Raw genomic sequence first — 231649 nt, 5'->3', positions numbered from 1 at the left:
TGATTTATGTCTTGACACATAATTTCATAATACAAGACATAAATTTGTAAAATAAAACAAAATATGTTGTGTGTTACACAACTACTAATCTATTTAAGGTACAAAATACATACGCTTAAGGTACAAAATTGCATAACATGAAATACAGAAATGCATAACGCAAACACATACACATGTTTTATATTTAATTTAGTTTAAGTACAAAATCAATATTTTTAAGATACAGAATTGCATAGCATAAGACATAAAAATACATAATACAAAACACACAAAAACGCATGTTATATTTACTTTATTTCAAGTACAAAATTCATATGCTTAAAGTATATAATTGCATAATATGAAATACAAAAACGCATAACACGAGATACATACGTAATATAACGATTGATTGATCTAGGTGTGGGCTATGTAACTCTCTTTTTGTGACCCATAGCTTGCTGGACAAAATCCCAACAAAATATCAGAAAACCGTATTAGCCCATTCTCCTTTTTAGCTTTTCGTCCTTCCACTTGAATGGCGAATGAAAATAGAAATAGTGTATACACCGTCAGGAATTCATTCGGACCACATTCATGCTTTACGCCTTTACTTAAGTGCTTAGCAGACTACTCGTCGCGGTTACAATCTGTAACTGTAATTTCTATATAAAATTTAATTCTAGTCAAATAATTTAGAATATAATGCGGTTCGCTATGTTGCAATAAAACATTTTCCTTCCACTCTTCGTTATTATACGGTACACACCACTCTAAACTCTAAGACCAGCACGCAAACTCATTTCCCTTACTCCCACCGCCACCATCACCTCACCAGGGAGAAGCGGCAACTTGTTCTTCATCGCCTGCAAAGTAATCTGGACTTGCGATCTTCTGAATTTTCCTACGAAATCACCGGAAAACGCAAATTGGCCAATGGAGAATACCGGTTTTCATCGCCTTTTTCACTATTTATTTATTTTTTTCATTTTTAAGCATTAAATTTTACGTTATTTCTTCACTTCACTCTCTGTGTATCTAACTACTCCGTATTTATCTCGTTTGATAGTTATTCTTTTCAATATCAATGTTTTCGTGTTGATTGTTGATAGGTTAATAACTGGGAGGAGTTTCTGAATGTTAGATTTGATGTTTTCTCGTGGTTTAGTTCTATAGCTCCTTTTCTTAAGCTGATTCATTAAGAATATAGTTATGCTAAGCTTATCAATGTTGTTCAACATGATTTAGCATTTTTCTGAAGAACATAGAGCATGGCAAATTGGCAACTAATTGAATAAAAGATGGAATTAGGATTTAAGGTGGAAGAGAACTATATGGACGAGAAGAGGGAAGGAGATAGCGAGTATTGAGTGATTTAGACAACTGGAGCTAGTGCTTATTTCTCTTTCTTAGATGCAAGTTCTCATGCAGCTCCCAAAAGGTAAAATGAGAGGCTAAGAGATATTGCTATAGCTGTATTATTGTTGAAGAGTAAGAGATAATTGATTAGAGTTGCATCATCAATGAAAAGCATAGATGAGGGAGAACTTTCTAAAATTGACAAACATAAAGAAGTGATATGTTGCAGGTTATTGTCAAGGAGTGGACCATCTATTTTCTTCTATGTTATTTGTATTAGTTTAAAATGAATTTCCTGGGCTCCTCAGGTTTTAGAATTCTGGCTCATTTCCATCTTTTGGAACTTCTTGCTGTCCTAGGGTTGCTAAATTTGGTTTTTATCTGATTTTTTATACTTCCAGGGAATCATCAAGAGATTATGGTGCCACCAGTTGAAGGTGTTGCAGGAGGTGGGACTGCATATGGATGGACTGACAGTGAAGTGCATGATCCAAGACCATTAAGGGGTGCAATTGATCCTGCTAAAGTTCCATCTTCAGAATTGGTGCATGTTTGGTGCATGCCAAGTACAGCTAATGTTGGACAACAGGATATGCCTCAGCGCTTGGAGCCTGTATGCCCATAATTTATACTAATAATGATTTGTGATAAGTTTATAATACTATTTGTTGGACTTTTAAAGTTTTAAGTAGATAATGATGTTCTTGTCAGTTATTTTTGTGTTATGTCTTTCCAAGTTATTGATTGTTGTGCCTCTCCCATCAATATGTATATTCTTTCTCTAATTCCTCACTCTAGAAGTCTGTTAGGAGCTATTTGTCAAATAATATTTGCTACCATTGTGATTTTCACTTCATATTGATCTGGTGGTTATGCTAATGCATCTGTTATCCTTCGAATGTTACACCCAGGCGACAGGGCTGTGAAATTCCATTTACTCTTTGGGTTCCATAATTTGATGGTGTCTAACACTGAATGTCATATTGTAGATATCTCTTCTAGCAGCTAGAAATGAAAGAGAAAGTATCCAGGTTGCTATACGTCCAAAAGTTTCATGGGGTGGATCTGGTTTTGCAGGAACTGTACAGGTTCAATGTACTGACTTGTGCTCATCTTCTGGTGACAGGTTTGTTTCTTAAATATGTTTTTGGCCACTTCTATGGATATTGAAGATTTCAAATTTAGACCAGTGCTAATATTGACTGATTATAGGTTGGTAGTTGGACAATCATTGACATTAAAGAGAGTAGTACCTGTTTTGGGTGTTCCAGAAGCTCTTGTACCACTGGATATGCCAGTCTCACAACTAAACCTCTTTCCTGGGTAATGATACTCTCGTGTTCAGTTGTCTCTAGTACCCATGAAATTCAGATTGTATTAATAACTCCTAATATTTTGCAGAGAAACAACATCAATTTGGGTTTCAATTGATGTTCCAATTGCACAGCCACCAGGTCAATATGAAGGAGAAATCATAATTTCTGCTATCAAGGCTTACACAGAGTGATATTTTTTCTCTCTACTTCAGTTAATTATTGGTTTTGTTTGATTTGGTTCTGATTTCTGTCAATAGCTTTTTTCGGACATACTTTTTGTGTGTGTGTTTTCCCCTGTTACAGAGAGGATTGTCAGTTTGTATTAATTGTCTGTATTTTCTGGTTAATCCAGATCCACTGCACAATCACTGAGTAAAGCAGAGAAGCACCAACTCTACAGAGAACTTAGGAACTGTCTTGATATTGTAGAGCCCACAGAGGGAAAACCAATGGATGAAGTGGTGGGTAGCTTTGAAATTGCCACATGATCAGATCCCACATTATTTTCATCATAATATTTGTTAATGCTAGCAACTCCTCATAACAAACTTTGTTTATGTTCAGGTTGAAAGAGTGAAATCTGCAACTTCATCTTTAAGAAGCGTTCTTCTGTCCCCATCATTTTCTGATTTCTTTTCAGATAACGGGCCCTTAGACATGATGGATGAGGATGCAATTTCTAACCTTTCTGTGCGGTTGAAGCTAAGTTTAACAGTATGGGAGTTCATTCTACCAGTTACACCTTCAATCCCTGCTGTTATTGGTGTATCCTCATGGGCCTGTAGTTGTGAATGACCTTAAATGAACTTCAAAGCTGTAAAAGTGCTATTTGATCTCTTTGTTTCCACTGTATTTTTGGTACTCCTTTGCTTTTTCTAAGTCCAGTGCATATTTAAATTGGATCCAGTTTTCCTCTTTGAGTGCAAGATTTGGTGCTTTCCTTGATTACTTCTAGATTTCTGACACTGTAATTGAAGATCGATTTGGGGTTGAACATGGAAGTAATGAATGGTATGAGATGCTAGATCAGCATTTTAAGTGGCTTCTTCAATACAGAATTAGCCCGTACTTCTGCAGATGGGGTGACAACATGAGAGTTTTGACATACACCTGTCCATGGCAAGGTAATATAAAAATACAGACCACTTATCACATGTTTTAGAAAACTTTCCTGGATATATGCTTGGTATTTATTTCCTTCTGTTTCCCACATTTTTATGGTGGGGAGAGAAGACCATAGGGAGGGGTGGGGGTTGCTCATTAAGTGTTGGCCTTACATTTTACTGACACTCCAATCTGTCATTGTTTTGAGTTATGTAGCTGATCATCCAAAATCAGATGAATATTTTTCTGATCCTCGACTTGCTGCCTATGCTGTACCACACAGTCCAGTAGTTTCCTGGTATGAGGACAATAACTTTTGTAATACTAGGAAACGTTTTGTCAATAATATTGACCTGCTTCTGTCTGTTTTGTTTGCAGTGGTGATACTGCGAAGGACTACCTGCAAAGAGAAGTTGAGATACTGAGAACAAAGCCTCATTGGAGAAAAGCCTACTTCTACTTGTGGGATGAGGTAAAATTATTTGATTGGATGTTTTTGAGATACTCATGATGTTTATATTTTCTTCTATGGGCATGAGGTTCAATTCATAAAGTATTCCTATACATTTATGCTTTTCTTCTAAGGTTTTATGTAGACGAAATCTTTCTCATAAAATAACTCTTATCTAGAAGTTTGGGCTTGGTACAGTCATCAAGTGCTCATTCTTTCACCAATCCTAAATTTAACTAGAAGGTCAATATTTATAAATAATAACAACAGAAATACAAATAACTACTAATGATCAAACTAAATGGAATTCAAGTGGTGCAAAGTAGTATATTAAGTTGCAATCGAAGTAGAATGAATTGCTAAGGCTTTTGGTTCACCAACTCAAATTATTGTAGAGTTCTAACAAGATGATTATCAACATTGGATTTTTATTCATGTGACAGTGAGATTATCCCGTATGTTTTCTCAAGCTATATCAAACCAAACCTACTATTAGGTAGATTTAAATGACTAGAGATGCATCAAGTTTTTTGAAACACTCTAGTGCTCATCAAGAATATCAATTGCCTAAAACTCCCTCTTAATATCTCATCTCATTCACACTCACATGTGTTATAAGATACTAATACATAAAATCACTTCTTAGTTTCATTCATGTACATAAACTCGACTGAAATGGTGGTCAATCTTTTAAAAGCATTATGAACAATAACACATACTCATTATGAAATAAAAATATTAAATCTTGTTAAGGGAATTAAAATTAGCATCAAGGTATCCATGGAATAAAAAGAATGAAGAAGATAGAACCCAGAATAAGAATTCAATGAGCTTGCGATGCCTATCCTCTTCTTCTTCTCCTTTCTTCCCTTACTTTCCCTCACTCGATTTTCTGTCTGAAACTTCCACTCACTGACCCCCTGGATAATCTTTAGTTGTCCTCTTAAATAATCATACTCAGTAAGCCACTAATTGTGGTTAAGAACTACTCCCTATTTCCTAAAAATGGTAATTGTGTGCGTGGCTACTCATCTTATTATCTTAACTTCTGCACCTTCCTTTCCATTTTTTCCTTTTCTGGACTTCCTCTCCTAAGTACACCTCACTAAGTGGCAATTGTGATTAACAACCCATTAAATTTTCTTAATTATTATATGGAAAGTGGCTGCCATTTGCCTTCAATAATAAAAAATGATGCATTTTTCTTCATCAATTTGCCCATTCGTTTGCAAATGTATTTCTCAATTAAGTTGAAGAATTGACCATAAAGGGTGCCACTCTCCATTGAGTAGCAACCCTTGATGTGCCATTATTGCTCTTCGTTTCCACTTGAACTGCTCTTGATGTTTCTCCTTTATCCTTTTTTTTTTTTTTTTTTTTTTTTTTTTTACAATTGGACCAATTTCTTCTTACAATAAAAAATAGTAATTTAATTTTAGCACCTGTAAGCTTGTCTACATGACTACATCTTTCTCTGTATCATGCAGTGTAAGAGCCTTACTAAGTACTTGGCCTGACATTTTTTAGTGAGTATTACCAAAAATAGAAGTAGGCAACTCTAAGTTATGGTCAGAGAATTTGGGTAGAAAATATTCTTCTCATTTTCAGTTTAATAAGTTCTTTATGCTTAATCTTCTTTTGTTTTAGTGTGAGGATTATGGTTACCCATTATATGCCTGCAGCTTCTAATTATGTTCTTGCATTCTACCAGCCTCTCAATCTTGAACAGTACGATGCTGTCCGAAACATGGCCAGTGACATCCATGCCTATGCACCAGATGCTCGCATTCTGACTACTTACTATTGTGGTGTGTATTCCCTTTATCTAGTACAGAAATGAATGAGGAGATATCATTTTTTTTTTCTTTATGCTCCTATTTGAGCACATCATTTTTAATTGAGATGCGGGATCCCCCTTTTTGTGGATGTTACTCCTGGGCACAATTTAGTGTCTAGAAGCAAATTGAACAACCACAGATTGAGCTTAAGGATCAGCTGATGGATGATGCCACAGGAGAGAATATCTAAGAGGATAATATTTTTATATACACTTCTATTCCAAAAAGGAAGAAGTGAATTTGAAGTATGCTTACTCAAAAAGGTTCTATTGGATACTAGAAGAAAGAGAAGTTTTCTCACATACAAGACAATATGTTTGATATGAAAAGAAATTTATATTCTTTGATTGATTTAAAACAGCAAATACTAATTGCTTCACCCTCAATGAGATAACATGAAAATTACTTGATAAATGGGAAATTGCACACTTGATGATTTCTTTACAATTCCCGTTTTGGACTATCAAGATGGGTATCAAGTGAAATTGTAGCTAGTACTATATTATATGAAATAGAATTTCTTCCTTCCTTTTCAAGGATTTTAGTCTGAAAGGATTTGATTTTGCAATTTACAATGTGAATACTAATTTGGTACTTGTGGACCGAATTGATTGTATGCCATTAAGATTCTTATCTAGTTCTTACTTTTCTCCATATTTGATATTGAGCTGAAACAGTGCTTAAGTACTGTCCTCCAACTGCAGTTCTATTAATGCAGGTCCTAGTGATGCACCTCTTGCTTCTAATAATTTTGAGGCTTTCCTGAAAGTTCCTGAGTTCCTAAGGCCCCATACGCAGATATACTGTACAAGGTACTTATAAATTTCTTTGGAGCAAAAAGTTTGGGCTTGTGTATTTATTTTCTTTACCCTATGCAAGAGAAGCACATCCTTCTGTTCAGATATTTTCTCTATGTTCCCCCTTGGATTGAAGAATTAAGTCAGTTGCTGCTAAACTAGATTTAGCTCTTATTTCATGTTTTCTAAAATTACAATGATCTTACCTGTCCTAATTTGAGTTAGGGGGACAATTCAAAGTTGGAACATGATTAACTGTGTTGTTTGCCATACGTTTCTATGCTGCCAGTGCATACTTCTTGATCACCTTTTACACTCTGATTATCTAATGGCATTCAATTAAATGTTCTATTTTTCTTTTCAGTGAATGGGTACTTGGTAACAGAGAGGACCTTGCAAAGGATATCATTGCAGAAATACAACCAGAAAATGGTGAGGTAATATATAATTTATTGCAGGCCATCATATGGAAAGGTTAATTTACTTCTTCTATTGTCTTAATTGTGTCGATCTAGTGAAATGATCTCAGAAAACCCACTTTCAAATTAGAATTTCTAAAATCAATTTTAAGGTCATGATTTCCATTATAAGTTTTGAATTTTAAAAGAAATGTGTCTCTGTGAATTTTTTTTTGGTTTGATGAGAGTTGATGGAAATCAGACTATTTGAAATATAAGACTAAAAATGGTGGTGAGTGAGCATTTGATGTTCCTGTCATTACATGTGACAATGTCTCTTTTGCAGGAATGGTGGACATATGTATGCTTGGGGCCCTCTGACCCTCACCCAAACTGGCACTTGGGAATGCGAGGTACACAGCATCGTGCAGTAATGTGGCGTGTATGGAAAGAAGGTGGAACAGGCTTCTTGTATTGGGGTGCGAATTGTTATGAGAAGGCAACAGTTCCCAGTGCTGAGGTTACTGTCTCTACATCATCGCACTAATTTGGCTAAAGTATTCTTTCATTCCACATATGTGACTATTAATTCCTTTCTCCAGATTAGATTCAGGCGTGGTCTGCCTCCTGGAGATGGAGTCTTGTTTTACCCTGGTCAGGTATTCTCCAATTCACAGCAACCTGTTGCTTCATTAAGGCTAGAGCGGCTTCTGAGTGGGTTACAGGTGATCTTCATTCTCAACCATAGTTTTTTCACTTTTTGTCTTTCTTACTATTTCCAATTGGCATAATTACAACTAAAAAGCTTCCTCCAACAAGTACCTGTCTCTCTTTGGTGGGGTCTGGGGTGGGGGCAGTTTATGTTACTTCATCATACTTCATATAACACAAAGATACAATATATGACACATTAGAACAAGCTCCAATCCAGTGCTTCTGCATGTATGGGACCCTCAACTTTGACATTCTTTGGCATTATGATGTGGCCATCTTAGGTTAATCTCACTTGGACCTGTTGTGGGAATAAAAAGGAAGAGCATAGAAACAGAAAAAACCAAAGTGCAGAAATGCAGAATGTGGTGTTAAAATTTCGTCCCCTCTGATAATGAGATCAGAATTACTTGCAAAATTTGTTTTTATCCCGAGTTTCACATTGAACTTTCCTATGTGCTGTTTGTTGCAACAGGATATTGAGTACCTCAAACTCTATTCTTCAAGATTTGGTAGGGAGGAAGCGCTTAGCCTGCTGGAAAAGACAGGCACATATCTTGGTCCAGAACGTTATACCTTGGAACACACACCAATAGATGTAATGCGGGCTGAGATTTTCAGGACATGCCGGTCATAGAGACTTGTTTTTGGTTTTCATCAATGAGTTTTTTGCCGCTTCAATTCAAAACTATGCCGATCTCCTGAGAACTTGTGTTATCCCATCTGAATTTCCAGAATCACAGATGATGCCCTATGGCTTTACAAAGAAAACATTCAATCATTTGAAGGTAAAAAGAAATATACAATTGTGTAAACCTGTGTTTTCTTTAATTACTTTTTTGTAATGCATTTGGTTTTGTTGCGGAGGATATCATTTACGTTAGCTGAAGTTATCTTTTGTAACCTCTATGTATAGAAGGCATTTTAATTTTAATGCTCCTAAGTCCCACCAGCTTGAATTTCTTCACTATACTATGAAATTAAATTCACAAAGTTACACCATATCGTTTATATTTCATATGAAAAATATGGCACGTATAACTTCTGTTACTTTTTTTTTTTTTTTTTTTAAATTTCCTTTTATGTCTCGTTATTATATTTACTCTGTATTAATTTTTTTATTTTATTACTATGAAGTTGTAAATAACTTGTCAAAAATTGTTAACTGAACTTGACATATGGGATTGACCGACTGATGTGTGTTTTGATATAGACATATAGTTTGTGCAATAATAATAAAATGTGATGAAGTTTAGAATTTAATATATAGTTTTTTTTTACTGGGTTGTTTTCTTCACTTATCCGCACAAGCATAATGAGTGCAGACATTGACTAGCTGATTCCGATGACAGTATGTGACCCCACAAGGTAGCAAGATTGAGTGTAGTGCATATTCATACCTTTAAAAAAAATCCTTTTTTAATTGTACACCTTTTGAAATAGAGGTACATAGCAGCCTAGCTTGGGACTCCTTTGCCATCTGGATATCATATATATTCAAACCGAGTAACCGACTGCGTTAGATCAAATTCAATTCGTATAAAAAATTATTTTCTCTTACTAAAATTACAAATTGTTGACGTAATAATACTTTTAGTAGGAAAACCCATTGTGATTTGTGAGTTAATTTGGGTCAAGTTTAGTTTTATATAGCAGCATCAGGTTAAGGTTGGGTAGCAATTTGGTCCGTACAGAATGTTTCCCTACAATTAACTTTTTGGCTATGTGGGAGGGCAGGAAAGTAAAAAAGGAAAAAGAAAGCAATCAAAAAGTTTATCAAACTAGTAATGATTTCCTCCACGCTTCTCACGCATACTCATTTGACATTGATTGCAATATAATCACTTGTATCGTTGACACCCTAATCTTTGATCATTATTCAACTCTCTCATCTTCTACGCCCATTATTGCATTTAGTTTGACAAATAATCTTATTGGCTTTTTTGGGAAAGCTGTGGCCTGTTTCGAGTGTAAGTGGAGTAGCTCCTATATTGAGTTATATACCAAGAAAGAAAGACATAGTATTGAAAACTATAGAAGAAATGAGTAGTGGGTGGTGACATAGTCATAGCCTTTAGTTTCGATATTATATTGAATGATATATTATGTTTGAACTAATATCATAAGTTGATAACCAACTTGGTTAGCGTGAGTGGTCGTGCACTCTCGTCCCTTAAGAAAGGTGTCTCCTAGAGTCAATAACGAACCTCAAGAGAATTTTGTTATATCTTATTCCAAAATGTTGAATCCCCAACCCTAAGGACCTCGCACACCCTTGTCCGATAGAACATTTGGGGGGATGTAAATCACGGTGATCCCCACTGTCAAGGTTCGAGCATTAGCATCTTCTCCCAAATACTATCTATCGAACCATTGAGGGGGCATCAAATACATGGTATGTTGTCTAGAGGATGACAACACATTTTTTTACTTACAAACACATAAGTATTATAATTGAATGAGAGATTAATAGAAAAAATACATACATTCTCTTATTCTTTTGCATTATCTTTATTTTTAATATTTTTTTTAAATCTAGAATTGATTAATATAGACTTCCATTTTAATAATTTCCATCATATAATGCTCAATAATTTTTTTGGTTTATATATAAGAAAGGAGTATAAAATGTGTAGCGGATGGATATTTTACTCAAAAAGATGGGTGAGAACTGTTTTGAGGGCCCTTATTTTCATTTTGATGCTAAAGCAAGATTTTACCTTTTCTCTTGTTGTTATGTCAAATCAGAGTAGATGTGTTGAGAACCCATTGCACGGTTGAGGATATTCATTTCTTTTTTTTTTCTTTTTCTTTTTTTTTTCCTTTAATTTACCCAATATGAATCCAACTCCAAATACTCTTACATAACATTGTCACATTTAATTATAACATTAATTAAACTTTTTTAAGACAAAAAATCCTCAAGAATCAATCGCTAATTTATAGGCTCTAATTAGAAAAGCTGTAAAATTATAGTGTTTAGAGTATTGACGATTATATTGAATCAATAGTGTTCTGTGGTGCGAAAAAAAGTAATTGCATAGAAAAATAGTCATAAAAAATGAGATTAAAATTATAATTTGTCATTATGAACATTTATGTAAAATATATAAATAATAAATTTTCATAAAAAATGTTTTGTTTTTCATAATTTATTTTGCTATTGGGACAAAACTTAATTAATTGATTATATAATGTAAGATTAATAGCTTACTTTGGTGCTTTGTTGGTGACCGTAGTGCATCAGTCCAAATAATACCGAAAGAGCGGTATGAGTTTGTTGACATTTTTTTTTTCTTCACAAAACTTTACATTTGAGAATCTAAAACTATACTAGTATGCAATAAATACTATATTGCACCATGAGGGCATGGGGTGAGTTGTGACAAGTATGAAATAGTGAAAATTGCAGAGGAATAGAGTTAACGAAAACAAACTTTATATATATATATATATATATATATATATATATATATGTGTGTGTGTGTGTGTGTGTGTGTGTGTGTGTGTGTGTGTGTATGTGTGTGAATACTTAAGAAAACTTGAGATTATATATCTAGGCTTGACGTGCAATCATTTTTTTTTTATATAAACATGGTAAAATTTATTTTATTAAATAAATACTGTAAAAAAACGATCATTAAATTGGTCAGTAATTTAGTTGGACTCACAGCATGGTGAGTCTGCAACAAAGTTGCCAAAATTAGGCCTGCGTGTCTGATCCCCTTCTCTGTGGCCCAGTGTTTATTCTCCTTTGACCGCCAAATTTGACTCAAAATTAAATGATACAAATTAGGCTTATTAGTGAAAAAGGAAAAACACAAGCATTTAAAATTTGGTGACTACTATATTTGAATCTAGCTTTAAAATTTGGTGAAAAAACTAAAACTTTTGTATTTTGTAACAATTATATTAATACTTTTTAAAATTTGATAAATTAATAACAAATATTTGTATTTTATAACAATTATAATTTTCAATCCTAGAAAAAATTCAATCTAGCAAAGATTCCTTAAATTTGCAAAAAAAAATAAAACATAACATTATTTTTAGGGTTAGATATTATAATTGTCACAAAATACAAAAGTTTTGAGTTTCTTTTATAAGTTTTAAAAGTTTGAATATATTTTTCAAAAAAAAAAATACAAAAAATTGAGTTTTCCTGCCATTATACCTACAAATTACTTCGTATATGATAATTAATAACTTAATCACAACACTTTATACTCCATCCATTTTTTACTTTCTCATGTGATGACACGTAATAATATTGTAAAAGGGAAATAAAATATAAAAGAAAGGATTTTTTTTTTTTTTAGAAAAAAAGAAAACGAAAGAAAGAAAAATATGTTTCATGGAGAACAACCCTTTTCGGCTGAAAAAATGTTTTATATGAATTATGGTTGATGGATAAAAAATTTTATCAAAAAAATTATGCGACACGCTATATTATCATATTTAATAGAATATACTATTTTTCACTCATAATATTCATGCACCTTCTATCGCAATAAAATTATTCTGAATTGTCAAACCAATCTTGCTTTAAAAAAATAAATTTAATATTTTGAGTGACGAAGGAAACCCGTAACCTCTATCCAATGGCATGCATTGATTTAAACTAAGAAGATCAACATGACACTTTTATTGGAATAAAATTTGTAACTTTGTGGTTAAGTTAACGGTTTGATCAACTTTGCGGTTCTCTTATATATACACTTTTGCTTATAATAATTTAGCCAAGTTAACTTCAAAAAATAAACTATAAATTTATTATAATGTCAACATATAAACAATATTCTTTATATATATATATATATATATATATATATATATATATATATATATATACACACACACTTTTGCTTGTAATCAAGAATACATCAAATTATGTTTGCAACTGCTGTTTTCCTATATAACAAGTTTTTTCCCCCTTTTTATCTATCATTTATTAATCTTTATATGCTATTATTTTTTGGTTGTTATAATATGACAAAGGAATATAATGCAACTTTCATTCTTAGAAGAAACAAAAGTCATCTATCAATTCAAAATTTCAATATAAACTACTGGCATACATGTCGTCAAAGCCAGGTGTGTATGAATGAACAGATGATGACAAGTGGATGATGGGATGAAATGGCAAACCTAAGAAACTAATTTGGATTTAACTTTTGAGTCGCAAAGTTTGATTTAATTTTTTAGCGTAACATTTATTATATATTCTCCTATAAGAGTTCATCTTTAGACTTTACAGTTGTATTAGTAGTTCCGTTGTTGAACGTTTGAAATTACGGAATTTAGTAGTTACCTTGTTGAATGTCTTGATCGAATCGTGAAATTTGTGAAAGTGTGAGTAAGAAAAAGATTTCAGGCATTTCTTGAAACTCATTTGAATAAAAGATATTAGGTAATTATTAGATTATGAAAATTTCGCTTCGAACTTAAAGATAAAATTATGAAAGTAATTAAAATAATTGGAGCATACACATCCAAAGATAAAGTTATTAAAGTAATTGAAACGCTCTCTAATCTTATCGGTTTAAGTGTTTAACCCATGAGTGGCTAACTACACACTAACACACCCATAACCTTGACTATGGTTAATCACAACCGGTTGTGAAGCTTAGAACTCACCCGAATATAAAGTTATTAAAATAATTGAAACACATCCAAAGTGAAGGGACTCCTTGTGTACGGTAAGCAAAGGTCTAGCCTATCTGATTCAGCTGAGTTACTATGATTTACATCTTTCGGATACTCTGGTCAGAGTGTGGGGCCGTGAAAACCCTTGGGGTTGAGGATTCAATCTTTTGAAAAGAATTAAAAGTAATTAAAATGCTCTCTAATCTTATTGTTATGGGTTTAACCATGGGTGGCTAACTACACACCCATAACCTTGACCATGGTTAATCATACCACAACCGGTTGTGAAGCTTAAAAATAGAAAATTCTTTCTTTTTATCCTCCATTTGCTTCTTTCAAATATCCGTGCGTCTGTGTAAATGCCAACGCCGTCATGTATGAACATGGTGCGGGAAGAGAGCTGCGAAGAATCTTGATTTGCCGACCGACTCAATATTCCCGTCCCGTTCCCATTTTGCTCGATTCAAGCACAGATTTTTCTTCTTCCTCCTCGTATAATCGCTGCCATTTCCCAGAATAAGAAGGCCCCAAAAAAATTTCCAGAATAAAGAGAAACAGTTTCCAACGACTGCAGATGAAGCTTTGTCCTGTTTCGGGAACATACCCAGCCTTTTCTTGATTCTCCGTTCACTTTTCTTTTTCCGGCTTATACTGTAACTTTAGAAGCTTTCAGAGGTTTTTGGTAGGTGTGGGCTCGATATATCAGTTCATGAACAAAAACAAAAAATCATATGGAAGAGCTCCGGAATTCCTCGTCAATGGCGGCTCCTTCAGAGGGAGAACCGTCCGCTCAGCTCACTGTTGTATCCAAGAGAAGGCGAAGCCTTCCCGGAACTCCCGGTAATTTTTCTTGCTCGTGATGTTCAGAAATGGTGGGTTTTGTTTTGTTTTAATGGCGGCTGTGTTTTGCAGATCCGGATGCGGAAGTGATAGCTTTATCGCCGAAATCTCTCCTGGCGACGAACAGATTCGTGTGCGAGATCTGCAGCAAAGGGTTTCAGCGGGACCAGAATTTGCAGCTTCACCGGCGCGGCCACAACTTGCCGTGGACGCTAAAGCAGAGGGGCGGCAAGCCCAAGCGGCGCGTGTACGTCTGCCCGGAGACCACCTGCGTCCACCACCACCCCTCTCGAGCCCTCGGCGATCTCACCGGAATCAAGAAACACTTCTGCCGGAAGCACGGCGAGAAGAAGTTCAAGTGTGAACGGTGCAGCAAGAAATACGCCGTCCGGTCCGACTGGAAAGCCCATACCAAAACCTGCGGCACTAAAGAGTACCGTTGCGATTGCGGTACGATTTTTTCCAGGTAAAGTTTCATCATTTCTTCTCTCTCTTTACATTTAAATCTGATCACATATTTTCTAATATTCATTCATTTTCCATCTTATTATCTCAAGGAAGGATAGCTTTATCACCCATAGAGCCTTTTGCGACGCGTTGGCGCAAGAAACTATCAGATGTCAGCCATTAGAGGAACCTTCAAAAGTTGCACCGCCGCCGACCACGACGGCGACTTCTTCTTCCAGCCCCCCGCCGCCTCCTCTAACTCCGTCAACTGGAGTCTTGTCTCCGGTTGTTTCCGTCCAAAGCGCAGGTAAGATTAACTTAACTTAGCTTGATTTGAACTGATTAATTTCAGTACACTATTAGTAATGACTGTAAATTTTTTTTTCGATACTCAAAAGAAAAAAAAAAAAGTTTAATGCTTTCATAGTTTCATACATGCATAACTACAGCTGATCTGCAATGTGCTGCCTGTCAAACGAGGATGTTACAGTTACCTTAATAAATGTTTTGACTATGTTTCTTTGAAAATGTTTAAGTATTCAGAGTTTGTTGTGATTTGTCTATTATTATCCTTGTTTTAGTGAGGAGTTTTGCTATACTTTATATGGTATCATTAAATTATTCTTGGTATGTAGTGAGCTACAATTATTTATACTCAAAACATAATTATTTCCTTGTTTGAACTAAGATAGAATATTGATGAAACTATAAAATTCTTAGTATGTCACAATGTTACGTTTTGTTATGATTGCTTCGTGTCATTCTTTTAGTGCATTGGTTTCTGTATAGAGTAAGATGAAACTATAAAATGTTTTAGTACATACGTTACACAAAGAAAAGAATAATGTTACGTTTTGCCATGATGTTAAGCACCTCGTGCTCAAATGACATCTCTGTGGCTCCGGTTGAGGAAAGGTCACAGGATTGAACCCCGGTGGTGAGGTATTGACTCTTTAGACTGCAATAGTTAGAAAAAGTATAGAACAGATATTATCTTTACGTAACTAATCCAATTAAATTTCAATCACATCCCATTTAAGAGTGATCCTCTTAAGGGTGTTTTGTTGCATAGTGCACTAGTATATGTGTTGTATAGGATGGTATGATCAAACTGAATCTCATTGAAAAGGGGTTGAGTAAGGGAAAGGAATTGATGATTGCATTTGGTTTGAGTTTGATGGAGATTGGCATTTTCAGTAGTTAGAAAAGCTATTCTTTTTTAAAAGCTCTTTTTACTGCTACTTTTTTCTTGATTGTTGAAATCTTTTTTTGTTTTGTTCCCTTTGGTGTGGCAGATTTGCCTGAGAATCAAAGTGGGCTTTCACACCACAAAAAGGGAACATTGCCCACCGTACCCACCACCATTCATACGGCGTGCGCCGGCGCCGGCGCCGGAGTGCCATTATTCTCAACGTCTAATGTCAACGGCGAGGCTCTGCAGAGTGTGTTTGCGTCTTCAACCGTAGCCGGAGACTCGCGTCCTACGCAGTTGCCTCCGGCGCCGGCGCCGGGATCTGCCGGTGCAAGTGCAGAGCCAATGTTTCTGTCTTTATCGTGTCCGATTTATCTCTCCGGCAACGCGGCTTCATCTGTGTTTCCATGGGCGGCGGCATCCCAAGATCTCCACCGGCAGTACGCAGCACCTAGCCGTCCCCCGCCGGCGCTCTCAGCGACGGCGTTGCTGCAAAAGGCGGCCGAAATCGGTGCAACGTCGTCTCACGGCTCGTTTCTCTGCGGCCTTGGATTAGCGACGTCGAGCGGTTCTAACCCGCAAGATGGCTTAACGAAATGGAACGAACATGTAAAGCAGGAGAATAAGTCAATCTCGTCGCCGTCGTCTCCGACGACAATGATCTTCACCAACAACCCTCCGACGCTCGATTTTCTCGGTGTGGGAGCGGGTGCCACTCCGGCTTCTTTTCTGGGCTCAATGAATAATAGCGGCGGCGGCGGCGGCGTGGCTTCTACCGGAGACTGTTGGGATGACACCTCCGATCGGAAATTCGGTTTCCATTAGCAAAAATATAATAATGAATGCTTTTTTGTCCATTCAATTCAATTCGTAGTTTTAATCCTTTGGCGTTTCAATCCCCACCAGGATCCCAGAAAAAACCTTAATTATAAATCGTAGTCGCAGGTTGATGGAACTTAGTTTTGTCTGTATATATTGTCATTTGATTATGTAGCTAGCAGGTTAGTGATGATTTATAATACTCGTTTTGCAGATATTATTATGCATAACAATTCTGCATGCCCCCCCCCCCCCCCCCCCCCCCCCCCCCCTTTCATATGGCAAATTATACCTTGTCCAAAAATAATCTTCAGTGTCTATATCTATAGTTGAGACATTATGTACCCGTTGATAGTTTCTACATCTGTAGCTTATCATTCTGTATTAACTGTAAATATGGCATCGGGATTGGACTTCCATATGAGAAATTGTGAGTTCGAGCCTCAATAGAGTCATTATTGACTCTTTGTGTTTCAGTAGGTTGAGAAAATATATATTGTAATAGAGTCATAACATTCAAAAAAAAAAGATGTGTTAATTGAATATAAGAATTTTGTATCAGGGATCACAATGCAATATAAAATCTGGTTCATGATATAACAATTGCCTTCATATTGACGCCTAACTTGATCCAGAACTCACCTAATCGCGAGTCACATGTGACTTTTTTTAATTTAAAATGATAACAGTAATGTTATCAAATCATAAGGTATTTAAAAAAAAAAAATGAAAGATGGGTTAATCTTAGACGTCAAAGTGGAGTGACTAGTGATCTTGGACCCGTATCCCTAACAAATGGCGATTGCGACAAGGTTGAGGTGAGTGGGGCTGGAGCCAACTAAACGAAGATGATGGCGGAGAGTAAATAGGGGCCCTGTAGAGGTGCAGTCAAACCTCAACATTATTAAAGCGTGTAGTATGTTGTACTGTTACTCATCAGCCAGTTCTGAATTTCTATTTATTTCTTTTGTTATAACTAAAATTTATCAGCTTCATCAAACTATATATTTTGGATCCTATAAACTCGTCACAGGCTTATGAGAGAGTAAATCAATTAAGCTAATCTAACATCAAGATTCAACAAAATCTTCCACGAACACGAACTAAACCCCACATTGTTGCTAAAACAAGTCTTTATGTGATGTTTCTTGTCCACTAGATCAATGTTCTGGAGGTACCATTCTGAATTCTCAAATGTTTCACCTCCCTTCTGGCTTCTTCAATGCACACTGGTTCATGATCATCGTGTTTTCTTTTAAGCACACTCTCGTTTTTAGGGATGACAACGAGGCAGGACGGAGAGTATAGAATACTCCCCGTCCTCATCTCTATCCCCGACGGGGAATTAAAAATGGTCCCAATCACCGTCCTCGCGAAGAATCACATATATTTCCCGTCCCCGTTCCTGTTCTTCGAAATTTTTTTCTATCCCCGTCCCCATCGGGACAGGGATCAGGGATTCCCGTCGGGGTCGGGGCAAATTGTCATCCCTACTCGTTTCACTAAAAGAAACACAAATTAAGTAGAGATCTCTTAATGTTAGCATAACGCTAACTATATTCTATGACTTCTTTATAAGTTAACATAAGCACTATCTCTAACGGCTAAGAGCTTGCAGTTGACACGTCTGTCACTCCCATTCATCAAAATAGTCAAAAGATAGTTAAGTCATAGAAGCATCTAACAACTTAGACAATAAACCAAAGGTCTAAGTCCATAAATTTGAAATATTCTTAAATATACACCATAACTTCCCAAATAACTTCAATGTCCACTTTAAACGAACTGAACATAATGAGTCTTACTTATATGTCTCACAAAATTGTTTTAAGCCTTACAAACCAAAATGACCCAAGATCAATTTTGAAAAAAAACTAAAGACTCTATTAATCACTGAAGAATTTATTAAATAATAGTGTACCCCAAGTTAAATACTTTTGTTCTAATAAATTCCTTAATATTGTTACAACATTTTCATAAATATGTTGAACAACCAAATGTTTAAGAATTTGAACTTATGAATTTATAAGAACAAATACAAGATTAATACTTGCGAAATCTTTTGGACTTATTGTTAGACATACGATCCAATTTGTATTGGAATGTATGAAGACAATAATTAAATTCATAATCTTTAGTAGAGTATCTTAATGATCTTGTTCTAAATGATTACTTTCACTGATTAAGATATTCTTCAACGAAATTAATAATATGAACTTAATATATATACATACTTATAATTTATTTGACCAACTAAATAATAAAGATATAATTTCTTACCAATAATTGAGCATACTAAATAATAATTTTTTTTTAGTTCTAATTAAAGTCCAACACCATAATGAAGATATAGCACACCACCTCAACAAGTCGAATATTGTAAAGTTGTATTTAAATTTGAAAATTTACTCTTTCGTTAGGATTGCATTTCCATGAGTACGAGTCCGTGAGAAGTATATTGTTAAATTCAAATGACACTAGGCTGATTTTTTTATTTTTTATTTTTGTTTGATTGATACATTGTGTTAATCAACTTACGTCTGATTAATCATAATCGTACGTCTTGAATTCCAGCATGATAGATTATTGATATTTAATTGTGTAATTTCAACTATAAATTATCTATGGACCATGATCATCATTGCAATGTAGATTATATTACAATTAAATGTTTATTTTTATTGTACTGAAATTATATTTTTTTGAAAATATACTTAAAAACGGACCTACAGACAATAAATTCATAATGTGCTTAAAAGGAACCTTCAACATACTATTAATGAACCTTATGATTAACGGTCAATAATTCACTATTGTATATATAACGATTGAAATTCGACTTGAGTTGGAATTGGGCTTTACTTGACTTATATTATATTAGATTTGTTAAGACATATTACTAGGCTTGATCGACGATTACCTTGGCTTTTGCCAATATTAGCTCACCCCACAGTGACACAATTACACAAAATAGCAATCTCGATCATCATATATATATATATGACATGTTTGATGAGTCCTCAAAATTATTCAAAAATTGGAATGTTGCAAGAGAAACCTCAATTGGGAAATTAGTATCATATTACGCATTGGTTTGTTAATCAACCCTAAAATATCAAAGTGAAACAAACATAACCTACTTGCAAATAAATAAATAAAAATTAGAAACAATTTTGTTTGAATTTCGAGAGAAATTCGCAGTCATTATATGAGGATGTGTGCTAGGTAAATCTTGTTATTGTATAATAGTTTGCAAACTACTAATGAGAGGTAAATCATACAATGCAAAATCTCGTGCAACACGCTTGACCAAAAGAGTAAATACACAATTTTTTTACCATGGATCTTTCGATCGATTATGATTCGAAAAAAAAATTAACAGATCATATGGTGAATGTTGAATGTAATATTACAGATTTCGCCCTTGTATTTAAAACAAACAAATTATTCTACAAAAGGCATTTTATAGTCCGTTCGGTTGGAGGAAATTAGGCTTTCACTCCCACCTTATGAAGACAAGCAAATACATTCGCTTGGTTGAAAGGAGTTGCAATTCTGTAAAATTTAAATATTATATAATTGACGTTTATACAAATATGTAATAAAATTAAAATTTTAATATTATTACCATAATCCAAAAAAGTATAATTTATAAATTATAAATAAAATCATGGGCCCCAAATTTTGAGTTTTCTTAGAGAATGTAGAACTCTCTGAACTAGTTCTTAATAAATCAAAGTCTAAAAATCTAGATCTGTGAGGTTATAATAATATGATGCACAAACCATTATATATGAATGAAAATGAATTTCGACAATTCAATTGGAAAAGAATATAATTTTTTTTTTAGATTAAATAAATAGTACCAAAATTTAACACACGATCAACAACTTTTATTACTTTCAAATTTTGAGCTTACATTGCATATGATGAAATAAAAATAAAATAAAATAAAAAGACACAAAAGACTACATAAAATTTGAAAAGAAAAAAAAACATAACATACATCTCCAACAATATCCTTTAAGGAATGTGATCTGATCTCTTTATAATACACTATTTATGAGGAGAACGAACTTGGCTTGAAACACTGTGAGCATCACACGATTCGACACAGTTAAAATAGCAACGAGGCGCGGGGTGCGCTGCACAATATTCAATGCAACACTCTCTACAACTTTCAGTGTGGCATTGCGCAGCTACGACGACGAAAACCGTCGGCGATAATGTTAAAGCCAACAAAAAAATGGTTAGCATTGGTATACAACTTCCCTTCATGTTTCTATTTGTGTTGTGGATGGCTTTCAAAATCAACATCCATATTTATAGGACGGGTGGGTGCATGATATAATAATTATGGTCTAGATTAAATGAATTTAGAAGTCTCTATTACCAAATATTTTAGGAGATTTTTTTTTTCTTTTTAAATTTGCACCACTTACGTTTTGTAATCTAAAGATGTAATTTTTTATTTTATGAAGTTAATCCCAACGGGATTTTAAAAGCGTGATTAGGTCCTTGATTTGTTGTCCATAATAGGACAGATTTGTTTCCAAATTTAAGCTGAACACATATGTACGTAAAATACATCTCTTATGACGTGTAAAGAGTTCTGCTAAGTTTTCAAGAGTTTAAGGATTTTTTTGGGGGGCAAAATTCTATTACTTTGGGTAAATAAGCAAAATGAAAAAAAAAAAAAAACAAACAAACAAACGCAACAAAAAACTAAAAGTAATAGAATTTTGCCCCAAAAATAAAAATAAAAATCCCCTTAAATTCTTGAAAACTTATCAGAATTCTTTACACGTCACAAGAGATGTATTTTTACGTACATATGCGTTAGGCTTAAATTTGGAAACAAATCTGCCCAATTATGGGCAACAAATTAAGGACCTAATCACGCTTTTAATATCATAAAATCTTTAGATTACAAAACGTAAGTGGTGCAAATTTAGAAAAAAAAAAAAAATCTCCTAAAATATTTGGTAATATAGACTTCTAAATTCATTTAAACTCTTGAAAACTTATCAGAATTCTTTACACGTCACAATTGATATATTTTTACGTACATATGCGTTCGGCTTTAGGTCCCTGATTTGTTGCCCATAATTGGGCAGATTTGTTTCCAAATTTAAGCCGAACATATATATACGTAAAAATACATCTCTTGTAACGTGTAAAGAGTTCTGATAAGTTTTCAAGAGTTTAAGATTTTTTTTGGGGCAAAATTCTATTACTTTGGGTAAATAAGCAAAATGAAAAAACGCAATGAAAAACTCAAAGTAATAGAATTTTGTCAAAAAAAAAAAATCCCTTAAACTCTTGAAAACTTATCAGAATTCTTTACACGTCACAAGTGATGTATTTTTACGTACATATGCGTTCGGCTTAAATTTGGAAACAATTCTGCCCAATTATGGGCAACAAATCAGGGACCTAAGACAACACACCAACAACAACCGTTAAATAAAATCGTTGTTTAAAAAAAAAACGCACATAGACAACGGTTTTAAAAAAAACCGTTGTCGTTGTGGTGTTGTCTTTTCACAAAATGCACAAAGACAACACACTTATAACAACAGTTAAGTAAAAACCGTTGTCTTTGACAAAAGTGTTGCGTCAAAAACAACAATTTTTGGACCAAACTGTTGTTTTTTATACAAAATACAACACTTTTGTTAAAAATTGTTGTCTTTCTAGTGTTGTCTATGTGCATTTTTTTGTAGTGCTTGTTAGTAACCTGAGTCTCGTATAAAGAACCTGTCACTCAATCCAAAGAAGAAAACACTTGATCATTGTCTTTTAAGCATGTAAAACACACTTTGAGTTTATTGTTGTGTTTTTTTTTTTTTTTTTTTTTTTTTTTTTTGTCTAAACAGTTGGGTTGGCTAATTGATGGCAAGCTCAATGTTTTAAAACCAATTCAACTCTACGCTTAATGGACTCGACTGAAAAGATATTGACAATAATTAAATACATAACCTTTTTATATAAACATCATGCTCTACTCATTCGATCACATGACTAATCTTATTTATTTCGTTCTGGGCAAGGGGGGCAAGAGTGCAAGACAACAGTACAACACTGTATCAATATTTGGCAATTTCTACCAATCAACCATTACAATACACAATAATATACTAATACATAACAATAACATCAATAATAAGTGGACCGAACTAATACATAAAGTACGTAGTTTTGATGAATTGCTAGCTTGAAACATCATGCCACGAACGTCATGCAGTGAGCATGTGCCCACCTTGCAAGGTGAGTACAATTTTATATTCATAGTTTCTATGTTATAGATTTATAATTTCTATACTGTAGATTCATAATTTCTATACCGTAGATTTAATAAAATTTATACTTTAGATTTATAATTTCTAAATTGTAGATTCATAATTTAAATACTGTAAATTCATAATTTCTATACTGCAGATTTATAATATCTGTAATGTAGATTCATAATTTCTGTACTTTAAATTCATAATTTCTAAATTGTAATAGTTAACAATTATGAACATTTCTCTGATTTGTGAAAATAGAGTTCAACAATTCAAATCTAAACTATAAATTTTATAAATCTATAGTATATAAATTATGAATTTACAGTATAAAAATTATGAATATAGAATCGTGCCCACCTTGCGTTCACAGTCATGCCACCAAATGGATCTATGTACTTCACACGTTACCATATAATAGTCCGCCAAATATATTTTAATCTCATTTATAAGATCCCATTCATTATTTCGAGTTCCGGAGCATAAAATGTGATAAGATATATAGCACACCACCTCAACAGGTCGAATATTGTAAAGTTGTATTTAAATTTTAAAATTTACTTTTTTTAGGTCTGCATTTCTATTAGTATGAGTCGGTGAGAAGTATATTGTTGAATTCAAATGACACTTGGCTAATTTTTTTGTTTTTGTTTAATTGATACATTGTATTAATCAATTTACGTCTACATTCAAAAAAAAAAATAATAATAAAAAATAAAAAAAATTTACGTCTGACTAATCACAATCGTCTTGAACTCCTACATGATTGATTATTGATATTTGATTGTGTAATTTCAACTATAAAATATCTATGGACCATGATCAATAATTGCAATGTGAACCACAATTAGATATTTATTTTTAATATATTGAAATTATATTTTTTAGAAATTTTCTCAAAAATGAACCTAGAGAAAATGAATTCTTAATGTGCTTAAAAGGAACCTTCAACATACTATTAATGAACCTTATGTCAACGGTCAATCATTCACCATTGTATAACGATTGAAATTCGCAATTATTATTACAATGACCATGGTCCACACAATTGTGTGGACCATGAATAAAAAGTACTCCGTACATTTTAATATATTAAGAGTACATTATTTATGTACGTAAGGTACATTTTTAATATACTAAGGTTACATTATTTTATATAATGTACCTCAGTACAAAAATAACGTACCTACAATACGAATATAAATTACTTTTAATATATTAAAAAGGAATAAGGTTCAAATTGGCCACTGAACGTAACCTGAAAATGCAATTAGGCCACTGAACGAAAAAAAAGTGCAATTAGGCCACTGAACACTTCAAAAATGTGCAATTTCACCTGATAGCAGGTTACCCTCAATTTTAGCAGGTTATCTACTTATGTGACAACTGAGTTGGCATTTTTAATAAATTTTAAATAATTTTTAATAAATTTTAATAATAAATTTTTATTTAAAAAAATAAAAACGACTTTATTTTATTTTTTATTTGATTTTTTCAATTTTTAATAAAATTTATTATTAAAATTAATTATTAAAAATTATTTAAAAATTATTAAAAATGCCAACTCAGCTGCCACGTAAGCAAGTAACCTGCTAAAATTGATGGTAACCTGCTATCCGGTGAAATTGCATACGTTTGGAGAGTTCAGTGGCTTAATTGCACGTTTTTGGAGTGTTCAGTGGCCTAATTGCACTTTTTTTTCGTTCAGTGGTCTAATTGCATTTTTAGGTTACGTTCCGTGACCAATTTGAACCTTATTCCTATTAAAAATTATCTGATATTATGGTCCACACAATTGTGTGGACCATTTGCCGAAATTCGACTTGAGTTGACTTATATTATATTAGATTTATTGGACATATTACTGTGCTTAGTCAACGATTACCTTGGCTTTTGCCAATATTAGCTCACCCCACAGTGACACAATTACACAAAATAGCAATCTCATCATATATATATATATCTATATCTATATATATATATGACATGTTTGAGTCCTCAAAATTATTCAAAAATTAGAATGTTGCAAGAGAAACCTCAATTGGGAAATTAGTATCATATTACGCATGGGTTTGTTAATCAACCCTAAAATATCAAAGTGAAACAAACATATCCTACGTGCAAATAAAAAAAAATATAGAAACAATTTTTTTTTGAATTTCGAGAGAAATTCGTAGTCATTATATGAGGATGTGTGCTAGGTAAATCTTGTTATTGTATAATAGTTTGCAAACTACTAATGAGAGGTAAATCACACAATGCAAAATCTCGTGCAACACACTCGACCAAAAGGGTAAATAAACAAATTTTTTGCCATGGATCTTTCGATCGATTATGGCTCGAACAAAAAATTAATGGATTATATGGTGCATGTTTAATGTAATATTACAGATTTCGCCCTTGTATTTAAAACAAACAAATTATTCTACAAAAGGCATTTTATAGTCCGTTCGGTTGGAGGAAATTAGGCTTCCACTCCTACCTAATTGTGAAGACAAGTAAATTCATTTGCTTGGTTGAAATGAGTTACAATTCCGTAGAATTTAAATATTATATAGTTGACGTTTATACAAATATGTAATAAAATTAAAATTTTAATCTTATTACCATAATCCAAAAAAGTATAATTTATAAATTACAAATAACATCATGGGCCCCAAATTTGAGTTTTCTTAGAGAATGTAGAACTCTTTGAACTAGTTCTTAATTTATCAAAGTCTAAAAATCTAGATCTGTGAGGTTATAATAATATGATGCACAAACCATTATATATGAATGCAAATGAATTTCGACAATACAATAGGAAAATAAGATATTTTTTTTTTAGATTAAATAAATAGTACCAAAATTTAACACACACGATCAACAACTTTTATTACTTTCAAATTTTGAGCTTACATTGCATATGATGAAATAAAAATAAAATAAAATAAAAAGACACAAAAGTACATAAATTTTGAAAAGAAAAAAAACATAACATCTCCAACAATATTCTTTTAAGGAATGTGATCTGATCTCTTTAGAATACACTATTTATGAGGAGAACGAATTTGGCTTGAAACACTGTGAGCATCACACGATTCGACACAGTTAAAATAGCAACGAGGCGCGGGGTGCGCTGCACAATATTCAATGCAACACTCTTTACAACTTTCAGTGTGGCATTGCGCAGCTACCATGACGAAAACCGTCGGCGATAATGTTAAAGCCAACAAAAAAATTGTTAGCATTGGTATACAACTTCCCTTCATGTTTCTATTTGTGTTGTGGATGGCTTTCAAAATCAACATCCATATTTATAGGACGGGTGGGTGCATGATATAATAATTATGGTCTAGATTAAATGAATTTAGAAGTCTCTATTACCAAATATTTTAGGAGATTTTTTTTTCTTTCTAAATTTGCACCACTTACGTTTCGTAATCTAAAGATGTAATTTCTTATTTTATGAAGTTAATCCCAATGGGATTTTAAGATTTTAAAAGCGTGATTAGGTCCTTGATTTGTTGTCCATAATAGGACAGATTTGTTTCCAAATTTAAGCTGAACACATATGTACGTAAAAATACATCTCTTATGACGTGTAAAGAGTTCTGCTAAGTTTTCAAGAGTTTAAGGATTTTTTTTGGAGGCAAAATTCTATTACTTTGGGTAAATAAGCAAAATGAAAAAACGCAACGAAAAACTCAAAGTAATAGAATTTTGCCCAAAAAAAAAATTCTCTTAAACTCTTGAAAATTTATCAGAATTCTTTACACGTCACAAGTGATGTATTTTTACGTACATGTGTTTGGCTTAAATTTGGAAACAAATCTGCCCAATTATGGGCAACAAATCAATGACCTAAAGCCGAACGCATATGTACGTAAAAAATACATCACTTGTGACGTGTAAAGAATTCTGATAAGTTTTCAAGAGTTTAAATGAATTTCGAAGTCTCTATTACTAAATATTTTAGGAGATTTTTTTTTTCTAAATTTGCACCACTTACGTTTTGTAATCTAAAGATTAGACCTAATCAGGCTTTCAATATCTTGAAATCCCGTTGGGATTAACTTCCTAAAATAAAAAAATTACATCTTTAGATTACAAAACGTAAGTGGTGCAAATTTAGAAAAAAATCTCCTAAAAACATTGGTAATAGGGACTTCTAAATTCATTTCATCCCGACCCTAATTAATATATCATGCATCCACCCGTCCTATAAATATGGATGTTCCTCCCAAATGCTCTGTCGGGTCGGGGTGTGGGGGCCTTAGGGTTGGGTTTCAGCCTTTTGGAAGAATATGGATGTTGATTTTGAAAGCCATCCACAACGCAAATAGAAACATGAAGAGAAGTGGTATATACTAATGCTAAGAGCATCTACATTACTTGGGAAGAATATGGGGATAATGTAAAAGTGATTAGGAGAGAGAATGTGGGAAAGGGAGAAAAAAAATAAAAAAATCAAAATTAAAAAACAAACGAAAAAAAAAAAAATAAAAAAAAAAAAGAACCTGTCAGGCGCGCCGTTCGGCGCGCCTGACGCGCCCGTGTGGGCGGGCTGCTGTGCGCGAAACGGGCACAGCAGCCCCTTTTTTCTTTTCTTTCTCTTTCTTCTTTTCCTGCATTCTCCCCAATTTTGCAGGATGAATATCTCCACAATTATCCCCACCCCACATTTGTTATTATCCCCATTGAGAAGAATTAATACTGAAATCTCCCCATAATATGCACAAGTGTGGATGCTCTAACAATTCTTTTGTTGGCTTTAACATTATCGCCGACAGTTTTCGTCATATGCAATGTAAGAGCATCCACATTAGTTGGGAAGAATATGGGGATAATGTAAGAGTGATTAGGAGAGAGAATGTGGGGAAGGGAGAAAAAAAAAATTAAAAAACAAACGAAAAAAAAACCTGTCAGGCGCGCCGTTCGGCGCGCCTGACGCGCCCGTGTGGGCGGGCTGCTGTGCGCGAAACGCGCACAGCAGCCCCTTTTTTCTTTTCTTTCTCTTTCTTCTTTTTCTGCCATTCTCCCTTCATTTGCAGTATGAATATCTCCACAATTATCCCCACCCCACATTTGTTATTATCTCCATTGGAAAGAATTAATACTGAAATCTCCCCATAATATACACAAGTGTGGATGCTCTAAGCACAAAATTCAAAAGTAATAAAAGTTACGTTGATTGTGTGTGTTAAATTTTGGTATTATTTATTTAATTTAATTTTTTTTAAAAAAAATTATCCTCTTTTCCTATTGAATTGTCAAATTTCATTTTCATTCTTATATAATGGTTTGTGCATCATCATATTATTGAGTCAATACCCAAAATTATCCTCGACTATAGTGGTTTTTCTTAATTTCGTCCTAAACGACTTTGGTGACCTAATATAGTCCCAGACTTTTGTGTTTCGCTCAATTTAGCCCTTCGTTTGTTATTCCGTCAAATTGGTGTTAAATAAAGGGACAATTCAATAATATCAATATTGACCTCTCTTTACTTTCAACCTGCAAAGTGAGAAATCTATCTTTCTTACACGAATTACACTCAGAGTTACTCTCAGACCTACGAATCAAATTTTATATTCGCAGCTTTAGAAGTGATTCTGGGAGTAATTCGTAAAAGAAGATGAATTTCGCACTTCACATGTCTATGAATAAAGAGATGTCAATATTAAAATTACTGAATTGTCTATTTATTTAACAACAAATGGACGGAATAACAAATGGAGGACTAAATTGAGCAAAAACACAAAAGTCTGGTACGAAATTGAGTAAAAATACAAAACTCTGGGACTACATTAAGTCACCAAAGTTGTTTAGGACAAAATTGAGAAAAACCACAATAGTCGAAGACGATTTTGGGTATTAACTCTCATATTATTATAACCTCACAGATCTAGATTTTTAAATTTTGATAAATTAAGAACTAGTTCAAAGAGTTCTTCATTCTCTAAGGAAACTCAAAATTTGGGGCCTATGATTTTATTCATAATTTATAAATTATACTTTTTGGATTATAGTAATAATATTAAAATTTTAATTTTATTACATAAAAGGAGCTTTCAGCTCCTTTTCAGCTTTCAGCTCCTAACTTATAGATTTTCAGCTAAGTTTGCCAAACAAAGCCTCTATAATATTTAAATTCTACGAAATTGCAACTCCTTCTAACCAAGCAAATGAATTTTCTTGCCTTCGCAATTAAGTGGGAGTGAAAGCCTAATTTCCTCGAATCAAACATACTGTAAAATGTCTTTTGTAGAATAATTTGTTTGTTTTAAATACAAGGGCAAAATCTGTCATTCATTCAGCATGCACCATATAACCTGTTAATAGTTTTTTTTTTTTTTTAAACTATAATCGATCAAAAGATTTATGACAAAAAAAAAATGTTTATATACCCTTTTGATCTAGCGGGTCGCACGAGGTTTTGCATTGCGTGATTTACTTCTCATTAATAGTTTGCAAATTATTATACAAAAATAAAATTTACCTAACACACATTCTCATATAATGACTGCGAATTTATTTTGTCATCCAAAACAATATGTTTCTATTTATTATTTTATTTTCGCACGTAGGGTATGTTTGTTTCACTTTGATATTTGAGGGTTGATTAACAAACCAACGCGTATTATGATATAAATTTCCAAATTGAGGTTTCTCTTGCAACATTCCAATTTTTGAATAATTTTGAGGACTCAAACATGCCATATATATGGCAAATTATACAGTGCACCAAGGCGTACAATGCATTGTATGTCCTGACCCAAAATAATGTCGAGTTTTGTACCTTTTTCGCGTGTCTGACCCGTTAAAAAAAAATCCTGTTTCGAATGTACAGAATTGTATAATAGAAAACACAAAATTTTATACCTGAAAATACAGAATTTTTATAACTGAAAATCCCCATGTTTCGAATGTACAGAATTATATAATAGAAAACACCGAATTTTATATCTGAAAACACATAATTTTATAATTGAATATTCCCATGTTTCGAATGGGTCAAAGTACCTCTGAAGTCCCTGTAATATAGTGTTTTGTTCAATTTAGTCCTTCTACTTTAATTTTGTTCATATTAGTCCCTATACTTTAAAAATTGAAACAATTAAGGACAATAGTTGATTTGAGCAAATATTTATGTATTTATTTTGGGCATATTAATGTAATATATTGGTGGTAAAAATAATTAATTTTAAATATTTATAAAATAATATATGAGTTTGGCATGTAAGTATAATGACGTGACAGCGTCATATAAGCTATTGTCCTTAATTGTTTCACTTTTTAAAGTATAGGGACTAAATTGAACAAAATTAAGGTAGTAGGACTAAATTAAATAAAACACTATAGTACAGGGACCTCATATGTACTTTTTACATAATTATATAATAGAAACCACATAATTTTATAGCTGAAAACACATAATCTTTTTTAAAAGGATATGTACAAAACAGAATTCTATAACATGACATTGTTTTGGGAGGCAGAGCGACGGTATAACGATTGCATATCTACTATACTAATAAGAGCCCAAGAGAGTTAAGCCTATAATGGGTAGAAAAAATGGCGGTCGAGATTTTTTTTATCAAATGAATGGCTCAGATTGATCAAATTTTAATTTTTCCATAAGATTTCCTAAAAAAAATTAAAGTAGACTGAAATTTGAAACGCCCCTATAACAATAGGACCAAAAATGGAATTCACTCTAAATGTAAATAACTACATTATAACCCTTAAAGTTTAAATTTAAAAAATAATAATAATACTTTCTCTGTCATATTTTACTTGTTTATTTATTGGTTAAACTAACTCTTTTGGTCAAAAAAGACACTTTTTATGTCAAAATAAGACCATGCTCATAGAACCCTTCTGATATCCTTCTTCACACTGCCGCTTTCTGTCATAAAAGGTGACGAACAGCGACGAATCGTCAGTATTATTATTGTTGCTTTTGCTTGTATATATATATATATATATATATATATATATATATATATATATAAGTAATAACATTGTTCTAATTAAAAAAAAAAATACAATATTTGATAGGTGTACTAGCTATTTCATTCTAGGTATAGCTTAATTAAGTATGCAAAGTGCAAAGCTTAATTAATTAAGCGCTTCCATGGTCATCATTATTGTCATCTGCAGATTCCGGGAGGGTGAAGAAGATATAGACATGCGAGCCATCTCGCACTCCATACTCCGCCAGAGTAGCTTCGTTATCACACATCAGATTGTTCGCCGGCACCGGACCACCGCTGTCCAGTATCAAGATGAGTCTATCCTGTGGGAGCTGCTCGGTATCGCTGCAGATCTCCTTCTTCAAGTCCGACACGGTGGCGCCGTCCGGCAGGCGGACGTGGAACAGCGGCCCCGTTAGAATCTCCGCCACCACCACCATATATAATATAATCCTCTGAGCGATCGATCTATCTGGTTTTAATTTAATTGTTTTCAAGGAGAAATATAATTAAAGGGGAGTGAGGGATCACAGAGACTGCATTTCACGAGTCTGTTTCATATTGCATGCCTGAAAAATGGGATTGTTATGAGATAATGGAGATCAGATGGGTATGAATAGTTAATTGACTCCTAAAATATTCAATCACCAAATTAAACTTAACGACCGTTTCTTGCTGCTACTATACATACTCACTGTCAGTGATGGAGTAGAATTAGTCATCTTTTTTAATTTGTGGCTTAATTATCGTTAATTTTCCTTCTTTCTAATCACTTATTTATGGCACTGTTTCTATCAAATACTATGCCATATATTCAGCACACACCATATAATCTTCTAATATTTTTTGTTCCTTTTTTTGGGGTACAACTTATGGGTTAGAGATTGGACCTTACTCCACCACAAGATCCTAAGCTAAAATATATAACATTTTTATACCGTCTTGGTCAAGCATGTTGTACAAAATTTTCTTGGTATGATTTGTCTCTTTTGTGTGGTTTGTGATCTGTTACACAACAATGTAATTTATCTAATACATATCCTCATATAGTGGCTGCGAATTTTTCTTATCACCTAAAAAAATCATTTTTATTTACACCCCCCGTCCCATTTTGTTTGTCTAATTTGGTTAACAAGATTTGACTGAAGTTATTTTTAATTTAAATTTTCATAATATTAAGTTTAGTATTTGTATATAAAATTTATATATTTAGAAACTATATTAAAATTACTATTAAACACAAAAAAAAAAAAATCAAATTTAAAAATAATTAAAAATTACTAAAAAAAAAAAAACAATGAAAAAAGTATTGGTTTGAACTATGAATAGATTACGTTTGTTTCGCTAGTATGTTTTAGGGTTGATTAACAAATCAATGTGTAGTATGATACTAGATTTTCAATTGAGGTTACATTCCAAATTTAGAATAATTTTGATGATTCAAACAAGAAATTGCTCCTTTTAGTCTCTATGGTGGGCTAATATTGCCAAAAGCCCAAATAATATTATGTCAAACCAAACATAAGGTCCAATAAATCTAAAATAATACTCCCTCTGTCCCATTTTATGTGTCTTACTTTCCTTTTTAGTTTGTCCCAAAATGTTGTCCACTTTCCAAAATTAAACATCACCATCATTCTACTTTTTTCAAATTACCCTTCTAGCTTTTGCTTTCTTTATTGTTTTTATTTCTAAAAGTGAAAAAGTGAGGGGCATAATTGGAAAGTGCATAACATTTACTTTAATTCATTAAAAAGCGTGCAAAAAGTAAATGAGACATCCAATTCGGGACGGAGGGAGTATAAGTCAAGTACCGAATTTCAAGTTGAAATTACACAATCAATAATCAATCACCGGATTGTGGGATGTTAGGATTAGTCTGGTGAAATTTTAATGTATTAAAAAAAAATCAAATGTGTCATATGAAATCAACAATATACTTCTCAGTGACACAACTCATGAAAAAGTAAATTCTAAAAGATGAGAGAATCTTTAAATTTAAATATAGAAAGAGGTCAAATAAGCCTCCAAACTTTACTTAGTAAGTAAAATTAGATTTTTAAACTTTTTAAAGAAACAATTAAATTCATCGACATTATATTTTGGTGCAATGAAGTCTAAACTTTACTTAATATTACTTTTAAAAAATTTAGAGACCAAATAATTGACTTTTTAGGTGAAGTTCGATGGCTTATTTGACACTTTTTACATTTAAATACTACTTTTCAATCTCATAATCTCCTCTAGAGGCGATGTGAGATCATATCAAATTTTATGTTCAACAACTCAAAAAAAACAAAAACAAAAACAAAAACAAAAAAAGTAAAGGAAAATTTTAAAAAGAGACTACAATATATTGAACGAGCAAGTATTAAATGATACCGTATAAAATAAATAGATCTATGTACAAATGTACAATACGTAGATTTATTTGGTGGCTCGATGTTTCAGGGTAGCTGCTAATCAAAACTACTTTATTTATTTATTACTCCATGCAACTTATTATTAATGCTATTATTATGCATTTATTTATTACACCATGCCACTTATTATTGATGTTATTATATATTATGCATGAGTACAATTGCGTATTATAATGGTTGGTAGAAACTGCCAAATATTGATAGAGGGTTGTCATTGTCACCCTGGCCTAGAAGGAAAGATTGAGGTTTGCACGGATTTAGTTTATTGGTTCAGTAGATAATATTTAGGAGAAGAAAAAAAACAAAGATTAACCTGAAAATAGGTGAAGTCATATTTTATATGATTTATAATTTATTATATAAAAATAAAATGTATCTAATATACACGATCAGATAATAGCGATATGTTTTCGTCATAATAATAAGAACAACAAATCAATTAAGTGGTTTGTGGTTCACTGGTATCGAATTGTTTTTCTATGTGGGAGGTCTAGGTTTCGAGCCTTGTTGTAAGCGTAGTTTGTACGGGTATCCCCTCTCCTTCGTAATATACAAAATAAGAATAACAAATGAGAGATTTTTTTTTTTTTTTGTTTGAAAGGTACAAATGAGAGATTTTAAATAGCAGAAAATGCATGGAATGGGAATAGGGACCCGGTGGAGTGTGTTGGGGTAGCATGCAGAGCTGCAAAAGTATGGTGAAGCACGTAGATCACATCTCCCCACTAAATTCTATTTTCACTTGTCACCTCATCTGACAGTGTAATAATTTTGCTAGGTAGGCTATTTATTTTATTTTATTTTTGAGTTAAATAAATAGTGCATTAATATGCATTCAAAAAAAAAAATAGTGCATTAATATTATTTTTTTTTAAAAAATAAAGAAGCTAATTCATTAATCATAGGAGGAAACATTTACAATAACAATTCATGGAATGGTCAAACGTTTCTTACACTCAGATATAGAAACAACTTCAATTCCCTAGCATTGTTATGAAAAACTTGATTCGCAAACTATTTCACAAATTTGAAATTGAATTCTTTGGAGGAACTTAAAGCTTTTTGCAAGATTTGGTCAAACATACCCAAGACTAACACTGGTTGAATAGTCTTGCACACCATCTGAGTATCTATTATCATTCTTCTATCCAGTGACAATATCTTTATCGGGCTGAATGGTGTATATCATAGTTCAGATGAGTCTTTTTTTCATTGTCATGTTTGTCACCCAGGATGATATTTGCATACACGATGACCAGCTTTATCGTTTCACGCTTTATGAAAAAGAACTCGCCAAGTAAACAAGTCGAAGAAACTCGTCAAAACAACGAGAAGAAAAACACAGAAACTGCAAACAAAATTAAACCAGTAAAACAAAGCAAAAGGAAACAACAGTGCGAAAATAAGAGAGTAACGACTGGTAGAGGTGAAGATGACAGCGGGAAGACAATCAGACGGTGCCTCTATGATCTGCTTGCTTCACGGAGGCAACGACTGTATAAAATACCAAAGACGAGAGAGAATTAGAGAAATCTTAATAAAATAATGTATTAATATATAGTAATTCTCCTCTTACTTTTCCATATATATAAAACTTGAAATACAGAAAGCTAAGCAAGTATATGTTTGTCACGTTACGTTACTATGAACATGAATATGATTCTTGGTCTTCGGAAATCTTACGTCGGTCCCAGTCAAAGAAAATGTTGCTTACTGGTCAACTACGTGACTGGAGCGATATCAAAGGCTACTAGGCTACAGTAGAGACTACCCTATATTTATGTAACATTATGTATTTGTGCCTCAAGCATTAATCAATTCCAAATAAGTTAATAATTTTAAATAATATAATCAATAGCTCAGGTATTTATTTATTTTTAATAGTTCATAATTCATACAGAAAAAGTAAATCACAGTATGATTACGAGTCATAAACTCGACTAAAAAAGTGTTGACAATAATTAAACTTATAACATTGAGTATATAATTTATCCTATTAATTATCCCTTTTGGGAATAGATGTTAAGATTCTTGTCACTTATTTAAATTTGATTATTTACGATTTTTTTTCCATTTAGAATCATATTCAAGATTTTATTTAGAAAGTTTATCATAACTATTATCTGCTTTAATACGTAGGAATGGATGGCTGTTTGTATAACTCGCTTTCTCTGATTCTTTCTTCTCTCAACTGTGAAAACACGAGGGAGAAAGACAGGAGTGTTGTGTCTTGGAATTTTCTGTCAGTTTCTTTTGCTTTTGTAAATTTTCTGCTCTCTCTCTCTCCTCGCGGCGAGGCATTCGATTTGTTTGTTCTGAAAAGTCGCAAACGAACGTAGCATTCCCCATTTCAGGATTTTCAAAATATTTGTTTGTCAGAAAAAGATGAGCGTGTGTTTTTAAATAACAACACAAATAAGAGAGAAGCTCCATTTCCCAGGTGTTTTGGCTTCTCTCCTCTCTTCTAGAACTGAGTCGTCGTTTTCCCATGCTCAAACTTCATATCTTGAGGCCTATTCCAATCCCAATTTGTGAGTTCTCACTTTATACTCTTTCAAAACTAGTTTCTAGCTTTCTGGGTGTCCTTCAACACTCTGCATTTCGGATTTTTCTTCTTCATTTGTGTCTGGGTATTCGAATTCTTGGTTAAAAGTTGAATCTTGAAGACTGTGAGTTCAAATCCTGGGTATTTTGCTCCTTTCTAAGAATTTCAAGGATAATGCTTTGCCAGTGCTTTCTCAATTGACACTGAGATCTGACAGAATTGTGTGTGTGATGCTAGAATCTGGACCTAGCTAAATCTTCTTTGCTTCTTCTTCTTCTTCCCCCTTTGTATGGTACTCTCATGTTACTATTTATGCAAATTAACCATTGTTTGATGCTACATTTGCTTACAGATATGGGCAATGCAGTTTTTCAAGACTAGGGTTTGGATTTGACTTTTGAGTTCATTGGGAATTAGTGCAGCTGGAGAAAGTAGTTTGTTCTTTGGAATAGAGGTGAGGGAGCTAATTAGTCTTCCATTCATATTGATTATGACAGATTGCCTATAAAGTTAGGTTTATTTTGATATAAATTAAGGTTGACTAGGTATGCATATGATTGTATTATTGTACTGCCAATTTTCTTGCTCTGGGTCATTTGTTGCCCAAAAGTTGTGTTTAGTCTAAATACATTGGTCTAACTTAGTGTTGTTTGACTTGAATAATGAATCTTTTGGAAAGTGTAGAATGTCTTTCCTCATATTTCTATGTTTAGGTAAGTATGTTGAGAAAAACGAGTCATATCGTCATTATTTGCTTCTCTGAGCTGGCTTCACACTTTGATTTCTGAATGTATGTGATAAGATTGTGATTTCTTCGTTTTGGAATCCTGGCGTGTATTTCTGCAGAGGTACAAGATGCCATTGGACCTTGATCTTGATTCTTGACTGAATCTTGGTTCCTAGATTTAAAGCGCGATGAAATTAAAGAAAACGAAAGGATGGAAGTCGATTATTCCCCTCCATTTGAAGGAAAAATCAGCAGCCCGGTTCTGCTTGTTTCCAAAAGCAAGGCCAGATGGTTATGGCCCCGGTGATACACCAGTTTACCTTAATGTGTACGACTTGACTCACGTGAATGGCTATGTCTATTGGGCTGGCTTTGGGGTCTTTCATTCCGGTGTGGAAGGTAACTGCCTTTATCTCTTTTCACTCGTCGAGCCCTCTTATACTTGATTCTGTGCCTTTTCGATCAGTATGTTTGATGGATAACCCCGATGTTGTATTTCACAGTTCATGGTGTAGAATATGCATTTGGAGCTCATGATTATCCGACCAGTGGGGTATTCGAAGTTGAACCAGGGCACTGCCCGGGGTTCAAGTTTAGGAAGTCAATATTCATTGGGACTACACGTTTGGATCCAAACCAGGTGAGGGAGTTTATCGAGCGCCAAGCTGCTATCTACAATGGCGACACGTATCACTTGATCATGAAAAACTGCAACCATTTCTGCGAGGACATATGCTACAAGCTTACGGGGAAGAAAATCCCAAAATGGGTGAACCGCCTTGCGAAATTAGGTACCCTTCTTTCAAATTGCCTACCAATCAATGGCTTCTCATCACAATATGTGCTATATATAACTTTGCCTTATACAGGTTCAATGTTCAACTTCGTGTTACCCGAGGGCCTAAAGATTGCTGCTGTGCAACACGACCCTAATGGCAAAGAATACGAGTCTGAGAAGAGAAAGTTGAAAAGCGATTATTGTCGTATCCCTTCAACTTCTTCAACCAGGCACAAGCGGTTTTCAACGTCCTCGCTGTTTCTGCAGTCGCCGTTGAGAGGCTGCTTAACATCATGGAAATTGAACAGGTCTAACAATCATTCCCTAAAGGGGAGATGATGAATAGGTTAAAAAAAAAAACCCCATTTTGGAATGTTTTCTAGTCTTTTTTTCATGTACTATAGTGAAAAAATGTGAAGTCTGCTACATATGCTTGTAGAATGTAACAAAGGCATTCCTCTCTTCCTGAATTTGGTGATTCTATATTCTTGGTTTCTTTAATTACATTTGTAAGAACTTTTCCAACTGCTTGGCTGTGATCTTAGTGCATGTATGCCTCTGTTTGAAATTTTGCAACAAGTTTTTATTGTTCAAGAAATTGATCAGTTGTTCATTGCTGATCGGCTTAAACCAAAAAAGTTAGTAGACAACTTACAAACTTTTACAGGGTGTTAAAGTTAAAACCTTGTGATTCTTTACTAAGGTCACAAGGCAGATTTCACTAACATTCACGGGATAGTCTCAACACACCCACATAAGAAAGAGTAAAAAGGGGAGAAATAGCTTTCAAAGTGTAAAAAGAGTGTGCAACATATTTCAGAGAGTTCCTCCCCAAGTAAAAAAGTCATCTATAATGAACAGAAAAGCAAGCTTAATTAAGAACCCTAAACCAACAACTTTACATTGAATTTCAGCAAAGAAGCATTTTGACTGTTAAATGTTAACCAGCCTTTGTGTATCAGTAAAAGCCACTCCTCAAGGCAGTTTTTTTTTTTTTTTTTTTTTTTTTTTAAATAAAAAAAAAATTGGACAGCTTCTGAGTTGGAAACTGAAGCTGCAATGAAATGGCAATATCCAGAGATACAATGTAAGTAGTAATATGAACAATAAGAATCCCTCAACCGCGCAAGGTTCCAGCAATTTACTTTTGCTTTTCCTAGTCAATAACATCATACATGAATATACAGATGGTGAACTTGAATTACTGTTGAATAAAGAGACCTGCAGGAACACCAAAAACACACACTTCAGATGGATTCCCCAAAAGACTTCATAAACGACTCTTTCTGTCTGACTAAACACTTCATACACAGATGCTCCCGCCAACTCAAATTCAACTGTCCCGTTGTATTGGTTTTGCACAACTACCAAGATACCATCACACGGTATATTGAGTTAAAAAAGAGCCACAAAAGACTTTCTGTTTACACATACCAAAATATTTCAACAGAATAGTTTTCAACAGCAGCATCAATGTACTTGTCATAAAATGGGCATTTGTTAGCATACGTTACAGAAATACTTGGTCATCAAATGACGAAGTTTTTATTGTTTTAGCATAGATAAATAGCACACATGTTCAATTATATTCATGACAAACACTGCAAGTAGGATCTGACTACTTGGTGTCATTTCAGGACGATGCCATGAAATTATTCATTCGTCTTTCTGATGATAAACAGTAGACATGCTATTATTACCATTGAGAGCAGCATGATATACTCGCTTCTCAGCCAAGCCAATATCTGACATTATCATATTACCCTGCATCGAAAGAAACAAATGAGACCATGTATTTCTAACAACTTTCTCAGGGAATATAATGAAAATTAACAGTCCAAGGTTGTAATCCTACAACTTTTGGAACATAAAAATAATTTTACAAGCACTGGAAAATTAAATGAAAATGCCTACCTCACGAGCCATTAGTCTTCGGACATTCTCTGCATAAAGCTTTGGATCATCCTTTTCTTGTTGTGAGGGACAGTAAACGGGTAACCAGATAACTTCCATATAGTTTATAAATTGACAGAGAAGCAACAGCACATGCCGCGACTGCAGATCAAAATACATCTTAATATATACTTCATTTTCTCTGGTGCTAGTCACGAAGGGGGCTGGCTTAAAAAAAAAAAAAGATTTTCTTGTTTTTGTTTTCAAAAGTATAAACAATAATGTGTGTTCTTCAAAAAACCAAAAGGAAAAATGAATGTTATTAATTACTATGTTCCCTTTAAATAGGGTTTCTATTTAGACGCTGGCCATTTCTTTATAATAGATATGGGCAACAATCTTTACCAAGTGGATGAGATTCTTGATTCGGGTTTATAAGAAAATGAACTAAATTTATCAGAAAATACTCACCCCAGATATAGACTCCCAGGCAGGGCTAAATCTTTGGTATGGATATCTTAAAATGACAGGAAGTACTGGAGCTTTTGACAAAAAAGCACCAGTCTTGAATGGAAGGAGAAAATCCCCATTTGTTGTTGTGCCCTCTGTAATACATAAAAGGGTTTTAGAGAAATACTAAATAGATCCATGTACTATCAGAGCAAAAAATTCTTCAAGTGTATGCAAAAAAGAACTTTAGCATTTCTTTCAACCTCACAAGTTCAAATTAAGAAGTGTTACCAGACATCACACTGAAAGAGGAGTCACGTCACATACATAAGTTAACCACGTAAAAGGCTTTTAAATAACATAAAGCATGATGACTATAGATGAAAGAGTGTCAGCATTTGCAGGTGCTAGTCCAAGTCCATGGTAAAATACATGATCACTTAGCCTAAGAGTTAAAAGTACATTAAACACTTGACATAAAGCCAGTTTCAGTTTTCAGTACACTACAGTCTAAGAGATGCTTTGTGTATGAAATACAAAGTACCAAAAGCACAATTCAATTTCACAAGTGGAGGATATATTACTGGCAGAGAAGGGAAGGTCGCAGAACATGGCCAAAAAATTATGGAAGGAAACATAACCTGGAAAAAGCATAATCTTTGGGGCTAATTCATCCTGATGAGCTTCCTTGATCCTTTCATTTACCACACCTGCAGGGACGAATATAGTAGAAGTGGAAACAGAAAAGCATAAATCTAATTGTAAAGCTACTTAATGTATTGGGAAAATTTAGCTGAAGCTCTGTATCAGTAAAATAAATAATAACAGGGAAGTACTAGAGAGAGCATGTCAGTGCATGAAAAGCATTCATTTTTCCCCCATTCAACAAGAAAACATATATAGATGTTCCAAGGAGAGATGCACTACACATCAATAAAAGCTATCTACTATATTCTGTAGATTATACAGTCAAGGAAATGAGATATTCTACAGAGACATAATCTGCATTAGTAATTAAACTTTAAACCTAAATTACCAGAGTCTAAGCATAAATGTCACCCAAAATTTAAAAGTTCCACATAACTACATAAGCAACACTGTGCAGAATATGAAGTTTTAAATTTTAATGACCAGAAAAAAATAATTTGTACCTGAGACACCTTTGAACTCAGGAGATCTAGACTCCCGCTGGACATATACACAACCAAGGCACTTGCTGTGGCAATTACAATAAGTATCAGATTTAAGAGACTTTTAAGTTAACTATACAGTATCTGGGCATTTTTGTGTATAAAAAATAGAAAAAAACAAAATATAAGTAGTAATAAAAGGTTGTTGGACAAAAGGTAAAACTCATGACATGCCACATAATTACTCTCATATAACTCATGACATATTTACTTTTCAAGACATACTAATTAATGAAATAATGTAAAAATATACAGTAATATGTGAGGATTGTCTAATCTGTTGAAACTCTCTGTATTCAAGAAGAAAAACTTATAATTCTTTGTAAAGCCACAAAACTAAAGTAAACTAAGAAATAATGATGATTCTGATGATGTTAGGGATGTTACTTCTCTTAAGAGAAATTGCAACCTTAAGACAGGGAAATTTTTATAAGTTAAAAGAATAAGAATGTAAGCCAACCTGATAAGACCAACCAGAGGAAGCTTAGCCACTGATCTCTTCAACAATATACACGGGGACCACAGTCAAGTAAATTAGTAAAGAGATGTAACAGACAGAAACAATGGCAAACCAATTCTAGAAAAGCTAACTGACCTTGGCAACAAAACTGGGAAATGAGGAAGACATGTGGTACAAGATATCCAAATGAGAAACATGATTTGACACTATGGCACCTGGCCTTTCAGGTTCTGAAACCTGGCCCTTCATTTGAAAACAGCAAAGAAACATAAGTACAACCATATGAAGAAAAAAAAAGTTCAAACATTATGGTTTTTGACTTGAGAATATATCAAGCTCCATTACAAAATGGGTCAGTCAAAACATACTATATTGCCATAATTGACACTACTTATTTAGAATCAAGAGCAGAAACATCAATAGAAGTCTCCCAACTTTATCAAAAATATCAAGAGCATTTAGTTACCAAGCATTGTCCAAATTACACATTTTACCCAATATTTTTCTATTAAAAAGATCTTGCCCATCCATCTTTTTCACATAATCACCTCTCTAAAATGAAGTTAGCTGTGCAATCGAAGCACTTAAACCATAAAGATGGCTTTCTAGCAAATAATAATCAATGGCAAAGTTATACTCTAATAAATTTGAACATGAATTATTTTGTTTCTTTCCTTTAAAACAAGTTCTGCTAACTTAAACCCCTATATACTACCATATGAATATAATTGGAGTCAAATCAACAGCTCCTTTCCAGAATCATCGTTGCTAAAAAGCACAGGGCTCGGAAGCCTCACTCAAACCATAATGCTAAACTACAAACAGCCATTGCAACCATCTCAAAGTAATTAACTTATGCTTCATGAAGTTTTCTCAACATAAAATACAAAACTGCTTTTTAAAAAAATAAAATAAAAAAGGACAGAAGAATATTGAAGTACCTCATTATTTAATTTTCCGTTGATGTCGTTATTCCCTTGAACATGAGTTTTCCGAATCCAGTAAAATCCAAAGGCGAAAAGCATTGCTCTAGCGCAAAACCTACCACTCTGCGTAATCACCTTCCTTCGCCAACCGCCCAAGTGCGCATAATCCTCCTGCTCCTGCTCGTCCTCCCTGTTGGGAGCCAGAAAAGCGGTGCAAACCCTACAAATCAAGTAATAAACCAGCAGAATGGCGGTGGCAGCCACAACTCTGAGCGGCAACAGCACGACCAGCCCGATTGCAAGTAAAAGCTTCTCCTTCCTAGGCAGCTCTCCCCGCCCCATAATCCCATACACGTCGTGCCTCACAAACGGCGCATACTTCTTCTCGAGCTCCTCCATGCTGGGGGAGGGAGGCGGCGGGGTGTGGACTTGGGCCGGGGCGGAATCCGTGCCCGCCTTGATGAGCGGGCGGTCGTCCTTGGTGGTGCTGGTGGGGTCGGGGTCTTCGGCCGATTTGGGCCGCACCGGACGGATGGCCTCCGGCGGGATGTTTTGGAGTTCGGACCCCATTCCGGAATCCGAAGGAGATTGATTTTGGATTGGTGCTAGCATAAAATTCCTTCACTGTTGCGTAGCCATTTTTTTTTTTTTTAATTTTTTTTCTAAAACAAAAATATATCTGCAGATCTGATAGATAGACTTGATAGTGAAGACGTGCGATGTCGCGTGGCGGTTACGTTTACGTGCCCGCGTACGTAAAACTCCTCAAATATTACCACAACTGCAATTATTTACGGGCTTAACTTCTTCAATTTTTTGTCTTTTTCTTTCTTTTTTCTTATCTTATATATAAAATAATTTTTGTCTATTTTTAAAAATTATCTATTATTATGTTCCTTATCATTTCCTACTTTTGAATAATATAATAAAAAATCATTATTCAACCATTCAATATGGAACTTTAATATATATACACATATATGCATGTGTATGTGTATATGTATTATAAACTTTTATATATTTATTTTTATTCCAACTCCTATTTAAAATCAAATAAATATATTTTCACCTAAACTTATTATAATTGTCAAGTATATGATTCTTATTATGATTATGATTTCAATATATGAACCAAACATCCCTAGCTTTGGTTAAAGTTTAATTACCGGAAAAGTAGAAATACAAATTTTATCAAAAAAATAATTGTTGATGTGATATCTTGCAATTAGTTAATTCAAGAAAGAAATATGACACTTTTGTCCATAAATTATAGAAAAATTATTTTTTTTATCACACAATTGTTTGCAAAGTAAATTTTTTTAATGTCATGAATGATTGAATTCTATTTGAATTGGGTTAAAACTTACTTTACAATAATTGAGTGATGAAAAAAATAACTTCACAAATAATTAAGAGAAAACAATTTATGAATGTATAATTGAGAGAGAAAAAGTATTATTTTCCTATTTTCAAGAAAAAAATTACTTTTTAAATTAATTGATAATAACTTGCCATGAGGGTCATGCATTATTGGTGCATTCTTTAACAGCAGGCTGCTTATCCATTGTCACAAATTTAGTATTTGAGTATGATTAATATTGTTATAATTATTTTTATATCCCAAATTGAATGATGGTTAGTTGTATTTTAAATTGTACAATTCAGCAAAATTTGAATAAAAGTAAACTCTTCAATACAAGTCAAGCCCCCAAAGCTGTCCCATAATAGAATAGGGACACTTTAAACTGTTATTTCCTTATACAAAGCAATGTCAAAGCTGTTTGAATTGCTTGAAGTACAGTGGAAAATGTCTTTCAAGGTTGGAGAATTCTTGAAGGAATATAATAATCGCTCAATTCAGTCATTTATCTTTATCATTCAACTTTCTTGTCTAAATTTATCACTTTATCCTTATTTCTTATTTATCCCAATTTAATAATGATAAGTATATGATACCATCGTACGTCAACGGTGATAAAATTTGCTAAGACATTAAAATATTATATAAATATATATATATATATATATATATATATATATATATATATATATATATATATATATATATATATATATATATATATATATTAAATGTGGCGCGCACACCGCGGCCCGCCAAGCCCACGGGCCTAAGCGAGGCACGCCAAAAATATCCGCTCCTTGGCCGGCTGCTATTTTCGAAACCCGCCCCTAGCCTAAATAGGGAGCGGGACAGACCGGCCCAGTGAACAAAGCCCGTTTTGACGGTTCTACTTGCAATTAGTTAATTCAAAAAGGAGATGTGGCATTTATTAGTTTGTTGGGTTAACCACCCCCTCCCTCACCCAAAAAAAAAAAAAAAAAAAAAAAAAAAAAAAAAAAAAGAGAAGATGTGGCACCTTTGTCCATAAATTAGAAGATTATACTTTTTGTCTCACAATTGTTTCCAAAGTATTTTTTTTTTTTTGTCATGAATTATTGAATTTTATTTGAATTGGGTTAAAACTCACTTTACAATAATTGAGTTAAAAGATCAGCGAACCATGTCGCTCATGTCTTAGCACAGATAACAGGTTCTACTTCTGTCCTAGGGTCATGGCTTGCTGTGTCATCCTCCAATAGTTATGTTGTGCAACCGAATGCACCATGCGCATGGTGCATACGATGCAAAACGACGTCGTTTTGACTAAAAACGCGCGTCCCACTTAAAAAAAATCAGGTTCGATTCTCGGCAATAGCATTATTGTGGATATATAGTTATGACTTTATGGATATTTAGTTCATTCATTGTGGATATTTAGTTCATTCATTGTAAATATTTACTTCATTCATTCACTGTGGATATATAGTTATGAATTTATGGATATTTAGTTCATTCATTGTTGATATTTAGTTCATTCATTGGGGATATTTAGTTCATTCATTGTGGATTTTTACTTCATTCATTCACTGTGGATATATAGTTATGAAATTGTGGATATATAGTTATGAATTTATGGATATATAGTTACGATTTTATGGATATATAAAAATGTTATTGCCAGGAATCGAACCTGATTTCTTTTTTAAGTGGGACGCGTTTTTTAACCAAAACGACGTTGTTTTGCATCGTATGCACCATGCGCATGGTGCATTCGGTTGCACAGCATAATTTGCGGTCATCCTCCAGTATTTCTCATTTGATTGATGTTTAATGCATTCAGTTTTTACCCTTCAACAAAAAAGGGTTTGCTTCACAAATAATTAAGAGACAATAATTTATAAAAGTATAATTGAAAGACCCAAAAGTATTATGTTCCTATTCAAGAAAAAAAATACTTTTTAAATTAACATGAGGATCATGCATTATTCGTGCATTCTTTACAAGAGTTACGTTAGCAGGCTGGTTATCAATTGTCACAAATGTACTATTTTAGTATGATTACTATTTATTATACGGAGTAATTATTATTATATCCCAAATTGAATGAATGTTGTCTTTTAAATTGTAAAATTCAGCAGAAATTGAATAAAAGTATACTCTCCAATATAAGTCATCCTAACGAAGTTGTCCTATAATAGAATATAGGCCTACGCGGATTGACAATTGTTAATCCCACAGACAAATGCATTTGTTATTTTCTGCAGTTTTTCGCACTTTTGATCTCACAAGTATTGTGACATTAATAAAATTGCTCAACGATAATTTTTTTTTAAAAGCACAAATAGTCCTTCTGGTTCAATTTTTGTCCATTTATGATTGAGATTTTTTTTCCCTTTTATAGCAAGGTCGAGCCGTGGACGGAGATTTAGCCGAAAAGACCATTTGTGCTAAAAAAAATAATAATCGTGGATTAAATTTACAAGATTTGAAAGTTGTTGAGCAATCATGTATTCATGTTAGTGCTTTGGATTGCTTGAAGTACAGTGGAAAATGTCTTTCAAGACAGGAGAATTCTTGAAGGAATGATAACTACTCAATTTAGTCCTTTACCTTTATCATTCAACTCCATTGTCTACACTTATCACTTTATCCTTATTTATTAATTTATCCCAAAAAAAACAATTTATTTGTGTAAGATTAATTTAATAACGATAAGTATATGATACCCAGGTACATCAATTTTGTGTGGGTGATATTTAAGTACGACGAGTTCTCCCATGGTTAGATTAGTCATTTAGATGTATTTTTCCCTTAAACTTAGTACATATCATTAGTGCTGATAGGAAAAGATTGTCCAATGAGTGAGAGTTGATTGTTGTCCAATGTCATTGTAGTGGGGCTACCTAATGCCCGATAAGGTTCAGATTCAAAATGTAAACCGTCTAAGATGAGTGGCGGAGAATGTTGACTTCGAGTGCCTATCAGCCTGCTCCCAAGTGAGCGAAAACGATCTATTCATCGTAACGGGACTACCTAATACTTGATAAGGTCTCTTGAATGTTTGTGTTCTCGAGAGGTGGGGCTTGAGTGAGTATGAGCCTGCTATATATGCTCTATTGCTCTTCTTCTTCTTCTTTGTTCCATGGCCTTGTAGAAAGGGGCAATGCAAATATGCAATGGCGCCTTGGACCACCATTATCTTGGTTGGGCTGCTTCATGTGATTCGTGTCTGACTGACCCCATTCAAGCTATGACTTCCTACCCAACTCCCTCGTCCGGACTAGCTTCATCATATATTCATATCCACTATAAATGTCCAAATCAAAAAAACAACATTGGTTGAAAAGACTGATGTTCAAGGTTGACGAAACAACCTCACTTGGGAACAGTGGAATGTTGGTATACATCAACAACTCCCTTTTGTCGCATAGCCTTCCCTCCATTCCTGCTCCTCCTACCACCCATGACCATTTGTCCTTGTTGAGCATATATCATAACATAAACATAAATCTGCAATCCAACTATCAGCTTAGCCTTTTAGTTTAGATGCCTGCCATATTTCTCTTTTGCAGGATGTGCTATTTGTGAATGACGTGTTCTCAAACGACACTTTGATCAATTGTCTATTCAGTTTATTTCTCGATCAGTGCATATGCTTGCTGCTCGTTCACAAACTGATCCATGCTCTTAGATTTCGTCTATTCCTTTATGTCTTGAAACTTTGATTTAATAAAATTGGTTTTGGTTTTCAAAAAAGAGAAGGAATTGATAAAGTAACCAAACAATGAATTGTAATTGACACTTCCAAAGTTTCAACAGCAAGAGACAATAATTTCCATATATCTGCGTCTAACATTGCACCAGAAGAGAAGAAGATGAAGATGAAGAAAGACCCAGAAATATTTGAAGAGGGTCTTTTGATTAACCAAAGTTAAAAGAAAGAAATCGCACAAGAATCAATCCTCTACTAGGAACTAGGATGCAAGATCTGATCTGCAGAATCATATGCGAGTGTTTCCGCTGCCGAGGGTGAGCTCAAGATCATCCAATCCTACCTCGTGAATCCTCTCCCCTTCCCACGCCTTCACTGCTACATTATTCTGGAACCCAAAGTCCACGCTTTTCCCCTTATTATTATTATCCAACATCATGGCATCGTTGGAGGGGATGCGCTGAGGATTAACAGGTTTCATGAGATTAAAAGTTGGGGAGGTTGGGACCATGTTGGGCCCATATTTCTGGAAGCTCATCCAGTGGCCGGAATCAATGGTGGAGGTGTCGGACTCGTCGCATTCAGGGATGGTGGCGGGGAATCTCTGGTGGGCGCGGGTTGGGCTGGTGGGGGCGGAAGCGAAGAACGGGATGTTGAAGGCGGACATGGATTCCTTGGCCAAGGTTTCCAGGTTGAAAATCTGTTTAGGAGCTCTGGTGGGGGAGGAAATCGGCGGGGTTACCGGAGCGCTGCTTGATATCCTCAGAGGAGGCAGTGACGAGGGAATGGCACTGCGCAGAAACGCAAATGGATGCGGTGGCATCTTGTCGCCGCCGTGATGAGTCGGACTTGGGCAGGAGGAGGACAGCGGACTAGGCTGGTACGACGGCACCGGACTGGCGAAGTAGGACGACGGCGGGCTGGGATTCCGGGAAGAACTCGGCGTAATGTTGGCTGAAGTTCCTCCAATCTCCATCGGAGTTGGCTTGCATCCCTGAAATCACATTCCATTAATCATTAGATCATATCACATCTCAGAAAACTAACTGCAGCTACAACAATTTTGGGAATTAAGGCTTTTTTTATTATATGAATTCTTGGAAAAGGTGTGTAATCCATAAAATGATAAAATGTTTCAAGAATTGAGGAGACATATGGATAAATTCAGCGGAGAAACAGCTGAAAAGCAGGGCCATGGGTTCTACAATGACAGGAAAAGGAAAAGTAGCATATAGCCATATATATCAAAGAAAAAATCCAGTCTTTTATGGATCAAATCTTGGGAAAAGCTAATCAGACATCAGTGTATGATCCAAACAAAGCAAACCCATGTCGGTAAATATCTAGATCTATAGAACCCAGATTAAATCCCATTAGCAGAGATAAGTGAAAAACCAAAAATTCATTCTTTGATTGCACATATATGAAGAAGAAAAAGAAGAAGAAGAACCTTGCGATAAGTGGTGCCGTCGGGCTCGACGGTCCAGCCAGCTTCATGACAGAGAGCCTTGAGAACCTCGTTGTTGTCGCAGTGCTTAGGGAGATTGTAGTTCCCCTGAGCTCTCAGCCCGGAATATATCTTAGCAGCTATGGCTCTCCTCCTCCGCTCTCTTCTCCGGTTATTCTCCCTCTCCCTCCACGACGGCTTCCTCCTCCCACTAATACTCCCTCCACCACCTCCTGATCCTCCGTCACCGCCGCCGCCAGCCGGCGGCGACGTCGCCGATCCTCCACCACCTTCCCACATCATCATTTCCCTCCACTCTCTCTCTCTTTTTCTCTCTCTACAATAATGAAGTGGGGGTAGCGTATATTGCGTTGCAGGGACGGGGGGCGTCACGAGAAATACGCTCTCACAGACTGTGTGTTTGTGCTTTGCTTTATAGCTTTTTTGGATCAGAATTCAGAAGGGAAGGGGGGAGAGTGTTACACTGTTACCTGTCCCTGCCGTATTTGTGTACTGTATGTATGTATGTATACACTTTTTATACGTATGGTGTGCCAGTAATGATTGACTGCCCCGCCGCGCTTTTGCTTTTTCTTGATTGATCGCCACTGCGTGTGAACACTAACATGTGTGGACTCACTGTGGAGGAGAGACATTAGACATAGGTCAATAATACTTTTCAACAAAAATACTTCAATTCTCGCCCTTGTAATTATTATTCCTTTCATGGGGCCAAAATGCAATATCACACTAAACTTAAAAATAATCACATTTGTAAGGAAATTGTCGTGATCTAGATCAATATCATCATAAAGATTACCTAATATTGTATTTAAAAATATATATATTTCATCAATTTTTTAAACTTAAGAATTAAGTATAGACAAGTTAATAATTAAAAAATTAAATATGAAAAAATTACTATAAACAGTATTAATAATAAAAAGTGATTATAGTAATTTGTTCAAATTATTATAATCGCTATTTAATTTAATATAAATTAAAAAATACATTATGACCTATGAATTGTACTGGCATAGTTTATTATTCTCTTTAATTATAAACACGCCACAATGTATTCAATTGATGAAAAAATAACATTGCTAGATGCTCATTAAAAAAATAAAAAAAAAAATTAGTTCATTTTTGTCACTCATTAATGTAACAATTTGCAGTAAATTAAGATTTTAAAAGTCACATATGTAAAAAATTGTGCGCTTTTCATAGAGATAGAAAGCAATTTTCTTAAATTTTAAGATTGCAAACTATTTTGTCATACTTAACTATTTCAATAGAATGTGAATAAATTTACCCACTTCAAAGATGGAAGAATTAGAAGATATAGATGCATTTATAATTGAGAGAGAGAGAGATTATATTATTGTATTTTTAAGGGTACAAAAATATCATTTTCTCTTAAATTAAATAAAGTTATTAATTAAGAGTATAATTATGGGAATGAGTGATGAGGGGGTGTGAGGCGAGAGGGGCACAGCCTACAGTGCCACTGCAAATCGAATCTTACTCCATCAATAATTTAACAAAAGGAAAAGGAAAATGAGAGAATTGCGGCCTGAGGTTACAGCACTTTGGATCAGTGTTGCCGCCTCGATAACGGGGTTGGTCAACCCTCCAATTGCTGTCCGCCACGTCTGCACAGAGGGCCCCGACAACTGACACATCACATCACATGAATAGTTCTTTAGAGCATCCTTATCAGTTGAGGTTATTTCTCAATTATTTGTGGATCCCAGCATCCACCTCATCCTCTATCATCTCATTCAATTACAAAAAACTCTTCTCCACATCAATTTTGAGTTATTTCTCAGTTTTTTATGCACCCACCATTTAACACACTATATTTTAATTATTTCTCTCACTTATTGGGACCACAAATATACCATATTTTGCATAAGAAATATTTTTGAAATAACTCCTCTCCACATCAGCTATTAACTTTGAGTGGAGAGAATTCATGTAGAAATAACTCTTAAATAATTACTAGTGTGGATGCTCTTAACTATGATTGACTGACTATATGTATCTTGTTTGCTTCTTCAAATTGCCCCATCAATTATTAAAACAAAAGTATTCACAATTCATAATCCGAAATTCTGAACATATAATAATTTTTAAATGAATTTGTTCATATTTTTCTTTTAAATTTCCAACTTAACAAACAGAATAATTTGAAGATTTGCATAATATTCAAAGATTTAACTAACTTGTAGAAGAATAAGAACATTAGGAATGGTAATCATCTCTTACTTTTAAAGAAATTATCTTCGGAAATAACCTTTACAGCTTGATGTTGTAGACGTGCTGAAAAAAGAGAAGAACTGAAAGTCAGACATTTCAACTAAAGAAGGCAGATAATGAGATTAACAAATAATAACATAGCCAGCCACCTTGGACATTGGAACACTCCACTTCATTTCGGTGGACTGGTGGCTTACATAATAAAGCAAATATCAAGTTGGATTTCTCCAAACACTTTGGCCTCATCAGATCAGTTTACTCTTGAAATTCACTTGACTCTCCTTTAGTTGGTCAAACCGTAAAGAATACTCTCATGCAAACAGGCTTTTGTTTGGTCATAAATAAATTCAAAGAAACGTGCATCCATTCAGTAGAAGAAATACCCAACGCGCTCAAAATGTTTCTGCAATCAACTTCACAAATTTTTTACCACGGACTAGCTCACCGAGGAGAGGATGTCTGTCCTATGTATCCAGTATCCTCCAGCTATTGCCCTTCAAACAACTTTAGGTATTCGCCGTATTTGGGTTGCAGGGATCTTTATGATTTGGTTCCTGCACAGATACAACATACAAGCTCTTATAATTAATCATCTTTTCTAACAAAGCAAATTGGTATGCACCCAAAAAGTTTCATATATTGTGAAAAGAAAAAATCATACAAGCCATAAAGAATATGTTCACTCTCAACAACATATTCACATCTACTCAAATTCAGGTTTGGTCAGCACCAGCCCATATTGGCTATAGAGGAACACAAGATCACTGGACTGCTATGCCCAGTGATTAATTTTTTGAAAGCCATTTTGGCCATTTCTGTCTGGTTCAGTGGTTTGTAAAGGTTAATTAATTATCACTATTATGAATAATGAAAAATTATAACTTGTGAACTATGATTATTTGCAATCCGTGTTTTACAGCGGAGTACTAAATCCATAGAGAGAGAAGGAAAAAAAAAATGTTCAAACAAGATTCTAAAACATCAATACCTGCTGAGATAACCCCTCAATTGCATCTAGCATTCCTTCTGATATGGATAAAGGATGTGGATACAAAACTGCCAAGTGCATCAAATGTGCTTATCAACCACATAATCTGCCTGTGGAAGGAGCAATAAGCAACAGATGCATGTACAAAAGAAATATAACTGAAATATGTCAAGATATCCATTGGAACATTTCAATGAAAATTGTAAAAAATTTTAAAGTTCAGAAAAGATAGAAAATCAACTGTGCTCTCACCTCTCAGTTCATATGCAGACTGCAGTAACATTTTAAGAACAGTTGAAGGGATATATTTCCACGACAACTTTCATGTAAAGGAATTATATGCGGAATCTGGAGCCTTCATTTGTCTATTCTTTGACACAAAATATTTTGAAGCTTGAAAATGTAGAGGTTCATTTCCCCAAGAAGTCCATCCAGCTGATAGTTCTCTAGAGAATAGTTCAATGCAATGGGCATGCTTGGTTCCTGACATATACTCCAGCAGCAGCTCTAATGAACAGGGAGAATGAATTCAGCAAATGAAAAAAATAATTATAAGAAAAATATAAAAACATTTTAATCACTTAAACTATACGATCACCCACTACAATATGGAAAATGAAACACGTCAGAATCATCTTAATTCAACTTTAACCAATCCTTCGCATTCAGATATAGGAATCAGCTCTTCGTTACAGTCACAGGAGACCATCTCAACTTTGAAGGTTATGAGCTATGACATACATGTATTATATTCTTCCAAGTCATTTATGTTGTGTTCTTCCTCTACACTTTCCACCGATAAATGCAGCCTCTTTCCTAATTATGCATTACCAAAACTTCTTTAGAATACACCCCAACCATCTTGAGCTCTTCTCTTTAATGTCTTTAGGTGAAATTTTAATGTTTCTCAAAATCTACTCATGTCCTATTATAAAATGCCTTTCTGTCTAACCTCCAGATTTAAATTCTCATTTCAATTGTACTTATTTTATGAAGACATTAATTGCCCAACATTTGGTAACCCCTTCAGTTTCCATACCTCCAATTGGGGGCTTCCTTGAATAATCACCAGGAACACTCATGAAGACTTGATTATTAGGTATGGCATTCAATTTTGAGAAATCAGAAGTATTGTCCTGCAAGGACGTGGTCAATGGATGAGATGAATATCTCTTCGATAATGCAAAAGAAAATAATCTAAAATTCTGCACTTGGAACTTGGAAGATGCCTACCTTCCCATCAGAGTAACCCAGGAGAAGGCATTCATATGGCCTGTGATGAAAGAGATCCAATTCACTGATCAGTGATCCATTTGCCTTCACCTATATCACTCAACAAAACTAATTAGTAAAGAAAGAATGTACACTGGCCATCACCATAGAATTAAGGTTAAAGATTACCTTCAACCAATAAAAGCTGGTCACATATTTTACACCCCATGCTGGAAATAATTCTTTCTCAACAAAACTCCGCAATTTTTCCCTGTTGGTAACCCATAAGGCTACCAAGGCTCCAGCAGTATGAGTAAGTTGCTTGATGGGAAGAGATAAGAAAAATCGGTTGGGCAATGTTTGGTACCTGATATTTTGTAGGAAAACAAACTAAAAGTGAACTCAACAACAGTGAATCAGTGATAACCAAACATAACCAAAAATTATAAGTGTTATAGTAGCTGCCTCTACGATGGATTTTGCTCAGTAATAACCAGTGAATATGTATTAGACAAATAATTGCTACATAGAAGAAAGTAGCATGTGTATTAATTTTTTGTCTTCTTATCACCTATCAAGAAAAATGTTAAGAATTCAAGGAAAATGAACATTTTGTTGCTTTTACAATATCATCTTTTTAGGCATAAAGGACAGGTTGTATTACAGATATCTTCTTCATTGGAAGGATTTAGAGAAAAGGCTCCATGGAGGATCCTATACAGAAATCTCAATAAAGCCACCAAATGCTACTACATTACAGATGTGAGAAAGAATGGTAGTTAAAGTGAAATCATACCTTTGTTTCTGATGGGCACTACTGTTTTCCCATGGTGGATCAATGACTATAATATTAAAGCCACTATCTGAATCAGCTGCAAGAAGACATAACTGAAAGTTTAATCATGGTAAGGGTAATGGATTAGTAAAAAGCTTTAGAATGAAATAAAGACATTCTGCAATTTAATTGGAAATCCTACAAAATACCATAGCATTGCACCTCAGAGCAGAAAGAAATAAGCAAGCTTTAGATGTCCAGATACATAAGTACATAACTAAGCATGAAAGAAAGAAAGACACAGCATTCATAATTACCAGGGATTAAGTTGTGAATTTTCCGCACATCAGACTGCCAATCAAACAATGGAAAAAAGAAAATAGAGTGTTAAAAACACTAAATATTTACAATCCACTAATTAATTAATTAATTAATTAGATTTTTGGGGTGGGGGGGATTTGAAGTAGCAACTTTAGGAAGTCAAGTTGCTCTAGGTAACATTCTATGTCAGTAACTATTTAAATAACTTCAAAAGAGATTATCCTTTACCATGTAGAAACAACTCTCCTTGGGAATAATATATTTGTGGTTCAAAAATTCAGCCTCTGCATCACCACTTCCTTTATTCACAACAAGATTATCAAAGGCTGGAATCACATCTTGACCAAGATGAGATCCTGTTAAACCAAGCAGCAAAGTTATTATTTTCAAAAGAGACCTTGCGTTTTTTACATTAATCCTATATGGTATCAAATACAGAGAGTCAAGTACAAGTAAGTTCTTCACCACAGCCATCCAATAATTGAAGTCTTTCCTTTCTATTCTTATGCTATGTTATTGATAATGAGAAACAAAAAAAAAAATATTATCCTACTTGAGAATATGTTGTTGAACTGTTGACGTCTTATTAACCCACAAAGCCCATTGAAATCTATACTGTTTTCTATCTAAAACACGGATTAGTGGTAACATACTGTGCAAAATTTCCTACTGAGTTTCAATTACTTAAATTAACAACATATGCTAGGTCCATAAGATTCTCAAAATAAGTATATTGTACCACTGAAATCTATTATTAGTATCAAATAGACCTTCATTTTGATAATGAGAAACTAAGAAAGATTATCCCACCTGAGAATATGTTGTTGAAAGTCTTATTAACACACAAAGCCCATTGAAAGCTATAATGTTTTCTATCTAAAACTCAAATTAGTGGTGACACACAATGCTTGTGCATAATTTCCGACTGAGTTTCAGTTACATGAATTAACAGCATATGCTAGGTCCATAAGATCCTCAAAATAAGTATATCCTAGTATTCCTACCACAGAAATCTATTATTGGTATCAAACATACCTTCATTTTCAATGTGTGCATCCCCTTCCTGATAATTAAGAACAATTTCATAAAGTGGAGCTTGCCAGACACTCCCTAAATCCACAAAGGAAAGCTCACAGCTCTGCTGAGACAATTCTCTACGTTCCTCGTCCGTACATTCTTCGCACCTCAAATTTCTCACCACCTTCAAAAGCTCAGTGGCTCCAAGCAAAGCTTCGTGTGCCTTCAACAGCAATGGTCTCACCTCCTTTAACAAAGTCACGCAATTAGCCAAATACATATACATACATATGTTCATACGCATCTGTGCATACACGCGGGCATGTATGTGTAGAAGTGGTAAAACAATCAGTACCTGATGACGTTGTTCGGCGACTTTTTCCCGTTCATTGAGAGAGATAGTCTTCTTCTCGTTGCGTTTCCGCTTTCTCGATTCTGTGGAGGTCTCGAGCTTCTCGGTAGAGTCGAAGAAACGAGAGTAGTAAGCAGAAGGTGAAACCCTATACCTCGTGTACGACCGGTTTACGACTCGAACAGGATCGATGAAGAAGGCATTTGCGCTTTGAAGCCGGTAAATGCCGGATTTCAGGAATGATGATAGCTGGTCGTCCTCCATGCCGGAACCAGTAATTTCGGGTTGAACCGGAAGTGATCGCCTGACGGCTCCGCCGGAAAGAAACAGCTGTCTAATTTGTAAATATTTTAATGTGACCCCAAATTTATGTTAATTATAAATGAAGTCCAATTAAACTATTATGGCACGTTTGGTTCGCGGCTGAAATTGAATAATTCTCAAGTTTATTCTTTTGTTTGGTAAAATCATCTATTCTCAATAACAACGTTCTTGGGAAATATAATCCCCTTGCAAGGGGAAAATAGAGATTCTTAGGAGCCCCTGGTATTGGGCTATTCCTGAGTCCTCAGGAATAGCCTAAAGTTGCTATTTTATATTTTACCGTAATTAAATTTATTTCATATTTCATCGTCGTCGTCACCACCACCATCACCACTACCGCCATCATCGCCACTACCACATATTTTTATAAGCGTATTTATGTCTTAAAACATATTCCATTTCTATTCGTTAAACCAACAAAAAACTGTAATATACTTCTTAAAGTCTATTCCTTCCGCGAACCAAACAATAGAATACAATTCATATTCTATTCTTTGTCTATTTCATTCCTTATGAAATGTCATTCCTATTAACTCAAAATTCATTCCGTAAATCAAACGTGCCGTTAAAGTATTAAACCATCCTTCTGGCTTCTGCAAACAATTGAAATATTCCTTTGGAGTGTGCTTGGTTTCACTTATTACATTATTTGAAATCTCATCTTACTTAAAATTTTGAAGAAAAAAAAATAAGACTACAAAATCATTTTTAACAATTTCACATTTTTTTATGAACTAAATAAAGATTTGTAATTCTTTCTCTAGTTGAGTACCCCTTTCTTTTGATCCAAAAATAAAGATATATACTATATAGCATTATGTATTTATTGTAAATAGCGTGAGAGTCATGAATACATAATATTAGTCAAATGTCTTCTAAGACCTCAATTGAAATACTCTTTTAAGTTGATTGTTGCTTCTTTGTATAATAATTGATAATTGATACTCTACTTTCACTTCTTTGTAGAACTCGCATTTTATATTTTAACAACACGGTTTGTCAAAAGGCTATCTAGACGCTGCCTCGGTCGAATTTTATAGCCTGAACCACGCCTTGCTAAACCGACATCGGGCACAGACTAGGGGACTATTTGATGAGAAATATTCCTCGAATATACGTCCACAGTACTTGCTCGGTACCTGACTTAGTCATTGTGGGCCACCGTTCATGACCTTGACCGACCACATGTTCAATCGACTCGACCTAAATGCAAAGGCCAAGCAAATGACTAGTGAACAAGAGCCTTCACCCCGCATTAAGATCAGCCCCAACCCAGTGAGGTTGGGATGATTGACCTGATCAGGTCCACTTAGAGAATTAAATCTAGATCCCTAATCTTGACGCGGCTTAGTGACCAGTCAGGAATATTGCGACGCATGAGCGTCACTCTATTGCCGTGGAACCAGCCGACTGCATGCGCAACACGTGTTAGGCATGTCGAGATCCCGGCATGTGTCCTTTCTCACCACCTATAAATAAACACGTTTTTTACATGAAGGAGAACTTTTTTAGAGACATTCTCACCTAAACCATAGTCAGCTCGGGACTCTCCAACCCATAGCCACTTTTTCCAAACTCAACCACTTAAACAAACAAGCGGATCCATACAATTATACTAACCAAACCCGCCTACCTATACTTATCCGTATGCCTTGTGTATTTATCACATCAAGTTCCATCAAATGCGTTTTATGTAGACGTTGTTGTCAATGCACAGGATAGACGTTCCTTATTATTTGATGTTTGTTTTAATCATTTATTGCTATTTTATTAAAATATTTCACCAACCATTAAATTGTATGACGTTGAACGGCAAATTTGCATTAACGTGCAGAGGTTTCCTTCTTTTCCTTCGCGGTGGCCGCCTTGCTACATTGGCGTGACTAAATATAGTCACACATAATTCTTGACAAATTGACACAAAAAAACTTGTGACCATGATTGCCTCATCCAGACAATGACTATATCTGCAATCCAATCCAATGGTGATGATGTTTTAAGTGCGTTTTGGATCGGAGGTACCATCAAATATGGACTGGCCAGGCCACTAAGATAGCATCTATCTTATTAAAGTTATATGGGACCTACCAAACAAAGACTTATAAGGCATAGGATTTTAGAAAGATCTTGGGTTTAAGTGTTGAAAGTATCCACCTAGTGGTACCAAAAAGGGTATGTCTAACTAATTATATTGATCATGGTGACCATTCTTAAAATGAATGTCTTGAGAATGTTTTTTTTTTTTTTTTGAAAACAATGTCTTGAGAATGTTGAACAATCATATGAGATGGATTGGGTATATAACTATATATTGAGTTTTGTAATCAAGCTAATAGTATTATGTTTTTGGTATTGATTTGATTAGATCGATTTGTAGTTTAAATATTTGAGATAGATGATATAAATTATATAGCTCATTGAGGATTTTTAATGTTAAATATTAATATTGTATAAAGGTGGTAGAATTTAACAAGTGATAAATTAATTTACAAAATGTTAAGATTATATTTGTGAGGGTTTATAATATTGGGTGCTAAAATTCGTTATTTATATATTTACACAATTTGTCTTTAATTTTAACTTCAACCGAAGAAGATTAGTGGAATGATTCAACATGTACAAATTGATACACACTTACTCTACTTTTTCATATTGAATCGTTGATTTTTACCACGTTAGACTCTTGAAACTCGCTATATATATATATATATATATATATATATATATATATATATATATATATATATATATATATATATATAAAATTTGAATAACGTATCTTCAATTCTAACTTCTTTCGAGGAAGGCTAGTGGCATGATATAATATGTATAATATATATGATATGATATGATGTATACACTTGCTCCACTTATTCGTGCTGATCGAGTAAAATGACTTTTGTATTCAGAATCGGACACATATTTTTAATCCAAACATGTTATTTGATTATAGTGTAGACGAATTATACAAGTATTAAACCTCAATTACATAATAAATTGCTCATTAATATTTAGAGTTTTAGACAAATGAATTTCTCCAAATACTATAACTCAAACAAATTGTAATCACATGGTTCATTTTGCTTCGTCCTGAATATTGCATTGTTGCATGTACCATCAAATGTGGACTATGGCACTATATTGGCACTAATGGGACCTACCAAACAAAGACTAATGGGGCATAGGATTTTACAAAATGTTGGTTTTAGTGCGTAAAGTATCAATCAAGTGTACCAAAAAGGGTGGCTATCCTACCACAATGGATAAGTAATTATATTGATCATGCCATTCCTCAAATGGATGTGTTAAGAATATTAAACAATCATACGAGATGGGTTGAATCCGTTGAGTTTTCGACCAGTGGTACCGAGAATTATAAGTTGTTTAAATAATAAAAACAGATGCTTATGTCGAGTTGCACAAATACCGAGCATCTATTGCATAATAAATTGGTTATTAATATTTAGCTATTGACTATCGAATTTACTGAAATGTTATAAGCCACACAAAATTTTATTACACAATCCACTATACGTATCTTATTTTTATTTTTCATTTTTCATAATTTATTTGGTGAGACGATTTTTATCTAACGGAGAGTGATATACAAACAAGATATCCAATTATGTCGCAAGATTCAACAGGCTGACCATTCTTAAATTGAGTGTGTTAAGAATAGTAAATAAATATATAATCTGGGATTAGGTTAGGTTTAGTCACTAATCAATGTGAGATGGTTGAATGGATTAGTACGTGCATAGCTAAGAACCAATCAACTTTGATTTCTTTATTCGCATTTATTGGTGAAGGCAAAACAAGAAAAAGTCATCCACCTCGTTGACACTTTTACCCTTTTTATTCCTCTGACGCTTCATGTCGTATGTTATGTTTAGTGCTTGGAATACTAGAGTCGCCTAGAATGTTCTAGCTAAGGTTTTGATATGTTTACCTCATCCAAAATACTATATTCCCCTTTACCATAAAGACATAAAGTAAACGATACATTTTATCAAAACATTTTGAAGTTTCTTTTCAACATGACTTTGTTAGATCACATGGAGGTTCTACCTATAATGTTTTGGCTTTTGTGTAATTAGTTTTAAACGAGTGTTTAATTACCTACAAGTTTTAAGTTTTATTATTGGATTATTGGATTATTCTACTTTTACTCATATGAATAAAAAATAAAAAATAATTCTCATTTCGTATGTTGTTGTCGAGAATAATGTACCTTGTGACTTTTTTGTTTTGTTTAATATGTTGTTGGACATCCCTTTGTGATTTGTTATTGTTCTTCCTGAACATGAGGATAAACTTTTCTCGATCAGTAGAGATGGTCGAGGATGGCGTAACTCCAACCAAATTGGTTGGACACTTGGTAATAATATAGTTCAAATTTAACTTTTCATATGCGCTGTTTATTGGACTTTTTAGTTTGAGCCGGTCAACTATATTTATCCTATGTTGGTTTACCTCCTTGTGCACCAATGTGCACTTTGGTACCAACTGTGAGATTTTTCATAAATCAAATATATAGTCAATGAGACTTCTCGTCGTAGCAACAAAGAAAGAGTAAGGTTTCAAGATATATACGTTACATTTATTTTAATTTTGATTCCTAATTACTTTCAATTTATTATCAAACAAGTAGCCACTTTTAGTAAAATTTATTTAGATTATTAAATATTTGATATTGATTCTTATTTCAATATCTGAACCAAACACCATCTAAAACCCTATTGTGCTATTTATATAGCTTATATATATAAGATAAGAAAGTTTTGTAATTAAAGCCACATTGAATAGGAATTTTTTTTATGTAACATTTAATGAAACTTCGACTTCAATTAATTACAGAGTTAACTTTAACTTTGGTATCTCAATTGTTATAATTTTTTTTTTCTTTCACTTTTTTATTGTTTGAGTGACGTGAGAAACGAGAAATTTGCAACCATTACATGATGATGTGCATTGAGTAAATATTGTCATGTGATTTTAGCCTCCAAAGAATTACAAGGAGGTAAACCAATATCTATGTTGACCGGCTCAAACAAAGAAGGTCAATAGACAATTCTAGTCAATAAACAAATTAATTAAATTGTTATTTTTTTTGAGGACAAAATTAAATTGTTATTAGTGAACTTAAGAGTAATTGATGTGGCAAATATGGTGGTTCCCACAAATACGTATAAGTACGGATGTCGGGTTATAGGTGGATCCTTATCTAGTCTGCTTGTTGGTTTAAGCCTTAAGCTCAGGTGATGACGTGTGATCAGAGGTTCCTGAACTGAATCAGACTAAGTAGAAGTGTCTAAAAGTTCACTCTCATTGCTATAAATGCGGTATTTATAAGACGGAAAGCACATGTCGGGCTCTTGGCATGTCCAACATGTGTTGTGCATGCAATAGGCGAGCTTGGGGACAATGCCTTATCAGCCACGTGTATTGAGATTCAAGAGCATCCACTAGAAGGGATGAATGGAGGCCCGCAAACTAGGTTTAGACCCTCAAGTGGTCCTAATAGGGTACCTGAACTGGTCGGGGTTGGCATCCAGGCCATGCAGGGTTATTGTAGCTATTAGCCGGCTTGGCTTGCAGCTTTAGGTAGGGTTAGTCGAGATTGCGATCAATTTTGCTTGGGAATGACTTCCCTTGGTGACCCAACCGGATACCGAGTAGATGTACGATACGAGGGAGTGATATACGAGGAAGTGATTCTTTGATTCACAAAAAAGTCCGCAATTGCTAATGTGCACTATAGGTATAGTCTGATTGTGACTCTATTAGAAAAAAATACCACAATGATAAAAACTAAATGTAGGTTACACATAACTGAATGTATCAAATGAAGAAAATCAATAAATAATTTTCACAGAAAATCAAATTTAAAATCTTATAATTAGCAAATTAATTATTTATAATTTGACTGGAATTGTCCATATAAATATTTGATTCGTCAAACATTATTGATGTACATGCATATATGTGTCTACAAAAATACAAAAATTCATTATTCCAATAACGTATAAGAAGTTTTGAACAAGATAAATGTATGGCGAATGCTATGTAATTTCAATGTTTTGTGTGCGCGCTTGCTTTATCATTCATTTCATCGTGTTGATTTATCCGCCACGATTTAATTCATCATTTTATTTATTTATTTATTAAAGAGGGGTCCTCACAGTTCGTCTGTTCATCGTGCTGTCGTATGCAAAGATTGCGTCACACAGTAATTCCGTTTCTTTCCATACAATAAAACTCCGGCACGTCCAGGTGGTCCGTCCTGAGTCCGATGAGTCGGATACACGAACAAGTGGGCCCACCGTCTCAAATTGCATAATCCGACAAATAGAGCATCGCCACGTGGTTCACCGTCATAGCTCCCACAGCTCTACAAGCATATTCTGGTATTTATTATGAAATTTTGTATTGTTTTCACTTAGGGTTAGCAGATTTTGAATTTTTGACAGAAAAAAAAAATCGCTTATGCATAGTGTAAGAATTAGGGTAAAAAGTTAGAGATTGACAAAACGATTAGTGATTTACTCTTTTTAGTGTTTTTTTATCAGGATTATAGGATCGAGAGATATTGATTCATAAAAGTTGATGAAGACGACTTATTTCCAGAGTGTATATACAAGGGTTGGAATTGGAGATAACAGAGTGACTTGCAATTTATCTCTTCCGTTGATTTTTGGACAGACTGAGTTGAGAGATCTTTACCAATCAAAGAAGATGATTATTGGACAGGCTGAATTGAGAGATCTTGACCAATCAAAAGAGATCAAAATACTGTTTATGCCCGGAGTATGAAGGTTAACTTTCAATTTATCTCCTCCATAATGTGTGATCCCCTAATGTATCAAAAAGAAATTATATTTTCGTTAAAATAATGTAAAATGGTGAACAAGTGAGTGGGTAAATTAACGGCCACGTTTGTGACTAACACATACTAACGACGAATGCGAAGACTGTCTGTTCTTCCACTTCTTCCTCTATAAAAGGCCTCACATCCGAAGCTTACACGGCTAAGCAAGTGAAGTGAATTTTAGAGAGAGAGAGAGAGAAGGTGAAGGAGAAAATCAGTCCAGCAAAGGTTTGAATGTTCTTCCGAAAATATTCCCCACTCATTCCCATGCTTTTAACTTTTCCCTTTTTCTTAATTCCTTGTTGTTGTGGATAATGAGTGATGTTTGATGCTGGGTGCTGTGTTCAATTGCTTCAATTATTGCTTGCTTGATGCTCTGATTCTTGTGTGGTTCTTTCTGATTGATTTTCAATCTGTTTTAGCTGTAACTTTCGTGTCCTTATTGAGGAATATGTGCCATATTCTCCATGAATCAAGTTATGCTGCTCTTTTGTTTTGCTGTATGTAATCCTATTGTTCTGTATGTAATCATATTGCTCTTTTTGTCCTATTGTTCTTTGTTGATTTTTGGTTGTGGCTGAAACCTATTTCTTAATTTCATTTTGTTTTGATGAAATGGATGATCCATTCTGTGGAAGTGGTTGATGGGTTTCATTCATTTCTGTGAATAAATTGCTGAAAATGGATCCAAACATGATAAAATATTGAATTTTTGTACCAATTTGTTGTTGGTTTTTTCAAGTAATGACTGAGTCAATGGGTCATGCTGTTGTAGGTTACAGCATTATTCCTGGTTTGGTGTAAAGGAAAGCCAATAAAGGAATTGTTTTGGGTTTTAGATATTGACATGTTGTTGATCATTGAGTGAAATATCCCTAGATTTTGATGTGTTTATGATATTCCTATTGCAACCAAACAAGGCATATGTAGTTGGATTTACTAAATATACTAGGAATCTGAATTACTGATGCTTCGTATGATACCAATTCAGGATTTACTAAATTGGAGTTCGATTTTTCCTTCGTATTGATTTGTTTCTATATCGGGGATATTTTGTGCTATATATATTTGATCAATCAGGGGCAGGTCTGATCGAGATTTTGTCCGCTTCATCTTGCTGATAGCAATGTGTCCGGCGCCTTCACCCACGCCGCTTCGTGCTCTTGGGCCGGGTTGTTCGGAGAAGGACATCGTTTTGCATCTCGACAAATTCATGTGCGGATCCCGTGTGCCGGATACTGTGCTTGATTGTGTAAACCCATACCAAAATCAGCCTCAGCGCTTGCCTCGTGAGTATAGATCTTACAGACTCCGATTATCTTGAATAGTTTTGTGATTTACAAATTTTAGATCAGATTCCATTTGAACTGTTATCTGCTTCCCTCGAACTAGTGATAAATGATCTTGAATAGTTTTGTGATTTACAAATTTTAGATCAGGTTCCATTTGAACTGTTATCTGCTTCCCTTGAACTAGTGGTTGTTATGTTTATATTGAATATTGATTTGTGATATATGCAGCTGATATATGGTACCTAGTAAACTCAACTGGGCCAAAGGAGACTGAAGATGGTGGATTCTGGGCCGTGAAAGGGGATGCTTGTGAGATCTTTGAAAATCCTGATATTAAGGGATGGAGAACTAATCTGGAATTTTTCAAAGGTCGTGCTCCTTATGGATTGAAAACTGAGTGGGTTATGCAAGAGTACAGCATAACCCGAAAGGGAGCACACAAAGACACCCAGAAGGTATATATTGACACAACATATGCTTATTCCCGTTTTTCTGCATTAGTTATTATTTTGACCAACCAGCCAATCAAGCCAGTCTGTGTGATTATATTGCAGCAGTCTAGAGTGCTGTGTAGAATTATCAAAGCTAGTGGGAGTTTCTCCAATTTGGTTCTGTCAGTTGTTCCTAATACTACCAGTACTTCAGGCAGAGGTTCCTCTACGGAATCTCAGGTCAGTGCTGGATGATCCCCCTTTTTAACACCCCCGCCCCCTTCCCTATGATTATTTTTGGTTTTCTTGTCAGAAGCTGCATACTTATCTGTCTGAGATCTAATATATGATGATATGATTGATGAGATTTCAAATCAAATTTTCAAGTGACATTAATCTGTATGATATAGTTCATAGTTGTCTTGTTTGATTGCATCGTGCTATGAAATAACAAGTTTCTAGTTAGCCATTCCTTGCACTTTTATGATCAAATTAGTAGGTATTATAGTTTGTTGTCAAAGCACTAAATGGTGTTTGTTATTTTTTTTTTTTCTACTTTATGTATTAGGATCTATCTTTAAATTTTCAAAGGCTATTCTCTGTTTGTAGACGAAGAGCAACACTGTCAGCACTAGGTTACCTGAGGTTCACAGAACTGAAAGTCTCTTTGTTGAGTCCAAAAGTGATTATGTTTCAAGCGATGATTTCATGGAATTGAATGATCTTGAAGGAGACATTGGACAGTCACCAGAAACCTGCAGGGTTGAGCATCCATCTGACCAAGATGTTTTGTATGATGGCTTCTTGGAATTGGCCGATCTTGACAAAGACATTAGCAAATCCCCTGTGGTTGAAAAACCTGAAAACCCCCTTGATGTAGATCTTGCTGATACCATTTTAAGAGGCGACTACCTGGAACTAAATGATCTTGCAGAATTGGCATCCCATTCTTCCAGTTCAGCAAATTCAAGTCATCGGAAATCTGATGAATTTTTTGGCCTTCTCCTGGATGATGAGAAAAGTCAAGATCTGCAGGCTAAGGGTTCGGGCTTCCATTGCAATTACATGGGATCCGGGAGACCGAATGAAGTGATATTGCCGCCTACCACATCAGGTATATCATAATGCACCTCTTCTATGATCATTGCTTTGACCTTTCATGGGAAATGTATTCATTTCCAAATTATCAGCTTTTCATTCACACTGAACAAACTTTGAATTGTTTATTCTCAGAATTGATGATTACCGGGACTGGTACAAATGAACCACAAGTCCAGACTCGACCAACTTCATCCACCAAATCAAAATCTTCAGATAAAGCTCTCAAGGATCCAAATGTCAAGAGGCCAAAGCCAGAATCTAGAAATGAAGACTCATCTAATGCTTCTTCCAGCAGGCACAGAAAGAAGAAGTTTAAGAAGTACTTCTGCTTCTTCCCTTTCTAATTTATTAGTATTCAGCATCTATGATCATATATATATATATACATATTTTATGAGAGTGTGAACATAGATATAGATAGATATATACAACTCTTTACTACAGTAGAGATATATGAGTGCCATATTATAGAAATAAAAAAAAAAAAAAAAAAAAAAACCCCAAAAATCCAAAAAAACAAAAAAACAAAAAAAAAAACAAAAAACAAAAAAAAAAGGAAAAAAAAAAAGAAGAAAAAAACGGAGGGACTAGTTAAGTAAGCATGGTGTGCAGAAGTGAGGAATGACTACCATAACACAGCATTTGACTCATATGAGCTCGAGAAGAGTAGGAGACAGAGTTTAGTGATGAATGACACAGATTTGGACATCATGTGTTGACACAGATATATAACCAGAAAGGAGTTATTGATATGGTCATATGTTAACGTTTTTGTGCCAGTTAGCACTGGCATTTTTAGCTCCTCTTGAGAAAGACAAAACATTGCCCAGGATGCATTGTGTTATTTATATTGGTAGTTGTCTTGTGTATAAATCTTTGATTATTTCTTCACATAACTATTGAATATTAAATATGATTCAAGATTGATCTGTATCTGTCTCACCTTCAATAGTTGACAACTTGTTACTAGTTTACTACTTTCTCTACAATCTTGTGAAAGTTTTATGCATCTTTGGAAATCCCTTCTTTTTTCTACACACATTATAGTATATGAGTTATATCTTATGATCTAAGATATACGGAGTATTATATTAGAATTATGAGTGGTTTGATGTAGATCGGCACACTCATTTATTATTTTACGTTTATCACTCATTTTATCTTTAGTCTAGTCTAATAAGGATAGAACTTTTAGGCCTTTTAGCACCCTCATCCTAGGGATGACAATAAGGTGGGGGGCTGAGAGTATACTCCCTGTCGCCATGAGTCCACGACCCCATCCCTAATCTCATTGGGGAATTAAAAATTTTCTTTCGTTTTTTGTCCTCGCGTGAAATTTTTGAAGGCAAAAATTCATGCTTTCTGGTCCGTTCTATGGTTAAAATTAATAATTTAATACCATCTTTAATGTATAAGTAAAAAAAATTAAATACTACTACGTAATATAGTATTTACATCTTTAATTCTTCATAATTTCTTCAAAATATATATATTAAAAATTAATGTACCAGGAAGAGGCAGGAAGGGATGAGAAAAAAATTGTCATACTTACCTCAGCCCACTTTGGTATATGTATATTCAAAGTATATGAGTAGACTATACAGAGTGGATGATTCTTATTTCATTTTTATGAAATAAAAATACAGAATTTGTTTCCTTTTGATGTATAAAATAAAATGGGACAAAGTTTCCCGCCAAAAACTATCATTTTCCAAAGTGGACAATGGGTAATTGGACAATGATGGAGGTTGGCGGGCAGGCAGCCGGGCACAGTCCTGTCCAATAACGCACACTTCTTTGGCCTCTACTAATAATCATTAAATAATTGTTTGTCATGTTAGGAAATAATAAAAAAAGTGATAATTCGTTGGTTTCATGCATAATAATAATAATAATAATAATAATAATAATAATAATAATAATAAATGGACCATATAGTTTAAGTGCATATAGGTTTTATATATCAAATACGTCGGGAATGAGATTCTTCTTTGTCACATATATTATATATATATCATGAAAATAATAGATGCACATATTTAATGTTGTCTTACTTTGAGTCCCAACATTTGAGACTTCAATATTTTGACGTCCCGGGGATATAAGGTACCTCTTTATAAATAACATTGTGGACGTAATTGTATTACATTTCTTTTTGTTTGTGGTATTCAATAAATTAATAATGTAATAAAACCTACTAAGAAATACTCCGTATATCATATATTTAAGTGATTCAAACCTCTTACAATTTAGTCAACACCTTATCATTTACATTCACTTTAATATGTTTTCATCATACTTATGTATTAAGTAAGATAAGATGAATATGTATCATGGTAATACAGATTTCATGTGTAACAAGTAGGAATATTGAGGTTACTTTGTATATGATGACTAAGTATCAATATAGTTGGAGATGAATTCAATTGAGTTTGTTGTCAATTGGTTTGATAACCACAAAGTTTAATGTTCAATTCTTTATGAGAGACGTTTCGATTTGAGTCACTCAGATAAACAACTTAAACTGAATTACTTTCTGGTCACTATAATATGTTTCAGTGTTTCACGTAACATAATTTTAGTCAAATGACATATTTAAGTGACTTCAAATTATAGCCAGCACGAGAACACAACTTTTTTCTATTGGACCGCATAGTTAACTGGAACCATGCTTAAAACATTAAACAATTCGATTTAGGAACATTAATCATATTCATATAGATATATTGTTGTGATTTAAGATAAAATGATCTGATTTAATTTTGATAGGAATGGTTTTTCAAGTCTAATTTTTTTGTGCAATTTTTATTGTTAAACCTGAAAAGTAAATAATTTGAACAAAAAATTAATTTTCTATTTTATGTTTTAATTTTTAAAAATTACAAAAAATTTCATGTTGCTAAACATATCCTTTTTTTTCACCAGCTACTAATCCAGGTCGACAGAATCTAACAGCAGGAAACCGGACATCACAGATCGACGGTGCACATTCCTCAGTTATGGCAGGAACACTACATAGGTTAACTAATAGTTCAGAATAAATATTTGATAACTTTAAAACTATGCGCTGTTATTATTGGATATTAAATGTAAAAGTAATAAATATTAGCATTTTCAAATTTGTATTTGGATTTTGGATAATAAATAAAATTGTTGGGTTTATGACCCTGAAAGACTAGACATGGACGTGAGTAATTTGTCCTCCATTACTGTTTTATTTATGGATAATTGAATTTTAAATTTAAAAAAAAAAACCGGATAATTAGTAAATAAATAGATAATGGGACAATATTATTAATGATTAAGGTTCTCTTTCGACGTGGGACCGGCAGGTAAACCTCCTCGTCCACGTGGGGCCCTCTGCATATTCCGCGCCTTCCTTACAGTTTCTCATTCTCGTAACGTCTGTCCTTTTTGACTTTCCTGCCCTTTTTCTCGTCAGAAAACGCTGGGGGCAATATCGTAATTTAGCAGGGGTCCATTTTCACACCAGTCAAAACGGTCAGCCCAATTCTCTCTCTCTCTCTCTCTATATTCAGAAAGTGGGCAATACATCATGGCCGAGAAGCAAGCCCTCTCTTTGTAATGCATGATTGACGTGTTCTCTCTCCTACGTGGCGTTCCGCGATTGGTCCACTTCATTTCCTCGGGATCAGTAGCCGGCTGCAGTGAAAGCACCATCCCTCATCAATTGAGAAAGAAGAAAGAGAAAGAAGAAAACAAACACACACACACACACACTCTTTTTCTCTCTCTCTAGTCTCTACTTGAATTTGTGTTTTCTCGCTCTAGAAATTCTCAATTCAGCGATTCACCCATCTAATCCGCCTCTACAATGCGTGATCTTTCTGCCCACTCCGTTTTCTTGGGCTGAATTCTTGAAATTCCGGCGAGTTTTCCGAGCCGAGTTGGGCGGGGAAAGAAAATCAATGATGCATGCAACGGCGGTGGAGGCTAGCTCGGTGCATGGGGTTGGTGGGTTCGCGCAGTTGCAGAGCTGTGGGGAGAGCAGCGAGGAGGAGCTCTCGGTGTTGCCACGTCACACCAAGGTGGTTGTCACGGGAAACAACCGTACGAAGTCGGTGCTTGTCGGGCTTCAGGGTGTGGTCAAGAAGGCTGTCGGGCTTGGAGGATGGCATTGGCTGGTAATTTTGCTTCCAAAGTTTGATTCTTTAGTAATGTGAATGTTGGTTTCCAGTTTTCTGTTTCTAATTTCATGTGTTGTCTCTTTGTGTAGATTATAGTGTTTTGTGATTTCAGATTCTGCAATTATGGTGCATTTTGCATTTCTATTTCTTGTTTTTACTTTAGCCCTTAATATAGGTACTGGAAAGTGGTCAAGGGTTTGCTTTTTTTCTCAGTGGATTTATAGTTTAGTGTGCTTTTCTAAAATTGCAGGTTTGTTAATCAATTTTATGAAAATGCTTTTCTTGTAGTCAATGATGTGGGAACTTGATTGATTCTTTTTGCAGTCTGTTTTTAGTCTGGGCTCTCTCTTGTTGCTAGTCTTTATTTTTGGGTGACTAGGAAAACCGCAACCACTTCTCTAAGACTCTAGAGGTATGCACCGGGTAAACTCTGTTTTGGGATTCTAGCCGGAGAAAAATCAATTTAGATTGCCTATATCTCACGTACTCAAACCAAAAAGGCTAATAGGCAACTCTATGGGAGTTGAGTTGTTACCCAGTCAACAGCCTGACCAATTTGGTTCGTTGGGGTTTCCCACTCTTGTTGCTTGTCTTGATTGTGTCTTTCATAGTCTCCATCCTTGTTGAGGTTAAATCCTCACACCATTGGTTCTTGAGCGCTGTTCGAGTGGTTTTTGTATAAGACCTGTCTTACCCGATTGATTAATTGATGGATGTATCACATATAGTTCTTTCCTTGGAAGGCCAGGCCAGCTCCTTTGTGTTGCACCAAATTATGTATAAGAACTTAATTGTTCAAGATTTGTTCTTTAGTCTTTCACTTTTTTCCTTTTTTTTGTTCCAAGCAAATCTTGATAAGTTGCTACTTTTCTTTGCTCTATAAACTCGGGTACTATTTTATAGCCCATTCTTGATTCTTGATATGCTCTTTAATATTTACTGGAGTCCAACGCAGATAACTGTTTGGCATGCTAAAACTATAGGTACTTACAAATGGCATAGAGGTAAAGCTGCAAAGAAATGCATTGAGTGTGATCGAAGCTCCTACTGGAAACGAGGATGATGATGACCTTGAATTTGAAAATTTCCAGTGGAATGGTTCAGATATGGGTGAGTAATGAAGTTTGCAATCCTACTTTGTATCACTTTCTGCAGATAGATTCTAGTTTCTGCATTTTCCCTCGAAATTTCTATTTCATAAAGTGGATTATGCCAATCATTTCTGTCTCTCTCCTTCTCGCATGCCACTTATTATATGTATTTGGCATTCTTTAGCATCCGATGACACTCAAAAGTCCCATAGATCAAGGTATCGCATGCATAAATCATCTGGGTCGTCTCACAAGACTCTGTGCCGCACTCTTTCATGTGATGAGCAGTCCAAAGGATCTGTTTCGGCTCCTAGGAGATCCACGGTACGGGCAATTTAAACAATAGCTTTATGTATAAAGTTCAATACTGTTGTACTAAAACTATTGCTCGTGCAGAAAGTTGACCTGAGCAAACTCGAGATGACTGCACTGTGGAGATACTTGCAACACTTTAATCTAGTGAGTTCGTTATTATTATCAAATGCTCGGAGATTCATATGTATTCTTAATTGATTTTAGCACGTTCTCTAAACCTCCCCCCCGTTACTACTTAGGTGGATGCCATACCTAACCCTTCAAAAGAGCAACTAATCGATGTTGTCCAGAGGCATTTTATGTCACAGGTATTTCACACTCGATCCGTTTTTCATGTCCTTAAACACGTTAGCTTTGAAACCTCGTTTTGCTAACAACAAATGTGCGTGTTTTGTGGGTGAAGCAATTGGACGAGCTGCAAGTGGTGGTGGGGTTTGTTCAGGCGGCGAAGAGGCTGAAGACGGTCTGCAAATAAGTCGAGGAAGTTATGAATGGGCGATCTTGTTCCTGACACTAACAGAAGTATCTGCAGAAGTATTATATATATATTATCCGTATTATAATGTCAGTATATACTGAATGCTGCTGTTTATCCTTCCTGTTTTTGCTTTTCTAGGGTTTTGTAAGTTTAGGTTATAGAGAGTTTCTCAGGTGTCTTGTAGGGGTAGATATATTATGTAGATAACATTTGACTGACTAGAAATGTTGGAAGCCTTCTGGACTTAGCTTCCTAAGTTTGATTGAACATGTCACCCACCAGTTGGATGTTGTGTGGGCTGTTCAAATGTATATTCTGATATTCTGATCATCATTCTATCCTCCTTAAACTTTGCCTTCCTAAAGTGTCAAATGTTTTTTCTTGATGCCAAATATGGTTGTCTTTGGTTTTATTAGGGTTGGCCTAACATAAACCGGGATATTAAATATGAGTAACGTCTACTGAAAATTTGGCGGTGTGGGAAAGCACATATGTTATTCTCAAATTTGTAACTTTATGGTTACTAAATCAACAATGTTGGGACATGATCTCCCCCTAGTAGCTATTTTAGCAAGGTGGTTGGTGATTGTGTCATGTTCCCTATAGAAATGGCAGATGTTAATGTCCCTATAGACAAATAGGTACAATGTTTATTAATAGACAAGAAGCTACCTTGCTATAGAATTTCCCTTGCTGGGTGATCCAAGGTTACACGAGAGCCCAAAGGCCTAAAATAATCAAGTAAGAAATTAAATACTTTCTATAACAATTGTTGGGCTTTTTAGCACTAATGTCTGGTTTTGGTGGATGATAGGCCTCCTACACCATTATCAGAACAACTTTAGCAATGAGTTTTTGTTATTGATTTTTGAGCTTCTAAAAAAAGATGCAAGTTTGTGTGTGTTGTGTGCACCAACACTAGCTACCAGCAGTTGCACAGTTGGCGAAATCTAAACCATTGATCTCAAGTATTCAATGGCCCAGATCTGTCCACACGAACGGGGTGGATTCACATGAACAATGGCCTATATATAAAAGCAGCACCTATTTTGGTGAAGCACAAGCAAAAATTGTTGTGTTAGCTAGGGAACAAAAGAGCAGTCATAAAGCAAGAAAGAATTTCACCTACATATAATATAAATAACCTAAAGGGGCATTTTTGGGGGTATCATTATTATTGGCATAATTAAGAAGCCAAAACGATGATGAAATGGATCATGCATGGTTAAAAGCTTTGAATAATTGTAGTTTGAAAGTGGCACAATACATAATAGCTCTAATTAAAGTCCCTAATTACATTTACCAAGCCATAAAATTTGACACTGTTATGCTACAAGATGATCATGATCATATGATTCATATCCATCAATCAATCAAAAAACAAACCCAAAAACATGGTGAACAACATATATAATTGAAATCCTAGTAGCCACACCATGCATGTTGTTCGTAGGTTTACCAAGAAAACACCAAGACATGCATATATATGTATATCCACCTTCATCTATCTGTTGGTCAAAGATTCACTTTGCAGATTCCTCTCCATTTGGAGGATTCATCATTCACTTTGTACATCTATCCTACGTCATTGCTTTTCACTTCCACCACTCAACAATTAAGCATTTAAGCCACTAGCTACCTCAATCACCAATCATATGTTCAGTGGTTTCTGACCTGGACGAACTATATCCTAGATCTCATGAACCTGTCCTTATATTCTGGACTCCATGAACTCATAGTTTATATACACATGATTTTAGTACGTACCATGTATATATGTACAATTACAATTTTACAAGAAATTTCTAGATCTAATAAAGTTCTTTAAATGAAGGAGAGACAACACAGATAAAGCATGCACGCCCGTAGTTGAAGAAGTCTAAAATCAACAACTTTTGTTGTGTATCCCTACATACTCCTTCAAACTAGGCAAACTCTTATGTCACCCTTTTTATAAAAGTGCAACTTGGGTATTCTAAAATTTGTAATCACTAAGCAATTGGGAATTTCTCTAAAAGTATTAAAGTGGTCGCTCTTATAGACAAGTTAGACGCTAATTTGTCCACACAGACTTAGCTCAGTTCACTGGTTCAGTAAGCAGTATTTCGGTAAAAAAGATCAAAGTTCGCACAAGCTTAACTGAGGGAGTGTTTGTAAAGAATCTAACTCGTGATCTTCATATATGAGAATTATGCTTCATCTGCTCGTTCAACATTTGTATCTTTTATATGTCTAATATAAAACTTTAGTTGGCAAAGTAAATAAATAATGATTCGTATTCGTATTACTTATAATTTTTAATATACATGTTGAATTGTTTATCTCAGTTCATAACAATTCATCTTATAACTTTGTATGGGAAGCTAAGAGAAAAAAAAATCAAAATTTTGGATTAATGTTTTGTCTATCACGTCATTAAAAAAAGTTAGTCTTTTATTTAATAATAACCAATAAGCAAATTAGAGTAAATTATGAGTTATTATCTTTCATAATTATAATGTATGGTCTTAAATTATTTTACATAATTAGTCATAAATAATTTAATTACTGATCTATTACATATTTATTTAAAATATATTTTTTTTAAAAGAAGAATAGCGAGAGTGCATCCTTATTCTCCATTACGTTAGTGAGTTAATGCGTTGCACCAAACTTTAGGCAGCAAAAATCCGACACATAGGCTTATAGCCTCACCAACCAATTTGCTTTCAACAATGGACACCACTTTAATTATTATTATTATTATTATTATTATTATTATTATTATTATTATGGAAAATATATTTTAACTTTTCTCTTCTTATTTTTTTTTTTATAGATTTTTTTTTATTTTACTTTTGTTTTAAAAATATATGTTCAACGTTAATATCAACAAAAAAAAAATAGAAAAGAAAAAGAAACGAGATCTATAATTCAAGGTTGTTAAAGATGTTTCCATTCAACCTAACAATTTAAGACAATTGGTAAGCATATTATAAATTAGTCTTCAGTGGTAAAAATACCAAATGTTACATACAAAAAAAAAAAGTTTCATACTCTGATACAAATAAAGTAAACTTTTTAGTCAATTGATTAATTAGAATACTCTAATTTATCACTACTTTTAATGATGTTTTTTTTTTTTTTTAAAATACTAAGAAGAAAATCAAAACTATATAAATTTTGATCTCCTAAATCCACAACAAAAATGATGAATCCCAATAGGTCGGACTCAAACCATTACCACTATCTTATTAGAATTGAATATGTGTCAGGTAAATCATATTTCTCATTCTGTGTAATAATTTACAATAATCATTAACCACATAACACCCAAAAAAATTGAAAAAATAAATCGTACTAAATAAATTTTCATATACAATAATATATTATACTTCACCTATTTGCCACCCATTCACTACCTCTACGGAGTAATTCTTTTTACAATTAATAAACATACACGACCTATGAAAGATTCATTAATTTACAAACAATCTACCACTAATTATATTTCTTCTCCCAAAAGATTTTAACTTTTAATTTCCACCGTTAAAATAAGAAAAAATATTAGTGTATATAATCCTTAGCTTGTAAACAATGCAAGCAGCCGTCAGGTGTCCACAATAGAATTTCTACGCTACTGCAACAAAAGATGGATGTTCCCAGGTATCCGATCCAGGCAGCCGACAATAACAAGATTCTAGGAATCTTATTCATAGGAGGATTCAAATCAAGGTTAGATCAGCGCGCAGAGGATTATCCAAAGATAGATTCAAATTAAAGAAGATTTGCAGAATTTTTATTTTTTAAAAAGGGGGTATAATAATATAAGGTCTTATATTGTCAATAGATATTCTTAAGCTATTTTAATTTATAATATTCCATGATCTCTACTTTCATTTGTCAATTCCTCAATTGGGTTGAAATGATAAATCTCTACTATATATTGGCGGATCTACCGTGGAGGCAACTGCCCCAATTCCTCCACCCCCATCCCTTTATATACATTGTATGTATAGACGTCTTGTATATAGATAGATAACTTATAAATATTAAATTTACATAAATTTAACCGAAGGATGAGTTAGCTTAGATGACAATGTATGTATATGATTTTTTATTTTTGACTGATTATGCATTTTTCATCCCTAATCAACAATATTGACGACTTGGCTTTAAGTATTTTTTAAAAAAAAAAAATATCTCACTGTTGGTTTTTAATCTTTCGCTCCCACTGACGAAGATTTCTAGATCCGTCTTAAAGAAGAAGAAATAACAACAGCTATATGAATGAGATGTAGATGTTTGATTATTAATAGCATATTTGTTTGGTGGCACAGCTCAGGCCATATATATGCTACATGAGGCCTATGTACTAGACAATATAATAGTGGTTGTGAATCAGAATTGAGAAGCTGATTCTTAGGGTACCAGAAATTGACCTAAACCTTAATGCATTCTTATATATCATATCCACACCCTATAACCATATATGTCTGCCCTACTATACCCACGTACCTCATAATATATACGATTTATATTTTGTGCGCACTGCGTGGTCCACTTGCTTGTACTATTTTGGATACCCCCTCCCCCCTCCCTCCCCACACACAAACGTTGATATAGATATTAATTCTTAAAGACATGATTATATTCTTCATTATATAGACATAAAGAAGATTATAAATTCTTCTAGAAAGAGTCTTAATAAATTTATTTTCTTTCTGAATGAAGAGGGAATTGAAGTCCAAAACTATTACGGGAGAGTTTGCACAAATCATACAGGAAAAGTTAATAACACTAGAAAGATCGTATGTCATGAGCTCGCATGAGAAAGTATTAATTAGCAAGAATTAAATTTGTGACTTTTAATATAAGAATTATGTTCCGCTCACTCAGCCACTCATTTTGTATTTTCTTTAAGATATAAAACATAATCAGGGACGGAGCCAGAAATTTGGTTGGGGGAGGGGGGAGGCGAAGTAGGGACGGATTTAGAAATTTTTTTTAGTAAAGACGAAACATTAAAACAAAAGAGATAATTTAAAAAAAAAAATACCTAAGAAATATAGTTGTAAATATTGTTGGATATGAGGGAAAAATAAAACACATCGAAACTTTATAAAGATATTCATAACAAAATATGAAACATAATTAATTTGATAAAATAATTTGAATAGAAAATACATTATAAATTACACATCTCATTATTAAAATAAAAGAATGTTATATATATATATATATGTGTGTGTGTGTGTGTGTGTGTGTGTGTGTGTGTGTGTGTGTGTGTGTGTGTGTGTGTGTGTGTGTGTGTGTGTGTGTGTGTGTGTGTGTGTGTGTGTGTGTTAAATATTTAAAAAGCTATTAAAAATGTGATTTGTTGAAGCCATAGGGGAAGGAGTCAAAAAACTGTAAAACTATGTGTGATATTAAGGATTTGAACCCTGGTTCGCGGAAAATATTTTAAGGGGAGTGGAATAAAAATTTCATGGAAAAACAATTACTAGGAAGATTACTGGGAATTTTTGGTTGGTGAAAAAAAAATACTGGGAATATTAATTCTATTGTTTGGTTAGATTTGGGATGGTAAGGAATAACGAGTATAAAGACCTATATGTCCCTACAAACTAATAAGAGTAATATAATTAAAAAAAGAAAATAAGGGTAAAATAGGTAATTCATATCACTTTTTCTTCCCATTTCCTATGAAAAACAAAATCCTTGGTCCAACCAAGGATTTTGTTTTCCTCAAATTTGAGGAATTCAAAAATGAATTCCATGAACCAAACATTAGAAAACAACATTTTCCTCCCCTTTAAAGAAAACATTTTCCTTTAGAAAACATTTTCCATGAACCAAATTCGTACTAAATTTTGTACTATATATATATGTATATTATAATACATACAAAAATTATATATGAGGTGAGGGTGGGGTGAGGGGCAGCTGCCCCTTACCCCTTTGGCTCCACATAATTGTGTTTCATATATTTTCGTAAATAATAATTTTTAATTTTAAAAGGAACTTGGATCATGCCATCAATCTTTGGCACTTAAAACGATGAAGTGGTGGCAATCTCCTTTTTGCTGAAGTCACCCGCCCATATTTATCTGCAAATCCAGATCCTAATTTCCAAAATTTTCTGTTCCTAATATGATATTATTAAGATTTAATTTGTGATTTTCATCATTCATATTAGTTGTAAAACAATATTATTGCAAAATCATATTATTGGTTGTATTTCTGTAATCATGATTGACAATGCTCTTATTGGTTTTTTTTTACGACCTTTGCCCTCTTCATCCACATTTGGATGACGAAGGGTTTCTCACTCGATTGGGCGAAGAAGTTGACATGGCTTTTTTTTCCAAAAATTGGGACGAAGAAGGCATTGGCTTCTCTGTATTTTTTTAAATTTAATTTATTTATTGCCAGATAAGTATTTTTACGGGGTATCTTTATGTAACTAGCTTGCTATTTGGTTTAATTGCATTAAACCGATGAGTAAATGTATTTATTTATAAAATAAAAAGTTCAAGAATTTAATTTTTTTTTTGTATAAAATTTAATGACCTATTTAACCCTTCATATTAATTCTAAAAGATACACACAAACACTACATATAAATATATAATCATACAATAATCCTAAGACATTTTTTTTTCTTGATCCATCATATCAATTCTCATTAATTAATTGTAGTGGTGCATAATATCTTGAAAGTATTATGTCATATCACTATATAATTGATAAAAATAGTATAGATCACTTAAGTTGTTGTATACTGTTCTAATTATTCTTACTTATCAGAACAAAATTAAATGGAATGTTAGGCACAAATTAAATATACCAAAATCCTTCTGGGAGAATTAATGGTACGGATCACACTCCATGAATTCCACCCAAATTTGCTTGACGACTTGGATTCTTCTTTTTATTTTTATAGAAAAACCATGCATATATATTGCTTATTATATTGCATATTATAACTTTAGTCAAATTAGTCGAACAATTGACTTAGTAACACAAGGTTATAAGTTCCTCTCAGATCGATCTGTGTATTAACTCTTTTAGTTTGTACTGATTAATACTTTTGTTGGCTAAGTCACAAGATAAATTTTACTTAAAATATAATGTATTTTTGGACGGATTTTTCTGTAAATTAAATGGTACATGAAATACAGAAATATATATATATATGTAGTGGAGATGATGCTCATCATTTTGCCAGCAAATATTCCATCTCCATTAAGCCAAGCAAGGAGTCCCATCGCCGTCGAAGCTGAACTCACCACACTCCCAATTCAACTTTTTCTCATTAGTGGCCTTACGCACATCGACTTTCTATCAACTAACCAATAATCCAACTAAAATTCAGCTTCTTATACAATAACTCGCAAGTCGGTCACATAGAAGACATAAACCACGTTAAAAAGATTCATGTGTGATGAACTCAACCAAAAGAGCGTTAACAATAATTAAACTTGTCATGATATTTAAGCACCAAAATCATATTTCATACATATTTTCAATCACTCTTTTCGACCACCCCGCCTTCTAACATTCACCTCTAACATAACATAGTAATACAATTCTTTAAACTACAATTAGTTAAACATTAAAGCCAAATTAAGTAAAGTAGTACGGAGTATTAATATGTAAGCAAGGAAATTGGTCATCAGCATCAATCATTAGTACTTTTTCTAGAGGTTATGGGGTGGCCAATGGCCATGGCGGATTCCATTAACCACAAAAAAAAAAAAAAAAAAAAAAAAAAAAAAAAAAAAATCCCTATTGGAGGTAATTAATTTTGTAATTTAACAATGAGTTGAGGCCCGTATGCCTAACTCACCTCATCACTTTGTAAGATTGCCTCTGTCTACCTCCATTTTGATAGAAATTAGAGTTATCTGAGTGACATAAATCAATGATAATAACCCTAACAAATTAAAAAAAAAAAATTTGATGTATGATGTTATCACTTTTTATGTTGAAAACATATATCTTTTTCAACTTACTTCCTAACAAATTTGAGACGTAACAAAAAATATTGTTACTAACTAAAATTGTCACAAATTTCAATGTAAAATAAAAGGAAAAAAAAATTGGTTGGTATATATTTGTGTTAGCTTGTATAGTATGTTTTCTTTAATTTTTTTTGTATACTCACAAATTCTTTATAATTTTATCATTTTTATTTTGTCTTTAAATTCTAAAATTGTTAATACCGTTAAACAGCATGTGAAAACCTACCAAACGCAGCCTAACTATAAGAAGATAGTTTTAACAGACATGCCGGTGTTTAGGTACAAACGCATTTGATGGATTGAAAGAGACATGCTTTACATTGAATTCCTAATCAAAATTTATTGCCAAAAATCATAAAATTTTGATTTATTCACATTTTCTGATCAACATCAAAAGTTAGGTTGAAGAAAATTTACGACTTTTCAACTTTTTCGATCATAGTTGGTCGAGACTGAAAAGTTGTTAGAATTTTCAACTGCCAGTTAAAAAAATTCAAACTAAATTAACATTTACAAATTTAGAAATGTGTTTTCATGTTCCATACGATGATGATTACAAATTAATTATATATAATAAAAATGTTTCTTGAATAAATTAAAGAAATTGATTTTTTTACGGTGTTTTATCTGTTAACTGGTTTATATTAAGGACGAGATCATATTGTTGTTGGGTAAGATTGTGCTCAATGCTACATTTAATTAGGAAAAATAATAAATATTTCATATTATTTTGTGGATGGAGTTGCGTAAAGAATAGTGTGGTGGAAAGTGGTACAGTTCTAAATTCATGTTAATCCATCTCATGTTGTATAGCTTCACGCATCTATACATATAGGTATTCGATTCGTGAAGAATTCATGAACATATAAATACATGTTGTGCACTTGTGCATATAATATATAATAGAGTTAATTCCTTGGTAATACATTTATATAGGTGGTAGTCCAGTTTTAGTCATTTTTTATCAGAACATCCTAATTTGATCATAGTATTATTGTGGCACGATAATTTTTTTGGGTCATTTTTTACCAACAAAATCGTTTAAATGTCGTTGAATATAAAAGCATTTCGGTCTCAATTATAAATTAAAAAAAAAAAAAGTAAACATAAAACTATAGCACGTCATCCCACTTTGTATAAAAAGATCAAAATGCCCTTTGTATTTAATAACATTTCAACAATTTTGTTGACGGATAACCAAAAATAGTAATGCCACAATAATACTATGACCAGATAATGGTGTTCATATTAAAAAAATACTAAAAGTGAATTATCACCTATAAATCTTGAATCAGAATTGGAATTAACTCTATAAAATAATAAAATAAAATAAAAATAATAATAATAATAAAAGGTTATCTTGTTTAAGAACTCCATCGAAGTTAGTTGGACAGTTGACTTAGTAATTACAAGTTTCAAGTTCAACTCATCATGCGAACGATTTACGGTCTACTTCTTTGTAGTTCTGGATAGAATCACAAGATAAATCTCACCCAAAATACATTACCAATTTTTCTATAAATAAAAAATTACTCCGTATTTTTTTTAAAAAAAATACTATTTCCTTGATCTTTTAAACTTATTTTTTAATGTCACCATTTAACACAACATTATTAATTAATAAAACTGTTTGAAAGATTTTATATTAATAAATTATCCGTGAATTAACTTACTTTTATAAAGAAAAAAAAAATTATATTTAAGATTTAATAGTGTTTTTTTTTTCAAGTGTGGCAAAAAATGACACATTTTATACATGTGCAAAAAATTGATAACAACCTCAAAATTATCTCATCTAAATTCATGTAATTTTATTTTTGCACGTAAAATAAATGATTCAAACGGTCTATATATGTATCCTATCATTTTCCAATCAAAACAAAGCAACCTCAAAGAAAAAGACATTGTAATAAAACTAGAAACTCATTTTTAATGTGGCAACGGGAAAGATCAGATGTGCAAAAGCCTCAATTTAGCTATGTGTATATGTGCATGAATATATACATATGTGTATATATGCTAATTAATCTTTTTTTTTTTATCATATATATATATATATATATATATATATATATATATATATATATATATATATATATATATATATAAACCTTGAAATATGGCACAAAGATTTACACTAAACTTCATAATCAGTAAAATCTACAAAAAATTTTCAAAGATGGACAACTAACAAAAACTCATAACCCCCCCACCCCAAAAAAAAAAAAAAAAAAAAAAAAAAAACATGAAGTTTGTTTCAAAACGTCCCTTTTCTTTTCTAAAACCCTATTACTTTCCTATGCCTGACCTATTAGTTCATCCCTTCCGGCGGCGGCAATCGAAAGTGCATGATGAAATCGGAGTGGAAAATAAACCAATACTAGAAATCCATTCTCCGGTCCCGAAAGGCCTATTGCCCAAGGCTTGATGATCCTCCCATCTTTGGCATAGCAGCGGATTATCGGTATTGGCAACAAATGGATGATTGAGTAGCTTATCAGCAGTCCATCTAACGTTTGGGTTTCTTTCGAAACACTTCATCAGAAAATCATTGGCATGATCAGATATGCCGGTTGGGATTTGAGGTTGCTTGAAGGCCATGTCTTGAGCTAACTTATCGTCGTTGTTACCGTTACAGAACTTCCATGGCGATTCTCCGGTCATCATCTCGGCCACCATGCACCCTATGGCCCATATATCCTTAGGCGCCTCGTGCATGCCGCAAAATAGAGATTCCGGGGAGGTGTAGAGTAAAGCTCCCCGGTGACCTCCCTCTCCGGCGACCTTAGATAGCCGAAAATCGCCTATCTTGAGCTGATTCAAGTTGCATCCGCACCTACATGGGAAGAGAAGAATGTTGTTGGGCTTCAAATCGCAGTGGACAATCCCGAGACGATGCACCTCTAAGATTCCCTTCAAAAGTTGATAAGCATATAGTGAAGCCTCCTCCTCCGGGATGAATCCTTCCCTGGAATTCATCCATCTCTTGAGTGTTCCACCAGGAGCGTACTCCAGCAGAAGATTGTACATAGTGTTCCCATGCTCTACGCTCGTATCCTCTCCTAAACAATGAATTATATAGGGACATCTTTGCAACTTTCTCAAGATTTGCCCTTCTCCCCAAAGTGAACTTGAAAACTCAACCTTTGAAGATTTTGCGACTAACTTCATCGGAACACTGAAAGTAGGTGGATTATAATATTGAGCAAGAAACACAATTCCATGGGCTCCCCCACCAAGGAGTTCCAACTTTTCGCAAGGCATAATGATGATGAGTACTAAGGTTCGTATATAGTAAGATCGAAGATGATGAAGAATTGGAATTGATGATCCATCAAGTATTGGATACAAAAGTAGTATTATATAGGACTTGGGATAATCTCTCAGTCCAACTAAGTTTAGTATTGTGTAACCTCTCAATCCAATTAAGTATAGTATTAGGAGAAAAAATCAGTAGAAAATTATTACATTATGATGCAATTTTTATTTATTATTTATTTTGGAAAATAAATAGTTATTAAATTAGTATCCAATTATAATTTTATACGGAGTATGATTCACCAAGATTCCTGTTTCCTGTCATATTCTCTCTTCCGCGAAGTTTGGACGCTATATAAGGCCACCTCATCACTTCCTCCATACCATCGGAAATTCTTACAACCGCTTTCTCTCTCTATAACGTTCACTTTCTCTCTCCTTCGCACGGTAATGGCGCTTCGTAGAACCCTAACGAAGCGCCTATTCAACTGTAAAAACGCCGACTCCGCTGATGCAGTCATCTCATCACTCCAACACTCTCCGGCTGCGGCCGGAAACCGCCTAGCTCCGGAGAGTGCTGCCAGACTGAACTTCCACAGAGAGCTTCTCACGTCGCCGGGCGGAACGGTCGGTGGATTTTCCCGGCGGTTCCTCCACAGGAGAGCGATCAACCAAGCCTCAAAACCGCCGGATTTTTCCTCGGTTCCAGTCGGAGATAAGCTGAGAGAAAAGTTATGGCTGATTAACATTTCCGGCGATAGACTCCGCCTCGACGGACTCGTTCCCCCTCCGCCGGTTCCGGAAGACGTGATCGGAGGAATTTCAGTTAACGATGCGAGGAAGATTCTAAGGTCTTATCAACTGCAGAAGTTGATATTGAGGATCAGAGAAATTCCGGTTAACTCCGTCTCGTATTCGGAGTTCGTTCAGATTTGCGGCGAAGTTTGTAACAATAGAGAGCAAGGTCTGGAGTTCGCAAAGACGTTGGATCAATCCGGCAGCGTTATTGTTCTCGGCGACGTCGTTTTGCTCCGCCCCGATCAGGTAAATGACCTAATTTCATCATAATTTTAGATTTCTAGTTTATAAACTTATAATAACTGCATATATTCTTGAAACGATGAGTATATAATGTATTATATTATACAATTTGATCAAACAGGTAGCAAAATCTATGGAAAAAATGATTTCTGAATCAATCGCGATGCCAAACGACCCGAGAAGGAACGAGCTTGAAGTGATGGAGAAGCAAAAGGCCATGATAGACCAAAAGGCCCAATCATTAGTAAGAGGGGAGCTATATTGTGGGCTGGGCTTTCTTGCTTTGCAAACATTGGGCTTTATGAGGCTGACTTTCTGGGAGCTAAGTTGGGATGTGATGGAGCCCATTTGCTTCTTCGTGACCACCCTTCACTTTGGGCTCGCCTATTCCTTCTTCCTAAGGACATCCAAAGAGCCCAGTTTTGAAGGGTATTTCCAGAGGCGATTCAAAACCAAGCAACAAAAATTAATGAAGATTCATAATTTTGATGTAGAAAAGTATAATAAGCTCAGGAATGCGTTCTACCACATGGGTGATGATTATCACCTTACTCCTGCTTGAGTGTACATATAATCAGTTTTCAAGCTATAAACACCATTACAAGTATGAAAAATATAACCAAATTTCAACTGTTTGAATTTTTTGTCAGGTAAACTGATTTATCTCCTTGTGAACATCTATTAATGTACACCTGTAAATAATGACTACACATTTTTTTTGCCACTTAGAAAAATATGAACATGCTAAAGCAACAATATATTTACAATAACTTTGAGGTCCTTGGGGAATACAACGATCATCCTTCCTCCACCCCACTATAAAAGAATAATAAATAAATAAATAAATAAATAAATAATAAAAACTTGGGCCAACTTGGTATCACATAGTCATATTCAACTTGGACTAATTTAAAGTAAAAACACTATTGAACTTTAGTAAGATGTCATATTCAACTTGGACTAATTTAAAGTAAAACCACTATTGCACTTTAGTAATGAAAAACATCTTAAGCTCTTAATGTATATACAGTTATCAATGAATATGAGAATTTTTGATATATCAAATCATAATGGGTATAACTTGTAAGGTGTTATAGCTTGATGTCCAAATAACTAGCAGAAGCTAGGTATACACAAGAAAACCCTACATATACTTTGAACCAAATGGATGAATAGAATGTAAGAAATATGAATAGGGTGGTGAAAGCAATCACTACTGCAAAATTAATCAAGCATTTTGCAGTGGAGAGTTGTTCTTCTGTTCCTTGGTGAGGGAAGTGGCCATTGGCAATGAAATCAGAGAGTAACCGATCTTTGGACTCGAAAATCTCCATTAACCAAGCTCCAACACCCTCCGATTCTGGCATCACCTCGATCGGGATGCGCCTGACGTGCATGTGCACTTCGGATGGATCTACTCCAAACACATTGTCGATGAGAGAAGGGCATCGGTTCTTGTATGCAATTGTTATGTCGTAAACTGCCAAATAAGCAAAAAGGCGAGAAGCATTAAGTCAAGAGCAGATTGACAGACTATGGCCCTGTTTGATAAAATAGTTAGCCTATCAACCAATTTTGGCTTATTTGACCACTATTAATTGTTTGATTGGGTTAAAAAATCAATATAAGTGTTTCGTTAATTAGCTTTTTGTAACTCCAAAATGCTAAAATTCAAAAAGTTGCTCAAAGTAACTTTTTCAATTAGCTTTTTGAGAAAAGAAATTTTGATAAACAACTATCACCTAACAGCTAATTTACCAACACCTTTCTACAATCAGTTAATATTATCAACTAGTTATACCATCTAATTAACCCAAACAGCTAACAGCTAACAGTCATTTACCAAACAGGCCCTATAAGATACAGATGAATTGACATAAGAAAAAGAACCTGCATCCAAGGAATGCCTCAGAGTATCCAAGCAGGCAGTGAAGCCCTTTGACTTGGGGAGCAGCACGTTCTTCATCACTGGAAATCCATTTTCAGCAGCAAATTTTTGGCTTCTAATGCACTTTTGTTCACTGCAAACAAAGAAGAAACACTTCAATGCTCGATAGTGATATACGTAGCTTAGTGCACAGCTGTTAAAAATTGAATCTTTAGCAATGCTTTATTATTGGTGACTGTGAGATTAACGTCACAGAGATTCCAATTTCCAACTAGGTAGAGGAATAAAATCAAGAATCCAAGAAAACACGTAGAATACAATACTCTGTATTATCTTGTAAAGCAAGGAGAATAAGAATCTCTTACGTGAAATCAGTTCCTTCTGGAAACACAGCTAACCACAACGGATCCTGCGGGTTGGTAAAAGTTGAAAGCATCGACTGCATGACAGGTTCGTCCACTTCCCATTTCCTCTCCAGAGGGATGAACTCTAGGATATGAAATCCCCAACCAAAGATCGGTAATTTCATCAAACTTTTCTTGAGTACATATTTCATGTGACCCAAGCATCCCTTCCTCAACGCTAGATCCCACAAGTACATCCAATCCACCTCGGTTCTGTGGTTGGCAATCAGCAAAACACGCTCCCCTGCTGGAACTCGATCTCCCGAGAAAATCACTTTGGTTTTATTTATCTTCTCGAACAAAAATGGCCATAATCCTAGCCAAATGCCAAATAGAAGAGAAACTACTTTCCTGCTACAGTTAACGCTGAAAGGGCGCAAGAGTAATACTGCCACGGGCACAAAGTATATCAAGAACATCAATGCAGTCGAAAGGAGAACGGCTAAACATATCACACCCCTAATAATTCTGAGAGTACTCAAGGGGCAGTGCTTGGACCCTTCAGTGGACTCGAGGCTCGTCATGCTTTCTTCACTGTTAAAGCCTAAGATCTGATGGTGTTGCAAAGTATGTACCGGATAAAGTTCCTCATTCAATTCCAACAACCTTATTTACCAGTATAAATTATACGAACCCCCTTATCTGCAATTAGTAAAAGATGAAAGCTGGTGAGAAAAAAATATAATGCAAGTATCTTTTACAGTGAAATTTCTAGTGGGCGATCAACCCAGGACCCAAAACGAAGAAATAATACTGGCACCAAAGGGAAATTACAGTATCTTGCTTGCTTATAATAGCTATTCATCACAAGAAGATGCAGATTAATTCTTTAACAATTTGTGTCTAATTCTAGACCATAGGTCCCTCGTGGACACATTGGGTGCAGGGTGTCAAGAATTTCCTACACCATTGCTGTCCTCTTGCTGCAGGGCATTCAAGATTGGTAGAAATTAGACATGAGATGAAGGGAGCAAGTAAGGACTGTTTCTTATCTTAGGCAATTCAATTATTCAATTGCCTATGATCCAACAACAAGACTTACTGTTTACTCTCTCTATGATTAACTTACCACATTTCAACTCATGTGACCAAAAACATCCAAGGCCCACCTTTAGTTATACCCCAAGAGACCAAGAACTTTCCAAACATCCAATCAGTTCAAAACCAAATCTGACATCTCTCAACTCCCTGCATCTTTTTGTTCATAGTACCCCTAGTCCTAACTAACAAAGCTACCTTATATAGACTCAAATTCTAAATATAGTGGAAGGAAAATCCATAATTTTGAAAAAAGTCCATAACTTTTGCAAGGTAATATAGAACAGTAAAATTGTTTTCAATGTCACTTCAAAGAAAATAGACAACATTTTCAATACAGCTCTACTTCAAATACCATTAAAGTTTAGCAGCAGTACCTTGTTCAAGTATAAACAAATAAATTGACCACTAATACTAAAGGTAAAGGCTTTCAAGAATAAAGATTCCCGACATACATCAGATCCAAGACAGAAGAAACCCAGATTTTATGTTGGGTTAATGCGGAAAAATGAAGCAACCCAGATAAGTAAACACATACACAAGACTAATCATGACCCGTTCTCTTGAAATTCAATCAAAACCACTTGAGCTTTCTGCATGTGCATTATCAGCAGCATTCCATACGAGACAGACATACACCCATAGATACAGATATGGATATAGATACACGCGTAGAGAGAGAGCGAGAGGGAGAGAGAGAGAGAGAGATAAAGAGAGCGGAGGGATCAAACCTTTTGCAGAGTGCATCGAAAACGCCGAAGGCAAAAGAAGCAGCAGAAGAGAGGGAGGGAATAAGAAAGTTGTTCAAGCAACGAAAGGGTAAGCCGTAAGCGTCATCTTAAATTCTTAATAGTTATCTTGTGTGGTCAAGTACGACCAACATTTAATCATTCTTAAATTAAATATTCAATATTTACTCAAAAAAATATATATTCAATATTTCTTTTGAATATTCAACATGTTTCAATGTTGAGAATGTATTATTATTATTATTATTATTATTATTATTATTATTATTATTATTATTATTATTATTATTATTATTATTATTATTATTACTACTACTACTAGTAATTCACCCGCGCGGTGCACGGAAAAAAAATTATGTTGTTATAAATATAAATAAAAAATAGAAAAATTAAAATATTTTAAATTATTTAATATAATAATATTTTTGAGCTTCCATTGGTCAAGTATTTATTATTTTTATAGAATACAAAATTACAATTAAAATTAAAATTATAATTATAATTTTGTATGGTTAATATAATCTCTAATTATGTACATATTCAAATAAACTTATAGAGATAATTTACATAATTAGATTGATTTATTCTTAATTGTATTTCATCTATATTATAATTTTCACAATACAAATAATAACTAAGATAATTACATTTGGAAAGCAAATTTCAAATTTTGTATGTGTAAATTTAAACTCTAATTGAACACATTTTTTATATGATTATATAATATATAGCTATTTTATTTTTCAAAAGTATATTTTTTATATGATTATATAATATATATCTATTTTATTTTTTAAATGTTGTTTCTTTTTATAATAAAGGATGTTGTGGCATTAATTATAACATTAATTATTTCCCAAATCATATAGCTTTATTATATAAAGGATTATTATTATTATTATTATTATTATTATTAAAAATAAATTGTGATATGTTAAAAGTAACTACTATTAAATTTTTTTTGTGACAGGAGAAATTCAAGATTCTGTATTGGATAAAATTTAATTTGGTGTACTTTATTATTAACTTTTTATAGTAATGGTTATGATACATTTATAGCATTTTTGAATTTTCCTGATTAACATAATAATTGCTATATATTAACATATATGAAGTTATACTAATATGAAATAAGCTTTCAAAAAAATGAAATAAATATTTATGGTATATAATTTGACTCGTTTGTATAAATTAATAGGTGTCGAGAATTCGATTTAAAATTATTGTTAGTTTGAAAATTCTGAAAATAATTTTTAAAGATTATTTTTCAAAATTTTAAGTGTTCAACTGTCAACAAAAAATATATTGTAGATTTGTAGTTATAGAAAAAAAAAAAAAATTGACGAAAAATGTTAAATTAGATTTTTAATTTGAAGACATTTTCTAAGAGTTAATATCATTTAAGGTCCTCCGAGTATAGTGGTTTTGCCACATTTAGTCATAAACTTTCAAATTGACCATCTATGGTCTTTCGATTTTCAAATTTAACCATTTATAGTCCAAGTTAACCACCCATAGTCCTTCAAGTTTCAAAATTTAACAAATGGTGGTCCTCTTGAAAGGACCATGGTTGGTTACAATTTAATAGTTGAAGGACCATAGGTGGTTAACTTGGACCACGAATGATTAAATTTGAAAGTTGAAGGACCACAGATGGTCAATTTGAAAATTTATGACTAAACGTGATAAAACCAGTATACTCGGAGGACCTCAAATGGTATTAACTCCATTTTTCTAAATAATGTCAAGTTTTTTATCTATCCCTTTTTGTCATGCTTGGGTTGCTCATATACTCCTTTATCTTCGTGCCGTCTCAACCTGGCTCTTTGCCCAAGTCAATCAAATCCAATTATCCAAATATGTATTCATATCCTTTTTTTTCTTGTTTAATTTCTACTAGTATTTGCGCCTGTGCGTTGCACGGAATGAATTTGTTATAATATTTTATAAATATTTAGATCGATATACAATTGTATAAATTATAACATCGAATATTATATAATATAATTGAAGAATTGAGTTGCACCGATTATGTTTTCTGATGTTATCAATGCTTGAATTTGAGTAAATAATTGCCCAATTAATAGCTAACGTGTAGATATACGCATTCGGTGCTGCAACTTTAGAGATTTTATATATCAGTGTTTAGAATTTGTATTAATTGGGCTAATTAGCTCGTTGTCTAGCAATTCAGTTATAGAAATTATTTATACGGAAGATATATTTTCTATGTAGATATATAGCAATTTTGTCATCTTTATATATAAAAAACCATAATATTAATGACTTGAATTATACATTATTGAAAATCTCTTTGTAGACAACATTGGTAGTAGTAACACAATTTTATTCATCCTCGTCTAGAGTTAAAATCACCAAACCATCAGGATGGGTGACTCGGGAAAAAGTCACATACAATTAACCGTGATTAAAGACTGATTTTTTCAGTAATAACTCAACGTGAGTTAGTGTTTGACCCTGACTTTTGTTGATAGTCGTGGCATATGCGAGCATCAACATGAGTTGTTTTCGTTAGAACTTGAAGGGCAATCTCGTATCAGAAGGGTGAAATACATTTTAATTGAAGATTTTACTTTTATTAATAGTATAAATATAGATTGGTGTCAATAATAATTAATAAATTATTATTTCCTTATAAAATTACATAAAATTTCAAATGGATTTTCTCATTTATTACGTAGAATTTGTTTCTGTTATTCTTACAATTATAATGGTTTAATTATTCTCAGAATTTGATAACCATTTTTCTTTTTTAAGTTGACTTTAATTTGTGATAAAAATTCATTAGATATTGGTTAATTTTCATATAAAATTTTGTTACCAATTAAGCTTTATTAATTTTTTTTATCAATTAATTAATATTCACATTAATATGGGCGGAAATGTTGAAGATGCGAATTTTACTTTTATTAATAGTATAAAGTAAATAATAATTAATAAATTATTATTTCTTTATAAAATTACGCAAATTTCGAACGAATTTTCTCATTTGTTACGCAGAATTTGTATCCATTATTTTCACAATTATAATAATTTAATTATTCTCATAATTTGGTAACCATTTTCTATTTTTATGTACATATTGACTTTAATCTGTGGTAACAATTCATTAGATATTAGTTAATTTTTATATAAAATTTTGTTACCAATTAAGCTTTATTATTTTTTTACTAATTAATTAATATTCATGTTAATTTGGGCTGAAATGTTGTAAATGAGGATTTTACTTTTATTAAAGTCATTTCACTAAGAACCTGGAGCTTGTGGTTGAGTGGAAGGGACACATCCATCCTTATTAACCAAAGGTGAACAACTTTAAATCTCCAGGCCAAAGCATAAATGATATTGCAATAATTAATTTATTTATGATCATTGGTGCACATATTTGATTTATTTATTTTTTCTTTAATTATTCTCGTTGTAAACATAAATGATATTGCAATAATTAATTTATGATATTTAGCAAGTTGTATTTTTTTTTTAAATATAAAATTTTCTCATGTTTAGGGATTAAAAAATATTTTAGAATTATTTTTATTAGTAAGTAATTTTATTTTTAAAATATTTTTCAGCAACCCAAACACTCCATTAGTCTATAATAAAAAAAATGAAAAATAAAAGTTGTTTCATTAAGAAAATTAAAACTAATTAAAGTAAATCTAATCATGCTATATTTATTTATAACTGTATATTAATTTCATTTTGAAATCAGTGGTTAACATCTTTGAATTATTTATTTTTTTTTCAACTATTATAAACAAAAATTATGATATTTATCAAATTGTATTTAAAAAAAAAAAACATTTACACATGTTATGAGGGATTAAAAAATATTTTAAATTATTTTTTATTAGTGTGCATTTTTATTTTAAAATATTTTCCAGCAATCCAAACACTCCCTTAGCCTCCCATCAAAAACGGATAAAGAAAAGTCATTTCATTAAGAAAATTAAAACTAATTAAAATAAATCTAATCATGCTACATTTATTTGTAACTCTATATTAAGTTTATTTTGAAATATTTGGTTCACATATTTGAATTATTTTTTTTTCTTTAACTATTATAAACAAAAATTATGATATTTATCAAATTGTATTTTTTAAAAAAAATATAACATTTACACATGTTATGAGGGGTTAAAAAATATTTTAAATTATTTTTATTAGTATGCATTTTATTTTAAAATATTTTGCACTAATCCAAACACTTCCTTAGCCTCCCATAAAAAATTGATAAAGAAAAGTCATTTCATTAAGGAAATTAAAACTAATTAAAGTAAATCTAATCATGCTATATTTATTTGTAACTGTATATTAATTTCATTTTGAAATCATTGGTTCACATATTTCAATATGTTTTTAATTATTATAATTTATAAACAGAAATAATATTGTACTAATTAATTTATGATATTTATCAAATTGTATTTTTTAAAAAAATATAAGATTTACACATGTTATGAGGGATTAAAAAAATATTTTAAAATTATTTTTTATTAGTAAGTATTTAAAAAAAAAATCACCAACTCAAACACTCCCTTAGTCTCCATAAAAAAACTGATAAAGAAAAGTCATATCATTAAGGTAATTAAAACTAATTAAAGTAATTGTAATCATGCTATATTTATTTGTAACTATATATTAATTTCATTTTCAAATCATTGGTTCCCATATTTGAATTATTTTTTTTCCTTAATAATTATTATAAACATAAATAATATTGTACTAATTAATTTATGATATTTATCAAATTGTATTTTGTAAAATATAGTGTTTTACCGGGAAAATTTTTTGTTGTTATGAATTTAAAATTAAAATAAAAAAAATAAAAAGATGTTAAAATGTACAATATAATAATATAGTTGGATTTTTATATATTTGGTCAAGTACCTATTTTCATAACATACAAAATTAAATTTTAAATATTGTATGGTTAATATAATCTCTAATCATGTACATATTTAGATAAATTTATAGAAAAAATTTATAGAATTAAATTGATTTATTCCAAATTGTATTTCATATATATTATAATTCTAAAAATATGAATAATAATAATTAAGAGAATTGTACTTAAAAATCAATAAAAATGTAAATTCTAATATTTGTATGAATAAATATAAACTCTAATCAGACGCATATCATTATCTCTATATCTCTATCTCTATCTCTATATATATTAAAGCAAAATGGTTGACACAAAAATTTTTCCCCCAAAACGTAGGGACATTTTTGTAATATCATTTATTATTATTATTATTATTATTATTATTATTATTATTATTATTATTATTATTATTATTATTATTATTATTCATTACCCTATTGTGGTGGCTGGCAATCCAATTAATATGCCATTATTTACCTATTGATTACGCTCCAATTTTTATTTGACTCATATTATTCTGGCTGGCAATCCTCTCCATAATTAGTGGCAATCCTTTCCATATAATTACTATTTATATTTAACTTATATTATGCTGGCTAAATAATGAAAAAAATATATTTCCATAAAATAAAATATGTCAGCACTTATCTAAATAATTACTTACTCAATAATTATTTATCCTCTCCATATAATTAGTTCCGTATTGATTATAGAAATTATAGAAATTTAAATTATTATTAATTAGTGGATTTTTGGTATCATTTTCCTTTTTAGTTAATTTGGTTTCCTTTTCTATGTTTTTTACTGTTAACAAATTATTAGTATTAATCTCCTTTTATATTTTCCTTTTTAAGCTAATAATTTATATCCAAAATTATTGTACATTTATTTTAGTTTCATTTCCTTTTCTATTTTTCCTACTTTTACTCCTAACAAATTATTAGTATTACTCTCCTTTTATATTTTCATTTTTTACTGCTAATTAACCTTATTATTACTATTATTATTATTATTATTATTACTATTATTATTATTATTATTATTAACTGAATCCCGTTTTCATTTCTTTTTTTTTTCTACTGCTAATATTATTATTATTATTATTATTATTATTATTATTATTATTATTATTATTATAGTAATTATTATAGTAATAATAATTCGTTATTATAGTATAGTATTTTAAATTAAATTATTTAAATTAAATCACCCTATATATTTAAATAGATTACCATAAAGTTACCATAATAATTACACAAAATAATGAAAGAAAAATTATGAGAATAATTACCCTTAATAAAAATTAGGAAATTATATTAAAAAATAATTTATATATTATGGTAAGTATAATCTATTTTGTGCCAATCATATTATATATTAAGTATAAAAATATATATGTATGTAAATTACCATAATAATTACACCGGAAAAGGTGACAATACATAATTATTAGGCAATAATATTAATAATTAATTATTAAGGCAGGTAAAATTGATTTTGTACTAATAATATTATACATTAATTACTAATAATATTGTACTAACAGCAGTGAGTCTATATAGTACAACTCTTTTCTTAAAAGTTAAAAAGGACAACTCCGAAAGCATTGGGTGGCTGCTAACTGTCAATCACCCTTCTTTTATTTTATTTATTTATTTATTCTAGGAAACCTTAAAAAAAAAAAAAAAAAACTTGTACCAATAATTTTACTCTAATCATCCAACCATGATATACGACATAGTACAATGTGGGGGAAACGAAATAGATTTGAGATGACTGCATTCTTTGTATTTAACAAACTATAGCATTGCATCATACATCAGTCGTGTACTAAATTAAAAAAAAAAAAAAAAGAAAATATCAAGATGGTCACAATAGCAAGCACTCAAAGGATAGGGAGCTACACAATCCTTATTTGTCTTGCATGGCAAATCATTCTTCTTCTTTGCTTCATCACCACTCCAAATACCTACAATCATTATATCAACTCACAATATTAGAGTTTTCACACATCTAATAAACATGTATGTTCTCTCTTATATATTTTTAATGTAGACTCTTAAAATATATATATCATTGTGAAGTTGAAGATCTGATTTTACCGTCATTATTATTCTCAATCGTATCTCTACAATCTTTCATAAAAACTAAACCATTAGGGTTCTATTACCAAGGCTCTTTCTCCTCAATTTTCTTTTGTTGAAGCAGAGCATCCTTACGTATCTTCAAGCTCATACCAGACGATATAACCTGCAAAACCTATTGAAGTACTGGAGAATATAGTTAAAAAAATATTAAAAAAAAATCATACGAAAAGAAAGCAGAAAAATAAGTCTGAGATTCTTTGATTGATGGGGAAGGCTAGAGATTAGAAGAATTATAAGTTTGTATTTATAGGTAGAAAATACTAATTCAAAAGGAAAGAATAATAATTTATTTATTTAAGGTAATGTTGAGGTAATAACATTATTATTATTATTATTATTATTATTATTATTATTATTATTATTATTATTATTATTACAAAAATACCACTAAGTTTTGGGGGGAAAACTTGGTAGGAGGATTTTACTTTTATATATATATAGATTTTATCTTCCGATTTAGATTTTTTTTGGTTGGATTTTCTAACTTTCAATCAAAACCTAATAAGTAAAAAACATTTTTTTAAAAAAAATAGTCATTTTTTCAGAAATTTTCAAAATATATTTTTACATTCCCAAATAGATCCTAATTGGAACTTAACATGAAGTTTCTAACAAATTAAATATTGAACTAGTATGCATAATAAAGAACTTATATATGATAAAGTTTATCATATTATATTTAGTGAAAAGCCAACAATATTCAACTAGTTCAATTTTTTTCGAATGCTATTGACTCTGTTACAATGTAGTATAACTCGAACTCACAACCTCCCATTTAGAAGTTCAACCCGGGTGCCATTAGACCACAAGGTCATGGAATTCAACTAGTTCAATTAATTAAATAACTTATTAAAACAATACAATTATATCTATGACAAATTATTCATAAAAAATCAAAATTATACAATCAATAAAGTTGAGTTGGTTTAACCGTTAGCTTGATAACCGTTAGATTTTAAATTCATTACCTGTAAAAATTATTTATTGACCTTGGTATGTATAATTTAAACTGATTTATCTCTTTATATTAAAAATAGGAGGCGAATTTCAACCAAAGCACTTTTTGTAGCGGGCTTCAAACTTTGTGTTTAATGGAATGGAATATTAAATTGTGAATGGTGAGAGAGTGGCAATAATATAAGGTGTGATTAAAGGACATGATTAGCTGTAAAATGGACGTCACTCATTTTCTCGTGATCTCTAAGGTTGTGGTTCAGATCTGTACGCATTGTATGTATTGTGATTGTGAGTGATGGTGGGAAACAATTTGGCAATACAAACATGTTTTTGATTCCTTTCGAATGTGCTCTAACGTAACCGAACGTCCAATATGTTCTGTTTCTTTTTTGTTTCCTTTTATAAGAGTTAATTCTCGGTCCAATTATATGTTTTATTGCAGAGTTTAATTTTATTATTTTTTAGTACTACTGACTCTATTCACTATTTACTTGTTTTACTTTTGATGTCGTATTGAGTTTTAAATCGAAGAAGGGATAGGTTGAGAATGGACCAACTCGCATGTGCCCCCAGGCATGTGATGCTTGTGGGCGTTCATAGTGACATGCGGTTGATATGGCACATGACAAATTTTACTGTGGTCCAAGTGACACATTTTTAATAATTATGGACTGAATTTAGTCAATTTAAACTTGATAATGAAAGTAGAAAAACGCAATAGACAAGAAGCAAAAGTGAAATTAGCTTTTGATATATTGCATTTGGATTAATTAATTCACAAGTGAGTTATTGAAGGGAATTTTTTTCCCCCCTTTGTAAACGCTTATTTTTTAATTCATAATATGCTCAAATGAGAAAACTATTTTAAGAAAAACTGACCATGTGACTATCAACTAATTTAATTTAAAAATATAATAAGTCACAATCCAAACTATATCACCGATTTATGTCCTTATTTTTATTACTAACTTATTTCTACATTGTGTTTTTAGATCATAGTTGTACTATACATTTTTTAGGACAAAAATATTCCAATTGTTATAACCTCCGTTATCTTTTTCATAATTGTTATTATGCACATGCATCCACCATATCTTTTCTTATATTATTCAATAGTAATAATATATATAAACATTATTATATATTGGAATAATATAATAAATAAATTGATTTCATTTAAATTTTAATTAGTACGAATTTGTTAGTTATTTTTTAAAGTATAAATATTAAATTTATAGAATGGCTATTATTGTTGTTATTGTTGTTATAATTTGTTGTTGTGGTGGTGATTTTAATATTGAGTATTAATATTGGACATCTATTTTTTTTACGTATCGCACATAGAAAAAACTAGTTGTGTTTATAAAATTTAAAGAATAAATACCCAAAATGGTTCCTCGACTATAACTAAATTCACAAATTGGTCCTCGACTTTCAATTTCAGCCAATTAAGTCCTTAACTTTGTAATTTTGACACGATTTGGTCCTCCATTTATTTGACTATTTGTTGACTGTGATTTTTGAGGATATATATGTAATTTCATGGTCCACCGTCGATTTTTTACGGTTCCGGTTGCATTTCCAGACCGCACTATTACATTTGAATCCACTGTCGAAAGCAATCTACCAAATCCGGTCGTCTTTCTTCATCCTCCCTTTAGAGTCAATGTAATTGAGTTCGTACCAGAGTGAAGAAGACGACGTGTTTCCGAACCAGTGCAACATCATCCTGGAGGCCTCCACGTGCTCCGACGAGAGCTGAAGGTTCTTCTGGAGATCGTCGATCACGGTCAACAAACGGTCAAATAGATGGAGGACCAAATCATGTCAAAATTACAAAGTTAAGGACTTAATTGGTTGAAATTGAAAGTCGATGACCATTTTGTGAATTTAAGTATAGTCGATGGACCATTTTGGGTATTTACTCAAATTTAAAGGCATAATTAACTCCATGGCACATGTCACATATCACATGATCCAAATTGATGATGATTTATATGGTTAAAAAAAGCATTACATATAGATTAGTCGATTTTGTATATTATAAATTAATAAAAAAATATTATTAGTGAAATATGAATAATAATTCAATATAACAGATCGACTTTTTCCAACAGCATCATGTATAAAAATTGACTTTGCATTAAAAAAAAAAAAAAAAAAAAAGAAACTTGTTATGACATTTTAAAACTTCATTACATACTATACGGAGTATTGTCTTGGTGTTCTTATGACAGCCTATACAGGTATGCCAGCTGGCACAGCTTTATCTTTATATAAAACACACAAATATTACTCCATCCGTTCCAAATTGGTTGTCTCATTTGTTTTTTGCACGCTTTTTAAGGAATTAAAATAAATGCTATATATTTTCTAATATAGCGACGATAAATTTTTTTGTAAATTAAAATATACTTTAAAATGATAAAATCATACCCTTTATACTAACAAAATAAGTAATTTAATATAATGCCTGCATGCTTAGGTTATTAGTAAATAATATTTGGAATAAGAAATCAATGTTTGAACATCGACAACATCGATGTGAAAATTATGTCCAAAGTGGACCGACTCTAATAATGGTAAAAAGTAATCTATTGATATTTTTAATTTGAGCCGATCAACTATGGTGACCGTTTTCTCGGTCAACCAAAAAGAAAAAATAAATAAATTTACCATCATATCATATCATGCATGCATGGATCCTTGTCTTCCTTATAGTTCCTTAGAAGTCAGCGGCTTATTCTTGGTGTGTGAAGCCATGGATTCTCGTTCATCTTCTTCCCGAGCTGCCATGGAAGCCATAGCCGCCTTTCTTCTGATCATACGAGCTTTAACGTAAGATCTCAAGAACAGTATAAGTGCAAAGGAGTTAAGCGCGGAGTTGAAGACCCAAGCTCCCATTCCGTTGCACCCACCTTTCCGGAAATGCAGAAGCAGAACGCCGACGTGGCAGGCGGAGTTGCAGAGCAAGAAGACGAGGTGGCAGTTCATCACGAACGGAAAACGCGCCGGCCGGAGCCCCACGTCGTCGGTGCAGAACCGGTAGGCGTTGACGACGGCGAACCCGAGCGTGGTGAGCAGAATCGCGACGACCTGGAAAGACTGGGAGAATTCGAGCCAGAGGAACGACATGCAGATGAGGATGGAGTGGTTGAAGAGGTGGAAGAAGGAGAGGCGGCGGCGCCGCAGCACGGTGAGGTAGGTGCGGAGGACGTGGAGGAAGCGGGAGAGGTAGAACGCGTAGGACCAGAAGAACACGCGCCCCGACGGGCGCGTCCCGATCGGGAAACACAGCAGCCACTGGAAAGGCGTCTTGGTCCGCCGCCATATCCACCGGGTTTCCCGGATTTCCGCGGCGGCGGACGACAGGATCCCGAGGAAGATCCCAAAAGAAACGAGCGACAACGCTAGGCTATGAAGTGCCGGAAGGCGGCCGATGGGGACCGGGCGGCGGCCGAAGAATAGGAGGAGGAGAAGGTGGAGGGCGACGGCGGTGAGAATATAGAAGGAAATGGAGGTGATAAGAAACGACCACGTCGAACCCCACAGCGCTAAACTCCATTGGAAACCTACGACTGAAGGATGCTCCGACAACCAATAGCTGAGACTCACCATTGTTATTATTATTATTATACCTACGACGACTTTATCAAACTTTGATGTCTTCTGGGTTTTGGTCCATTATAAACAACAGGAAAACTTCAAAGTTCAAATGTTCAAACAATCAGAATGGACGGTGCAGTGATTATACACAAAATAATATATATATTTTTAATGATGAATCATCAATTTATATTGGATAAATTTAATAACTTTTGGGTGCAACCCATTGAAGTTGGTAATAACGTGTGGACCTGGTAACCGCTGCACAACTTCAAAATGTTATAAGTTTGATTTTCATATTGAGTGATATATTGTATTTTTTTGAGTTAATTCTATTTTTTGTCATAAATTTATAGGTGATAATTAACTTTTAAGTCTTTTTTCTTTAATTAAAACATCCATTTTTGATCATAATATTATTGTGGCATGATCATTTTTTGTCATTTATTAACAAAATAGTTTAAATACGTTAAATACAATGCCATTTCGGTCTTCAATCATGAGTTTTTTTTTTTTTTCAAAAAAACATTAAAAAATATAGCGGTTCAACCTACTTTGTAAAAAAAAATGAAATGTCTTTGTATTTAACGACATTTCAACGATTTTGTTGAAGGGGGCTAAAAATGATCATGCCACAATAATATATACTATGACTAAATGAGGATCTTCTAATAAAAAATGACTTAAAATAGACTGTCACCTATAAATCTAGGACCAAAAATGAAATCAACTTTTTTTTTTTTGAGTTGATCATCTATAGTTAATCTAAATTGGAAATGGCAGGCCAACACTATCGAAAAATTACTTTTTGTGCCTGAGGGAAGCTTCACCCTTTTTTCAATGTGTTTTTTTCTTATTTATACAAGAGACAAGGAGCTTAATTTAGGTAAATCTAATCAGAGCCGTAAACACAGTTATTTCTTCATTATTGCCCCCGATCTTTTCCTCCACCTTCACGAGATCCGCCCCAATTCTAAGAGTGACCGCGGTTCCGGTTCCGCAAATAGACAAATCGGAGAGTAAGGTTCCGGTTCCGGTTGGAACCGCCGATTCTAACCGGATTTATTTAAAATCAAAAATAAAAAACCTATAATTTTTAATTTTTTCCGGTCGGTTCCGGTTCATTTTCTTCTCGAACCTTAACCAGAAACCATATTGGTTCCGGTTCCGGTTCAACAGTGCACAGTTCGAAACCGTGGTAATGCCTACCCAATCCCTTTTGGATATGACTAGTAGCTCAACATTTGTAGACTTCGCCCCGGAGTCGCTCAATCCCCTTTCTTTGGCAGGCCAGTCTATTTAGTCGTCTGCACGCATGACTATTCCGCTTGGGTGCGACTCCTTTATACTCTCGGTTTCTTGGCCTACCCGCTCTACCCCAAGCGACCTTTCACCTACTCAGGTTTTTTCGCCTGAGCCCGCACAGACTTGGTTCACTGACTCAATAGGCATTATATAGGAGAAGATACCAAGGTTCAAACCTCGTTCGCGACAATATGGGGATTATGCCCAAAGTGGACAAATTCCTTGTGTGCACCTGCATTTGGACTGACCTGTCTACTAAGCCATCGAATGACTATGATTTACATCATCTCAAAATGCTTTGTCGGGGCGGGTGTGGGGGCCCTTAGGGTTAGGGATTAAACATTTTGGGAGAAGAAGCTTTCTTCGTTCGAGTATCTATATATCCGTGTGGCTCCCCTCATCGATCGTCTTAGTGATTGCCTAAAGACACTGTTCAATAGTCCGATCGACTTCCTTAAACATCCGCCATCCTGCTTGTCTTCATCAAGCATTCTCCCCTCTGATTGACTGGCTTTGCCTGTCTATTTGCCTGACTGCCTACACACCTGTCTATATCCGCTTGTCCGACTAAACGGTGCCCACTTGATTGGTGCATCGCCCCTTGCACTCGGTCTACCCTCCGACCCCGCCTATCCTCCCCTATCAGGTTTGACTAGTTGCATGACAATACCCATCAGTGATTATTTGTCAACTAGAATTACAAGATTATATTTAATTTGTGCACGTCATTATACAGTGATATTTTTTTGAAGAAAAAAAAAATCAAATTTCAATTCAAAGAGTGTTGTATTGGCATATGGTAATAGAAGTTTCTTGTTGACTCGTCTAAACCAAATTAAAGGTAAACAGAAGCAGGCGGCGATGAGATGAAATGAAACGACTTTGATTTATATATAGTTGTAACGGTGAATAGAAATTATAAAATATATTCTTTTAGTGGTACCAATTCAATGACGAAACGACACAATGAATATAGTATTAGCTAGCGGTAACATATGCATAGGTCAGTTCATGAATATAATTATCTCCAAATTTGAGAAAGCTATATGTCGGAAAATATACTATATTATCCTGTAGATTGTTTGTGAAACGTAATCGAGTACGACGTACATTCGAAGAGTGTGCATTTCATTTGTAATTTCTTTTTCTAAGTCGTTGAATGATCGTTTCTTAACGAGATACAACAACCTTTAATCATTTTTAAACTTTACGAATAAATCATAAACATATCTAAACAGGATTCAAAAATTACATTAATTAAGAGCAACTCACTAATAAGTTATAGATAGTTAGGTTAACTCATAAAATATATTATTTTAACACATAAAATATAATATAATATTATAATTCATTAAAATATATTATCTTATTTTAAAAATTTTATTATTTTAATACATAAAGTACATCATTTTAATATATAAAATATATTATTCTAACACATAAAATATTTACATGAAATAAATTTTTTTTTTAATATTAACCTTGACACTGCAGTGTATAAAATTCGGAAATTCCGATGAGCAAAATATTGTCTTTGGAGAAAACAAATGTCCAGAAACTTCTAGATTCAACCTTGGACCTGGCCTGGTAACCAATAGAAATTGAAGTCAACTAAGTATATGTCGTCACTCGTAAGGCGTTCCCAGCACGCAAGAAGAGTGAACACATCCCGACGTCGTTTTAATTGGAGCCAGGTAGGATCCAGCAATACAGATTACCGACGGTTCGGATTTTCTTGTTGGAAAAACATCATCATCACTAATCTCCTCGAACCTTCTTGCCTTTGGTACTAACCATTCTCTCTTCCTCCGATCGCCTCAATCAATCCTTTCGCCTGTTCATCCATTGGGTTTTTCGCTCTTTCGATCAATAAATCTATCGCATCCAACAAGGTAAACTCTTTATCCATTTCCCTCTATATTATTTCCGCTTTCGCCATGTGGATTTGAGCAATTGATTATCAGTTATCGCTAATGCTTTAGGCAGGTTTGTTTGTTTGATAATTATTTGTGGGTTTGATCTATTTGGGGTTTCTGATTGCTGAAAAGAGTTCATTGTTAGGCGGGTGTTGTTTTAGAATGTACTTTAAGGATAAAAATGGAGTCTTTTTATCTTTTATGATTTGTCTTAACTTGAAATCTGTATGATTGTTTATGTGTAGACGCGTTTTCTAGTGTGGTTATGGCTAGTGGGATTGGAGAAGCGACGAGTAGGGGGGTGCCCCAGAGCTCTTCTTCCTCTAATGGAAGTGATACTGGGGATTTTGAGTGCAATATTTGCTTTGACTTAGCACAAGACCCTATTGTTACACTCTGTGGGCACCTATTCTGCTGGCCTTGCCTTTACAGATGGCTTCATATTCACTCACGCTCTAGTGAATGCCCTGTATGCAAGGCTCTTGTTGAGGAGGAGAAGTTGGTTCCTTTGTATGGTCGAGGAAAGGACTCGACAGATCCTAGGTCCAAGTCGATTCCCGGGATGGAAATCCCGCATCGCCCTACGGGGCAGAGGCCCGAAACTGCTCCTCCGCCACAGGCAAATGCGTTTCCACAGCATGATTTTGGATTTGCGAATGGGTTAGGGGGGTTTGCCCCGGCTGGAGTTGCAAGGATGGGGAACTTTGCCCTCTCTGCTGCTTTTGGTGGTCTCATTCCATCGTTGTTCGGGAACTTTGCACTCTCCGCTGCATTTGGGGGTCTAATGCCGTCTTTCAACATTCAAGTGAATGGTTTCCCCGATGCCACCATGTATGGAGCAGCTTCTGGTCATCCATACGGATATCCAAATCCATTTCACGGTGTTCACGCTCATGGTGTCCACTCTCATAGATTCTCTCACCGCTCAATTCAGCAACAGCAGGCTGATACTGCCCTGAAGGTGCTGTGTTTGGTAATCGGTTTCTTTGTGCTCCTTGCTCTAATTTGGAATTAAGGTGAATTTGCCTTTGGAGATTGAATTTCTGACACCCTATTTAGTATTATTACCACATTTATCGTCTGTATATCAGTTAGTCAGTCATTTATGTCTCTCTTGGTTGAAAAAATTGTCCATATATGATACATGGGGTTGGAAGTTTGTAGGCTGCCTTTACCACAACCTTTGTAATTTAAATTATCTCTCGAGCTTCAATTTTATCCTCATCTTGCTCAATTGCCACCTTGCACTCTTTGTATCATCACCATTATTACCCGCAATTTGAAGCTTGTTGATGTGTGCTGTTCTGAGTAATTGCTAACACATGTATTTTATTACTCTAATACAGAGAAGTATTTGCATTATATAATCAAGAAACCAGTAGAGTACAAGTAGCACAACTAAGCACTGAACTAATCACATGGTTGTGTATGATTAGTTACAGCACATTCTGGTTTGCAAATAATTGAAGGCTGTAGTAGCAGCATTATTGTTTGCTTCTCCTAAATTCTCGGCAATTGCTCTCTATATTAGTAGCAAATAATTGAAGGCTGAGACTTGAAGTGATCAAAGATAACACATTTTCTTATTTGAACGAGTACTTCAAGATGGATAAGAACAAGATGGTCCTGAAAAGTGAATTCACTTTGGAGTACAGCTACTCTTATATCATATTCATAGTTGTCCTCGGGAATGTTTCAGTGCAACAAAGATTCAAATCCAAACCCAGATATTTTTTTGAGGATGGGGGAATTTTCTTCATTCTGTTCTTTGTACTTCAATTGCCACTGACATCAAGTGGTCAAGTAATGAGAGTTTTTATGGAGACTAGGACTTAAGGTACAGTTAGACACTTATTCCTGAACCATTCATTTAAAAGCAATCTTTCTTTTAACAGGTTCATCTATTTCATGATATGTGGAGTTTGCCATTGATTGACATCCTCCTGTTATCTATAACGCTTTCACTATTTCCCTCGTGCTCTTTAATCAGTGTTTAGCTTTGTTGGGAAAAAGTTGGTTACTACAGGAAATAAAGCACTATGTGATGAGTTATCCTCCCGTTCAACCGTGACAGATAAACATCATGGTTGGAATAATTGCCCATTTCTCTTCACTGTTCTGAACATTGCTTAACCTGTGGCCCAGAGCTCCAGGTAAGCCAGAATTGGCTTTTGGCATGCAACTACCACTCGGTTTAATCATTTACTTATAACTGCACTGATATCATGTCTCCATTGTTGTTGTTTCAGTTGATCATATCATGACCGTAACACATCTTTGTTGTTTTGTTACAGTTCTGATAGTGTTATTATAAGCTCTTTTAATTTTCTGGAGATTAGGAATTGCAGAAACTAAGAATGTTGTGAATTTAAGAACAGGAAAGCTAGGAAAAGGGACACTGAACAGACAGATTGCCATCCAAATGGGGCAGACTTCTTTTTCAGGCACAGGTGCAGTGTTCTATTCCATCCCAGTGCTGATTGGTTCATTTCCGCGTGAATAATTGCTTTATTTTTGTAGTCTTTTATTCTTTTCAGACAACATTAACTTTGACACCTAACAACCCAGGCTTTCTTAAAGTTTCCAGGTGTGCCAAATCTTTGTTTTTTTTGGGTATACCCAGAATTTCCCTGTCGCACATAGTGACTAATTCTCTCGCTGGATTGTAGGCATTTTTTTTTTATGGAACAGCTGACCTGGAGATTTAAGGTTGCTCCATACGTAAAGCTAATGATCGAACCCTTGACCTTTGGCGTAGGGCCTATAATTGTAACTAGCAAGTTTGCATTGCTCGAAGTCTTGCCTTTTCCGATCTTTCAAAACTTACTAGAAATGACATTTCGGACTACTTCAGGGATAAAAAATATTGTCACTAGTTTTTTTTTTTTTTTTGAATAACGAGGAAAATCTGCAATAACTATCAGACTAAGACGAGATTCTTACTAATATTATCTCATATATTCTTTATGTGTTGTCATGGTGACATTATATTTCGTCATGGTAGATGTTAATAAATATGGGATCTAAAAACCTTGCTTAATAAATGTTTGGTCTAATCTTCATGCCCTCGTACAATGTACTGAAGTAAAAGATAATGTCCCATGTACCTGTGCATGGAAGCCTATTATATACCATACAAGTTTCTAGTTTTCATGATAAGATGGCTTCAGCATGGGAGACTCCATTTTAGATATCCAAACCATGTGCTAGCTAGCTAGGAACAATTATAAAACATCAGACTATCAATGTTTCCCATTCCATATTTAATGTTTTTTTTTTCTTTAATCTTTAGATAGATGTTCTACACCTTTGGTCAGATCAAATATATAGTAGAATTATAGGTCTACACGGGTAGTTCAGGTTATAGATTGTAGGTAAGGATGCAAGATTGAGATCTGACACTCAGGGATCGTTTGATTTGCGGAAAATATTTGAAAGGAAATGGAATTAAAATTCCATGGGAAAGTAGTTACTCGGAATATGGATTCCATTGTTTGGTTGGTGGAAAATGAGTGACTGAGAATATTGATTCCATTGCTTGGTTAGATTTGTGATTTTAAGGAATAATAATGTATATAAAGACCTAAATGTCCCTAGATTTGCTATTTATATGTATATAATTAAGAAAGAAGCATAAGGGTAAAATAGTCCAACCAGCTCAGTCTTTCTTCCCTCCAACCTTGGAAAACAAAATACCAGCCCTATGCTCAGATTATGTTCCTCATATTTGAGGAATTAGTTTTCCATTGGAAAACAATTTCCATGAACCAAACATCAGAAAACTCTAATTTTCCTCAAATTCTAGGAAAACATTTTCCTTGGAAGTTCTTTTTCGCGAACCAAACGAGCCATGCAGTATGTGATTGTTACACTCAATGTAGTGGGTCCCAAGTACTGGTCCCGACCTCCATCTAAAAGATCGTTGAATTATCGTGATTATCCATTCATTATCATGTTGGACTGAAATGTGAAGACCCTTGAGACGAGAAATTACGCCTATCCATAACTACAATTTTCACTCTATTTTCAAGAAGGTTGCAGAAATTGTAGGATTTGTCAAAATGGGTTGTTGCCAAGGTGCAATGTCGTTTTTGGTAACCAGAAAAAACTGTCAATTACATATATCATCAGATTATCCCAATTTGCAATTAACACTGAATCGAATTACATTACTTTGTTTGTACACTTTAGAGATGAAGTAAAAGAACAAAATGGTGTTGTCGCTGAAGCATGGTTTTCACCGTCGGTCCAACGTCAAAGTTTTATTAGGTACGAGAGAGCTCCTTTTTTGACAATTTCCCCATTTACTCTGACCAAACATTCTTCTTTTTCGGCCAAGTCACCGGCATCGTTACACAGGAATAAAAATAAATTTTTACAAAATCAAAGGTTGTCCTAGTATAGTATATAATTTTTTTTGTAATGATTTACGTTAAATTATTCCTCATATAGTCATATAATTAATGTTGAATATTGACATATACGGAAATAAATTAAGTAACGAGTATGGTTCAATTTGATAGAACAAACATAGGATATAATTCATTTTTTATAAATTAGCCTTTAATGGATTTCTATATTTAGCGAGTTGACATATGTGTTTTATCTCAATTAAAAATTTTTTAGTCGATCACATGCAATACGCGGATCATAGTACCCTTCTGCAAAAATCTAGTTTTGACTTTTGATATCAAATTGAACACGTGGACCATTGTCTCGCGTGAACCTTTTGCACGAGTTTAACTGTAATGTTAAATTGAAAAATGTAAAATTAAAAGACACAAAAGAAATGACATTCCCTAAGAGAAAGAAGTTTTTTTTTTTTTTTTTTTTTATTTATTTTTTTTTATCTACACGAACTTAACTTAATGACTCAGTAGGTAGTATTTGAGAGAAGAAATAAGACTCAAACTTAGATGGTGACAATATGAAGAGTTACGCAGATATACATCTTGATTTGGACCTTATGCATAAAATAAGAAACCTTAAGAGAACTTTTTAAATAGTTAGGGTTTGATCGAACCCAAGTTTAAATGAAATTATAAATATATTTAATAAATTAAATGAGAGAAAAGAAAAGATCTTCTTGTGCATTCCAAGTTCAAAATGTTAATTAGGTTCTTTTGGCTGTAATATACAGCTTGGAGAATTGAACTTTAGAAAATAATTTAGAATATAATAGATGCTATCGTATATTGCAATAAAAGTCGACCGAATCCAACAAAACGAATTTTAATCCATACACACTTTGAGTATAATTAGTTTATCAAATTTCTTTATAACATAATCTCTAGCTATTTTCTTCGAAAATTTCTGTAAATGTAATAACCGAAGACAATCACGTGCAGTTGAATTGGTCATATTGTTAAGTTATAAAACCAAAAATAATTATGTACAGTTGAATTGGTCATATTATTAACTTACAAATTTAAATTTTCTGTGAGATATCTATTGCCCTCCTTAATATATAGAGTTCACATTTTGATAGTGGTTGTGAACGTATTCAATTTTACTGATGTTGATAATGTGTTATAATATCATTGTAGTCTATTGATCGACAATAATTTGTTTTGAGTACTATTAACTTTGTTATAATGTAATATATCTATTTATATATATTTTCTCAACTTACTGAAATATAAAGAGTAGTGCCACAACTGTGATTTAAACCTCCTATTTGCTGTCATAGAATCATTTTTCTTTTAATTATTTCATTTAAAAAAAAAATTAATTGCTGCTGATATTCTCAAAACCGTGTCCAATATAATGTTGGAAGAACAAAATAAATTCTACTTCCCTCTATGGTCTCTTCATTTCCAAATCTAAGAAAAAAGAACTTTCGCCGCCGACATGGGGCCTCAACAACTATTCCTCCTCCTCCTCCTTTCTATCACCGTCTTTTCAACCGGAGCCGCCGCCATTCCAATCTCCGAGCAATTCCGTGAAGCGCCGGAGTTTTATAACTCTCCGGAATGTCCGTCCATCATTTCCGCAACAGATGGCTCCGAACGTGACACCGCCGCCGCCTACGTGTGCTCCGATCAGGCCGTCCACGTGGCGATGACCCTCGACGCCGCCTACATCCGCGGCTCAATGGCGGCGGTGCTCTCCATCCTGCAGCACTCGTCGTGCCCGCAGAACACGGTGTTCCACTTCGTCGCGTCCGCCTCCGCCAACGCGTCGCTTCTACGCGCCACCATCGCCGCCTCGTTCCCGTTCCTCAGGTTCCGGGTTTACCGCTTCGACGTCTCCTCCGTCGCCCGGCTGATCTCCACCTCCATCCGCTCCGCCCTGGACTGCCCTCTCAACTACGCCCGCAGTTACCTCGCCGACATTCTCCCCCTCTGCGTCAAGAAAGTCGTCTACCTCGACTCCGATTTGGTCCTCGTCGACGACATTGCGAAGCTCGCCGCCACCCCGCTCGGCGACGACGCCGTCCTCGCCGCCCCCGAGTATTGCAACGCCAATTTCACCTCGTACTTCACCCCGACATTCTGGTCCAACCCGTCCCTCTCCTTAAACTTCGCGAACCGAAAAGCTTGCTACTTTAACACCGGGGTGATGGTGATCGATCTCGAGCGGTGGAGGGCCGGCGACTACACGACCAAGATCGAAGAATGGATGGAGTTGCAGAAGAGAATAAGGATATACAACCTGGGCTCACTGCCACCCTTCTTGCTCGTGTTCGCCGGAAACATAGCTCCGGTGGACCACCGGTGGAACCAGCACGGTCTAGGGGGAGATAATTTCCGGGGACTCTGCCGGGATTTACATCCCGGTCCTGTAAGCCTACTCCATTGGAGCGGGAAAGGGAAGCCATGGGCAAGGCTCGATGCTAATCGGCCTTGCCCTCTGGACGCTCTTTGGGCACCTTACGATCTGTTAAAACCTCCATTTTCTTTCGAATCTTGAATCGTGAAAAATGCAGGCTAATTATTATCACGAACAATATATTTTTGGAGAAGAAATTATCAAAAAAGGAAAGAAAATAATGAAGATAAAAAGGTGTATAGTATACAGCAGAGGATCGATCGGATGAAACGCGTTAATTGGATCATCATCATCATCATCTCCAGATCGAGTTGCAGGGAAGTTCAAATTTCATTTTTCTTGCTGTAATAAAACATGAAAACACAGACTTTTTACTTACAATTTTCCTTAAAGTTTATGTACAAAAGAATTGTATATTACACAGGAGAAGCTAGGGCTAATTTTGGTGGCCTTGAATCTTGATGGCGTATTTTCTACGAGTTAATTACCGATTTGGTCTCTGGACTACGAGGATTTCACCAATCTGTCATCGACTTTTAAAATTCTTCAATTTAATTTCTGACTACATTTTTTTTTTTATACTCGAAAGGGTCATAACCGTTAGACATCCGTTTACTCGGGACCAAATTGATAATTTCGCTATAGTAAGGGACCATTTTATTAATTAACTTTTGGAGAAAATGGTACATGTAATGACAGAAATAGTCCCTTAATTATAACAAAATTACCAATTTCATGTAACACACACTACCAATTTCATGTAACACACACGGCCGCTGGTTGGCAGTGAGACGCGTTTCACTAATGATGATGATTATTATTATTATTATTTTTTTATGTGGACAAAATCTCTATTTTTGCATGAAGAGTCAACTCGCAAAAACCTCATCTTCCACATTTATTAAAAACATCTTCACCTAATTTTTACTATTTAAAAACCCAAGAACAATCCCCGTTTGAGGATGCTCTAATACTATTCCGTGAAGTAGATTGAAAGGAGTACAGTACTATAATTCAACATCCTAGTATTCAGTGAAAGTTAACATAATTTCATGTTATACGGAGTATTAATTAATTGCTGGTTTTGGTTTCCCAGAACTTTGTTTCAAAATCTTGAGGCACCCATCTATCAACCGACTTTACTATGGAAACAATACAATAATAATAATTACGGAGTACTTTTTATACAACACTCACTATGGGTATATTTACAGGCTAAAGATTTTGCCTTCTTTTTTTCTCCTTTATAGTCAATCATTATACACGGTAGATTATGAATCATGACGTTCACATAAATGTATATCGTTAAATAAATATATAGTATAATTAAAATGATATTTTAGTATTTGTTATAATAAATTTATTGTGCAAGAAGTGACTTAAAGACTAAGTATCTCTTAAGTATAATGTAGGTGAATAAATTATTTCTAGAAAATTAATTTTTTAAAAAGTAGATTAATGAAAAAATTGGTGCCATTAAACACACTTTTGCTATCTGCTGATTCATGCCTTCAGTTAGTCACCCAACGATCGAATTGAAAAGAAGTTGGCACCAAGACTTTCTTATTTTATTGATTTATATTGGTCCATCCATGCCAGTACACATGATATTTTGAATATAAAAGAAGCCCAAAATATTATATAGTTTTTTTTGAAGAGAAAATATTATATAGTTAAATTAATAAAAGGCTTTAACCCATTGAATAGTTAAAGGTCATAAAAGACTTATTAATCCTATAAAGTACTCCGTTAATTCAGTACTTTGGGAATTTGATTGTGATTTCAATTTTCAATACATATAAAAGTCAAAATCGCGTGAGAACTAGTAGTCCCAGTGCGCAAACTAATCTCATCCCTTCATTTAAAATGATTAATTATGAGCGATTTTTTTTTAAAAAAAATACAATAGTATTTTTGTAATTAGAATGTATATTTATAAATATTTAATAATACATATATGAGTAATTAACAGTAGCATTTAAAAAAAAAAAACAATACACTCACATACATGCACTATTAGTTATTAGTGTATGCACTAGTTATTGAACATAATTACAAAAATATCATTGTATTTTTTCTCATTTATTTTCTTAATTTTCTCAAATGACAGTGCCAGCGATTTTGATTGTCCTTGACGACTTTTCTTCTTGTTTTTGGATTTTTGCCATTTGGGTCTGTTTTGTCGTTTGCACCTTAATTATTCGGCCTGCTATATTATTCTCCACTCATACAGTTATACTACATTTCCTTTTATAATTTTATATATATATATATATATATATATATATATATATATATATATATATTTATATATATTTACTACGGATGAAATTATAAAATGAAATTTTTCTGTTCATAAGTTACTAAAAAAACACATAATGCTTTTTGTAGGTTGAACTTGTTGTGTTTAATTTTTATTCATGAGAAGGCTTTATTTAGAACTCTTCAATCTTTTAATTTTATGACTGAATTAGCAATCCACTTACTAATCATTCCGGATAATTTTCGTATATTTATTTGATTAACTTGCTTTGGAATTTTATATATATATATATATATAACACGTCATATGTGTCACAATTACTCTGTATCTATATATTAATTATCTATAAATTTTACTATCTTACATCGAGTTAATTTTGATTCGTGTAGCATTGTCCTTTACTTGAATACGCTTGATTTGGCCTAGGTTTAAGGTGAGATGAAATAGAATAAATATTAAAAGATTTTATTTTATTTTATTTTTAATTGATACAGTGAAATTGGAATGTTATTATTGCATAGTAACAGTACTTATAATCAGTAAATACCTCACAATAATTATTAGAGATTATTATACACTAATCCTTGATTAGCTTTAACAGATGCACCGTTGTTACTTGGCAGTTGGCATGATGAACACAAGGACCATTTTAAAAAACTTTATTAATTAACCGTTTGAAAAATATATATGAGCTAGCTGTAGTTAAGTGTCATAAATCATCACTACATGTGGCTTTATAACACTATGATTATGTCAAAGGAATTTATTAGTATATAAAAGTGTGTGCGAGTGAGTATAATTTGATTCTTAAAAAAACTCATAAATAAAAAATGTTAAGTTGGTACAAAAAGATAAGTCTCTTTAAAGTTGTATACTGAATAAACTTTGTTGAAAGGTTGAATCTCCAACCTCAAAGATCCCCACGCTATGACGTATCTGGAAAGATGTAAATCATGATAACTCAACTGAACACAGAAGTTACACTTTTGCTTATTGCGCTTTCGACTTGTAAAACTAACAGAGGTAAACTATACTAAAAATATCATTATTCAATGAGAATGTCCATATATCATATTGTAGTAATGTTGGAGGATGAAAATAAAACAGTAGGAAAACTTAGCATAGGGAGTTTATTGTCCTTTCCTAATCATTTCCCTCTTTCTATTTCATCTTCTGTATATATGTATTTCAACGTGAAAAGCATTCATTAAGAATTAGAATAATACATTCTTCTTCTTCCTCAATCTGCTCTCCCTGCTTCTCTCCATAGATTCAATCATGTAGTCTCCTATTCCAAATCATGTAGTCTCATATTCCAAGAAGTAATGTTTTATTGTTTTAGCTTCTCCATGTATACAATTTTTATTTTTTTATTATCATCATTGAAATATTTAAAGGATTAAAATTATAGAAAATATTATTATCATTATATCATATATAATAATTAAAAGATTAAAATTCAAGTTGATGGATTTATTGGGAATTGAATGACATTTGGATAAGACATTAATTAATATATATTTACTATAAATGTAATTAAATGAACATATATATATATATATATATATATATATATATATATATATATATATATATATATATATATATATATATATATATATATATAGAGGGATTGAAAGAAGTTGTACTTTTCTGCCATTTCTCCATCAACCTTAGTTGTAACCATTCATTAATTCACATATAAAATACTTCCTTCAATTCATTAAAAGGACAATTTTTAGTACTATACTACTATTACATGAAAAACATGGAATTGATATTTGTTCATATTTTTGTGAAGCATTTTTCTAAACCTCATTTTCGATGTAACCTATGATATGATCATCAACTACTATACACGCCAAATTCACCACCAAAATCTTAATCTATAATTATATTATAAATTATATAATTATGAAAATAATATATAATTTATAAAGTGATTAGTATATGTGTAGGGTGTTTATATATATAGGAATATGATTATATGCATGCCAACCACCACCCAGGTAACAATTGGCCATGTTATAAAGTTACGGGCTCTAGAAAAAATATAATGATATTTTGATAAATATTTTAAATTTTGAAATGCATCAACCAACACTACAAAGTGCAATGATCAATAAACAAAATTGCACCTAGTGATACGTGAAATGGATTAACCAACACTTCAAAGTGCACTTAGTGATACGTGAAGTGCAGTTCTCTTAAGGGCACTTGTATATATCATCAGATATATAGTTTGTATTTGTTCAAAATCCACTTCTAAAGTTTGAAATATTTACAAAAATGTTATCACGCTTTTTATAGATTTCCTTGCTTTATAGCATTTAATTTTCTCCATATTAATGGTTGAGATCAGTTCGTAATTTTTACTCAAATTGGTGTTCTCACGAGATCTCACACACATATATTCGAGCGCAAGATGAAGCGAGGAGGGTACTCTTTGCCCCTATATTTCCCAAAAATCAGTCATGTTCTTATTGGACGAAGAATCAGTTTCTTGTTTGGTATAAAGATAATTGTTATTCCAAGATCTAAATCTGTTAATAGAATGCTATCTGCCCAAATTAAATGTCTTGTCGATCTAATTCTTTTTTTAAAAAAATTTAAAAATGATTTAGACTTTGATTGGTATATATAAAACATCAAGTTGTGCTAAAATTATATTCTAATTAAATATTTTTTAGTCTTTTTCGTAGCCTATTTTTCGTAGCATGATATAGGCTAATACGGTTCCATATTTCCACTATAGTCTTTAGGAAATTTCTTTACATTCTGCATAATATTATATTATCACTAAAAGATATTATTTAATTTACGCATAAAGAAAACACTAAACAAATACACTCTTGACACCAACCTTGCATGATAACGAATATTTTCCTCTCGATCAAACTTGTCGTACATGATCTTTCTAATGTGATTTATTTTTTTATTTTTTCTTATGTAATTTATGAAGTATTATATATGAGTAAGATTTATTTAATTTACACTTTTGCGAGTTTCTCTCGTCACCCAAAAAACTTTAAAATTTTCATCTCTTATAATCCCTTTTTCCTACGTGCTCCCCATTGGATCATGGTTTGACTTGGTACGAGTATTCTTATAAATTGTATAATTTTTTTTTTTCACATTTTTTCTTGAAGATAATGTCGGTTATTTCAAATTGTCCTATTTTTAATTTTAAATTTTTCGTGATGGGATTTGGATTTTGATGTCCTAGTCAACTACTGTTAAAGTCTAATATTTAATGAAATGCAAGATCCACTGTTTTATTAGACATGCCAACCACTACCAAACTTGACAAAACTCTCATTTGACTAATTTAGAATCTCTTTTTAAGGTCATAAATATGATATTTTTTTTTGTTTGTTTGTTTACAATGTTATCTTCTTTATATCATTGTTTTTTTTTTTTCTTTTAGGAAAATTCTATGACTAATAATTTGATCATATTTTACACAAAATTCTATGGCTAAATTTCAAATTGTTATAAAAATTAAAAACAAAGTTTCTTTTGCATATTTTATCCCGTACTCCAACCGTCATGAGACTAACTCAGATTCAACTCGGAATATATGCATAGAATTTAATATGACTACCGAACAAAAGGGGTCGGGGTCAGGGTCGGGGACAGGGACGGGGATACAGGATGTGGCCCATATGCTAATACGAATAGGCCAAGTTTGAATCTCATCAGGGAATGAAAAGAATGGAGATCATCATCACTATCCTCTAACCAAAAGATGAATGATATGAATGCTTCTTCAATAAGGAAAGGTCCCTGTCATTCCGATATGTTCAAGCGTCTCCGGCAGACCATACTTGAGCACCGCCATCTTTCCGGCTCTGAAACCGTTTCCATACACGGGCGATGTGTCTGACTCGATCTGGTGCTTGAAGAAGTCCCCGAGCTTCCTCTCCACGCCATGCTTTGATGAGTACGAGGTTGATGCCACATTGCTGCTGCACGACAGCGAGGTAATCTCGGATTCTAGCCACATATGCGCCAACACCTGACATATGCCTTCCTCGACATCTTGGCTCAGAGTTCGATAACCTTAATTTCAAGCATAACAACAGTACATAAAGAGCCAGCCCGAGCAACTAATTAAGATCATTTTTGATGCATTTGAGAGTTACCTCTGAGTCGAAGCCAAGCGTGCATCATCTCGTGAGCTAGGATTGAACCTGTCAGCAGCCTGCACGCGAGGAGGGCGTTATGGTCATTATTTATCTCAGACGTGTTTCGTTCTATCATTACAAACAGGACGAGAGGAGAAATAAACATAAAACCGAAAACACTACCTAGGAAGACCGTACAAAATGAGAATGGCGGTCACTTCACAGCGACGTGTCAATCTATATGGTTCGGTGACAGGATTTCCATTTCCCATACTTGGCATCCGAAAAATCTGAAAAAAAAAATCCAAAGAAAAATGGTATTTTTAATCGAATGCAACTTGGAAATGTTCAAATTGAAAGATGGAACTTAATAAAATCCTCACGGTGCTGACTGTTTGTTCCTCGGAAAGACACAGCCCTCTGGTCTCGGGCATGTGATGATGCCCCTGAAAAAACCCGAAAAAAGCGTTTATGTTTTCATCGTATACAAAATTAAAGACATATAACTGAGAATGAATTTAAGGATTAGTAGTGAAGAAAGTTTATTATTACATATCTCTCTCCATCCATGGCTTCGTTCAAAGCTTGCCTCTCAACCAAGAGCAACGGGACTTTCTGTTCCACTTTCATGTTCAGCCCTTCGTAGAATTCTTGTATATCAAGATAAAGGGGCTGACACTCATTGGAATCCATAATGGCCGAGTCCAAGCACTCCATACAAAGCTTGCGACCATCATCAAGGGCGAAATATTTCGTGTCCCGGGGCTGCATTCAACAACTGTAGATACTAACCCAAATTTGTATAAAAAATAACTAAACGCATTTCATGGCTAAGAGAGCTAAGGAGCTTATGGACACGCAAAAAAAAAAAAAAAAAAAAAGAAGTTAAAATTCACCTCCATTCGTTCACAACTACAACACCGCGAGGTTCCATCATGCTCGTGAAACGGGCAGTACTTCTGAGACCAAAAAGGGTGTGCTCGGTATTCAATAAGGCCTGCTGCATTCGTAGGAATCTGGAAGAGAAAAAGACAAAACCACGTGATTTTAAGGCCTAATTACGTTATTAGCAACTGATATTAATACACCCCGTTTTGGTTCTATGCTATTGCCCGTCAAAGAAAATGAAACATTAGGAGGAAAGGCTTTCTTATAGAAACGGGAAGGTGAATTTGATTTTTGAAATATACTTACGAAGTGTTTGCAGACATCACATTGCGGGTGATAATGCACCTTATAGCAAGTTCTATGATAGGGATAGTTTCCGGACATAGAAAACTGCAAATACATACAGGAATAAGAAAGTTAGAAAGAAGGCTTATTGCACTTCAACGACATCTTCACCGCAAAGAATTGTGTACAAATTAAAGCCATACCTCGTAATCAGATATGGGTTGGTTGCAGGCGTGGCATCTAAAACACTCTGGATGCCAAAATGTACCCATGCAATTCAAGAATCGTCCATGACCAATCTCAGTGTTACAACCAGCACATATCAAACTAAATGCAAATATAAATTATTAATGCTAAGAAGCCATACGTGAAATTTATGAAACATAGCATCATATCAACCATGAAAAATCCAGTTTATCTGCCCAAATTGCAGCCAGGAATTCGATGGAGAACTCGTTGGATTTACAAAAAGTTGAGATCTTTAAATGCAAGTTATTGCTCGGGACGAGAAAAACTAGGGGGTGTAAGAAGATTTAACAAACCTATAATTTGTTGCATAGGGGAAAGGTAAAGGTTGATAGAAGTTCCAATTGCCATATCCGTAACCCTGCCAGCCGCCATTTTGGTTTCCCTGCCAAGGTGGGGATTCAACTTTCAAGCTCTCCTGAAGAGCTCGGGCAAGTTGCTCGTCTTCGTTTAATTGCGATTCACCATCTGCCCAAATTATAAGATACTACCGGAAATCAAAAACTAGAGAATTTGCTAATAAATGAAAACAAAAATTTTAGTCTTCCCAATCCTAGTCCCTACGAAAAAGTACAACCATCTTTTGCCACCGTGATTTTACATATTACGGGAATAGGAGAAAACTACTTAGGTATATGACGAGATTTGATTATAGTACTCACCGATTACGTTTTTCCCTCTCGGGTCCTCCTCTGGCAGGGATAACGCAATACCACTGCCCACATCTTCAACATCTGACCATGAGTCCTGAGCCATGGAAAAGAATTACGAGACCAAACAATAAAATTAGACACCATCATAGATAAGAACGTAGCAGAACTAGATGATGCATTTATCAGATTTGTAGTGAGAAACAGTCGAGAACTCACAAATACTAACCAATGAAGTAGATGGATGATTCTCCTCTCTGTACCCTTCGTAATTCCAATCGCATTGCCCTTGTGAGACCTTATGGTTGGAGCCTTTAAAAAATTTGCTCAGCCAACCCATTAGATGAAGTATAGTCTCATTTTTAAGGACACTCTACCTGCAGAAAAACGACAGAGTAAGTCCCTATTAACACCGCAAATACAAAAAGCTTTCAGATAAACTAACAACAAAGGCTGAAACGCAACGAGAAACCAGTCATGGTGAACTCGAGGACCTCAAAACCTGATAATTGCCTAAACGCCAATATCACCTAATCTCCTACCTCTTCCCCGCCTTCAATCCCGCTCCATTACACCTTACCTCAATTCTCGCCAGGATGATAATGCACTTAAATTTCATGTCTTTAAGCACATTGCCAGTAAAGGGCAACCCGAACACACCAACAAATTCATACCCAAACCCAAATACATAACTCAAATTCACAGCAAGAATCAAAACACAAAACCACCCACCACTCCTACTGATTGCAAAATTCAAACGAATCTCATCCAAAGGGAAAATGCAGGTGCAGAAAAAGCTCGCAACTTTCATCATCAATGAGCAAATAAACAGTGAGAGAAATCCATCGGGACCAAGAAACACATTTAGAGCCAAATATATCAATCGTATTCAAAGAAATCACAGCAAGAATTACCCTTTATAATCCAGTGAATCACCCCCAAACAGACAAACACTTTGCAGCAGCGGCAGCAATAAAAGCAATATGAATCCAGATCAGAAAAGGAACTCATTACCCCAAAAGCACCTCCATCCACAATTAAAGATGTTCCTTCCGTTGCCCTTTAATTTTTTCAATCCAAAAAGATAAATAGAAAACAAAAAAGTAATCTTTTTTTTTTCTTTCTCAATAAAAAGAGAATCTTTTCTTGTTTGCCAAAGTCCCAAGGAAGAATCTGAAGCTACAACAAAAATTAGCCAGGAAGTCGAATAAATTCAAGGTTTATTCAGAAAAAAAAAAAAAAATGGAAAAAATGTTGAACTGTGTTGAAAGTTGAAACAGTGAATGAGACTTGGATTATACTATATCCTCCGTAGCAAAATTCAAAACCAAGTCAAAAAAAAAAAAAACACAGAATTGAGAAATTGCAAAAAAAAAATTTTTTTTAAAAAATGCTTACATTGGAGAGCTTCCTGAGTTTCTGTGAAAAATGTTTTCTTCCTACGAGTCCTTACATTGGGATGGTATAATCATATGTACCCCATCATATTAATTTGTTCAAGGAGATGTGCCATAATTCAGGTAAAGCTAATAATAAAAGTTTCCAGTGAAAAGTCAAAACCCACTTGAGCTACTTTAAGTGGAAAAAAGTTACTCTCTTTTTTTTTTTTTTTTTTTTTTTCAACTTAAAATATACTGCAACTGTGATTTCTTTTAAGCTTCTTGTGAGGTCAGGGTAAATATAAATTTGGTTTGGTGGATACTAAAAAATTTGAGAAATTTTAGGATATAAAAAAAAGTAGAAATTTGGTTTGGTGGATACTAAAAAATTTGAGAAATTTTAGGATATAAAAAAAAGTAGAGAAAAATGGTTAATATACTTTAAATTTTATTTTACTCAAAAAGTTAATTAGGCTCCTAAATTTTTTTAAAAGTGTAATTAAACTAATTAATATGTTATTTTAGTATATTAAAATCCAAAAAATATTTAGTGACATGTAATAATATGTCACTCAAATTTCGGCGAGCTTTTGACCAACTTCGTCGCTATTTTGGCAACAAACACTAGCGATCGGCGAACGGTCACCTTTTGCAGCCTTTGAGAAGGTAACCGTCTGTGTCACCTTCTGCAGGAGAAGTTGCCTTCTTTAAAGGCAATTGGAGACCCACTATTTGTTGCTGGAATAGCGCTGCAGTTAGCGAGAGGGTCAATTTATGTTTAAGACATGTTTGGTTTGATGGAAAATATTTTTCAAAGAAGTCAAATTTTTAAATTTTGAAAAAAAAAATTATTTTCTCTTGTTTGTGTAGGGGTATTATTATCCTCAATAGTTGTAGTTCTTTTTAGAATTTTTTACAAGTGTGGTTAGGAAAGAGAAGATTAAAGAAAAGAGAATGAAAAAGGAAAAAAAAAAAAAAAAAACAAAGATGAAAAAAAATCTGGCAAGCGTCATTAACGCGCTGATGCGTAGTATATTTGCAAACAAATAATACTCGGAATACGAGTTATCGATCCACAGGAAAGTGATTGTATCAAGCACTAGTTACTAATTTATTCATTAGAGCTAATCCTAACAGTTGTTTAGATGATTGATTTGCATAAAATAAATAAAATAAAACAGAGATTCAGGATTTTGAAAATAATTAGAGAGAATATGAGATTTATGAGATTCAAGTATTTAATCACCTATTGCCAAATCATTTAAGGACAATATTAAAATCTGGGTTTAACAAATGTGAGGATGCAAGGTGGTATAGAGCTACTCTCGTAGTCACTAACACTAGTGAATTTCCACTCTCGTGGCTTAAACACTCAATAAAACGATATCAAGCATCATAAATTCCTAACTACTACCATTTCTCGATGCGCAATAATAAAAAATTAAACTCCCTAAATAAATTATCATTTCTCAAGGTGCAACAATTAGGTGCAATTGTGTGTGCACAAAGTTATGCCCAACTCTCGTTGTGACACAAACAAAGCAAACAAAACAAGTAACTATGGCCACTAATTACAAGCACCAAACAATATTATCACAATTGCAGCACAGGTATTAAACCCAAATAATAATATATTAAAGAAACTGAAAGCTCAGACACATAGATTCATAAACACTTTTACCCAAAAATCTCTAAATAATTTAGTTAAGCATGGCTAAATTATATATAGCAAATATTAATAAAGAAAATACAAATTATCAAAAAAGTACAAGAATGAACCAGACAATTCTCTCGAACCTTCTTGCTTCCCAAGACAACTTGTGGATCTTGATTTCTCCCTCTCTTGTCTCTAAAGATCTCTTAATTCTGAATTGTGAATTCTTCTCCATTAAGATCGAGGAAGGTGAGATTTTATAGTTGATACAAAGTTGGGGCGCGATTAGAATTTCCCTTATTTTATTTAGGAAATTGCCATAATAAATCTTTCTTTCTTTTGGAATTTGGAATGTTGTGCTTTTGGTTTGGAAATTAGATGCAGCACCTTTTGAAATTTCAATGCCAATTTGTAATTCAGTGCGTCTCGTAATTCGGCGCTTTGAGTTTGGATTTTGTTGCCGCGTTCGTGTGTTTCGCTCGACGCGTCGAGACCTGTTGGTCTCGGTCGCGATTCTTTTTGTAAATTTTTTTTACGCGTCGAGTCTTCTGGATTATGAATTTGTTTAAAATTTCTCTAAATTCATCTTTGAATTCTCTTTGCTCATAACTTTGACCTACAATAATTTAAAAACACTAATAAACATCGTAAAACATTCAAAACGAGTGTGAACCACAACTAAATAATAAAATAAAAGATTATGCAATTAAATTACCAAAATTATGAACTTTAAGCCTAACAAATATAATTAAATCAATGCTAAAAATGTGCACAATTGAACGCACATCACGCGCCCAGAGCGTGCACGGCTGAGCGTTGTGTTGCATCTCACATGCCACTAATGACGTTGTTGTTGTGTTGTGGTGGGGGCCACTTCACTGCAAAAAATCAAGTGCTTGCAATGATTTTTTTTCTCTCTCCTCCACATAACTCAAGCTTCTTAAAAAAACATACCCAGAATGCATGGATGTAGATGCTCTTATAATTCCAAATGAAACTCAACTAAATAATAGAATCAATATTTCCAATAATTTTATTTTACTCAAAAAGTTAGAGAAAATGGTTAATAGAACTTAAATTTCACTCAAAAAGTTAATTAGACTCTTAAATTGTTTTAAAGTGTAATTAAACTCATCATCAATATGTTATTTTGGAATATTAAAATCCAAAAAATGATTAGTGACCTGTAATAACATATCACTAAGGTTCCGCCGAGCTTTCGACCAACTTCGTCGCTATTTCGGCAACAAACACTAGCAATCGGCGAACGGTCACCTTTTGCAGCCTTTGAGAAGGCAACCGTCTATGTCGCATTCTGCAAGAAAAGTTGCCTTATTCAAAGGCGATTGGGGACCCAGTGTTTGTTGCTGGAATAGCGCCGCAGTTAGCGGGAGGGTCAATTTGGGTCAATTTTTGTTTAAGGCATGTTTGGTTTGATGGAAAATATTTTTCAAAGAAGTCAAATTCTTAAAATTTGAGAAAAAAAAAAGTTATTTTCTCTTGTTTGTGTAGGAGTATTATTATCCTCAATAGTTGTAATTTTTTAGAAATTTTTGTAGGTGTGGTTAGGGAAGAGAATATTAAAGGAAAGAGAATGAAAAAGTGAAAAAAAAAAACAAACAAAGATGAAAAAAAATCTGACAAGCGTCATTAACGTGCTCAGCGCGTGCACGGCTGAGCGCTGTGTTGCGTCTCACATGCCACAAATGACGTTGTTGTTGTGTTGTGGTGGGGGCCACTTCACTGCAAAAAAATCAAGTGCTTGCAAGGATTTATTTTTTCTCTCTCATCCACATAACTCAAGCTTCTTAAAAAAGCATACCCAAAATGCATGGATGAAGATGCTCTTATAATTCCAAATGAAACTCAACCAAATAATGGAATCAATATTTCCAATAATTTTATTTCACTCAAAAAGTTAGAGAAAAATGGTTAATAGAACTTAAATTTCACTCAAAAAGTTAATTAGACTCTTAATTTTTTTTAAGTGTAATTAAACTCATCATCAATATGTTATTTTGGTATATTAAAATCCAAAAAAATGATTAGTGACATGTAATAACATGTCACTAAGGTTCCAACGAGCTTTTGACCAACTTCGTCGCTATTTCAGCAACAAACACTAGCGATCGGCGAACGGTCACCATTTGCAGCCTTTGAGAAGGCAATCGTCTGTGTCGCATTCTGCAAGAAAAGTTGCCTTCTTTAAAGGCGATTGGGGACCCAGTGTTTGTTGCTGGAATAGCTCCGCAGTTAGCGGGAGGGTCAATTTCTGTTTAAGAGCATGTTTGGTTTGATGGAAAATATTTTTCAAAGAAGTAAAATTCTTAAAATTTGAGAAAAAAATGTTATTTTCTCTTGCTTGTGTAGGAGTATTATTATCCTCTAATAGTTGTAGTTTTTTAGAAATTTTTGCAGGTGTGGTTATGAAAGAGAAGATTAAAGGAAAGAGAATAAAAAAGGGAAAAAAAAACAAACAAAGATGAAAAAAATCTGACAAGCGTCATTAACGCGCCTAACGCGTGCACGGCTGAGCGTTGTGTTGCATCTCACATGTCACAAATGACGCTATTGTTGTGTCGTGGTGGGGGCCACTTCACTGTAAAAAAAAAAATCAAGTGTTTGTAAGGATTTTTTTTTCTCTCTCCTCCACATAACTCAAGCTTCCTCAAAAACATACTCAAAATGCATGGATGTAGATGCTTTTATAATTCTAAATAAAACTCAACCAAATAATGGAATCAATATTTCCAATAATTTATGTTCCGCCAACCAAACAATGATGAAATCAATTTTCTTAATAATTTTTTCCCATAAAACTTCAATTTTATTCTTTCTCAAATATTTTATTCAAACTAAACGGGTTGTAAGTGTTTAGAACGAGTACATTTCATATATTTAGTACTAAAAATTACACTTTTTAAGAGTTGATTTTTTTTTGGGTGCATTTGGAGTCCTCAAATGACGTTAGCTTATTCTTAGAACCGACCTATTACTGGCGTCAACTTCAAGCATGGTGTTCAACTCCATTGGAGGTGAGTCCAGGACGATGGTCCCCCAACCAATATTCTGTCCAAAGTTTGCTAGCCAGTCCGCACATTGATTACCTTCTCTCCTAATATGAGAGATTCTGACCATGTTTAGCTTACTGATGAGATCGAAACAGTCTTTCACCAAAGTCACGACTGCCTCTCCCCCATAATTTTCCCAGTTCATGATAGTGACCACAGCCGCAGAGTCCATTTCAACCCAAATTTTGTCCATCCCCTCTCTCAAACAGAGCCGTAAACCCTCCTTAGGCCCCACAGCTCTGCCGAGAAACTGTCCGTGATCCCCACTTTAGTCGCGAACCCCTTGATCCATCGTCCGTTTTTTTTTTAAGAGTTGATGATTAAAAGTAAATAGACACTATAGTCCAGACTCAAGAAAATCATACTTAAAATAAACTATATAAAATTTGATGCATGCTATGTTGATGTCAATGCAGACGTTATACTATACGGATGTCTACTTCAATAATAAGGAATAATTGTCATATCTATTTTCAGTACGTTATTCTTTACATTTAATTTCTTTAAGGAATTCCTTTCTTTAATAAGTTTTAATGGTGATATATAATACTACACATATACTATACAATTCATTTAAGTTGTGTTTGGAAACAAGCAAAATGACTTCGGATATATATGTCGATATATATGTCGATACATCTAAAATTGTTATTCTATATTGTAACTTTTTAACTTGACATAAATCAGTCTATTTATTAAAATTTTAATTTTGTTCTTCAAGTTATGCCCAAAATTACATGTTAAACAAAAATTAAAGTATAAAATAATGAGATAATTCAATGAACTGAAATTAATGGAACATATATACATCCTTAATTGTCTCTTGTGGATGATCTGATGTTTAATTAAGGAGAAGAATCAAATGATGAAAAGGAGAATTTAAGTGATGATGACAATGACAACCTAAGTGGCCAATTGGCCATACATATTCTGTATTCTTGAATTGAAGTGATCAAATGAATATGCTAAACCTAATAATGTGAAGAATGGCACCACCCTCAACTTTAGGCAAGGTATAATATATTTAATTTATTAATAATTTATCAATTACAAAGACACACCACTCAATTTCCAGCACGGTTTTTAATTTATTATAATATAACAACTGAAAATAAAATTATATACGTGTTTTTAACACACATGTATTTTGAGGGCGTGTTATGGTCAAACACTTATCATTATGCCAAAAGTTATAATTAATAGCGAAAGCGTAATTATATTTCTTTATACTAATGTCACGTTTTGATGGCAGAATACTAGACTCGCCTCTCTAAGCCGCTGCCCGTCAAACATTTGCCACAATTCCAAAAGTTATAATTAATAGCAAATTTACAATTTTATTTTTGTATACATGCATAGCAGTCAGTGCCACATTTCGATGACGGAATGATAGACTCGACTCTCCAAGTTGTCGCTCAACAATACATTATCTAATTTGTCTTAACTTTAGAAAATAAGTCAATATATGCTGATACAACTTTTGAAAAATAATCTTTCCACCTAATGTATGCATGTAGCTTTCTTCTCAACTTTTGAAATATATAAGTTTGAACTCTAAACTTAAGAGACTTTCACTGCTCCTATTTATAGCCCTAGCTAATTAAATGTTTGTACACCAATATCTATAATAATGTTTTGAACCTTAGCTTGTACCTTACATTTGTTAGTAAAGTAAAATTTATGAACTTATTTTAAGTTGGTTTATCAGTTGAGCTATGTCATCTTATGACCAAATTTTGTTATATATATGTGTGTGTGAGAGACAAGACAATATGTTGGTTTGGATGTCACTTGTCAACATCTAGGGACGACACGTACAACTGATCCTTTTTGAGGTAGTCCCCCACAACACAAAACTCACAATTTAATTTATGAGCAGAAAACATAGCATGTCATATATATATATATATATATATATATATATATATATATATATATATATAGTTGTATGTATATCTCCCAAAGTAGCTAGTGGTGAACAACCAAATTCATCACCTCTGGGCATTCTCCGGTGGACAGAGGAACAGTGGTCCTATTTCCCCCTGAAAATTACAAATTAAATTTACTAGTAGGAATATACAAATAATAAGAATAAATTAAACGCGCTAGTTGTTGTACCAATTATATATATTAATATTAATTATATATATATTAAATATATTAATTGGCTCAATCAAGTAAAAGAGTCCTACATAATGAATAAAGTCGAGTTAGAATTCTCGAATAAGATATGATCATATCAAAATTTGACTAAATTAATCTTATCACTTTGATTCTCTGATCGAATCACAGTCCACAATCTAGCTAGCTAGTGGCTTAAAGACCTACGTTATTGACTTGAATTTACTATGGAATAAGGTTCAAATTGGCCACTGAACGTAACTTGAAAATGCAATTAGGTCACTGAACAAAAAAAAAGTATACTTAGGTCACTGAACACTCCAAATATATGCAATTTCACCTGATAGCAGGTTACTATCAATTTTAGCAGGTTACCTACTTACGTGACAACTGAGTTGGCATTTTAAATAATTTTTAATAAATTTTAGTAATAAATTAAAAAAAAATTAAAAAAAAAAACGACGGGGTGGCCGCCCCATCTTTTTTTTTTTTTTTCAATTTTTTAAAATTTATTATTAAAATTATAAAAAAATGCCAACTCAGCTGCCACGTGAGCAGGTAACCTGCTAAAATTGATGGTAACCTATTATTCGGTGAAATTGCATACATTTGGAGTGTTCAGTGGCCTAATTGCACTTTTTTGAGTGTTCACTGGCTTAATTGCACTTTTTTTTTTTTTTTTTTTCGTTTAGTGGCCTAATTGCATTTTCATGTTACGTTTAGTGGCCAATTTGAACCTTATTCCATTTACTATTGCCAATGACCATTAACTACTTTAACAAGTTGGTAAGTTGTAAGTGTTCATGTTAAACCACTTATTAGTTTTCTTGGGTTAAGTCGCTATAAACAACTTAGATTTTACCTCATTGTAATTCTTTGTCGACTACAATCACAAGTGCAGATCTTCAAATAGTGATTGTCTATTTCTATATTTTTTTTTTTTAAAAAAAAAACATGAAATAGGCAAACCATGAGTCAAAGTCAGTGAATTAATTTTAAAAAATTGAAAAAAAAAAAAAAACAAACAAAAAATGGTGAAAGCGAATTGAAGTAGTGGAAGAAGAAAGAGAGTAGAGATTGAAGGTGAGAAGTGAGAAGGAGAGAGAGTAACCTCAGTTGTCTCCGATCCTTTAATTGTTTTGTTCGATTTAGAAATCATCCTCGTCTTCCACCTGCAAGAATCAAATTAAAAGACTCAAGAACATATCATCGGATTCAACGAAACATATATGTATATATCGATTGTATGTTAGAGAAGTTGAAGGTGTATCAGAAAACCTTGTTTCTCAGAATCTGCAGCATCGATCAAGGCCAGCTGCAACAAGCTAAGTGATGATGTGATCATCATCAACGCCAGCTTCAAGCTACAGTACGTACTAGGTTTTTATTTTTCTTTTGGTACGGTTCTGCAAATTTAGTTTCCGTACATTTGCAGCAGCAACAATCGTTAATTTTTATTTGTTTAAAAAATTATTTATACTAAGTTTCTGAATTTACGCTACACTTAATTGTACGGTTCAGAAAGTGTGTATATATATATATACCTGTTGGATCCACTGCCGAGGAAGGAGAGATGATAAGAATTCAAGAGTTTGAACTTCTGGAGGCGTCTGTCGGCGGAGAAGCACCGGCGACGTATGACTCCGGCGGAGGAATGCTGTCGGAAATGATCCCGTCTTCGTCTCTGCGCATGTTAAAGTTCCCCGGCGGCGGCAACAATTCATCCCTGGAATCCAGCTTTGTTGATCAAGGGTTACACCAATACAACACGTGGATTCCGGCTCCCGATTCGAGCAGAATTGGGACGGTAATGGAGGTGCAAGGCCTCTCTTTATCCCTATCATCTTCAATGGAAGCTGCAAAGCTAGAAGAATTGAGTTCCAGAAACGGCGGAATTTACTCAAACAACATCACTGGTAGTGCAGATCAGCTACTGTTACATTCAGGAGGAGTTGATGTCGCCGGATACGGTGGTGGTGTGGCGGCGGCGGCGGAGTCAACCAGAACGGTCAACGTCCTCCGCAATTCGCGCTACTTGAAGGCCGCTCAGGGATTGCTGGAAGAATTCTGCTTCGTGGGGAGAGGGAAATTGAAGAATCTAATTAGGGCCAAGAAGAACATGATGAACAGTGATGAGAGTGGAAACCCTAATTCCGACCATGAACATGACGGAGACCCTCCGCCGCCGCCGCCGCCGTCATCATCGCCCGCCGTGAGGTCTGAACATCAGAACAGGAAAATCAAGCTGTTATCTATGCTTGATGAGGCATGTAACTCTTTCCTTTTTCTCTCTATCTCAAACTACTAAAAATTAATTAATCAATTAATTAGTCTGCAGAAAGCCTGCCGGGCGGCGGGCCTGCTAAGGTTCACTAATTAATGACAATTATTTATGTTCTAATTAAGGAAATGCATAGGTTATTTAAGTGTTTTGTGCTTGTAAAAGGTAATGATTTTATTATGTTAATTCTTGAATTGGACCTTAATTAGCTTGGTAGGGGACCGTTCTAATCAATCTTGCTTAACTAGAATCGTTCATATGCATGCTCTACCAATCTAATGTAGAATTATTGTTAATTTAATCAAAAGTAGCAAAATATTGGCATTACATGAAACTCTTTTTTGGGTCGACGATAAGACTTTTGTTTAATCAATGATAAGTTAAATTAGACTTACTGTCCAATATATTCAAACCCTTAGCTTAATCATGTTGCGATTATAAACTTTTTACTTTCCTCTGTATATTCAACTAGTTTTGTCAAATGATCTTTCGGGCATTTCTCAATAGAGAGTACGTGTCTATTATATTATGTATTATGGTACGTTGCAATCTTTAATTTGTGATTTCTGATCTAAAAAGTAATCAAGAAACTAATTAATTTAATCACTATTATTAACAACTTTTTGTAGTATCTAAGATTTTGTAACCTATCCATATAATTAAACTCATAGTATTATTAGAAGTTAAGACAATGAATAATTAACTAATTAATTATCAAAAAAATTGTTTTTTTTTTTTTGGTTGGAACTTGGAAGTGCAGGTAGATGCGAGATATGTGAGATACAGTGAACAGATGCAAACAATGGTAAATTCATTTGAGTTGGTGGTGGGATACGGAGCGGCGGCGCCGTACACGGGGCTAGCGCAGGAGGCGATGTCGAGGCATTTCCGGCGGATAAAGGACGGAATAGTGGGTCAGCTGAGGGAGACGTGTAAGGTTCTCGGGGAGAAAGACGACGGCGTCGGCGGGAGGCGTGGGTTGACCAGAGGCGAGACGCCCAGGCTGAGATTCATCGACCAGAAGCTCCGCCACCAAAAAGCTCTCCACCAGATGGCAATGGGGATGTTCGATTCTGAGTTCTGGACACCCCAGAGAGGCTTGCCTCAACCTTCTGTCAATACCTTGCGGGCTTGGCTCTTCGACCACTTCCTTAACCCGTGCGTCTTTTAAACTTTTAATTAAAACAAAACACATTGTGCCTCCAAATTTACGCATCATAGAAGGTAAGTGACCCGCATAGGCAGCTCAACTGATCATAAGGGTGAAATTTAGAAAGAATAACCAAGAATCGAGTCTCACCAACACCAACAGCAGTGTGGGAGCAACCTCTGAGGGGCGCTCCTGGTGCGCAGTAAGCAAAAGTCTAGCCTCTGTGGTTCAGTTGAGTTACCATGATTTACATCCTCCCAGATACTCTGTCGGGCTGGAGTCTGGGGAACCCTTGGAGTTGGAGATTCAACCTTTTGGGAAGAATCATAGAAGGTAAGTGGCCGGACAACTCCAACAATTGTCGATTGACCTGGTAACCAGAAGGTTACAAGCTAAGTTTGACTCATAGTAGGAGTAATGTATTAACCTTCTTAATTTGAGTCCGTAGACAGATTCTGTGTACACTGGCCCTCAGATAGTAACAGTGAGTTTTTCTGGTCATTGAAAAAAACCAAACATTTCATATGACAGCATGGAGTGAATTGTGATGAGATTTTAATGTTTGTTGGTTGGTTGGGATGTGCATGATTAGGTACCCAAGTGAAGCAGACAAGCAAGTGTTGTCACGGCAGACAGGTTTATCAAAAAACCAGGTATTTCTTGCTACATCGTCGTCTTTAATTTCTGTATCGAATCCAATGTCACATATCTATCGAAAACGATAACTCCTTCTCACTTTTCTCATTGCCATTTTTATGTGTGTCGTCTCGTCTGCTTACTTCAATAATAATTCTGATATATTGTCGACGTTGCTTTTCTTTTCCTTTAAATGTTGTGGTCCTTTCTGCTACTATACCTAAGCTTCTATTTCTTTTTTCTGTCAATTATTTCATTTCTGAATCATATTGACATTATTATGAATGTTTTGTACGTGTACATATGGCTCAGAGATGGTAGGGTATATATTTGTATGATGTATGGCCATCATATATGGAAAGAAAATTAAGGGTTTTGGTACAAAACCAACAACCTAAGTTAGTCCGATAATTAACTTGGTAATTATAATATTTCAAGTTAGATACTCACTCTGAGCGTCTTATTGATATTCTTAGTTTGAGCGAGTTAAATATGAACAATTTAAATTAGTGGGACGTTTACCTAGTGCACCAACTGATTTTTTGTCGGGTAAGATCATCAACTATAACGTACTGATCAATTCAAATCGAGAAGACCACTAAGGAGTCCAACTTGGAAGAAAATTAAAAAGTATTTGTGGGTAAATGAAGTAATTAATGCCATTGATTTAACTAATTAATTAATTTTCAGGTGTCCAACTGGTTCATTAATGCTAGGGTTCGGTTGTGGAAGCCAATGGTGGAAGAAATGTACCAGCAAGAGGCCAAGGAAGAAGGCGACAACGCCAAAGATTCTCAATTGATTGCCGAGGAGAAAGATCCCTCACACAACATTATTGTTTCTTCCGAAAATCAACCGATGACGCTAGACTCCTCCATCTTACCCAATCATGGTGACAAGTCACTACTGCCAGTCACTGGGTTTTCACTGAAAGCTCCGGACAGCTGGAGCGCCGGCGCCGGCGCCGGCAATGGTGGGTTTGGGGCGGTGGCTCAGGTGACAAGGGACGTGTCTCTGACTTTGGGACTTCAACGCATTGAAAATCTATCAAGGAATAACAGGATTCCAATTAAAGACTTTAGGGCTTATAATTAGAATTGATGGATGATGATGATGGTGGTGGTGATGATAATGACCGTAAGGTAATAAACAGATGAAACATGAATTGATGTGGTAGAATAAATTACCATTACCCAACCATTCATATGGTAATTATATTGGCATGTTGTCCGCATGGTCGTTGACTATATGGGACGGTATATATAGGAGCGACATCTCAAAGTGAGGGGCTCTTTGTACACAATAAGTAAAAGTCTAGTATATATGTGTTTAGGTGAATATGCTCGGTCGAGAAATGGGGGCCTTAGGGTTGATGATTCAACCTTTTTTGAAATAATTATATTAGTATGTCCGAATTGGGTAAGATGCCATTCAAAGTAAATATATATGATGAGGATAAGTGTATGATATCCCTAGCTAGCTACTTTTTTTCATTTTAATGTGATGCGATTTAAATTCAAATTTAATAATTAAAAGTGAGTCTAAATCAATCTCTATTATCCCGTCATCAGTAATATATATAATAGGTAGGAAAAGAAAAATTAACTTCTTACATTTTGGAGCATTTGAATACAATTGCGATAACCTAATTATATAGTATTGGAGAGTTATTTTAGTTGGTTTAGAGTAATAAGTTTAGTATTATAGGTGCATTTAGTATTGAATTGGGTTTAATTTGGAGACTTATGATAACAAAAATGGTTTAGATATATTATTTTCTTTTGTTAAGTTGGTGGTCACCAATTTGGACACTATTTGAGGTGTCATTAAGCTATGATCATTGAAAATGATTTATCATTTTATGGCAAAATGCATATATATTTACCACTAGGGACTTTTAATATTTTTCAAAAAGCAATATTGACTTGGAACTATATTTCTTAAGATAATATATATGAAAGCTAAGTTATTTCTTAGTAGGTAGAAGCTAGCCAATTCCTTGGACCACACAATTTGCACATCTTTTATGAAATTAAGCATTTGGAAAGTTAGGAGTGTTGTAGTTTTCATTGGAGTCCATGTCACTCTAGAAGCCATAACTAGATATGAAGCCGCTAGGTGCTAGATAGTGATAATGTGAAGAAGGTGTGATGTATAGAACCACAAAATTAATGAAGTGGAAGCCATTAGTGGAGGCCAGGCCGGGTATGAATCTTTATAGAAAACTGTAAAAGACCTTTAAAAGAAATATAAGTCTTAAGTTTGCAACATACTAAGATGCCAAGAAACCAGCCATAGATGTCTTACAATAATTTAAAAGTTCCTATATAAAATTCATTTGATATTATGAAAAAATAGAAGTTTAATTTAATAGTTTCGAGTTAGTATTATCTTAGTCCATACATATAGACATATAGTATTTGTACTAATGATGAGACTAAATAACAAATCTAAGAACCATACAAATTCAAATTGCATTATATATATAGCCCTTGCTATGCCCCAATATATAAATTTTATTACATATTAGTATAAATTGGTCACTATACTCTTATATTTTCTTGGTATATATTATTAATCTTCCATTAGTATATTGTTAAACATTTATATTTTAGTGTGTAAAAGTTGTTATTATATATAGTTTAGAATAAGTAGTAGGTACATACAAGCTAAGCTAATACACAATATTCAGTCAATAATGATGGCAAGTTTGTTTTGTATTGATTAAAACTCCATACTCTTATATAAACAAACAACCTTTTTCCACAAAACATGGGAAATTAGATTAAACAAAAATATTATATATGTACCAAACAAATAAATTACTTATGGATATAGAGTTTCACCTTACTTGAATTTTTAATTAAGAAATGAAAAGCGAAATTGTTGACTTACCAACAAATTAGCCCATTAAAGAACACTGGTTTTGACCAGCAATGGCGAGAAGGCCCATTTGGCCCATGCTCCGACTGGCTCTTCAACTTCCGGAGTGTTCTCCTCTAGAATCTTGCTAGGCAAATGGCAATGCTACCCCTCAAACTCTTCACCAGATAAAGCTCCGGTGGCAGGGGAGTTAGTTCTCCATTTTTTCCGGCGCAGATAGCTCACTCTTCACCATTGTGCGTCTTTTAGCTTTTCTCTCTTCCCTTCTCTACTTGCAACATCATTTCGGTGTTTCTATGAGTTCCAGAATTTCTTTGAATTGTATTTCCAGCTATCCCGTCGAGGGATTATGCTGTTCTCGTTGTGATTACGTGGTTGAGAAATATGCTTGAAAATAAAAAGAATTTTGTTTCCCTTTTTGAAATTAATGTCGGTGATTACGATCATGCTATTATATACATGATGATTGCTTAGAAGAAGTGTAAAGGAGGTAACATTCAGAGAGTTATCGATTACTAGGTTATGATAGGCAGTTTCTTTATGTTTCCTTAGGTCATTTACTGGCAGAAGTCTCCAAACATAATTAGTCTAGCATATGCACAAATAACCTCCCTCATTCCCAGTGGGAGGGGGTTTCACATTTGGCTTAATCATACAATGATTAGTCGGCTCAGGTGTCTGGCTTATTGAATGTGGCAATCAAGTTGCTCCAGTTATGTCTGAACTCTGAAGTACTCGTTTGAGTTGTAATGTGGATATTTAGTTTGTGTGCTCTTGATTTAGGAACTTGATGGAATCTGATCTCTGTTGCAAATAGTTTTTGATAAAATTTCTATTACCAATTGCCTCTTGTCGGATGTAAAATGTGCTAGGCCATGGTTGCGTGAGCCTACCATATTGACATATTCTGGCTTAGCCATTTTGAGAACCTATTGTTTAGTGTATTGATTTTATCATTTGTTGTGTTGGCATATTTTTGGCAACGAGTAGTTTGTATTCGTAATTTCCGAATTATATTAATTGTTTCTTGGAAATTGAGTTTGGTACAAGAATAGTCCTAGAAGCTTGGTAATTAATTTGGATGCTTGGAGATAAGGTTGTTGATTTCCTAAGGAATCTGGGGAAGTTGAAGAAAGATTTTTCTATTCTAGGAAGAAAAGGATTACTAATCTTATTGCTATTAGACTTAGGAGAGGAATTAACTCCATGGTAGAAATTCGCCCCAAGTCTCAATTCTCAAACATCCCTTGAAGGTTTAACTTGCGTTCTTGAGAGCTCTTGTGCTTATAATTCAACATCATTCTTTGAGGGCATTGAAGCACGTTTAACATCCTTGAGGCACGAGGGGAGCTCGTGTTCACCAATCCACAGGAGTGGTGCTTGAAGATCGGTGGCAATAGGAGGGAGTCCTTGTTGCATACAAATTATCACCGAGTCTCGTGTACACTTATATTGCTTAGTGGATTGGGTATCACTTGAACGTGTGCCCCATATACATAGGAGAATTTCTTTGAATTGCACAAACAAAATCTGCGTTCTCTACTTTCTTTTCCTGCTCAGTTTATTCTTACTATTTGTTCTATTAGACATCGAGTAAAAAATTAACACTATCTTTATGTCTTATGCTCTTAAATCTCTAGAGAGATTGACCTTTCTGTTTGGATGTTGAAGAAACTATTCCTTCTTGAAAAGAACAGAACAAAAAATTTGCAAGTGTTGTAGTTTGTTTGCTATGATGCTTCTATGCTATGCAATTGTACCTTTAAGGCTTACCGCTTGATCAACTGTGTGGATGTGATAATTAACTTTTATGCTGACAGATTTTCAAGCAAAATTGTGAAAGAAGCTTTTACCTGTAACCTTTTTTGAAGTGAAGTGCTTTGGAGTTCAGACTCCTTTTGACAACACACAATGGTACGTCATGGCTTTGTTACTCACCTTATTGTAAGTTCAAACTTACGTTGTCACTTCCGAAATGTAAGCTATGATGAGTAGACCGTTGGAGTAGTTTTGTCTCAACTTTTTCTCCTGCAATTTTGTATGTTGTCTTTTCTGGTTTATACTTTTCAGAGATTCACCCGTTTGGACTGATTTTATATAATAAGAATAGTGATACTACAGGAAAAGTTTTAGTCAAAATCATAGCTGATTTTATCCTTAAATTGTAGGTGATTTGATATTTAGGTAACTACATGGATGTTGTTTAAGGTATAATCTGAATCTAAAGAACTTTGGGTTAGGTCTTAAAATGCATAGAGGATAAAGCTTTGATTGGTTATGAATCTCTCCCTTTTCTAGCTTATTCTGAGCCATTCAAAACTCACTGGTTAAAAGTAAATAGATGGTATAGTTTGACTTTTAGCGTTCAAGATTATTTCATTTTCTCATGCTGATTATTCTGGTTTCTGAACATGTTTACGGAACAACTGTCCAAGTCACGATGTATATCTTTGTACATTGCAGAAGCAAAGGGAACCCTGTAATGAGCCCTCCAAGATTGAAGTGGACCTTGACAGGATCAGCAACTTACCGGCACAGATTATTGAAAAAATATTGTCACACATGTCACTCAAGGATGCGGTCAGGACAAGTGTCTTATCGAGTAAATGGAGATACAAATGGGTTACTCTTCCAAACCTTATATTTGACACTGACGGTCTTTCAGTTTCGGCCCAAGATCATGCTGTGATAAAAAGCAAGATAGTGAGCATTGTTGACCATGTCTTGTTGCTTCATATGGGACCCATACACAAATTCAAGCTCTCTCACCGAGACCTTCAAAATGTCCTGGATATTGATAAATGGATTCTGTTTCTTTCGAGAGGTTCTATCAAGGAATTTATACTTGAAATTTGGAAGGGTCATCGCTATAGACTCCCTTCTGCTATCTATCTCTGCCAAAAATTGGTACACTTGGAACTGTTCAATTGTCTTTTAATACCACCCAGGACGTTTCGTGGCTTTAAATGCTTGAAGAGCCTTGATCTTCAGCACATTACCATGGAACAAGAAGCATTTGAGCATCTCATCTCTAGTTGCTCTTTACTTGAGCGATTGACATTGATGAACTTTGATGGTTTTACTCGTCTTAAAATCCATGCTCCTAATCTCCTGTTCTTTGACGTTGGGGGTGTTTTCGATGATTTGAGTTTCAAGGATACCTCCCATCTCGCCACCGTCTCAATCGGTTTATATGCTGGATATGATAACCAAAATCTAGGTCTTGCCAGTAGCGGAAATTTGGTCAAGTTCTTTGCTAATTTGCCTCGAATACAAAGGCTTGAAGTGCAGAGCTACTTCCTGAAGGTATTCTTTCATATTCTTTTCTCTAGATTTTTTCTAGTTCACTTTTTTTCATTAAATTTCACCAACTCACAACACCATTACTGCTATTGGTTTCTTGTGATTCAACAACAAAGGAACACGAGCAGTTCATCTTTTAATGTTATTGTTTCGGTTTACATTTTTCATATTTGCTTCTTTTGCAGTATTTGGCTGCCGGTATGGTGCCAGGAAAACTATCTACTCCTTGCAACGAGCTTAGTTATCTTTCACTACGCATTAATTTCAATAACTTGGATGAGTGTCTAGCAGCTCTGTGCCTTCTCAGAAGTTCCCCTAACCTACGGGAGCTTGAAATTGGGGTAAGATTCCTTGCCAAACATATCAATTCTGCATTATTTTTTTTGCTAATACGTGGTATTATATTCTATTTTTATTATTAGTGCTTTGAATTTGGTTTTTGATAATTTGAGAATTTGCTTTTCAAAACCATGGCCTGTTGAATAACAGGAAAATTCTCCAATTTGTTCACAGGCTCGCACAGAAGAACAGAATACTATGAGAACAATTGCGAATATCATGGAAGAGAAGTATCAGAATTTCAAGTTTGACCGGCTTCGCATTGTGAAGGTTTCTGCCATCTCGGGTTTCAGACAAGAGCTAAACTTCATCAAGTTTCTGCTTGGGAGTTCACCAGTTCTTGAGAGCATGACTATCAAGCCTGCATCCATTGATGGAGCATGGGAGATGCTCAAAGAACTGCTCCGCTACCGGCGTGCCTCCGTGCAGGCTGAAATAATCTACCTGGATCCATAGACTTCTCAAATGTCAACAACGTAACGCCTCCACTGAAGTTCGATCTCATGACCTCCCATATGAAAAAGATCACTACATGTCATCTGAACATAATGTGCTTGATGATAAGATTTGTCTATGATTTGAAATGCATTGTATTAAAAATCATTTGTGACGTAACGTGTTGTGTTGTGATTGATTGGTTGTTTAATTAACGAGTCTTATGACTCAATTAGTGATAACGCGGCCATGTCTAGTAATGTTTTTACTATGGGGAGTAACTTTATCACAACTCAGGGCATTTGTTTAGTGGATGAGAAGATTCACTTGAGACTTGTTTCCAGTAGTAAGGTGGGAGTTTGATTTGGCAAATTACATTGTGGATCATGTTCACATTACAATGTGGATTATGAAGGTACGTTATTATTATTTTTTGTTAGATCACGAGATTTCTTGAGCATATCCTAAATATAGGAGGTACCTTTAAACTTGTACCGTACTCAGAATAATCCACATTTGCACCGGGGTGAGTCAATTAACTGGCAAAGTGTTGGTCATATAATATACTTTTAGTACTCAAATAATGTATTAAAAATTTGAGTCAATTCTATTTTCTTATAAGTTTCAACTCCCTACTAGAGTTGTTTATTGGGCCTTTTTAATTTAAGTCAATCAATTATAAAATTTAAAGATATTTTTACTGGTTAAGGTCATAATACGAGTTCCACCTGAAACACATTTACAAATATGTGCTAAAAGTTTTCCATCAATCAAAGAATAATTTATAATGGGAAAAATGACACTTTTTCCCCCTGAGTTATATACTTATAGCACTTTTTCTCCTTGAATTATTCATGTAAGCACATTAGCCCACTCAATTATTTTAAAAGTGGCGGTTTTTCCCCCTAATATATTTTATTGACATTTCTACCCTTAAAGTAAACATTTTATTTATTTTTCCTTTTCAATAAATTATTGCGTATACATAGGGATGACCACGGTTCGATTCGAATTGAACCAGACACTATAGCAATCGAATTAAAAGTTTCCGGTTATGATTCAGATCCAGAACCCAATATTTTAATTTCAATTCATTAAAATTATGAATCGAAAAAACTGGATCCTGAACCGTGAACCGGCGGTTCTAGATCCGGTTAGCGATTTTGAACCGTCTTTATTTTTAAAATTTTAATTTTTTATTTTAAAATAGTCTAAATTCAACAATAAATGTATTTTATTTTTTTCAGTTTGGACCATGAACCGGCCGTCCCGGTTCACGATTTTAATAAAATCTAAATATCGGGTTTCGATTCTAAATTGTAATTAGAATATTTCGGTTTGATTTATATAGTGTCTGTTTGGTTTGAACCAACTTGTGGTCATAATTTGTTAGAGAAAAAAAATAAATGAAATATTTATTTTAAGGGTAAATATGTCCATTTAACATTTCAGGGGGAAAAACAGCCACTTGAATAATTCAGGGGGGAAAAGTGCTATATGTATATAACTTAGGGGGAAAAAGTGCCATTTTCCCTTTATAATGTTGTAATTTATGAATTATTTATATATTTACCATGGTTGCAGTAGGCGCTAGTCGGGCGCCCGGACAGCGCCTAAGCGGTCTAGGCGGCGCCTAGGCGGGCACCAAAAAAACAGTGGTAGACTTCCAATTTGACAATTTTAATGGGGTTGTTTTCAACTTTTGATCGAATAACACATCCAAATAAATGAATTAATGATAATTCAAGTCATAACATCAAAACAATGATTTTCATTAAAAAACATTAAACCAATAATAAAAATTAAAATACTCAAATATGAAATACTCAAATACTTCAATCATCCAAAGATTCAAAGTATCAAACTAGTCTACGAGTATATATATATATATATATATATATATATATATATATATATATATATATATATATATATATATATATATATATATATATATATATATATATATATATATGCGCGCGCACACACACACATATAATTAAAAAAATAGGCTGAGCCGATCGGGTTAACTCGACCGAAATGGACGGGTTAACTCGACTAACTTAGACGCTAGGCGGCCAAATCGGCCGAGTTAGGCGCTAGGCGGACATCTAGGCGGTCGGTAACCTAGGCGGGCGCCTAAGGGGAAATCGCCACGGTCTAGAGGCGCCTAGCGCCTAGGAGGGGTCTAGGCGGGCGCCTAGACAGATTTTTACAACCCTGATATTTACATATAAAGTAAATGATGTTATTATACAATCCGTCGTAATCTTTGATTGCAGCCACGATCAACATTTACATTCAAAAACTAAGTAGTTTTTTTTTTTTTTTTTAAAGCAATTGTATGTTAAAAACTGAGGCCATTGGGAAATGAATTGAAACCCAATAAACTAATTGAGCCGCTGAGCTCTAAAAATGAAAAAGAGGAAAGGGTTGCACCCAGCCTGACGTCGTCGTGCCCTCCAATCTAAAGGCCGAGACGCCTCCACTTCAGCAGAGAATTGAATCCACGACCCAACTCACCACTTGAAACGGCTAATATATTAATTTTTAAAAAGTTATTGGTTAATTATTAGTATTTGTCTTATTTTTAGTTTGATATATAGTATATGAAAAAGATATAAATAATAAAATAATAAAATAATTTAAAAAATTCAAAATTAATAAAAATAAGAATTTGGATATATTCAAACTAATCCGAAATAATTTCACCCAAACTGAACATATCCGAATTAAATTTGGTTCGGATATCGATGTAAAAAACATCACCTGGAATTTTTAGATATCCGAAATAAAATTCGGGTATCATCTAACAGAACCGACACCTACCCCTAGTTAGTATAGTACCATATATTTTTTTTTGAATGCTACTGGTTCTATTACATTGTAGTATCTGTTCATATTATAGTACCATATATATATATATATATATATATATATATATATATATATATATATATATATATATATATATATATGTATGTATGTATATATATGTATGTATGTATGAGTTTGTACTTGGTTGTTGGCATTAAATCAAACAAAGATGTGATCATGCTTGAAAGAATCAACTTGTAGACTTTGTAGTGTTAGTGTATGCATATGTACGTGTTTGCATGTGTGGTGTAATCAAGGAAATGGAAGCATGGCATGTGTATGTGTGTGATAATATGAAGAAAGTGGAAAATGCTAATTGTGTGGAAGATGAGTACGTGGTGATAGTGATGCCATAAATCAAGGAGAGAAAAGAGAAATTCAACATTATAAATAGACGTCTTTATAATTAAGATAGTTAAGTTTCCAAATCGAAAAAAAAGAGTAATAATATTCTGGAAGGTGCTACACGGGATTATTTGGAAGGCGCTGTCAGGAAATTTTAAAATTGGGAAAGATTGATGTATTATTCGGAGAATTCGACTTCGATCCACGTTATTGAGTACAAGCTGTGTTAAAAATCTAGGTTGGTTATAGCTTAGTTCAAACTGTACTTGTAAACTTTTTCATAGAATTGTTTTATGAGGTTAATGTTTAGATAGGTGATAGACCTAGTTTTATAATTCATTGAACATTGTAATTGTAAAAACCGCAGATTGATCGTGAGTGAAAAAGTTTATGAATGTAGCCCCGCAGATTAAGATGTATTCTCCAACTACGTTATCAAATTCAGCTGTGTAAGTAATAATTTCTTCTCCTTCACTTTTCGCCAAAGTCTGGCCGAATCTCTCAGACGAACACTACATGGAACAACATATATAGGGCTTGGGAGTATGTACCTTAAGTCAGTGATCCACTTTACAAGGTGGACCGTTGTTTATGATATAATGTTTGGTTTGATTTGGATTGACTCTTTATTATGTGCAAAAATTAACGATTTTAGAAGTAGATACTACTAAACTACTTGTAGGATAAAACCACTTTCTTGATGATTTTTTTTTCTTCATTAAAATAATTAGATAAATTTTATACATTGATACACATTATATCAAACATGATAACAATTGTCACATTTTAAATTAGTCTACATGCCTAAAATAGAAAACTTCAAAAAACATGTTTTTGATATTTTCTAAGAAGAGACACATGAGATTTTCTAGACCTAAAGACATCTTTAAGATGGCTGTTAGTTGGTGAATGGTGAGCTTTGAAATGATGAGTTTGGTGACAATAATTAAAAGGATCCGATGAGATTTTATAATTAAGGTTGTTACGAGTTTTACATCAACTCATTGTATCAAAGATTGAGTTTCCTAAACCCTAACATTAAGTACAATCCTAGATTACTTTTTATTTTGACAAGTTAAGTTCAAAATTAACTCATAATAAATAGTTAAATACAATTTCATGTACTATGAAAATATATAATGAGAGTAAATATGAAGTATTAAACTTATACATGCTACGTCCGGAGTACATATTTGGGATTAATTATGGGACCATCCAATGTTCCTTTAATTACCAAAATTTTTCTACTGTTTTTTTTTTTTTTAAATTTATTTATTCATCTTTTTGGTGGTTAAGAACGGACCATCTCACATTTTCCCTTCTCGAATTCTCGTATATATTTTAGCTTGTTTGACTTGATTAAACATTCAATATGAGTGTTTAATTAATTATTGTTTTAAAACACCAAAAATTCAAAAAACTATTCAAAGCATTTATCGGCTAACAACTAATTTACCAAATTTCTTTTTACAATCAGCTAATGCATGCTATCAACTAGTCAAACTCACTAATCCAATTAGCTAACATCTATTTATCAAACACCCCTCATATCAGTGTGGCCGGAGTTTCATCATTTTGTAAAGTAGGTCGGAATATGAGGCTAGGGTCTCGTAGGTACAAACAACTTTTTTTTTTTTTTTTAGAAAAATAAACTTAATGCATTGAATCGTCATCGAGACAAGTTACAAGAAAAGTTGGTGACACATCAAACCACTCCTCACAATCTGTCATAGAAACAGCCGCCCGAACAACAATGTGAACAGCCCAATTTGCAGATCGTTTTGCAAACAGAATTTGACATCATTAATGGTAGATGCCAATTCTTTTATATCACGTACTAGTAGTCCAAAAGAAGAAAAAAACGTTGCGTTGGTACAAACAACTTTTAGGTACAAAATGAGTACTTATTAGCTAGCTAGCTACAACCTTCTACTCCAACTAACTATATGGTTGATCATCAACATCTTTGACCATATTATCGTATAGTCATGGAGAATAACACAGAGCCGCTTCTTGAGCATCGCAATGGCGGCTGGAAACGGAACCATTATCGCAGTAGGATCAAAACCTTCGGTAAAGAGTTCAGGGACGAGTCAATCAAGCTATGGATTATTGCTGGGCCTGCCATTATCACGGCCATATGTCAGTACTCTCTCGCCGCTCTCACCCAGGCCTTCGCCGGCCAAATCGGCGAGCTCGAACTCGCCGCCGTCTCCGTCGAGGACTCCGTCATTTCCGATCTCGCTTTTGGGCTCATGGTGCGTGCATATACATACACTTTCTCGAATAGCCAGGGTAATTTCTTGTCTTTTTTTGGTGATGAGAGAATTAGTAGTCATTTTGTGGATCAGGTAAACCTCTTGTTAATTCTAGCAAGCAAAGCAAAGGGCCGGCCACAAGTACATGAAACAAACCCAATTGTTATGCTGTGGAACCGTGTCCCACGGTTTTATATTCATAATTAGTGAATTATATGGTCATAATTATGAAGTTATATATTCATAATTTTTGAACTTTATATTCACAATTACAGAATTCTATGTTAATAATTACTAAACTATATGTTCATAATTATAAAACTATATATTTATAATTTTTGAATTTAATATTCACAATTATTGAATCTCTATATTCATAATTACAGAACTATATGTTCATAATTATGTTCACAACTCTATGTTCATAATTATAGAACCATATGTTCATAATTTTTGAATTATGAACAATTTTGAAACTGTGTCCACCTTGCATGCAGCATAAGGTTATCTTGAATTCTTGATGGGCTCAAATTAGAAAAGCTAATAAACTACTCATACAAGTCAACAACTCAACCAACTTAGGACATCCCCATCAATGATTGTTGGGGAGGTTTTTAAGGAGGTCAAACTTATGTGGAGGAAATCAAGATAAGAAAAAAGAGATTTTACATGAGAAGCTTGATTTTTGCAAGAATAATAGGGCCCACCAAAAAATCAAATAATCTCCCTGGTGCGTGTGAGACGCACTCGGTGCGCCCAACAATATATATATATATATATATTATATTACTTTTCAAATTTTTTTCCTTTCATCTTCTCTTTCCTAGTCACACTTGCAAAAATTTCTCAAGAACTACAACTATATTGAGCGTTTGGTTGGAAGGAAGGAATTAGGGGGAAAAGAATTATAATTCAGTGGGGAAAGAATAAGGTGGAATAAAGTAGGAATTCAAATTACAGTGTTTGGTACGTAGGTGATAATAAACTAAAGTAGGAATTCAAATTATAGTGTTTGGTATGCACGAATAAGGCAGTGAATTGAAAGGGAATAAGTGATAAAATGACTGAAATGCCCCTATGTACTAATAATAATAATAATAATAAGACTTGCTAGTTTGGTTTTCAAGTGAAGATGAGAAAGCTAAGGGTTATGTGCGTATGAAGCAAACTGGTATAAGGTAGTTATGGCCTTATGGGTAGCAGGGCCGTATTTTAAGTTTTTGTGGCCCTGTTCTAGTAAATAAATGTGGCCCTACAAAATTACAATTTTGAAAACCAATACATGTAAGTTTCGAACCTTTGACCTACAAGTTAAAATACAATAAATACATATTCTCACCACCTCTTCATAAAACCTTTTATATTCAATTGAAAACTTTTAATTTTTATTTCGAAACTAACTGTGTAAAAATTAAATATTAAACCTCTAAAATTTGGGGCCCCTCTAAAATTGGGGGCCCTGTGCGGTAGCCCAGCTTGCACAGCCTAAAATCCGGCCCTGATGGGTAGTGATGATTGAAATGCACCAAGGGTATAGTAGGCTGACTACTGCACATTAGACAAGGGTATTTTAGAAGGGCAAAATTATCTTTATAGTATCTTTTTTTTTCTCTCATTGACCACCGAATTGTAATTCTTTGGGGATGTATGAATTCTAATTCAACATTTGGAGAGAATTGTAATTCTCTCCAATCAAACGACGTAATTGTGACTTCCATTGAATTACAATTAAATTACATCTAAATTATTTCCAACCAAATAGGCACTTAGAGATGCTCTTAGCTAGAGTTTGCCCTCCACTTTCCTTCATGCATCTTAATTCTTCGAAATCAAGATCTAAAAAAATACTCGACAGTGCACCTTCTCCAATAGCCAGGGTGGTTTCCTGTTCAGTGTGTTCTTGTAATCATAGTAGACAAAGGATCATAAAGACATAAACCAGTCTAGTACGATTATTCGGGAAAGCCCTCACATTAAGTCCAATTTAAAACGAACAGCCCAATCAATTTTATTGGAATCGCATGCATGCCTTCCATTTCCCGTCATCTTAATTTGGAAACCAAGCTCTAACAAATACGTAGTTTGTGCATGAAGTTGGGCATGGGAAGTGCGTTGGAGACATTATGCGGGCAAGCATTCGGAGCAGGAGAGATGAGGATGCTGGGCATATACATGCAGAGATCATGGGTCATATCGCTCATCACAGCTTGTGTTATGCTTCCGCTTTATGTCTTCTCTCCTTCCATTATCCGCCTCACTGGCCAGACACCTCCCATCTCCAAATCCGCCGGTACGCTACGGTGGGGACACCCTCAACTTTTCTCATATCAATTATTCATATATTCTTGAATATATATTAGTTCTTCATATACAATTTAGTCACTTGTGGACCAAAATAAATGTAGGCAAGTTTGCAGTGTGGATGATACCACAGCTATTTGCATACGCTTTAAACTTCCCAATACAAAAATTCCTGCAAGCACAGAGAAAGGTGTTGGTAATGACATGGATATCGGCAGGAGTGGTGGCGCAGCATGCACTGTTTAGTTGGCTATTCATACTAAAGCTCCGGTGGGGATTAGCGGCGGCGGCCCTCACTCTCAACACTTCATGGTGGCTCATAATAGTTCTGCAGTTGCTATACATCTTCGCCACCGATAAGTGTGACGCCGCCTGGACTGGCTTCTCATGCCTCGCGTTCCATGACCTCTTTGGCTTCCTCAAGCTTTCCCTTGCCTCTGCGCTCATGTTGTGGTAATTAATTTAATGATACTGAAACGAATTGAAGCATGTATGCTCAACACGTCCCCCCTCACGTGTGCGGTGGGTTCCAAACAACACATTCGGACCCATGAAGGCTCTAATACCAAATTTAAGCATGTGCTCCATCTCAACTAAAAACATAAGCTGATAGTTAGATTGCACATTAATATAATGGTTATATGCTCAACAAAACATTTACGTAAATCTTGTTTTCTTTATTTTTTTCTGATTCTTTTTTTTTTTTTTCTTGGGTTTTGCTGCATGCATGCATGCAGCTTGGAGTACTGGTACTTGATGATCCTAATCATCATAACAGGTCTTTTAAACAACCCCATAGTACCGGTTGATGCCATGTCTATCTGGTAATTAATTAAGTTTCTTCATTTCTTTCAATCTGTCTGAAAATCTGAACTAACAACTAACATAGTATGTACATGCGTATTAATTACTAAGAACTTGTTTGTTTTTCTGCATTTATGCAGCATGAACATTGAAGGATGGCAAGCAATGATTTCCATTGGATTTAATGCTGCCATAAGGTATTAATAGCTAATGATCATGTCTGTGATGCATGTATATATAAAAAATGGATATTAATTATTGCAGTGTGAGGGTATCGAATGAACTGGGAGGTGGGTATCCGCGGGTGGCGAAATTTGCAGTGCTTGTAGTCTGTATTACATCCACAGTGATTGGTGGCATTTGCATGGGAGTTGTGTATGCTACAAGAGAGTATTTCCCCTACTTTTTCACCAACAGCCACGCCGTCGCTAAAGAAGCTACAAAGCTTGCTGTTTTGCTCGCCTGCACTTGCCTCATAAACAGCCTTCAGCCAGTTTTATCCGGTAAGCAATTAAGCTCATCCAAATCTGAATCCGGCCTGCGTTTGGTTGGAATGAGAGAATTAGGTCAGGGGAAAGAACTTGTAATTTTCTGGAGAAAGAATAAAGTGAGAATTTAAATTACATTATATTGTTTGGCAGACAGGAATATAAAATTGGGAATATGTTCTTGCTGATTGATCTGATTCAGGGGTTGCCATTGGAGCTGGAAGGCAAGCTATTGTAGCATATATCAACATAGGATGTTACTACATTGTTGGGTTTTCCTGCTGGGATTTACCTTTCACTTTGGTGTTATGGTAATTAAATTCATGTACGACTTAGTTTGTTAGAGCAAGGGATCATCAAATTATTTAAAATTTCATCAATCAAACTCTTTTGCTGATTTGCAGGGGATTTGGGTAGGGATGATTGGAGGCATATGCTTGCAGACAATCATCCTTATAGTCATCACTTCACGCACGAATTGGGAGAAAGAGGCCAGCCAAGCAGAAACTCGCGTTAAACTGTGGGGAAGAGCCATTTCAAGTAGTTAATTAAGCATGAATGCTGCCATAGAATATAATGTTGGAAAATTTTGAGTAATACATACAATAAAATAGGAAGTGAGAGAATGAAAGTTAGACTTTTAATCATTTTTCTATATAAGTTTTTAATCTCTTTCACTAAGTAATAGGGAAAATTATACTCCGTATTAGATTAAGACTTTAAAACAAAATTCTTAAGTTGTTCTACTAACAATTTTTGTATATTATAATGTAGTATATGTCTATACATACTTTCTCAACTTATTTAAGCATATATAACCTCTTATTTGGGAGAGTTACAACTATATATATCGCTTGATCACAAAGATTTTTAGAAATTATATAAAACACTTAAAATTATAAATTTAAATAAATGTCTCCCTTACAAAAAGAGTTCGATTTTTAATAAAATTTTTACTAAATTTAAAGTAATAGTTCATTTGCCAACTACCCTTTAGTGTGATGGCATTCCAATTATCATTTTAAATAGATGGTCATAGGTTCACTCTTTAGGCTGAAAATGTTTGAGGGAATATAAAATAAAACAAATACTACATTGTAAAATATCATGAATATTTCAAAAAAAAGAAGTAATAGTTCATTTTATAATTTAAACTAATTAAAGTTTAAACGTATTTCTTTAAGTCATAATTCAACCAAAATTAAAATGTTAAATATAATCAGTCACTTAACATTATGTACTTTTAGAATAAAAAAATACAATTTGTTTACTTCTCCAATTTTTATTTTTCATTTTATATATATTTTTATATTCAAATATATAAGACAAATAGACAATGTATTTATTTTTCTTTTTCGAACTTCCTATTTTTCTAACAATAAATTTTTTTTTTTAAATGGCATCATCAAGTTATCATCAATTCCTGTTGCTATCCACTACTGATCCGCTTGGGAGGAAAAGCAGCCCCTCACCCTGCAACTCCCAACAGATTGAAATGGCGATTTCATTGACTTCTCTCACCGCATCCTTCGCCTCTCTCTCCTTCTCCTCTCACGTCTCACAGAGGCCCCGTGCGCTGTCGTTTACCCATTCCAATCGCCTCTCTCTGTCTCATACGCGCAAAATCCCTAGCTTCGTCGTAGTGGCCTCCGCCGTGGAGGCAGCTCCCTTGACCGAGGATCTGGAAACCGCTGACCTCCAGAAGTATGTCAAGTCCAGGCTTCCTGGTGGCTTCGCCGCCCAAACTATATTCGGAACTGGCCGCCGCAAGTCCGCCAGTGCTCGCGTCGTCCTCAAGGAAGGTTCCGGCAAAGTCATCATAAACTATCGCGACGCCAAGGTACAGCCTACTCGCCGCTATGCTTGTCTATATTAAGCTTGTTGGAAATGATATATAGAGTTTAATTATGGAACTTCTTAGCTAATACTAACCGCTGATTATTGTGAGAGTATGCAATTTTGGCTGTTAGAGTACTCTGAAATTGATTCCGAAAACTGTATTGAATTTGGAACGTAGCTGCATTGCACAGTAGGCAGTAGTGTATCACTCCTTATCAAATATTAATGGCTGATTGTTGTGAGTGCGGCAATTTTGGCTGTTGAAGTACTGTGAAATTGGAACTCGGAGAACTGTATTTGATTTAGGAAGTAGCTGCATTGCACAGTAACCAATTGTGTATCACTCCTATGCTGATATTGAATAAAAAGATGCATCCTAGGAATGTGTTAGCATTTGGTAAATGATGGCTGAACCATGTGTTTCTCAGGTTACAGTAGGAGCTGTTTGTAGAAATATGGCTGCAGAAAGGTAGAAATCCTAAAACGTAAACAATTTCCTACAAAAGTAAACTTTAAGTTTAAGCCCTTTTAGGCTTTGTGGACTCATTTCAGGATCCATCTTTAACTTGTACTGAAAGACATGCAATTATAAAATCCAGTAGTCTGATAACCATATTAATAGCTTGATTACAATTTCTTTTCTGTTAACTTCTGCATTGATGAGAACCATTTAATTGGAAGAAATATAGAGCTGTAAATTGATGTTAATGAAATCTTCATCTGAACTGGAAAGGTCCGTTGCCTGATCACTCTATACATGTTTAATTAGGGGTTTCATCTGGGAAAATGAAAGACCTGCTAGCTTTCATTTCCTTTCTGAGGGTTGATACAGAAAATGTTAATGATGTGATTCTTCTATAATCTCTCTTATGTTATTCCATTAATCCTAGATCCTAGTGTTATTTTAATTGTTATTCTATCATCAATTGTAGTGTTTTAAATGAAGAAGAGAACTCAATTGTCTGACTTTTCTAAGGTAAAACTATTTACATTATACTTTGTTACTTGCAGGAATATCTTCAAGGAAACCCATTGTGGATTCAGTATGTTAGAACTCCGTTGGTAGTTTTAGGATATGAAAGTAGTTATGATGTTTTTGTCAAGGCACAAGGTGGTGGTCTTTCTGGACAGGCCCAAGCAATCTCCCTTGGCATTGCTCGTGCTCTACTGAAAGTGAGCGAGAGCCATAGAAAACCTTTGAGAGAAGAAGGCCTACTGACCAGAGACTCGAGAGTAGTGGAAAGGAAGAAAGTTGGTCTCAAGAAAGCTCGGAAAGCTCCACAATATTCCAAACGTTGAGGTTAGAGTGCTTAATGCCCAATAAAATTATCAGAGACAAAAGTGTTTGTGTGATTTTCGATGTCCATGATATCTCATTCAAGCTTCTTTTGCTTACTCTTTATTTTTCTGTTATTACTTTATTCATAAAGCTCAAATTTGAATCATAAGGTACAAACACTTTAACCTTTGTTTGTTGGTGTTAGAACTTACAAGAAAACAAAACATGAAACAAAGATTCAGAGTTCTGTGCTGGTTTGTCAATGATATAATTGATGCTTCATGGTTATAATTCTTTATTCAACTTGTTTTGCAGATATTTTGGATGATCATAGGCGAAGCAGTAGGATTGCTGATCATGTATGGTATATCCAAGAGTTTAAGATGAACTAATGAGCTATATTTTGAGATATATTCCTTGTAAATTACTCATTATGTTGTAGTGTTTTAAATGAAGAAGAGAACTCAATTGTCTTGTTACCTGAAATTACCATTTTTTTCCTGCTTTTTTCAGTTGGACAATAACCTTCATCCTTTGTAGTTTGTAGAATGAATCCAATATTGTCCAACAAAGAAATTGATTTTGAATTTTTTCGCCCTTCAATCATAAATAAAAGTACTCGTAATAGATTCAGTCTCCATTATTGACGTCTCTCCCCTGGATTCTCATGTTGATGCTAAAGTTGTGTCTCAACTATTAATGAAGGAATAAGGTCCAAATTGGCCACTGAACCTAATCTGAAAGTGCAATTAGGCTATTAAACATTCTAAATGCACACGAGTTCAAAACGACATCATTTTTAGGAAAAACGCGGCATTTCAGTTTTTAAAAAAATTGATTTTGTCTCGTCGTTAACGGTGTTATTCGTTTGTGGAATTATGAATGTACAGTTATGGAATTATAGAATTATGAACGCAGAGCTCTGACATTATGAACTTAAAATTATGAACATATTAGTGATAAAATTATGAACATAAAGCTCTAGAATTGTGAACATAGAGCTTCGAAAATTATATATTTACAGCTATTGAATTATGAATGTACAGTTACGGAATATGAATGTACAGTTATGGAATTATGAACACAGAGCTCTGACATTATAAACTTACAATTATGAACATATAGTGATAAAATTATGAACATATGCTCCTATAACGAAGCGGTCTGAAATTAAAAAAAAAAAAAAAAAAAAAAAAACTGGAAGATAACGGTGCGACTAATGGCACCGTTACCATGTCCACAATACATGCTGGACACGGGTCCATAGCATAACGATTGCTCTAAATGTATGCAATTTGGATGTTGTCTTTTATGACCCGTTTGGTTCACGGAATAGACCGAAAATGACATAGCATTTCCAGTAATGGGCCTATTTCTTTGTTTGGTAACCATTTTTATTACCATGAATAATATTCCTATTAATAGTCCTATTTTTATTACCATGAATAATATTCCTACTAATGAAACTTTCCCCCAAATAAGGTAATAGCTATTACCAGGCCCCTGGTATTAGTCTATTCCTTCCTGAGCCCTCATGAATATATTTTTTTTTTCAATTTTACGTTTTTTGTTTAACCTATCTTTCTCTGGTTCTCTCTCTATGATTCCTTTTGACATCTGCGATTCCTTCCCCATCTACACCCGTCTTTACAATTCCTTTCATCATATGCATCAATCTTTGTAATTTCTTCCGCTATCTGCATTAATCTTTGCAATTCCTTCTGCCATCAGCATCAAATTAAAACTTCAAACAAAGGTATTCTTCTGAATTTTATTTTTTTACAAATTATTTATATATATATATATATATATATATATATATATATATATATATATATATATGTACACACACACTGCTGCAGCTGCGAGACAAATATGATTAGTCTCGTTACATGAAGTTATAGTGTATCATGGTTGAGAAAATTTTATGGGTCGATTAAAAAAAAATAGAGAAGAGAGTAAATGGTGAATCTAATTTGATTTTGTCAAAATAATGAAATATGACGTCACAACTGATTTACGTATAACTGACTAACCGTCGAGCATGCTAAAGCATGTCGCGTTTTTGCAACAGTCGCAGATGTTCAAAATACATAAATACCTCACCACTTTATCCCCTTCATCCTTTATTCTCTTCTTTGTTCCCACATTCCTCAGATGGCAAAGTGTAGCGCCGACGACCAGGAGCTCCGGCGAGCCTGCCAGCTCGCGATCGAAGGCACGAAGCAGAAGGTCGTAATGTCGATGCGAGTTGCCAAGAGCCACGGCAGCTGGGGCAAACCCGGGAAATTAGGCCGCGGTCAGATGGCCAAACCAAGGGTTCTCGCCATTTCCAGTATGCTATCAATTCAATCATTTCATTGTTTTCCCTCCTTATCCACGTATAGAAACTTTATTTAATTATCTGATGATGTTTGTTTTCGCATTTTAATTCAATTTGAATTTCCGCTTTAATTTATGCCATTCATCTTAGAAAGACGCTTGAGATGAAGATCTCGCTCCATTATTCCTTTGCGTTTCCAATAATCTTAGTAGGAGCTTGTTTTATTCAAGAGATTTGGAGGTAGCTAGTTAAATGTGTACTTCACTATGAATCTATGATCATGGTGGTTTAATTTGAGTGAGTAAACTGAGCGTCTGAGGAAATATTGTCATTTGATTGGAATTGAAGTTTATGATGACTATGTGAGTAGTGAGTACCATATCCTAACTTCTATATACCTTGTGGTTTATGCAGCAAAACAAAAAGGTCAGCGGACTAAAGCTTTTCTCCGTGTGTTAAAATATTCTTCTGGAGGAGTACTTGAAGTAAGTACTCACGTAAAGCTACTAAATATGCTAGACTCATTGATTTTGGAGGCAGTGCAGGAATTTTGAGTTCAGTATTTTGCTGTTACTGGTTGTTAGAGGATTTATATAAAAGAAAGTTATTGCATTATTTCTTTAAATCTATCAGCAATACTTGTATAAAGTAGGCTCCTTTAATATTACCTATAAATACACATCATCTCATGATTTACAATTTAGCCACATCTTTATGAAACTAGTGTTTCAGCTAACAGTAGAACCACTTTTTACTTCCAGTCTGCAAATTTATATAAACTGAAGCATCTTTCAAAGGTGGAGCTTGTAACTAATGATCCAAGTGGATGTACATTTACACTGGTAGTCCTCGTTCCATGACCTGCTTTTCCATATATATCCTGAGAATATTGGCTTAATAATGCACATAGGGAATTGCCCACTCTTGAAAAAAGATTTAATGGATTGTCCTATTGCTATAGGGATTTGATAATCTTAGAAATGCTACTGTAGCTCCCCCTCAGTGGACCATGCGAAATGTTGACGACAGGTGCAAACGTACTTGAGCAACTCAAACTTCCTTTTTGCTTACTTATATTTCATTATTTTTCTTAATCAAACTTTATTTTGTATGTTTTTAGGAATCGCTTTTTGCTTTGTATCTTAAACATTTGCAAGGATATCTTGGGGCATCTTCCAAAGGTTACTGGCGTAGATGTGGTTGAGATGGCACTTTGGGCGAAGGTACACCATGAAATTTTTTGTTGAATCATGCTTGTTCTGCTTAAACAATAATAATAGCATCAGATGAATAATAATAATAATAACATCAACAGAAATATTTTCTTTACAAATGTCTATTTCTAATATCAAAAGAGATTCTCTATTAATGATAAAGTTTTCTTGTAAAAAACAAGAAAATTATTTAGACTGACTTCAAGATCATCTTTATTTTGATGGCTAATAACATTGTGACTTGAGAGACAATGTCCATATTAGATTGGGATAAGACCAATCTACTTACAATCTCTTTGTCATTTTTAAAAAATAAATGTAAAATAAGATATACATTCCTGATTTAGATAGGTTGATACTTGATTGTTTTTCCCATGTGATTGAAGTCTGCAATTAGTAAGTCCTTCTGTGTGATAGCTTTCAATCATAGTCTAAATATATATAGAACTAATGCAGGAAAACACACCTGTAACTACCAAGCAACAAGGTGGTAAACTTGAAGATGGGCCAATGACCGTTGTGGAGGAAGAAGCAGATATGACAGTGACTGTTGAAAGGGACCTTGTGTCCCAAGCAGAAGAGGAGGACATGGAGGCTCTTTTGGGCACGTAAGTAACCCTTTCCCTTTTTATCCTGAATTTGACCCATCTACACATTCAGAAACGTAAATTGCACATCTCCTCCTTCTGGAGTAGTAAACTGTGGACTTCTCTTTGCTATTCAAATAAAATTCTGCCGTGACTGGGAGGAAAGAGAGATTAGTAAATTTAATTTTATTCTAAATACATGAGACGTTTTGTGCTGTTTCAGGATTGAAAGACTTAGGATGCCATTTGCCAAGTCTCATTTATTATTGTTTGTTTAGTGTTTACATTACTTTAGCTTAGTATCTAGGCAATGCCAACCAAATTATAATAAGGAACCTATAGTGTAATGCAAATGACTAATTCCTCTAAAACTGCATTTGTGCAAGTCAAGCCACAAACTATGCGCCTATCAGTTAGCTGCTGATAAGTTTTACTGTATGTCCTCCCTTCAATTAGGATAGGAACAAATAAAAAATAATCAGCACTGACCTATCTGTATGAGAAGTCGAGATGCTCTACATTTTTGTTTGTGAAATTTCTGTGTTTTCTTCATGGTTAATATTAAAAAATTGGATACAATCCTATACTTACAAAATTAACTCTTTCATCATTCTATCTTATCATCTTAATGCATTTCTGATTATGTTTAGAGTGGCATGGTTTACAGATATGTCATGGGCATTGGTGAAGCTGAGGCATTTTCTGAGAGGTTAAAGAGAGAGCTTCAAGCTTTGGAAGCAGCAAATGTACATACCTTATTGGAGAATGAGCCTTTAGTAAATCAGGTGACTTCACACTTTTTTCTTCCTGTATTATTTTCTCTCTGATTCTTACTTCTAAACTGCTATAAGCATGTGTGCTGTTTAAATTTTGTCACAGACTTCTGCATGTTGAGTTTGAGGCACGTCTATTACACATCTTTATTTTCCATGGCTATCAACACTGATATGCTGGTTATAAAACCAGATTTGATGTGTAGTTTTATGTATCCACCTTTGAAGAAGAACTACATAAAGATCTCTTCAAAGACTTGTTTTTTATATTAACTATGTCCTTATTAGTAGACAATACTGAATTTTGTGTTCATCTCAAGTAATATTTATCATCCTCCACACCTTGCTTTCAGTGTGGGCCAGGTTCTTTTCAATGTGCCAAACGTGTTGAAATTATGCTAATTTGTAGTGAATGATATTCAAACCTAGTACCATTGCTTGCTTTGTTATCATATTGATTATGTGGTCTACCTCAACTAAAATTTTAAATTTTAGAGACAGGGATACATTTACTTTTTAAATTTATAATCATCATAAATATTCAACCTCAAATTAACCACTATTTTTCTGCTTATTATGTAATTATGGTCCTACAGGTGCTGCAAGGGCTTGAGTCAGCCTCTAATTGTGTTGAAGATATGGATGAATGGTTGGCAATCTTTAACGTAAAACTTAGACACATGAGAGAAGACATTGAATCAGTAGGCAGCCTCTCCATTGAGCTTTGTATATGTCTACATTTGCTAGTCACTATTGTCTCTTTTCTGTTCATTACTAGATGCATGTTTGCATTATATGATGTCGATTGACCTTTTTATGGTTCTAATTTGCCAATGCACCAATTGGGAAATTGGAAAGTCGATTTTCCATGATGTTGTCCTATGAACTCATTATAGATGGGTTTTATTACAGGAATTCCCTCCAGCAAACCATCATAGTTCTGTATAGATGTTTGAAAAAACCCATAAAAATCTAATTGATTTAATTTTGAACTGCAGTAAGGCTTGGTTATTTAAATTTTGAATTTTAATGTTTCTCATGCCCTTTCATTATTCTAGTTGCAATGGACCCAAATCAATTACCATATCGGTAGATATGTGTTTATATTTGATTGCAATATGAATGCTCTTAAACAATAACTAATATTAGGATGATAGTGTGGATAAAATGCATGACTCTTCTTGACTAGGAGTATATATTCTCCCATTATATGCAGATAGAAGCTCGCAACAACAAGTTGGAAATGCAGTCAGTGAATAATAAAAAACTAATCGATGACCTTGATAAGCTTGTTGAAAAATTTTGTATCCCAGCAGAGGTGTTTCTCATTTTCCTTAATAATAAATTTAATTTGAAATAATCCAAGTGATTATTGTTTTCACTTAATCATTGTCCTCCTGGTTGCAGCATGCAACATATTTAACAGGTGATTCATTCGATGAGTCATGCATGCATAAAAACGTTGAGGCATGTGAGTGGCTAACTGGTGCTATAATTCGCCTTGACTCACCTAATTTGGATTCTACCTATTCAAATATGCGAGCTGTATGTTCACAGTTTCTTACTCTTTCTCTCTCATTTAATATATTTCTTCTCTGCAATTGGCTTAACCTAGTAACTAATGCAGAAAAAACTAACTTCAACATATATTTGCATGCCTCTTACTGGGATTAGTTAATGCTCACATACAAGTTTTTGATGCAGTCTTGAAAGTGGATAAAAGAAATGAAGAGTTGTTAGTAATTTGGGTGGCATTATTGCTTCCTATTAGTTTAGTGAAGTTGTCTATGATTGATGTGCTCTATGCAAAGTATAAAGGTTCTTTGGGTTCTGGCCATCTTTGTAATATTCAGTTTAACATTTTAAGGGTGGTGTCTATTTCAGTGTTTGACACCCATATGTTCCAGCCTGTGTATATGTGAACTAATTGAAGCATGGCTATTCACCCTAACCTTTAGTTTTCTTTTTCTCCCTTTGCTGTAAGATTTTTCTTTTTCCATAACAGTGATGTGCCCACTTATGTATAAAGCTTTTGAACCTCTTACAGGTAAAAGAGAAGCGCGCAGAACTTCGAATATTGAAAATGAATTTTGCTATGGGAGCTACTGATTTCTTGAGAGTATATTTTTCCAGTTTGGTGGATTTCATGATGAATGATAAGAATTATTTTTCTCAGGTTATTCTCTTAAAACGCTGTTTATGTTTTGAAGTGCATGATCTTCAGTTTTTAGTACTGAGACTATTGAAAACCGCCCATGTGAATTTTATAGCGTGGGCAATTGAAGAGGCCAGACCATTCAGATCTAAGATATAAGTGCCGGACATATGCTCGACTTTTGCAACACTTGAAGGTTAGATGGAGAATGTATTATACAATTGAAGCAAGTAGTAAAAACTTTTCTTTATTTCCTCTGCTGTGTTTTTGAATATATTACCTTTTTCTCTTGTACGGCAGGTTCTTGACAAGAATGGCTTGGCCTCACTAAGAAAAACTTACTGTGCCTCCCTTAATTTACTTTTGCGCCGGGAGGTTAGGAAGCTCATGAAATCATGATTCTTCTGCAATTATTTTTAAAGTTACATGGTTCTAACGTTTTATTATGTGTAAAGTATTGTTAACCTAAAAGCTGCTTCAAGATTCTACTCTTCTCTCACTCTTGTGCATATATATATTTCCTGTTAAGATTTGTATACACTATTAATTTTCTAATTTTGGACTCTAATCTCCTTGTATCACATTTTAAAGCAAATCTGGACAAAATCTTAGAATTCTATTTATATTTGGATGTTAAGGAACATTAAGGTGCTAAATTGTGTTGTTGGTTCTTTCAGGCTCGTGAGTTTTCAAATGAACTCCGTGTCAGTATTAAGGCACCAAAAGCTCCAACTGTATGGCTTGAAGGTTCAGGTTCCACTCAGAATCTAACTAGTGTAGACAGTTCTGCAGTTTCAGAAGCATACTCTAAAATGCTTACAGTATTTGTCCCACTACTGGTGGATGAGGTTATCCTTCAAACTCTATCTTTTACTATGCGGTTTATTTCCATGTGCTTGCATGTGTAAACTTGTGTATGTGAATCATGTTTTGATTGGTGCCATCCAATTATGCTTTTCCTTCTCTATTTCTATAATTGCAGAGTTCTTTCTTTGCATATTTTATGTGCTTTGATGTTCCTACACATGGCAATAAAACTGGGTATGGTGATGATGATGATGATTTAGGCATCATGGACTTTGATGATCATAATAAGAAAGCTGGTACTTACTCTCTTCTTATTTGTAAATTCTTTATCGTTCATTTTTCTAAACCCAGTTCTTGCACATTAGTTGTAAACAAAGAGGTTGGTGTCTCTATGTTGAACATGAACACTCATTGAAGATATGTTTGGACATTGGACTATAAATCCAGTTAACTGAGCAAAGCCAAGTGTGTTGTATTTTAAATGTAGGGAGGAAGGGATCAGGCTAGAAGAAGATGAAAAATAGGCTTATAATGTCATCTTTAGAAACACCTTTCTCACATGGGCTCTCCATCTTTTTTGTACCTTGAGTAGTCCAATCCAAAGTGATATGCACACCATTTTTCACAATGTTGCAGTTAAAAATCCTGCAGAGCTAGAGGAACTAAATGAATCACTACGTGATTTGCTTGATGGAGTACAGGTGATGTTCTTCTCTTTTTTTCTATAATACCATTTCTTAGTGTACCTTGGTTATAAACACCATGAAGTGATATCCTAAGGGAACCTGTTTTCCTTTTCTTTTATGTGCTTTAGGAAGACTTTCATGCTGTGGTAGATTGGGCATACAAGAGTGATCCTTTGCGTTGCATATCAATGCATGGAATCACAGAACGGTATATTTCTAGTCAGAAATCTGATACAGCAGGATTTGTTCGTGTCTTGCTTGATGACCTTGAATCTAAAATATCTCTACTGTTTAGCCGTGTAAGCAGCTGCATCCTTGCTTATCAACTTTTATAGTAGTGATATTCTTTCATTTTTGTAAGCTTGAAACTTGGATTGCAGTTCGTAGATGAAGCTTGTCATCAAATTGAAAGAAATGAGCGAAATGTTCGGCAGGTGGGAGTCTTGGCATATATTCCAAGGTAAAACTGTACTTCATTTTTTTTATTCCTTGCTTGCATAATCTTTGAGGGACTGAGATGAGACTCATTTTTTTTGGGTTACAGTAAACATGTCATGTAACATATTCGTGTAAATGTATAGACACAATAATTTTAACATATTAACTAAGTTTGTGTTTTAACGGATTAACATGTTAAGAACTCTAAACTAAGTATGTCATTGTCATGTACCTATTAATGATCCGGGACACAATAACACTAAACCCAAACCCTTTATTTTTGTATCCAGTTTCATGTTGCCTAACTTTTGTTGGGAAAATGCAAGTAAATGGAAAATTTTCTGTGGTTCTCAATTATCTTGGTGTTTTAGTCTTAACCACAAGTTGGTAAGTGACCAAGATTTGTTAGGTGGTATGTAGTCATAATCATTTGATCTCTACTATTTAAATGAGACATTCTTGAGTTCAGACATACAGACAAACATTGTCTATCGTCTCTATTGTCACTTCTATGGCAGTGATTATTCCACGGTTCAACATTTCCTTAATTTCACATTATCAGTCTAATTTCTCGAACAACTGTTTCGGGTCAAAAGTTGTCAAGTCCAATCTTATGCCTACAAAACTTAGATTAGAAAACTCATGAAAAACTTAATACACCTCATCTATGTTCGGAAAAGAAAGTATTTTAAATATTTATAATTTAATAGAGAATTCTGCGCCTCTGTGGACTGGGGTTCTCACTGGGCATCATTCACATAATCAAATTGTATCACCCTTGAACTTGAACACATTTTATCACAACAAAAAATGGCCTTATATCACAACTTTTTGTTGCATGAACCCATGATATTGGACCAATGACCTACTTTCCATGGAAGAAGTTTGGTCTCCCTTAAAAAAAAAAAAAAAAGAAGCTCTGATTCAAGCCTTGCGAATAAAGCAATAAGCATTGAGAGGGCTACCCCTTATAGGATTTGATGGTAACCTGACTCCAGATTAATTGGAGCTCAATCTGGCTTTGAATACCGAAAAGGTCTTTGCTCTAGAGTATCAAAACAATCACATGGTATTTGAGTTAGGCTATGGGGTGAAGTTCTCCTTGGCCATCCATTTTTGAAGAACTCTTTGCTAATACGCTCTTTTGTAGTAACAATTGTGGTTTGCCAATCTCTGAATCATTTAGAGTTATTTGAAAGTGTTACTTTTATTGTTTGCATTAATAATTTCTCTTTAGCTAGTATTCAAATTCTTCTTGGTCTCTGATTATCAGTCAATCTCATTCATTTTACTCTAATTTAGATTTGCCGCTCTTGCGACTCGTATGGAGCAGTACATTCAGGGACAATCAAGGGACTTAGTAGATCAAGCATACACAAAACTTGTGAGTGCTATAAAATTTTCAATGGTATTCTACAAGTTGTGTTTTACTCTAGAATAAATGGGTTGTTTTAGATGATTATTGGGCATTCTTCACTAATTAATTGGTTTGTCAAATCTTAACTATCTTGTGATTTATTGTTACTGAGCAATCTGAGAAGATACCAATCCTTTCTATAGCCAAATAATAATTGTTATTGCAAGTGACCGTCATTCTGGAAGCATTATAGCATCTCATTAATATTCTATTTGGAATGAATTTAATAAATTCTTTCCACTTTGTTGTTCTTAGTAAATGATAAGACTTCTTCCATCATTTTTTGGACTTGTTAAAATTGACTTGTAACTTGTTTGGCAGGTGACTATGATGTTTGTGTCTTTGGAAAAAATTGCTCAGGCTGACCCAAAATATGAAGATATCATGCTTTTAGAGAACTATGCTGCATTCCAAAATAGGTATTATCTGACCAGTGTGTAAAAATGTATTGGGTATTAATGTCCCCTTTTTTTTTTTGTTTTTACTCCAAGGTTTTGTTACCACAAGCTGATGGGATGCACTTGATATGCAGTCTGTATGACCTTGCGAATGTCGTCCCCACATTAGCAAAATTTTATCACCAAGCTAGTGAAGGTTATGAACAGGCTTGCACGCGCCATATTAGCATGATCATATATTATGTGAGTGATCTAAATTCAGGACACTCTCATTGCTTGCAAAGGCCAATGTTCCAAATTCTATTTTCTGAAGCTGCTGCATACATATCATGTCTTTCTCTGCAGCATTTTGAGAGACTCTTTGAATTTGCTCGAAGAATCGAGGAATCAATGTACAACCTCAATCCAGAAGAGGTTAATTCTGTGAATTCAATAAAAAATGTTCATTTCATTCTCCACTTGTGATCAGTAAATGCTGTGAGGCCATTCTTTGCTGAGAGATTCTGTGACAGTTCATTACTATAAGTGTTCTGGTATTAACATGTATATACTATTTTCAGATCCCATTCCAGATTGGATTGTCAAAGGCGGATCTTCGGAAGGTGGTGAAATCAAGTTTATCCGGGGTAAGTGAATTAGCAAGGTTTAGGATGAAGGGCTGCAAATGTTGGTAATGATACATCGGTTTTTGCAGGTTGACAAGTCCATCAATGCTATGTACAAGAGGTTGCAGAAGAACTTAACATCAGAGGAGTTGTTTCCTTCCTTGTGGGACAAATTAAAGGTACATGCACTCAACAGAGTGGTGTTTTCTGTCTATTTGATTTGATATTATTGTTGGATTGGATATATAAAATCTGACCAATTAACCAAATATGTGTATATATATCCATCTGAGCCAAGGACTTCTCAAGGTGTGAAAAGTTACATTTCACCTCAATGAATCATTTTCCATCAAAACAAGGGGATGTGATTCTCCAATAATTTTTTTTTTCTTAAATCTAGCAAGTCATTCACTTTCTAATGCATTATCGATTACAAGTTTTTTACTCAAAATTTTTGTGATATTGACAGAAAGATTTTCTAGACAAGTATAATAGCTTTCATCAGCTTGTTGTAAAGGTTTACCCGTCAGAGAATATTCCATCCGTCTCAGAAATAGAGCACTTCTGTAAATAGACTCTCTGATTATTCTTGTTAGTGCTCCCGGGCTTCTTCCACCCTCTTCCCATAATGCATTGATTTTTAGTGGTAAGGTCAAATCCTATGCCTTTAACATATTCACAATTTTATTGCACAAAGGTACTTTACTCGTTTTTTATTTTTATTGACAGGTTACATTTAACATTTAGTTCTCAAAATGATTTTTCATAAAGACTGCTACTACTTAAAGCGACTCCAATGGTTGTAAGGTTTTTCTTGATACTCCGTATTTTTTTTTGTCATGTAAAATTTTACAAGTTTTTGTCATGTAATTTTTTTCTCTTTTTTTTCTTAACAATAAATCAGATACAAAATACATTACAAAAGGACTCAATTCTTCTCTTCCATCTCCTTCACATCAACAAAAATTTTATTTATAACTATGCACAAACTCTTTATTAGAGTTAGTTACTCTTGCAAACTAGGCATTGAGACTTGAACATCCCTAAAAGTCATTCAATTTTAATTAGACTTGACATTTTCTTTATTATATTATTATAATTGAAAGTGAGATAAAATTACAGTAGTGTATAAAATATAGATTATAGAGTATAGCACTAGTAAATACAGCCATATAGGCCTTATACAGTATTATTACTCCGTAGTAATTAGTAAACGAGAAAGGAAGAAATAATAATAATAATATAATAATAATAATAATAACAGTAACTCAGTAAGCTGGGGAGTGGGGAATTGCATTGAGCATAAATATTTTTTTTGAAGAAGAAAAAGAAATTGGAAAATGGGGAAAAAAAAAAAAAGTGCACGTGACGTGGCAGCATTTTGGGCGGTACCGGCAAGAGCCTGCACCGACTTGAAGTCACCGTTCTCACTTCTCCGTCTTTTGACTTCCATTCATAGCCCCACGATCAACGACCGACGACCAAAGAAATGGCTTTCCGGCCAGTGGGTTCCTGATCCACACAACACAGTTCTCCGTCTCCGTCCAATATTGCAACTACCAAAGACTATCACTGGAATTGGAATTGTGTTTTTAATGTTTTTATTAAGCGCCCGCACTTTACTACAATCACTCATCCCCTCCTATTCCTATAATCTGTTCTGTGCTTGTATATAAACCCGCCGGGGCTTCATTCAACTTCCATCCCGCCATTAATTTCCTTTGTTTCTTCATCGCTCTTTCATTCTTAGCTTCAATTTTATAAACATATATAATGGCGTCTGCTTCTTCTTCATCAGTTACTCTCCAACTCCAACTGCAGTTTCCATTTCAGAAATCCTCCTCATTCTCCTCCTCCAAGAAGAAGAAGACTTTTACCCGCCGTTTGAAGTTCCGGCCGGTTTGCATATCGGTGTCGGAGAACCCGCCGCCGGCCGTGTCTGTGCCGCGGCGGCGGCCGTCTCCCGCCACCCTGCCGCTGCGTAAAATTCCCGGGGATTATGGGCTTCCTTTTGTTGGGCCGATGAAGGATAGGATTGACTACTTTTATAATCAAGGTAGGGAGGAGTTTTTCCGGCAGCGTATTCAGAAGTACCAGTCGACGGTGTTCAGGACCAACATGCCACCTGGCCCCTTCATCTCCTCCGATTCCAAAGTCGTGTGTTTGCTCGACGGGAAGAGCTTTCCCACGCTCTTTGACGTCTCCGTCGTCGAAAAGCGGGACGTTTTCACCGGAACTTACATGCCCTCCACTGAACTCACCGGCGGCTACAGGATTCTCTCCTACATTGACCCCTCCGAGCCCAACCACGCTAAACTCAAGAATCTCATGTTTTTTCTCCTCTCCCACCGCCGCCATCACCTTCTTCCCGAGTTCCATAATGCTTACGCCGAGATGTTTGACACTCTGGAGAATGAACTCGCCGGTAACGGTAAAGCTGGGTTGAATGCGGCTAACGATCAAGCTGCTTTCAATTTCTTGGCTCGCTCTCTTTACGGGGTTGATCCCATGAGAACCAAACTCCGATTAGACGCCCCCAAGCTCATCGGAAAATGGGTATTGTTTAATCTTCATCCTGTCCTTAGCCTTGGACTCCCCAAACAGATAGAAGATCCCCTCCTCCATACTTTCCGGCTCCCCCCTGCTTTGGTCAAGAAAGATTACCAAAGGCTTTATGAGTTTTTCTACGAAAACTCCACCGCTATACTCGATCACGGCGAAATACTCGGCGTTTCCCGAGAAGAAGCCTGCCATAACCTCGTCTTCGCCACCTGCTTCAACTCTTTCGGTGGAATGAAGATCTTCTTCCCCAACATGCTCAAGTGGATCGGCCGCGCCGGTGTCAGCCTCCACACCCAACTAGCTAAAGAAATCCGCTCCGTCGTCAAAGCCAACGGCGGGAAAATCACGATGGCGGGGATGGAACAGATGGAGCTGATGAAATCAACGGTGTACGAGTCCTTTCGTATCGAACCGCCGGTGCCCACCCAATACGGCAGAGCCAAACGCGACATTGTGATCGAGTCCCACGACGCTAGATTCCAAGTTAAAGAAGGCGAAATGCTGTTTGGGTTCCAGCCATTCGCCACCAAAGACCCGAAAATCTTCGACAGGGCTCAAGAATTCATCCCCCACCGATTCGTGGGTGAGAAAGGAAAGGCACTGTTGAAGCACGTTCTCTGGTCAAACGGCCGTGAAACGGAGAATCCGACGGTGAACGATAAACAGTGCGCCGGGAAAGATTTCGTGATGTTAGTTTCGAGGCTGATGTTGGTGGAGCTCTTCCTCCGTTATGATTCTTTTGATATAGAAGTGGGAATGTCGCCTTTAGGTGCATCTGTAACATTAACATCACTCAAAAGAGCTACCTTCTGATGTAACATCTATACCATTAATATTTATACAAGATTTCAAAGTTTTTTTTCTAAAAAAAAAAATTACTTTATATTTATTCAAGTTCGAAGACAGAACATTACAAATGATAGAAGGAGGATTAAAAAATCACTCCAAACAATCAAGCTTAAAAACAGACCATCTCACTAATAGATAGCTGACCTGCCCGATTTACTGAGAATGTTTAGCAAAGGAAACATATGTGAGAAAACTCACTCATTACATGACCAAATAGTTCATTGACTAAAATTAATTAAGTTCTCAACTATGAAGGCAGAAAACTCACTCAAATAATTCATTGAGTATAACAATTAACAGGGTGTTTAGTTGAAGGGATTTTAAATTCCCTTCCCACTTAATTCCCACCTAATTCCAAAGGTCACAAAATTCTTTTGTTTGGTTGAAAGGAATCACAATTCCATGGAATTGCAATTCCCTCATTTTCATGGAATTAAAATCCCATGTCCCCTGGTATTTTAATTCTTGGGATTTTAGGAAGAAAAAAAAGATAGTGATGAGTCAAAATTACCCCTCATTTTTTTAACCTAAAATTAATGTTTGACAACAACAATGGACATTTTGGACTTTATACTACTTATTCCCTTTCAATTCCCATGTATACCAAACATTGGAATTTAAATTCCCACTTTATTTCCAGTAATTCATCTCCCATGAAATTGCAAATCCTTTCCCACGTAATTCTCCCTCTCCAACCAAATGCCCGGTAAGTTCTCAACTCAAAAAGATAATTTCACTTGATTTATTTAAGCTAAATGATTAATTTATTGGACTATTTTAAGTAAGGAAACATGTGAAATTACATCATCGTCCTAAAAAATACATGGAGACTTTATGAAAGGATAAATTGAGAAAGATTTTCATAGTTAAGAACTTAATTAGGCAAGAATGGCGGACCATATTGGTTATGAACTTCAAGATTTCAAATATAAGAACAAAAAACATGATTGGATTAAAGTTAGTACAAAACAACAATTCCCTTTCATTACACTTGAAACCAGTTTGCAGGCTTGCAGCTGCTCATATTGGGTGCAAGCTTTTCCTTGAGGGGGTTCCAATTACTCTATTCGGCGCAACCACCTCCTCCACTACTCGGAAAATGCTTACGTTGAAGACGACAGCACTATCGCTTTGGCTAACCAGGCTAAACACACAGGCATCGTCTTTTTCAAGAAAATTATCGAGTGCAAAGTTTTTCCACCCAGAACCCGCCAGTCCATGACTAGAAGTTTTATAATAGCATTTTGCCAGCCATGTCTTCTCGTTTACATGCAGAGACACATTGATGTTTTTCTGAGGAAGATGACTCCTTGCCCACTCAGCCGGGATTGTCTACTTCGAATCATATATAGGGAGTAAAACTACTTTCAGGAATTGAAGTTCTAATCACAAACACACATGAAAAGCTACATTTTAATGAAATGGATTTGCAGAAACGTACCAAGAAGAATCCCTTGTACACGTGGCATTCTTGCATAACCACCGTGAAGCTATCACCAACTGCTGCTGCAGATGCTGCCTGTATAGCCTTGCCTTTCTCGTCTTCAGTCACGGGCCTTCTGTTCGATTTCAATTGAAGAGGATACACGTGTGATGGTCCACCGTTTCTACCTAGTATTATATGAATCATCCCAGAATCACAAACAATGAACTATCAAAGAGATAAATGTATATATATGTATTAGTTGAAGGGTTTACTCTTAGGCCTCTTCCTTGGCCTCCCGTAAGCTTGAGTACTCTGGTTAATAGATGCAAAACCATTTCCTGGGTTTTTCCTAGCAGTTACTTCGAACTCTTCATGTGAGGAGGATTCGTTGGCTGCTGTCTCATGGTAGCTGTTTGGAGTGGCGGATATTGGAATAGCTCGGATAGTGAGTTCTCTATGTTCACAATGTCTAATAAAATACGAAGCTTCTTTCTCACATAAGGTCAGCCCGTCAAACATTGTGACATCAAACTGTAAATTCCCGTTATATTTAAACACCAAGACATCATTCTCGCGCAGAGAATGTTCTTCCACGAATTCTTTCCAACCATACTTAAGGTACAGCTTATCTCCCTCCGCTTCCAAATCCACATTCCATATGGCACCACTCGGGCCTTTAAGGGAAACCGAATCTGCTAGCTTCTCTCTTAGATTGTCAGCAAATTTTTGGGGAATAGCCTGCAATTTGTACGTTTTAGCATTACACTTAGGATCATTCAGAGCTTACATAACCACAAGATCAGATAGAATCAAAACACACTTCGTTTTACTCCCATTTTCCACCCATCGAACCACATAGCATAAAACCAACTACACCATATCCAGATGAAATGTGCAGAAAATTATCCCTTTTTCAGCAACTGTAGTTTATAGTTTATAGCTAAGCTAACATGCTTTCTTATTCAACCCAAAATAACTGATACTTAAGAAGAATAAGAACCATCATATCTACAAATTAAGGAACTAGAAAGAGTAGTAATTTGAAACCCTTCATATTTATGGGATAAAATCAAGAAAATTATACAAAATTTGGCATCAATAACATCATAGATAAGAAGAAAAAACACACATGAAATTAATGCCCAACCAGAAATTCTATCAATTTAACGTTATTATCCGAACTTACGAGCTGAAGATCGTAATGCCCACAGAGAATCTGAAAGAACTGAACCGTTTGAAAGTGAGACCAGTATATATTTTCCTCCCTTTTCTTGCAACCCCCGCAGTCAGAATCTCCCATTCTTCCCAAAGCCTAAAATTAAGGAGAAAAAAGAGCCAATATATACACAAATAGCAGGGTATTTATCTACTTAAATTGAAGGAGAAACAAAGAGGATGGAACTAAAATATAAACACAAAAATCAGATGTACTGCAAACCCAGTTGGAAAAAGATTGAAACTTTAACACAAAACTTAACTGTTAGTTCAAGAATTGTTGATCAAACAGAGAGAGAAAGGGGAGCAGACAGAGAGGTTAGGGATGAAAACCGTAGATGCTAGCGAGGAATTAAGCAATTGTGGCCTTGTGTGGGCTGTGACCCAACTCCCCAAATGCTATTACGTTTTGACAAGCTTCAAGTGGTTAATGAGGGGTCTCAAGCGTAGATTTCAAGAAAATCTTTAATAAAATGATTTTAAAAAATTGTTTTTTTTTTTTTTTTTAATTACATGAGTCAAAATTTTATTAAAACATTTACATAGGTGTTCATTAATAAATCCCACGATCTCAGAAGGTGTCAATAAAAATTAAACTCATGATCTTAATCATGTTTTACTGACTCGAAAATTTGTTTATTTAATCATATTTTACTCACTTAGTCACTCCTTTTTTAAGCTGTATTAGCTCGTTTGAAGCAATGGCATCCACAAATCAAATAAGATAACAAGAAAGCTAACCAAAGAACAACAACAGACAATGAGACAAACAGACAGACACAAATGTGAGACAACCAAACATTTAAAGACAATCCCATAAAAAGTATGCAACAAGAAGACATACAACTTGTACACAAAAGTTGAGAACTGTTTTCCAGGCTCTAACTTGGAGACAGACTGCAAAATACCAAATATTTACATGATTTGTTGTTCTAGTCTGCATATCTGGAGATGCAGTGCTTTGGGTATTTACCCATTGAAGATATGATAAAATCACTTTCTCCGTTTATAACACCTTGAAGGTACGGCTTGGGTAACTCGAGATGGTGGAACGACCTCCTCCACAACCCGAAAGATACTGACATCAAAGACAATATCATCACTTCGACTAGCCAGCCTGAACACACACACATCGAACTCTTCAAGGTTATTTTCAAGCACAAATTTGCGATAGCCACTGCCCGAAATTTTTCTGTGGTAACATCTGGTTGTCCACGCATTCTCTTTGACACGCAGAGTCAAGTCAAAGTTTTTCTCGGTTGTAGGAAGATATTTCCCCGCCCAATCAGTAGGGATACTCTGCATTGCAGCAAAAAATGAACTTTTTGGTATACTATGTAGCATTTTCAACAGATCGGATCTTGAAAAATATTGAATTGGCAGCAAATCAATGAAGGGTTTGGAAGATTTAGCAGAACGTTACCAAAAAGAATCCCTTATACACATTGCCCGGTGCCATGATCACCACGAATCCATAACACGAAGCTACTGCAGATGCCATTTGTATAGCGTTGGCTTTCTCCTCTTCAGTCACTGGCCTTCTGTTCGATTTCAGCTGGATTTCAGCACTTCTGATTCTACCTGGTACCAAGAAACGGGGAATGAGTAATCACACATAGGGATTTTATATATATATAAGATCCACTATTGTTATTTGAAAAAATATCAAAATAGTTAAAAGGGTATACTCATAGATCCCTTCCTAGCTCCCCTCTTTCCTCGAGTACCCTGTTTGACAGATGTTTGTGCCTCTCTAGGTTTCTTCCGTTTAGTGGTGGCTCTAATTACTTCAACTGAGGATTCACTGTTTGTCTCGGGAGTCAGTGGAGTCACTGGAGTGGGGTTTCCATTAGCCTTTCCTCGACTAGGAAGCTCTTGGTGCCCACATTTTCTGATAAAATACGAAGCTTCCTTTTCACAATAGCTCTGTTGATCGAACATTACAACATCAAACTGCGAACCTCCATTGTATTTAAATATCAACAAATCATTTTCTTGGAGGGAATGTTCTTCCACAAATTCTTTCCATCCGCGTTGAAAGTACAGCTTCTCTCCACAAGCTGTCAACCCGACATTCCATATAGCACCACTCGGACCTTTAAGTGCAACACAACCTGCTAGCTTCTCTCTCAGATTGTTAACAAACTTCTGAGGAACAGCCTGCAAATTCATCAAACCAACATTTACTAGAGTTTGCCAACAGGCACATTTATAAGCATTCACAAGACCATTAGACTAAACTAAACAAAGTTAAAAGGATCAGGAAAAGATGCAAATGTTATGTTCATATACTCAAAGGTAAAATGCTATTCTTGCACTCTATTAAGTGTCACAAACATTTTTTTTTGTCAGACCATAAGCCCATACCATACTATAGGGGCAAAGTGCTGGCCAGATTAGTTTTTCTATACGAGATGAGATTCGAACTCCCGACCTCTCTTAAGGTACGAAAATGCACGGCCACTCACGCCAACCAAACTTGTCAGAAACATTTATATTCTAGCAAAACTTATCTAACAGGGAGTATTACACACATGGATACAAAAAAGCCCCCGAAAGGAATGGCTGAATAGGTAGAGCATGATTTAGATAACGAGTTGAGTTCTTGCCAATACCAAAAATCAAGTCATATGGTCTTCCTAGTGCAATTTTCCTTTCCTAGGGTTTGCTGGTTATTACACATAATTGTGGTTAACCTAGTTTGCTTGCTGGTTATTACACATGATTGTGGTTAACCTAGTATGCACCTCGAGATAGTGAGTGCGGGTTTCTCATCCTGAAACAAACCCCAAGAACAGGCAAAGGAGCAACACCATAGTAAACACAGCACAACAAACTAAAAACATACACTAACAGATAAACAACATGCATGGTTGATCAGAAGTTTCCACAAAATGCATTACTATGTTTTTTTTTTTTTTTTTTTGCATTTACTAGTTTTGGCAAAAGAAAACTCTGTAATTTGGACTTACAAGCTGCTCATTGTAACATCCGGAGAGAATCTGAAAGAACTGAACTGCTTGAAAACGAGACCAATAGATATGTTCCTCCCATTTCTGACAACCCCTGCAGTCATCTCCCATTCTTCTGCTAATCTTGAAACAAAGAAACACCAAAACTAAAGATGAAAGAATGGATTTTTAAAACTGAAACTGTTTTTCTACAAAAAGGCATAATCCTAACCTAATATTAATAATGCAAAAAGAACTTTCCATATTCTTACATAATGATAAAACGCAGATTCTTGATCTTAAGGGAGAGGAAGATGAGCAAAGGACAAGGAAGATGGTATGGAATAGTTAATGGTGGCAAATATGGGATTTTATTGGTGGGTCAAAATAATATATAAAATTTACTGGATGCACCCATTGGATAGAAGAATAAAAGGAAAATTCTCTATTACATTGTAATATGTACTGTCTGTTCATATACTTTCTCAACCTACTGACCGCTCTATTGTAGTATGTAGTATTTGTTCATATACTTTCTCAACCTACTGAAACACAAAATACTTACACAAAATACTTTCTCAACCTACTGAAACACAAAATACCAAACCAATAACACGCCTCCACTAAAGCTCGAACTCATAATCTTCCAAATAAAAGTCCAACCCGAATACCATTAGACCACATAGTCCTAGTACCTATTAAGTACCTGATTTATCTTCTCTCACATGTTTTATCAGTCAGAGTGTGGAGCCCTTAGCGTTGAAATTCAATCTTTAAGAGAAGAATAAAAAGAAAATTGTTCTCTGCTTAGCGCATTGAGTATCTTTTTTTTTTTTTTTTTTTGAAAATAAGGCATAGCCATGTATTAATGAATGAATAGAGCAATAGAGTCAAGAGGGACGGAGTCCCATAACATAGAATGATCCTGATCGAAAGCTACCGAAGCTAAAGTATGAGCATGTAAATTAACCGATCTAGAAATAACATTCAACGAACAATGATTAAATAAAGACATTGACGTCCTACATTGGTCCACAATGACACCAACATAGGACCGAATAGACGTGGGAGCCGAGAGTAAAGAACTCCGTAGTTCTGAGCAATCTGTTAGAAGATCCACATTCATCACGTTTCGTTCCTTGAGCCAAGATAATGATTCCTTGCACGCAAGTGCTTCGGCCATAAGTGGCAAAAAACACCCTGACAGTTGTCCATTTGTGGCAGCCTGGAATGATCCTATTTGGGAGAATAAAACAGCGCCGCAGGTGACTTCTCCGGTGGACGCCCCCGAATCTATGTAGCACTTCGAACGGACCTGTCACGTTCCGTTCCTGTAGCTGCTTCTGCTGCCGACGGGCGAGGGAGACGCCAGTGGAGCTGTGCGTACGTGTGCATGGCGGCAACAGCTCGTCGCCAAACCTGTCTGGGGCGCAATAACGTACCCTCCCACACCGCAGTGTTTCGGACACTCCATAGATGGTAGAGCACGGCCACCAACTGACCGCATTGTTCTTCTGTCAAAATATTCAGTGCACCCATATATAAGCCATATTGGAAACGAGTTAGACAAAATATTTGTGATAGGCATTGAGTATCTACTTATATATGAATCATATAACCCAACGGAATAACTCAAGTGACAAATAAGCTTTCTTTGTGGATGAAAATTTTGAGATAACCCGAGTTTGATTCCCACAAACGGGGATTAGTTGGGTGGCCACACCAAATGTGAATCATATATTGCTTAGATAGTGAAATTTTTTTATCATAATTTTAAAGATTAAATTATATGGACCAAATTTGTAATTTATATGTACTATATTTAATGAATAATAAGTTTGTACTCATAATTATAGTTTGTAATCATTTTTATATGAAGTGTTTTAATTTATATTGTATACAATAAATAATAATAATAATAATAATAATAATAATAATAATAATAATAATAATAATAATAATAATAATAATATGCTACATTTCATCTTTATTTATAAAAAAAAAAAAAAAAAAAAAAAAATCCCTACATGACTACATCCCATTTTATGTATATGTTAAATTTCGGGTCGGGGTGTGGGGACCCTTAGGGTTGGGGTTCAACCTTTGAAAGAATGTATATGTTAAATTTACAAGGTTTGACTATAAATTATTTATAATTTTTTTTTTATATAATTTAGAGCATTTTGAGCAGTCAAATGGATTTTTTTTTAACGTTTGTATTATTTTTGTCATTCAAATAAGAGGTCTATGATGGTGGAAATGTGGAATGGCATCCTAGCTCCGATCCACAAAATGTCGTCTCTGGCTGTCCATATTTTAATTTCTCCTTAACACACAGATCAAAGTTAAATCAAAGGTTTTCTTAGTCTTAGGAAGATAGGCCTGATGAGGATTCACTGTTTGTCTCATGATGGTTTGATGGTCTTATGCTATATATGCACCTGTGTTGCACGCAGTATGCCAATTGCCAATGGCTGGTAAGAAGCTAAGTTTCCACAAAATATGAAAGAAACAAACTGCTTTAAAATCAGATCAGTAAATATATTCCTCCATTTTTGACAATACCTGCAGTCATCTCCCATTAATAGCAATGGAAATTAAAAATATGAGCTAACTCGATCAGCCCAAGGTTAGCATTTCTAAAAAGCCCAACCTAAAGCTCAACCACCTCATCACATTGTGCCTAGTATATGTTGCACACAACATGCACACTAATAAACTATTATTTCAAACCATTCATGTTTTATCAAAATAAACATATAATTCATCTGTAATTTAAAATAAGTTATAAGTTCTACAGAACAGAATCTAAGAATGAACCGCACATAACAGACGACATGGGCGGGATTACTTTGAAGACGAAACTGGGTTAACTCGAGATGGTGGAACAGCATCCTCCACAACTCGGAAGATGCTGACATTGAAAGAAATATCTTCACCAGTGTCTCTACTCGCCATCTCGAACACACACACATCGAATTCTTCAATTTGGTTCTCAAGGACGAAGCTTCGATACCCCTTGCCAGCCAGTATAGTTCTTCGCCCAAATTTTAGTCTCTGGTAGCATCTCACTGTCCATGTTTTCCCCTTAAAACTCAGTCTCAAATCAAAGTTTCTCTTAATCTCAGGAAGATTTGTCTTCGCCCAATCACCCGGGATAGCCTATGTTGCATGCATGCACCAAAAATTTGAGAGTTACATGAATGAATAATGAATCTTGAAAAATATAAATATTGAATGAAAGGTTTTGGAAGGTTTAGCATTACCATCTCAAATCTCCTGTACACATTCCCAGGAGCCATAATGACAGTGAACCCAGTAGGGGAAACTGCTGCAGATGCCATTTGTTTGGCCTTGCCTTTCTCCTCTTCCGTCACTGCCCTTCTATTCGATTTGAGCTGAGAGCGTGATGTAGTATCTGTTCAATATACTTTCTATATCTGTTATAGTCCAAAGACCGGGGTTTGCTCCTATGACCTTCCATCAAGGAGAGCCACAGAGATGTCAACTGAGCAGATGGTTAATTAAGACAGAAAGAATAATAGTTAAAAGTGTGTACCCTTAGATCCCTCACTTGTCTTCCTCATTGGTGGTGGAGATGCTTGTTTCTGTGTAATTTTATCTAAAGGAGGTGCCCATTTTGTGGATCCAAGGAATTGAACCGAGGATTCACTGCTTGTCTCATCGTCACTAGTTGGAGTTGGAGCTGGAGCGGAAGTGAGAGCTAGAGCAAGAGCTGGGTTACTCTCAATCTTATAAACTCCATCTCCTCGTCCACATTTTCTTATAAAATACGAAGATTCTTTTTCACACTGGCTCTGGAGATCGAATATTTTCACCTTAAATTGTGAACCTCCGTTGTATTCAAATAGTAACATGTCATTTTTCTGGAGGGAATGTTCTTCGACAAACTCTTTCCACCCATGATCAAAGTACAACTCCTCTCCCAGTGCTGTTAGTCCCACATTCCATATTGCACCACTCGGACCTATAAGTGCAACAGAACTTTCTAACTTCTCTCTCATTTTGTTAACAAACTTCTGAGGAACAGCCTGCAAGAACAGAATGCATGTTTGATCACAAGTTTCCAGAAAAAAAGTTTTTACTAATTTTGGAGAAATTAAAGAAGACATTATGTTTTCAAAAAAAAAAAAAAAAAAGAAGAAGACATTATAGTTTGGACTTACAAGCAGCTGATTGAAACTTTCTGAGAGAATCTGAACGAAACAAATTGTTTTAAAACAAGACCAGTACATATTTTCCTGTCCTTCCTGGCAATTCTTGCGGTCATCTCCCATTCTTCTGCTCTGCTAATCTGAAATCAAGAAACACCAAAATTAAAGATGAAAGAATGGATTTTTAGAAAGGATGAAAAAACAACTTTATATATTTTAACACATTCTAGAATTTCCCACACTCCAGCCCCTTCAAGATAATAGATGGATATAAATCTGTCTCATCATTCTATTAGGTGAAAAAATTAGTGTCTATAAGAAACTCATCATATTAAATAAATTAAATTTTCATATTATGACAATTAGGTCTAGATCATATATTTTTATCTATAATTTATTATCTAATAACCAATTGAGTTGTCCATATACACCGCACTCTAGAATTCTCGATGATAATGGAGTGGGGGTGAGGAAACGGCAGTGGAAGGTGGCAGGGAATAGTGAATAGGGGATTTTCTTTTGATGGGTCAAAATAATTATATGAAAAATATTATATGCATCCTTGAAGCAATCAATTGGTCATCCTACCAAACACTTTTTGTTAAAATAATAATAATAATTCTATTTTTAGCACTTAACTTCATTGATAACGGAAGTTGATGAGTGGTATACTAGGTTGATTGGTTGGACTAGTCAACTAAAAGTGTTTAGAGACATAATTAATGCAAGAAAGTAACGGGATTAAGGAAATTCAAGAAAGACATAAGAAATTGATGTAAAATCTAGAGAGTTGAGAGATCGAAAGAGTAAGAGAGATATGAGATTTGGAAAGATGAGAGGGAGCACGGAGAGATCGAGAGAGTAAGAAAATTTTGAGACCTAGAGAGAGAAGAAGGGAGAGATCGAGAAAGTATGAGAGATTTGAGATTTGGAAAGGGGAGAAATCGACCCAAGCTAGATTAAGCAATAGTCCTACGGTTAGCATTTCTAGAAAGCCAAACCTAAAGCTAAACCAGCTCATCACATTGTGCCTAGCATGTGTTGCACGCAACACACCCATTAAGCACGTGTGAAGTAGGTGCTAACTATTGAGCTTGTATTGATTGACTTATACATTTATCCCTGATGGTGATTTTTTATTTTTCTTGGCCAAAACCTAAACTTAAAAAAAAAGTAATTAACAAATAAAATAAATAAGTAAATACCATACTTGGCTGAGGTGACCGGCGAGGCGTAGCCACGTGGGGTGGTAGGCGTCGACGTGGCAGAGGCAGAAGACGATTCAGTTGAAGTGCAAACTATAGAAGGGCGTGGTTGAACTGAATTCGCGATTAGAAGCGATATTCGCCAAAACGACGTTGAGACCTAGAGAGAGGAAAAGGGAGAAATCTAGAGAGGAAAATGGAGAGATCGAGAAAGTAGGAGAGATTTGAGATTTGGAAAGGAGAAAAATCGGCCCAAGCTAGGTTAAGGGAAAGATCGAGAAAGTAGGAGAGATTTGAGATTTGGAAAGGAGAGAAATCGACCCAATCTAGGTTAAGCAATAGGCCCGAAGTTAGCATTTCTAGAAAGCCAAACCTAAAGCTAAGCCAGCTCATCACATTGTGCCTAGCATGTGTTGCACACAACACGCCCATTGAGCACGTGCGAAGTAGGTGCTGATTATTGAGCTTGTATTAGTTGACTTAGACATCTATCCCCGATGGTTTTTTATTTTTCTTGTTAACCAAAAATTAATACCTAATTACTTAATAGTCCACAAATCCAATTCAATAAAAGATTCAAAAGAAAAAAAAAATAAAGCAAAATGGCCAAAACCTAAACTGAAAAGAAATAAGTAAATAACAAATAAAATAAATAAATAACATACCTAGCGGAGGTGATTGGTGAGGCGTGGTCGCGTGGGGTGGCGGGCGTTGGCGTGACAGAGGCAGAAGATGATTCTGTCGAAGTGCAGACTATAGAAGGGTGGTGTGGCTGAATTGAATTCGCGATTAGAAGCGATTTTTTTTTTTTTTTTTTTGGAGTTATTCGTCAAAACAACGTCGAGACCTAGAGAGAGGAAAAGGGAGAGATCGAGAAAGTATGAGAGATTTGAGATTTGGAAAGGGACGAAATCGACCCAAGCTAGGTTAAGGGAGATATCGAGAAAGTACGAGAGATTTGAGATTTGGAAAGGGGATAAATCGACCCAAGCTAGGTTAAGCAATAGGCCCAAAGTTAGCATTTCTAGAAAGCAAAACCTAATTAAAGCTAAGCCAGCTCATCACATTGTGCCTAGCATGTGTTGCACGCAACACGCCCATTGAGCATGTGTGAAGTAGGTCCTAATTGAGTTTGTATTGGTTGACTTAGACATCTATCCCCGATGATTCCTCTCCCCCCCCCCCCCCCCCCCCCCCCCCAATAATCAATGGAAGGTGATGCCATATATGGTTGTAATTTCAAAAGAATTAGTTTTTGAATTTTATTTTATTTTTAAAAGTTGAAAGAAAGAAAGAAATTTCTTTTTCATAACAACTCTATTGATCGAACATTAGTACATCAAATTGTGAACCTCTATTATATCTAAATCAGTATTGCAAAAGACGCTATGCGCTCCCTAGGTATAAAGAGAGCGCCTAGCCGCCTGATTTTTTATTTTTATTTCTTACTTTTTTAGTCTTTTATTTTTTAAATTTAAAAAATAAATTAATCAAAAATTCTAATACCTAATTACCTAATAGTCCACAAATCCAATTCAATAAAAGATTCAAAAGAAAAAAAATTAAAGCAAAATGGCCAAAACCTAAACTGGAAAAAAAAAGTAAATAACAAATAAAATATATAAGTAAATATCATACTTGGCGGAGGCGACTGGCGGAGGTGACCGGCGAGGCGTGGCCGTGTGGGTTGGCAGGCGTTAGCGTGATAGAGACAAAAGACGATTCGATCAAAGTGCAGATTAGAAGTGATTTTATTTTTGTTTAGGAGTTGGCGGGGGTGACCGGCGAGGCGCGACCGTGTGGGGTGGCGGACGTTAGCGTGATAGAGACAAAAGACGATTCGATCGAAGTGCAGATTAGAAGTGAATTCACGATTAGAAGTGATTTTATTTTTGTTTAGGAGTTATTCGCCAAAACGACGTCGTTTTGGCGAATAATCTCTTTTATAAAAAATAAAAAAAAAATGGCTTGAGACGTTTCGACTAGCTAGGCGATCTAGGTGCCGCCTAAATCAGACCGCCTGGGCAACCCCCTAATACCAATATGTCACTTTTTCAGAGGAAATATTCTTCAACAAATTCTTCCCATCCATGAGGAAAGTAAAAACTCCAAATCCTTTCCATAGTGACAGTCCGGATTTCATATAGCATCACTCGGACCTTTAAATGCTACAAAACATGCTAGCTTCTCTCTCAAATTTAAGGCACATCTATGAACATTCAAAACCCTACTAACATTATAAAACCATTTGACTAAACTGAACAAAGTAAAAGGGACCAATTCAAGGCCATCCAGATACAAATGGTATGTCCATATTCTCAAATCAAAATGCTATTTTTGCACTCAATTGACTTGCAATAAGTGTCACAAACATTTGTTTTTTTTTATATAAAATTTTCCTGATAACTTGATCTTGACATTTTTTGTCTCAAATGTTACTTCCATAAAGAATCATAATAATAAGAGTAAAAGACATTTTTGGTCCTAGACTTATAGTGGCTTGGACAATTTTAGTCTTTTATAAAAAAAATTTGCCATTTTATGGACAGAGTTATTGTGGCGAGGACATTTTTGGTCCTCCGTCTATATTTCTGTTAGATAACCGTATGAGAGAGGGGCAATTATGTCAATTTAGGCTATCTCCTTCTATCTATTATATCTATGTGTGTTTGGCGGCTTCGATTCTCCTTCTATCTATTTGATTAGTAACCTGTTTGGTGGCTTCGATTCTCCGGCAATTTCTTCGTACAACTGCAACTTGGACTCTCCGACTCCTTCGAATTATGACTGAGAAGAAAACAAAACACACATAGATATAATAGATAGAAGGAGATAGCCTAAATTGACGTAATTACCCCTCTCTCAGACGGTTATCTAACAGAAATATAGATGGAGGACCAAAAATGTCCTCGCCACAATAACTCTGTCCATAAAATGGCAAATTTTTTTATAAAGGACTAAAATTGTCCAAGCCACTATAAATTTAGGACTAAAAATGTCTTTTACTCTAATAATAAGTTTGATCGAAACTCAAGTCTGAAACACAAATATGCAAAAGAGTCTACCCATTTCCATTGTATAAGTAACCAAAAGTTGTTAGGTTTGGTGTAGGACATCACACAAAAATTAAAGGTGTACAAGAAACAAACAAACAAACACAGCTAAGAAGAATCACAAAAACTCAAGCTTTAGTATATAGTTGTAGGTAACTTCTCACAATTTCCACTCACAAAGTAGCAGACTAAGTATATCAAAAGAATTCCTGAAACAAGGCTGCAAAAACGAAATCTCCAACAAGTAAAAATAAGAATCTGAAGAATACATACATCCACTTGAATTGCCAGACTCTATCTATCTCTACATTATGTCTGTCTCTTCAAAATCTTCTGATTGTCTGTCAGCTTCTTCTATGAAAACGGGGTTCAAAAACTTGGCCACAAACGCCCACATTCTATAAACGTCTTCGAAGTTGGTCAAGAAACTAAGCGATGCTGTAACCACCTCTATCCGGAAGAGTTGGTTCTTGTTGTCATGGCAACCGCTAGACATTGGTTTACTGCATAGGGTTATGTCTTCGGGGCATCGACTTCTATGGCGCTGTTTTGAGCTATCGACCACTTGTATGTGACTGAGGATACCGACACCAAGAGATACCCCGTGTTTTTCAGCCAACTTCTGAACAGTTTCGGGATGAATTAGGCCGCCTTTACTGCTGTCTCTCACGTTAAACGCCACTGATGCACCCCTTTCGTACTTTATCTTAGGACCATATATCTGCACGAGAGGCGCTCCTATGGTGTTGTCGGAACTGGGGAAGTGAAGCTGCAACAGTGAAGTAACGAGCCAGTTGATCAGATACCTTAGTCGGAGAGTTGTTTTGTTTAGGCCCAACATATCAACGTGATCGAGATGGGTGCAGGTTATCTCGGGCTCCCTCCTCTGCCAGTCTTGCCCGTCACCATCATCATGGCCAGTCATCAAAGCTTCATCGGATCGAAGGAAGTGATGTGATCTTCCTTCTCGGTTCTTATTCAAGGTAAAAGATCCGCCTTGTCTACTTTGTTCCCTTCTTCCTAATAATCGAAAATCACATTCGGTCTCTCTCCTTATGCAGTTTTCTTTTATTCCTCGACAGATTTCAGGAGTGCAGGGAGTCTTGGGATCGAAATGCTGAAAGCCTCGCAACCCATTCGAGATAGAGCTACTCTCTGAACCTCTGCTTAATTCTTCAACGATTTCAATCTCTTCTTGAATGTCTTTGCCACCATATCTTCCAACGTCTTTTTGTATTGTCAGATATGGTTCTCTAGAACTCGGTTCTTGTGACATTGACAAGACAGCCGTGTCGAAAGAAATCATAGGATCTTCATTCACCCTCCTCTCATCGTATACTTTGCTCTGAGAAACTTTTGATCCCACCTTCGGACTTGAAAACCATGACTGAGTTAAAGGTGCTAACGGTTTCTCTTTGGTGAATTGACCAGAAAGATCGGAGTGGTGAGGACTCTGGCCTAAATCGATCCAGCATGAGTAATCAGATAACCCGTCCTCACTGAACATGGGACTTCTCATGGCTTCCCCAATTGAAATGCTATCGGCTTCCTCATATATAGTGCTTGCCCCATCCCGGTCCGAGTTATTATCCAGCTCCATCTCAGTATCAAACACGTCTCTCACCTGTGAGGACGTGAAAACGCCAGAAAATGCAGGTAATTGAGAGCCTCCGGGTTTCCCAATCACCAATTCATCGTTCCCGTTATCTGTTCCTTCTTCGAATTCCACCAATCCATCCAAACCATCTAAAGAATCGCCTAGGTATTGAGGAAACTCGGGAACAATCCTAACCATACCAGTTCCAGTACGGCCAGGCTGGTTCTGTAGGGCTGTCATAACAGATTTCTTAATTAGAAGGCATCCAAACCCCGTAGGGTCAGAACCGAAGATCTTATAAAACGACGTGATTATGAAATCCGGCCTAAAAAGGGACAAACCGAGCGAATCCATGTCCTTGGGACCTAACGAACCAGCATCCAGCAGCACATGCCAATTGTGTTGCTGTGCCAAAGCCATCCACTGGTAAGAATACTTAGCACCCGTAACCCTAGACTGAACGGGAAAAGCAAAAAGCCCAACTGCAGAAACCTTTTTTCGCTTTTTCTTGACCGATATCTGCTTCCTCAGCTCCCTAGAGCAAGGCTTCAACGATGGCCATTTGAACCAGGCACTGCCAACCTTGGCGCCTTTCTCTTTGGCGCATTGCGCCATCCAATTCACGGATTGGCTCTCGTGATCGAACATAGTCAACAACCGCTTATTTGTGTGGAAAGGGTAAAATTCAGCAAGCAATTTAAACGCAGACCCTCTACTAACAGTAAACACGAGAGCATACTCGTTCTCAGGAATGTGCAAATAATCCATAATCCTTACTTTAATATCATGCTCCACAGTGCCCTCTTCAGCGCCTCCATGTAAGGCTTGATTGTTCAGATTTGCAGTGATTTCTTTTAAGCTAAATGCAGATGTATTCCAGAAATGAAGAGTTTGGTAATACGAAAACAAGCCAAAGCCGCAGTAATCAAGGCATACCTTAGCATCAGAATCGGAGAGGTGACTATACTCATTCAATCTCAGCTGATCAATCCTTTCTGAAGACTGGAACTTGGGGTACATAATCAGGAACTTATTGAAAGCTTCTTGATAATCAGGAATGGCTTCTTCAGTGCAGAAGGTCCTGTTGGCTGCAAGAGCAGTGGCTAGCAAGAATTCCTTCTGAGCATTCAGCCTAGCCAGAGACCTTGACCTCCCAAAGTTGCCATTTTCTGATGGCTCTTCATCATCAATGTCCTGAGATTTTGCCAGTGACCCATTCTCAGAGGCATCTTCAAGAGCCTCCCTGATTCTGGCCTCCTGCAATTGCCTCAGAATTGAAGAAGGCCTTGGCTTTGAGAGCTGAGCTGACCCAGAATCATCCCCTTTCTTCATCTTCTTCCTGTCCAAAATTATGGCTGCACATTTGGACAGGGGTTTCCATAGTGAAAGATGCATTTCAAATTTGAATTTCTGAATGCTGCTTCACAGCTTGTTTTCAAACCTGAAATATGACCAAATCAAAATTCTCCATCAAGACTTGGTCTAAAAGAGCAGAAAAGGTAAAGATAAGCAAAGACATCTGATTTGGAACAAACCTTTGCCATTAAAGACACCAAAACCCTAGCTTTAGCCTCCCCACAATTCAAACTCCAAAGAATCCCCAATGTCTCTACCCCATCAAAGATTCCAGCCGCAGATTCAAAGCCACCCAATAAAGCACCAATCTTGAGCCACTCCACAGTAAAATTTCAAGAATTCAATTTTTTCTTTTTTTCTTTTTTAAAAGTAATAGCTGAGACTGGCAATAGTTTCAGAAAATGAAGCCATTATCTTCATCTCATCATCATTAAACAGAAGAGATGAGTAACCAAAAAAAGAAAACTAAAGCTGTCATATGATACCCAGTGCGAAAAAGGTCAAGAATTTGCAATGCAAATTCAAATTTGCCAACCCACAAAATAGACTGAAAAAAACAAAAAAAATGACAGAAACCCAACACCCAAATTTAAAAAAAAAAATGAGAATCTCGTCGAAATAAACACTGCAAAAAACCGCTGCAACTACCCAGAAGACTAATAATGGCTGAACAGTAGAGGAAGAAGAAGAGATGAGATGTGTGAAGCAAATAAAGTTGAAGGGCAAGAAACTCGTTTACTGAGTGGTGATTTGGTCAATCCGTTTTCCATGCATGTCTGCATTGATTGCTTCTTTTCTCCCCTCTTTTTTGTTTGGTATAATTAGACGCCTCTGTTCCCTTCTCGCTCACCCTTTGCTCACTGCTATGGACCACACACAGTTGAAATTTCAGAAATATGCATATAACAGTCAATGCTATGGTCCACCGCAGTTTAACTACACCGCCTACCCCTAGCTAGACCATGGACCACCATCATTAAATTCTTCAAATTTTATAAATTTCTAATCTCTTAACTATTTCTATTATAATTGGAGAAAATGATCAAATAAGCCCTTAAACTATTGTTCAAAAGTTAATTAGCATTTCTAACTTTTTAAAGAAACAATTACACCAATGAACATTGCATTTTGATGCAATGAAGCCTAAATACAAGTAAATGACCCACTATCATAGGTCATTACAGATCCAGTCACTTTCCGATATATTTTCAGACAAAAAAATAACCAGCCGGTCACGGATAAGGCAACCCAAATCTGGGTAGTCGAGTTTTCAACTGGAGTTGAAACATTTTAATTACCAATCGAGTTATTTAATTAACTTGACTAGAGTTGTATACAAATCCATAATTATTGCCACATATAAACAATATTCTAGACAAATTTGGATATTAAAATGGGTGTATAGTAATATGTGTAAGTGCATTATCTGGCAAATAAGCTGTCGTAGCACTGACCAACCAAGATTTAAAAAAAGTGTTGGAGTCAACTCTGATAGATGCTATTAATTAGCTAATTAATTAATTACTAATATCATATATATAGATTATTAATTTAGAGAAGATTTTGATGGATGGAATATTGAAAATTTGTGTGGGGAGGGCCATGCAGAAGCAGTCGTACCTAAAATGATGATAACGTTGCCTAACAATATAATAATGCGGTCTTCCGACAAAATCCTAATGCATATATAGGATATCTGTAACAAATTATATTTTGAGGATGATCCTTGTCCCTCATTACACTATCCCTGCTTTAACACCATGGCTTTAATTTGTCCACAACCCCATAACTAAATAGTTGAGTTGACACATTTTTATGAAAAATAAATTAATTTAAGCGTAATTAATTGAAAAAAAAAAATAGCTAGGGCAACTTACTCAATTTATTTATATTATTGGTTTAGTAATCACAATGTTCCAAGTTTGATTCTTAGTGATCATTTGCCGGCTAGGATCACAATGCGAAATTTATCCAAATGGTTAAAAAGTAAGATAATATTTTAATCTCATCACGTCAATAAGTTACAATTGACCTAGAAAATATGTGATGTTTGTATACTTGCATGAAACTCAACTGGTAAACCAATCCAAAATAAGCTGGAAATGTTTTACTTTGATTCGAATTCTTCGTGTTTTTATATTTACATGAAACTCAATTTGTAAACCAATTCAAAATAAGTTGAAATGTTTTTTACTTTGTTAGCAACCGTATGTTGCACGAATCGAGTCTTATCAAAGACTAAAAATACCATTTGAAATATATTGTGTGATTTACTCATCCATTAATCGCTAAGGTATAAACGGTGAATGGAGTTCAAGTTTCGAGTTTTGAATCAAAAAATTTCAGTTGTAAAGAAAAAAAAAAAAAGTTATTTTCATTTTTAAATTATAAATACGAATAGTGTATATTTAAATGGCAAATTAAAATTAAAGAGTTTCATGAATATCGAGGTGATAGAGACAAGTGGGGGCAAAGAATAAATACAAATCGAAATATGCTTTTGGGTTGCATACAAGTATAAGTGGTTTTGTATATGTTGTAAACATGCCATGCAAATGTTATGTTGGTAGTCCATGTCCACGTCCTTTTCCTCAACCTCCTTTTCATGCAAACTCCATTACTAACGTTGCTAGTGGACACAACCTTTATTAATTACTTTACTATTATAATAAAACCCCATTAACATCATGCTTTAATCTACACAACTAATCATTACAACCAAATTTTATATTAATAAAAAAATACCTATATTATTTGAATATATTCTGGCTACATAAATTATATTTGACGGGACAACTTTAATCAAGTTGGTCAGGTTATCCAAAAATTCCAAACAATCTACTATATTTTGTTTAAGGATGGATGATTTATTTGATTTTGATCATATATAACTATCCTAATAGTAGTACTGAAATTGTTTGTAGTGTCAAATTTGTGGATTAAACCATTTTATTAAGTATTTATTTATTTATTTGGTCCAATTAAAATTATTGAAAAATGATTTCTAGAATATAACTGTGAAATATATTAAAAATAATTGTTTCTCATATAAACGGACCACTTCAACTATAATATGTAATTGTATGGGCTGGGCTTAATACGGGCTAAATTGGTATACTACAATTATAATGCCAATTTGCCAACCTGGCCTGTTACAATGACATATACTCAACTCTTCCAAAATTGGGAATAGATTTTTAATGAAAGATGAACTTCTATCATTAACCTGTTTGTGAAATTAGAGTAACCGCCAATAATTATGAATTATTACAATGAAATATAACAAAACTAGAGGTCGTATATCTAGACAAATGGAATTGGACCCCATAACATTATCTAGTCCATTATGTGTGTCATTGCTTGATATTATATTTTGGTAAGACTATATATAGGCTAAAGTGTCATCCTGCACCATGAACTAACTATTTCTGATTATTAATATTGTACATAAAAAAAATTCTAGGCGAAAAAAAAAATAATGGTTTATGGATCTAAATATACGTTTTGAAAAATTAAGGTGCGACATGAATAATCAGAAATGGTTCATGGTGCGAGATGACACTTCAGCCGTATATATAATATATGTGCTACTAGTTTTTGGGTTACAAGGGAATCACACTAAAAAATGGAGATGATTTTTGTAAGAATAAAAATTATGATCTTTTAGTACAAAAGTTATACAAAGTACTTTACTTACTCAATTACCCATTTCAGGACATATGCTATCGGATGTAATTACTTTTTACATACATAGCATGATATGATTCATCTAGAAAAAAAAAAACAGTGAGCTACAAATTTTATTTCTCTATTTATCTCGATTAATAATATTATGAGACTAGGTAGAAGTTTTACTCTCGATAGTCCATATACTCACCCGTCACATATTATGTGTCGAGTTGGTTAACGATACTTGTCTGGAATTATTTATAATTTTATTTTTCAAAATATTAAATATAATATAAGTATATAAAAGTTACTTTTTGAAAATTAATTATATTAAAAGTAATATTAAACAAAAAAAAATTAAATTAAAAATAATAAAGAAAATAAGTAAATAATGAAGCGTTGATTTCACCAATAAATAGTAAACATGACAAATAAAATGAGGGAATATCATTTTCTTGGACTTCATTCAACCCGGTAAAATTGCAATCTTATGTGGGTCTTATTTATTTATTTATTTTTAATGTTGCAATAATATTTGAAAATTTTCACTTGTTGAAAACATGGACAAATTATTGTGTGGACCATGGTCCATACAATGTTATGTGGACCATGGTCCATACAATGTTATGTGGACCATAACAAAAAGTACATTTTAATATACTAAATGTATAGAGATAATTACCGATTTGGTCCCACGGCTATGAGGATTTCACCAATTTGATCCTCGACTTTCAAAATCCCTCAATTTCGTCCTCGACTATGCCATTTTTACCCAATTTGGTCCTCAACTATGCCGCTTTAGGACCAAATCGAGTAAAAATGACATAGTCGAGGACGAAATTGAAGAATTTTGAAAATCGAGGACCAAATTGGTGAAATCTTCATAGTCGGGGGGACCAAATCGGTAATTTTCTCAAATGTATATTATTTTTGTACTGAATGTACATTATACAATATAATGTACACTCATAACAAAAATAATGTACATCCCCTGGATACAATGTATATTATTTTTGTACCGAATGTACATTATTTTACAATATACAAAATATGATCCACACAATAATGATTGTAAAACATGATGTACTTTTTTATTTTTTTTATTAGTAAGTTTAAATATTATTATCATAATATGCTTATCAGGGGCATTTTAATAAAATTATTGATCTCACTAATTCAGACACACGGTTACTTTTGAATAAACTCTTAAGAATTATGCTAATTAAGAAATTAATTCACACATTATACTTTTATTAAACAATTTTTTGTACTTGCTGTAATATAGATTTTATCTAACCAATTAAGAAAATTAATGGTACATATATTACGGACATAATTAAAGAAAATTAAAAATACATATATTACGAACATAATTAAAAAAAATTAAACATACAGATATTACGTCCATAATTACATAATTAAACATACACATATTATTTTATTAAGAATAATATATTCTTAATTACCATAATTATTCATATTACATGGACGCCATAATTAGCATAATATTGAATAAGAATAATATATACTCCTTAATTACCATAATATAGTAATCATAATAAAACTATCTCATTTTTATTGAAAATAATTGATAAATTTTCATGCTCATATAGGAAATTAAACATACACATATTACGGTGGGTAATTAAAGCAAAATAAACATATACACATTACGCCCATAATTAAAGGAAATTAAACATACACATATTACATCTATATTGTCAATCCTTATTTAACACTTTAATATTACTATGATAATCAAACATAAAAATTCACTTCATTTGATTATAGTATATTTTTGTTACTTAAAATAATATCAATTAGCCATGCTCTTCCTTCTATTTTTTATTTAGACGTTTCATAATATAAATTTTAAGTAATCAATTTCAACACTAATATACAAAATCTTATAATTTCAAATATACACTTTCATAATAATAATAATAGGTTTGTCGTTTTGTATACTGGTGTATAGCATTTAAAGATTCGATCTTTAGCAGATGTAATAAAGAAAAGAAAAATGATTGGGCATCGATAAGATCAGTTGTGAAGTAATTAAGAAATGCAGTGTTACAGTCTTTTCAATCCCAGACTATAATACAGCCTTACGACACGATAGCCGAACATTCGTCTTCATCGTTGGCTAGCTTCTGCGGCATCATTGTCCCTCACCCAACAAAGATCCTTTTTTTTTTTAAATAAAAAAAATTTGGTTTTTAACTTTTTTTATTCATTAATTTCTCAAGTTTACAATAAACTACATTTTTAAGCTTAAAAGTTTAATCCAAAAATCACTAAATGAGGTAAATCTCGCTCACAAAAATCTTGATGACATTAATGAAGGTTTTTCAGTAATTCTGATGTTCCCAGTAAAATGTGTGTCATCGCCTCGCCTCGCCTCGGTCAAATTCTTTCAATGATTTTCTGTTCCCAGTGAAATTTGAATCACATACTATCATGCACTGGAACAAAATTTTAGGTTGATGGACCAAAACCCAAGCTAGTAGCCTAGTAAAGTATCTTAATTACGGAGTAATTGTTTTATTACAGTGTGTCCCTGCCACTCCATAAGTCCATCCCGACTCCCAACATCCTCTATAAAATCGGTTAAAAGGAAAACCAAAAAGCATACGAAAGAACCAAACGGGGCGGTGGGAGAAGAAGAGGCAGTGAAAGAAAAAGATCAGAGTGTGGTTCCATGGAGGCAGTCATCCAAACTGTTCAATATTGGCCACTGGGGAGTGTGATCACCGCCGGCGGTTTGGTTGTTGCTCTCGGCGTGATTTCCCCCAGGCTTTTGAATGATCAAAAGAAGAGACCCAAACACCTCCGCCCAGTTCCAGGTACGTAGTTTACTAGCTTTCCTTTTTTTTTTTTTTTCTTGTTTTTGTTGTTTTATAATCTGTCTAGGTGGTTAAAGGTTGAATCTTTTTTGTTGATTTGTGAGGGGGTTTTGGTGGATTTGTGCAGCTATACCAGGGGTACCAGTTCTTGGGAATATACTCCAGCTCAAAGAGAAGAAACCCCACAAGACATTTCTAGGCTGGGTTGACAAATATGGACCAATCTATTCTGTCAAGGCTGGGGCTACCACCATGGTTGTTCTTAACTCCACTGATCTTGCAAAGGAGGTACCCTTTATCTTCCTCCTCTATGGGGAATCTTGTTCTTTGGTTTTGTTACTACCCAGAATTTAATTTTTTCAATTAAAGTTGTCTTGTGTGAAAATGATCGACCCAGTGTCTTGGCTGCTTTTTGGTCTGAGACAATCTGCTATAAATTTGCCTGGACTTTGGCTCTATGGATAATTGACTGCAATGGGTTCATGCTTTCTTAATTGTTGATTTTGACATGTCATATTGGGGCTTTGAACTTGGCTATACCATGCATGTAAAGATTCATGAATCAGATGTTTTCTGTTGTGTCACTTTCTTATCCTCTTGGGAGTAAACTCATGTGGATTTCAGATGTGATATCAAAATTGAATAACTTTTTTATGTGTTAAATTTATGGCCGCCCTTCGATTTGAATGGATATTCTTCATTGTCCCTCTGTTGACTTGTAGTTTCCTTTTTTATCCTCATTGATAATGTCTTTTTTTTTCCCCATAATTTGGCATATTAATCACAAAATTATACTTTATATATGATGGGCTATGTAAAGATTGAATCTTTTTTGTTACAAGAGGTGAACCTATAAAGTGTTGTGCATGTCTGTTTTAGGCTATGGTAGACAAATATTCATCAATCTCAACAAGAAATCTCTCCAAGTCCCTAAGTATTCTCACTCATGATAAAAGTATGGTTGCAATGAGTGATTATGGTGACTTTCATAAGACAGTAAAGCGGAATATATTGGCCAGCGTTTTGGGAGCAAATGCTCAGGTATTTGCTTCAGATCACAGAACTAACGATTCTCGATTTCTAATTTGTTTGTTAAGAAATTTAAACGGAACTTCTTATTTTTGTACTTCCAGAAACAACATCGTGTCCACAGGGACGTATTGATAGAAAATGTTTGTAATGAATTGAATGCTGTCCTCGAGAAGTATCCTGAGAAAGCAGTAAACTTTAGGGAATATTTTCAGTCTGAACTTTTCAGATTGGCACTGAAGCAAGTGAGTTATTCAAAGTCCCTTTAATTTCCCGAGTTCTGATATAGCCTTACCAGCTACCCTGTGTTTATTAAAAGAACGCCTAAATGAATTTGCAGGGAATTGGAGAAGACGTAGAGTCTGTATATGTTAAAGAGCTTGGATCCACTTTGTCGAGGGAGAAGATGCTCAAGTATCTAGTATCTGACCTTATGGAGGGTGCTATTGACGTTGATTGGCGAGATTTCTTCCCATATCTCAGCTGGATTCCTAACCCGAGCTTCGACAAGAGGATCAAGCAAATACAATATAACAGGGATGCAGTAATGAGGGCACTCATAAAGGAACAGAGAGAACGTATCGAGTCTGGGACGGTACTCTATCTGGCTAATACTTGCATACACTAATGTTCGAGAACATAAACACTTAAACATTAGCATATTATCATATGAACATTAGTAATTTACAATTTGCAACTGCTTTAACTGCTAGTTTCGATGGTTAAACTTGGTGACAGGCAATAAACTCCATGCTCGACTATTTGGTGTCTGAAGAACAGACATTAACTGAGAAACAACTTCAGATGAGTGTGTGGGAGGAAATTATTGAAACATCGGACACAACTGTTGTGACTACAGAATGGGCTATGTATGAACTAGCTAAAGATCCAGAACGACAGGTTGTTTTTGTTTGCCATTTTTTCCCCATAAAGTATGTTTATAACGAACGTATCTGATAGTTTCGTTTTCAACTACACAGGATAGATTATTTCGTGAAATTCAAGGTGTCTGTGGGGGTGGTAAAGTAACAGAAGACAAAGTGCGACAACTCCCCTACCTTTCTGCTATATTTCATGAAACATTGAGAAAACATGGTCCCGTTCCTATTGTTCCTCTCCGATATGTTCACGAGGATATCGAACTGGGAGGGTACTATATTCCTAAAGGAACCGAGGTAATTACCTAATACCTAGTATCACAATTCACACACCCTTGAAATTTTTGATAGGCGGTTTAAAGTTTTTAACTGTGGGCTGCTACCTTTTTCCTAGATTGCTGTGAACATTCATGCATGCAACATGGAAAAGGGGGTATGGGAGAGTCCTACAGAGTGGAAGCCCGAACGATTTCTCGAAGGGAGGTATGAGCAGAACGATTTGTTCAAGACGATGGCGTTTGGAGCGGGGAAGAGGTCGTGTGCTGGTGCTCTCCAGGCGATGACGATTTCTTGCCTGACGATCGCGAGAATGGTTCAAGAATTTGAATGGAGGCTGACGGGTAGTGAAGAAGAAAATGTTGCTACTGTGGGTCTTACTGCCTATAAACTTCATCCTCTAATGGCAAACATAAAGCCAAGAAATTGATTTCGAAGAAAAAGGTGTTGAAATGTTAAGGGAAAGTGAAGCTCTTGGTCCTCCAATTATAAGGTATATTGGACTCGATGCTTGAATTGTAGGGGCTTTCACTTTTGATTGATTCTCCAGTTAGTAGCGTAGCGAGGTTTTTTCTTGGAGCAGAACTATGAGACGCTGTAAAATTTTCAAGGTTGAACTTTTTAATTTCACATCCGTTTTCTCCTTCCCTAGTGTTTTTCCTTCCAAATAATTTAGGCTCTGTTTGGTAACATAATTAGCTTATCAGTCAATTTTGACTTATTTTATCACTATTAACTGTTTGATTTGGTTAAACTGTTAGATAAGTGTTTGATTAATTAGCTTTTTATAATTATTTATTGCTTCAAATTGCTAAAATTTAAAAAATTGTTCATAGTAGTTTTTTCGATATGCTTTTTGAAAAATTTACTTTGCATGTAATTAGCTAATAGTTAATTTGTCAAATACTTTTTTTACAATCATCTAATATTAGCAACTAGTTAAATTTACTACTGTAATAAGTTAATAACTATTTACCAAATATCCTTATAATTTTCAGATAGGGGTGTTTGGTAAACAATACTAAGTATTTTTTTTTATCTGATGATATAAACCTTGATGTATGATATATATCTTATGTTACTCAATATTATATCTCTATATTTTCTCAGCCATTAAAAATCAAATATGTCTATCATTAAAGTTAAAATTTTAATAAAATTTCCACTCAATTTTCTCAAGTAATAATTAATACGGAGTAATATTTTCGTGAGACTATATAAATACTTCTAATAAATTAGTGAAGGTATAAATATTTGAATATCTAAAATGGACTTTTTGGGGTCCTATGGTAATTTGAACTACATTTGATGAATCCACCCCCAAATCCCTCTGAAACTCACTCTAAATTAGTGTGAGATTATATTTCTTGAACTTTAAATTCAAAATAGTGTTTTTGGTATTATTAAAAAAAAAAAAAAAACTTAGCTAAGACTTGGGATCAGTGCCTTAAGAATGACTTTCCCGTTACAAATGGATTAACTCATTCCCAAATATTATTTTCGAAAATAAAATATCAAAAACAAATAATGTAATAAGCATATTGTCATGATTGTTATTATATCATCGATCTATTCCATGAACCAAACGTGTTATTATAGCATCTCTTGTATAACACGAGTCCAGAGATAAAGCTTGTCAATATAGCATCTCTTGTATAACACTTTATATGGAAAACACTACTTGCACGTACATCGCATTTCTTGTGCACGGACCTTGTGATCTTAGCCGGTAAAGACCTAATAAATCGCTCAAACTAGAAAATAAACTCATACTCTTATGATTACAAAATCAATGGTCTAATTAACTCGGTTGTGGTCATCCATAATAATACTTTATATTTACTAAAAGTAGATGTTACTCCGTATTACAATGAAATCTATAAAAGTTGGGTTTTTTACTATGTACTCTAAATAATAATAAGTGAAATGTTAATATTCAAATTTCTCTCTCTATATATATATATATAACCACTTTCCAAAAAAACGAAATTTGTCCCGTTTAGACTTACTCTGCTCTTTTGTTCTCAACTTCTTTTGCTGTTTCCACCTGAAACCAACAAACTGAAGCAGGGAGGAATGTCTTCTGACGGCGGAGAGAGACGGCCGGCGAGAGTTCGAGGAGTGGAGGCGGCGGCGGAGAAGAACTTGGCGTGCCCACGTTGCGACTCCACCAACACCAAATTCTGCTACTACAACAACTACAATCTCTGTCAGCCCCGCCACTTCTGCAAGTCCTGCCGCCGTTACTGGACCCGCGGCGGAGCCCTCCGGAACGTACCCGTCGGCGGCGCCACCCGCAAGCCTCCCTCCAAAAAACGCTCTCGTACTGTCGCCGTCGCGGCGGCCGCGGCTCGATCAGCCCGTTCCCCGGCACCCGTGATGGTTGGAATTAGTCCCGGGTCGGGTCGTGAGGTGAATCTGAACAAGGCAGTGCCGGAGTCGGAGACTGAGAGTTTTGCCCCGGTGGGAGGCGGCGGCGTTGAGTTTTCCCCATTGGGTGAGTACGGGCTCGGGCTAGAACCGAGCGGGCTGCATGACGAGTTCGACTTCGGGCTCGGGCTCTGCGACTGGCCCGCCGAACCAGTTGTCGGAGGCAATGGCGGTGAAGCTGCTAACGTCAACGGAGGCGTGGCTGCTACAAGCTGGAACGACGACGACGCGTGGCAGATTGGTGGAGGGCTTTCCGATGGCGGCGACGACTGTTATGGTTGGCCGGAGCTCTCCATTTCTGCACCGGGGAGGAAACCTTGAACACAATCAAGAACTAAACATAGAATTTGGAAGGTTAATTATTTGCTTAATCATATTGTTGGACCATGTTTCCCTTTAGTCAAATTATGACAAACCATCAGTGTACAACTCATGCAAATATGCAATTAAGAGATATTAGTAATTTCAAAAGTAAATATCAATATCGTCACTGGCTTAGGTCACAGATTCAGTAGACATTATTTGAAAAAAAAGACCAAAGTTCAAACATTTAGAACAGCAATATGGTGATTATGCCCTTATTTTTTGTCGTGATTCTTAATTTTGACCAAAATTTTCAAAAACCATATATAAATCAAAACACATGTGGAGTAGATGATATGATGAGACCAAATGTAGTAGTGGGTTCAACTTGGTCACCGCCCTTATCCTGCAAATTGAATGCATGGCATGTGCAATGTGATTGTGAATGGAGTTTTGGGCTGTCAATCAAAGAATTGAAAGATTTGGTGCAATGCAATGAATGCAATGTAACTAGAACGTAGCCTAAATGGAAGGGGGGTTGTACTTGTACCCCTATAAAAACACCTTGATTTCTGCTGTTTTCTCCTTCAACTTTTAATTCCCTGCATTGAGGTTGATGCTCTTTTGTCTTGTTTCGGATTCCCACAATATTATTATTATTTGAATTATTATGAAATTCTGCTGCCGTTATTCAAAAGTATGAACAGAGTAATACATAAAGACCGGTGCAGGCTTAGCTCACTGGTTTAGTGGACAGTATTTAGGATAAGAGACTAAAGTTCGAATCTCGACAACAGTGATAGTGTGGAAATTATGTTCAAAGTGGGTAGATTCTGTCTAACCGACTTCAATCCTATAAGGATATGCTAATGATTTGTTCCTTTGAGTTGAACCCAAATAAGAATTTAACTCCAAAAAAAGCATGAGAATAAGGTAAATATGCATTCAAGATCCAATCAAAAGAACTTAAGCAGTATCCAAGTAAATGCACACATACACTCCTACTACCCTCAACATTTTTACCTACCAAGATAGCTATAAAATAAAACCATAGATTAACAAGCCATATTCTTGAAAATTTCACACTGCTAATAAACCCCATTTCCAGGTTTAATTTGAGCTAGCTAGGCTTAAAGAACTTGAGCTTCAATCCATTATACACCATGCTCCAAATACCTCCAATGGTGAAGGCAAAGCTGAAGGCGATGCCCAGCCAACCGAGGGTCCAGTGGAAGTACCAGCTAAAGCTGTACTTGGTTGGCTTCTTTATAAGCGCCCACATGAAGCATGGGTAAGCGAAGGTTACTGGGAGCGTGAGTCCTCCTAGCAGCCCCGCGAAGCTCGACAGGAAAGGGAGTGCGACGCCTATGAAGAATGAAAAGAAGCCATAGAACACTCGGAAGCCAGACCGAACCCATATGGGGCATGGCCTGTTTGTGCGGCTGCTGTAGCCCGCTTCAAAGCTGTCGAATCCAGGCATGGAGTATATCTGGAAGCTACTCAGGCAACTGAACACGACTAGGAGAAACGCCATTGCCAAAAGACCTCTTGGGACATCGTGAATGTGAAACTGAAACAGCGCGCTCAGAATCCCACTTGAAGGCATCTACAAGAAATGTTAGTCTAACTCATGGCCTTATAAACCCATATGTTCTCTCTTATTTTATCAATGTGGACTCTTAACAGAAACCAGGGAAATGGGAATACTTACAAGGTTTCCATAAGCCCAGAAACCTCCAATGGCAATAGGGAACAGGCACAATGCAATAAAGAAATACGCAACCTTTGCTCCCTTCCACATTGGCACATGAGCTGGGTGCTTGAAGGTTGATGGCATCGTGGCCTACATTGCCCACAAAAGAAACGAGTCGTCTAGCTTAGTGTTGAGCATATAATATAACATAAACATAAATGTGCAATCCAACTATCAGCTTAGACTTTTACTTTAGATGGAGCATATGCTTCAATTCTTAGCTTCAAAGATGACAAGAAACTATCCCGAGAAATTGATATATATGTACCTGAATTTCCAACACTAAATTGTGTCCTCTAAACGCAAATGCCACTATCCCAAGTGCATTCAGGACCGAAAAGAGAGAAGCTGTAGGGGTAGGCAACGAAATAGGCTCATACGAGATTGGCGGTGGTCTAGGTTGGCTTACAGAGAGGATCCATGTCAAGGTCGAGTAAATGATGGCAGTCACCGCTCCCACGAGTGACAGCCCTGCAATGGAGTTGAGGTTCGGGAGTTGTGATAGAACAATACAGAGAGAAGTGAAAACCAGATACCATTCGACAGTCGTTAAAGGATTCGATGAACAGAGCGGACCACACACAATTTGAAAGAACAGCTTCATGGTTTCCCCTCCTATGAGAATCAAAGCTGTTCCCGTTCCAGCTGATAGGTACACCGTAGGGAAGAGAGCCAGCCAAACGCCCAACCTTTCTCCTGAAAAGCCCAAGTAAAACCTTATTGAAAACGTAATTTCCAGATAAGCTAGTCGAAACAAGGAAGTAGTATAGATACACTCTCACCGAATGCAGCCTCTGCAAGTTCTACATATCTATTATATCTCTTCCCGGGAACTGCTTCGTGAAGTTGAACTAGAATCCATAGCGTGTAGAGTTGCCAGACATAGGCAATAGTTAACGAAATTATTCCCCAACTCCTGTATTTAGAAGACAAGAAGATCGTTTTTCTTGTACTTTTGGGTATATTGATATCAAAATAAGCCAGGTAGACAATTATCAACACGCCATAAATTGGCAATTAAAACCCATATTTCCAACATAAGTTTGATTGCCTGCTATCATTCTAAATTATGATCCGAGGCTAAAAGTGCCCAACCATTGAAGTTAATGGACTAATCTCTATTCTCACAATACTTGATGGACAAAAAGCGGCATTAGTTTACTCATCTGTACTTATCAAGATCACACTTAAGCTTCTACTCTCTACTTCTTGAACAGTCAAAGGGGATAAAGCATACAAACTGGCTCATTGCAATGGAGCTAATGAGTAAAAAGAGAATTAAAGCTAATAATAGCCAATGACAACCCAAAAACCAGTCAAGCACAATGCCACTATCAACTGTTTCAAAAGATGATGAAAACAAAAACAAGGCTAGACCCATTTGAAAGAAAAAAGCAAATGAGAAAATGAATGCCTTAGGGATCATTATTCTTGTCAAATCTATGATGAAAGTTGGATAAAGCAGTCAGAAAAGAAATCTACAATGATACAAAACATTTAATTGGGTAGTCCCACCAGCCAATGAGGTAGAGGGTGGTCCAGAGGGAAAGAAAGAGACAACAAACTTTGCCCACAATGGCGAAATTCTCTTGTCCAGCCCCCAGAGCCCCACACCCTGACCTAACACGATAGTGGACTAAAAAATCGTAGTAAATCATAATAACTCAATGGCAATCTTTGATGCTAGCTAAGTGGTAAGCAAACAGAAACAGTGGATATAAGTTAAGGTTGCAGATTTGCAGACAGGCACAAGGTAAGAGAAAGCAAAGTAAATGATTAATAGAGATTGAGGGCAGAGAATTGAAGAAGCTAAGATATACCATCCAAGAAAAGAGAAAGCAACTGGCAAGATCAAAGCTTGGAAGCCAACACCAGCATTGAGATTATGGAAAGCAGCATAGTAAGCATTCCCATTCCGGGACTCGGTGATGGGAAGCCATGCGTCTTGGGGGTTGAGCTTGGTGAGATGCCCCACCTCCTCCAAGTAACCCTTCATGTTTATCAGCACCCTTTTCATCGGCGTTCCAATCGGGCTCAAGAACCGAGGCGAAATGAACGAAGTCGGCGTCCATGACTTCGCCTCCTTCGACGCCCCCGTCGACGTCTGTGCCCGAGGTGACCTCTGCCCCGACGGCGTCAGTATCTCCGGCGTCGACGCCCGCGGCGTCGCCGGTATCGATATCAGCTCCGTCTCCGGCCTCTCCTCCATCACTAGCAGCAGAAATGGATGGCCTTTCTTTCTTTCTTTCACGTACCCTTAGAAAGCTTTTTGTTTGTTCGTATCTTCAGCTGATGCTTTCTTGTTCCTACGCCACTTTTGTCATCTTTTCTGGGTGAGTCAGAGAATATCGCAGACTGAGATGCACATGCAATCAGTGTGGGACTCTACTCTTACTCTACATATATTCTATAAGGTGAAAGTGATAGTGTGGGTACGTATATATATGAGAGTTCGCAAAAACCAAAACTTTTTCGGTTTTTCCGTTGTGGGGATGTTTGCGGCAGCAATCTCGAGGAGGAGCGACGGTGGCGGTGGCGGGACAGGCGTGGCGGCTGTGCGAGACACATACAATATTCTGCTTTATGGATTTCAAGACACTGCGTGAGTGAGTGAGTGACTGCAACAACAATGGTTGGCATATAAATAATATATAGTAACTAATGGAGAATGATTAAGCCAGCTAAACATCATTCTTGCTATAAATATATTCTTCAAAAAACTAAAATCTCATTCCTTTTTATCTAATTTTTAAATGTGATTTAATATTTCAATTGAATCTAATCAATTAATGACATGAAATTACAAAAGATTCATCATTCGTTATCGCAACTTAACATTCAGAAGCACTAGATAAATGAATTATACATAACTAGATAATATATTAGACATATGACAACACTAAAAGATTGTAAGTTGTCAAGACGAATTAAATAAATGTATTATATGTAAAATATTGTACACTAGACGAGCAATAACACCAAAAGGCTATGAGATTGTTTGAACTGGGTACTCAGACGAACTAGATAAATGAGCTACAAGACTGACAATAATAATACAAAAGATCATGAACTTTTAAGATTAGACATACCAATATGTACGTATTAAGATTATACATTCAAACAGAATAATCCACCTAAATTGTTCTTGGTAATCGCAAGATTGCAAATTTCATTCTTCAAAATTATCTATTAATCTTTTTTCTTTGAGTTAACTACCTATACTAATTTAATTGGGTTTTCTTAAATAAAAAATTAATTAATTAAAGTCACAACAATAATTTCACTCAATTTACCTTTAAATAGGGACGAATCAATGGTCAAATAGGAATGTTTGCACTTTGCAGGTACGACGAGAGTGGAACCGTCAACGTCTTTGTTAGTCTGACATATTTTTGTTGTTCTGTTTGAATGCATTGTCGTTTACCTCATTTCAAACTGGGAAATTCTACAGTTAAAAAGAAGCAACAAGAAGATCCAAATTCCCAATTTGTTTTTCATACGTGCTTAATCTCGACATATTCATTGTATTATTAACACAACTAATCCAACAAAAAGTTCCCCACATTTTGACTTGACAAAGCATTTGGAAGAATATAAAATCACAATAACTCAATAATTCAACAAATAAAGTCAAAATATTAGTGTCCACAGAAAATCTGACTACTTTAAACATAATTTCACACTACAATTGTTGATATTTAAACATTGGTCTATTCATTTAAATAGTGATTATTGAACTAAACCCGAGTTAAAGTCTTTTTTTGAATATGAGATTGGGAGACAGAGAAGCAGAAGACCAGAAGCGGGCCCACAGTTGCAGGGAGCCTCCATTGTCACGCCTGGAGACAGAATAAGTGAATTTTGCATTTATAAAATTATGACTGCCCCTCCTCACTCCTCATGCACCGAAAGCAATCAAACACTCATGTTCTCACTTTTTATTTGAACATTATGGGTGTGTTTGGAAACTCGGAAAATCATTTTTCGGGTTTTCTGTGTTTGGCAAGAAGGAAAATGCTCAAGTCAATGAAAAATAGAATTTGGTCAATGAAAAATAGATCCATTTTTAAGGAAAATAACTTCCCCTTAAAAAAAGGGGAAGTCATTTTCCGGATATTGACTTCTTCATTTCTTCACGTAAAAAACATTGACTTTTTTCATCTTCATTGACATCTTCATCCTCTAGCTTTTAGGCTCACTAGTTTCCGACAGGTTTCCGCCGGAAACCATAGGTTAAAAAAAAAAAACATTTGGTTTCCGCCCAGATCTTGGTTTCCACGCTGGAAACCATATGGTTTCCGGCGGAAACCAACGCCGGAAACCAATTAATATTTTTTTTTTAATTTTTTAATAAATAATGTTATTTGATTTTTAAAAATAAATATTATTATTTAGAATATTATTGTAAATTTTATATATTTTAAACAAAATAATTAATTATATAAAATGTTTAATTATACAATTCTACATCATTTTCAGAAAATGAGCCAAACACCAAAAGACAGTTTTCCATTTTGCAGCCAAACACAGGAAAGGAAAATGACTCAATTTCCATAAGTCATTTTCCTGCTTTCCAAACGGACCCTATATTAATTTTGTAAATAGAGTTTGATGGGGTGCGGACTCAATGGGCCTGGCCCCAGAGGGAGAAAGACAGGATAAAATAAAAGAAATGGCCCATTAAAATATTAGAAAGGAAAGTCCAAAATATAGCTGTGAAGCAAGTCCAGGAAGTCGGCACGAGTAGAGGATCAGTACAAGCAAGGGGTCGGCTCGAGCAAGGAGTCGGCTCAAGTAGCTGTTGGCATTTAAGAGCCCCTTTAAGGCATGATCAAACAGGTCGTTAGGGAAGCCTAATAACGGCAGCCTAACGTCCTTTAAGAGTAATGAGGCCACATTATAGCACTTTAATGTACATCTTTAATATTAGTAAAGGTGACCCACTATAAAAGAAGCCCCTCAAGGTGTGTAGAGGCAGCCAAGTCCGGTCGCTCAAAGAGAATACTGAAAATACACGAAGAGTCATAGCCATTTCTTTCTACCAGTTCATAGCTTTATCTAAACGGTGAATCCACCAACCACGGTTGTGTTGGATCTCCCTGGGTCTAAAAACCCTAAAACCAACAGAGTTCATTTTATTTTTTATCCTTAGTAAATAAAATTGTTAAAATTTTATAAAATATATGAAATTTTAGGTCTTCAATTATTAATTTTTTATAACTCAATAAAAGAAAAATAAAAATATAGCGTGTCAACTCACTTTGTATAAAAAAAAAAAATCAAAATGTCTTTATATTTAACGACATTTTAATCATTTTGTTGACGAAGTACTAAAAATGATCATGCTACAATAATACTAAGACCAAATGGGAATGTCACGAAAAAGAATAACTAAAAATGTATTATTACTTATAAATTTAAGACCAAAAGTAAAATTAACTCTTTGTAAATATTACGGAGTATGCTTTATTTGTGACCCGAATTTCGAAGAGATTTTGCAATTGTTATGCTGTGCATCCGTGTGCACCATGCATGGTGCATACGGATGCAAACGCGCGTTGTTTTGACTAAAAACGCGCGTCCCACTTAATGCTGTTGATGGGAATCAAAATTGATTTTTTTTAAAAAAAATGAAACGCGCGTTTTTAATCAAAACGACGTCGTTTTTACATCCGTCATGGTGCACACGGATGTACAGCATAATTTATTTTGATGATGGGCATTTTCTTCTTGGGCCAAAATTTGCTAAAGGCACAGCAAGCTCAAAACTCATCTTGCATCATGGGCTTATGTAAAACCATATAGGGGTTTCAAACATCTAGAATTTATATAAAAAATTATACCATGGATTAGGATTCATCTTGTATTGTGGACTCTAGTTTAAAATGATATTAAGATTATTATTTTTAACTATGGACACATAACATAATATTTTAACTTGTAATAAATACATAATTTATTAACTGACACATAATATGTTAACAGCAGATGCAAAATCCAATTTGAACCAGGGTCCACAATGCAATGTAGACCCCAGTCCTGCAACAATTGAATTTAGGAATAAGGTTCAAATTGGCCACTGAACATAACCTGAAAATGCAATTAGGCCACTGAACACTCCAATTGTATGCAATTTTACCTGATAGCAGGTTACTCTCTTACATGGCAACTGAGTTGGCATTTTAAACAAATTTTAATAATAAATTTTACAAATTTTTTTTTTTAAACGGAGTGACCGGCAGCCACCCGTCGTTTTGAGAGGCTAAACCTTTCGCTTACTGCGCGCAATGAGCCCCCTCTTACTTTGAAAGGTTACTCTTATACTGCTGTTGGTGATACTCGATCCCTAATCATTCGTCTCAAACTTCACCTTTATGACTAATTGATTTACCCCTGCGGGCTACCCGAACCATTATTGATTAATGATATCGTTGAAGTGAATGAATACAAAAGTTTCACATGTACATATATATAACACTGTATGTTGAAGATAATTCAAAAAGGAGAGAATTTGGTGTGTGGTGAGCTGAAAAGATGGCGGAGGCTCGGCATCTTCGGTCTACCTGGCAGCGGTCTACAAGTGCAAATGAACAACGTAGCAAACCAATCACATTTGGGCATCATCATCATCATGTGACCCACACAATAATCAAATGAAGATAAGTCAAAGATTCATTGCATCTGTGTCGTTACTATTGATGGGAAATTCAGTCCGGTTCTTTACTTGTTTGAACCTAGGTGATGAGTGAGCTTCAAAGAGGCATTTCAATTCGCCCATATTAAAACGGATAAATTCACATATTCAGAGGCATTAATCAGCAGAATTTATGAAGATTTCTTACCTTAATTAACAAAATACGTTTTTTTGCTAAGTTAGTAAAATAATCTCTTTTTTTTTTAAATAGCTTTTTAACACCAAATTCAGTTATGATTGATCGGATATTTGTAACTTTTATTAGCTCATAAGATCTCGTTACTATAGTCACTGCTGAAGTAAATCGTGAGTCGCGTAATCAATTCATTGGTCAGATCTTAGTCCTATATGCGCACAAGAGATTAATTTATAAATTAATAACTAACTTAATCCGGTTACCTTTGCTTGTGTATGCGCTTGCGTCATTATATGGGTATGGAGTTGCTTCTGGACCCTCCAAAAAGTAGATAGTAGATACTCACATGCCAATGAGCAATGCTTCATTTTGTCTCACTTTTATTCTATTTTATAATTTATAATTTGAATGGTATATTTTTTTCATTAATTTAAGAAGAAAGAAAGAAAAAAAAAAACAAAATTGACGATAAATTATTTTATGCATTTTATTATTATTAATATATTCTCTTGATTGAGTTAATTGAATAGAATTTTTCTAATCAATTTGTCACTCATATGTAATTTGAAGATTATTACACAGAAATAAAATTTATTTGATTATATTTTTAAATAGTGAATGTGTATTTATCTCATCACCTTAGAAGATGCATCACAATTTTCTATTTTCAATTAGAAAGTTAAAGTATGTGAGGGGTACTATTACGATAATTTATTATTTAATTATTTACTTCTCTTTTTATCTATAATAATCCATAATATATGGCCTTAATTGATAATGGATTAAATACCAAGTCTGCCCATATCGTTAACCACAACTACTCCGGTGTTAACACACTCAAGAGGGTCTTTTTGTCTATTTATACTGACATGTATGAGCACGTCTTTGGGAGAAGAAAGTTGCAAGAAACTTCCTGTATGGTTCGCCGAGTCAAAGTCAAACTACTAACACTAACATTTGCCCTTCATTACAACCAAAATTACGGGACATTAATTAATATGAAGTAAATGAAAAGTGAGAGTGGTATTTCTGTAATTATATGAATCAAGAGGGGCACTTAGGTACTTTACCATGAGTAGCCACCTTATAGTCCCAGAACGCTTCCCAGTTTCTTCGCGTCACCAACTCTGCAACTGAACCTCTGCTTCTCCCTCCCGGAGTTTCTCCTCTGGGAGATATCTAGTCAACGCCACCATCTCCGAGAGTTTGACTTTGAGATTCCCGTCCGATTTGGTGGAATTGATTCCGGTTTTTCTTTCCAGGCGTTTGATCTAACCTTTCAATTCATCGTTGCGGATTCAAGCTCACTGATTTCGTCGATTACAATGCAATTTCTCGGCTTCTTTTAGGGTTCTCTGTAGTCTCCTCACCGTTACTCTTCGAACCCACTATTTTTTATTTGTTTCTGAGCTTCTTACAATTAGTTGTTATGGCGATCCGGTTCACCGTTACTTACTCCGGCTACTTAGCCCAAAACATTGCGTCTTCGGCTTCCTCCAAGGTGGGCAGCTGCCGATTCTTCCATGAGTGCTGCTCCGCCCGTTCCCGCTTCTTCCAGAAACCCGATTCCAAGCCCTCCTCCGATTTCCGACGGCCCAAGCCCGCTGGCCCTTACTCGTCGCCGGCTAGGGCGTCGATGTACTCGACGCTCGCGGATGAGATTCTCGGCGGGAATTCGACGTCCCCGCTGGTTGTTGGATTGATTTCGCTGATGAAGTCCTCGTCGGTTTCATCTCCTGGGGTTTGCGGCGTTTCGCCTCTCAGGCGGGCGTCGATCGTCCCGTTTCTGCAAGGCTCCAAGTGGTTGCCCTGTAGCGAGTCTGACATGACGGCCGCCGCTGCTCCGGCCAGTACTGAGGTGGATAAGGGCGGGACAGTAGCTAAACGGAGCAAAGAGGTTACTGTCTCGGAGGCTATGTCGAAGGGGACTTGGTTCTCGAAGCTGTTTAATATCTGCTCGGAGGATGCAAAGGCCGCCTTCACAGCTTTGAGTGTCAGTATTCTGTTTAAGTCTTCTCTGGCAGAGCCAAGGTCCATTCCTTCTGCTTCTATGTACCCTACTCTTGATGTGGGTGATCGCATCATGGCAGAAAAGGTATAATTTCCTCCTTTCCCTAATTCTTTTGGATTGATAGAATGATAGTTATTGCATTATCTTTTACAATAATCAGAACTGCCATTGAATTCTTGATTCCTTATGTGATTTAGTTCTTGAATTAGTATGAAAATTTTCTTGTGACCCTTAGCTAAGGTAAATCAGTCTATATTGCCCTGATCAGCCCATAGGCCCCTCCCGTTTGGAGTTGAACTTGTAACCTACCAAGTCAACAGTCTTACCAATTTGGTTGGAGTGATCCCTATTTAGGAACCAAAGACCTTGTGGTCAAGCCACGTAACTGTGGCTCTCCCAAATGGGAGGTCACAGGTTCGAACTCTAGTGTGGGGGCATGGACTCTTTGAGCTTCAGTAGGTTGAGAAATTGTAACCGAGTAAGTAGCACTCAAAAAAAAAATTTGGGGTGTGGGGTTTGGGACAAATTTGAGATAGTATGTAGATGCTTTTGTTGCATGGATACTTATACTCTATCTTGGATTTCAGGTTTCATACGTTTTTAGGGATCCTGAAGTTTCAGATATTGTGATATTCAAAGCTCCAAATCTCCAGGTATCTTACAGAATGTCTCAATTAGTTTCTCATACTTCCGGAGCATCTTTTCTAGCCATTGCCCTTTGTACTCCATCATTAAGTTGACATTTCGAATGTACCTTGCAGGAGTTTGGTGTTGGTTCGGGAGATGTCTTTATAAAACGTGTTGTAGCAATAGCTGGTGATTATGTCGAAGTAAGTTCCTGTCTGATGAGGGTTCTTGTTCACATTATCGCATGTTTTAATCTCTTTGATCTTAACATGTTCGTGCTTTTTATAGGTTCGTGATGGCAAATTGTATGTGAATGACATTGCTGAGGATGAGGAATTCATTCTGGAACCTATTACTTATGAAATGGAACAAATGGTAAAGCCCTGTCTTAATCTACATACAACTTTATGGGCAGTGTGTTACTTCTAACTATGATGCATTTATCCGGCAGAACTAACTCTCTCTTTCGGTTATTGTCTAGCTTGTTCCCGAAGGGTGTGTGTTTGTGTTGGGGGACAACCGCAACATCAGCCTCGACTCTCATATCTGGTACTATATTATAAGTTTTGTTCTTTGTCAGCTTTTATAAATTTGCTTCATATATTTGTGTTGCATATCTATTGGTAATTAAACCTTCTCGATCTGTTACTTTCAGGGGTCCTCTTCCCATTGAAAACATCATTGGGCGCTCAGTTTTCCGGTACTGGCCTCCTTCGAAAGTGTCGAGCACTCTGCATAGCTCACAGATAGAGAGGAAAGATGTGGCCTTTTGTTGACCCTTCCCACTTCCCAGGGCTCTGTGGAGGGAAGATCTCTGACGGCTCACTGCATCTCTTGATTCTTTTGTCATCACTTTTCCAGCCCACTCGATCTCGCTGGTTTCTTCGGCTGTGAATAGTGAAAACCCTAACCACCCCTGCGTTGGGTGAAGCTTTAGGCTATGTTTTGATGGATTTATATTGTTCCCATTTGTTGAATCCATTGATGTTTTGTAATTGTTTATGAAAGGCCGATCTTTGGCTAGTTTTTAACTTCTTGTTAAATGAGAAAAAGACTTGTATATATAGTTTTTCCTTTTATTTTTTGAAGGTGCCAATTAGTTTACTATGCATAATAGGGGTGTAAACGAGTCGAGCCAAGCCCGAGTATGGGTATGCTTATGCTTGTGCTCATCAATGATAGTACTGCTCGAGTTCGAGCTCGAGCTTGTTCGAGCTCGTGAACTGATGCTCGAACTCGAGCTCGGCAATTGTCGAGCTGCTCGAGCTCGAGTTCGAGTTCGAATTTGAGCCTGAACTCGAGATCGAGTTTAGGCTCGAATTTGAGCTCAATTTTGATCTCGAATTTGACCTGTTTGATTTAAAATTTAAACTACTTTGTTTTATGACTTTTATCCATACATAATTATTAAAGTATTTTAATTTCCCTCCCCTAATTATTATTTTTATATACTAAATATAATATAATTATATTATATATTATATAATATATTATAAAGCTCGCAAGCGGCTCGTCGAGCCGCGAGCCTACAATACCTAAACTCGGCTCGTTTAATCCACGAGCTGCTCGAGCTCGAGCCGAGTGCGATTTTGACCGAGTTCGAGCCGAGCGTTGACTGGACCGCTCACAAGCGACTCGCGAGCGGCTTGGCTCATTTACATCCCTAATTATACATGGGTGTTCTCCTATAATTCCAGGTTTTATTGTGGATTAAAATGAATAGGAACAAGGGTTGAATTGGCCCACTGAACGGAACTTTAAAACGCAATTAGGCAAAAAAAAAAAAAAAAAAAAAAAAAGAAGTTGCAATTAAGTTATTGAATTGAACAAATAAAATGTACTTCTCAAAAAAAAAAAAAAAAAAAAAAAAAAACAAACAAACAAACAAACAAAATGTATGCAATTTCACTTGCTAGCCTGTAACCTTCCTTTCCATTCTGGACTCAGCTATTGTTAGATAAGTTGTAACAACAACAACAATAAGATGAATCTACCACAACAATAAGATCAATCTACTTGGGTCGCCTTCAATAAGAAGGCAACCCACTAGGCTTCTCCGGTGAGAAGGCAGTCCCTCACCGGAGGAGGTGACGGGATTTTTTTTTTTTTAATGTTTTAATTAATTAAATTTTGAATTAAAAAATTATTAATTGTAAATTTGATCAAAGTGGCGCAAATTGTAAAATGTGTCCCCATTTAGTTATTTACACCACCTATATAATTATTAAAATTTTTTACATTTTTACAATTCCAAGATATTTTAATACTCCTTTGATCAAAGAGTGGTACAAATAGCAACACCATAAAGCATAATTAACTGTGTATTACACATTAATATTTTGAATTAGAACATCATTAACTTAACCGAGTCTATAATTACTAAACTAATCCCATTTCAATCTTTGCTTTGGGATGTTCTTGATCTTGCCTCACTTCCACCTCTTTATACTTATACCACGAAGCGCACACCAAATAAAACCCAAAATTCACAACACTCAAACCAGCCAGCAGCCAGTAGAAGTAGTCAAGTTTGTCCCTGTTAAGGTTATTGTCGGCCAGCCAGCCGCCACTCGCCTTGTTCACCACCTCCACCACCACGGAGCTCATGAAGTACCCAAAAGCCAACGAACACCAAGAAATGGCGGTGCTCAGAGACTTCATCCCGGCAGAGCTCTCCGTGTAGAAAAAATCCAACAGCCCCACCAGCGTGAACATGTCCGCCATTCCGAATATGGCGTACTGGATCCCCAGCCAGAACACACTCACCGGCACCACCGCGTTTTTCCGGTGAGTCTCCACCGCGCCCGCCACCGCCATGGACACCGCCGACAGGACCAGCCCGACCCCGATGCGCTGCAGCTGGCGTATGCCGGAGGGTATCCCCGTGAAGCTCCGCGCCACCGGGATGAAAACCCGCTCGTAAATTGGTATCAGGACGAACATGAACAGTAACGGAATTACCGGTATTGAGGCTCCTGGAACCTGGAAGCCTCCCAGGTTTCTGTCCATGGTTGTGCTCTGTTGGATTGTGAATGTCTGGAGCTGAGCTAAACAGGTGTTCATGAAAATGGTACTGGTTATAATGGGAACCATCCGAACCACAATCTTTGTCTCTTCGATTTGTGTCACTGTACAAAGATTCCAGGATCCCTGTAAAGATGAAGTGTTTGTTTCTTGGTTCCGGATTGCTGCCCTGTCCAGGAATCTGTCAAGAATGCAAACTCAGACTTTAATTGATTATTCATATGTAACTAAAGTATTTTGTTGTTTTGTATCAAAATGCAAACTCAGACTTTAATTGATCTGTTCTTTTAAGGATTTCAACTGGTTCCTTGTCAGGAATCTGATGCAAGTCTGCTTCATTCTCCGGCAATGGCAGATTCCTCTTTCTGAAGGCTGCAACAAACACCTGCAGAATGCGAAGAATGGGGCTTCCCTTGGGGACATTGTTCCGGTACAATGATTTCCCCAGGGTTAAGAACAGGATCGCCATTCCAACCGCTATGCTGCAGACAGCGAAGGACCAATCCCAGCCCTGGTTATCACTAATCCAGACCAAGAATGTGACCCCAAGCATGCCACCAATTGTGAGGAAGAACAAGAACCAGTTGAAGTAGCTTGAAAGCTTTCCAGCCTCCTTTGGGTCATTTTCATCAAACTGATCTGCCCCCAGTGATGGGCAGGCAGCTTTCACCCCACTGGTGCCAAATGCAACCAGGTAAAGCCCCCCGAACAGGATCGCGATTTCGCCTCCCTTTGCTGGCTGGCACTGATCCATTTGGCTCGGGGGCGTGCCATTGCAAGGATGGGGCCTTAACTGGTGGAAATGTGCTTGGACTGCAAGAACTGCATATCCCTGGAATTGCAGTTTCATGTTACGTTCAGGTTCTGTCAGTTCATATCTAACTATCAGTTTAGACTTTTAGTACACTTTTAGTACGTACCATAACTTCAAAGCACCCGAAAAGTACACAGGTCTTGAATCTGGATAGGTAAGTGTCTGACAGAAAGGCCCCAAATAGTGACACTAAAAAGGCTGTCCCCATGAAGTTAGTCACGGTGGTGGCTGATTTTGTGATGCTGAAGTTCATGTACCCAGAGAAGTATGTCACCAGGCTTACTCCATTCGAGATAAACGCCATCGTGTCAATTGCCGCCATAGCTACACACGACAAACAAATTCGATCAATACCATAAACTTATAACGTGTGAGAAACGAATACTTTTTTTTTTTCTTTCTTTTTTACCATATACAAAAATAGCAGCTCTATTTCCTCCCCGCCTCGCAGGCTGCCCAGGCTGATTCTTGACATCTCTGCAAAGTCCCTGCGCAAAGATCATACAATTAATTAACGAAAACTATAATGCAGTTATAAGTTTAAACCCCAAACTTAAGGGCCCTCACGTCTCCGGTCTTGCTATATTACCATTTTGTTTGAAGTTATGGAAGCTTGAGTGTACAAGATAATGGAAATGACGGTTTATATATGTAAGGAATGGGCATTAAGTACCCACACAATGACAAACAAGGCAGAAAGGAATCATATGTGTGGCATCTTTGTAATTGAAGAAACTGAGAGTCAAAGGTGTGATGTTTTTGTTGCTTAACTTATTATGATTGAAACTTTTATGGTTCCTATGATCATTAAATTAAAGGAACATCTACCTGCACCTTCTGACTTCTTTGGTAGACATAACCTTTGACTATATTTAAGAAACACATGTGAATTAGTGCATGCATGTCATTCAAAAACTCAACCATCCAATAATTAAAAGGTGAGCTATTTCTCCATCCCTAACCTTTCTAGGGATCTTTCTTACATTTAATCAATGACACTCAATTTTTTTTTACATTTAATGCGTGATTATTAAATTTCTACCATATTTAATCTTTCAATTACTTTTTTTTTAGCCAATCTTAATCAGAATTTTCCACAATTTATAATAAAATTAGCAGATAAGCTAACTATTTTACCAAATAACTAATAACGGCAAATATAATGCATGTTTTGGATATGAGGTTGAACAATGCCTTAACGGTTGGAAGCAAGATTCAATGTGACAACCATGATTGATGATTGTTTAACAACCAACAATAGTTGAACATAAGTTCATGCATCAACAAAATCACTAATAAATGTATTTTGTGTTAACAAGTTTTGAATCCAAAATATGTTGTTAACTTTGAAATAAAATTAGTACGATAGTTTCTGTTCAAATTAATAGTAATAACATAAATTTATATTTTATATATTATATTCTCACGTCATCCTTCTTTTTTCCCAATTTACAAAATGGGAAAGGAATATTACAAGGTAATTCCAGCCCTAAATAAGTTCATTAAACTGTTGATTTGGTAATTACATGTTTACAAGTTCGACTTTCAGTGGAAACAATATATTGGTCTTCTTGATTCAAGTCGTTCAGTTATGGACAACATAAATTGATTTACTTACTAGAAATCTTAGAATCACAAAACAAGAACTACCCAATATGCATGTCCTTATATAGTGATTGCATATTTCTTTTGTCACTCAAAAACATGAATTAATCAAAATAATATCATATGTATAGAGATTAAAAAGATGTGAGCAAAGAAGAATGGCGTTTGAAGTGCAGTTGACAGCTTAACATAAGATCAGTAATAATGGAGACAAATTGCCGCCTGAAAGCGGCTATGGCATCTTACCAAGGCATAAAAGCCCCGACAGCATTTCGTCATTAAGGAACAGTAATAAATTAAAGTTTAATCACTCTCAACTCTCAATTCATGATTCATGATAGTAGCATTAGCTAAGCTGTAGCATCAAAATTAGGTTAAATGTTTATTAGTGTTTAAAACTTTATTGACTGTAAAATCCGCAATTTTACAACAACTATACAAGAATGTGCATTAAGCGAAATTCATTTCCAAGGCTTTACCTAAACTAACTAGCAATGGATCTTCTGGAAGTAAACTAGCTTAGTCAAACCCGAACTAACAACTCATGAAATATCATGTGATGGGACTTGAGAAAAGTCCAATTAAAATCCGACTAAAATTCAACAAATTATATCATGGATCATGATCTACCTTATATTGTGGACTCTAGTCCAAAATAACCTTTTAGATTATGTGTTTATAGTTGACATATTATATATATGCAGTTAATATTTGATGTGTCTGTAAATAAATTGAAAGTACATTACATGTTAACTACATACGCATAACATGGTAATTACATATCAGACACATAATATGTTAACTGTAGAGACATAATATAATATTTTAACAACACATTATGTTTCTGCAATTAACATATTATGTGTCATTCAGTAGTTACCATGTTTTGTGTTTGTAATTAATATGTTTTGTGTCTTTAATTTATTTACTGACACATAAACTGTTAATTGCATGTACAAAATATGTACACATAATTTTTAAATCAAAATTCACAATGCGAGATAAATCTTAATTCATGGTATAACAATTGTTGAAATTCGAATCCAAAAAATTATAAATACATTTGAAAATAGTTAAATGCCAAAATGTATTTGTTATCCATTTTGGAAACCCAAGTAAGCATGGTGCCAAAGTGCCAAACATAGTGCACGATATAAATTGGATAGTTATGCTATGCATCCGTATGCACCATGCATGGTGCATACGGATGCCAAAACGACGTCGTTTTATTAAAAAATGCGCTTCTCTCCTTTAAATAAAATTCAGGTTCGATTCCCAGCAACAACATTATATTGTTCATTCATTCTGAAATTTTAGTTCATAGATTATGGAATTATAGTTCATTTATTATGAAATTATAGTTCATCGATTATGGAATTGTAGTTCATCGATTATGAAATTTTAGTTTATAGATTATGAAATTTTAGTTCATTCATTCTGGAATTTTTAGTTCATAGATTAGATTATGGAATTATAGTTCATCGATTATGGAATTATAGTTCACCGATTATGGAATTTTAGTTCATATGTTGTTGCTTGAAATCGAACCTGATTTTTTTTTTTTAAAGAGGAGACGCGCGTTTTATTAAAACGACGTCGTTTTTGCATCCGTATGCACCATGCATGGTGCATACGGATGCACACCATAATTTGCCATATAAATTGCCAACATAGTGAACAGTCATGAAGAAGATCAAAAGATTCTTGGGCCGGAAATTCAGTTTAGTCCGTTTAATATATGGGTTGAAAGCCCAAAATATTTTTGGGCTCCTAAAGGTCTATTTAGTTCACGAAAAATATTTCAAGAAAAATGAAATTGAATTCTATGGAAAAGTAATTATTAGGAAGATAAATTTTATTGTTTGATTGGTACAAAGAAATTACTGAGAAAAATTAATTCTATTGTTTAGTTAGATTGGAATTGTAATGAATAAAATGTATAAAGACCTATATGCCCCTACAAATTAATAAGAGTAACATAATTATGATAGAAAATAAGCATAAAATAGTCAAGTCATATCAAATTTTTCTTCACATCTTTCATAGAAAACAAAATTTCATGTCCAACTAAAGATTTTGTTTTACTCAAATTTAAAGAATTCATTTTTCAATGGAAAATGAATTCCATGAACCAAACACCAAAAAATAACATTTTCCTTCACTCTAAGAAAAATATTTTTCATGAAAAAACTTTTTTATCTAGCCAAACATCCGTTTAGTATACGTGACTCCGGTTCCAAAATCCAACAATTACAATAGAGCGAGGGTTGTGTGTTCTTGATTTAACGGGATTAAGATATTTTATTCAAAATTATTTTTATTGTGAATAATGGATATACTCCTAATCTTATGTTCGAATTGGATCTCAATTTTTTAGTGGGCAATCAAATCTAAAATTAAAAATTTATATCACTCAACTATAATATTTTTTTTTTTTATGATTTACTGTTAGCTAGGGTTATAAATTTAGTGGTTATGAGCTTTTTCATAAATCAATATTCTAAAGTGTGAACTGTAAAATATACTTCATTGTGCCTTAAGGCATTAATCTAGTGTATGAGAAGTCTCACACGATACTTGCTTTCAATGACATGGTGGGTTTAAATTTTGTCATAAATATTGAGTTTTAGGCTCTTTGTATGTAGCAAGGTACACTTTAATGTTTAGTGTTAAAATTATATTAATTCAATTTTTCTTTTCAAGTACTTAAAACAAGTTTATAAGGTTCAAGGTAAAATGATACAAATGAGTTATAAAAAAAAAAATGGAATATACTATTTTTTTTTTTTTTAAAAATGGAATATACTGTATCGTAGACAGGGAGTGAACAGTTGTCCTCACGCAGCATGGGGCCATGGGGACCGCGACAGTTTAAATTCAAACGGTAACTGTGTTACACTTCCTCAATTTCTGCTAAAACTTTGAAATTTTATATATAAATCAAAACAAAATTTCTATTTTACTACGAGTAATAAACAATACATTAATTGAGATACACTTTTTTTTTGTGTGTGTGTGTGTGTGTGTGTGTGTGTATGCTGAGATATATTTTTTATTTTAATACAAGTTTAACCAACTATATATTTATGTTTTATATATAATATATTTAACACTTATAGTATCATTTTTTGTCGGACCATGATATGTTATGATCGAGTAGATCTTTTCGTATTATTTTTTATGTGTTTGAGTGTTTGACACGAATACAAACTTTTTTTTTTTAAACCCTCGAATACAAGCTTTTTTTTTTTTTAAACCCTCGAATACAAGCTTAAACTATATATTTATTATCTATGAATATAATATTTAACAACATTTAGTTATATATTTATTTTCATTTAAAAATTAAAAATAGAGAATTAACTAACGCGATTTTAGATTAGATTCGTGTGATTGTTAAATACTTGTAATTTGATGGGTTGCTTTCTATAATAAAGGTATCATGAGTCTCATCACAATCAAGTTCAATATAATTTGTTGAGAAAAATAATATAAATATCTTATAGTGTTCTAAAAAGAAAATAAGTTCATGTGACTAGGAGCGGATCAATTTGTTTTGCGGACGGAATGAAATGATAGGAGTTTGGATTTTGACAGAAAACAAAAAACCAAAAAAAAAAAAAAAACAAAAACAAAAACAAAAACAAAAAAAAGTGGGCGATGGTGGGATGGGATGGTGAGAGGGAGAGTGGGGATAAGATTGGAATTGACTGTTCTTTAATTATTTTTTAATGTGATTAATGGCAGACATTATTATAGGAAAAAACGCTTTAAAAAGTCCAAGAATACTAATTTGTTGGTTTCTGTTTACTTTTTCTCTAATTTACAACATTTACAAAATAGTTCAAAAGTTGCTATTTGAATATTATGCGTTCATCTCGTAATTTTAATTGTCAAATTAACTAAATTAATTTTACGATGATTTAAATTTAAAATTTTATGATTATCAAATAACTACTCAATTAACTTGATTGGAGATTGTTCTATAATTTACAATCCTAATCAAAGTGATAATAGGACACAATTTGGACTATACTTACTAATAACTAGTCCATTTTGCCCATTGCTTTAAAACCAATGACTTGTGACTATATTTCAATACCCCAATATTAACTTTTCAATTGATTAATTATGACTATATAACAAGACCAATTTTGATCATGTCAAATAAGATCTTAAGGATAGCAAAAACTAATTGTGATCATATTGGTTAGAATTTCAACCGTGACAAAACACTCTTTCGTGATTTTTTAAAATTAAGAGGGGTGTATTCAATCATGACTTTTGTAGAATTTTAAAGACTTTTAAAATGATAGATTTTAATAAACTTTGATTGACTTTCATAGAGTCGTTCAAAACTTTTTAAAACTTTATAAGACTCTATAAAAGTCTGTATAAAAAACATTCATAGACTTTTATCAACTTTTTATTTTAAAAAGTTTACAAAAGTCGTTGAAATTCTAAATTGAATACATCCTAACAAACTTTCAATGATTTTGATTCTTATCATTTACAATTTTCTTACAAAACAGTTATAATATATCATAAAATTCTTCTTATTATTAGTTCTTCACCCACATCAACATTCTCAACATTATTATTTTTATCCATAGTATGCTGAGACTTATATGCTAATTACATATATATATATATATATATATATATATATATATATATATATATATATATATATATATATATATTAATAAACATCAACAAAAAAAAACTATTTCATTATAAATTCATAACAATATTGAACAATAAAATTTATAATAAAAGACTTGATCAAATAAAATATTTAAAAATATAATTATAAGTTGCATAAAATAAAAAAAATATAATATTAATAATATATATAAAATTATACTTGATATATTGCTAGACATCACGCAAAGAACTATTATTTGCAATAGCAATTTGAGACTGCAAACAACAACAAGGTGCTACTGTTTGCAACCCCAAATTGTTGTTGCGAACAGTAATTCGCTATTCGTAGTAACCTATTGTTAAAATATATATATATATATATATATATATATATATATATATATATATATATATATATATATATATATATATATTACGAATATAAACATAAAAAGAATAAAAATCAAAATATATAAGTATTTATATGAATATTATGAAACATATACTAAAATTTTACGATGAAAAATTTGCTTTGTTCATGTATTTAGGGAGAATTAGAGAAAGTTAGGGATAAAAATTCATAAAAAAAAATAAAAATCAATATAAACAAGCAATAATGAAGTAAAAATAATATTATTTCGAATTTTTAGATGAAGATTCTAAAGTTGAGGAGTGAGAGACAAATTGGTAGAGTTTAGCTGTTTAGGTATGAGGAAAATATAGGATAATGAAGACTTTTTTTTTTATTGAATTTAGATAGGTTTATTGAGTTTAAATAATGAGAAAAAATAGAGTTTAAATAAATAGAGAAAACATTCAAAGTTGTTAGAAAGAAGATTGAAATCTTGGGGTTGATGGTTGGATTTCAACTATTTATATTTGAGAAGGAAAAGTCTACAAAAGTCTTAAAATTAAAAAGTCTACAAAAGTTCATAAATTTTTGAATACCACATGTCTTTTAAAGACTCTTTAAAAGTCTTAATCGAATACCACACGACTTTTAAAGACTCTTTAAAAATTTTGATTGAATACCACCTGACTTTTAAAGACTCTCTAAAAGTTTGAATTGAATACCTCCAAACTTTTAAAGTTCATAAAAGTCTTTAAAACTCTATGAAAGTCATGATTGAATACACCCCCTAACTTCGCCTATTATTATTATTATTATTATTATTATTATTATTATTATTATTATTATTATTATTATTATTTAGATATGAATATATGATAGCTACAACTATTAAATACAAAATAATTAGTACTCTATAATGCATAAAATAAATATATTGCTGCCTACATAATGGAAATTACCTCTACTTGTTAGGCTGATCAGGCATTTATTACTTAAATTAATTATAAAAATAATGAAACGCAATAATGAAATTAAATATTGCAAAATAATTTTTGTAAGAGAATGTAACATTATTTTATATATTTCTCATCCCATTTTCAATGTAAAACCTTAACTATGTATAGATAGGGTGATTTGCAATTTAGTTGTGTCGAATGGAAAAATAACAAATGGTATATCTAGCATGATCAATACTATTTTGTTATTATTTTTGTGGTTTGTTGTGTTTTTTTTTTTTTTTTTTTTTTTTTTTATGATCTTTACAAGATTAGTGTTTTTCACAATGCGAATTTTACTACATATTATCGAGAAACATTCTTGTCTTTTATACTGTTAAGTTTTACTATTTATACATGTACTTCAAAATTTAATTTCATCCAACAAAAGAAAATCAAGTGGGTATTATTCAGGTATGTTGTCTTTGTTCACATTGTCTCCAGAATGTTGACATTTTCACTACTATCAAGAAAAGATCACACATGTTTTCAAAATAAAGCGTAAGTATTTATACATAGTGGTAGTTTGAAATTTAGTTATGTTCCGTGAAAGAATACTACATGCTCTAATACAATTAGTATTGTTTTGAACCATGTTGTCTTCACTTGTCATGATCTCCACAAGGTTGGCTTGCACGTTCGTTGCACGACACATGCTTATGGTGTTGTATTTTGTTTTGATTCTTTGTGCATAAGGTTGCTAAATGTTGAGTATCTCTTGTATAGTAAACTAGTTAATAATATGGATTGTTAGAGTATATATCCAAATATTATAACTCTAATAGTAGATGCAATACATTTTGATATTATAGAATTTCTCATAAATTTTATAAATGATAGTGCAAATATCAACCTGAGAAAGATAAAACACGTAAACTATATTATTATTATCCTTGGAAAATGGTCAAGTAGTAATTACAGTGAGTAATATTGAGTGAATATGAATTAGTTTGGATTATGAACAATAGTAAGGTAATAAGCACCCTCACCCCCAAGGCCCCAAACAAAGGCAATAAATGTGCCTTATATAGAAGGAACGCGAGGATATATACCACCATCTCGACATGTCTTCTACGTGTCTTGAATGGATTCGACGATTAAGTGAAATGGGCCAAATGTTCTTTTATGAGTTTCATTGTTTGATGAGATCTACACACATTTTGCGCTCACCATGTGACTTATTACGTGACCAGTTGTGCTCATATCAGGTGTGTATCTTCACATTCTCTCATTCCTGATATGTAGCTAGAGCCTCCAAATGGATCGGAAGTACAAAGGTTGAACCCATTACAATGTCGACATGCAAACCGTGTAGTTTATATGGTCTGCCATAGTCAGGAATTGGGAATGTTGTACCAATACGCTCGGGGCATAGTTGACCGGCATATATTTCATATCAATAAACTAATATTAAACCAAATATTAAAAAAAAATTATAAATATGAATGACAACATTGTGTGACAGTGATGGAGTATTATTGTCATTCCTGCTGGGGATATAGAAATTATCTCATTCTTGCCACCACAAAGAATCCTCTTGTCAACCCTATATCCAAACTAGTGATTTAGTATAATTTTTAATATTTAAGTAAACAAATTTAAATATGAAATTATTAATTTAAACAACTAAATTCAAATATTAGTCTTTAATTTTTCATAACTATATATAATTTCTTAAATTAATACAATATAGACCGAACATGAAAGAGAAGATTATCTCTGCCCCCAACGAAAACCGGATGAAACGGCTCGTTGCCTGAATTTGATTCCCTTCCTCTTCCCATAATCTCATTAGAACAAGAATCCCCGCATAATCAAATGAAAAGTGACATCCTTAATTATAAATAATTTCATCAATCAAATCAATCTATAAATAAATAAATAAAAAGTTTAATTAGGGCATATAAGAAAATAATGGTGTAAAAAGCTAAAATCAAAAGTGAAGTACTATGTAAGAATATAATTGTACTTTGGTTGATATTTATGAAGATGAAGAAGAAAGTACGTAGTGAGTGAGTAGCAAACTAAGCAAAGTACCATAGGCCAAAGGGATGAAGCATGGCAGGAAGTGTTATAAAGTCAGAAATGAGGGGCGGGTGTGCAAAATAATACATCGGAATTCGTGGACCCATGTGGTCCTACGCATACCTGGTAATTTATTTACCTGCGATGACACTCTTCTTTTCCTCGAAAAGGACAAACTTTAACGTAATGTAATCCAAGTCCTTCACCCCCACCATCTCGTCGCTGCTGCTTTTACTCTCCACTCCGCGTCCACACCTCCTCGTTCTGTCTTTCTTTCTTTCTTTATTTATTTATCTCTCCATCTATCAAATTAATAATACTATTTTAATCCACTGCACTGCGGTTTCGATCTCATCTTCTTCACCTCTTTGCGTGTAGCATTAATTGTTTCTGTTTCTGGAAAACCAGAGAGAAAGAGAAAGAGAAAGAGAGCCCCGTTAAACTGTTAAAGCATCTCACTTTCCAGCGCGGCAGCGAAAGAGATTTCTGGTTTCCTTTTTTTTTTTTTTTTTTTTTTTTTTTTTGGACAAGTTCCCATATTTGGCTCCTGGGTTTATTAGTTTCAGTTGTCGGTGGTGTGATTCTTGGAAACAAAGCTGCAGAAGAGTTTTTGGGTCATAAAAGGGGGAATCTTTCTGCCTAAAGTTTGATTCTTTTCTGGCGTAGAAGTGAGATAACTGATAAGATAATAATGGTGGAGACAGGTCATCACCACCACCATCCGCCGCCGCCACAGGGGGTTCCGCCGCCGCCTCCAGGAATGCCGCTTGGCGCCGCCAGAGGCCCCGTTTACCCTCCGGCGGAGCAGCTGCTTCACCTCCACTACTGCATACACTCCAACCCTTCATGGGGTTAGTTCTCTTCTCGCACAAGATTCTTTTTTTATTTATTTATAATTATTTTTCTTTTAACCAATTTTGTGCTTATCTCTGGCGTCTGAATTTTAAATAAGCTTTGCAAAGTAATAAATCGAGCTGAAAAAGGTGTATCACCAACTTTTCCTGTGATACGCTTTTCAAACATCCATACAGAATATAAAAAAAAGTTGTGCTTTTTTCATATGGGATATTCTATAGTTTCTTTACTTTGGGACCAAATTGGAGATCTATTGACTAAAATACTGTTTTTCTGGTTAGCCCTTTTGTCTTTCTTTTCTTGAAAAGGAACAGTACCCATATGGGTTTATAGTTCAAGTGTCAGTTAACATACTCTGCCATCATGTATGGATTAGTAAAAGTTTGTAAGAAGCATAGGATTGAGCTCCTGGGGTTTAGTGGCTCAGAACTGAGATTTTTTCTTCTAATAGGCCTTTAATTTCCTTGTTTATGAGTGTGCCAAAGAAATGGTTTCATTGTTTTTGAGCTCTAAAGAGTTTGATGGTTAGATAGTGAGTGATTTTGCAGTTTGACAATGAAGCTAGGGTTGGTGGGATCTAGTAATAGGCCTTTAATTTCATTGTTTATGAGTGTGCCAAAGAAATAGGGTTCCAATCTTAGGGAGAAAGACTTTTCACCAGTTCTTGCCTTCTAGGCCATTGAAGATCATTATTTCCTGCTATGAAGAGCTGCATTGTTGTCAAACCTAGCCCCCGTGTATCTGGATTCTTTCACCATATGCCATGACTTTGGGAATTTTGGATTGGTTAGCTAACAATTTATGGATAATCTGAAGCAACTAATTAATTATGATCTCTAATTTCTTCAGTTCAAACGGTTTTGCTGGCTTTCCAACACTATGTGGTTATGCTTGGAACTACGGTGATGATTGTGAATACACTCGTGCCTCAGATGGGAGGGGGTGCGGTATGCCTTTACCATTCCCGTCTTAAGGAAGTTATTTAACTGTCATCTCGAGTGGTAACTAACCCGAACTTTATTTAATCTCTCGAGCAGGGTGATAGGGCCCGCGTGATTCAAGGTTTGCTTTTCACGTCCGGAGTGAATACTCTCTTGCAAACACTTCTTGGGACACGGCTCCCCACAGTCATGGGTCCTTCTTTTGCATATCTTATATCGGCATTGTTAGTTATAAATGATCTCTCTAATGATACCTTTCCCTCCGAGCATGAGGTAAAGCAAATTCGGTTCTACTATTCAATTTTTTTTTTTTTTTTTTTTTTTTGTGATTGTAAACACATACTATAGTCATTAATTATTTACTTTCACCCATGGTGTTTGTAGAGATTCCTCCACACAATGAGAGCGATTCAAGGTTCACTAATTGTCTCTTCCTTTATCAATATTATTCTCGGTTATGGCAAGGTGTGGGGGAATCTTACGAGGTAAACTGATTCTCATCATTGTTATCGGCATCTAACACTCGTTAAAATGTTTATTCACTTCCTTTTACTTGATATTTATAAGCGATTCCCGCATCTTTCTTCACTTCAGATTCTTCAGCCCCGTTGTTATAGCTCCGTTGGTAATTGTTTTGGGTCTCGGTTTGTTTTCGAGGGGCTTCCCACAGGTAAAGTATCTTTCCGTTTTTTTCAATGTTGAAAAAATCGCTAGGCGCCTGGGGACCACCTAGAGTGCCTAGGCGGGCGCCTAGGAGGTCGACCGCCTAGCGCCTAGGCGCGATTTTTGCAACACTGGTTTTTTTAATCTTGCTGAAAGGCGTAATACTTTTTCTGATATGGTGTATCTCCGTTTACTTGTGCAGCTGGCCGATTGTGTCGAGATTGGCCTCCCGATGTTAATTTTACTAGTTGTATGCCAACAGGTGATGTTCCTTATTCGATTCATTTTAGTCTCAATACCACGAGCATAAAACTAACACGTAATCTACAGTATCTGCAACATGTCATCCATCACCACGAACGTGCCCGTTCCATTCTTGAACGATTTGCCTTGCTATTTTGCGTTGGACTTGTCTGGGCATTTGCCGCTATCCTTACTGTTGCTGGTGCGTACAACCATGTTAGGGAGAGAACCGCGCTGAGTTGTCGTACAGATCGGTCCAACCTTATCTCGTCTGCTCCATGGTAGTACTAGCGGAACATTAGGATTTAGGAATCTGTCTGTTTCCAAATTAACTAATTCTCACTGGAGCTCTATTCTTTTTTAGGATCAAGATTCCGTATCCTTTCCAGTGGGGCACTCCTATATTTAGAGCGAGCCATGTTTTCGGAATGATGGGTGCTGCACTCGTTACGTCGGCAGAGGTCTGTTATCGCCTTCGTGTCGTATTCTTCAATTCTTGTTTCCTAGTGAAATAACCGAAATGTTTTGAGATTTAAAGAATTTCCGTAAAAAAAGTTCACTTTTTGGAGTTTCTGACTTGGGATCATGTCGGTTTTGCAGTCCATTACAACGTTTTATGCTGCGTCGAGGCTTGCAGGTGCCACCGCCCCTCCGGCATTTGTTATAAACAGAAGCATTGGCCTTCAGGTTCTTCCGTCATAAGAAGACTACACACTTCTTCTTCTTTTTTTTTTTTTTTTTTTTTCCTTACCAAATCATTGGACATTAATATGCGGTTTGTCGCCTTATTTTTTTGTTTTATTGCATGGGCAGGGTATAGGCCAGCTCATTGACGGGTTTTTCGGTGGTGTTGTCGGTACTGCTGCATCCGTGTAAGGAACCAATACCCTGCAAATTCATTTTTATCGGGTTTCATTATCTAATGCTTTTAGATGGCATCGTATGTTTAGCTTTACAATCAATATTGTAATTCTTCTTCGTCTTGATGTGTATGGGAAAATGCAGTGAAAACGTTGGCCTACTCGGACTAACTCGTGTCGGGAGCCGAAGAGTTGTAGAGATATCCAGTGCTTTCATGATCTTCTTTTCCATATTTGGTTCGACTCTCTCTCACTCGCCCTCTATTAGATTCAAAATTGCTTTTTTGAGCTGTAAATATAGCATACGTCATTTGATGAACCCACGAACTATATAACCGAACAATGATTTGTTGAAATTTCCAGGAAAATTCGGTGCATTCTTTGCTTCAATTCCTTTGCCCATATTCGCAGCCATATATTGCATCTTGTATGGCATTGTTGGTAAGTCCTCATCCTCATCATTTTTAATTTTTAATCCTCTCAATGTATCTTCGCCTAAAATTTCATTATTGTATTGCAGCTGCTGTTGGGGTTTCATACATTCAATTCGCAAATAACAACTCGATGCGAAACATTTATGTATTGGGTGTCTCTCTGTTCCTCGGAATATCCATACCGCAATATTTTGTGATGAACACGGATATTTCTGGTCATGGTCCTGTCAAAACCCAGGCCGGATGGGTAAGAAACCTGACCTTTCCTTAACCGTGCGATTCTTCTAACCGATAGTAAATGCTGGTGAGTAATACAGTTTTGGTCGATGTTTGCAGTTCAATGGCATATTGAATACGATTTTCTCATCGCCCCCGACTGTGGCAATGATCGTCGGGACAATTCTGGACAACACCCTGGAAGCGAGGCATACAGTGGAAGACAGAGGTCTCCCCTGGTTTGTGCCTTTCCATAGGAGAACGGGAGATAGCAGAAATGAAGAGTTCTATAGTTATCCCATTAGATTTGGTGAGTATATGCCTACAAGATTCATGCGATAACAACCTCGTACCCATCCTTGTATATTGCAAACTTGTCCAATTTGTCTCGACTCTTTTGAATTGTATAACATTTTTGCTGATTGACTTTGTAAAGTTATGTTGGCTTTCAAATGAATTTTTTCGTTAGTCAAGGATTAAGTCTATACCTAGGGTATTTAGAGACCAAATATGTTATTATTTTGCTTTTAAAAAAAATGTTATTTTTGGGCGGTTTATCACTTCTGTGTGATTTATGGATTATTACACTAGAGTGGAGCGCATACTTTTTTTCAATGTATACTCTGATTCTTTGAATGGTAGATTGTTGGTAAAGTTAGGTTAGTTGTCCTACCCAATAGAGGTATCTACAATTCAACGAGAAAATTACTATGTGGGCCACACCTAAAAAAAGATTGCGGGTAAAGAGTTAAGGACACATGATTAAATTATGACGGTTGCATTAAGCACAGGTCTTCTCATCTAATAAGTTAGTAATTGGATGAAATAGTATCATGCCACTCGTATTTCTTTCATCACTCAAAAAATACTATGTTTTTATTTTTTGTTCAACTTAAGCTTCCAGCTCTAAACTGAAATTGAGCTTCAAACTTCAGTTCAGCTCAATTACATCCTTAATTGTTGCAAAATCTAACAAAACTTAATTACAACCCTAATTGTAGCAAAACCTCTGTTAAAGTAAAAGATCTCGCAAGCATTTTGCAAGAGCATATGATAATTCTTAGTAATGTTTACATCATAGTGGATACATCAATGAAGTTGCAACTTTATTAATAATACCAAATTGATCACTAGTTCTTGAACACTACTACTGAGACAAAAGAGTGCCACTGTAATAATCGAAACAAAGGGCATTCAAGTTTTTCTGTAATTGAAGCACAAAACGAAAGCTATAGATGTATGTCTCGATCCAAGCTCAACTCCTAGTTAAGTGTTGTTCAGGACTCGCACCATTTCACTTCCTGCAAAATGACATGGTTAGTCGGTCACCATTATCTTATCTCGATATTTTCATGCCAATTACAATCTAAGACTATATATCATAGCGCGGGTGACATGACCATGCAGGTACGACATAACCAACACTGCGTTATATCCCGCAAACAATAGACAGCCATTCAAAGGGTAGTATAGAAAGCCAGGCACAGGCGTGTGAATCCATGTCTGCAGTTTTTGGTGTGGACTCGTATAAAATTACAAATTCTGCAATTAAATGTATAATCTCAATGCTAAGTATGAACTTTAGCAAAAATTGCAAATGGGATGAAAGAATGTGCCTTTTTAAAGACTCACATAATACTTGTTAAGTGTTCTTAAATATCTGCAATGCAAATCTATGATCTTGTAATTAGAATGCAAAACCAGAAATTAGTTTGAAAACCTTAACAGCACTCAACAAAATGCCTTAACACGGAACTGAAGACTCTGCCTAGCATCAACATGAATAGGGAAATCCATGTTGCTCGAAACCATAACCAGAGAATAGCATCTTATTTTTCTTTTTATATCTCTTCTTAAATACAACACTCCCATTTCGATTAAATGACAAAGATAATAGTGTTTTACGTAATGTAATGACTCTGAAAACTTCATGATTCCAGTGTGATTCAGGACATTCTCGCAGCAAGTAAATGTAATGCATACATTTCTCAATGGAAAATCAACAAACAGGTAGATCGCCCAATCATATCATACACTTGAATAGTTGAATCACCACATACAGTAAACTAATTCTTACTTCTATGCCAGAAAAAAAAAAAAAAAAGGCAATCTTTAGGCAGAAAGATTCTCTCTTTACTACCCAGAAACTCTTCTGCAACATTGTTTCCAAGAATTACACCACCGACAATAGAAACTAACAAAACACGAAAACCAAATATGATCTATGCTGGAATGGGGTGTAATTCTTACTGAATGACAAAACAAGAATTCTTATTGTTCGTCGAACAGTTTCGAGCATTTAGTATAGTATAGCAAGACCAAGAAATTATCAATACAAAAATCTTAGAAAAACCCATTAATCAGTTTATACCTGGAGATGGCTACCAAGAAGCTTTCTTCACGCCCTGCAAAGCACCCTGATTTGCTAAAGCACGGAAGACGATCCGAGACATCCGAAACTTCTCATAAACAGCACGAGGGCGACCGGTGAAGATACACCGATTCCTCAACCGGGTAAAGGAGCTATTCCTGGGAAGCTCCGACAACTTCTGACGGTGTGCCTCACGCATATCCGCCGGAAGACTCGGGTCGTTACAGATGGCCTTGTAGAGCTTCCTCTTCACCTCGCATTTGGCCGCAAGAAATCGGCGTTTCTGATCTAGAATGTTCCGTGTGAACTTGCCCACTTTCCCCAAACTCATCTTCGCCGCTCGTAGAAGAATTCAGCTGCCGCTTTTGCTTAATCGTGGCCGGAAAATGATTACGATTGCCTTCTTTACTGGATAATCAACAGTCTAGGGTTGGGGCGGATCCTTAGGCCCATCTGGCCCACTCAAATCGGGCCTGGTTTCTCCTTTTAGCAAACGAAGCCCAATATATTTTTCTACCGTTGTTATACCATGGACCAGCCAGGTAGACTCTGATCCTAAATTGTGAATATTTAGTATGTAAACAATGGGAAACAAGATGTCAACTTTTAAAGAGTAAAATTCCCACTATATGTCTACTCCAACTCAGTCCATTCTTATCAAATTTTTGCCCATTAAACCAAATCTTCTTAGAAGAATGGTTTATAATGACATTGTGTGTTTTCTTTCCCACAAAAAAGGTGGAATCCTTTGTCCTAAAAGTTCCATATCTCGGTCTGACAAGATTATGAAATAGTAAATTATTTTAGTAACTTAATAGCTCATTAAGTTGGAGTGTCCGATGTTTACAAGGCCAAATAGAGTTATTCACACGAGAATGTGAAATTCTTACACTACAACTATTCTGCTTCAATTTTACATTCTTATCCACAATCTTACACCCACAACATTGTGTGTTTTCTTGATATGTTGTATGTTTTAGCATTGTGTATAGCCTAGGCAGGTTCAAACCATCATTAGGATGCCTTTATATATAATCAGTGTTATATTTAAAATAAAAATAAAAAAATCATGTAATGATCAGAAAGAAAATAAAAAACACACCACAATATCACATTGTGAACATAGCTCTTTTGTAATTTAATATAATAATTAAGTATTTTAACATCCACTAACAAATACAATGCCTTTCGCATGCATCCAAGAATCCAACACAAGACTAAGACTAAGAGTGAAATTGGTCATCCTATGATTTGAGTTGTTTGGTTCAACACATGAGTTTCTGCATGATGAAAGCTATTGCAGCACAAACAAAGTATATGAGATCATTCACCATCACTGTTTTTTGTGTGGGCGTTTCATTTTGAGGAGGTGAGAAACGCCAGCAACTACGTGCAGTCTGCTGTTTGGAACGCCTGTTTTTGCAAGCGCCTTCCCGTGTTTGTCCAGGAGAACGAAGCAAGGAACATAATTTATGTCGTAATTCAGAAGCTGGATAATAAGAACACAACAGAACAGAATAAGTCAGTTGCAATTCAAGCATAAAATGCACTCATCAATGAAGTTAGGCCAAACAAAACAGAATCATATAACGAGATAACATCAATATATGCTGATTAGGAGATGGACTCTGCTACTCGTATTTCACACAAGTGCAAGTACTACAGAAGATATTGGATGCCTGGATCCACAACAAACTCTCAAGTGACATCGATATTGGCATAGGATTAGGAGTTACCACTATCTACTCTCATTTCAGTAACCCAAATTCGAGATTGTGTGTCATTACTCGATGCCAAGTGCAAGGATATAAAGACCACGGAAAATCCCCACTGAATTGATGGTTAATTGGAGATTTGCAGCATCACCCGTGTCCAGTTATAAACTCATCAGGAACCAAGAACCTCTACAGCATTCACATAACCAAACAAATCTCTACAAACAGCAATGTTCTCACAAAGTCCCTTGATGCTACACTGAGAAAAATCCTAAACAAAAACATTTTTTTAGTATCAACATCGCCAATGAGAACATCCTTTTGGGAATCAGAGAAACTAGCCAAAATAATGTTGATTTGTAAGCAGTGAAACCTCTATAACCTACTTTGGCATTACTACATGATCCAGAAGTGATTATCTAGAGAATCAAAACCAGACTCCAATAGCTCCAACTCTCCAAGAACAACATGAACGAAACTTTAATTACCATTTTTTTTTTTTTTCGGAGTTACGAGGAAAACATGCGGCCACTACCCGAAGATGTGTGTGAACCTACCCGGTTGACTACAAGAGGCAAACTAGTCTACGGTGAAACCTCTATCACCTACTTTGGAATTACTACATGATCCACATTTAGTAGGTGATTATCTAGAGAATCAAAACCAGACTCCAATAGCTCCAGCTCTCCAAGAACAACATGAACTAAACTCACATTACCATTTTTTTGGAGTTACGAGGGAAACGGGCAGCAATTATCCGAAGGTGTGTGAACTACAAGAGGCAAACTAGTCTAGGTTATCCATAGTTGCTCAGCTTAAACCAATAAGGCCAATACTCCATTGTGTTACCAAGTCAAAACCAACTTGGATAGATTGCCCACATTAGCAATTTTAAAACCTATACTTCTTCATCACAATACAAAACAAACCACCAAAAGAATGACTCTTGAATGGTAAAACTGAGATCTTTGAACTTAAATGGAGCTAAAATTTGGATATTACAACGCAGCAACAGCAACACAAGATCTGTATATCTATTTTAGCTCAAAATATAAGAGAATATTTAGTGCGCAACGAAAATAATGCGAAATTGGGAACAGAAAATGTGCACCTCAGGCAACCATTGATCACTCGTAGCATCAGCGTAAACAATGTTGAGCCAATCCGAGTTCCGCTTCTCGACCTCCGTAACGAAACTAAGCATAGAGTTGCAGAGCTGGCACGCGGGGGAGTAGAATTCCAACACCGTAGCCTCTTTAACGCTCGCCAGCGCCGCCGCAAACGCTCTCTGCTCCGCCTCCGATTGTTCCTCCGGACTCAACTTCTTCTTCATCGCCGGGGGCGCCTTCATTCCGAGGGAAAAATTTCGGGACTCGGGCATGTTATGGATGAAACCGAAGGCTAAGGAACTCAAATTTTGAAATGATTTGAATAGCCATGGCGTCTCTAAGGTACACGGAGTTGCAGGGCTTTGGGGGTTGTTCTGGTTAGGGATAGCAGTATCCCACGGCCACTTTAAGCAGAATAGAGGGTTGTTGGACTTGGAATTCTCCTTCCCCATCGATGAATTGTCTTAGAACTTCTCCGACGCTTGTTGACATCACTGACGGCGAACTGACCAAAACCCAAAAGTATCGCCGGCGGTGCTGTTTTCCGAATTGGGCTGATCCCTATTTACTGGGCTTCCCCAAAAAATAGGTTTTGGGCCTCACATAAAATCACCTATAACATATTGGGCAATTTATATCCTACACCACGGCGTACATTGCACTATGCGCCCAGATGCAAAACGACGTCGTTTTAATTATTTTTTTTTTTTGAACTTTCCCGCTCCAGTGAATGGCAGTAGGCTTTTCTTTAAAAAAAAACCCGCTGTTCAAGAATGTTCATAATGTTATACTTGAATACACATAATGTCATACATGAATACACATAATGTTATAACAAAATATACATACTCTTTTTAAAAGATAATACACATAATCTAACATAATACATAATAAACATAAACTTTTAACATAATACACATCAACTCTTAACATAATACACACAAATTTTCTGATTCGGATGTACATAATTGTATAAAAACAATGTACATAATTGTATAAAAAATACACATAACTGTATGAACCAATACACATAACGTTGTGAACGAATACACATAATCTCAGCAACTTCCTACTGCGCCTCCCAACACGACCCCAAAACGACGTCGTTTTGGGAGACGCGCGGCGCACAGTACTATGTGCGCCGTGGTGTAGGATATAACGATTGAACATATTATGTACCTATAAATAATTAAATGTACATAAAATGTTAATTGTAAATATATAATTTGGACACGATTTATCATGTACATAGTGGACCCTGATCGCCTGATTCACATTATAACAATTACAATAAATTCTTAAATGTTCAGTATAATTTTTTTAGGTATACATAGAGTTTTTATCTTCGGACACAGTGACTAATCTTTTTGCATAGACACATCTTTTGAGTGGGACAACTGATCTGTAAATTTAACTACCTATAACTAGCATGTATCATTGTCTCATTGTTTAACATGTTAATAAGTTGATATAGTATTGTTAGTTAAAACTAACTCACGACTTTATACTTAAACGACCCAAAATATCTTGTCATTAGTAATTAGTTATACATTAGTCTTAGACTTTTGTTATGTCATTTCGTCCTTGTCGGTTAACAAAAGAGAACTATAGAAGTGGAGGAGAACAAAAGATGTGGCTGCGCATCAAAAAAACAATCTGATTTTGACATCAAACTAGAAAGGGATGGACGGTGAAGGAAACGGTGTTCACATGTGCCCCTTTAACATCAGATACACCACGCACGTGTTTAATACCAGCCGTGAATTTTGCCTCTGCTTTTTTAAAGAATTCAATAATCTTTTATCTTTAATTCAGCTATTATTCGAATTTGTGTTTCAAATAAAACTCAGTTTGTAATCAGTTATAACAAAAAATACCAATAGTTATCTTTCACACAGAATCGATTTAAAATTTTGTAGTTATCAAATCAATTATTCAACTAGCTCTACCCTAAAATAATGTAAATCAAGCTTCAAGAATTTTGTACCAATAATATACATGGAGTAATACCTGTGTAAGACCGTATTACGAATAATTAATTTATAGGCTTTTTTTCAAAAAAAATTATAATAAAGATATAAATATTAATTAATTTATTGGTGAATATGACTTTTTATTTAATATTTCAAAATAGTAAGACATGCGGTTTTAATGTTTCAAAATATTCTTAAGTTTATATTTAACTATAATAATATAATATAACCAAGCTGTCAATTAACAGACCATGGTCTCATGATGGCGATAGATTTCCATTCCTAATAGAAAACTATTAACAAATAATTAATTAGCAACCACTAAACATCATCGCTTTCATGCTAATGATAGCTGGTAGACGCCTCCGAAAACGACGACGTAATGTAATCCCTCACTTCCCTGGCAATCACATCTTTCATGGCATCCCAAAACACCACCGGCAAACTCTCAGCCGGCCTCTCCGGCGGAGAGTGACGGCCCATTCCCGGCGGCGCCAGGGACAACGCCGTCATTGGGTCGAACTCGTCATCCCAAGTTCTGTTTCCAGTGTCCACTCTCGGACTCTCACTGTCCGTTTCCGATGATTTTTCCGTCTTGGATTCGGTAGATCCGGACGAGTTAACGTTAACGTTAACGTCCGCCGCCGTCATTGGAAGATCAGACGGCTGAGGTTGTTTTTGGTGCCTGCGTTTTAACGTGGAGTTCCAGTGATTCTTGACGGCGTTGTCGGTGCGTCCGGGGAGCAACCGCGCAATGGTGGCCCACCGGTTGCCGTACCGCGAATGGGCGGCCAAGATGGCCTCATCCTCCGCGGCGGAGAACGGGCGGTGCTCCACGGTGGGACTGAGCTGGTTGCACCACCGGAGGCGGCAGGACTTGCCGGAGCGGCCCTTTATGTACTTGCTCATCATGGACCAGTTCCGGGCGCCGTACCGCTCCACGAGACGCGTCAAGATCTTGTCCTCCTCCGCACTCCACGGCCCTTTGATCTTCTCCGCCTGATTCCCGCCGGCCGAAAACGACGATCCAGAAGAACACGAATCCGACGACGTGGAAGACGTCGACGACCATCTATGAAAAGCTCCCATTATGGAGTGGAACCCAAGAAGATCGAATTGAATAGTTTAAAGACTGTAACTTTTTGGTATAATTTGTTGGAAATCCACACTTCTAAATAGAGGAAATTCTTGCTTGGAGTAATTCTTGCTTGGAGTGATGTGGGGAGTGGGTTGAATGATTTGGAGTTGAAGAACTATATATAGATGCAGATGTTTATATAATACTGAGTAGTGAGTATTATATATATATATATATATATATATATATATATATATAATACGTCTGCACAGTGCAGTGACAGATGCATGCACCAGCTAGCTCCTGCTAAGCTTTTTTAACACTCTACTTAAAGATTAAATTTTTTTATTATTATTATTATAATATATGTGATGTCATTGGTGTATTTGATCTTATTGTGTCAGCAAGTAAACGTTTACCGACCAAATTAACATTTAATTACCCAATATTGGCTAGGATTTACCTAAAAGTCTGAAGCCGCTACCTAATGTACGTGTTGTGGATGAAGTCCGCCTTACAAGAAGTTAAACCAGCATAGGAAGTCAGTGTTTAATAACTGTTTAAGTTATCTTTTAGTAATTGTGACAGAATGCTTGAATATGAATGACTTTTTGATTGTTGAGTTAATTACTAGAGTGAAATGACTCACAACCCCTAAATCACCAAGTTGAACAAAACTAGGTTAATACTTAACAAACTATTAGGTCATGGGACCTATGACCTAAAAAAAAATATGGGTATTTATAACTATTAAAAAAAAAAACATAATGATCATAAAGAACTTTTATACTGTACGTATTTATGTTTCTCATTTTCACACTACTTTATGTAACATCATAGAATAACTCAAAATATCAGTTGTATGACAAAGAAATATATATATATTTTTAATGAGGTATGGGCATTATGTAGTATTAGATGGTGTGAATCACGCGGCAAAGGAAGTCATAAAAATTGGAGTGGACCCATGGTTTTAGGTAGTCCAACAGTACAGTGGTGGCTTCATGGAAAGTGGGGAGTGTGGAGTTGGTGGGAGTTAATGCCCCCTTAACTAAATCGGTGCTTAGATCCCAAACCAGTTGTTAAGCACATACTAAACACATTATTATAGGTTACTTTAATTTGTTTTCTCGTAGCAGATCAGATCTGTCCTCGTTGGTTCTGTTTTGTCTTTTATATATGGATTCCCAGATCAGATGGCGACATATAATCACCACCATTATATTTGTCATCTTGACTTGCTAGCTAGCTAGCTAGTGTTCATGCATGGCACGCAGAAGGTTCATTGAACTGCCTCTAATTGTTCGTTAACTCGTAGTGCTCCCTTGGTTTGAATTCGTCGTTGGTAATGATATATGGATGAATCGATGTGGGGTGGGTTTGT

At 34.8% G+C, this 231649-nt stretch overlaps 32 protein-coding genes, 1 long non-coding RNA gene and 1 pseudogene across 57 annotated transcripts; 18 read left to right on the top strand and 16 right to left on the bottom strand.

Moving 5' to 3' along the window:
- Positions 1-592: 592 nt before the first annotated feature.
- On the top strand, positions 593-8966 carry LOC109149659. The gene is made up of 16 exons (XM_019297569.1): positions 593-928; positions 1740-1951; positions 2328-2464; positions 2551-2661; positions 2740-2841; positions 3007-3115; positions 3219-3419; positions 3610-3778; positions 3975-4056; positions 4137-4230; positions 5921-6017; positions 6766-6859; positions 7209-7281; positions 7589-7762; positions 7845-7967; positions 8429-8966. The coding sequence occupies exons 1-16, from the start codon at positions 916-918 to the stop codon at positions 8588-8590; spliced, it is 1953 nt and encodes a 650-aa protein (XP_019153114.1). The 5' UTR covers positions 593-915; the 3' UTR covers positions 8591-8966.
- Positions 8967-13913: 4947 nt separating this feature from the next.
- LOC109149850 (protein indeterminate-domain 2-like) lies at positions 13914-17127 on the top strand. Of its 3 annotated transcripts, none has more exons than XM_019297868.1 (5): positions 13914-14439; positions 14512-14905; positions 14997-15193; positions 16182-16942; positions 17001-17127. In XM_019297868.1, exons 1-4 carry the CDS (start codon positions 14331-14333, stop codon positions 16901-16903), a joined length of 1422 nt encoding a protein of 473 aa, XP_019153413.1. In that variant the 5' UTR covers positions 13914-14330; the 3' UTR covers positions 16904-16942; positions 17001-17127. The 3 variants fall into 3 exon arrangements, with proteins under 3 accessions (XP_019153413.1, XP_019153414.1, XP_019153412.1); XM_019297869.1 differs by having other exon boundaries at positions 16182-16944; positions 17009-17127; XM_019297867.1 differs by having other exon boundaries at positions 16182-17114.
- Positions 17128-35736: 18609 nt separating this feature from the next.
- LOC109149137 (deSI-like protein At4g17486) lies at positions 35737-38194 on the top strand. 2 transcript variants are annotated; one of them, XM_019296787.1, is made up of 5 exons: positions 35737-36096; positions 36463-36564; positions 36957-37236; positions 37341-37628; positions 37707-38194. In XM_019296787.1, the coding sequence occupies exons 3-5, from the start codon at positions 37026-37028 to the stop codon at positions 37952-37954; spliced, it is 747 nt and encodes a 248-aa protein (XP_019152332.1). In that variant the 5' UTR covers positions 35737-36096; positions 36463-36564; positions 36957-37025; the 3' UTR covers positions 37955-38194. The 2 variants fall into 2 exon arrangements, with proteins under 2 accessions (XP_019152332.1, XP_019152333.1); XM_019296788.1 differs by lacking the exon at positions 35737-36096 and adding an exon at positions 36122-36333.
- Positions 38195-38486: 292 nt separating this feature from the next.
- Positions 38487-43225, bottom strand: LOC109149790 (lysophospholipid acyltransferase LPEAT1-like). Of its 2 annotated transcripts, none has more exons than XM_019297788.1 (9): positions 42550-43223; positions 41744-41851; positions 41609-41646; positions 41110-41174; positions 40600-40668; positions 39980-40113; positions 39530-39670; positions 39316-39379; positions 38487-38836 (listed from the first exon to the last, which is right to left on the bottom strand). In XM_019297788.1, exons 1-9 carry the CDS (start codon positions 43144-43146, stop codon positions 38817-38819), a joined length of 1236 nt encoding a protein of 411 aa, XP_019153333.1. In that variant the 5' UTR covers positions 43147-43223; the 3' UTR covers positions 38487-38816. The 2 variants fall into 2 exon arrangements, with proteins under 2 accessions (XP_019153333.1, XP_019153332.1); XM_019297787.1 differs by lacking the exon at positions 38487-38836 and adding an exon at positions 38868-39035 and having other exon boundaries at positions 42550-43225.
- A 4446-nt stretch (positions 43226-47671) lies between these two features.
- Positions 47672-49439, bottom strand: LOC109149641 (protein BRASSINAZOLE-RESISTANT 1-like). Its single transcript, XM_019297537.1, has 2 exons — positions 49039-49439; positions 47672-48582 (listed from the first exon to the last, which is right to left on the bottom strand). Exons 1-2 carry the CDS (start codon positions 49339-49341, stop codon positions 47878-47880), a joined length of 1008 nt encoding a protein of 335 aa, XP_019153082.1. The 5' UTR covers positions 49342-49439; the 3' UTR covers positions 47672-47877.
- Positions 49360-56336, bottom strand: LOC109149639 (methyltransferase-like protein 2). Of its 8 annotated transcripts, none has more exons than XM_019297528.1 (13): positions 55963-56335; positions 55626-55854; positions 54819-54946; positions 54587-54620; positions 54291-54366; positions 53684-53861; positions 53516-53605; positions 53322-53418; positions 52535-52789; positions 52283-52392; positions 51444-51848; positions 51304-51357; positions 49360-49670 (listed from the first exon to the last, which is right to left on the bottom strand). In XM_019297528.1, exons 1-9 carry the CDS (start codon positions 56221-56223, stop codon positions 52605-52607), a joined length of 1278 nt encoding a protein of 425 aa, XP_019153073.1. In that variant the 5' UTR covers positions 56224-56335; the 3' UTR covers positions 49360-49670; positions 51304-51357; positions 51444-51848; positions 52283-52392; positions 52535-52604. The 8 variants fall into 8 exon arrangements, with proteins under 8 accessions (XP_019153073.1, XP_019153072.1, XP_019153071.1 ...); XM_019297527.1 differs by lacking the exon at positions 49360-49670 and adding an exon at positions 50442-50708; XM_019297526.1 differs by lacking the exon at positions 49360-49670 and adding an exon at positions 50442-50687.
- A 6955-nt stretch (positions 56337-63291) lies between these two features.
- LOC109149640 (NAC domain-containing protein 43-like) lies at positions 63292-66956 on the top strand. 3 transcript variants are annotated; one of them, XM_019297535.1, is made up of 6 exons: positions 63292-63379; positions 64232-64440; positions 64672-64898; positions 65001-65114; positions 65484-65988; positions 66108-66956. In XM_019297535.1, the coding sequence occupies exons 2-6, from the start codon at positions 64278-64280 to the stop codon at positions 66317-66319; spliced, it is 1221 nt and encodes a 406-aa protein (XP_019153080.1). In that variant the 5' UTR covers positions 63292-63379; positions 64232-64277; the 3' UTR covers positions 66320-66956. The 3 variants fall into 3 exon arrangements, with proteins under 3 accessions (XP_019153080.1, XP_019153078.1, XP_019153081.1); XM_019297533.1 differs by having other exon boundaries at positions 64998-65114; XM_019297536.1 differs by lacking the exon at positions 65001-65114.
- Positions 66957-69552: 2596 nt separating this feature from the next.
- Positions 69553-72371, top strand: LOC109149547. 2 transcript variants are annotated; one of them, XM_019297358.1, is made up of 6 exons: positions 69553-70150; positions 71107-71233; positions 71399-71538; positions 71611-71673; positions 71769-71837; positions 71933-72371. In XM_019297358.1, exons 1-6 carry the CDS (start codon positions 69905-69907, stop codon positions 72002-72004), a joined length of 717 nt encoding a protein of 238 aa, XP_019152903.1. In that variant the 5' UTR covers positions 69553-69904; the 3' UTR covers positions 72005-72371. The 2 variants fall into 2 exon arrangements, with proteins under 2 accessions (XP_019152903.1, XP_019152905.1); XM_019297360.1 differs by having other exon boundaries at positions 69558-70120.
- A 9958-nt stretch (positions 72372-82329) lies between these two features.
- On the bottom strand, positions 82330-83184 carry LOC109149211 (mitogen-activated protein kinase kinase kinase 2-like). Its single transcript, XM_019296872.1, has one exon. It carries the CDS (start codon positions 83182-83184, stop codon positions 82330-82332), a length of 855 nt encoding a protein of 284 aa, XP_019152417.1.
- A 451-nt stretch (positions 83185-83635) lies between these two features.
- Positions 83636-84957, top strand: LOC109149544 (calcium uniporter protein 4, mitochondrial). Its single transcript, XM_019297354.1, has 2 exons — positions 83636-84315; positions 84434-84957. Exons 1-2 carry the CDS (start codon positions 83722-83724, stop codon positions 84872-84874), a joined length of 1035 nt encoding a protein of 344 aa, XP_019152899.1. The 5' UTR covers positions 83636-83721; the 3' UTR covers positions 84875-84957.
- Positions 84958-85323: 366 nt separating this feature from the next.
- Positions 85324-88476, bottom strand: LOC109149542 (probable 1-acyl-sn-glycerol-3-phosphate acyltransferase 4). The gene is made up of 4 exons (XM_019297350.1): positions 88374-88476; positions 86566-87246; positions 86203-86333; positions 85324-85792 (listed from the first exon to the last, which is right to left on the bottom strand). The coding sequence occupies exons 2-4, from the start codon at positions 87126-87128 to the stop codon at positions 85404-85406; spliced, it is 1083 nt and encodes a 360-aa protein (XP_019152895.1). The 5' UTR covers positions 87129-87246; positions 88374-88476; the 3' UTR covers positions 85324-85403.
- Positions 88477-99045: 10569 nt separating this feature from the next.
- On the bottom strand, positions 99046-100112 carry LOC109149545 (elongation of fatty acids protein 3-like). The gene is made up of 2 exons (XM_019297355.1): positions 100059-100112; positions 99046-100023 (listed from the first exon to the last, which is right to left on the bottom strand). The coding sequence occupies exon 2, from the start codon at positions 100020-100022 to the stop codon at positions 99120-99122; it is 903 nt and encodes a 300-aa protein (XP_019152900.1). The 5' UTR covers position 100023; positions 100059-100112; the 3' UTR covers positions 99046-99119.
- A 2886-nt stretch (positions 100113-102998) lies between these two features.
- On the top strand, positions 102999-104478 carry LOC109149546 (RING finger protein 5-like). Of its 2 annotated transcripts, none has more exons than XM_019297357.1 (2): positions 102999-103207; positions 103495-104478. In XM_019297357.1, the coding sequence occupies exon 2, from the start codon at positions 103497-103499 to the stop codon at positions 104244-104246; it is 750 nt and encodes a 249-aa protein (XP_019152902.1). In that variant the 5' UTR covers positions 102999-103207; positions 103495-103496; the 3' UTR covers positions 104247-104478. The 2 variants fall into 2 exon arrangements, with proteins under 2 accessions (XP_019152902.1, XP_019152901.1); XM_019297356.1 differs by having other exon boundaries at positions 103477-104478.
- Positions 104479-108950: 4472 nt separating this feature from the next.
- LOC109149543 (probable galacturonosyltransferase-like 1) lies at positions 108951-110524 on the top strand. 3 transcript variants are annotated; one of them, XM_019297352.1, is made up of 2 exons: positions 108951-110142; positions 110179-110524. In XM_019297352.1, coding segments are annotated over exons 1-2 (1062 nt in total). In that variant the 5' UTR covers positions 108951-109081; the 3' UTR covers positions 110180-110524. The 3 variants fall into 3 exon arrangements, with proteins under 3 accessions (XP_019152897.1, XP_019152896.1, XP_019152898.1); XM_019297351.1 differs by having other exon boundaries at positions 108951-110144; positions 110175-110524; XM_019297353.1 differs by having other exon boundaries at positions 108951-110145; positions 110182-110524.
- A 5301-nt stretch (positions 110525-115825) lies between these two features.
- LOC109149541 (protein DA1-like) lies at positions 115826-119970 on the bottom strand. Its single transcript, XM_019297349.1, has 13 exons — positions 119860-119970; positions 119376-119640; positions 118691-118838; positions 118474-118558; positions 118108-118279; positions 117769-117892; positions 117587-117670; positions 117289-117408; positions 116945-117157; positions 116776-116838; positions 116576-116682; positions 116411-116469; positions 115826-116327 (listed from the first exon to the last, which is right to left on the bottom strand). Exons 3-13 carry the CDS (start codon positions 118799-118801, stop codon positions 116035-116037), a joined length of 1431 nt encoding a protein of 476 aa, XP_019152894.1. The 5' UTR covers positions 118802-118838; positions 119376-119640; positions 119860-119970; the 3' UTR covers positions 115826-116034.
- Positions 119971-127991: 8021 nt separating this feature from the next.
- Positions 127992-131953, top strand: LOC109149495 (BEL1-like homeodomain protein 4). The gene is made up of 5 exons (XM_019297287.1): positions 127992-128055; positions 128208-128952; positions 129728-130125; positions 130710-130770; positions 131444-131953. Exons 2-5 carry the CDS (start codon positions 128260-128262, stop codon positions 131846-131848), a joined length of 1557 nt encoding a protein of 518 aa, XP_019152832.1. The 5' UTR covers positions 127992-128055; positions 128208-128259; the 3' UTR covers positions 131849-131953.
- A 1738-nt stretch (positions 131954-133691) lies between these two features.
- Positions 133692-137983, top strand: LOC109149496 (F-box/FBD/LRR-repeat protein At1g13570-like). 2 transcript variants are annotated; one of them, XM_019297290.1, is made up of 6 exons: positions 133692-133872; positions 135457-135550; positions 136100-136942; positions 137125-137280; positions 137453-137779; positions 137838-137955. In XM_019297290.1, exons 2-5 carry the CDS (start codon positions 135548-135550, stop codon positions 137732-137734), a joined length of 1284 nt encoding a protein of 427 aa, XP_019152835.1. In that variant the 5' UTR covers positions 133692-133872; positions 135457-135547; the 3' UTR covers positions 137735-137779; positions 137838-137955. The 2 variants fall into 2 exon arrangements, with proteins under 2 accessions (XP_019152835.1, XP_019152833.1); XM_019297288.1 differs by having other exon boundaries at positions 137453-137983.
- A 4940-nt stretch (positions 137984-142923) lies between these two features.
- On the top strand, positions 142924-147334 carry LOC109149210 (annotated as a pseudogene).
- Positions 147335-148189: 855 nt separating this feature from the next.
- On the top strand, positions 148190-150494 carry LOC109149500 (30S ribosomal protein S9, chloroplastic). Its single transcript, XM_019297295.1, has 3 exons — positions 148190-148626; positions 149637-149925; positions 150220-150494. Exons 1-2 carry the CDS (start codon positions 148282-148284, stop codon positions 149922-149924), a joined length of 633 nt encoding a protein of 210 aa, XP_019152840.1. The 5' UTR covers positions 148190-148281; the 3' UTR covers position 149925; positions 150220-150494.
- A 1561-nt stretch (positions 150495-152055) lies between these two features.
- Positions 152056-162072, top strand: LOC109149501 (exocyst complex component SEC3A-like). Its single transcript, XM_019297296.1, has 25 exons — positions 152056-152239; positions 152642-152712; positions 152989-153069; positions 153189-153256; positions 153348-153450; positions 153898-154049; positions 154696-154813; positions 155398-155502; positions 156018-156119; positions 156209-156346; positions 156849-156977; positions 157072-157152; positions 157257-157331; positions 157634-157804; positions 157939-158059; positions 158400-158464; positions 158578-158748; positions 158830-158909; positions 160190-160271; positions 160626-160723; positions 160837-160945; positions 161048-161116; positions 161263-161328; positions 161397-161486; positions 161777-162072. Exons 1-25 carry the CDS (start codon positions 152062-152064, stop codon positions 161879-161881), a joined length of 2628 nt encoding a protein of 875 aa, XP_019152841.1. The 5' UTR covers positions 152056-152061; the 3' UTR covers positions 161882-162072.
- A 915-nt stretch (positions 162073-162987) lies between these two features.
- LOC109149494 (allene oxide synthase 1, chloroplastic-like) lies at positions 162988-164737 on the top strand. The gene has a single exon (XM_019297286.1). It carries the CDS (start codon positions 163081-163083, stop codon positions 164680-164682), a length of 1602 nt encoding a protein of 533 aa, XP_019152831.1. The 5' UTR covers positions 162988-163080; the 3' UTR covers positions 164683-164737.
- Positions 164738-165596: 859 nt separating this feature from the next.
- LOC109149497 (B3 domain-containing protein REM16-like) lies at positions 165597-167781 on the bottom strand. 2 transcript variants are annotated; one of them, XM_019297291.1, is made up of 5 exons: positions 167623-167781; positions 167331-167456; positions 166417-166882; positions 166160-166329; positions 165597-166050 (listed from the first exon to the last, which is right to left on the bottom strand). In XM_019297291.1, the coding sequence occupies exons 2-5, from the start codon at positions 167442-167444 to the stop codon at positions 165739-165741; spliced, it is 1062 nt and encodes a 353-aa protein (XP_019152836.1). In that variant the 5' UTR covers positions 167445-167456; positions 167623-167781; the 3' UTR covers positions 165597-165738. The 2 variants fall into 2 exon arrangements, with proteins under 2 accessions (XP_019152836.1, XP_019152837.1); XM_019297292.1 differs by having other exon boundaries at positions 165956-166053; positions 167331-167780.
- Positions 167782-168120: 339 nt separating this feature from the next.
- Positions 168121-170450, bottom strand: LOC109149498 (B3 domain-containing protein REM16-like). The gene is made up of 4 exons (XM_019297293.1): positions 170332-170450; positions 169048-169519; positions 168783-168940; positions 168121-168658 (listed from the first exon to the last, which is right to left on the bottom strand). The coding sequence occupies exons 1-4, from the start codon at positions 170440-170442 to the stop codon at positions 168353-168355; spliced, it is 1047 nt and encodes a 348-aa protein (XP_019152838.1). The 5' UTR covers positions 170443-170450; the 3' UTR covers positions 168121-168352.
- A 2661-nt stretch (positions 170451-173111) lies between these two features.
- Positions 173112-174577, bottom strand: LOC109149499 (B3 domain-containing protein REM16-like). The gene is made up of 4 exons (XM_019297294.1): positions 174498-174577; positions 173870-174362; positions 173577-173728; positions 173112-173472 (listed from the first exon to the last, which is right to left on the bottom strand). The coding sequence occupies exons 1-4, from the start codon at positions 174564-174566 to the stop codon at positions 173158-173160; spliced, it is 1029 nt and encodes a 342-aa protein (XP_019152839.1). The 5' UTR covers positions 174567-174577; the 3' UTR covers positions 173112-173157.
- A 4275-nt stretch (positions 174578-178852) lies between these two features.
- Positions 178853-182514, bottom strand: LOC109149493. 3 transcript variants are annotated; one of them, XM_019297283.1, is made up of 2 exons: positions 181876-182514; positions 178853-181781 (listed from the first exon to the last, which is right to left on the bottom strand). In XM_019297283.1, the coding sequence occupies exon 2, from the start codon at positions 181733-181735 to the stop codon at positions 179048-179050; it is 2688 nt and encodes an 895-aa protein (XP_019152828.1). In that variant the 5' UTR covers positions 181736-181781; positions 181876-182514; the 3' UTR covers positions 178853-179047. The 3 variants fall into 3 exon arrangements, with proteins under 3 accessions (XP_019152828.1, XP_019152829.1, XP_019152830.1); XM_019297284.1 differs by lacking the exon at positions 181876-182514 and having other exon boundaries at positions 178853-181199; positions 181277-181423; XM_019297285.1 differs by lacking the exon at positions 181876-182514 and having other exon boundaries at positions 178853-181177; positions 181288-181423.
- Positions 182515-187980: 5466 nt separating this feature from the next.
- Positions 187981-191037, top strand: LOC109149104 (ent-kaurene oxidase, chloroplastic). The gene is made up of 8 exons (XM_019296748.1): positions 187981-188208; positions 188336-188496; positions 189088-189249; positions 189342-189482; positions 189578-189832; positions 189976-190137; positions 190218-190412; positions 190510-191037. Exons 1-8 carry the CDS (start codon positions 188064-188066, stop codon positions 190819-190821), a joined length of 1533 nt encoding a protein of 510 aa, XP_019152293.1. The 5' UTR covers positions 187981-188063; the 3' UTR covers positions 190822-191037.
- A 1321-nt stretch (positions 191038-192358) lies between these two features.
- On the top strand, positions 192359-193267 carry LOC109149572 (dof zinc finger protein DOF1.6-like). The gene has a single exon (XM_019297402.1). The coding sequence runs from the start codon at positions 192468-192470 to the stop codon at positions 193140-193142; it is 675 nt and encodes a 224-aa protein (XP_019152947.1). The 5' UTR covers positions 192359-192467; the 3' UTR covers positions 193143-193267.
- A 780-nt stretch (positions 193268-194047) lies between these two features.
- LOC109149570 (lysine histidine transporter-like 8) lies at positions 194048-197523 on the bottom strand. Its single transcript, XM_019297397.1, has 5 exons — positions 196698-197523; positions 195660-195793; positions 195146-195573; positions 194836-194967; positions 194048-194730 (listed from the first exon to the last, which is right to left on the bottom strand). The coding sequence occupies exons 1-5, from the start codon at positions 197084-197086 to the stop codon at positions 194245-194247; spliced, it is 1569 nt and encodes a 522-aa protein (XP_019152942.1). The 5' UTR covers positions 197087-197523; the 3' UTR covers positions 194048-194244.
- A 5288-nt stretch (positions 197524-202811) lies between these two features.
- Positions 202812-205427, top strand: LOC109149571 (thylakoidal processing peptidase 1, chloroplastic-like). Of its 3 annotated transcripts, XM_019297398.1 has the most exons (6): positions 202812-203802; positions 204306-204371; positions 204480-204548; positions 204634-204720; positions 204827-204894; positions 205001-205427. In XM_019297398.1, exons 1-6 carry the CDS (start codon positions 203137-203139, stop codon positions 205119-205121), a joined length of 1077 nt encoding a protein of 358 aa, XP_019152943.1. In that variant the 5' UTR covers positions 202812-203136; the 3' UTR covers positions 205122-205427. The 3 variants fall into 3 exon arrangements, with proteins under 3 accessions (XP_019152943.1, XP_019152944.1, XP_019152945.1); XM_019297399.1 differs by lacking the exon at positions 204306-204371; XM_019297400.1 differs by lacking the exons at positions 204306-204371; positions 204480-204548.
- A 1250-nt stretch (positions 205428-206677) lies between these two features.
- LOC109149568 (protein NRT1/ PTR FAMILY 4.4-like) lies at positions 206678-208705 on the bottom strand. The gene is made up of 4 exons (XM_019297395.1): positions 208593-208705; positions 208290-208507; positions 207639-208201; positions 206678-207550 (listed from the first exon to the last, which is right to left on the bottom strand). The coding sequence occupies exons 1-4, from the start codon at positions 208684-208686 to the stop codon at positions 206725-206727; spliced, it is 1701 nt and encodes a 566-aa protein (XP_019152940.1). The 5' UTR covers positions 208687-208705; the 3' UTR covers positions 206678-206724.
- Positions 208706-217981: 9276 nt separating this feature from the next.
- LOC109149569 (nucleobase-ascorbate transporter 3) lies at positions 217982-222492 on the top strand. Its single transcript, XM_019297396.1, has 14 exons — positions 217982-218658; positions 219512-219609; positions 219700-219876; positions 219988-220088; positions 220198-220273; positions 220469-220528; positions 220597-220790; positions 220874-220970; positions 221110-221196; positions 221323-221381; positions 221515-221606; positions 221733-221810; positions 221890-222050; positions 222140-222492. Exons 1-14 carry the CDS (start codon positions 218499-218501, stop codon positions 222359-222361), a joined length of 1662 nt encoding a protein of 553 aa, XP_019152941.1. The 5' UTR covers positions 217982-218498; the 3' UTR covers positions 222362-222492.
- A 539-nt stretch (positions 222493-223031) lies between these two features.
- On the bottom strand, positions 223032-224802 carry LOC109149126. Its single transcript, XR_002048920.1, has 2 exons — positions 224391-224802; positions 223032-223320 (listed from the first exon to the last, which is right to left on the bottom strand). It is a non-coding gene; the product is annotated as an uncharacterized LOC109149126 (long non-coding RNA).
- Positions 224803-225480: 678 nt separating this feature from the next.
- Positions 225481-227782, bottom strand: LOC109149163. Its single transcript, XM_019296822.1, has 2 exons — positions 227217-227782; positions 225481-225879 (listed from the first exon to the last, which is right to left on the bottom strand). Exons 1-2 carry the CDS (start codon positions 227664-227666, stop codon positions 225724-225726), a joined length of 606 nt encoding a protein of 201 aa, XP_019152367.1. The 5' UTR covers positions 227667-227782; the 3' UTR covers positions 225481-225723.
- A 1578-nt stretch (positions 227783-229360) lies between these two features.
- LOC109149141 (transcriptional activator Myb-like) lies at positions 229361-230427 on the bottom strand. Of its 2 annotated transcripts, XM_019296796.1 has the most exons (2): positions 229757-230427; positions 229361-229723 (listed from the first exon to the last, which is right to left on the bottom strand). In XM_019296796.1, exons 1-2 carry the CDS (start codon positions 230274-230276, stop codon positions 229530-229532), a joined length of 714 nt encoding a protein of 237 aa, XP_019152341.1. In that variant the 5' UTR covers positions 230277-230427; the 3' UTR covers positions 229361-229529. The 2 variants fall into 2 exon arrangements, with proteins under 2 accessions (XP_019152341.1, XP_019152340.1); XM_019296795.1 differs by having other exon boundaries at positions 229361-230426.
- Positions 230428-231649: the final 1222 nt, after the last annotated feature.

This window comes from Ipomoea nil, unplaced genomic scaffold (assembly GCF_001879475.1).
Source record: "Ipomoea nil cultivar Tokyo-kokei standard unplaced genomic scaffold, Asagao_1.1 scaffold2159, whole genome shotgun sequence".
Lineage (NCBI taxonomy): Eukaryota > Viridiplantae > Streptophyta > Magnoliopsida > Solanales > Convolvulaceae > Ipomoea > Ipomoea nil.
The sequence above is the reverse complement of the archived record's forward strand: the minus strand, read 5'-3'. Positions and strand labels throughout refer to the sequence as shown.

Excerpts from the sequence above, each read along its gene's own strand:
- LOC109149659 (XM_019297569.1), top strand. Across the intron at positions 2,465-2,550 it reads TGCTCATCTTCTGGTGACAG|GTTGGTAGTTGGACAATCAT; the intron begins GTTTGTTTCTTA and ends GACTGATTATAG. Across the intron at positions 3,116-3,218 it reads GAAAACCAATGGATGAAGTG|GTTGAAAGAGTGAAATCTGC; the intron begins GTGGGTAGCTTT and ends GTTTATGTTCAG.
- LOC109149850 (XM_019297868.1), top strand. The coding sequence starts at position 14,331 with ATGGAAGAGCTCCGGAATTCCTCGTCAATGGCGGCTCCTTCAGAGGGA. Across the intron at positions 14,440-14,511 it reads AAGCCTTCCCGGAACTCCCG|ATCCGGATGCGGAAGTGATA; the intron begins GTAATTTTTCTT and ends TGTGTTTTGCAG. Across the intron at positions 14,906-14,996 it reads TGCGGTACGATTTTTTCCAG|GAAGGATAGCTTTATCACCC; the intron begins GTAAAGTTTCAT and ends TATTATCTCAAG.
- LOC109149137 (XM_019296787.1), top strand. The coding sequence starts at position 37,026 with ATGAAATTAAAGAAAACGAAAGGATGGAAGTCGATTATTCCCCTCCAT. Across the intron at positions 37,237-37,340 it reads CTTTCATTCCGGTGTGGAAG|TTCATGGTGTAGAATATGCA; the intron begins GTAACTGCCTTT and ends TGTATTTCACAG. Across the intron at positions 37,629-37,706 it reads GAACCGCCTTGCGAAATTAG|GTTCAATGTTCAACTTCGTG; the intron begins GTACCCTTCTTT and ends TGCCTTATACAG.
- LOC109149790 (XM_019297787.1), bottom strand. The coding sequence starts at position 43,146 with ATGCTAGCACCAATCCAAAATCAATCTCCTTCGGATTCCGGAATGGGG. Across the intron at positions 41,852-42,549 it reads ACGGAAAATTAAATAATGAG|GGCCAGGTTTCAGAACCTGA; the intron begins GTACTTCAATAT and ends TTTCAAATGAAG. Across the intron at positions 40,669-41,109 it reads TGAGTTCAAAGGTGTCTCAG|GTGTGGTAAATGAAAGGATC; the intron begins GTACAAATTATT and ends TCGTCCCTGCAG.
- LOC109149641 (XM_019297537.1), bottom strand. The coding sequence starts at position 49,341 with ATGATGATGTGGGAAGGTGGTGGAGGATCGGCGACGTCGCCGCCGGCT. Across the intron at positions 48,583-49,038 it reads ACGGCACCACTTATCGCAAG|GGATGCAAGCCAACTCCGAT; the intron begins GTTCTTCTTCTT and ends ATGTGATTTCAG.
- LOC109149639 (XM_019297529.1), bottom strand. The coding sequence starts at position 56,223 with ATGGAGGACGACCAGCTATCATCATTCCTGAAATCCGGCATTTACCGG. Across the intron at positions 54,367-54,586 it reads AATTCACAACTTAATCCCTG|CTGATTCAGATAGTGGCTTT; the intron begins GTAATTATGAAT and ends GTCTTCTTGCAG. Across the intron at positions 53,862-54,290 it reads AGTGCCCATCAGAAACAAAG|GTACCAAACATTGCCCAACC; the intron begins GTATGATTTCAC and ends ACAAAATATCAG.
- LOC109149640 (XM_019297533.1), top strand. The coding sequence starts at position 64,278 with ATGTGTCCGGCGCCTTCACCCACGCCGCTTCGTGCTCTTGGGCCGGGT. Across the intron at positions 64,441-64,671 it reads TCAGCCTCAGCGCTTGCCTC|CTGATATATGGTACCTAGTA; the intron begins GTGAGTATAGAT and ends TGATATATGCAG. Across the intron at positions 65,115-65,483 it reads GTTCCTCTACGGAATCTCAG|ACGAAGAGCAACACTGTCAG; the intron begins GTCAGTGCTGGA and ends CTCTGTTTGTAG.
- LOC109149547 (XM_019297358.1), top strand. The coding sequence starts at position 69,905 with ATGATGCATGCAACGGCGGTGGAGGCTAGCTCGGTGCATGGGGTTGGT. Across the intron at positions 70,151-71,106 it reads TTCCAAAGTTTGATTCTTTA|GTACTTACAAATGGCATAGA; the intron begins GTAATGTGAATG and ends CTAAAACTATAG. Across the intron at positions 71,674-71,768 it reads ACTTGCAACACTTTAATCTA|GTGGATGCCATACCTAACCC; the intron begins GTGAGTTCGTTA and ends GTTACTACTTAG.
- LOC109149211 (XM_019296872.1), bottom strand. The coding sequence starts at position 83,184 with ATGAAGTTAGTCGCAAAATCTTCAAAGGTTGAGTTTTCAAGTTCACTT.
- LOC109149544 (XM_019297354.1), top strand. The coding sequence starts at position 83,722 with ATGGCGCTTCGTAGAACCCTAACGAAGCGCCTATTCAACTGTAAAAAC. Across the intron at positions 84,316-84,433 it reads TTTTGCTCCGCCCCGATCAG|GTAGCAAAATCTATGGAAAA; the intron begins GTAAATGACCTA and ends TTGATCAAACAG.
- LOC109149542 (XM_019297350.1), bottom strand. The coding sequence starts at position 87,128 with ATGACGAGCCTCGAGTCCACTGAAGGGTCCAAGCACTGCCCCTTGAGT. Across the intron at positions 86,334-86,565 it reads CCAGAAGGAACTGATTTCAC|TGAACAAAAGTGCATTAGAA; the intron begins GTAAGAGATTCT and ends CTTTGTTTGCAG. Across the intron at positions 85,793-86,202 it reads GAGGCATTCCTTGGATGCAG|TTTACGACATAACAATTGCA; the intron begins GTTCTTTTTCTT and ends CTTATTTGGCAG.
- LOC109149545 (XM_019297355.1), bottom strand. The coding sequence starts at position 100,022 with ATGGTGAGTCTCAGCTATTGGTTGTCGGAGCATCCTTCAGTCGTAGGT.
- LOC109149546 (XM_019297357.1), top strand. The coding sequence starts at position 103,497 with ATGGCTAGTGGGATTGGAGAAGCGACGAGTAGGGGGGTGCCCCAGAGC.
- LOC109149543 (XM_019297352.1), top strand. The coding sequence starts at position 109,082 with ATGGGGCCTCAACAACTATTCCTCCTCCTCCTCCTTTCTATCACCGTC.
- LOC109149541 (XM_019297349.1), bottom strand. The coding sequence starts at position 118,801 with ATGGGTTGGCTGAGCAAATTTTTTAAAGGCTCCAACCATAAGGTCTCA. Across the intron at positions 117,893-118,107 it reads CCCTATGCAACAAATTATAG|TTTGATATGTGCTGGTTGTA; the intron begins GTTTGTTAAATC and ends ATTTGCATTTAG. Across the intron at positions 117,158-117,288 it reads GTAGTTGTGAACGAATGGAG|CCCCGGGACACGAAATATTT; the intron begins GTGAATTTTAAC and ends TGTTGAATGCAG.
- LOC109149495 (XM_019297287.1), top strand. The coding sequence starts at position 128,260 with ATGATAAGAATTCAAGAGTTTGAACTTCTGGAGGCGTCTGTCGGCGGA. Across the intron at positions 128,953-129,727 it reads TGTTATCTATGCTTGATGAG|GTAGATGCGAGATATGTGAG; the intron begins GCATGTAACTCT and ends TTGGAAGTGCAG. Across the intron at positions 130,126-130,709 it reads TTCGACCACTTCCTTAACCC|GTACCCAAGTGAAGCAGACA; the intron begins GTGCGTCTTTTA and ends GTGCATGATTAG.
- LOC109149496 (XM_019297288.1), top strand. Across the intron at positions 136,943-137,124 it reads TGCAGAGCTACTTCCTGAAG|TATTTGGCTGCCGGTATGGT; the intron begins GTATTCTTTCAT and ends CTTCTTTTGCAG. Across the intron at positions 137,281-137,452 it reads TACGGGAGCTTGAAATTGGG|GCTCGCACAGAAGAACAGAA; the intron begins GTAAGATTCCTT and ends ATTTGTTCACAG.
- LOC109149500 (XM_019297295.1), top strand. The coding sequence starts at position 148,282 with ATGGCGATTTCATTGACTTCTCTCACCGCATCCTTCGCCTCTCTCTCC. Across the intron at positions 148,627-149,636 it reads TAAACTATCGCGACGCCAAG|GAATATCTTCAAGGAAACCC; the intron begins GTACAGCCTACT and ends TGTTACTTGCAG.
- LOC109149501 (XM_019297296.1), top strand. The coding sequence starts at position 152,062 with ATGGCAAAGTGTAGCGCCGACGACCAGGAGCTCCGGCGAGCCTGCCAG. Across the intron at positions 153,451-153,897 it reads AGATGGCACTTTGGGCGAAG|GAAAACACACCTGTAACTAC; the intron begins GTACACCATGAA and ends GAACTAATGCAG. Across the intron at positions 160,272-160,625 it reads ATCAAGCATACACAAAACTT|GTGACTATGATGTTTGTGTC; the intron begins GTGAGTGCTATA and ends CTTGTTTGGCAG.
- LOC109149494 (XM_019297286.1), top strand. The coding sequence starts at position 163,081 with ATGGCGTCTGCTTCTTCTTCATCAGTTACTCTCCAACTCCAACTGCAG.
- LOC109149497 (XM_019297291.1), bottom strand. The coding sequence starts at position 167,444 with ATGGGAGATTCTGACTGCGGGGGTTGCAAGAAAAGGGAGGAAAATATA. Across the intron at positions 166,883-167,330 it reads GGCATTACGATCTTCAGCTC|GCTATTCCCCAAAAATTTGC; the intron begins GTAAGTTCGGAT and ends TACAAATTGCAG. Across the intron at positions 166,330-166,416 it reads GCCAAGGAAGAGGCCTAAGA|GTAGAAACGGTGGACCATCA; the intron begins GTAAACCCTTCA and ends ATATAATACTAG.
- LOC109149498 (XM_019297293.1), bottom strand. The coding sequence starts at position 170,442 with ATGGGAGATGACTGCAGGGGTTGTCAGAAATGGGAGGAACATATCTAT. Across the intron at positions 168,941-169,047 it reads AGCTAGGAAGGGATCTATGA|GTAGAATCAGAAGTGCTGAA; the intron begins GTATACCCTTTT and ends TCTTGGTACCAG. Across the intron at positions 168,659-168,782 it reads TGTATAAGGGATTCTTTTTG|AGTATCCCTACTGATTGGGC; the intron begins GTAACGTTCTGC and ends GCTGCAATGCAG.
- LOC109149499 (XM_019297294.1), bottom strand. The coding sequence starts at position 174,566 with ATGTACTGGTCTTGTTTTAAAACAATTTGTTTCGTTCAGATTCTCTCA. Across the intron at positions 174,363-174,497 it reads AAAGTTTCAATCAGCTGCTT|GCTGTTCCTCAGAAGTTTGT; the intron begins GTAAGTCCAAAC and ends CTGTTCTTGCAG. Across the intron at positions 173,473-173,576 it reads TGTACAGGAGATTTGAGATG|GCTATCCCGGGTGATTGGGC; the intron begins GTAATGCTAAAC and ends CATGCAACATAG.
- LOC109149493 (XM_019297283.1), bottom strand. The coding sequence starts at position 181,735 with ATGCATCTTTCACTATGGAAACCCCTGTCCAAATGTGCAGCCATAATT.
- LOC109149104 (XM_019296748.1), top strand. The coding sequence starts at position 188,064 with ATGGAGGCAGTCATCCAAACTGTTCAATATTGGCCACTGGGGAGTGTG. Across the intron at positions 188,209-188,335 it reads ACACCTCCGCCCAGTTCCAG|CTATACCAGGGGTACCAGTT; the intron begins GTACGTAGTTTA and ends GGATTTGTGCAG. Across the intron at positions 189,833-189,975 it reads AACGTATCGAGTCTGGGACG|GCAATAAACTCCATGCTCGA; the intron begins GTACTCTATCTG and ends ACTTGGTGACAG.
- LOC109149572 (XM_019297402.1), top strand. The coding sequence starts at position 192,468 with ATGTCTTCTGACGGCGGAGAGAGACGGCCGGCGAGAGTTCGAGGAGTG.
- LOC109149570 (XM_019297397.1), bottom strand. The coding sequence starts at position 197,086 with ATGGAGGAGAGGCCGGAGACGGAGCTGATATCGATACCGGCGACGCCG. Across the intron at positions 195,574-195,659 it reads ACTTGCAGAGGCTGCATTCG|GAGAAAGGTTGGGCGTTTGG; the intron begins GTGAGAGTGTAT and ends TGGGCTTTTCAG. Across the intron at positions 194,968-195,145 it reads ATTTAGTGTTGGAAATTCAG|GCCACGATGCCATCAACCTT; the intron begins GTACATATATAT and ends TGGGCAATGTAG.
- LOC109149571 (XM_019297398.1), top strand. The coding sequence starts at position 203,137 with ATGGCGATCCGGTTCACCGTTACTTACTCCGGCTACTTAGCCCAAAAC. Across the intron at positions 204,372-204,479 it reads TCAAAGCTCCAAATCTCCAG|GAGTTTGGTGTTGGTTCGGG; the intron begins GTATCTTACAGA and ends TGTACCTTGCAG. Across the intron at positions 204,549-204,633 it reads TAGCTGGTGATTATGTCGAA|GTTCGTGATGGCAAATTGTA; the intron begins GTAAGTTCCTGT and ends TGCTTTTTATAG.
- LOC109149568 (XM_019297395.1), bottom strand. The coding sequence starts at position 208,686 with ATGATCTTTGCGCAGGGACTTTGCAGAGATGTCAAGAATCAGCCTGGG. Across the intron at positions 208,508-208,592 it reads AGCTGCTATTTTTGTATATG|CTATGGCGGCAATTGACACG; the intron begins GTAAAAAAGAAA and ends TGTCGTGTGTAG. Across the intron at positions 208,202-208,289 it reads TCGGGTGCTTTGAAGTTATG|GGATATGCAGTTCTTGCAGT; the intron begins GTACGTACTAAA and ends CTGCAATTCCAG.
- LOC109149569 (XM_019297396.1), top strand. The coding sequence starts at position 218,499 with ATGGTGGAGACAGGTCATCACCACCACCATCCGCCGCCGCCACAGGGG. Across the intron at positions 218,659-219,511 it reads ACACTCCAACCCTTCATGGG|TTCAAACGGTTTTGCTGGCT; the intron begins GTTAGTTCTCTT and ends TAATTTCTTCAG. Across the intron at positions 221,197-221,322 it reads ACAGAAGCATTGGCCTTCAG|GGTATAGGCCAGCTCATTGA; the intron begins GTTCTTCCGTCA and ends TTGCATGGGCAG.
- LOC109149163 (XM_019296822.1), bottom strand. The coding sequence starts at position 227,666 with ATGGGGAAGGAGAATTCCAAGTCCAACAACCCTCTATTCTGCTTAAAG. Across the intron at positions 225,880-227,216 it reads GTGATCAATGGTTGCCTGAG|CTTCTGAATTACGACATAAA; the intron begins GTGCACATTTTC and ends CTTATTATCCAG.
- LOC109149141 (XM_019296795.1), bottom strand. The coding sequence starts at position 230,276 with ATGGGAGCTTTTCATAGATGGTCGTCGACGTCTTCCACGTCGTCGGAT.